Source organism: Puma concolor, chromosome B3 (assembly GCF_028749965.1).
Source record: "Puma concolor isolate L17-30 chromosome B3, mPumCon1.1.hap2, whole genome shotgun sequence".
Lineage (NCBI taxonomy): Eukaryota > Metazoa > Chordata > Mammalia > Carnivora > Felidae > Puma > Puma concolor.
The window spans coordinates 108,539,333-108,774,404 of NC_141672.1; the positions used below are offsets into that span (position 1 = coordinate 108,539,333).

Genomic DNA, 235,072 nt, shown 5'->3' on the forward strand with positions numbered 1-235,072 from the left:
AAATACTCTTAGCTCATGGGACATACCAAAACAGGCAGTGAGTGTGTGCCCCATAATTTTCCAATCCCTGGTCTAGAGGAATAGGAAGTCAAAACTTAAGAATCTTTGAGTGTACAGGATATCAGTCACTTGAAAATTTTTGGTGATTCTTCCAGGCTTGATAACTTCGGCTAAAAATTGAGGTTCGCTGTAGGAGTGTTTATTTTCCTTTGTTCCCTATTTTTGCAGTCCTGTCATCTCCAATGATAGAGTCACGTTCTTCAGTAAATGATGACTACTTGAATGTTAACCCTTAATTAAGTCACTTCCAAGTGACTTAAAACACCGAACCATACTCTTTCTCTGCCTGCTAAGTAGTTGATTCCTCATTTGTAACGTCCTCCAGTAAAGACTGGAAATGTCTTATCCCCAGGGATCAATTATGTCCTGCACTATACTGGAACAAGTTGAATTTTGGTGGACCAAAGGGAGATTCTTCTTCCTCAGCTGTGTGTGTATGTAGATGAAGAGTAAAGGGGTTTTATGACTTGGCTCTATCCCCAAGTCACACACTTATCTTGAATGGCACTGTTGAAGGATGCCTCAGGATAAGGGAAGAAAGGAAAGATAAAACTGCAGAGCTAAGATGGTCAAGGACACAAGAAGGACGTAAGAGGGGCTAAGAATGGGGAGCTTTGAGAATTAAATTTCTGTTTGCTGTGGAAAGAGGTGGAAATTTTAGGGAAGAGGTCATGAAGTGTTTGTTTCACAAGCAAGAGGTGGGTGGGAGGGTTCGGGTAAACATTGCCTGAATGTCTACTATGTAGTAGTGCGCTGGGCAATAACAGATGAATGACAGATAAGGAAACACAGAAGTTACAGTCGTTAGAAAAAAGAATGGTGGGTTGAAGAAGTACAAAATAGGACTTTTAGATAATAAAAAGCACGATTTGGTAATATCCGATGGTGAGATGAGATCTAGAAAGATAAATGGGTACTTTGGAGAGGAAAACAAGCGTTAATCCTAAAAAAAAAAAAAAAAAGAAAAAAGAAAAGAAAAGAAAAGAAAAAAAAACCTGGAGAACAAAGGATAAAAAATTAGGGGGGGGGGTGATACTTTGCTGAACCAAGGGATAAAATGGATGAAACCATTATGAGCTGTCCTAGCTCTTCTGTTCTTTGTGGATGTTCACGTTCAGATCCCTCACGGCCTTTTCCTCACCTCATGGTTGAAAGATACATACGGAACTGGTGTCTTCTTTATTTAAAATATGATACTTCCTCCAGAGACCTCTCTGCGGGGAAGTCAGGTCCAGTGAGAGTTCTTTCCAGGAGGAGAGAGCGTTAGGTTCGAGCTCTCCAATCCAGGTTTCTTCGAGTTTCTCTATGTTTTAACCGGCTCGCCGGGTTTTCCAACATTCCCAGAGCTACGACTCTATAATCCGGGCTCCGTGTGACCGCGCATTCCGAGACCCAGGATTTGGCTCTTTCATCCAGGTTCCGGGTTTCCCCGGCGCTCTCCCACTCCAGACTCCACAGCAGCCCGGAATCCGGATCCGAGGGCCCGGTAGTCCAGTGTCCGGGTCTTCGGGGCGGCCCTGGTTGTCCCGGATCGCGGCGGCGGCGGCGGCGGCGGTGGCGGCTGAGGGACCCGCGGCCCCGGACACAGCGGCACCGGCCGGGCGGGGCGGAGCGGCGCGGGGAGGGGGCGGAGAGCCGGAGCCAAGGCGGGGTGGGGTGGGGGGGAGGGGCCGCGGGAACGGATGGCGGCCTGGGCCCCGTAGCTGCGGCGGCTCTACGGCCCGGGGCCCCGGGCGGGCGGAGGTGGCGGCTCCCGGGACCGGCCGCGCGGTGAGTCCGGAGCTTTGTGTGGAGCCGGGGCTGGGGGAGGAGAGAGGCCGCGGCGCTGAGGGGGGCCGGGGCTGAGGGGGCCGGGGGCAGCGGCGCCTGACGGAGGAAGTGGGGGTTGGGGGGCTGGGGCGGAGCGAGGGGAAGGTGTGTTGGGGGGGGGGTCGTTGCGTGGGTGGGGGAGGGGGCGTCGAGGGGCGCGGGGTGAAGTTCAAAGCGTGGCCGGGTCGGTTCAGCCTGAGGGTAGGGGTGCCCAAGAGGGGATTAGGGTCTGACCAGGTTGTGGGGACAGGCCAGAGAGTTTCAGAGGCGAGTCTGGGTATCTCGAGGGGGCGCAGGGCGGCTGGGGCTAGTCAGAGTTAGGGGGGTTCAGGGCGAAGGGTTGGAAGCTAGACGTGTGCGCGGCCCTGAGAGGGGGGGAGCAAGGTGGCTGGGAGTGTGCAGTAAGTAGGTTGTGGGTGTGTGCTCCTTCCAGTCTCAGGTCACATTTACTCCTGTCCTTTTCTTCAAGATGGAGGGATCCCTGGGCCTGGCCCTTAACTGCTCTCCATGTACCCCCGGGAGGATTTGTGACCCTGTCCTGTTTGGAAAAACCCATGCTGCCCTCTTTTCCCTTTATGTGTAATTACGGTTGGATCATCTCTGCTTTGCTCAGATTCTTCTTCCTCCCTCCGGGGTTGAGGAGGAGGAGACACATCTGACCAATTAATGTGTGTTTGTGAAACAGGCAGCAGCAAACAGTCATTTCAGCTTCTAGGAATTAGGCTCACACAGGGTGGAGAGATCAGAGCCCTTCAGGGGGAATATTTCTGAACAAATCACAGATGATTAAATTCTCTAAGAAACCGCTTCCTACCTAAATGAGAGTGGGAAAGATGGGGGAGAAAGCCTGTCTGTTTCCAGCCATGTGTCCAGAGCCCCAGGGGTTGAGGAGAGTCCCCAATCCCCCACAAGCCTCTCTTTTCTGTACTAGGCTTTGCTCTGCAGCCTTGAGTTAATTTCACCCCTGCTGCTTTGTCTTGGGGGAGGGAGTGCTGGTTTAGGCTGTTGTGAGGAGATGACTGTTCTGCTGCCACACACAATAGTCTGTGTCATTTTATCGGGAGTGCTACCCCAGGGCTGAGAACTGCTGCTGCAGAGATAAACCGGTCCCTCTCACCCGCCTATTGTGTACACAGTGAAGGTCATAGGTTCAAGTCTTGTCTGAGAGCTTTGGATATGCTCCATCTCCCAGGCTTCTCAGTGCCATTTTCTTCCTTTTCCAGACTGGGGCTTGCCATTGGAGGAGGCCAGACAGAAAGGCTCTTCTTTTTGAGTGAGGAACAATGCAGAGCTCATTGGCACACATTTTTCAGAAGAATAGGGGATGCCAGCCATGTTGTGCCTGCCTCTTTGGCTAGCCTGTACTAAGTTGTGAAGGAATAGTGTCTGGGAGACTTAATCCCCATGTTTGTGTCAGACCTTTAAGGAAGAAGACTCCAAGTGGAGGTTTTCACTCTTGTTTGAACCATCATATTTAATTCTTTTTATAGAGATGGGACACTCAATGATTTTTGTTTGTTTAGGAACACCACTAAAAACCTTTGCAAGGTTAAGACAGGAAGTCAAGGACCAAGTACCTGTTTAATGGTGACTTCCTGGTCAGTAATAATTGCACAACACAAAAGCCACAGAATTTGCCTATTTGGGCAGGGGCTGTGGAAACAAAACTTTCCTTTTAATCTTTATTTTAATTCTGATGAAAAGAGGTGACGTGCTCATTATGCAGAAAGGCCATATCTGCCTTTGCATTAGGGAGAAATTGGTCAAAGTGATGAACATAAAAATCGTTTGAGGTCTTGGGGGTAATTAATGAGAGAAGGATGAGAATGAGCCAGAAGAAACCCCAGCCTTGTAAATATCTCCTAGAAATGCCCAGGTAGTATTTAGGTACTATTAGTTGGGTAAGAAATCATTTGGGATTAGAAAGGAGGTTTCCTTTTAGAATATTAAAGAAAACTTTTCTTTAAGAAGAGATTGGAAAGCAGATTCGTTGTGAGAGGGCAGTTATACACAATGCACTGTGTACACAATAGCCACCTATATCCTGTAGGTATTCTTGAATAGGAATTTTAGCCTTTGGTTTTGGGAGAGGTCTTTCTGAGGTGTTGAGTGTGACTGTGTTGTCTCCCTCATTCCTTTATTTCAGTGAGTTTCTGAAAATGATGACTTGCCACTTAGGTGTTGGGCTTTGTTGGGAGGGAACATGTTCTTGATGTCAAAACTCTTATTAAAGTCTTAGCTAGAGGTGTTGTCTGTCTTTAGGCAATTTCCAACAATCTGTCCTCAGCATCTGAAGTCTCAGCTAAACAGAGTCCCAAGCATTTTGCTCGTGGGTTGTGGACCTTCATTTTGAATCCTGTCAGGTGACAGTGAAGGCCGAAGCCTCATGTTAAATTTGCCCTGATTAGATGTAGTGGTTTCAGAGTTGGGCCCTTGGCACAAGGGGTCTTTATGAGTCTTCTGGTTGTGACCATCTTGCAGAGAGCACTTTGGTTTTCTTCGTAGAAAATGTTTTTCTTGTGAGAGATCTAGATGGCTGGGCAGATTAGTGCTTATTTTGTGTGAGGACATAGGAGCATAATTTTGGCTCCTGGTAGTAATTATGTTGCAATTAGCATATAGCAACTAAACGACTGGAACAGGATAATTTGTTGAGGGGTTTAGTGATTGCTCTGTCGAGTAGAAGTGCCACTCCTTATTTATTTGACTCGGAACGCTACTGCCTGGGCTTAGCCGTGGAGACTTAAGAAGTACAGGGATGATGTGTGAGCTCCAGAAGTTCTCCCTCTCATTACTGCCAGGTACCATAGCACTTTCCACTGCCACTTTCTTCTGCTACAAAGGTAGCTGAGCAATTGTTATTTCCCTTGTGGAAAACTAGTCATGGGTGGGAATACTGCCAGACAGATGGGGCCACTCTGAGATGAGGCAGCCTTATGTTGTGTGGCAAGTTTTCTTTTCAGCAGCTGAGTTCTCACTTCTGCTTGATTTTGAAAAATCCGTTTCCTTATAAAACAAAGGACAACAACAAGAATAAAACCCCACCAAATACAAAATCACATAGTGTGCTAAATATGCCTTCGTGATATCTCTCATAAAAGTTGGCTGTGGCAGACAAAAATGAAGATCGGTGATGCTGATTGGCAGGTTCTGGGCCCACTAAGTGTCAGTGAAGGACTCTTTTCACTAGGGAACAGGTAATTCACTGAAGCACCTGCCTAGCTGGGCTTGTGGAATTGGCAGCAGCTGTGCAGCTGAAGAGGGATTATTGAGCAGGTGGTTAAAGAATCACATGCCACAGTGACAAGAAAATACTGGGTCTTCCGTGGTTTAGGTTCAGTTCGTATGTGTGAAATTGCTCTTTGTTTCACATTTCTTAATGCCTGATACAGGTTTGTTAGTGAGATGATAATGGAAAAGAGAAGAGATTCTTCTTTCTCTGTGTTTCTTTTTAGATTACTGAATAGCATGCCTTAGACATGGTCCTAGCCGGCCCTATTGTATTTCTGTGATTTCTGGCTTTACGCCCTATGAATGGGAAGGAAATAGTGGTAATTCAGTTTTCTAGTGCTTGTTTATTAGAGGGAAATGGGAAGGAGAAAATTCTTTGCTTTCAGTGTGGTGAAAAAGATTTAGTCCACTGGGAGGATACCCAGTAGGTTTTATGCAAAGGATATAATTGACTTTGTGTGGGTCCACCTGACATGCCTCACTCAAGAAATTTGCATGTGTTTTTATTTTGTGAATGTAAATCTCCACATGAAGTTTGCATCTCTTCAGTTGTCCTGTTCCATTTTAGTTTTTCCCAGTACCTTTATAATTCTTTTCTCTGGCATTGAGATTAACATCACTTGTTAGGATCAAATCACCCAGGGCCAAATCACGTTAAGGAAATACCTCAGCTACATATTTATCTTAAAAACAAGTATAGCATTTCCTCTAACTTGGAAGAGGACTTTCTATTTTTAGGCTTTTTGCATATTCCCTGGTTTTTCTTCTAGGTTATTATCATCATCTTCCATTAATATTTTTCTTTCACATCTTCATGCCACTCTAGTAGGCAGTGCCATACAACCTAAAATGTATAAGCAAGTAGTAACTCGGGTATTTATGTTCTGACTCTTTAATGCCTTCCAGTCATTTTCTGTGTTAGGTCAACAGGCTGTGTACTCATACTGAATCTCCATCTTTTTCTTTCTCTCTCTCATTGAATTCACCAGGTATTAATTAACAGTTGATTGAAGGAAAATATGTGATGTTAACTGTTTTTTAAGTTCAGAAATCCCTTTTCCAAGTGGAGTGAAGGCTATGACCTATTTGCCAGAAAGATTTAGATACATAGATCAATTGATTGATTTAGAGGAAAGGGAGGCAACATTATGACCCTGAGACAGGGCCAGTGGACCACTGAAAGACAGTGACATTTGCAATCATCTGCTTAAACCTAGTTTGTAACCTAGCTTTAAGTGGGAGCCTAACAGTTATTGTATAGTATTCTCTTCTGGGAAAGAACTTAAACTTCTCTATTTGCCTATATGAAGCCGTCACAGTTGTTTGTTTGTTTTAAACTGTTCATAAACCACCATATACTTTCCTAGCATTTTCAGTAGTTTGCTTCCTCATGCTTTTTCCCTTCCCCCATCTCTCATCCTAGTTCCCTGCTCTGAAGACTTCTCCAGCAGCTTGGAAACACTCTAATTACTGTAGCTATTATAGTCACAACCCAGATCTTCCACCTCCTTCCCACTCACCCCTTTCTATCTTCCTTCCCCCTCCCCTTGCTCTAGCAGCAGGAGTTGAACTGCAGTCTCATGAGCACAGTCAGATCTATGAATGAGCTTTATATCTTGTCAAGGCAGAACTCCAGATCCAACAGGGCTGATTTTTCATGGTCCTCTTGCTGTTTGTTCTTGGATCAGAGTCCCAGAAATAAGAGATGGCAAATACCTATTAGGTCATATCTAGTCCATCACTCAGGAGCAAACCTCCGATCTTTCTCTTGTCTCTGTGAGAATTTTTTCCTTCTTTCTTTTGCAGGTGAGAGCTGTCTGATGCCAGGCAGGCTCTGAAACTGCCTTCTTTTTATTGTGCTCTCTGGTCATTATGGCCAGACTTTGCTCTCTCGGATTTTTATTCTTATACCGTTTTCAGGATTACTTGCTCCCAGCAATATCTCTACCCCCTCCAACTTCTGTCCTTTTTGATTGTTGGTACCACACTTATGGGTTCCTTTCGTGCCACCAGTTATCTGTACCAGAAGTTCTCATTTTTCAAACCGTTGCCACTAGGACCATGTGGCGTTGTCTTAAGGAGGTACATTAAACAGAAGCACAGGACATACATGCTAGCAAGTAGTAATTAATAAAATGGTTTAGAAAATATGTGCAAGGTTGTGTATGCCCTTAATAAGAAACCCCTGTACTGTATCAGCAAATAACTGCTGCTTTCTGTTTAATTCAGGGTACTTTCTGTTCTAACCCTTTTTCTCCTTACGTAGGTGAATTTTATTTTTTGTGGGTTAGTTATAGTTACAGTGGAGTTATTGTCTGATTTAAGAGTGTTACGTTTTCTTTGCTAATAAAGCTTTTCAAAGCTTAGGGTATGGTGTCATACAACCCCGGTTCTCATCACTATTTTGCTTCTGACTAGCTGTGTGACCTTGTGCTAGTCACTCCACTGTTTTCACGGTCTTTATTTGTGAAATGAGTAAATTAAACAAGATCATCTCTTAAGGTTCCATTTAGCTGTAGAATTTTATGGTACTAAGATTGTGATGGAAGAACAGGACAAATTGCTTGACATAAGTGAGCAGTTCTTTTACTGTGTCAAAAATATAGTCAGTATACAGAAAGGCTAATGAGTACAGCCTTAGTTCCCTGGGGCTTGACCCTCACTCTTCTTTGATATGTTTGTAAAGCATATGGTGTGCGTTTTTTAATAGGCCATCTTCTTTTAGAGTGTCTTATACTTTAATTCTGCAGGTTCACCAGCTTGTCAAATGTATTTTTTTCTAGTCTGCTCAAGCCATAGATGTAGGAATCAGAAAGCTGTAGAAAAAGAACCTGAGCTTGTGAGAAGGAAATTGCACCTCATAGGATTTGCCTAGATATCAAGAAAGTAATTTTATGCGTTAAGTCAGCAATCTAAGATTTTTAAATCTCTTATATCTGAAATCTTTAAGCCAAAGAGCCAGATTGGCTCGTTTGAGCCAAATGAGACTGATTGTGGAGGTGGGTTGGGTACTTTTCCATTTTTGACCAGTCACTAGAAAACTTGCTTTGAATTAACTTCTTGGGATTAAATATGGTTACGCACTGTGTTTTGTTTGGAAAATAAAATGATTTGATTTTTCATGCCAAAAATGCTAAATTAATGACATTTGTTGAACTATGACTAACAAGGAAGATCTCTGAAATACCCTGAGGGACTGAGGGATTGAAAGCTGGTAGGTGATTGTGGGAACTTTGGAATTGACAGTAATATTAAGAAATCTTTGCTTTCAAGCAGTGTAAAGGAATAAAATTGCATACCAAGTTAATTCTCCAAGTTAGGATTTTTATCAGCATTTCCTAGTTAATTCATGGATTTGGGACAATAGCAGCTATTGAGAGTTAAGAAGATGGTGGTCTTTTAGTCTTTTCTTTCTTTTTCTTTGTTAATATAACAACATTACATATTTAATCTACCTTTGAACATTGGAAGAAGCATTCACTGGTTTTTTTTTTTTTTTTTTAATTTTTTTTTTTTTTCAACGTTTATTTATTTTTGGGACAGAGAGAGACAGAGCATGAACGGGCGAGGGGCAGAGAGAGAGGGAGACACAGAATCGGAAACAGGCTCCAGGCTCTGAGCCATCAGCCCAGAGCCCGACGCGGGGCTCGAACTCACGGACCGTGAGATCGTGACCTGGTTGAAGTCGGATGCTTAACCGACTGCGCCACCCAGGCGCCCCAGCATTCACTGTTTTTAAATTTGCACTTAAAACATCCATCAGTCTGTAATAGAAAAATTTGGTGGGTGGAACTGTTACTTGTTTTGGACTCACAAAAAGTCTTGGGAGTGCTTTGCTTTGTTACCTGCCATCTTTAGCATGTTACTAATTTTTAGGTAATGTAAAGGTTATTTTCGGAAGTGCTCCACTTGAATATGAGATTTTAGAAAGATTAATATTAGAAATATAAGTGGTTTTTGTAGATGGGTTTTGTTTTGTTTTGTTTTTTAAGTGTCAGGTGACACATAGGTTATTGAATTGGAAAGTGGCCAAAGTATACACCATGCAACCCTTGGAAATGAAACTATACCATGAATGAAATCCAGATCCTGGCAGTTAGGCAACATTGCATGATTGGTACTGCATTGCATACTTGTACCTGTAGTTTCTTAGGCTGTAGTTCAGTCTTTGTAGGGGATGACAGTGGTGTTTGTTCTATTCTGTGTACAAAGTACAGCTAGTGGGCTTTTGGCATGTTATCAGCAATGTTTGTAGCAACACTCCTAGGTGGAGGAGACTGGGTTTTGTTGGGATGAACTTTCATTTATGCGAGCAGAAGTGGATGTTTAAGAATGTACTTTGTAAATTTCAGTTATAAATTCTGAGTGTTGATGTCAAACTCAGCATTTATCTTTGTTTTGGAACTGATGCTCCTAGAGCAGTCTTAAAGAGTGATGTCAGAAATGGAACTATAGGAAGAGAAATGAAATTGTGCAGCTTATAGAGTATATAAATCTGAAAAGTATATAAGGAAGAAGGAAAGCTTTTTCTATGTGACATCTGCTTTTAAAAGTACCTCCAGTCTTTGATTTCTGCCTACCCTTTTTTCTCCTAAGCATTACACTTCTTCCAGTTGCCATGATACAAAATTTTGAACTCCTATTTAGTTCTTTTTCTTCCTGGCTATCTCATCTAATCATTCACTAAATTTGGATTATTCTAGCTATCTTGCCATTTATTTAGCTTTGCTTTTTCACCCGACCTAGTTCAGGCCTTCATCTGTATGTTATTGCAGTAACCTCATGGTTATTGCCTCTTCCTGTATTCTGTAGTACAGACTGCTGCAAGATTATTATAATTTTTTATTTATTCACTTAACTGTCAAGCCAGACATGGTCTCTGACCAACAATCAACTGATAAAAGTATGATTATGAACTAAAGTGCTCTGAATGGAAAGATTTTGGTTCTAGAAGAGTATATAATAAGGAACCCCAGTGTAGTTGGGTTTTTTTTTTCAGTTTAATATGTATATTTTTAGTAATCTCTGCACCCAATGTGGGGCTCCAACTTACAACCCCAAAATCAAGAGTCACATGCTTCTCCAACTGAGCCAGCCAGGTGTCCCAGTTGTTTGGTTTGTTTGTTTTTTTAGATTTCATTTTTAAATAAACACTGTACCCAGCATGGTGCTCCAGCTCACAACCCTGAGATCAAGAGTCACATGCTTTACCAACTGAGCCAGCCAGGCATCCCCCCAGTGTAGATTTATATAATCTTTTTTTTTAATTTTTTAATTTATTTAAATTAAAAAAAAAATTTTTTTTAACTTTTATTTATTTTTGAGACAGAGAGAGACAGAGCATGAACGGGGGAGGGGCAGAGAGAGAGGGAGACACAGAATCGGAAGCAGGCTCCAGCCTCCGAGCCATCAGCCCAGAGCCCGACATGGGGCCCGAACTGACGGACCGCCAGATTGTGACGTGAGTCGAAGTCGGACGCTCAACCGATTGAGCCACCCAGGTGCCCCTATATAGTCTTTATCATTTCACTTCTTGCTGAAAAACCTTTAATGGCTCCTTGTTGCCTACATAGGCCAGAACTCCACATCCTTTATAATCTGATGAACCTTGGCCTTTCTCACCCTTATTTCATTTATTTCTTACTCTGTTCACAGCTATTCTTTCAGCTTACTTTGTGTTTTTCATTCTCAACACCCTGTTTCTTTTTTTCTTTTCTTTTCTGTTGGAATGACCTTCCCAGGTCCAAAGCATTCAACTCCAAATCAGACCCTTCTTCAACCTGCCCCAAAATTTCATCTCCTTCCTGAAGCCTTTCTTAATGCTTTTCTTCCCACCCAATTATCTCCAGAATTGATTTCATCTTCCTCTGTATCTCCCAAACTCTTTGCTAGGATTTTTGTTATAGTACTTTATCACACATTGTCTTTAATTATAGTTATTTGTGAATATATTTTTTCCTCCCTCCTTTTTAGCTGCCTAAAACACCTCTGTCTCCTCTGTTCCTCATGGATTCTATCTAGCCCAATGCTTTGAATATAACTTCATGCTTAATTAATGCTTGCTGAATTGAATTGGAATTTGATTTTTGAAAACAGAAACTTCTTGTAGTTTTTTTTTTTTTTTCAGGCCCCCTTTTACGCTAAGGTGACTTTCATTCAACGCATTTTATCCTAAACTGAATAACCTAGGAACAAGGCAGACTATGAAAGCTTTCAGAAATCCTTCAGACTCAAGGACAAGCATTTGTTGCTTTTACTTCCTGCAGCAATACTGTGGCTCCATACATCCTACATGATGGAAGACTGGGGAGGGGAAGGAGTAGTACATGCAGGTGGAAGCAGTGTAGGTCAGACATGGGAACCAGATTGGTTCTGGTAGAGGGAATATAGGTACTGTTGGGCCCTCTGGCTGTTGTTGACCTCTGGGAGGTCTTTTTTAGTTTTTCTTATTTATTTCTCTCATTCCATAAATATTTATTGGATTCCTAGTGTAAGGTGAGAGAGGTTGGGAGTGCTATAGCTTTAAGTAAGATGGTCTTTGAGAAGTGTGGTGCTGGTGTGTTACTGGTTGTTAGGCACTTCACTGAGGTTGTTGAATGCTGTTCTGACCCGCAGAAAGAGAGAGGCAGTGTCTGCAATTGTTCCAAAGAGTCCAGCTGACATAGAGGGGGAAATAGCTACTCTTTATGTTCTTTTCTCCTGGCTGCTCCTCTGGCTGGCATTCCTGGAAGTTAATCATGGTGAAAATTGCAGTCAGTCATGTCTGGAAGACACCAGGGGTAGAACTGGAGCCCTGTAGCCACTTCCCTGAGGGGTGGGATTTACCCTTCTGCTGACTGGGTCTTGGATGCCTAGAGTACTGGGTGAGGTAGGCCTCTGAGTCATCTCCTTTCTCAAGGGAAAAAGCCCAATATCATGACCTTTCTTGTGAGGCCTCAGCAAAATAAGCTTTCAAGGAGCGTGCACTCTGCTCCCAGCTTAAAAATTGAATTTTCAGGTTTGTGGTATTTTGACTTCCTCTCACCACATTGTTAACTGTGTTCTGTCTCAATACGTAATGCATTAGCCTGAGGATGAAGATGCTCTCTTGTTTGACTTGTGTATTGTAAATTTTCTTATAATTCCCTTTCTTGTCCTTTCTTACCCCTTCTATTTTATTATTTTTCCTGTTATGTCTTTCCTTTGCTTACACAAAGCTGATAGGAAACAGAAATGCCTTAGGTCAGACTGCCACTTTGATAATTGGCTGGAAGCTAGAATTCCTACCTAATACACAAGAAATGGAATGTCTTATTTCTATCCTTGGGTTATATAGAACGCAGCTTGTGGACATCAAGCTCTCAGCTGGTTATACTATATTGCTATTTGAGATAGCTGAGGTGCATGGTACCTGAACGCTATTTTTAGTTATTTATACATAAGCTTGTGCAGTTGCAGTGCACATGGAGACCTGTTTGCTATGCCATAAAATGTGCTCTCTTTGATAAATAATTTTAGAATAAAGGTTCTTAATGAACTCAGGGCCATGCTAAGAAGAATCTGTTACCTTTGGGCAGATGGTTCTAATGTTAGGTGGACTCCTAAGCACATTTCACATAGCTTTTCTCTGAATTTGCTGTATATCAAACTTGAAATCATAGATTTTTCACTACATGTATTAAATAATACAATAATACAATACTGATACTGTGAACTTAAAGGCTGGCAGTTGTTAATTCAAGTGTATGTTGTTTTTTTTCTTTAGTGGTTGAAAGGATCTCCATTTAATTGACCAAGTTGTATTGCTTTGTTAGTTAAAAATACCTTAACATAGCTTAGGTTGCTGGTGAAAACTGTTTTTTTTTAGTAGTAATGTTTCTGTGGTTTGTATTAGTTGGCCCTTCCAATCCTAGCAGAGTTAGAAATCCTGGCAGTGTGAATTTCAGATGCTTTCCATAACACTATCTGACAGAGGAAGAAGTGCAGGGCAGTGTTTGGCAATATTGTTTCTCTTGAGCCTTTCTATAAGAAAGAAATTCAGTTTTAACAAGGTCAAGTTGGGGTAGGTGACACAATGGTGGAGTGACATTTTCTTCCAGCCACAGATCTGTAATATGTTTTACCTGAATATGTGATCTGAAGCATTAGATTTATTTAAAAGTGTTACTGACTTAAACACGATTAGTGCCATTTCTGTCATCCCTATATAAATTTTTGTCCTTCTTTCTTGGTAGGCAAAAATAATGATACAATAATTTAATTCATATCTCAGGTACTTGATAGAAGGAGACTAATCGTTGAAATGTGCTGCTAGGCTCTGCATTTGATGGCAATGATAGGGACAGCAAGGTATTACGTTTTTATAAGGATTGAAATCCTTGCTTAAATAAAAATGTCATATTCTTAATATGACTGAATTGAAACTATTAAAGGAGATTAAAGAAGCTGTAAAATTAGACCAGATAATAAAAATAATGGAGTTTATTTATACATAGATTGATTAAATACCTCATTGGGAGCAAATGCAAAATGTGGTTTTGAGGTAGAGAAACTACTTCTTCAGTTGGCAGTTTTAGAACCTACAAAGCGAAGAAAGAAACTGCGTGTTACTTTGAGGAACAAACAAGAATTGGTAAAGGTTTCTGTAGGTCAACACTATTTAACAGTAATCATATCTTGGCTCTTTTCCTCCCAGCCAACTGAGAAGCCTCAAGAATTAACTGTACTAGCCCTTGCGTACCGAGCACCACTCCTGTGATGGACTGTGTGCACTCATTTTACCAGGCCAGGAAATTAAGTTGGCTCATCTAATTCTCAACCAAACAAAAAATAGTAATCATGTATTGATTAAGCTCAGCATTCTTCAGGGAGAGGAGAACAAAATCTATCACATGGGGATTCAGTGTTAAATTGAGCTATGATCAAGTATGTACATTAAGAAAAGTAGAAAGATTTTATTTATTTTTAAAATTTATTTTTTATTTTTGAAAGAGAGAGACACAGAGTACAAGTGGGGGAGGGGCAGGGAGAGGGGGAGACACAGCCTCTGAAGCGGGTTCCAGGTTCTGAGCTGTCCGCATAGAGCCAGACACGGGGCTCCAACTCACAAACCACAAGACCATGACCTGAGCCGAAGTTGGATACTTAACTGAGCCACCCAGGTGCCCCTTAAAGCTTTCTCTTTTTTTGAAATTTTTAAATGTTTATTTGTTTATTTTGAGAGAGAGTGCGTGGGCAGGGAAGGGACAGAGAGAGGGAGAGAGAAAATCCCAAGCAGGCTCCGACACTGCGCAGAGCCCAATGTGAGGCTGGAACTCCTGAACCATGAGATCGTGACCTGAGCTAAAATCAAGAGTCGGATGCTTAACTGACTGAGCCACCCAGGCGCCCCAGAAAGAAAGATTTTAGAAAGCAAATAACCCACTGGCAGCTTAAATGCTTAAAAATCATTATATTAGAAGTCCACGTTAAAAGAAAGCTAGGGATCAAAAGGACCATACAAAACAGATGGTGATTTGGCATAGTCTTAGAGGCTGTGGAGAGAAGAAATAAGAAACATTTTCAATCAAGGCCAAAGAATCCCACAAAGTGATAATGGGTGAATGCCACTTAGAAATTAGGTAAAAGAAAAAAAAAAAGATGAATTCAGTAAGCCTCTTTGCACAGCTAATGGTAAGTTTCCTGTTTGTTTATTTTTTTAAGAGGACATGTTAAAAATGGAAAGGCTGCTAGAAAAGTGGTAAGAGTACTTGATTATGGTGTGAAGGATCCATTCAGGGATGAAAACATTAGAGAATTTCCACTCTATTTTTCTCCTCCACCCAAGCAGATTAAAGTTTCTAGGTCAGATGATGATAGATGCTTAACTTTTTTTTTTTCTGATTAGAACATGAATTAATCTTTTTCAAAGCATGAAAAGTATAGAAAAATATAAAGAAAATGTGAACATTTATTTAGTATTTCCAACACATTTTTTTCCAGCTCCCTAGGCTTTTCTTGACCAAATCAATATACTTGATTAGATCAAGTGCATCTACCCAAGATTTTAGAAAGAATTCAAGGATAAAATATGAATCTCTTAGTGCAAATATATTACTTCAATTTATAAGTGTCATGGTTACTACGCTAAGGGACTGGTGTAGATTGTTCAAATGTAATTTTGTCCATAAGAAGGCTTTGGAGGTGGAGAGACTAAAAACTATATTGGGAAATTGATAAAATATAAATTAAAGATTGAGTTGACTTGGTACTATTCATATAACTTATTGGGGCTAAGGTAATAGGTTAGTTTACATAAGTCGCATATGACAAATCATTAACAGTTGTGTGGGGACAGAGTTGTTACCAGTGGACGTTGTTTACTTTGAAAAGACTTAAAGTTAGGCCAAGGCTATTTAAAAACTTTAGTTATGGAATGGGAGAAAATGTTTTGTTGTGCATTAGCAAACTGACTTTCTGACAGTGAATACTTTTATAGGTCCATGGTTCCTTCTCTGCAGTTCTAAACCTCAAAAGCTCTAAAAACTGGGCTTTCGTAAGGTAGGCACAAACCTGACTTCAACTATTAATTAAGAGGCAACTTTTAGTCTTTTGTTTTTTGTTGTTGTTTTTTTGGTTCTGTTTCAAGTAAAGATTCATCTTGCTATGGAATATCAAGGAGTTTACTGTTAGGGGGCAGTCCCAGTTTCTACTGAGAGTATTACACTTTGTATGGTATATTGATTATCTCAGCTTTTTACAGGTGAAACAACTGAGGGTCAAATAAGTGCAGTGACTTGCCTGAGATGTTTACACATCTAAGGGAGAGTAAGGAGTAGGATTGAGCTTTTCTGCCTCTTTCCTAGTTTTGTTTTGCTTTGTTTTTTCCATTGTACTGTGCTGGTTCCTCATAACATTACATCCAGGGACCATACTGATGAGTTCTTCTAGGTAGAAGAGTTGAAGCAGTAACACTCATCTTATTTGACCTTTTAATGAATGTTTTACATAAGTGACATACTCAAATTTTCCCATGACATTAAGCTCTTTCAGATGGGCTCCCAAATTGTATAGATTATAAACATCAGGAATATCTTGGGTGTGTTGGGGGGATGAAAAATAGAAGATGAGTTTTAATGTAGACAAGTGTTACATTTAAGAACAGGTAGAAAGTCTGGACCACTTTCTTAGCATGAGTTAATAACTTCAAGCTAGCACTTGTAGCCCCAAAGAAGACTAGGAATCTTGGTCAGCTGTTCCTAGAAAAACTAGCTCAGTGTGCTGCCAGGGAAATGGTGGGCATCTTTAGGAAGAAAATCAGAACTCAGTAAAGTAAAAATAAATTTCCCTCAGCAAAACCAAGGTTTGTTTATGTTTGTGATAACTGTCTGTTCTGCTTATCCCTAAGAAATATATCCAGAGCTGTTGACCAAAAGTGGTAAAAGCTTTAATCAAGACATATCAAAAGAAACTTCTAGATTACCAAATCCTATCAAGTGATGAGAAGAACATACAGACTTACTTACCAGTTCTTAAGATCCTGTATTGGATAGAGAGCACTCTTTCAAATCAGAAATAAATTTAGCTTAATTATGGGTATTCTTATCAACAGTAAATAAATAAAATACTTAAAAGTAGAAATTAAAAATAAAAACAGGGTCAAGAAGTTTTTGTGTTTGATTTTTTTGTTTCAATGATTTCTTAATTAGACTTTTTATTTTGAGATAATTGTAGAGTCTACTTCAGTTGTAAGAATAATACAGAGGGATCCCTCGTACCCTTTTACCGAGTTTCCCCAATGGTCGTATTTTGCAAAACTATATAGTACAATATCACAACCAGGTATTGACATTGATACAATCCACCCACTTCAAATTTCTTCACTTTTACTTGTACCCATTTATGAGTGTATATATTTAGTTCTGTGCAGTTTTATTATTACCACAGTCAAGATACAAAACAGTTCCGTCAACACAAAGGTCCCTCACTTTGCCCTTTTATAACCACACCTGCCTCACTTCTGCTGCCCCTCCTCCTGTCTCCTACAAGATTTTTAAAAATATTCATCCATTCATTTATTTATGTTGAGAGAGAGCTTGTGAGGAGAAGAGGGGCAGAGAGAGTGGGGGAGACAGAACTCATGAACTGTGACGTCATGACCTGAGCCGAAATCAAGAGTCAGACACTTAACCGACTGGGCTACCCAGGCTCCCCTACCATAAGATTTTTGATAAATTATTGGATTAATACATTTATGATAACCTATTAAGTGAACCCAGGGATTTTAGGGGAGTATATCCTTTTTATAAAATTTCAGGATGTGTTTTTTAATCAGATTAATAATATACTTTTTTGTTTTTGCCTTTCCATGAACTCTATATTGAAAATCAAGTAGTACTATGTCTTTTAATGAAAATCAGTAATCCACTTTTTATACCTTTCTACCACCAAGTCTTACTCCCAGCAGGCAACAGCTTTACACTTTTTAGTCTTTATCTTAGGTTTACTCCTGTATCTAAATAATAATATACTTTCCAACTGTTCTCTCCTTCAAATTCTCTTAGTATAGTTGGGTCACAATTTTTGGTTAAATCAGTATTCATTATTCATTGTGTTGTGTACATATTGTTTACTATTGAGCCATTTAGTATACTACTATTATGTTTTTTTGGTATAATTTTTGTCTTTTCTAGGATCTCAGTATCATTAACTACCGTATTTATTTTGGTTTGTATCACTATTTTTTTTCAGATTCTTTACCAGATCTGTAAATCTCACAATAGTGAGACATAGTGAAACATAGGATAGTGCTTAATTAGCTTCTTCCTTTCTTTTCCTTTTTCTTTTTTCTTTTTTCTTTACTGTTCCCCTTAAATGTCCTAGCCTATGAAGATTGATACCATGATTCCTTTTGTTTTTTAATATTTATTTATTTATTTTTGAGAGAGAGAGGGAGTAGGGAAGGGCAGAGAAAGAAAGAGAGAGAGAATCCCAAGCAGTCTTCATGTGGTCAGCACTTAGCCTGAGCAGGGCTTTATCCCACCAACCGAGAGCTGATGACCTGAGCTGAAATCAAGAGTCAGACGTTTAACCAGTTGAACCACTCAGGCACCCCATTGCCATGATTCTTTTTTACCATGATTGCATGAAATGCTGCTTTAGGACCAAGAACATGATCCAGTAATGCAGCTCTCTTGTTCATGGATATTTACTATTTTACTTTTTTTTTTAAAAATATAATGTGCATGTAATAAAGTGCATCAAGTACACTAATCTTAAGTGTACAACTCCGTTTTTACATATTTGTACAGCCATATAACCACCATCTAGTTCAAGATAGAGAACATTTCCAGCCCCACAAGATTCCTTCATGCTTCTTCCCAGCCATTAACCACCCCCCCACAGACATGTCATCTGTCATGACTTCTGTCATCTTTGATTTATAAGTGCTTAAAATGTAAAAACTTTGTGGTTTAAGTCTGATAGATTTTACCATACATTTAAGTTTATAAATGAGGACTCTCAGGAGTTGTTTATGTCCAGAACACCTGATCTGTGTACCAGCCCTATTTTGGGAAGCAGCTGTGTTGTGTATGGATGAGACTATTTGAAGGTTAAGAGAATACTCAGGAGCACATAGGTATTTTAAGAAATGTGGAGACTTTTGTTTTCTAGCCATCCCCCTAGACTCTCTTTCTCTCTCTCTCTCTCTCTTTCTCTCTCTCTCTCTCTCTCTTTTTTAATTTAAATTTTAGTTAACATACAGTGCAAAATTGGTTCTGGAGTAGAATTCAGTGATTCATGACTTATATACAACACCCAGTGCTCATCACAAGTGCCTTCCTTAGTACCCATCACCCATCTAGCCCATCTCCTACCTATCTTATTCCATCAAGCAAGTTTGTTCTCTATCATTAAGAGTCTCTTGTGGTTTGTTTCCCTCTGTTCTCCACCCTCCCTTGCACCGGCCTGTATGTTCATGGGTTTTGTTAAGTTTTTTTTTTTTTTAAATTTTTTAAGTTTATTTTTTTATTTGAGAGAGAGACAGCAAGCAGGGTAGGGGCAGAGAGAGAGGGGAGAGGAAGAATCCCAAGCAGGCTGAACACTGTCAGTACAGAGCCTGATGCAGGGCTTGAACCCACCCACTGTTGAGATCATAACGTGAGCCAAAATCAAGAGTTGAACTCAACCTAATGAGCCACCCATGTGCCCCTAAAATTTTATTTATTTTGAGAGAAGGAGGGAGAGAGAGAATCCCAAGTAGGCTGTGTGCTGTCAGCTCAGAGCCCAATGTGGGGTTCATTCCCATGAACCATGAGATCATGAGCTGAAACCAAGAGTCAGATGCTCAACTGACTAAGCAACTCAGGTACCCCATCTATTTTGTTCTTAAATTCCACATATGAATGAAATCATATGGTATTTGTCTTTCTCTGATTGACTTATTTTGCTTAGCATAATACGTTCTAGCTCCATCCACATCACAAAATAGCAAGATTTCATCCTTTTTGATGAGTGAATAATATTCCATTGTATGTATATACCACATCTTTATTCATCAGTTGATGGACACTTGGGCTCTTTGAATAGTTTGACTGTTGATAACCCCTCTGGACTCTTAATGAACCTGCATCCTTTATCCTAGAGAGAGGAATCCATACTCTGTACAAGTACATTTGAAGACTGTCAGATAATTGAGACAGTTTATAACTAGTGACTAATGAAACTGAAGGAAGAATAGAGGAGAAATGGCAGCCTGGGGACCTCACCTGTTGAGGAAGAAGCAGTGTTCATTCCCTCATTTATTGACCAAAATATTTAATTGAGGGTCAACTGTGAACCAAATGCTGTTAGGATACAATGGTGAGCAAGAGACAGCCCCTGCCCTTGGGGTGCTTGCAGTCTAGTAGATAAAACAATTATTAAATCGTCACACACATTGGGAGGTAGGACGTGCACAGAGAGTGCCTTTCAGGTAAAAGCTATAAGGCACTAAGGTGAGAGTGGTACAGAAGACAGAGTGTGACTATGAGATAGGGCTGGAGAAGTAGAATAGACCTGGCTTAGATAGCCTTGAGGGTGTGCATGTGGATTCCACCACTTCCTCCCCCCCCCCCTCCGCCAATGGCTAACAGTGTAGATGCTACCTTTTGATAGGTTTTCTTTGCTCTTTAGAGTTAGTATAGCATAGTAGTTCTTGTGTAAGATTTAGGAAGGGAGGTGAGGTCTATAAGAAGTGAAGGTAATTCCTTGTATTTCCTGAAAAATACTGGGGTTATTTCCTTTCCCTCATGCCTATGAACTCATCCCATATTATGACCTATTTTAGAGATGAGATGATTGGGATACAAAAAAGTTTTCACACAGCAGTTCTGTGTGGAGGGCTGATTTCTTAGATCTGATTCCTAGCTATCTCCACGATTCACTTTTTCCCCTGAGAATTTGACCTCTTTCTCTTTAGCACAGAAAGTTTATTTCTGGCGATTAGAACTAAATTATAAAGGGCTATATAGTCCTCCAATTATTAGGGGAATGGTCGGGCTTTATTTTTTAAATGGTCTTTGCTTCTTGGTCTACTTACACATAGCACTTGGTAAGGGTTTTCTCTGTGGACTGGTTCCACTAAATGAATCCCTGTAGTGTTGTGATGGAATTATTTACATGTTCAGTATACAGTTTAGCCTATTATGAGATGTATGCTAGCACAGAGCAGTATCAACAAACACCAAGGCTCTAAGCTTGAGCCCTGTTGAATAGCTGTGTCTTGGTGGAAGTGTCATTTGCTTATGTGAGATGAAACAGGTCAAGCCTCATAATCTTTGCCTGAGAATAGCAGCCTGTGAGGACCATAAAACCATTCATGAGATGCAGCATAAAAACACTCAGGGACTGAGATGCTATACCTTTTACTCTTCTGTCCTTAGGTGACACATGGTCAGATGAGCCCTGTTGAATTGGATCCATCTTCTCAAATTGGCACTGTTAGTCTGTTCTTTATCTGATCCCCCATTGGAGATATAAGCTGAGAGCTACGGTACTTGAGGAGATGACACAGTTCCTTTGTTACAGTAATTAATGTAATAAATTAAGGGAGAGACCCAAAGGAAAGTTGATTGTTTCTCGTTAGAGCCCTAGGTGGAAATTCAGTTGATTAGTGAGTGCCTATGAAGTGTAGCAGGTGGAGAGGGAGATGCCTCTTCTTCCAGCTGGGTAAGCTCAGAGTCACTGAGGATGGTTTACATGTTGTATCAGCCTCATCTGAGGCTGGCTAAGCCCAAAGTGATTTCAGGGTAGCGTGTGGAATTCAGGGAAGATGGTATAATATGGTTTTCTTCTAGCAGCATTTTTGTATCCCATTGGCTTATTGACCCTTCCCTGGGGCATCAAACCCATGAATCTCACACAATCTAGATTTGAAGTCCTGTCCTATCAGTGGGGTCAACAACCCAGTGGATTGGAACAGGTGGTAAAAGAGATAGCCCGGATGTTAAAACTGAGCTTTAAGATGGGTACCTTGGCCCTGAGGGATTAAAAAAATTTTTTTTTAATTTTACATTTACTGATTTTTGAGAGACAAAGTGAGACAGAGCATGAACCAGGGGTCGAGGGGCGGGGTGGGGGTGGACAGAGAGAACAAGACACAGAATCTGAAGCAGGCTCGAGGCTCTGAGCAAGTGTTCAGCACAGAGCCCCATGCGGGGCTTGAACCCACGAACCGTGAGATCATGACCTGAGCTGAAGTCAAATGCTCAACCGACTGAGCCACCCAGGTGCCCCAGGCCTTGAGGGATTTTTTAAGGAAGATAGAGTGAGTCTGTCTGTCACTATAGTGTAGAGTTTTGAACTACACCTGAAGGTAGGAGTATCCTAAAAAAAGTTGGGACTGCTGAGTTCATGGAAGAAAAAAGGATTGCCATTTTCTTTCACAGAACTTAGATTGAGATCAGTGCTACCTGCAACTTAATTTGTAAAAATACCTGATACTCTGTACAAGGTATAATTGTAAAACAGTCCTCTTTAAATTCCTAGAACCATATAAGAATATGTGGGTGGGAGCACCTGGGTGGCTTAGTCATTTGAGCATCCGACTCTTGATTTTGGCTTAGTTCATGATCTTGCAGTTCGTGGGTTTGAGCCCCGTGTCAGGCTCTGCACTGACAGTGTGGAGCCTGCTTGGGATTCTCTCTCCTTCTCTCTCTGTCCCTTCCCTGTGTGTGTGTATGTGCTCACTCTCTCTTTCTCTCTCTCAAAATAAACTTGTGAAAAATTCTTCTAAACAAAAAAGAGTATGTGGGTCATTTTATACTTTTGAGTTTTTTTTTTAAATATGAGTTGTCTTATATTTTTCAAATTTGTATGCTCATAATATGCTTAGAACCATGATGGATACTTCCTCCATTTTATAAATGAAAAAAAATTATTATTTAATGAAGCAACTTGGCTAGGATCATTGGAAATTTGAGTCTAGAAATCACATCTCTCTTTTTTTTAAGTTTATTTATTTTTTAGTAATCTCTACCCCCAACCTGGGGCTTGAACTCACAACCTGGAGATCAAGAGTTTCATGCTCTAGTGACTGAGCCAGGTGACCCAGAAATCATATCTTGATTCTAAATTCAGAGCTCTTTTTTCTACATCATGCTATCTTCGTAAAATTGAATGTAGCGTTTTGTTTTTGTTTTTGTTTTCCCTTTGTCCTGACAGCTTTTGGAGGGAACTACCTAGTCAGGTCACCCTCACATTTAAATGTGTATGACCTCTGTGGTCCCAAGCAGATTATATATACTCATATACAACTGTCACTTAGGCCGAAGACTATAAGAAGATTGATCTAAAACCCATAAGAAGAGGAGAGGACAGATAAATTTACAGTGGAACATCATTGGACGATTTGCTACTTAAACCAGATTATCTGTGGGTAGTTGGCAGTTAAAGAGATGCTGTCTTCATATAGTCCTCTAGGGTGGATACAGAGCTCTCTGTGGGTGGAAAGAGAAGTATTGTCCTTATTATGTTTGGACATCATTAGGGTCACTTGCTGCTTATGTCCTCTGGGCAGGGACACAGACCTCACATGAAGACTCTTTTTCATTCTTAGCCATCTTGAAGAGAGGCCTTGTTCATTCCTGAGGTAGGAGAGTGGTGTGATCCGTGGCATGTGTATTTCAAAAGTAACTAACAGTGGCGCCTGGATGGCTCAGTCGGTTGAGCGTCCAGCTTCAGCTCAGGTCATGATCTCACTGTTCATGGGTTTGAGCCCCACATCAGGCTTTGCACTGACAGCACAGAGCCCGCTTTAGATTCCCTGTCTTCCTCCCCTTGTCTCTCTCTCTGTCTCTCTGAAAAATAAATAAATAAAAAGTAATTAATGACCCGAAATATGTGATTACAAACCAGTCTGTGGGCTGGGAGTCTGAGAGAGGAATTGGATTCCAGAGAGGAAAGTGGGATTTGAATTTCTGTTGTTATAGGTACAGGATATGGGGAGTGATTGTCCTGGCCTATCTTGGTCCCTTAGCTATGTTCGCACAGAGAGGAGTTGTTGGCAGGAACAGGTGCAGGAACAAAGAATAAATGGTACTGTCAAGTAGTTCCAGAGTCTGGTGAACTGTGGTCCTAAATAAGGAAGTGGAGTACAATTAGGCAGAAGGAGAAGAGAGAGAGGAAAATATGTGCAGAAGCTCTTGCAAGTTCAAAGTGCCTTGTGGTCTCTGTAAGGTATTGGTTCTCCTGATTCTTCACTTTAACTGCCATGGAAGCAAGAGGTCAGTGCTTTTCATTTCCAGCAAGCATGTTAGTTGCCCTGCCTCCTGGGGTTAAACATCTCTGCAGTGACCTGTCAGAGAATTGATTATTAGCAGTCTAAAGCCAGGGATGCTGTAGGGAGCAGATGGGAAGTGGTTTGGCTGTTGCAGCCAGGCTGATTAAAGAATCCTTGGCAATTTTACAGTGTATCTTTGGAAAGGTACCACCAAAGTTACTGTGAAGCCTGCTGGGTTTGGAAAACTGGATTTTCTGAAAAGTCACCTGAGTAAAAGTAGTACTTATGAAAACTCAACACTCTCAAAAATAGGACAGTGGCTCTCCAAACAACATTAAAACTACTAAAATCAGTCCTTAGGATATGTTTTGTTTGCATCCTCTTTATTCAGAAATTCTGGGTAATTTTGTAGTAGGGAAAGCACTTTTTGATAGATATATTAATAGAACTGTAGATTTGAAAAAGGCTCTAGGCATGTCCAGACTACTTTCTACTACACATAGAGGAATTCTTTATGTAATTTCGTTGACAGAGGATTAAGCTTTTTCTGCTCAGTACTTTCAGAGATAAAGATAGGGCTTCATTATGGCATTGTGGGCCAGTGTTGGAAATCTCAGGTTATTGAATTTCTTCCTCAGCTAAACATGTCATTCTGTAACTTCTACTCACTGGTCCTGTTTCTACTGTCAGCATCAGAGGATAAATTTCTTTCTTCTGCATTGCAACCATCGTAAGTTTGAAGCTTACCAACTTGTCTCGCTCGTTTTCTCCTTTCCAGACTAAGGAATACCAATTTATAAGACTTTGCTCTTACAAAAAATGGTTTCTTGGTCTTTCATTATACTCTTCTGGACACCCTTCTATTTAATGAATATCACTTAAGATATAGAACCTGGAAATGAGCACAGGCCACCAGATGTTCAAATTTTCATCTCCAGCTCTTTTTTGAGAAGAAGCACATTAAAAAAAAATTGCAATATATCTTGCTTACTAGAAAAAACAAAACAGTTTGCCAGGACATATGGAATTGGGGCAAGAGGAATTTGAAGAAGTGTCTTCCCTTACTAGTGTTAAGGCTGAACTTTAGGTTCTGCGTTATTATAGGCATTGATTTTACCTCATATTTCTCAGGAATAATTTTTAGTATCTTTAATATCAAGTTTACTCTTCAGATTACAAAATTTAATTGGTATTTGTGTTTCCAAGAATTATTCACATTTATGTTACTGAACTGACTTTAGGGCTTTAGATAGTTTTTTTTTTTTTTAACAAGATAGATATACATGTACATGTGTTCTTACATGACTGAAAATCTATTACATTTATACATGACAAACACCTTGACTCCATGTAAGACTTGACCAACAACCTTTTTTCTTCAAAATTCTGTAGATTTTTTTCATTCTTTTATAACGTTTAATATTGCAGAGCAGTCTGAATTTGGCCCAATTTTTGTCCTTTATAATTGGGAGAATTTGGCCAGAATGGGTGCAAGTTTGGCTTTTTAAATTGATTTTGCTGAGAAAGTAGTAAACCTTTTCAGTCTGCATGCAGGATCTTTTTCAGCTCAAAACACTATTCATTTATTATGTCTTGATGGGTGGTTTTCCTCCCAGTTCTAATCTCCTCAGTTTTCTTTTCAGTGTTATTAAATGGTATATCTCTCTCAATTTTTCTCATTTTCTTTTTGCTGCCTTTTCCTTTGTGTTCTAGAAAAATATCTCAGGTTTTCTTGTAGTTTACTGAATCATTTCCCAGTTTCAGGTCTGTGCTTTTTTGATTTCTGTATGAATTTTAATAGGAAGTTCATTTTTTGTTTTTTGCATCTTTTTAAAAAAATGTCATATCCTTTTGTCTAAGTTCATATCCTTTTATTTCTGCCTGTTTTCTTCTTAATGCTATCTCTTCCTTACTGACATACTTCATTTATCTTGCTCCATATGATAGCTCAGCCAGTATAGTAAAGTGAGAACTGTCAAGCTCTCTGAGCACTATCATTTTTATGTACTTTATATTCTTTTACCTAGAGTCTCTCTTTCATCACAGTCCTGTTTTCTAGAAGAAGGTTGTGTTTTGTGTTTTTTTTAAAGGAAAGTCTTCTGAAAGTTTTGTTTTTCCAGGGTTAAACAAACATGGGGTTGTTTTAATGGCTGAATTACAGACTGATGATAGTAGAGCTCTGGAGGAAAGTGGGTAAGCCATAAGTAAATGTGAATGTGTTATGCTCTAAGCCTAGCCACAATTGCAAAGATTGCAGAGGTAATAAATTATGATGCTGGAAAGAACTATGCTTTAATAATCCACTATAGTGCAGATTCAGTTGGCATTCCCTTTTCTAGAAATCCTTGCTGCCCCTCATAATAGAATTATTTTCAGTACCATGTTCCACTGCCTTATTCACTTATTCACTGTTGTATCCCCAGTACCTAGTTTAGAGACTAGCACAGAGAAGGTAATAAATACAAGTTTTTTGAATGAATGAACAAAGATGTGCTACACTAGTATTTACTGTAGGCCAAGATTTCTTAGATAGTATTGAGAATTCCAAACATTTTAACAAAAATTTAGAATTCTAGACGTTTTCAGAGGTACCATTTTTCTTACTCTTCAGGGATTATGTTTCCTTTACCTTGTGGGTGTCATGTTTTCATAGTTCCTACATCATGCCTTCCTCCACCCCACCTCCCACTCCCACCCTCATTTTGCTCTTCCTGTTATGAAGTAAGATCTGTGTAGACTTGATGCCAGCAATGGTTGTTCCTGTTGGTACTAAACTCTCTCTCTACTTGGGTAAAGGATGTATTTTCTTCTCAGATCTACAGCTAAATGACAGATTAATGTGCATACCTTTCTCTTTTCAACCCGAGTTGCTAGGAGGCATTTACTTGGTACAGCTCTGCTTTCCTGGGATGACGTCTTCTCTTGTAACTGCACCCTGGTTCTTTGGTACTGTCTTGAGAGAGTAGGTTAAAAAGTACAATTTGTCTTGTCTCTCTGTCATGTCTGTAGCATTTACCTGTTGTAAATCCACATTGTAGGATTCATTGTGCCACCACTGGTTTGCTCTTTGTCATCTTAGGAGCTTTCTTCTGTAAATGGATGTAGAAAGCTATCCGTTGGATTTTGCTTTGCCTTCAAGAACAGAACTCTTACTCTTTGTCATAGTAATACCTGGATGGTATCTGTTGGCTTCTAGATTTTCTAGCTGGTACACTTTCCAGGTCTCATGAGTCAGGAGATTGGAGAGTTATAAATTGACTTCTCTACCCTCCCCGCCTTTTTTTTTAGCCAATCCCTGTTTCATGTGGTAAGCCTTTGGTATTTATCAATACAGTGCCACCAGTCTTATATAAAAATGTGAAGAGTTACTTCACGTTCTGCTGTTAGGGGTTTTAGTAGTGTTGAGTCAGGGTAAAATTTTTTCGTGTGTGTCTTCATAGACATTTTAGTGAAAAGTGGGAAAGGCCACACTGAATTATGCTATTTTGAGTTCAGTAAGGCTTATTTAACTGAAATTAAGCGGGTTGATTGAGTCATCTCTCTGAGGATTGTCTCCTCTAGTTGCAATATTTGTCTTCTATCCTAATGTATTTTTCCTAGTTCTGCTTGCTTTTTTCTTTCACTCCTAATCATAATAAGACGTTTTCCCCCCAAACGTCAAATGACAAGGAATCCATATTATGTTTAGTAAGGACAGGTCCTGTTAATAGAGGGCTTATTCAGCCTTTGCAAGTCCATGTTGAGTCTCTGATAATTCAAGAAGAAGCAAAGACCAAGGGGGTGTGAGTAAAGTTGTGCTAGAGTTTGAATCTGTTATGTGCCAGGGCCTGTATTGATTGAGGGAGGATTGCCAGCTGGCAGTGGTGGTAGAAAGAAGTCTCTGGGGAATGGGAAACTAACTCTAGAGGTTTCCTAGTTAAGACTTAACACGGAATCTCTGGGCAATTGGAAATATTGTACTCTCCCCTAGGGAGATGGAGCGGGAATTAACTTTTCCCCTGGTCCAATGTGACTTGGTTAGAAATACAATTGAACCTGTTTGTCTTGTCCATTGTGATGTGATAGCCCCCTAGGAACAGTCTGTTTTGTGTGGGAGTTTATTTCAGGCTGTCTCCTTGCCTGTATTGTTTCCTTTAACAGCTCTTTAAATTTTCTTTTTCCAGCAATGATGTTGTCCACTGGGCATGTACTGACCAATGTGGCAGGTCTGAGAACATAGCTGAAGCTGAAAATAGGAAAGCTGGGGGCAAGGAAGAGCCTTGAATCTTGAGGTGGGACGTTGACTCTAAGATGTCCTTGAGCAGTGGAGCCTCCGGAGGGAAAGGAGTGGATGCAAACCCGGTTGAGACATACGACAGTGGGGATGAATGGGACATTGGAGTAGGGAATCTCATCATTGACCTGGACGCCGATCTGGAAAAGGACCAGCAGAAACTGGAAATGTCAGGCTCAAAGGAGGTGGGGATACCGGCTCCCAATGCTGTGGCCACACTGCCAGACAACATCAAGTTTGTGACCCCAGTGCCAGGTCCTCAAGGGAAGGAAGGCAAATCAAAATCCAAAAGGAATAAGAGTGGCAAAGACACTAGCAAGCCCACTCCAGGGACTTCCCTGTTCACTCCAAGTGAGGGGGCAGCTAGCAAGAAAGAGGTGCAGGGACGCTCAGGAGATGGTGCCAATGCAGGAAGCCTGGTTGCTGCTATTGCTCCCAAGGGCTCAGAGAAGGCGGCTAAGGCATCCCGCAGTGTAGCCGGCTCCAAAAAGGAGAAGGAGAACAGCTCATCTAAGAGCAAGAAGGAGAGAAGCGAAGGAGTGGGGACTTGTTCAGAAAAGGATCCTGGGGTCCTCCAGCCAGTTCCCTTGGGAGGACGGGGTGGTCAGTATGATGGAAGTGCAGGGGTGGATACAGGAGCTGTGGAGCCACTTGGGAGTATAGCTATTGAGCCTGGGGCAGCGCTCAATCCTTTGGGAGCTAAACCGGAGCCAGAGGAAGGGGAGAATGAGTGTCGCCCGCTAAAGAAAGTCAAGTCTGAAAAGGTAAGAGGTGGCCAGATCTGGCTGCCTACTGCCAGTCAGAACTGCCCTGGACTAACCACCAAATGCTTTGTGCACTCTGTGGGAGGCTCATTAGTTTGTGGGTAATGACCAATTACAAGGTCAGAGCAGCTGGTAATGATAATGTGGTTTTGTTCCAAATTAGGGGATTCTCTACAGATTCATTAACAGCGGGCCTGGGCATTTTGGAGAATATCTATTGCTGGGGGCAACTACTTGGTATGACTTCTAAGTCAAGTGGAGAAACTCCCACCTTGTCCTAGTCCCATCACCCTCAGACACTTGTTGCTGGAGACCAGCATCAGCCTGTATGTGGTTTTCTCATCTTGACTGGTATTTCATCTTTAGAATTATTGATGAACTTACTAAGCGGATGATAGGCTTTCAGTGGAGAGCTGTTCTTAATGGGATAGATGGTGCTGCTGGGTTTCTGGAAGAAAAAAGGTTAAATAAGTTTCATGGCATGATATCTATCAGGTGTTCTATTGGTGTCTACCAAAGAGCAAAGCAGAAGGTAAATAAGGGAGCAGGAAGTACTGACTGTACTAAGAGGTACTTAATCAGGCCTTATGAGTTGGTGTTGTGGCTATGCATGTTTGGCCTTGAAAGAGATTCTTTGGCCACTAAGAGTATGGTTCTTGGCCAAGAATCTCCCTCAACTATTGGTAATCAAAGTGTCCAGGTGGTTTAATAGCTGCCAAACAGTGTAATGATACCTTACCTTCTGCTTGAGTTGGAAGGACAGGTGCTTACAGCCCCAGGAGGGGCTTTCCTCCTCTGGGAAGATGATCTTAGTTCATGTCTCAGGAAATAGAGCTTGCGGGGCTGGAGCAGAGTAGGTGTGAGTCTGGGGTCAGCTCAGGCTGCTTTAAACTTCAGCAGCTTACAATTTCCTGCAAAGCGGCTGGCTTGGTGATGAACTCTTCACTGGCTCTTGATTTTTCTGCTTTGTGTTTGCTCACCCTGTGCTTTCAGCTGATCCCAGCAGATGCGGCATAAATTGGTTTCTCTGTAATTACATCAGCTGCAACAGGGAATACCTATTTCCATATGTAAGTGTTAATAAATAGAGGCTGGATGTGTATGTTTGTGTGGTGGTGTCCTCTCAGTGCCTGGATTCCAGTGGTAGCTTTTGCTTTCTTTGCCTTAGGTATTTTGGTCTTTGCCTCTGGCACATCTGTAGCTCTTAGCAACATCTGGGCTTCCCTAGTAACAGGGCTGTGAATTTTCTTCCACTTATAACACAATGGTTCATTCCGTTTCACCACAGGCAGCTGCCAGAGAAGCTGCCTGTTTTTAGGTGACAGATGCTATAGTCCACCTCAGAAGCGTCAAGTTCCAGCTGGCTACTGGCATGGCTCGTCCTGTGCGGGCTGTGATTTACCATTTTCTCTGGGGGGCAGATGGATAATACTGTTTTAAAGAGGCCTAGGAGTACCAGGAGTTCTTGCTTCTGTTCCAGGCCCATTAGACTGTTCCCTACATCTGGCTGCAGTAAACTCTTGCCATATATCCATGTTCATAATCATTGCTCTTCCTGTGCTGACAAGTGGCCACTTCTGAGAATGGTCTTCCATTTTCCTTTCGGTTTAGAACTTTTGAGTCATGTCACAATCATGTAGGCCCAGTAGTCCTCTACAGGTAAAAGGATTAATGATGCTGAGCTTCATGTTAGTTTTAAGTCTAAATGTCCATGGTAGTCTCCAACAGAGTAGCAAATGGAACTTATTTTCTCTTAGATGTCCAGGGACCGGTTGGGTGGCTGCCCTTCACATTATAATTGGGCTGAAAGATGCAATGTATTCAGCTAAGAAAAGATCTTGGTGCCGGAGAGGTTTGTCCTTTAATAATATAACTGTGCTATATAAGGCTTGTCTCCCAAGGAGACTGAAAATGGGGCAATGGAATGAGAGAGAAAAGGGAGAGAGACTGTGGTTCGGTTTTTGGAAGAAAGATAAAATTGCTGGGAAGTACTTTTAGAAGCAGAAAGTTTCTGTGCAGTTTGATGTTACTGTAAGCCAAACCCTGGTTTCTCAATTCCTTTCCCTGTTCTTCAACCCTTCTGAACAGTTTGGTTCTGGGGGGTGCCGTTCCAAAGCCTTTTGATTGTTGAAATAATTATTTAAATAAATGTTTGGAAGTTGCTAGGAGATAAAAACACTGTGCAGAGAGAGAGTGTTTCTGGAATGGGAGGAGGGAAAGACTGAAGGGGAAAGAAGGCTAGGAGTCTTAAAGCAGAAAAGCTTTTGAGAAACAAGGACTCCAGGGTTTAGGGCATAATAGGGGCTCATTGTTTGATGATTACTCCTATAGCTTGTAAGTTGAATCTGTGAAAACTTCTTTTAGGATTTTCTGTCTGAGATACGGGCTTGCCTATGGCTTCATTGGTTTGGAATGTTCCTTCTATGTGGGGACAACCAACAGAACTAAAACAGCAAAACAGATGTTTTGATATAATCTAGGAATTATATACTCTGAACTGGGAACTATCATGAAGAAAGAAAACTCATAAAATTTGGGAAGTGTCTTGACTGGTGTCAGAAGACAAATAGAGTTTGTGGTATAGGATAGAATTGTCACATGTCTCCCATTGGCTAATGAGGGAGCTTTGAGTATTCAAATTATCTGCCTCAGGACCTTCTTTCTCATCTAGGTAGGTATCTCAGGCTATGGCTGAGGGAATTACCTGTCAGCCAAGGATGTGGATTTCCCTTCATGGCATCCCACTTCAGCTCCACCACACCTTTCTCTGGCAGGGCTTTCTGTGATGTTTCCCAGAGTTCTAGGAGAGACCAGAAATGGCTCTTAGCGACTGCTGCTGCCCTAAATTGTTATTGAATACTGCTGCTCCTACTTCCTGCCAGCTGAAGAGATGGGGGAGGGAATGTTGAGGAATAAACAAGAGCCTTTCAGCTCTTGCCTGTTCCCTTGCCTTTGGTTTGATTGATAGATTGTTAAGTTAGGGATGGAAGGGGAGGTAGGGAGGAGGAAGCGTGCCTGCCTGAATGTTCCAAGCTTAGAGCTTAGTGCTTGCATTGCCAGTCTGACAGGCAAGAAGAAAAGAATTTATAAACCACAGAAGGCAGTGATGTATCTGTGCTGAGTCTGTCCTGCCGTACAGACTCTTGTGAAAGAGTCTGGGCTTAAACTAGGAATTTAAGGTGAGACTCCTTATTTTTTTCAAATCATATGAAGTAACCAGTAGGCTCTAATGGCTAAGGGATCTATAGGTTTGCAACCAGAAGCTCCCCTGGGCTCTTTGGCTGCTGTTTTTGATCTTGCAAGGTAGGAACAGTCTGCACTGTGCTTTCCCCTTGTTTGGGGTCTCAGCTTCTGCTACTCTCAGAAAGTTACATGTATTACCACTCTCCCCCCACCCCCATTAGTTTAGGATACAAAAAAACCCAAAAAACCATTAAGTGTGTGCTCTTTGCTCTTTCCCCCTCTGATCATGCTTGCTATCACATCCTGTGTTCTAAGAGCATCTTCCTTTGCCCTTGGTTTTGTTTTTCCTGCCCTAGTTTATGCCTTCCAGCTCAGTTCTCTCCTGTTGCAATCTCTCATTGCCCAATCAAGGTCAGGTCTCTTTTATTCCTTCTGATACAAGGCTTTTGCTCTTAACGCCTTCCTCCTTCAACTAGCTGTTCAATCTCAGCTATTGATGGCATAGCAGTCAGCCTTTCCTCCTGAAGCCAAATGCCCTCCAGCATTTTTCTTCATGGAAAAATTAAAAAAAGTTGATATTTATGTGGGACAGAGATGCAACAAAGCCTGAGCTTAATTTATTTTTTCTTCAGTAGCTCTGTTTTCCATCTGGGTGTTGTAATTCAAGGAGGGCCCACAGGGAAATTATCTTGTCCAGTCTCCTCATTTTATGGAAGAACCTAAGACCAGGGAGGTCATATGACATGCCTAGGCTCTCACAGGTAGTCAGTGACAAAGCCAGGCCTAGAGACCAGGTTTTTGGTGCCCAGGTTCTTATAGCATATTGTTACTCAGGGGTTTGTTAAAAGTTTTCAACTGTCAGGAGGGCTTCTCTGTTTGCCTACTCTAAAGACTACCTTAGAAACATTGGGTGTAAATTTCCAGATACTCTTGAAATTGTTTTCATTGTTTTTCCTACTGATTTTAACATTGTAGAGGCTCAGTAAACAAAGGATCCTTGAGTGTGAGTTTCTTTGGTATGACAATGATGTTTGCAGAGAACTATTTCAGCTGGTGTTGAACCTATCCTATTCTATATAAAGAGGGAAAGTTACTTTTAAACTGCTACTTTGAGCTTGGTTGTGTGTGTGTGTGTGTGTGTGTGTGTGTGTTATGTTCTGGAATATTGCATTCAAATTTCCATTGTAATCATTGAGGCATTGCCAGCTCCCTCATCATTTGCAATTGTGAGAAAGAAAAAAAACCTGGTGCTTCTTGGACCTATCACTAATAGGGAGACCTTAAATGTATTGTAGATATTAACTGTTTTGAAAAGACATGATATACTGTTGGATACCATTATTCATTTGGTACATTAATCGAGTGCATTTTATTTTTATTTATTTGAAAGATTTTTAATTGAAGAATAGTTGACACTTTGAGTGCATTTTAGATTCCAGGTATTGTGCTTGGTGCTGGGTACATATAGTGAATAAACAGAAGATCCCTGCTCTTTGAACCTTACAGTTTACCATCTACAGTAGAGTTCCTAAATATATGGCCCATAAAACCATGTGTATCACATCACCTGAGTGTCAAAAATGCAGATTCGTGGACCCAACCCCAGTTCTGCTAAGTAAGTTTTAGGGTCTCTCCAGATAATTGTTACATACTTAAACATTTGAGAACCATTGTGAATTTTCTTTATAAGGGGGGTATTGGACACCACTTTTGAGTTAAAACACCAGCCTTCTTTCTAAATTTAAATTTCACATAAACTCTGGAGCCAGACTACCTGGTGTGTATCCCAGCTCTGCCACTTATTAACTGAGTGTTCTTAATCAAGTTACTTAACTGTTCTACCTCCATTTTTTTCTTCTGCAAAATGAGGAAAACAATAGTTCATAGGGTTGTTGTGAGATTAAACTACTTAATTCATATAAAACACTTTGAACAGTGATTAGCATTCAGTAGGAAGCCCTGAAATAAATACTGAATTCGTAGGAAGCATTCCGTAAATGTTAGAAAAAGAAAAAAACATGATTTAAGTTAAAATATGTCTCAGTATGTCCTAGGCAATAATGGGCTGAAATACAATAACATTCCACCTGTATAGGAAGCCCAGTATAAATAGATAAAACATATTGGCTAAGATTTTGAGCACTGTGCTCAGAAGTTCCAAGCCTAGGTTGGGGAATTTCCATGCTGGTGATGTGTTCTAAAGCCCCTGGTGTTTATAGTAGGGGTTGGAGAAGGGGGGAGACCAAAAATTGGCTTCAAAAGATCTAGAAGTAGCCTGTTGAATTTCATTATTTCATATAAATTGAGTTTCCTTTCTGGCCATATCCCTGATGTGGGATTGGGTTTTTTGGATAGATGTTATTGTGGGTTTGCCAGCACGCGCGATCTTGTGTATGCTGGAAGAGCACTAAATGCTTTTTGTTTCTACACAAGAGTGCATGGAAAATCTAAGTCCTAGTTCTTAATCTTCCTCCCCTAGTGTGAACTTGTATTTTTGCCATTTGGGTATAAGAGCTTTTACCAGCAGAGCTCATCCAGGGAGGCAGCAGGGCTTGGGCTTTCAGGCTGGAGGTGGCAGTAACATACACAGCTGAGATCCTGCCACTGCTGGCTGTCTGAGCCCTCCTCTCTGTGGTTTTCACTCTTCAAGCCATGCTTGAGTAACCCGCCTCCAGAGCTGCTGACAGGGCCGTGTTCAGAGGCCTTGGAAATTACACTGTTCATTTCCTTATCATCCCCTGACCTGCAGTGCAGAGCCTTCTGGTGCAGGAACAAGGCAGAAAAAAATCCAGACGGCTCCCAGCCAGCATGTGTCAAGGGCTACAAAGAAGGAAATTGGACTTGCTCACTTCAAAACCGTGGGGTTAGGCTTTGATTTTTGGTTCCTGCCGAGAGTTATTTGTGTGTGTGCGCGCATGTTCTATCTCTGTGTATATGTATAGAATGAGGCTGTGCATGGCAAAGCTGTAGAAGAGGAGCATCTGAAAGTAGAGAGCAAAGGGAAGATTGCTTTTCTCTTCAGTTAATTTCCCAGTTGTGCCATTGGGATGGGCCTGGAAGGATTAACATCAGGAAGGTGCCAGGCCATATTAATGTTTTAAAATATATTTCTCTTGGTACAGTTTAGTCATGGTTGACAGCACCCACCCAAGTAAGAAGCTTCCCTGGCTGGCTGAGGAGACATTTTTAACAAATCCTATGCCTGAAGTCATTCATCCTAGATGACATTGACATAATCAATGTTGAAGCTCCCTAAGAAAGGATAGACTTTGGGTTAGTCTTGGGTAAGGGGAATAGCTCTTTTGAGATGGAGGATAGTATGACAAAAAAGAGAAGAAATTTATAGCATTTAGAGATTTTCTGTTTATAGGGCAAAATTCTATTACATTTTTAGAAGCTGTCCTCGATTTTTTAGTATTATAAAACAGTCCACCTCCTTTTTCTTTTGGCGTTTCTCTTGCCCTAGGATACCCAAAGGAAATACTTTTAGGCAGAAGAAGTAAAATGTGGATGGTAAGAGGCTCTTGAGCAGAATTTACAATCATTCTGTTCTTAATTTTCCTTTTTCTGGATATCCACTGCCTTAATGTCATTGGTGATATTAGAACCTTTGTGAAGTGGGGGGAAAAAAGAAGTATTTCAGCTTTCAGACCTTGGAGGTTTTTTTAAGTCCTAAGTGTCTCTCTTGTTAGAAGTACTCTGTAGAGAAGTGTTTTCACATGAGAAAGTGACAGCTTAGGTGAGAGGGGATTGCTTCCTTTTACTTTCTAAAGCAGTAGTCCCCTGTACCAGCAGCTGCAGCGCAGCCGGCAACTTGTTAGAAATGCAAATATCAGAGCCCATTCCAATCTCCCAAATCAAAAACCCTGGGGTTGAGGCCCAGCAATTTGTATTTCAACATTAGCTCTTTCTTTGACTATGATACTAAAGTTTGAGATCTGCTGTTGTAGAGCACCTTCCCCCCTCTTAATAGTGAGGAGCAAATTGGAAGGAGTACCTAAGGGTTTGGGACTTTGAGAGCAGTAGAGGTATTTAAAATATTTAACTTTTCCAAGCTTTTCTGTAATATAGAAGTGAATAATAGTACTGATCTTATTGTGAAGATTAGATCAGATAAAGCACAAAAGCAATCAGCACAGTGCCTAGCGTAGAGTAACTACTCAATAAATGTTAACTATTGCTGATACTGTTACTAGGTATGAGGTGCAAGGTCATTGTGAAATTAAGATGCAAGGATATCTTTAGTGACTTTAAAGAATTAACTCCCTGGTGGTTTTAGAAAGGAATGAGCTGATGATCACTTGTATTCTAACTCCTGATTTCGAGGAAGGCTTGAGGAGAGATTGATTAAGAGCATTTGGAGCCATTGAGGTTTGGAGTTACACTGTTTGATTAGTTTAGAAGCATTTGTTGAACTTTTGGTACAGGGCTGATCTCAGGTTGTAGAACCATGGCTCTTAGCTGTTTCCCATTAAAATCAGAGTTGTGTTTTTGTTTTGTTTTGTTTTGTTTTAATATATACTCAGGCCTTCTGAACCATTTTTTTCAGGATTGAAATGAATGGAACATTGCTTTAGTTTAGAAAGTTTTTTTCCTTCTTTTAATCCATAAGAAGTGCAGATTTCAGCCTTTTGAAAGAATTAGAACTATAGGTAGTCTGAACAGGCAGGAGAAGAATAAGGATTAAGACACTTCTTTTTGTAGACTTGTCACTAGCTGCAGGAAATAAAAAGGCAGTTCCTAGATTTTTGGTAGAGGTCAGTTTTTAACCTGAAATGTTGTCCATTGGGAGAGTATAATTTGACTGTGCCTGAAAAATACACTAATGGAGTATTTTTTAATTTTAGATTATTGGATTTTAGCCATAGTAGCCAATACTAGATTGTGTTTAGATGAGCCAGACCTGGTCATTAAATTTTTTCTTGGTCTTTTTAGTTTAAGCTATAAATGATGTAACATTATAAGCTATAAATGATGTAACATTATATGTAAATAATGATGTAACATTATTTCAGGTGTATGACATATTCAGTATTTGTATATGATGCAAAATGATCACCACAGTAAGTCTAGTTAACATGCATAACTACATATATTTACAAAATTTTTTCTTGCAATGAGAACTTTCAAGATGTATGCTACTAACTACTTTTACATATGCAATACAGTATTATTTTATTAATTTTTTTGTGTGTTTATTTTTGAGAGAGAGAGAGAGAGGGAGACACATAATCTAAAGCAGGCTCCAGGCTCTGAGCTATCAGCACAGAGCCAGATGCAGGGCTCAAACCCATGAATTGTGAGATCACAACCTGAACCGAAATCAGAGGTTTAACTGACTGAGCCACCCAGGCACCCCTGCAGTACAGTATTATTAGCTATGGTCACCATGCCATACATTAATTATATCTCCATAGCTTATTCATTTCAACTCCTTTTCACCCTCTCCTCACCCCTTACCTCAGGCAACCATCAGTCTTTTCTCTGTATCTATGAGTTTGAGTGTTTGTTTTGTTTAGATTCCACATATAAGTGAAATCATACAGTATTTATCTTTTTTTTTAACTTATTTATTTTGAGAGCCAGAGAGAGAGAAAGAGAGAATGAGCACACACAAGCAGGGGAGGAGCAGAGAGAGAGGGGGAGAGAGAATCCCATGCTGGCTCTGCACTGTCACTGCAGAGCCCAACTTGGGACTCGATCCCACAAACCGTGAGTTCATGAGCTAAGCTGAGATCAAGAGTCAGACACTCAACTGACTGAGCCATCCAGGCACCCCTGTATTTTTCTGACTTATTTCACTTAGCATAGTGCCCTCAAGGTCCCTCCATGTAGCTGCAGATAGTAAGATTTCATTCTTTTTTATGAATGAAAGATACTCCATTTTATTTACATATACATATACCACATTTTTTTTAATCATCCATTGGTGGACATTAGGTTGTTTCCATGTCTTGGTGATTGTAAATAATGCTGCAGTGAACATGGGGGTACATGCATCTTTTCAAATTAGTGATTTTGTTTTCTATAACAAACTTGTTATATATATATATATATATATATATATATATATATATATATAACACTTGTTATTTCTTGCCTTTTTTTAAATTATTATTTTTTTAATCTTATTTATTTTGAGAGAGGCTGAGAATGAGAGCAGGGGAGGGGCAGAGAGAAAGGAAGAGAAAGAATCCCAAGTAGGCTCTGCGCTAAGAGTGTCAACTGACCCAGGGCTCAAACTCATGAACTGCAAGATTATGACCTGAGCTGAAATCAAGAGTCAGTGCTCAACTGACTGAACCACACAGGCGCCCCATGGTTTGGTTTGGTTTGGTTTTTTAAAATTTTTGTTGTTGTTGTTTGTTTGTTTGAGAGAGGCAGAGAGAGAGGGAGGCAGAGGATCCAAAGCAGGCTCTGTGCAGACAGCAGAGAGCCTGATGCAAGTCTCAGACTCACAAACCGTGAGATCAGGACCTGAGCCGAAGTGAGATGCTTAACTGACTGAGCCACCCAGGAGCCCCTGCCTTTTTAATAATAGCTATTCTAACAGGTGTGAGGTCATGATTTAATATGGTTTTGATTTGCATTTCCCTGATTATTAGTGACATTGAAGATCTTTTCATGTACCTGTTGGCCATCTGTATGTCTTCTCTTGGCCTCTGTTTTTGTTTAGTAATGGGTTCTTTCCATTAAAGTTTTTTGTAAACTGGTACCCAACTCACTCAACTCAGAGTTGATATTTCCTGTTAGATATGTTTCTTCAGAAGTAAAGCACTTACCCCTGTATCTGAATCAAAGCTTAGTGAAAGGTACAGAGAGTGGAGTAGAAAGGAGGTGTATGTACTCATCATACACCAAGCAAAATAATATGAGGTTAGAGAAATTAACATTCAGGCTGCAGAGTCTTTTAGTGTCGAAGCTTCTCAACTGGCGGTGCATATCAGAGTCACTTTAGAGTGACTAAAAAAGTAAAAGTCCCCTGCTGAAGTAAAACCTTTAGGGCCGGGAACCCCAAACATGTACTTTTTTTTTTTTTTTTTTTTTTTAACTTTTACAGATGATTTTATTGTACCTCTTGGTTAAAAGCCACTGTCATTGTAGAAGTTGACCCTGGTTTTTTGCCATTTCCAGATGGAGCTATGCACTACACTTTAGATATATGATTCTCAAGTGTTTTTCATCATGCTCAAGATTCTCCTCCAACTCTCCTTTTTCATTTCTCAGTCATTGTGTTGGGTTCAATCAGTTAGGAATACAGTTAGAATGACTCTAACTTCTTGTTACCCCCTTAATTAGGAGAACTAATTACTGAGTTTCTCATAGTTATAGATTTTAAGTGAGAACATCCGTAACATTGTTACTGATTCAATTTTAAATTATTCCAGAATTTTTAAGGCAAATTTGAGCAAAATTCTTAAGACTACATTTGGCATTTGACTATTTGTGATATTTTAAAAAACATAAATTAGAAGGGAGCAGAAGACAGGTTTAGATAATCTAAACTTATTGCTAATATAAAAGCAGTTTATTTCCTTCATTCCTTCCTTCTTCCTCTCCCCCCTCCCCTTTCCTTCCTTTGAGAAAGAGCATAAGCTGGGGAGGGGCAAAGGGAGAGAGACAATCTGAAGCATGCTCCAAGCCCATCTCGTAGCCCAACTCAAGGCTTGATAGCAACCCGTGAGATCATGACCAGAGCCGAAATTAAGAGTCAGATGCTTGCCAACTAAGTGCTCCAGTTTATTTTCTAATCTGTTTCTGAATGTATTTCTGTGCTTATTAATTAGACGATAGGTGTCCCTAATTTTCTGGAAATTCATGACCCCAAAATAATGCAGCTATCCAATTAAGACCTTATTCCTGAGCATGTTTCTGGACACACTGATTTTAAACATGCTGTTTTTAGAAGACCGAGCATCACCTCACATAAATAGAAGTCTCATCTATTTCCTTTTTTTTTTTTTCTTTATACTGCATACTACTTATTTGAAATCAAGAAGAGAATTAAGTGTTTTTGCGTATAAGGTATTTCCCTGCTCGGATTTTAAGTCTCTGAGGAAGAATAATTAGAGTGCTACAGTTGCTTTCAGAGATGAACACATATTTGAATATGCTGCAAATTCAGTTCAGAACATTATGGAATGCCATATTTTGGCCAGAATTATAATTATGTGACCTTAAATTCTCATATAATAAAATTTAAAATGTGGTTTTGAGTACTAGCACATGTATCACCTATGCTTTCTGAATTTACGTTAATCTCTACTTTAGATGGATCCTTTTAGGTCTTGGAGTATTTCAAATACATATATCACTGAATAGGAAGAGAAAAAATGGCAAATGTGGGAAGAAGTCATCATACGATGTGACTACACATTTATATACACCATATTAGACTAGATCTTAAATCCGTCAGTATGCAGATTCCTAAACATCTGGTAGAGTGTCTGTTTGAGATAAAATATGCCATAAGGCATTTTTCATTTTGCTTATACATATGTGCTTAGATTGAGAATGTGGAGACTTGAAATCAAACAAGCTGATTGCTTATAACAATTTCAGAAAGAGGTTGAGAAAATTTTTAATTTTTGTTTATGTCTGATATCTGTCCTATCCTTTCCCATCTCTTACAAGGATCAGGTTCTAAAGTCAGGGTATGAAGTACTTGGTCAGAAAATACTCGTAAAATCACTTAATATGACACCATGTTGGGAGATTGACATACTGGCTTCATAAATTCAACACAGTTTTTTTTCCATCATTGAAACAAACCATTATTTTTTTGTTGAGGTCTCGTGTAAAACCTGGCTTGTGTTTATGGACTGTATTGATGAAGTGTGTTTGTAACTAGAGTTACCCTAATCCTGGCTAAGTACTTACACTATGAGAAGCACATGGGATTGAAAACCAGATAAGTGAACGGCTGTTCAAGTCTACCATCTCTGGCTCGCTCCAGAGTGTATACTCAATGACTGGAATAACCAAGAGGCCTATACCTTTGAAATTGTTCTTTCTTTTCTTTTAATTGCCAGCCACATAAAGTTTTTTGATTGTGGTAAATGTATATATCCAGTTATCTATTTAGTGTACCAAATTATTTTATGGCAGAGGAAATCTTGGGGTCTAGGTTTCTCTATGTAGTGGAGATTCATAGGTCCTTGGATTGAATCCGGCTTCATATAATGATTATTTTCTTCTTGTAGCATTTACTTTCCAAGTCTAACTTTAATGTTCTTCATACCCACAAATTCTTTCTCTTTAAGTTCCCTTGATCAGTGAAGAAATAGTCCATTTCTATATGGTAGCCTCAAGTCTTAGCCTTGAATTAAACAAGAATTATTTTATAGGCATCTGAAGAACGAAGCTATTCTCTTCTTACCGACATAACTATCCCTGAGCCTAGTCTCTCTTAAGCTTAGTGTCTTTGGTGACGTCTTTGAGGTACTCTGCTTTCTGTCCTTTTCTGACTTTGAGCTAGAATCTATGCTTTTTAAAACAGCATGTTGTTTTAATTATTTTTTTGTTATTTCTGAGAATCCTGTCTTAACGAAGTGGGATTATATTTAGTTAGGCAGATTTAGAGAGGTCTTTTCTTCCTCCTCCCCCGTTGAAAATAAGTAACCAGGAAAACATAACCATTTGGGGGGGGGTACCTGGCTGGTTCAATCTGTGGAGCATGGGACTCTTGATCTTGGAGTTGTGGGTTCAAGCCCCCACAGTAGGTGTAGAGATTACTTAAAAATAAAATCCTTTAAAAAAAAAAAAAGGACCATTTTTTATGTTCTACATGGGCATCCATCTTGGTCTGGGCACAGCATTGGTTGTATCAAGAAAACCATTATACTGTTGACAATGAGGTTTTACCCATACTTTGAAATTGCTATTAAGCTACTGCTTAGCTACTGCTTAGAGATGGCACTGCTTAGAGATGTGGTATACCTTATTTGAAGGCTTGATGCCCATGCTATGCTTTTAGCTGTACACTAGTGGCAGCTCTTGGACAGAACATAGTTTATAAAATGCCCAAGAGGACGGGTTAAACAGAAGTTTTCATGTTAAAGAGCTAAATAAAAATGATTCTGGGTGTAGGCCAATACATCGCTGAGAAAGAAGAGAAGTACCGTTTGCCTCTACCTAGGAAGCAGTTTGGGCAGGGCAAAGCTCCCAGAAATGGACATTCTAAACTTACTGACTTGGGAAGTTCTGGGTTTTGCCCCTTAGCCTTTGTGAAATGGAGCTTCTTTTCAGAACGGGTAATAGATGTGGAACAGACTTAAAGTCTTAAAATAATACCACTTCCCCACCCTCTAAACACTCCCTTAGAACTAAACAGGTAAGTGTCCAGATGTCACACAGAGGCAAAGATTAATTGTTACTTAGGACCCAAGTTAGGTAGGGCTGTCCCTAGCATCTGCTATCTGCTAGATAGTGACCTGAAGTGGCATTCAGAGCAGAGAAAAGTCTGGGAAGATAGTTGGAAAACAATACAATGACATTTTCATATTTGTCCAAAATTTTCAGGTTTTTCATTTGTTTTTATTCCCTAGTCACATTTCATCCACTATTTCATATCTAATAACACAAGTCAGGAGAAAAGGGCCAGCAAATCCACTTTAATCCTTCCCATTCCCTTGCCCCCATAAAGCTTTGATACTGGTGAAAGCTTGTCAAAAAAAACTGGTGACAGCGTGAGAGGTATGTCTGGAAGTTAGTGGCAGTGAAGAGATAGTGGGGTTGGGCTCTGTGATGTGGGGAATGAGTGCTTGAAAGTAAACTTTGGTGGTTTGTTTTTATTTTTAACAACAACAAACAAATATTTGTACTTTCCTTACCAAGCATTTACTTGCTCTTAGTAAGACAATGGCAAATGACTGGTTTATCTTTAGAAATGGTTATGACTAGGGATTTGAGATTAGGACAGATTTGAGATTAGGGTAGATTAGGAGTTGATAGGAAGTGATGGTGTCTTTGGCCTACATACCTCCCAAGAAACAAAAACACAGTACTTAAAAAAAAAAAAAAATGTTTGTCTATTTTTGAGAGAGAGAGGCAGAGAATTCCAGTCTCCTCACTGCCAGTGCAGAGCCCGATGCAGGGCTCGAACTCCCAAACTGTGAGATTATGACCTGAGCCAAAACCAAGAGTCAGACGCTTAACTTGACTGAGCCATCCACCGGGTGCCCTCCAAAAACAGTACTTTTAAAGGAAACTTAGATTTTAGTGTGGTGCTCACTTAGTAAAAATTATCTTTTTTTAAAAAAAGATTTTATTTTTAAGTAATCTCGACACCTGCCATGAGATTTGAATTTATAACCCCAAGATCAAGGGTCACATATTCTATTGACTGAGCCAGCCAGGCATCCCTAAAAATGATCTTTTCTTAAATATTCTTTTATTGATCTTATCTTAGGGATGGTTCCTTCCCACATTTCTACTGCTTATGTGTTCTGTATCTTTCAAAACCATTTCCAAAGTTCAGGGAACCTGGCTGGCTCAGTCAGAGAAGTGTGTGACTCCTGATCTCGGGGTTGTGAGTTGAAGCCCCATGTTGGGTGTAGAGAATACTTAAAAAAATTTTTTTTTTCCAAAGTTCATTTTGCATGCTACTGAACAATAAGTCCAATGGGGCATACAGTCTAGTAGGAGAGATAGAATGGAAGCAAATAATCACATGCATATCAGGGTAGGTGCAGAGAAAATATCCATGAAAAGGTTTGAGTAAATATCTGAAGGATGAATAGTAGCTAATTTGGAGGAGAGAGTTAAATGATGAACAACTAAGTAGAAAAGTTCCTTAAGGTCTGGAGGTCATGAGAAAGAATTGGAAATATAAAGATTTAGGAGTTATTAATATGAACCAGTAAATTGTAACTGATGCCATACAACTGGATGAGCTTACCCAGGGAGAACATGTCTGTTGAATGAGATGAAAAGAAGAGGGCCCAGGATAGGTCCTTGAGGAACACCAAGAAGGTACTAACTTAAATGGCATGTTAAGAAGTGCTTCCCTGTGAAATGGAGAGCATACAAAACTACAACAGGAACACATGTCTACAAAAACATTTAAAAATCCCATGAAAGGTAGTCTAGAACTTGCTTGGTTCTATAGTCAGATTTGGTTTACTGGCTTGAGTCATGCTTTAAGGGAAAGTTCCTTTCTTGTTTGTGCTACTTGTAAACAGTGAAGGTAATCTTTGTTTTTCTTACTTTAACCACTTCCCATATTTTTTCTGCTTTTTGCTGTCTCTTCCAAATCAGTCTCAACTTCCATAAATTTTACATAATTATAAAGCATAGACTTTGTAATTAGATTTGTATTTGCATCTCAGCACTTAATAGATGTGGAATCTTGCAAAATTACCTCTGAATGTCACTTTTCATATACTATGCATTTACAGTATATGATTATCTAGTAGTTGTAGGCCAGCAACAAATGTGTGTACCGTTTTCTTTTCTCTTCCTTGGAACCTCTCCTGCATTTCTAGGCAGGTGAGTTTTTTCATCTGTGATCACTGAGGCTCTGTCTTACCTCCTTATGGCGTCATGTAATAGCAGCTTTTCTACTAAAGTAAAGGAGTTTTGCATTTCAAAGTCCTTTCTAGAGAGGAAACACAAGAGAGTTTCTGCATTGTTGTAATCTACAGATTTTAGTAAGAGCACCATTGGCATTTGAGACTAGGTAATTTGTTGTGGGGGGCAGTCTTGTGTATAGTAGGATGTTTAGCAGCATCCTTGCCTTTACACACTTGATGCCAGTAGCATTTTCCTTAAATCGAGGCAACCAGAAATGTCTACAGACGTTGTCATGTCCTCTAGAGAGCAAAAATCTCCATTAGAGAACCATTTGCTAAAACGCTGTTTCCTGTTGCGTTACTTACACAGCAGTGTACGTTCATGAAAATGGAGGGAGTTGTATATATAAAATATACAGTTTTCTGTTGTGAATGTTATGTTTCCACAAAACAAAGTGTTTTCACTAAAGGCAATAGAGAACCAGGCTGAACCCATAATGATATCTATCTAGATTTTCACTCATAGTCTAGCCAATAGGGTGTGGAATTAAATCTAGGAAAATCTCTTTTACAAGATTTTCAGAAATAAGTTCTGGACACAGGACAGAGTTGAAATATCAGCAAAACAGGTATTTTCCCTCCCACCCACTCTGCTATTCTGTGACAGCAAAGGAAGAGGATTGCTTTATTTTTGTCACTTCAACTCTTATGACCCCTTTCTTGATGATCACTGAAGTTACTTCTCAAAGTGTTTGCTTTTACCTTTAATATAAAGTCTTTCAGGGGTTCCTGGGTGGCTAAGTCATTAAGCCTCTGGCTTTGGCTCGGGTCATGCATGATCTCACGGTTCGTGAGTTTGAGTCCCACATTGGGTGAGCTTGAGGCCGGCTTTGGGTGAGCGTGAGCCCCACTTCAGGTAAACATGAGCTTTGCTTTGGGTGAGCCCCTCTTCTCCCTCGTCTCCCTCCCTCTCCCCTTCATCTCTCCCCTCCCCCTCCCTCTCCTCTGTCTCCCTCTCTCTCTCTGCCTCCTGCTCACTTGCACCCCCCCTCAAAAATATATATATAAAATCTTTCAGTTTTTATCTTCTTTGTATGGAAGGGTAGAATGCCCTTCTGTATTAGGTGACATTGCTCCCTGAGAATATAGTCTCCAGAGAAGTCTTTGGATAGGACCCAAGCTGAAAGCAATAGGTTAAGTAACACACCTCATTGTCTTGTGAGGAGTCCAAGAAAAGATACTGTTTTGAAGTTTGAAAGATCCTGTAAAGAGAGGGCAGGCCTTGGGCCAGACAGCCTTTGAGGTGGTAAAAACCAACTGAGCTCATAAACAAGAACTGGCATGTGCCAACAGAGTCACTCATCCTGGCTCCAAAGTTGGCTGAGGAGAGAAAAGCGTGGAAGGCTCTGTAAGTGGAAGGATTGTTCTTGGCTTTGGCCGTAGGTTGACTGGAAATAGAGCAGGGAGGGAGCTTGGACCTGGTCTCTGAGGTCTGGGCATTGCCCTGAGAGGAAGAGTTTTTTCCCCCTTCCTTTTCTTGTTTTGTTTTATTTTTTTCCCTCCTTCTTTCTTAGTATTAACATTTCAAGGTACAGGAAATAGTTGGATATTGAGTGTTTTACAACTCTTCTAGAACAGGCTATTAGTATTCTGGTCTGCTAAAACGAAAGAAGGGATTTCACTAGGTAGAATCAGGGCTCATAACTTTTATGAAAGTGCCCTAAACAAGGAACCCTCAGTTTATTTGGAAGTGTTTTAAGTTTTACTAAAATCCAATCATTGCCAGCATGGTTTTTTAAAGAAGATAGACAGCCATGGTGGCTAAACCAAGGAGATCAGTAAGATCTGAAGTTGGCAGCCGAGTGAAACAGCTGAGAACAAAAGAGAGAGCATTGGTATGGGAAAGAGGTACAACTATGCCTCTGGACCCCTGTCCCCTCATTATTCTTTACTGACCCTGGCAACTGCCAAAGCTTGCTCAATAGGGTTGTGGGCTGGGGATTGTTTCTTAATCCCTGTACGAGAGTACCAAGATTCAGCTGCGTTATCTATGCTCTGAGCCTCTGGCACTTGGCTAAGGCACTTGCTGAGGCATCTGGTGACTATAGACAAAAGCCTATTTTGTCAGAGAAAAGATTGGGGCAAAGTACAAGCATTGTTATCTCTGATGCCCTCAGGGTAAACTGTCTACTTGGCAAGTGAGACTGTCTTGACCTTGTGAATTACAGCAACGTTTCCACTTGGTTTTATGTTTCTTTGAGATTATTTTCTATCAGTGAAGTTTGAGCATTTAGGTGTTAAATGCTACTCTTGAAAAAAACTATTTATCTTTTAAAAGTTTTAAATATCATAAAAGTAATAAGTGTTTTATTAAAAATGTGGAAAATGCAGAAAGTTAAAAGGAAGAACAGAAAAATCATATTTAGTTCTATCATTTTCTTAGAATAATTTCTTTAATGTTGTGAATCTGGCTAGATTATTGGTTCAGAATTGGCTTGGACATCATCTATACCTCATGAATCTCAACTCTGTTCCCTTAAGCTTATTTAATTTTCCCACTAGGGAACTGACCTGGTCTGGCCTTGCTTGGCTAGGTTTTATTACATTTGATGAAATCTCACCCTGGAGTATGAAACTCTGTCATCCATATTTAAATTTTTTATAACTTGTCTCAAGCCAAATTTTTATCTTTATCTATGATTGTCTTTTTTTTTTTTTTAAGTTTTGTTTATTTATTTAGAGATAAAGAGGAGAGAGCAGGGGAGAGGGAGAGAGAGAATCCGAAGTAAGCTCCACACTGTCAGTGCAGAACCCAATTTGGGGCTCCATCTCACAACCGTGAGATCACAACCTGAACTGGTATCAGGAGTCAGAAGATTAACCAACTGAGCCACCCAGGCGTCCCTGTGGTTGTCTTTAATGAATATATAGGGGGAAAGGTTTTGTTATTTTTAAAAGCTGAATGTTAACCCACTTTCTCCTTTTGGGAAAAAGGTATCTGTGGTGTCAGTTAACATAATAATTTGCTTTCATTGATGAACTTGGTCAAGAAAGTCTCATGAGATTTTTTTATTGTGTAAATAGAAAAGGGCTATCTTTTGTGGAATGTTGAGACAAACCAAGCTACAGTGATTCTTTTACCCTAGAGTAACATTTTAGTTAAGGCAACTACATGGAAACAAATCCACTTCTTTTTCTGTGTAATTTTTCCATCTGGATTTGTTATATTGTCTAGGCTGGAGCTTCTGCTTATTAGATATTTAGATTTTTAGCTCTTAGAGGTTTGTGGTAAAGAAAGTGGAAATCCTAGCCTAATAGGGAAATGTATTTTGGACATATTTATTATTCCTCCTTAATGTTGAAATGAGATGGGACTATAAGAGACTGATGTTTAAAAGTACTCTTTGGAATTTGCAACATCAGGTGTAGCCATTCCCAAAGGGGACGTTCATTAATATACCCTTATAATAGGAACAGGACAGAAATGAGGAGAGATGCTAGCTGGGTATATTGTAATTTATATTCTCTGAACGTATGCATTCTATACTGATGGGTTGTTATTATAGATTTTCTTTTCATTTAACATGGATTCTCCATATAAAAGGGAGAGGGAGTTTCCAATCAAAACAGTTACTCTAGCAACTCTGAGACTAATTTTTGGAACTATCATCAGCACTTTGGTTTGAAGAAATTAATCATGATTGACTATCTAATGGTAAGCTTTGCCAACAGCCTGACTTAAGACTTTAAGGAAATCTAGGAAAATTTGAAAATCTTCCATGTGAATAACTTAAATAGAAGGTTGAGAAATGATGTCTGGTGGCCTAACCTGTGGACAGAATTTTTGCTTTTTGCATGTTTATCAGATGGCTTTGATATTGCCAAAAAATAGAAAATAATCTTTTTCCATAAAATTGGAAGAAAATTTTGGGATGAGTGTGCTTTACAGGTAACTTATCATCATTATTCAATTCCACAATTCTTTAATCACTTCTAAAAGAAGGCTTTGTACCTATCAGCAGTCTGTCTGTGTGTCTGTCTGTCTCTCTCTCTCTCTCCCTCCCTCCCTCCCTCCCTGTCTTTCTACGTCTGCCTCCCTCTCCCTCTCCCTCTCTCTCTCTCTCTCTCTCTCTTTCTCTCTCTCTCTCTCTGTCACACACACACACACGATTCTCTTTTTCCCACAGCCCCTGCCAATCACTAATCTACTTTATATCTCTCTAGCTTTGCCAGTTCTGGATATTCCGTATAAATGGAATCGTAAAATATGTGACTTTTTATGTCTGGCTCTTTTCACTGAGCATAATGTTTTCAAGGTTCATCCACGTACGCCATTCTTTTTTTTATGACTGAATAATATTCCATTATATAGATACACTAGATTTGTTTACCTATGCATCACTGATAGACATTGGATTGTTTTCACTTTCTGGCTGTGTGAATAATGTTGCTATGAACATTCACTTAAATGTTTCTGTGTAGACATGTATTCACTGCTCTTGGGTATATACCCATGATGGGAATTGCTGGGTCATACGATAGCTCTATGTTTAACATTTAATGGAACTGCCAGACTTTTCCTAGAGTAGCTGCACCATTTTACATTCCCACCAGCAAATATACAAGGATTCTGATTTCTCCTAATCCTCAGCAACACTTGTTATTGTCCTTTTTTTTTGGTTATTGCCATCCTAATGAGTGTGAAATTGTATCTCATTGTGATTTTGATTTGCATTTTTCTAATAACTATTGATTATGAGCATCTTGTCATTTGCTAACTGGCTATTTATATATTTTCTTTGAAGATAGGTCTATTTAGATTCTTGGCTCATATTTTAACTGGGTTATTTGTCTTTTTGTTGAATTGTTAAGAGTTTATATATTCTGGATACTAGTCTCTTAACAGATATATGATTGACAAGTAATTTCTCCCATTTCTGTAGATTGTCTTCACTTTCTTGATAGTGTACTTCTTTGAAGTACAAAAGTTTTAAATTTTGAAATTTAAATGAAATCCAATTCATCTATTATTCCTTTAGTTTTTTGTGCTTTTGGTGTCCTAAAAAAAACGATGGTTTAATCCAGGGTCATAAGATTTACTTCTATGCTTTTTTCTATGAGTCTTATAGTTTTCACTCTTAGATTTAGACCTTTGATCCATTTTGAGTTGATTTTTGTACAAGGTATGAGGTAGGAGTCCAACTTCATTCTTTTGCATGTGGATATCCAGTTTTCCCAGCACTACTAATTGAAAAAGTTGTTCTTTCCTCCTCGTGGATTGTCTTGACACTCTCATAGATTTGTCATTTATGACAAGTCATTTGATTGTATATGTATGGGTTTTTATCTGGGCTCTCAGTTTAGTTCCCCTGATCTAGAGGTCTGTCATAATGCCAGTATTACCATCTTGATTAATATAGTTATGTAGTACATTTTGAAATCAGGAATTGAATATTCCAGCTTTGTACTTTCCAAGATTGTTTTGGCTGTTGTGAGTCCCTTGCATTTCCGTATGAACTTTAGGATCAACTTGTCAGTTTCTACAAAAAAGCTACCTAGGGTTTTGACAGAGATTGTGTTGAATCTGTGGCACAGAGAGTTTCAGTCTTAACAGTTTTAAGTTTTCCAATCCATGATCATGGGATCTCTGCATTTATTTAGGTCCTCTTTAATTTCTTTCAGTGATATTTTGCAGTTTTCAAAAATACAGGGCTTGTACTTCTTTTGTTAAATTTATTCTAAGTATTTTGTTCTTTTAGGTGCTATTGTAAATGGAATTGTTTTTTCAATTTCATATTGCTCTATAGATACACAGTTAATTTGTATTTCTCAATCTTGTATCTTGCATCCTTTCTGAACTTGTTATTAGTTTTAACAGGTTTTTGTGTGTGTGCATTCTTTAGGACTTTGTATACAAAGATCATGTAATCTGCAAATAGAGATATTTTTACTTCCTTTCCAATATGGATTTCTTTTTTCTTGCCTAATTGCCTTGGCTATAACTCCAGTACAATGTTAAATAGAAGAAGGAGCAGACATCCTTGGCTTCTTCCTGATCAGGGGAAAACCTTTAGTCTTTCACTGTTAAGTATAATGTTAACCGTGGGTTTTTCAGAGGTGCCATCTGGTAATAAGGAATTTTGAAGGGAACATTTATGCTCTTGTTGGAGATTTAAGAGCATTTTTTTCATGACGTTGAGGTAGAGACATTGTGTGTGTGTGTGTGTGTGTGTGTGTGTGTGTGCGCGCGCGCGCTCGCGTGTGCTTGTGTCAAGGGGGGTGGTTAGAAACACCTGTGGAATTTAAAGCATACAAGATTGAGAGCATCTGGATCCTACAGTCCATTCTATCCCGTAAACTATTTAACTATAGGCATTCTCTTTTATTCTCTATGCCTTCTTCATTTTTGCTTTCTGTTCATTGGGTATTTATTGAACATCTAGTTTACTAGATATGTTTTTGAGGACACTAAAGTAAAAATAGGCTGAGGTCTTTGTCCTTGGATATCACCGTACCCCTACTTTACACTCTATCTCAGTAATCTTAGTTTTTTCATCTGTGAAGATGGAGATGTTGGGTATTTGTTGATGTGTGGGCATGTGTTTAGGCCCTGCTTGTTTTCAGAGTTCAGTATGGTATCAGCATCAAGAATGGCTTTATATGTACATAGCACAAGTACTACATATATGTCGATCTCTTATATGCTCATTTTTCAAACTACTGTAGTCACAACAGTAACTCCCAAATCTGTCTTCTGCCCTGACCTCTTTTCTACGTTTGACCATGGTTTCCAACTGCCTAGCATATTTCCTTGCTTAGTTGTCCCAAATATTCTTCAAACTCATAATATCCAAAACAAAATCATAATGTGTCCCTAAAGCCCACTTTTCTCCATACTTTCTTAATTTCAGTAGTGAAATTTTTTTCCTTCCATTCACCCAGACCAGAAACTTCATGTCATCCTTAATACTTTTTTCTCACTGCTCATATCTAGTATCACAAAGGCTGTTTGAAAGACTATTATTTCCTACATATCTCTTGTTACTTCCCTCTTTGTACTCCCCGTTTTCTTTGTTCAGACTGTCATCATTTTTTACCTGGACCAAACTCAATTCACCCCCTTACTTTCCCACTTGGTAAACTGTCATTCAGGACCCAGCTTAAATGTCACTTCCTCTTTATAGCATATTCTTATTAGCCAACTCTTCAAACTTTCAAGTGAAATTAAATATCTTTCTATTAATGTTGTGGAAATTTTAAATATTGTACAGTATTAATACCATAAGCTGTAGCATTATACAGACTTGAGTTTGAATTCTGGCACTTAATAGCTGTATGACCTTGAACACATTATTCAGCCTCTCTGAGCCTCAATTTCCTTATCTTAAAGCTAATAAGTCCTTCATAGAGCAGAAGTGAAGATTGAATGCAGTTATGAAGGTAATGATTATAGTCATCGTGGCCACAATGTACTTATTAACATTTATTATTTGCTAAAAAGTGAGCTGAATATAATACTTGATACATACTGCTTATGAGAAGTAGTTGTTAGCTTAGTGCCTAATGTACAGCAGACGTTCAGTCAACTAAAGCTAGTATTTTCTATGTTGTCTTCTTTCACTGGGCTGAATATCTTAACGGCAGGAACCATGTCCATCAATAAACAGTTGTTGGATTTGAATTTACTTAGTGTGATTTGACAAAATGCTAGCAGGTCTTCATAATAATACTGTATTCTCTGTTAACTTGACTGCAATTCCTTTGGGATTTGAAGGTTTTGGGTTTCCTATTAAGGTTACACATTCCCTTGGAGTGATAACACCTTGTGCTATTATCAAGAATTATCATATGGGAATTAGTTTATCAGCTGCTCTCTAATCTAAGAAAAGTCCTTGCAGAATGAGACTGGGTGGGAAGAAAGGGGAGAAGAGACCTAAGCACACAGCACCATGGGAAACAAAATCACTATTTCCTATTTGCCTCAGAATTACTCTTTTTACTAATTTGTAATGGACATCATGCTACGTAATACACCACGGCAACATTTGGTAGCAACAGCCAAGGCTACCAGATAAGGGATTAGATCTTGTAAGAGTGTGTCATTTCTGTTACTTAAAGAATTAGTTAAAATTAATTAAGAATTAGTCTAAATTAGTTAGGTTATTTAATGCTCTGTGATATTAGAAGCCAGACTGCAGAATCACTCCCTGTAAAGACCATTAATAGTTTTACATTGAGTATTGAGAGAATATTCTCGACTTGGTCCCTAATTTTGACCACCTATCTGATAAATGAATATCAGCTATCAGCTACCCTATGAACTGCCAGAAGATTGTTGAGCACTAATGAGATAATGAACCTGAAAGTGCTGAAAAGGCTACACAAATGCAAGGTGGATTATTCCAGACTTGAACATGTGACTTTGGAAAACTCACTTAGCTTCCTGGGACTCAGTTTCCTTATCTCTAAAATGAAGGACTTGGAAAAAATTACTTCCAAGGCCCCTGTCAGTTCTAAAATTTTGAAAGACTCAGGGTGCCTTGGCTGGCTTAGTTGGTAGAGCATGGGACTCTTGACCTCGGGGTTGTCAGTTTGAGCCCGTGTTTGTTATAGAGATTAGTTAAAAGTAAAATCTTTTAAAAAAATAAAATTTTGAGAGACTCCATCCTGTTTGTCCTTCTAACTGGTATTTCTTGCTTTCATGCTGTCCTAACACACCAGCCATAGTTATTCTTTGAAAACTTGTCCAATCAGTATCATGTCTTTTTCCTCAGAACCCTCCATCAGCCCTATATTTAGTTCAGAGAAAAAGCCAGTGGTCTTTAAGGCCCTTGTATACATGATCTGTACTTCTCCCTGCTGTACCTCTATGGCTTTATCTTCTGTCCCTCCCACCCCCACTCTTCCCCAGCCATACTGGACTCTGCTCTTCCTTGAATATTTCAGGCATGCTCCTCTTGCTTTAGGGTTCCTACATTGAAAATTCCGACTTCTGGAATTCTCTTTTCATAGACTTGTCAACTCCCTCATCTCCTTCAAGTTTTGCAACCGTCACCGTATTTTAAATATGCAACTGCCTCTACACTGCCCCCCCCTTACCTTGTTCCATTATTTTTTCTCAAAGCACTAATCTACTAATTTATTAAATGAGAACTTAATTATTATATTTATTTTATGTTTATTTATTTAGAGCACATGCATGCACATGAGCAGAAAGGGGGTGGGTGGTACAGGAGAGAGAGAAAGGGAGAAAGAGGATCCCAAGCAGACTCCACACTGTTAGTGCAGAGCCCGATGTGGGGCTCTATCCCGCGAACCATAACATCATGACCTGAGTTGAAACCAAGAGTTGGAGGCTTAACCAACTGAGCCACTCAGGCACCCCATATGTTTATTATCCAATTCTCTCTGCTACAATGTAAACTCTGCTAGGGAAGAGATTTTCCTTGTTTGCTTCTTTTAGCTTCTTTACTCTTGTTTTCCAAGCACGTTTAATACTACCCTACCCATTAAATATTTGTTAAATATATGGATGAGCTGTCCATTGTGGTGAATACTAATTTTCGTATCATTTTCAGCTGATATAAGCCTCATTTAACACATTTACAAAATACTGGTTTAGATCTCGTATGTTAGAGGTTTTCCTCCATATCTAGTAGTTGTTGTCTGCTCATGGCTTAAACCATGAGCAGGTTTGAGGCGCTGAAACATTGATTGGAAGCTCTGAGGTGCCATTAGCACGGTGTATTTATGGTGAACTTCACAGTGCGATGGCTGTTAAATTGGCAAACCCTAGATGTCGGTATCTTTAGGTTTTTCCCCACGGGTTTACCAGACTCCTTAGAAAAGCCTCTTGTAGTCTTCCTCAAGGTGAGGACTAACTGCCAGCTTTCTTTTTACCACATGATAAGAGAGCTGGGGCTTCAGCCTTCTGCATTCAGTATGTTTAAATCCACGTTTAGTCCCCTTATTTTAGGTGTGGTCCTCATGTCCTTCTCTATGCCTGGAGCACCCTAGTCCTAAAAATCTTCTGTTTAACCCTCTCCAGACAACAAACCTCTAGTCTCCTGCATTGAGCAGGGGAGGGGTAGAGTTTCCTAATGAGAACAGGGATTAAGTTTATAGCTTGCTTAAACAATTTTTAGTCATTCTCACTCTTAATCACACCAGTCCCCCACCCCCACCCAAGCCTGAGTTACCTGCTCTTGAGTTCCTAAGCTCTTGGCTGGCAGGGTTGATTGGTAGAGTTGGAAGTTGTCCCTACTGCAGCGTTCTTGTATATGCTTGATCAATTGCCATTCTTTCATTTGCTTCTAAATTCCAAAATGTTACAGTTGTCTCCTTTTCTTCTTCGTGGGTTTTTAATTTTTTTTGGAAAATCCTTTATTGTGGTTTTGTCAACTATATTTATGGCAGCTGTGTTCTTGTGTGTCATTTGCCTTTTTGTTTTTAATTGGCATTTTTGAGATAATTGTAGAGTCACATGTAGTGGTAGGAAATAGTACAGAGAATACTTTACCCAGTTTCCCCCAGTGGTAATATTTTGCAAAACTATAGTATAATATCAAAACTAGGATATTGAAGTGTATTAAAAGCCACCAATCTTATTCAGATTTGACCAGTTTTACTTGTTCGTGTGTGTGTGTGTGTGTGTGTGTGTGTGGTTTTATACAATCTTACCAGATGTGGAGGTTTGTCTTTTTACCACCACTGTCAAAATTCTAAACAGTTACATCACTACAGGGATCCTTGATATTGTCCTTGAATACCATAGCCACCTCCCTCTCTATATCCATCCCCCACCTAGAGAATCCCTGGCAACCACTAATCTGTTCTCCATTTCTAAAATTTTGTCACATCAAAAGTGTTACATAAATGGAATCATACAAAATGTGACCTGTTGGAATTGGCTTTTTTTAGTCAGCATATAATTCTCTGGAGATTAATCCAGGTTGTTGCATTTTTCAGTAGTTCATTCCTTTTTATTGCTGAGTTTCTGTGGTATGGATATGTACATTCCAGAGTTTATTTAACCAATCACCTGTTGGAGGACATTTGGGCTGTTTACAGTTTTGGGCATTAGGAAAAATTGCTGTAAACATTTATATACAGGTTTTGTGCAAACCTAAGTTTTCATTACTCTTGGGATAAATGCCCAAGAGTACATTTGCTGGGTCATGGTAATTGTACGTTCATTGTTTTAAGAAACTTCTAAATTATTCTCTAGAGTGGCTGTGCCATTTTATTTGTCCTACTTACAGTGCATGAGAAATCCATTTTCTTTGCATTCTTGCCAGTATTTAGTGTTACTACTGTTTTTTAAATTTGCCATTCTGTCAGGAGTGTAGTGATATTTCATTATGGTTTTAACTTGCATTTCCCTAATGACTAACAGTGTCAAGATCTTTTCTTGTACTTGTTATCTGTATATCCTCTTCCGTGAAATGTCTCTGAATGTCTTTTGCCCATTTTCTAATTATTTACTGTTTTTTTAGGTTTTTTATATATTCTAGATCTAGTACTTTGTGATATGTATGGTTGCAAATATTTTCTCCCAGTTCATAGCTTATCCTTTTATCTTTTTTACATGAGTTTTCACAGTGCAAATGTTTTTAATTTTGATGAGGTCCAGTTACCAGTTTTTCCTTTTATACATTATGTCTTTGGTGTCAAGTCCTAAGAACTCTTTGCTTAGTCCTAGATCCTGAAGCTTTTCTTCTAAAACTTTTATAACTTTGTTTTACACTTAAGTCCATGATCCATTTTGAGTTAGTTTTTATAGAAGGTATGAAGTTTAGTTTGAGGTTGTTCACTTTTTGTGTGTGTGCCTGTGGATATCCAGTTGTTCAGGGGGCTATTTGTTGATAAGGCTAACCTTCCTCCCTTGAGTTGCTTTTAGAACTTCGTCAAAAAATCATTTGAGCAAACTTACACATGTCTATTTCTGTGCTCTCTGCTCTGTTGCATTGATCTATGTGTCTTTCCCTCTGCCAATACCACACTGCCTTGATTATTGTAGCTATTTAATAAGCTTAATGTTGGATGCTGTGATTTTTCTCACTTTATTTTGCTTTGTCAAGATTGTTTTAGTTATTCTTACACTAATGCTTTTCCAAATAAATTTTAGAATTAGGTTATCTATAGGTACAAAAAACCCTGCTAGGATTTTTTTTTTTTAAGTTTATTTATCTATCTTTGAAAAAGAGAGTGAAAGCAAGCACAAGCTCAAGCAGGGGAGGGGCAGAGAAAGAGAGAGAATCCCAAGCGGGCTCCATGCTGTCAGCGCAGAGCCTAACGTGGGGCTCCATCCCATGAACTGTGAGATTATGACCTGATCTGAAATCAGAAGTTAGAGGCTTAGCCAGCTGAGCCACCCAGGGCCCCTTAAATTTAGTTTTTTAAACCATCTGATACTTACTTGGTGTGCTATCAGAATCTAATTTTTTTTTTAACCCAGTTGGAGAGTCAGTTGTCTTCTCATCATGTACTGAGTTACTGAATGTTATTTATAGTTTTTCAGTGATTTGAGATACCATCTTTATCATAGTCTAAATTGTTACATATATTTGGGTCTGTTTCTGGACTGTTTGTCCAGTTATCTGTTATTTTTAATGATTGATTGTGGATCTGTGAGACATTGTAGTGTCTAGGAGGAGACATAGCATGATAGTTAAAGAGTTTAGTTCTAGTTGCCTAGTTGAATGCTAGCTCCACCATTTACCAACTAGATGATTTAGTGTGAGTTACTTAAATTCTCTAGACTTCAATGTCTTCTGCAAAATAAGATTATAATACACATTTTAGGGTTATTGTGCGGATTAATGCATTAATATATGTAAAGCTCTTTTTTTAATTTTTTTTAACGTTTATTATTGAGAGATAATAGAGCGTGAGCAGGGGAGGGATAGAGAGAGGGAGAGACATGGAATCTGAAGTAGGCTTGAGGCTCTGAGCTATCAGCACAGAGCGCAACGCGGGGCTCGAACTCACAAACTGCGAGATCATGACCTGAGCTGAAGTTGGTCGCTCAACCAACTGAGCCACCTAGGTGCTCCTATGTAAAGCTCTTTTAATGCTCTGTAACACAGTAAATGCCATGTAAGAGTTAGGCTATTGCAACAGGACAGAGTTCTCATATTTCTTCTTTCTAGACTAGTTTTAAAAACATTTTCTTCTAAGAATAGAAGTGCTGAGTGGATTATGTTGACTTTATAGATTTGAGGGAGAAATGGCCTTTATGGGGCACCTGGGTGGCTCAGTCAGTTGGGCATCTAACTCTTGATCTCTGCTCAGGTCATGATCTTATGGTTCATGAGATCAAACCCCACATTGGGGGTCTGAACTGACAGGGTGGAGCCTGCTTGGCATTCTCTCTCTCTCTGCCCCTCCACATGTTGGCATGTTCTCTCTCTCAAAATAAATAGAAAAAAACTAAAAAAAAAAAAAAGAAAAAGAAATGGTCTTTATAATAATGTAATAAACTGCTGCATTGTCATTATATGATGTTGGCTTTACTACCTAAAAACATGGTATATTTCTTCAGTTACTCAAGTGTAGGGTCTTATGTCAGTTCTGGGTTTAATAAATAGATTGTTTTCTTTCTTTTTTCTTTTAAAAAATTTTTTAAGTTTATTTATTTTGAGAGAGAACACACAAGTAGGTTGGGGCATAGAGAGGAGGAAGAGAGAATCACAAGAGGGCTACACACTGTCAACACAGAGCCTGATGTGGGTTTTGAACTCAAAAACCATGAGATCATGACCTGAGCCAAAATCAGGAGTCCAACACTTAATCGACCCAGGCATGCCGAGGGATTGTTTTCTGTTCTCATCTAATCTAAAACACAAAAAGAAAGGAATATTGGGACCTATGTAAACTTTACGAGTATGACATTATTGGCTCACATTTTCCCTAGAATAACAGTGGCATAAAAACATGATGAGAGCTCCCGGATGGATCAGTCATTTGAGCATCCAACTGTTGATTTTGGCCCAGGTCGTGATCCCAGGGTTGTGGGATTGAGCCCTGTGTCGGGCTCAGTGCTGAGTGTGGAGCCTGCTTAAGATTGTCTCTCAGTGTCTCTCTCTCTCTCTCTCTCTCTCTCTCTCTCTCTCTCTCTCTCTCCTCTCTTTCTCTCCCTCTCCCCCTCTCCCCTACTTGTGCTCTCACTCTTTCTCTCTTAAAAAAAAAAATGGTGCCGTAGACTACATCATTAGATGCTGTATAGGTGTTTTCATCTACATTGGTTATTTAAGCTGGTCTTCTAAGTGCTGTCTCACTTTTTCACCCTAAAGTGCATGAATGTTTGAGTGAATTAAAAAAGAAAAACTCAAGGAGTGATAGCCTTTGGAACAGTAATAATGAAATTCATAGTAAATGTGAATATATACGTGAATATTGAGTGAATATATGTAAAGGAAATATGCAAATGCAGTTTTGAATTTGGGTATTGAGATTTTTCTAAGGACAAGTCCCCCAGCTCTTTGCTCTGGGAAAGATGCCTGTATACTCAGTTTTTAGGATCACTGTCTTCTTTCCTCAGTTTTTCTTAATGTCTTCCTGCAAACTCTAGCTGAATGCTTTGCATTTTAGATTGTTCAATTTTAAAGGAAAAACTACTTTTGATCATGTGTAAGTGAGCTGCCCCAAACTAAATCCCCAGCTTGCATATAGCAGTTAATGGATTCAAGGAAATAGCAAGTAGGGCAAATAGCAAGTGAGAGCTACAGGAGATGCCATATACACATGCCCCTAAACCATGCTTTTTGTTTGTTTTCCTGATTTTTCTCCCAGAATTATTTAGGTTTGATAAGTGGTTGTGTTTTTCCTAGGAAGGAGTGGGTTATGAGTAAAAAACATAAACAGCTCTATGTTTTGACTAAGAAGTGTATCTAGGGGCACCTGGGTAGCTCAGTCTGTTGAGCATCTATCTGATTCTTCGTTTCGGCTCAGGCCATGATCCCAGGGTCATGGGATTGAGCCCCATGTTGGGCTCTGCACTGAGCATGGAGCCTGCATGAGGTATTCATTCATTCATTCTCTCTCCCTCTCCTCCTTCTCCCTCTCCCCTTTCCCCTCCCTCCCCCCCACTCCTTTTCCTTCCCTCCCCCTTCTGCCCACCCCCCTCACATGCACACTCTCTCTAATATAAAAAAAGAAGTGTTGAGCTAAAACATCAGTAGAACTTCTATCAAAGTACAGCAGTATATACTATTCTATTTTTGTTTTATGTTTGAAGTTTTTAATAACATTTTGGGACTGAAACTATATATATATATATATATATATATATATATATATATATATTTGTGTGTATGTGTGTATATGTATATATATATATATAGTTGTATATGTTACATATATATGTAAATAAAGATAACTACAAACTATATAGAGAAATTTATGTACTTTTTTTTTTAATTAATTTATTTTTTTTTAATCTCTATACCCAATGTCAGGCTCCAACTCACAACTCCGGGATCAAGAGTTACATGCTCCTCTGACTGAGCCAGCCAGACACCCCTTTAGAAAGGTTTTATTATGGGGCACCTGATTGGCTCAGTCGGTTAAATGTCCAACTTCAGCTGAGGTCATGATCTCACACTTTGTGGGTTTGAGCCCCGAGTGGGGCTGTGTGCTGACAGCTCAGAGCCTGGAGCCAGCTTCACATTCTGTCTCCCTCTCTCTCTTCCCCTCCCCTGCTCATGCTCTGTCTCTCTCCTTCAAAAATGAATAAACATTAAAAAAAAAATGGTTTTATTATACATACATAAGTGTACTAGTTAAAAGCTTACAACTCAGAGAATTTTCACAATCTGAATACACCCGTGTAACCAGCACCCAGATCAAGAAACAGAACATCAGTAGACTCTGGAAACTTCCATTGTGCTGCCTTCTAGTCATAAGCCCGCTGAGGCTAACCACTATGCTGACTTCTGATAGCACACGTGAGTTTTTTGCTTCTTTTAAATTTTTATTCAAATGGAGAGTCCTACCCTTTTGAGTCTTTGAGTGTCATATACATAATTGTATGCAGTTGTGGTTTGTTCACTATCCTTGCTCTCTGTACTAGTCCATTGTGAGAGAATATGTCACAATTTATTTAAACATTCTGCTGTTGATGAGTATTTGAGCATTTATTCTTTGCAGAGCACTTCTCAGCCATTTTTTCTTAATATTGCAGGGGCTGTGGACTTTTTCTGAAATATACTGATGAGGAAATCTGACAATTAATACTTATCTCTACTTCAGAAATTTAATAATGGTGAATATACACCTTTTAATTAGGAACTTAACCAAACATTACCTCAGTTACCTGTTGATACATACAAACACTCCAACTTAATGGATTAAAACCACCACTATTTATTTAGCTTTTTATTTATTCTGAGGATTAGCCGTTTAGGCTGGATTGTACTACGTGGCTCTGGTGATCTGCACCAGATTTGGCTTGGCTTTGTTGGGACTGCTGAGCCACCTTCTCCATGTGGTTTTGCATTCCCTCACAGACTATATAAGGATTATTCACATGGTGGTCTCCCTCCCCAAGAGGAAGTGTGGGATGTGTGCCAGCCTTCTTGAAGCTGAGGCAGAAAGTTGGCACTGTTTTGCTTCCTCCACTTTCTGTTGGTCAAAGCAAGTCACCGAGCCAGCACAGAATCAAGTGGTAAATAAGTTGAATTCTGTTTCTTGATGAGAGAATTGCAAAGTGTGGGTGGGTTCAGGGAAGGGAAGAATTTATGACTTTTTTTTTTCTTTCAAACTACCATAGCCATATTTTGCATTTGTTTTTAGGAAAATAAATCCCAGTGATCCAATTTGAGTGACATCTCCTGACTTGTTTTTGTTATGTATTCATATAAACTGTTATTATTTTCACTTCTATTTTAAAAGTGTTTGGAGTGATAAATGGAAATAGGGCTATCTTGTATTAGGGTGATATTTTAATTTTACTTGTTCTTCTCCCTCCCCCTGCCTTTTTTTCTGTGCTATTAGTCTTACCATTCAAGAACACCTCTTCAACAAAGGCTTTTTAACTTTGTGTCATTCTACCCCACCCCCACCCTGGCATCTTTCCTTTGAACCTCTCATGGCCGTGTATAGCATCCAGTAACGTTTTATTACATTCGGTTGTTGTCATGTCTGTTCTCTGTTATTAGACTCTAAGCTTCTGCATGTATCCCCAGTGTCTGATATGCAAATCTTTTTAAATGATGGATGAAATTGTGAGAGAGCTGCTAGAGTTTTGTCTTTACCAAATCTGTCTTCTCCATTTTAGTACAGAATTGTTTATCCCTGTGCTTCCTTTCGAATGTAATTGCTGCTGCTTTGACTAGATGACAGTATTTAGATTATTTTTTAAAGATTTTATTTTTGGGGCGCCTGGGTGTCTCAGTCAGTTAAGCGTCTGACTCTGAATTTCAGCTCAGGCCATGATCTCAAGGTTTGTGGGTTCACCTCTTGCACTGTTGGTGGGAATGCAAATTGGTGCAGCCGCTCTGGAAAACAGTGTGGAGGTTCCTCAAAAAATTAAAAATAGACCTACCCTATAACCCAGCAAGAGCACTGCTAGGAATTTACCCAAGGAATACAGGAGTACTGATGCATAGGGGCACTTGTACCCCAATGTTTATAGCAGCACACTCAACAATAGCCAAATTATGGAAAGAGCCTAAATGACCATCAACTAATGAATGGATAAAGAAATTGTGGTTTATATACACAATGGAGTACTACGTGGCAATGAGAAAGAATGAAACATGGCCCTTTGTAGCAACGTGGATGGAACTGGAGAGTGTTATGCTAAGTGAAATAAGCCATACAGAGAAAGACAGATACCATATGTTTTCACTCTTATGTGGATCCTGAGAAACTTAACAGAAACCCATGGGGGAGGGGAAGAAAAAAAAAAAAAAGAGGTTAGAGTGGGAGAGAGCCAAAGCATAAGAGACTCTTAAAAACTGAGAACAGGGGCGCCTAGGTGGCTCAGTTGGTTGAGCATCCGACTTCGGCTCAGGTCACGATCTCACGGTCCGTGAGTTCGAGCCCCGCGTCAGGCTCTGGGCTGATGGCTCAGGGCCTGGAGCCTACTTTCGATTATGTGTCTCCCTCTCTCTCTGCCCCTCCCCCGTTCATGCTCTGTCTCTCTCTGTCTCAAAAATAAATAAATGTTAAAAAAAAAAATTTAAAAAACTGAGAACAAACTGGGGGGTGGGAGGGAGGGGAGGGTGGGTGATGGGTATTGAGGAGGGCACCTTTTGGGATGAGCACTGGGTGTTGTATGGAAACCAATTTGACAATAAATTTAATATATTGAAAAAAAAAGGTTCGTGGGTTCAAGCCCCACGTGGGGCTCTACGTTGGCAGTGCAGACTCTGCTTGGGATTTTCTCGCTCTCTTCTTGTCTCTCTGCCTCTCCGCTGCTCATACTTTTTCTCCCTCAAAATAAATGAATAAATTTTAAAAAAGATTTTATTTTTAAATAATCTCTCCACTGAATGTGGGACTTGAATTTATAACCCCGATATCAAGAGTTGCATGCTCTACCAATTGAACCAGCCAGGTGTCCCGACAGTATTTAGATTTAAGTCATTGAGAAAGGTCAATATCACCACTCGTATATAATAATAATTACTCTTACTTCACTTTGTACTACTTATTTTGATTAAATATAATTTTTATTTTCCTCTAATATACTATGCTTTTATTTAGAATGTGGTCTTTTACATAGATAATGCCTTTGATATGTTTGAAAATGGAATAATTCAATATGTGTAATGAACATATAATGCCTTTTTCTTTTTTCCTACCAATTATCTGAGCCTCTGCCTTTTGGTGGATCTTTTTATGAGTCCACTGTTTACTATAAAATCAGAAAATGCCAGATGCTTACTTTACTGTGTCTCTTAGCAATGAGTTTGAAACTTTGACCCAAGCTTCACTAACCACATGTATCATCCCTGATATTTTCATGTCTCTGATGCCAAAGGACAATGGAAAATTGTTTCTGGTGGTGGTGACATCACTATCCAATCTCCAGAGGCATCAGTGGTTCAGCATTTCAGAGGCAGCAGTGTCCTTACTAAGCAGATACTGTAGCATGATTTTGTAAGTGGTTCTGGTTGTATAGCTTCTTCCTGTGCTTGCTTGTTTTCTGAGACTAATTCTTCAGACTTTTGGGTAGTTCTGTGAGTCACCTATTAAGCTTTTATCTCTTACGGCGTTCCTGACTGGTTCAGTCAGTATAGCATGCAACTCTTGATCTCAGGGTTGTGAGTTCGAGCCCCATGTTGGATGTAGAGATTACTTTTAAAAGCTTAAAGAAAAAACAAAGAAAAACCAACCTTTCATCTTTTGCTTAAGTCATCCAGAGTTAGTTTCTGTAAATACAACCATGAACCATCCGATATAGTAAGTAGTTGAATTTTTAGAGTACAAACCACATTACATATTGAAGAAGTGTACATCTTAGACACAGCTCATGAAATACTACATCTGTATTACACAAAAATGTGATGGCTTATATAAAACAGATTATAAGTCATATAAAAGAAAGAAAAGTCTGGAAGAGTATTTGGTAACAGGTTTATAGAGAAAGTAGGAGTCAAATCGTGTAGTATTTGGATAGAAAGAAGAAATATTTAGAAAGATACAAGTCAGTCAGGAAAATGTAATTGTTAATTGTTTTCACTGAAAATTTTTAATAATATTTAGATAGCTCTGCTTCATACTGACCAAAATCAGGAAGGAAAAAAAAAAGGAGGGAGGATGTTAGGATTATATATTTATTTTTTTTCAACGTTTTTTTTTTTTTTGGGACAGAGAGAGACAGAGCATGAACGGGGGAGGGGCAGAGCGAGAGGGAGACACAGAATCGGAAACAGGCTCCAGGCTCTGAGCCATCAGCCCAGAGCCCGACGCGGGGCTCGAACTCACGGACCGCGAGATCGTGACCTGGCTGAAGTCGGACGCTCAACCGACTGCGCCACCCAGGCGCCCCAGGATTATATATTTAAAGTAGACCAGAGAAGTGTGTTCTTCCACTATTTGTGATTCTCATGACTGTGTATAACTGGGAGTGTTACAAGTCGGCCTGTGGAAGAATATGTAGACATTTCTTTTTGCAGTTCTTTTTCAAAATCACTGAAGGCTATCAACCTTCAGTTATTAAGGGGCAGAGAGAGCTATTCTTTCATTTTAACTTTTAAAAACTGTTTGATTTGTGATTATACTTTGAGAATCATACTCCCTAAAATGTCTGGATAACCAATAATCCATTTGTCCATCAGGCATCCTAGGCCTCTGGGAGTGTATTGGAGCTTTCTCTCACTTTTTTTTTTTGTAAATATAGTTCCATAATTTACTTTGTCCAGATAAAAGTAAAACTTAATTGAGGCCTGTTCTTCTCCAGCAAGTTGATGCAAATGAGTATCCTTTTTCTTTGCTCCCATGATTATTTTGCAGATTTTATTATAGGACTGATTTGCCTTACTCTATTGTAATTTCTGTTTTTAGGTCTGATGTCCTCCTCCTCCCCCCCCCCCCCCAACCTCTCCAATCCCCATCTATGAGCCATTTGATAAGGACTCCTTCATCTCTGCATCTACAGTGTCTGACATGTAATACCTTTTTTTTTTTTAAAGATTTAATTAATTATTTCCTTTAAGTGCTCTTTGGAAGGAATGGAAAGAATTAAGATATTCTTTAGTTCAGAGTTACCATGAACTTTAGTTCAGAGTTAAATATTGTGTAGCTGGCCTGTATGTTTAGGCTTTTTTGTTTGAAAAGATTTAAGATACCTTGGTCACATGAGTTTTGTTTGGGCGCCTAGTGATTTCCAACAGTTCACTAGCTTTAGCTTGGAATTATGCTGTTTTACTTTTTGGGGGGCAGGGGTAGACTTTATCTTTTAGAACAGTTGTAGATTTACAGAAAAATCGAGACAATATTACAGAGTTCCCATATATACCCAAACCCAGATTCTCCTTTTATTAATATCTTACTAGTTAGTGTGATACATTTGTTATTATTACTGAACCAACATTAAGACATTATTATTAACTAATTCCATACTTTATTCAGATTTCCTTTGTTTTTGCCAGATGTCTTTGTTCTGTTTCAAAATCCCATCCAGGAGACCTTATGTTTAGTTATCATGTCTCCTGACACTCCTTTTGGACATGACAGTTTCTCAGATTTTTCTTGTTTGTCTTTTGTTTTTTTTCCTCAGAATAAGTAATTTGTTGGAATATGTATTTGGAATCAGACTTGAAATTGTAGACCTTGACAGTTCCAAGGCATAGTGGTCAGATGTTTTTAAATTTAATTTTTAAAAATTTTTTTTAATGTTAATTTATTTTTGAGACAGAGACAGAGCATGAACAGGGGAGGGTCAGAGAGAGAGGGAGACACAGAATCTGAAGCAGGCTCCAGGCTCTTAGCTCTCAGCACAGAGCCCGATGCGGGGCTCGAACCCACGGACCATGAGATCATGACCTGAGCCAAAGTCGGACGCCTAACCGACTGAGCCACCCAGGCGCCCCTTAAATTTTATTTTTTTAAGTTTATTTATTTTGAGAGAGAAAGAGCAGGGGGAGGGGCAGAGAGAGAGGGAGAGAGCGAATTCCAGGCAGGCTCCACACTGTGAGAGAGAAAGAGCAGGGGGAGGGGCAGAGAGAGAGGGAGAGAGCGAATTCCAGGCAGGCTCCACACTGTCAATGCAGAGCCCGACACAGGGCTTGAACCCACGACCTGAGCCGAAACCAAGAGTCAGATGCTCGACCAACTGAGCTGCCCAGGCACCCCTTAGTGGTAAGATATTTTGTAGAATGCCTCTCATTTGATATTTAAGTGATGATTTGCTCTTTAGAAAAAAAATTTTTTTTTTTTAAGTAATCTCTACGCCCAACGTGGGGCTCAAACTCACGACCCTGAGATGTTTTGTTTTTGATTAGACCGAAGTTATGGGTTTGGGGAGGAAGGACCATAAAGATAAAGTAACGTTTTTATCCCATTACATTAAAGGTACATACTGTTTATGTGATTTATCATTGTTGAGGGTGACTTTGTTCACTTAAGAAAGTGTTTGTCAGGTTTATCTACCATAAAGCTACTCTCCCTCCACATTTTCTATTCTCTGCTCTTTGGACGAAATCTATAGTCTTCCTCCTGCTTAGTCTATACTTAGTGGAGACAATCAAGTGTTCTTTCTTCTTGAGGACAGATAGAAATTATTTGGAATTCTTCTGCATGAGTGGTTCTGTTACGCTTTTAAATAACTCAGTTGATGATGGTGGACAAAGGTGGAAAGCTGTGAGGTATTCCACAGAATTCCCCAACTCCAAGGGTCTGACTCTAGGTTCTCATTTCTGTAAAGTCATGTCAGGTGCTCTCAGTAAACTGTTGGGTTGTGATTCATTGGTCTAGGTTGTTTTTGTTTCATCTCCTTTTGCTGTCTAGACTTTCTCTGAAAATGATTTTAGTGAGCCTCTGAAAAACACTGAGAGCTTTGTCTATGTACCTGTGTCCAAAAAAATGTACCTAGGGCTCTGATGGTTTCTGAATAGCCAACTTCCTTTTTAAAAAAGGAGGAAGAGGTTTTATGACTACATATAGCTATGTTGCACATTGAAAGAATATTTGTCATACTGCTTTAGGAGCCAAAGACCAAGGCCCACTGGAGTGAATACAACATGGTATATCTTCACTTTTTCTCAAATAATCTGAAATATGATTCAAATATGACTACTCTGTGTGTGTGTGTGTGTGTCTGTGTGTGTGTGTGTGTGTGTGTGTGTGTGTGTGTGTGTGTGTATCACTAGTTACAGTCATTGGTTTATTTAAAAAAAATTTTTTTTTTAATGTTTATTTCTGAGAGAGAGAGCACGAGCAGAGGAGGGACAGAGAGGGGGAGACACAAAATCAGAAGCAGGTTCTAGGCTCCAGGCTATCAGCACAGAGCCCATCGCCGGGCTCGAAACCCACGAACCATGAGATCATGACCTGAGCTGAAGTCAGAAGCTTAACCGACTGAGCCACCCCAGGCACCCAGGGTTTATTTATTTATTTTTTTAAGTTTATTTGTTTTGAGAATGATACAGAGAGCAAGTGGGGGAGGAGCAGAGAGAGAAGGAGACAGAATCTCAGTCAATTAAACCTTCGAACTTCGGCTCAGATCATGATCTCATGGTTTAGCACAGAGCCCGGTGCGGGGCTTGAACTCACAAACTGTTGAGATTATGACCCAAGCTGAAATCATGAGTCAGATGCTTAAGTGACTGAGCCATCCAGGCGCCCCTACAGTCTTTGGTTTAGATCAGTGATTATCAGAATGTGATCCCAGATAAGCTGCATCAGTATCATATAGGAAGTTTGTTAGAAATGCCAAGTTTCTACCTCTGTCTCAGACCTAACCATCTGACAACTCTAGTTATGAGGCCCAACAATCAGTGTGTCTTAACACCACCCCCTCCCCCCCCCCCCCTCCGCACTCCCCCTGCTCTCCACCAGTGATGATTCTGATACAGTCTAAAGTTTGAGTATCTGGTTTGGTTTATTGAGTGTGCCATGGTAGCCTAGATAGCAATTCTCGTGGCATATTGGCTATAAGTAACATTTGCTTTTCCTACAGGGCTGTGAAAAATCTTTTCTCTTTTAATCAATGTCTGACTCCTAAGATGTTAGTTCATGTTCTCTTCCTTTAAGATCATAGTTGCTGAACTGATGTATGTAGAACACAGGTTGTCAGATCACAGATTGCAGGCCAAATCAGGGTCACTTCTGTTTTTGTACAGTCTGTGAGCTAAGAATGGTTTTAACCTTTTTCCAAAGCTGCTTCATTGAAACACAATTCACATACCATAAGTTTCACCCATTTAAAGCATACAATTCAGTGGTTTTCAGTATATTCATAGAGTTGAATGGTTTACCACTAATTTTAGAACATTTTTCATCACCCCAAAAAGAAACCTTGTCAGCTCCCACTTCTTTCCCCACCCCTCAGCCCAAGCTAACCACTAATCTACTTTCCTATTCTGAACACACTTTATCTAAATAGAATTATACAATAAATATGTGGTCTTTTGTGGCTAGCTTCTTCCACTTAGCATAATGTTTTCAAGGGTCATTTGTGTTATATAGCATGATTCAATAATACTTCATTCCTTCTTATTGCCAAATAATATTCCATCATATGGGTATACATTTTATTTATCTGTCATTTGATGGACATTTAGGTTGGTTTTTACTTTTTCAAATGATTGAAAATATCAAAAGAGCAATATTTTATGATGTGAAAATTCTGTGAAATTCAGATTTTATTGTCCATAAATAAAGTTGTATTGAAACACAGCCACACTGGTCTTTATATATCATCTGTGGCTATTTTCCTACTACAATTGCAGAATTGAATGGTGACTGGCTATATACCATTCATAGGCTAAAATATTTACTCTTAGGCCTTTTGCAGAAAAGATTTGCCAACCCCTGATCTTGAGCAGTTTCTCTCAAACTTTTTCTTCATTACTGTTTCCTAAGGAGTTTTTTTTTTTTTAGACTTTTTTTCCCCAATATGTCTTCCTCCCATGAAATTTTTTTAAATATCAAGAACACATTTTATTAAAGTTGTTTGTTTGTTTGTTTGTTTATTTATTGAAAGAGCCTACATGAGAGGGGCGGAGGGGGAGATAGAGAATGTGAATGAATCTCAAGCAGTCTCCATGCTCAGTGTGGAGCCTGAAGTGGGGCTCGACCCAACTAATCTGGGATCAAGGCCTGGGCCAAAATCAAGAGTCCAATGCTCAACCGACTGAGCCACCTAGGTGCTCCTCCCATGAAATTTTAATACCAGAGTATACCTTATATTTGTTTGTATACTGTTGCCCTTTGGTGGAACACAAACAATGACAGTATCTTTTTTTTTTTTCTTTGACACCCCCTCCCCCCCCCCCCCTTAGGCACAATGTTGTTCTCATTGAAAATGCATGCTCTAGAATAGTGTTCTGGTCAGGTAAATTGCCTTCCTTTGTTACATTAGGAGGGTAAAGAAATTTTCTAATGGGTTAGATTTCCTTAAATATTTCTAGCTTTGAGGTGTTCAAATAGTATGTTGGGATCCACTGTTAGACCTCTAAGCTAAGAGACTTGACTGTCAACATGTCATATATTACCATCTGAGCATTTTGAAATTTTGGTGATTTTTCACCAAATTAGTTGAGGCTTACTCATTTAAAATATAGTTTATTGTGGGGCGCCTTGGTGGCTCAGTCCGTTGAGTGTCCAACTCATGATTTTGGCTCAGGTCATGATCTTCTGCGTTCTTGAGTTTGGGCCCTGAATGGCTCCGTGCTGATTGTGCAGAGCCTTCTCTCTCTGCCCCTCTCTGTCTGCCCCTCCCCTGTTGGCATTCCCTCTCTCAAATAAATAAACTTCAAAAAATAAATTTAAGGGGTGCCCGGGTGGCTCATTTGGTTAAGTGTTCAACTTCAGCCTAGGTTATGATCTCATAGTTGGTGAGTTCAAGCCCCATGTTGGGCTCTTTGCTGACAGGTGAGTGCCTGGATCCTGCTTCAGATTCTGGGTCTCCCTCTCACTTTCTGCCCCTCCCCACTTGTGCTCTCTCTATCTCTCAAAAATGAACATTAAAAAATTAATAATTTAAAAAATTAAAATAAGATATAGGGGCGCCTGGGTGGCTCAGTCAGTTAAGCATCTGACTTCAGCTCAGGTCCTGTTCCTGCAGTTCGTGAGTTCGAGCCCTGCGTCACGCTCTGTGCTGATAGCTTGGAGCCTGGAGCCTGCTTTGGATTCTGTATCTCCCTCTCCCTCTCTCTGCCCCTCGCCTACTCGGTCTCTGTCTCTGTCTCTCTCAAAAATAAATAACAACATTAAAAAAAAATTTCTAATAAGATACAGTTTATTAGTAAATTTAACTATAGGCAGAAATCAGAGTTTAATTTTCTTAATTTTGTTTGTAAAGTGAGGATTTTTATTACCAGCTGGTTTATGATGTTAGCTTTCTGGGGATTTCCTTTGCCCTATAATTCAGTAGAGACTAGGTTCTTTCCACCCATCTATCCCCATCCTCATCTTCTCTTTTTTCTTAAAACATGTACTCCTAGAAAAGTAGGGAGTAGGCAGGGCTTTGTGAGGATTTGAAGGCTAGAGAGAAGGGCTGGTCAAAAGAAGAGACTCTAATTCAAAGTATTGAGGATCTGGGGCATCTAGTTAACTCAGTTGAGTCGGTTGAGCGTTGATCTTTTTATTTTGGCTCAGGTCATGATCTCAGAATTTGTGGGTTTGAGCCCCACATCGGGCTCTGTGCTAACATTGTGTGGAACCTGCTTGGGATTCTCTGTCTCCCTCTTACTCTGTCCCTCCCCTGCATGTGTGCTCCCTCTCTTTCTCTCAAAAATAAGTAAACATTAAAAAAAATAATAATAAAGCATTGGGGCACTGATACCTCTTTTCTTTGTGTCAGTTGTTGATGATTGTGTGATTAGTAATACAGAATAGGCCATTAATCTTTATGAAAACATATAGGTTTAAAAGTAAATGAAAAACTCAAGTCTCACAACAAAACAAAATCCATTTTTGTCCCCTTCCTCTTTTCTACCAGATAGAATACCTGTATATGGAAAAATGGAAAAAAGTTGCATTTCCCTAGAAGGAGAAAAAGTGGCAGAGTGGAACATTGCAAATGTGTTGCACTGGGACTGTAAATGATTTTATGGAAAGGGAATTGTTATCCAGATGGAATCTCTCCTTTTGCCCTTGCCTTTCGGGTCTTATTATTTAGTGAACTGAGACTTGTCTTCTGTTCAGTTTACGTGGGTCCTTCTGAGAAGGGTGAGCCCAGAACCTGCTCCTCAGTGTATGTTTTGTATGCTGTGTGGAGAGTAGGGAAGCTTAAAAAATGGTCTAAAATCAGTCTTTGTTCAACTTTGATTTTTTTTTTTTTTTTTTTTTTTTTAAGTAATTTCTACATCCGGGGCACCTGGATGGCTCAGTAGGTTAAGTGTCTGACTTTGGCTCAGGTGAGGATCTCCTCTTTGTGAGTTCAAGCCCCACATCAGGCTCTGTGCTGACAGTATGAGCCTGCTTGGGATTCATTCATTCATATTCCCTCTCTCTCTCTCTCTGTCTGTCTCTCTCCTCCCCCCCCCACCCTGCCCTCCCCCCAGTCATGTTTGCGTTCTCTCTCTCTCTCCAAAATAAATAAACTATTAAAAATATTTTATAGGAAGCTTATTAAAAAAAAAAGCCATTTCTACATCCAAAATTGTGAAGCTCAAACTCACAACCCCAAGATCAAGAGTCATATGCTCTACTGACTGAGCCAGCCAGGTGCCCCTCTTTCTCAGGCTTTGAATTTGCCTTACAGTATTTGTAGACCTCTTGGGCAAAAATTAAAATACAATTTGCCGAATTTATTAGAATTGTATTGGAAGTATTTATTGTGAGAGAGGGAGACAGAAATGATAACTTCTTCCCAGTTCAACTATGAGATTTAAACTTTTTTGTCCTGTAATTTCCTTTCTGACTAAAGATTTCTGTGTTATTTTCTCCATCATCAAATGGGTTTTCGGCTGTGTAATACTAAAATAAGATTTAAATATTGTCACCTTTCAAGGTTCTGTGCACTACAGACAATTACTCCTATTTTAATCAGAATGTCTAAAATAGTCCTTATCTTTTCTACCTCATCCTGTCTATTGATAGTCCATGGCTTGATGATGTTTAATGGACCATCCACTCAATTGCTGAAGGTGAAATAGAATTGTCCTACACTCTCTTTTTCACTTCTACACAAGTCACAAGCTCTGTGAATGATTCCTCTTAAAAATATCTTTTCTCCTTCTCTCCATCTCCACTTCTTTGCCTGAAGTTGGAACTCATCACTTACTACCTACATCATTCCAGTTACTTCCCAGTTGGTCTCCTTGCTTCTGGTTTAGTATTACCTCTCCAGACCATTCTCACTTTGCTGCCAGGATATCTCTCTAAAATGACAGCATGACATCAGACTCCTACATAAAATATTTTAATTATGGAATGCCTGTGTGCCTCAGTCTGTTGAGCATCTGATTCTTGATTTCAATTCAGGTCATGATTCCAGAGTCATGGAATTGAGCCACATGTTGGGCTCCACACTGTGCATGGAGCCTGCTTAGGATTCTCTCTCTATCCCTTTCCCCAGCTCACGCACTCTCTCTCTCTAAATTTTTTTTTTAAATTATGGGGCGCCTGTGTGGCCCAGTCACTTAAGCGTCTGACTATGGCTCAGGTCATGATCTCACACCTTGTGGGTTTGAGCCCCACGTCAGGCTCTGTGCTGACAGCAGCTCAGAGCCTGGAGCCTGCTTCAGATTCTGTGTCTCCCTCTGTCTCTCTGCTTCCCTGCCTCAAAAAATAAATAAACATTTAAAAAAAAATTTTTTTTTAATAAAATTATGGGGCACCTGGGTGGCTCAGTCGGTTGAGCATCTGACTTCGGCTCAGGTCATGATCTCGCGGTTGACAAGTTTGAGCCCCACATCGGGCTCTGTGCTGAGAGCTCAGAGCCTGGAGCCTGCTTCTGATTCTGTCTGTCTGTCTGTCTCTCTCTCTCTCTTTCTCTCTCTGCCCCTCCCCCACTCATGCTCTTTCTCTGTCTCAAAAATAAAATAAACATTAAAATTTAAACTTTTGGGGCGCCTGGGTGGCTCAGTCGGTTAAGCATCCAACTTCCGCTCAGGTCATGATCTCACGGTCTGTTGGGCTCTGTGCTGACAGCTCAGAGCCTGGAGCCTGCTTCGGATTCTGTGTCTCCTTCTCTCTCTGCCCCTCCCCCGCTCACACTCTGTCTCTCTCTCTCAAAAATAAATATTCAAAAAATTTCACTTTTAGGTATAAATTTTTTCCCATAATGTTTTAGATTAAATTTCATTTCCCTAAATTTAAGACTCAAAGTCCAGAAACCCATTCCAGTCTTTTTCCTCGCTTTATCTTCTACCACTCCTTATTTCAACCATATAATGTACTCACAGTTCCCTACACAAGCCATGGGGTTTCATACCTCCTGTTGTTTCATGTCATTGTACCTTTGTATATACTTTTTTCACTGCCTAGAACACCTTTTTGGGTTGTTTTTTCCCTAGGTTTTTTTTTTTTTTTAATGTTTATTTATTTTGAGAGAGAGCTGGAGAGGGGCAGAGAGAGAGGGAGAGAGAATCCCAAGCAGGCTCTGCACTGCCAGTGCAGAGCCTGACATAGGGCTCGATTTCACAAATCTTGAGATCATGACCTGAGGCAGAATCAAGAGTCAGCCACTTAACTGACTGAGCCACGCAGGTGCCCCTAGAACCTTTCTCTGCCATCTTTGACCAGTTAACTTCTAGTTCTACTTAGGAATCAGTAGTTTTTCTCTGGGAAGCTTTGTTTCCAAAGACCTCATATGTATTTGTGTCATAGCATTTATCACACCATGCTACTCTTTTCCACTCAGATTCTAAGATCTTCTAAAGGGCAAGTGTTGTGTCATCTTAGGCTTCATATTACTTAACACAGCACCTGGTTCCAAGTAGCTGCTCTCCATAAATACACATTGACTGAATCCCATTCATGTTAAAAAAGAAAGTAATTTCAGTGGAACAGAAAGCTTTTTCAGCTTGAGCTCTGGACACATTTATTGCAAGTAACATTCATTAGACCCAAAGACCAACAAAATCAAAGAATTTGGAAGGACTTTGGGGCCCTTTGGAATATAGTTTGATGTCTTTTATATATTCACTGGTTTTTGGTATCCAGATTCATGCAGAATGTTGATTGAGGTAATTCTTGTCACCCAAACAGATGATGCTGCAGTTGGCAGTTCTCCGTTCAGGCTGGTTTTGCTTACTTTGTGTTGAAACAGCAGGCAGCGTTCTTTTTGTTTGTATGATGAAGACCTTGTTTCTTCTACGGCTTCATCTGAAACCTCTTTCCAAGGCCATGGGTTACTGTCAGACTTTGCCCAGAGTTTTCTGAACAGCAATTCCAGGACTAATCCCTCCTCATAAATCCTCTAAGCTGTCAGCAAACAAACCCCTTCTTACCAGTCTAGCATGAAAGCCATGAGCTAGGAATACAGGGCAGACACATTGGTTGTTAAAGGGCATTTGGTTTTCAGTCTCCAGATTGCCAGTCAGTGCTCTGTCCTCTGCTGTTGGTGCATCAAGTTGTAGGTGTTGTGCTGCGTACTTTCACGTGGCCCCCAATTGTTGAACAGTTACAGAAAGCTATGATTTTCCTGTTCTGAGACAAGTGTGTACTTGTGGTTTCTGCCATTCTGATTAACAGGTAAAAGAGACTAAGACTGGCTACTTAGAAGGATTAAGTGAGAGTAGAAACCTACGTCTTTCTTGAAGCGTTTGAGTCTCTTGGGTTCATCCCTTTATTTTGCAACTAGATTTGTTTGATAAAAGCAGGCGAGGAAAGGGCTTGTACGGTGAGAAGAGGATCCAGATAATCAGGAGTTTTAAAAATCACTATATTGAGTATAATATCCATACAATGAAAATTACATATTTTAAATGTACAGATTGATGCACCTGTTTAACCACCGCCCAAACCAAAAAGTAAAATATTTTAATTCCCCCAGAAAGTTCCTTTGTGTCCCTTTGCATTCGGCCTCCTCTCCCCACCCCATTGCAACCAACCACTAATCTCATTTTTGGCACTATAGATTAGTTTTACCTCTTCTAGGATTTTGTATAAAAAGAGTCATACGGTGTATTCTTTTGTTTCCAGCTTCTTTTTCTCAATAGAACACCTTTGAAAATTGTCCATGTTGTTGCATGTATTAGCAATTTCTTTCTTTTTATTGTTGAGTATTTTATTGTATGGATGTACCACAATTTATTTACAAGTTGAAGGAAATTTGGGTTATTTTTAGTATTGGGCTTTTATAAATAAAACTATGAATATCTGTACATTGCTTTTCATGGTCATAGAGTTTCATTTTTCTTGAATATATACCTAAGAGTGGAATTGCTGGGTTATAAAAGTATAACTCTGTAAGAAACTGGCTAACTATTTTCCTAAGGAGTTAGTTGTACCAGTTTACACTCCCACTGGCAATGTATGGGAGTTTTAGTTACCGCAAACTTTTGCCAAAGCTTGATATTGTCTGTCTTTCTCCGTATAGCATCCTAGTGGATGTGAGGTAGTATCTCATTGTGATGTTAATTTTTCATGTTTTTTCATTCTTTTGTAAAGGTATCATATTTAAAAAATTTTTTAATGTTTATTTTTGAGAGTGCAAGCAGGGGAAGGGCAGAGAGAGAAGGAGACACAGAATCTGAAGCAGGCTCCAGGCTCTGAGCTGTCAGCACAGAGCCGGACGTGGGGCTCGAACCCACAAATGGTGAGATTATGACCTGAGCTGAAGTTGGATGCTCAATCGACTGAGCCACCCAGGCACCCCTATCTTACTTATTTTTTAAGTAGGCTCCACACCCAGCATGGGGCTTGAACTCACGACCCTGAGATCAAGAGTCACATGCTCTACTGACTGAGCAAGCCAGGTGCCCCTAATTTTTTATGTTTTTTTGATATTGCAAATGATGTTTTTTAAAATTGCAGTTTTCATTGTTTTAACATTTATTCATTTTTGAGAGAGAGAGAGAGAGAGACATAGTGTGAGTGGGGGAGAGGCAGAGAGAGAGAGAGGGAGACACAGAATCCGAAGCAGGCTCCAGGCTCTGAGCTATCAGCACAGAGCCTGACGCAGGGCTCAAACCCATGGACCATGAGATCATAACCTAAGCTAAAGTTGGACGCTTAACCGACGGAGCCACCCAGGCACCCCTCAGTTTTCATTTTTTTGTTGTTGTGTATAGAAATGCAGCTGAATATTGTATGTGACCTTTTATCAAAGTCATTCAGTTCTTTTCTCTAGCATTTTGTTTTGTTTTGTTTTGTTTTAGATTAACTAGTGTTTTCTACACACTGTGTGTAGATATTGCACTTCACTCTTTCAACTTTAGGCAGTAAGCATAGAATCCACATAATCTGGACTTTGGGCTTCTGTAATTTTCTGGATATTTGAAAGCCTTATCTTTATAGGCCTCTGTACTTAAGGATGACACAATCGAAGTGTGAACCGTGAATATGAAGTGGGTGAACACAGTCGCAATAATAATCATATGTAGAACTGGCATGGCAGATGGTAAACAAGGCTGTTTTGCCTTCTGGGCTTTTAAAAATTTAGAAGGAAGGTCTTGAGCTCTAAGGAACAATGAAATTTGGCTCTAGCCCAAAAAAAGCATTTCGTGAAACCAAGATACATCAGAGGATAATGGCATTTCCTCCAGCCATTTGTAAAGCCGCTTACCGATTCATTCATTGGACAATATTCAGTGAGTGAGTGCCGACTGGGTACTGGGCACTGTTTTGGTACTGGGGATATACCAGTGAACAAACAGTCGAAAGTCTGTTTTGATTATATTCTAGTGGGAGAAATACACAATAAATATTAAGCATAAAAATCTGTCTAGCTGTTTACAATGAACAGGGCTTTGGAGAAAAATGAGTAGAGAAGGAGTAGGGTTGGGTATGTAGGAAGTATGCCATTTTTAAGACCCCTATAGACTACTTAATTAAAGCTGGAAAGTCATCAGATTCACCTCACAAGCCAAGTAGTAGGAAAAAAAGTTAATTAATAATTATTCAGTCAATGATGATCCTCTGATGAGGATTATCTTAAGTTTAGATAGGTATTCCCCAGTGATTTTCTTCTCTAACCTAATTGTCTTATTTGCAAGGACGAGTTTGCAGAAGAAACCATTCCAAACAAACTACACTGATCTGTAACCACAAAATATCTCATTTTCGCAGGAAAAAAAGTTTGAATTTTTTCAGCATCTATAAATACAAAATAGGAAAGAAAGGTTGTAGCCTTACAGAATTGTAGAATTGTTTATTTTGCTATCTTGCTTAGAAATGGTCAATACTATATTTGAGATCAGGGAAGAAACAGAAGAGGTGCCACTTTTGAATAATTCTACTTTGGACATTGTAAAACATCAGATGCCATAGAAACAACACTACACCAGATGGCTATTAAATCCATGCTTCTCATTACAGATTGATGAATCAGTAGACATTAATAAATGTGCCCAGTAAATAGCACTGGTTAGAATCTCTGAAGAGAAAGTCTTAGAACATTCTGCACATCTACTAAAACCATTTGTGATGAAATATCCAAATCATAAATGAAACCTTTGAAAAAATAAGATATTATGGAAATCTTTCCTCAGTGTATGCAAGTGGTAGTGCTGCCTTATATGAGGAGTTCCCCTGAAAAGAACATATGAATTGTTTTATTCAGTTGTGCATAGAAGAAACTCAATTTTGCCCATAGGTCTGAATTCCACATTAAATTATATTTTCAAAATGGTAACTCTAATAATAATAAGAATCACTTAAAAATAGTACTCTATGCTAGGACTGTTGTGAGAAGTTTATTTGTAAGTTTATATGTATTTACTAATTTAATTATCACAGTAAATTAGTGGTGTACGTACTGTTAATGTCCCCATCTATAGCTGAGGAAATGAGGCAAAGGGTAGTTAGGTAATTTACCCAAGGTCACATAGCTAGGAAGCAGCAAAGCCAAGATTCAAAGCCATGTAACCTGGTTCCAGAGTTTACTTTTCTTTTTCTTTTTTTTTTTTTTTTTTTTTTTTAGTTAAAAAAAATTGTGGTAAAACATACATAGCATAAATTTCATCATCTGAACCATTTTTTTAAGTTTATTTATGTATTTTGAGAGAGAGAGAAAGAGAGAACATGAGCGTGAGCAGAGGTGGGGGTTGGGGGGTGGGCAGAGAGAGAAACCCAAGCAGGCTCTTTGCCATCTTACAAACCATGAGATCATGACCGGAGTTAAGATTAAGAGTCAGACGCTTAACTGACTCAGGTGTCCCTGATCTTAATTATTTTTAAGTATACAAATCAGTGGTGTTAATAAGTACATTCACATTGGTGTGCAACCAGTCTCCAGAACTGTTCTCGTCATGCAAAACTGAAACTAATATATCCATTAAACAATTTCCCAATCCCTTCTTCCTCTGCCCCTGACAACTACCATTCTACTTTCTGTCTCTGTGAATTTGACCAGTCTAGGTTACCTTTTATAAGTGGAATCATACAATATTTGCCTTTTTGTAACTGGCTTATTTTACTCAGCATAATGTCCTCAAAGTTCAGTCAGGTCACAGCCTGTGTCAGAATTTACTTCCTTTTTAAGGCTGTTTAATATTTCATTATATGTATATACCACATTTTGTTTATCCATTCATCTTTAGGTGAACACTTAGATTGCTTCCACCTTTTGGCTGCTGTAAATAATGCTGCTATGAACATATGTGTGCAAATATTTGCTTAAGTCCCTGCTTTACATCCTTTGGAGTATATACCCAGAAGAGGAATTATTGACTCATATAATAATTCAATGTTTAATTTTTTAAGGAATTGCCATATTGTTTTCCATAGGAGCTGCACTATCTTTTGTATTCCTACCAAGACACAAAGGATCTAATTTCTCCACATCATCACCAATATTTGTTATTGTCTGTTTTTGTTTTGTTTTGTTTTGTTTTGTTTTATAATAGCAATCCCAGATCCTCATAAGTATGAAGTGGTACCTAACTGTGGTTTTGATCTACATTTTCCTAATGACTAATGATGTTGAGCATCTTTTCATGTCCTTACTGTACATACAATATATCTTCTTTGGAAAGATACTCAAATCTTTTGCCCATTTTTGAATTGCATTGGGTTTTTTGTTGAGTTATAGTTCTTTACATAATCTGTATGTTAATCCCTTATTAGATCTGTGATGTGCAAGTATTTTCTCCCATTTTATATGTTGTCTTTTCACCTTTTGATGTGTAAAAGTTTCTAATTTTCATGAAGTCCAATTTATCTATTTTATCTTTTGTTGGCTGTGTTTTTGTTGTCAGCCACGAAATCCTTGCCAATCCAATGTCCCTTATGTTTTTTTCAAAGAGTATTAATAGTTTTAGCTCTTAGGTTTAGGTCTTTGATCTATTTTGAATTAGTTTTTATATATGGTATAAGATAAAGATCCAACTTTTATCCTATGGCTTAATTTCTGGCCTATTGTCTTTACCTCCCACCCTCAATTTAAAGAGTTGGCATAACGGATATAGAGAAAGTAAATAGTAAAAAGTGGCAGTAGGAAGTATAGATTGATTACTCATTTAGAAATCTCAGTAGTTAGATGGGGGAGGAAAAGAAAAAGATTGCTGTTGTTAAGTAGAGAATATTTTTCTTTGTAAAAAATTTTTTCTGGGGCACCTGGGTGGCTCAGTCGGTTGAACGTCAGACTTCGGCTCAGGTTATGATCTCGCAGTTTGTGAGCTCGAGCCCCGCATTGGGCTCTGTGCTGCCCCTCCCCTGCTCATGCTCTCTCTCTCTGTCTCTCAATAATAAATAAACGTTAAAAAAAATTAAAAAAAAATTTTTTTCTAAGTTTATTTACTTAGAGAGAGAGTGTGCAAGTAGGGGAAGGGCAGGCAGAGAGAGAGAGAGAGAGAGAGAGAGAGAGGGAGAATCTCAAGCAGGACCCACAGTACCAGTGCAGATCCTGACATGGGGCTTGAACCCATGAACCATGAGATTATGACCTGAGTCAAAATCAAGATTCAGACATTTCACCAACTGAGCCACCCAGGCACCCCAAGAGAATATTTTTCTTTAATGACATGTTGATTGGAGAAAATTTAGAGAGGTCAAAAAAGTATTAAGCAAAAAAAGGTAAACAACTTGGAAAACAATAATGTATAATGTTTATGGATTACGTAAATATATAGTAAATGCTTGAAATTTATGCTTGGCAACAATAAATCATGAATTCATTATGGTTTCCCTTGGGAACAGGAGGAGGAGATTAGGATGAGGAAAGGATACATAGGAGGCCTGAATCTATGATGTTTTAATTTTTAAAAAGGAGGGGACTGAAATAATATGACATAATACTAGGATTCAATAAGTTGGTTGATGGGTACCAAGGTATTTCTGATCTTTATTCTTACCTGTTTGAAGTATAATAGAAATAACTTGAAATTTAAAAAATAAACAGAACACAAAAGAATAAAGCTTAGAAAGCTTAGCCACATCAGGGGAAGGTTTAAATCTTCCTTTGAGACAGGAAAGGAGCAGAGAAAATAGGTGAAAAAAATTTTTGTTTTTAAATTTTTTTAAATTTTTTTTTTTTTGAGAGAGAGAAAGAGACAGAGCACTTGTGGGGGAGGGGCAGAGAGACAGGGAGACACAGAATCTGAAGCAGGCTCCAGGCTCTGAACTGTCAGCACAGAGCCCTACGTGGGACTTGAACTCGTGAACTGTGAGATCATGACCTGAGCAGAAGTCAGATGCTTAACCGACAGAGCCACCCAGGCACTCCCATGAACAAAAAAATTTTATAAAGGACTTTTGAATTAAAACAAATTTAGGGGAGCCTAAGATGGATAAATCTTAGTCTCATTTTGGTGGCAAAGTCATTTGCTGAGCGTGGATTGGGAATACTGGGGATGGTTTGGGGAGTTCCAAGTTGTTGAGAAAAGTTTGACAAATTTAGGATAGGGAGTTGTGCAGAAACAAATAGGTTGATTGCTGAATAGCATTAAAGGGCTACTAAAGGGGGTGCCTGGGTGGCTCAGTCGGATGAGCATCCGACTTCGGCTCAGGTAATGATCTCACAGTTCGTGCGTTCGAGCCCCGTGTCGGGCTCTGTGCTGACAGCTTGGAGCCTGGAGCCTGCTTCAGATTCGTGTCTCCCTCTCTCTCTGGCCCTCCCCTATTTGCGCTTTCTCTCTCTCAATAAAAAATAAATATTAAAAAATTTTTTTAAATTACATTAAAAAAATGGGGGGTACCAAAGGATGGTTGTCAGGAATTTGTTGTTGGGCAGGATACCACAGCTATGTGAATTTGCAAGAATTGCTCTGTAGCCAGGAGAAAAATAAAAAAATAAAAACAAAAGCGAAAAATTGAATAATAGTGGTGGTATTAAGGTTGTATTAGAAATAGTTGGGTTGTAAGGAAGAGAAATCCACTCCAACAAAAGTCAGTTGGGGAGTTATTGTAAGGTTTCAGGAAACCATCATAAGGGCAGCCAAAGTCAAAAAGCACAGTTAGACATCTCTTCAGTGTGTTCATCTCTGTGACTGTTTCTTGAGTGCCCTACTCTGCACCTGCACGTGGCTATATGTGACTGACACAACACTTTGCTTGCCTAAGTCCCCACCCTCCTCATGAATTGCAGATTTGAATCATTAGTGGGTTATAAAATCAATTGGTTGCAACCAGCATTTTTTTTAAAGCAATTCAATACAGTTAGTAAGGTTATGTCAAGCGTGTGTGTGTGTTTGAATGCATACTTATTGAACATAAAATTAATTAATCACATTTGTTGAGTGCCTACTCTGTGCCAAACAGGGATACATTACTAAACAAACCAAAATCCTTACCCTTTGCTTCCTCCTGCCCAAGAACCTCTTAGAATACAAGGCAGAGTAGGGGCGCCTGGGTGGCTCAGTCAGTTAAGAGACCGACTTTGGTTTGGGTCATGATCTCAGGGTTCCTGGGTTTGAGCCCTGAGTCAGGCTCTGGGCTCTGCATTGACAGCACTGACAGTCTGCTTCGGATCCTCTAGTCTTCTTATCTCCGTCCCTGCCCTGCTTGTGTGCCTGTGCACAAGCGTTCTCTCTCTCTCCCTCTCTCTCTCTCTCAAAAATAAATAAATGTTAAAAAAAAAAAGTACAAGGCACTCTTGTGTAAACAGAGTTCAGTTGCCCTGTGGGGAGGAAAAGGGGGCAGTGCAAGGGGTAGAGATAGAAAGGTTGTAGGAAACCTGCCTGAGCTACATAGATCTTGCACTAGTAGAAAGAGGTTGTGTGCCCCTGGGGTAAGCTCTAACCCTGAGGTTCAGGTGTACGGGGCTTGCCTAAGGCCAAATCTAGAACAAGACAATCTTGTTCCTACCCCCTAGTCTTTTACCAAGTAAAAAGCAACATAAATCTACCACTTGGGGAAGGGGCAAGAACATGGAGAGACACCTACTCTATGGCACAGGTATGTAAGACTTACTGAAAACTGTGGATGAAGCAAGAACTCTAAGGAATATTCTCCATGAATCCACTTTTCACACTAAAACACCAGGTACTATCAATTTAGCACTGGAAGAATTTGAAGACTGTGATGCACTGAAGCTAACAAAAGTAACACTAAAACCCAAACCCATCTCACCTATACACTGAATTGATTCAAATCCCCACCCTAATGGCCTGACAGAAACAGGTGTGCTTATTTCTGGGCATAAATATTGTTTACCTCAGTTTCTCCTTTTTTAGACACAGTATTTAGTTCAATAAAAATGTTAAGAGATACACAAAACGGCAATGCAAATACTACCAGACCTAGAGATTGTCCAGCTGACAAAACTGTAACTATAAAATTATAACTGATTCAAGGATCTAGAGGAAGAATTCCTGCCTTGATGGAATTGATAATCTAGTAGACAGGTATAGACAATAAGCAAAAGAAATACTGTATATAGTATGTTAGATGGTAATGAGTGCTATGGAGAAAAAGCAGAGGAGGTGGCGTGGGTGATTTGTGAGGGAGTGGAAGGAGAAGGTGACTTTTGATAAATGACCCAAGGGAGACAAGGAAGTGAGCTAAGAGGATACCTGGAGGAAAAACGTTTGAGGAGGGGTTGGGGGTTAAAAAGAGCAAGTGCAAAGGTACCAAGGTCAGAGAGTACCTGCATATGCTGTGTGGTGAGGTTTTCCTATCTGGTGGTGGGGGCAGGCACTATTCCCTGTCCTGTGTGAGCTTAGAGTATTTTCCCTTTATAATACTTTTGACTGGTTCTCTTCTCAGCCTTAGGTTGTTTCCTCATATACATTTGCTGACCAGTACTCAGCTGATAACTTGAAGGGGACCCTCTGCAGATCTCGAGAATTTTTGTAGTGCTTTCCTCTGTTGTACTTTGCCCTGTAAACTCTAGCTGTTTTCACTCTCTTTGAACTTCCAGCTCTGTCTCCTCAACTCTAGGAGAATCCTGGGTTTTGTTTGGGTTCTTCCTCCTCAGGTAGCAGCAGGCAGTAAGCTGGGGTGATTGTAGAGCTTACTTCATTTGTTTCTCATCTTTTAGGGATCACTGTTTTCATTTCCTGATATCCAGTGTCTTGAAAAGCATTTCATATATTTTTATTGTCTTTTTCTTTGTTTCAGGTAGGATGGTGAATCTGATCTCTATTACCCAGTCTTGGCTGAAGGTGAAAGTCTCACCATTTAGTGTGCTGTTTTTTGTTTTTGGGTTGTTTTTTGTTTGGTTTTTTTTTTTTTTGTTTTTTTTAGAAAACTTTATTTATTTTTGAGAGAGACAGAGAATGATTTGGGGAGGGACAGAGAGAGGGAGAGAGAAAATCTGAAGCAGGCTTCAGGTCTGAGCTGTCAGCACAGAGGCTGATGTGGGGCTCAACCCCACAAACTGTGAGATCATGACCTCAGCTGAAGTCGGCACTTAACTGACTGAGCCACCCAGGCGCCCCAACTCATCATTCAGTGTTTAACAGGATCCCTTGAGCTGCTGCTGTATTGAGAACAGACTGAAGTTTGTCAAGGGTGGAAGCAGGGAGACCCATTTGGGAGAGAAATAGAATCAAGTGAGAGATGATGAAATGAAATGTAATTTTCACTGTATATTATGGTCAAAGAATTGAGAACCATTGATCTCACTCACTCTACATCTCTTGTTTCACATTTTTAAATGTTTGTGTAACTCCATTCCCTTAACGGTTCTCCTATGGGTTAAGTCTTTAATGCCTCCCATCTGCCTACTCCTGCACAGTTCATTCATTTATTGTAGGTGGCCTTGGAGGAGGTTGGTGTGGATAGGGGCAGATTTCTTCAAAGGGGAAAGGAAGAACCATTCAAAAGTGGGGAAAATATCTTCTAAGAAGAAGTTCCAGAAGATGTATTCTAAAACAAGGGACTTATGTCTGTTTTTAGTGGTCTTTAAAGTCTCTTTCAGAGAGATAATTTTTGTCATTTGATTTTTTGTTTTTGTTATCTTCATGTTGAGTGATGGAAGATAGCCTTGCACCTTTTCCAGACCTGGTTTGCCATCCCAGCTCTTAAGAGAAAAGTCCTAAGTACTGTTGGAGGACAGAGACTAATTAATGGCTTTAACTGGGTCTGTTCACCCTGAAAATTCTGAATTGACATTCGAACTTCAACTCTGGTGGCACTACTGAATATAGCTTTACAAATGGATTTCCTTAGGTAAAGAAAGTAATTACACAAAAATATTATAAAGGAAACCTTTTAAATTTGAAAATGAAAATATTTTACATTGAAAAAAATTAACTTTTGTTTGTTTTGTTTCTCTTTTTCTCCTTTCTTCTTCACAAGGCACTGTCCTTTGAGAGTGACTTTCCTACTTTTGGTATTTAAATGCCCTTTTATGAAATCATGGTAGATGATAGCTTTTGATTTTTTTTTTTTTACTATCCTTTTTTTGACTGGATAAAAAAGTTGTTAACCTTATATTAGTCTCCTTATTTTATTTTACTTTTATTTTATTTTATTTTTTATTTTTTCACAGCTAGTTTGTGGTCTGAAATCCACCATAGTGAGATCCTGATTTTAAAAAAAATTAAAAAAAAATTTTTTTTATGTTTATTTATTTATGAGACAGAGACAGAGCATGAGTGGGGGAGGGACAGAGAGAGAGGGGGACACAGAATCTGAAGCAGGCGCCAGGCTCTGAGCTGTCAGCACTGAGCCCGATGCGGGGCTCGAACTCACAGACTGCAAGATCATGACCTGAGCCGAAGTCGGACACTCAACCTACTGAGCCACCCAGGCACCCCCCCCCCCCCAAAAATTTTTTACTGTTTATTTATTTTGAAGGAGAGAGAGAGAGAGAGAGGGACAGAGCGTGAGCAGGGGAGGGGCAGAGAGAGAGGGAGACAGAATCTGTAGCAGGCTACACACTCTCAGCTGTCAGCACAGAGCCCAACACAGGGCTTGAACTCATGAGCCATTAGATCATGACTTGAGCAAAGTCGGACCCTTAACTGACTGAGCCACACAAGTGCCCTGGTGAGATCCTGATTTAAATGGTTGGTCTTGTAATCAGGCTGAGTGGCAGGTGATATTGTGATAACCAGGGTGAACCTGGAATATGATGAGAGATCAAAGTCCTGGAGTCCTTCAATGACTCCAAGCAAGGGATCACAGGAACCTGCAGGACCAAGAGTCTAGAGAGAAGGGGATAGGAGTTACAATTAGGGAGATTTTGTCATTTAATATCCTAGAGGTGAGTCATTTCAGAATGATGGCAGAATCTATAGTGTAGCAATGTTCATGGAGATAAAAGGCATGGTGAAAATTCTGTTATATGTCTTGGTAATTTTTTCTTTATTTGATGAGGGCTATGGACTGTTGGGACTGGACCAAATATGTTTAGTACATATCTAAAACAAGAAAAATGAAAAAAAAGATCTCTTTCCCTCCTGCTGACTTTCTGTGCAAATCTAAATTTAGGATAAAGTATTGTTTTCCCTCCACTGTCATCTCGTCCTTCCTACCTGCTTGTTCTTCCTTAAAAAGATGTTTTTATTGGAGGTGTGGTACATGTGGTTTGGAAAACAAGTAAAATCTATCACATCAGCTTACTGCCAGCCATATAATTTATTGCCATTGACTTTGGTATAACTTTTTTTTTTTTTTAATTTAAAGATGTGACACCACACAACTTCGTAATAATAACTGTAATAGGAATTACAGGAATTATTCAGTAGGAATTTTGTGTCTCCAAATCTCTGCAGAGTGGAACCCTCAGATATTTTTCCCCCCACTTTAAAAATGTTTAATTTTTTATTGTGAAACTGACCTGTACTTATGGATAACTTGTTAGACACAGAGAAGTGTAGAGAACAAAAATTCATAATTCAACATGTTGTAATAACCACTTTTAACATTGGGTACCTGTCCCTTATATGCATTTTGCTTTGAGCCATTGACCTCCTGCTGCTTTCTTAACTTGTCTTTTTGTTTCATTAAAAATTCCCTGTAAATCTCTTTGGCTAATGCTAAATATTCCAGAGTCAGGATGTGTCATAAATTACCTGTTTCCTTAATTCCCTACCATTAAACTTTTAGGGCTTTTTGAAACTTTTTTCTTTATAAATAAAATTTCCAGATTCTTCAAATAGATTAAATTATCTAATCTACATTTATTTGTTGTGGATACATTCTTAGATATAAATAATGTTACAGTGGCCCCCTTGATGCACATATCTGTTGGCATTTATTTTCTTTCTTGAGTTGATTCTTTTCTTTTAAAAAATTTTTTAAACGTTTATTTATTATTGAGAGACAGAGTTTGAGCAGGGGAGAGTTGGGGGGGGGGGGTGGACACAGAATCTGAAGTAGGCTCCAGGCTCTGAGCTGTCAGCACAGAGCCTGACGTGGGGCTCCAGCTCACAGACTGTGAGATCATGACCTGAGCTGAAGTCAGTTGCCTAACCAACTGAGCCACCAAGGCGCCCCTCTTGAGTTGATTCTTAAAAGTGAAATAACAGTGTTCAATAATTTTTCAAATGTCTTATACTTGTTCATATATATTTTTTGCAAGTTCTGTTTGGATTTTTTCTTTTCATTTTAATTTTGGGACTTTGTGGATCTCTGTTTTAACTATTTGTATGAGCCCTTTATTACGACTACTATTCTGTCAGTACTTATTAAATGTCAGGTATTACTCTAAATACTTCCTATACATTAACTCATTTAACTCTCAGATAACTTTTTTATCCTTCCCTCCTAGCCACTGATACTGAATACTACTAGTCTTTGCATACTTGGGTACTTAATGCATTTGTAGCCTCATGCCATAATGTTGACGAGCATTCAGATGTTATATACAGTGTGTTTAATGGCAGTAACATTACTGAGGGCTATTAAAATTATTTTCTACTGACTAGATTTAATATGTATTTAAATTTATTCACCAATTACGAGAATTTTAAATTATTATTTATATCCTATCTGCTTAGAAAAAGGATTTCATGCAATTTATAATAAATAAGACCTACAGGAGGACTTTTAAGCATTAAAGATACAAAAACCATAAAGAGGAAATAGGATAATTATACCTAACATCTAGACACATTCAGTAAACATAATTTAGTATTAAATGTAGTTCTTGCTGATGTTTTTGGTAAGAATGAAATTCTGGGGATGCCTGGGTGGCTTAGTGCATTAAGCATCTGACTTTGGCTCAGGCCATGATTTCACAGTTGGTGAGTTCAAGCCCTGCATCAGGCTTTGTGCTGACAGCTCAGAGCCTGGAGCCTGCTTTAGATTCTGTCTGCCCCTGCCCTGCTCACACTCTCTCTCTCTCTCTCTCTCTCAAAAATAAATAAACATTAAAAAATATTTTTAAAAAAATTTTTAAAAAGAATGAAATTCTGGCTCTTGGGGATAGCTGAGATGCATTCATTTGAAATTTTGGATGTCTTTTTTCTTTTTTTTTCTGTCACTCACCATTCCCTTTTAATTAGCAAGTCTTTCATCTGGACCTTCACCCTAGAATTTAATATTTTTCTATTTCATCCTATTTTTGTCCATCAGTTTGAAATCAAGCTGTTGTACTAAGTGACCTTTTTAGTGTTTGAGGGAATTTATACATTTGCAATTAAATTCGCCCCTTCAGCTTTGGCTATGAAGAAATTCCCAGAGAGGATAATTCCCAGGCTGGACTCTAACCTTATGAACTCTATTAATGTTGAGCTTAAAGATGTAAATTTTTTCACTTTAGATCAAGGAAGTACTGTTATTCTACCTTAATCACAGCACCTGTTTGGAAACACAAAATAGTTTGGCTTTAAAATGGAATCAGAGGTGATGCTAGTGAGACCCAGGTCCTGGAGATGAAAAAGCAGAGAGCTTAGTCAGCCAGGGATGGAGTGTGGGAGAACCTCAAAGATAAAAATGGTGGGTAGCAGTTCAGGGGAAAGGACGACTGGCTGAGGGCTTGGGGTCTGTAGCAAGGAGAATACTGGTGGCCACATCAAGACCTTTAGAAGGGGCCTTGTGACTGAGCACTAGAAGAGCCTTTGTGTAAAGTATTTCCAGTACTGGCATTTATTTGTCACCTGCCGTGTACTAGGTACGGTGGTCATTGTTAGGGGGAATTTTTAAAAATGATCTAGCCCTTTAGAGAATTTCGCCATCTAGTAGGAAAGATGGACCTAAATGAATAATTATATTAATAGTTGCTAATGTTCCTCAGTGCCTCCAAGGGTATAAACCCCCATGAGAACACAGACCGTGTCCAGTTTTATGTCTGGCACATAGTAGCTGTTTAGTAAATAAATATTAACTGAATAGATGAATTTGTTTAACATTTCTCAGTTTACTAAGTGCCTTCACAGATAGCTCATTTAGTATTCTGTTTTTCTCTCCTGTTCATCCCCTCTGTGATAAAAGCAAGATAGTTAATATAAGTATCCAGAAGAATAATTGTGTGACATAAGACAGAATAGATTGAATTAAATGGAATTTCAAATATAAGACTATAAAGGAGAAAAAATTAGTTGTGGCTTAGTAAGGTCACAGAAAGCCTCTTTCAACATATGCTCTTTTAACCAGGCCATTTTAGGAGATAAGGTCTTGATAAACAGAGTAGAGCAAACTAGAAGCTTATGTAGCCATATCTTACACCAGATGAGTTTTTATACCTCTGTCCTGGATCTAGAGTAGCCACATACTTTTAACACTTTTCCTCTTTCCCTATTTTTTGCTTTGGTTTCATTTTTTCAGCAAAGGGTCCTTTGGCTTTCTACAACCCATCAGATGGTATTCCATCTCGATAGAATTCATTTATTCCTTGTTCATATTCCTCTCTTACCCAGGGAATCCCTTATATTCTATTTCTGAAAGTGAAATTTTCCTTCACACTCATTATTTAGATTCTAACATAGGAAACTTGGGACCTCTTCTTTCTGACAGGCTTATCTCTTAAGTTTTTTGCTACTCTCTATGCAAACATACACATATTTGAGAGACAATCAGGAAAAGAACAAGAGATGGAAAAGATTTTATTTATTTAAAAAAATTTTTTTAATTTAATTTATTTATTTTGAGAGAGAGAGAGGGCACAAACAGGAGAGGGCCAGAGAGAGAGGAGAGAGAGAGAATCCCAAGCAGGCTCTATTCTGTCAGCAGAGTCCAGCGCGGGTCTTGAACTTCATGAACCGTGAGATCATGACCTACGCCGAAACCAAGTGTCAGACACTTAACTGACTGAACCACCCAGGTGCCCCATTTTTTGTTGTTGTTGTTGTTGTTGAGGTGGAAAAGATGTTGGGTAAAAGGAATAAATAAGTATTATGAAGGAGAAATTGGCAGGACTTCCTAACTGACTGATTTTAGAAAGTAAAGAATAGAAACAGGTCAAAGATGACTGAAATCCATAGAATGTGTATTTTAAGTGTTAAACTTCTTCACTTAATGGCTCCTCAACCTGATTGTTCCTCCCTAGTACCTGGCTTACTCATCACTTAGCCATCAGTTCTTCCAGATTCACTTATCTAATGGAACTATCTCCCAGTTATTCATGGTCTAATCCATTGCCTCATTTTATTTTTGTAATAGCACTTTCTAAAACTGTCTTCTTTGCTTGTTAGCCAGTCTTTCTCTTGTAGAGAAATCTTTGTGAGGGTTGTTCCTAGTCCACTGATTGCAGAGTAAGTACCATTGCCCAACCTCATAATTGTATGTCTTAACATAGTAAATCAAAATAGGATAGATCTTAACTTCAAAAAAATAATAATGTTACTTATTAAGATTGCTTAGGACCTAAGGTTTCTATATTCTAATTCCCTTTTTATAATGCAAAATAGATTCTCTCATAATAGTTGTCATTCCTCTTTCTGAACTGATACCTACTGATAGACTAAGATTTACCAAGGCCTTGTAGCCAAAAACCTATCCCAGTCAACTGATCAAGTGTTAACATTGTGTTTCCTATCTGCTGAGAACCAGGAACTAAACATTATTGTGCTTGGGTATTGTGAAGATCAAAGTCATTCAATTATTTTTCAGAGGAGGCTTGGTGCATGCTATTTTGTTAAGTTACCTTAACTGGATTTCAAATTCAAGTTTCAGTGAGATGTGGTGTACATCCTGCTGCCTGTGAAAAATTTGATACTATGTTGAATAATGTGCCATCAGACACCTGAATTATCCTTTTGAGTTTTACAAATTTCCAAACTCCTTGCAACTCCTGGGAATAAATCTCAGATCTTACTATGAAGCCTAATAATTTCGTTCTCCAAGATCCACTCATCATACTTAGTTTGGCATAATACCAAGGGTATTGATAAATGTTGGTTCCCAAAAAAATATAAAAGTTATGTTCACTGAAAGTCATTGTAATTAGTAATAATAGCAATCATTTATTTTGAGTGCCTTCAAAGGGGACTGTGCTAGGCAACAGTTTATTTTGATAATCTCACAACCTTGACAAAAAGGTGGTAACTATTCTCATTTTACATTTGGAGAAACTGTGGCTTAGATACATTTACTTCCCCAAGATCACACAACTAGAAATGAATAGAAGTTGATTTATCACCTAGGTCTGTGTGTGTGACTTCAAAGCTGGTCATTTTACTACATTGCTTGGCTGCCTGTATCATTTAATTTGATGGAGGCACTAATATGACACCCACATTAGGCTCATACGTTACTAATAATCCCTCTGTAACACAGCCACACACATTCTTTGAGTTCCTGGCTGAGATTACTGTATGTAATTCTGTTACATTTCTCAAATTTAACTAATGGTGCTAGACAAATAGGAAGGGGTTTTGCAGTCTTGGTTTATTTGCAAATCATGAGATTTGGTAATCTCATGATTGTCATAATTAAAAAATAACTGAGTTAATAGTTCAGAAGCTGAAGCCAGCAAAAATTTAATGTTAATATTAGTAGCAGCTGTGTGTGTGTGTGTGTGTGTGTGTGTGTGTGTGTGTGTGTGTGTTGTGTTGTGTTGTGTTTGCCTAGAAAGAGAGCAATTACTAATTATCCAGTTGAGGGAAAGGAGTGACCTATACTTATAAAAAGGATTAAAATAACTGTGTATACCAAACAATATGCAAGCCAGATGAGTAATAGTCACAATAATTCCTCAGTGGCTCAGAGAAGGGAGAGCTGTTGTGGTCAGGGAAGCTGCTTGTTAGAAATCCACTATAGGACTAGATAATCACATAAGAGGAGCTATAAGCACGCTGAGTGTTCTATTATTGCTTCTCTGGTCATGTTTAAATTGTGGGGTGATGTAAGGAAGAGGTTAACGTTAAGAGGCTGAGAGCAAACAGTGAAGGTTCATTTTTACTTTATTTTTGCTTTTTATACTTGGACTAAAAAACACTCTTGTTTTTGTTTTGTTTTGTTTTCAGGCATAATGATACCATCCCTTAATGAGAATTGATTCTCCATGGTATTTTGTCATATTCACAAGGGAAACCAGGGTCTTTATGTTTTGTTGTAGAGCAAGTGAAGAATTGTGTACCCATTTCGGTGTGACTTCAATCTGTTTGATCTACTGAGTTTAATTAAACTGGCTATATAAAAGAGCATGGGAAACTCAACCACTTCCCTTCAGTACATTTAGATTGTAGTGAATAACAGTATTCATTGCTGTGCATACTGCTCACTAAACATAGCTTTTTATCCACTAATAGTTTCTTAATTTTGTGTTTGTCTCTTTACTAGAATGAAGTTCTTTATTGATAATTTATAAAACTACTTCATATTTACCCTTAATTTTTGCTTCAGCTACTAGGAATGCCCACCAAGTTACATACCATAAACATTGTACCAAATGCATTTCATGTCTTTAATTTTAGAAGTACTGAATACAGAATGGAAAACGAGCAAAATGGCAAGGGCATTTGAAGTTATCGCTGTGGTGATTCTGATCATCTTTTAAGAGAATCAAGATAGGAATGATACTGAAATAAGTGCCCTTCATATTGAGCTCAGTTCCTTTTTGGGGCTTCTTAAAATTCACCATGAGTTTTGGTTAAAGTAAGGAGGGCAAGAAGTACCCACTTAACACTGACCTCTCCATTCAGTCAGAGACTTTTCTAATTTAAGTAAGTAGCCATGAGTAACCATGGAGAAAGAATGTAAGCGTGACCAGTTACTGGTCCACTTTTGAACTGCCTGAAAAGTAGACTTGGTTTTAAAATGGGAACTTCAAATGAGACTCTATAGGTAGGTACTTCAGAATATGTGTGTATGTAATGTTGATCAGAATAAGTGGCCATGATGTGATTTGAAGAGACAGTTAAGAGCCAGAAATCATAACCATTTCTCTTTTTTTTTTAAGATTTATTTTTATTTTTGAGAGAGACAGAGAGGCAGAGCATGAGTGGGGGAGCAGCAGAGAGAGAGGGAGACACAGAATCTGAAACAGGCTCCAGGCTCTGAGCTATGAGCACAGAGCCCAATGCAGGGCTCAAACTCAGGAACTGTGGGATCATGACCTGAGCTGAAATCGGACACTTAACCAACTGAGCCACCCAGGTGCCCCAAATTCTAACCATTTTCTTAAAAGACCACTTAGCTCAGTGTATTTAATTAATTAGGATTAATTTACTTAGTTGACACACAGTTTAAAATTAAATGTGAGTAGGGGCTCCTGGGTGGCTCAGTCGGTTAAGTGTCCGACTTCAGCTCAGGTCATGATCTTACAGTTCATGAGTTCAAGCCTTCATCAGGCTCTGTGCTGACAGCTTAGAGCCTGGAGCCTGCTTGGAATTCTCTGTCTCCCTCCCTGGCTCACATTCTTTCTCTTTCTCAAAAATAAATAAACATTAAAATTTTTTTTTAATTAAATGTGACTGAGGACACAGATATGGAAGAGATGGGGAAAGGTTTAGATTTGGAGGGGTCTTAAACTGCCAGTGGAGGGAATGGTAGAGACAATTTTGTCTCCTTCGCAGTTTCACCTTGGTTGGCCCTAATTATAGTTCAATAATTCTAACCTTCTTTTGAGGCTAGTGGAGATTGTATCACAGCCTACTAGTATGTAACTCAGTTTTGCTGGAGGTCACCATCCTCTTCCAGGTACTATGGGTCATATCTCTTAGTGTCATTCAGAGATGAGGACTCATGGCAGACAGCCTGAAGCTGCTGATAGCACAGAGGCTTTTAATGGTCAGCTTTGGAAAATCTGATTCCCAGAAGGAGTAAAACATCATAATCTCTGGAAAGGATGTGGGTTTCACCTATTATACAGTTATAAGGTAATAAAGAGCTACAAGGGATCTTGCTAATAAGTAGTGTTGAGAGAAAATATAAACAAACTTTAAATATTTAAAAAAATGTTTCAGAAGCAGCCTTTTGTTTTATATTTTCAACTGGGCTAGCATGAACTGGCACCTACTTTTTTGTGGGGGATCTCCTTTAAAGAGCCTGGTATTCCATCAAAAAAAAAAAAAAATTCCCAAGAGAGCTTTTAAAATATAATTGACTGTGTTGTGGCAAGATATTTTCCCTCCCTCAACCTTTTTTTTTAATAATAATTTTAAATACACAAAAAAAGTTAAGTAAATTGATCACCCACCACCTAGATTCAATAATTGTTAAAGTTATGCCATATTTGCTTTGTTTATATATGTGTATTTTATTGTTTTACTGAACAATTTAGAAGCTTGAAACATTATGATGTTTCTCTCCTCAACACTTAAACATGCATTCCAAAAAATGAGGACCTTTGCTTATATAACCAATATACCACTGTTACACTACACAGTAATTCTTTAATATCATCTCTTATCCATGTGTAGCAAGATATTTTATTTAACTTTGTTTCTTCTTATTCCAATAATACTGCTCCTCCCAGGGCCTTAGTTTCCCTTATTGCCTTGCCACAGACTTGATGCCATGTAAATCCTCTGGATTTCAACCCTATTGCCTTCTAAATTTTGATGTAGTGTTAAAAGCCCAAGATTTCCCAAAATTGAAAGTTTGTTTGGAGCTCTATTTATCTCTTTTTTGATGGCATTCCTATTAGAATTTTACAGCATTGAACAGATTGAGGAGAGACTTCTATGATGAATAAGTTCATTTTCCTTACTTCACAAGTGGTCACTTTGAACTGGAGGTTCTGTAGAGTAATAGGAAAAGTGTTGGATTGGGACATGAAAGACTTAGATTCTGGTTCCAGGTCTGTAATGAACTAGAAATAAGTAACTAAGCAAGTTTGCAAATGACTTACTTTCTCTGAACTTCATTTTGTTCATATGTAAAGTAAGAGATTAATTTGGATAACCTCTAACATTCTGTGAGTCATTGAATCCAAGGATTTTGACTTGCAATTCCATACTACCTTACTACTTGTCCCCCCCCCCCCCCCCCCACCGCCTGAGACTTTTGTAGCCTGTGATCCATAAAGACAATTTTATGTCTTTTTCTTTTTGAAAGTCCATGCCATTGCCAGGAATGAAAGATCATTTTGCATGGAGTGAGTGCTGAAGTTGATAAATAAATTCCATATACTGTTAATCCTTGAAGGGAATATAAGAAACTTTTGGTCATAGATCCTTCAGTGGGGCAGAAAGGCAGAGGGCTTAGATAAATACTTTAGTTGAATAGCCCATAATGTTGTCATTGATGATAGTGATAATGAAAATGACAGCAAACATTAAATGTATCAATTGAATGGATTAAGTAGGTTGATAAATGTAGAACACATAGAATAGTGCCTGGTACATAGTGTAACTTTGTAAGTAATAGCTGCTGTTATCATTTTTATTATTATTTTGTAGTGATGGTTGTAATTAATCTTCACAGCAGCCCTTTAAGATAGTTACTGGTTTTTTTTTTTAATCCATTTTGCAGATGGGGAAGCTAAATGCCAGAGGTTAAACCAGGAAATAGAATAGAATTCAAATCTCTAGTCTGTGGGGTTGAGTCTTCATTTGGTTAAGAATGCCTAGGTACAGGAACGCCTGGGTGGCTCAATCAGTCTGACTTTGGCTCAGGTCATGATTCCAGGTCGGTGATTTCTAGCCCTGCATTGTGCTCTGTGCTGACAGCTCAGAGCCTGGAGCCTGCTTCCGATTCTGTGTCTCTCACTCTCTGCCCCTCCACCACTCACACTCTGCCCCCCCACCTCTCTCTCAAAAATAAACATTAAAAAATAAAAAGAATGCCTAGGTACATTGGGTAGCTGTTTACTTAGAGTAGCCAGGGAAGGCCCCTTTGAGGAGATGATGTTTAGGCTGAAATGGAAAGATAAAAAGGTAACCATACAAAAATGGGGGAGGAGCGGTGTGCCAGGATATCTGGGTAGAGAGAGTAAGGCAGGTGCAAAGGCCTGACAGGAAGAATGGGTTTGATAAGGTTCTCAACAGAGGTGTGTCACTTTCTCATTGAATTCTTCCCGGAGTACTCTAAAATTACACACCTACACACTTTTCCCTCGTCTCTTTTATTTTCTCCTTAGTGCTTACCACTGTCTTACATACTATATGATTTTTTTTTTTTTTGATTCCTCTGTTTCCTTACAAAATGGGAAATAAGCTCAATGAAGACAGATTTTTACCTGATTTATTTGTCACCGTACCTAAGCCTCTCTCAGGCTGTGGTCTTTCTTTCAGCAAATTACAAACAAGTCTCCTTCCCAAGAGATTGCAGCCCCATGCTAGGACATGCAGCTTAGCTAGCAAAACATGATCTGGATTGCAGCCTCTTCCTCCTTCTTCAGTTAGGAGCCCTTACACAAGGCATAATTGATATGACAGACCTATATGTATCCTTAGTACCTACAACAGCATTAGCATATAGCAGGCTCTGGGTAAATATTTGTGGAATGATGGGATAGTTTAAAGTGAGGGGGAGAGAGTCATGAGAGGTGGGTGGAAATAGATTTAGTATGGACTTCTACAAGTTTGTTTTTTGTTGTCCTCCCCCCAACCCCCTGGTGGCAGTCATCTGGGAAGTCCCTTGGAACACTTTTAATTGAATGATAGTTTCCTGCATTTTTAATAAGCAGTTCAAGTAATTCTGTAGTACAGAAAGGCATAGGCCAAGTTAATTGAAGTCCACCTCTTTTTTTTTTTTTTTTCAGTGTTTATTTCTGAGAGAGAGAAAGTGAGCATGGGAAGGGCAGAGAAAGAGAGAGAGAGACAGACAGACAGAATCTGAAGCAGACTCCAAGCCCTGAGCTTGTCAGCACAGAGCACAATGCGGGGCTCGAACTCACAAATTGTGAGATCGTGACCTGAGCCGAAATTGGACGCTTTACCAAATGAGCCACCCAGGCACCCCTGAAGTGTGTGCCTTTCGATATTTTTGGACCTTGGCCTCATGGATCTCTCTCTTGCCTACCTGTTTCACCCTTGTCTGTTTGGCATTGCATTTTGCCTATATATGTTGGCTTATTATGTTCTATCAAGTTCTATGCAAGGGGCCTTGGGATAAGCTGTGTATGCAATGACCATATTTTCTTGTAACCTCAAATCTAGACACAGTAGAGTAGAATTTTTCAATCAGGTTGTTGGCAGAAAACCCAGGACCTATGGTCCTTGTGATGGAATAGTGAGTGAGGGGGGAGATGAGAGTACATAACATTTTATTTAGGAATTTCCCATGGGGTGCCTGAGTGGCTCAGTCATTTGCACATCCGACTCTGGCTCGGGTCATGATCTCGCAGTTCATGAGTTTGAGCCCACATCAGGCTCTCTGCTGTCATTGCAGAGCCCACTTCAGATCCTGTGTCCCCCCCCCCCCCCCCGCCCCCACTCTCTCTCTGCTCTCTCCCACTCATGCTCTTTCCCTCAAAAATAAAATAAATAAAACCTAAATAAATAAATAAATAAATAAATAAATAAATAAGGAATTTCCCAAATGAATTAGTCAAGACCATCTAATTTGTCATCAGCTTCCACGCTTAATCCCCCAAAGCACCAACCTTCACTGATGTGATTTAGGGTTCCCTGTTCACTGAGGAGATGGCAGCTGGAATCTTGGCATTAAACCACTATTTGAGCTTTTGTTTCTCTTGCATGCTGATGGTTTTTTGGCACCCAAGGCCACATTTGAGAATTCACTTTCTCTCTGAGAGATTTTTGTTGGTGGTTTTTATCTTACTGTCTTTCTCTTCTATGATAGGATTAGGATACAGCTTGAAAAAAAAGGAAACTGCAGACGTTTATTGATGGAGTTCCTGCCCCACCATGCCCTAGGCCTAGTATGTGCATGCTTCTGATGAATCACTGCTGTTAATATTTAGTATTTACTGATCCTCATATCCCAGTATTGTACAAAGCATTGAATCTGCCCAAGGGACTTAATAGCTAAATCACCCATTTGATCTGTTGGCTTTCTCCCTCTGTAATCTTTGTTGGTGGCTACAAGGAAGAATATGAGAGATAGAAAACTGTAAGCAAGAGGAAATCTAGACTATGTAGCTTTATTGCTGCCTGGAAAGTGCCTGTGAGTTTCACATGCAAAGATTTGATACTCCGTGCAACTACCATAAATAACCTGCTCTCATTGGGGTGAGGATGAAGTATTTCCACATGGTTGCTCAAGTCTCTCTTCTCTTTGCCCTGATGCTCTCTCCTTCTTTCTCTCTTCATTAATTGCATTGCAGTTGCTGATGCAATTAAAACGAGATGTGTCTGCAGCCTCTGTGGTTTGCTGTCAGGGCCCTCTCTCTAAGGTCTTCATCTTGCTGCTAGGGATGGGTGAACATCTGATTCTGAAGCAAGAGGAGGGAGACCTGTGGCTGCAGTTAAATGCGTTTTTCTAAAAGCAGCAGCTTGCAGAGCTAGATTTCTCCTGATACTCTAATTATTTTACCAAGCCAAGCTGTAGTCCCTTGTGCTGTTCATTAATGGGGCTTCTATTTGGCAGCACAGTATATAGAAATGAATCCTGCTGAATTGCATTTGTTGGCAATATAGAAAGGGCTTTTCATTTTTAAATAGGTGAGAACAAGATGGAAACAGCAGTCTCAAAGTGCAGAAGAGTCAAAACCAAATCCACAGGTTTCCTTGGAAAACAAGAACCTGATGTTAAGCGAACTGGACTGCAACACTTAGTCTGTTTTGGGTCACTGGGTAGAATATACACTATACCTGCAATTATGTATGTCTTCCTCCTGGCTAGCATTTCAGCTCCACTCTGACTTCCTTTCCCTTTTGCTTGTCTTTGAAATTGCTGCAGAAAGCTCTGAGGATCTAACCGTTGTATTTCTGCTCAGTTTCTGGTAGAGGATGGTTGACTTTACCAGTGCTGCTTGGTAATCATGTAGCAGGTAGGTTGCCATGTGACATGAATTTTTCATCTGCTTACTTGTGTTCCAGAGCGGTGTATGCATTTGCCACATCTATAGAGGGATCACACTCCCTACCAGAGTGATAACTCAACTTTAGCAAGCATAGGAATCACTTGAAGAGCATGTTAAAACAGATTTTTTAGGCTGATCTCTCCAGAGATTCTAATTCACTATCTGGAGTGAGGTCCATTTGCTTTTTTAACAGGTCCCCAGGAAGTGCTGATGCTCCGTATCTAGAAATACTTGAGTAATACTGACCTAGAGATAATGCCTTATGCATACCTAAGACTCAGTATTTGTTGGTTTGATTTTATTTCATTTGATTTTTCTAGTAATTAGTTCTCTCTTAGGATGTAATAGATTCCAAAGATTTTTATCCTCTTGTACTTTATTATTATTTACTTTTGTTTTTTAATTTATATCCAAGTTAGTTGCGTATAGTGCAATAATGATTTCAGAAGTAGAATCCAGTGATTCATCCCCTATGTATAACAGTACGTGCTCATCACCACTTTTACTTTCGAGCAAGGCTAGTCTGTTAATAATATTATCTGCAATTTTACTTTCAGCCACCCTCTCCCCACAGATCTCTTGTCAGATCCTCTGTGTTTATTTCTAGCTATATCTGTTAGGGTGTTTGATTCTGATACTCAAAGATGTAATTAACCTTGCAATTAAAAATTTTTTTCTTACATTTATTTATTTTTGAGAGACAGGTAGAGACAGAGCACAAGTGGGGGAGGGGTAGAGAGAGAATGAGACACAGAATCTGAAGCAGGATCCAGGCTCCAAGCTGTCAGCACAGAGCCCGACACGGGGCTCGAACCCACAAACCATGAGATCATGACCTGAGCTGAAGTCAGACACTTAACCAACTGAGCCACCCAGGTGCCCCTAATTACCTTGAAATTTAAATGTCTTATATTTCTGATGAGACAGCTGATCTGATATTATGTTCCTGGGTTAACAGGTTCTAAATTGTTTTCTAATGTAGGGGAAATGTGTGATGTCTATTTCTTTGTGAACTCTAATTTACTAAATTCCTTCACCCACCCAGATTTGGTTAGATCGCACTTGGATCTGGCAGGAAAGGTCATTATTATTTCTTCGTTTTTAATAGACTACTTTTTAGAACAGTTTTAGATTTACAAAGAGGTTGAGAGGATAGGGTAGACAATTTCCATACACCTCATACCTAGTTTTCTCTATCATTAGTATGATACATGTTATAATTAATGAGCTAATACTGATATATTATAATTCTTATTATTAACTAAAGTCTATATTTATTAAAAGAAAATTTTTTAATGGTTATTTACTTTTGAGAGAGAGAGAGACAGCAAGAGCAGGGAAGGGGCAGAGAGAAAGGGAGAAACAGAATCTGAAGCAGGCTCCAGACTCTGAGCTGTCAGCACAGAGCCTGATGCAGCAGTTGAAGTCACAAACCGTGAGATCATGACCTGAGCCAAAGTCGGACACCCAACCAAATGAGCGACCAGATTAACTTACTTTTCCCTTTTCTGTTCCAGAATCTCATTTAGGATACCACGTTACATTTAGTTGTTGAGTCTCTTTAGGTCTGTCTTGGCCATGACAGTTTCTCAGACTTTGCTTGTTTTTGATTACCTTGACAGTTTTGAGAAGTACTGGTCAGGTATTTTGTAGGATGCCCCACTATGGGAATTTGTCTTCTGTTTTCTCGTGATAGGACTGGGATTATGAGTAATTAGGAAGGTAACCACAGAAGTGAAGTGCCATTTTCATCACATCATATCAGCACACATACTGTATAAACATGATTTATGACTTTTGATATTGACCTTGATCACCTGGTTGAAATAGTGTTTGTCAGGTTCTTCACTATAAAATTACTCCCTTTTTTTTTCTTCTCTTTCCATATTGTGCTCTCTCTCTCTGGAGGGAAATCGGTATGTAGAGTCCACAGCCTAAAGAGTAGGGAGTTTTGCTCTCCCTTCTTTGAGGGCAGAGTATCCATATAAATTATTTGGAATTTTTCTGCATGGGAGATTTGTCTCTTTTCCCCATTTATCCATTTACTCAAGCATTTATTTAGATAACAGTATGGACTCATGGATATTTGTTTTCTATTTGGGTTATAACCCAATACTACTTTATTTTATTGCTCAAATTGTTCCAGCTTCAGCCATTAGGACCCCCTTCAGTTAGTTTCCTTTGTCATATGCTGTGTGTGTGTCCATGCATATGTGCTTGTGTGCTTTATTTTTTAATACTTCCTCATATTCTGGCACTGTAAATGAGGTAGATTTATTTTATATACTTCCTGTCCTAGTCCTAGAATCAGCCCTTCTCTCCAAGGAGACTTGATTCCTATTCTTAATTTAAAAAAAAAGATGTAGGCACTAGGCAAGCCCCTTGCTACTGGAGTGGGGTCATTATTTTTAAACAGACATATTATTCCCATTGTTTTATATTTTAATCATATTAATAAGTAAAAATTTTGTTGCTGTTAAACATAAGTTTAAGTATAGTTCTTACAGAGGTTGAGACTACATTCTACATAATCAGTATTAATCCTTCACATATTTATTAATATTTTAGTAGTACTGTTATTTAGTTGTACAAAGTTCATCAAATTTCTCCTGGCCCTTAGTTTAAATCTCCATTAGTCTGAGAGATTTTCCTAAATACTGAGCCTTGACTGTTGTATTTGAGAATGCTGGATTGATAGTAAGCATTGGTAAGTGAGAAGATAACAGGGAACCAAAGGAAGGCTAAACGTCCCCTACTAACACAGTTTTCATTAAGGGGGAAAAAAAAATTTCCTCTGAACACCAGTGGTTTGAATGTTGCCTCCTTAGAGGTTGGGAGGGAAAGAAAGGAGAGAAGCAGAATTACCTATAATGATTTGACTCACGCTTAGGAAATTTTTGGCAATGTGAATCTTTTGGAGACAGGAAAGGGAGTAACAGCCATTGAGGAAATTATTTTGCTTCCTCAGGGAGGTCACCATGTTTGTTTGTTTGTTGATAATGAATTCCCTTTTCTTATTCAGGGTTTTTATGTGCTGTTAGGTACGTATATTACAGATCCTGGACAATATATAACCTATGTGTGTTTACAAAAAGAAGGTTTTGGGATCTTAGCCAGATAAACCTAATGACATATAGCCACTTTGCTAGTATTTGGAATTTAATCTACATCCAACCAAGCAAGCTGGTTTTGCCCAATTGAAAAAACAAATATAAAAAAAATTAATATATTTGAGAAATTAATAAAATCAGAGACTGATCAGGATTAAGCTGCTTGAGAAGACAAAACCCCTGGGTTTTGATCAAATTTATCTACTTCATTTATATCAGAACTCACAAATATAAATATGATTTTGTTATTATCATTTATTCAGTACCTACTTGCTGCCAATTTTATGAGGCTTTCTTTAAACATTAACCCTAACTGTAGGCTAGCTTACATGTATGATAAATTATGATTCAGACTTACATAGTCAGGTGCTTCTCAGTTTCTACGTTAATTCAGAATTCAACATCAAGTTTTTGTTCTAAAGGTTAAAAAGAAAGTCCATACACATCATTGTCAGACATTGTATCCAAGAAACGGCGTAGAGGGTTTTTTTTTTTTTTATTCAACCAAACTATCAGTCTTGTCTGAAAAACTAGTAAATTTGCAATGTCTCAAAAAACATACTTCCCATACAGCATTCTAGGAAGCTGGTGGAAGATGTTCTTCACAAAATAAGGCTATAAAACCAGGAAAGAGGAAGACGTATGGGAGAGGAAACAGGAAATTCAGTCAACGAGAAAAGCTAGAAATAGACTCATAAATGTAGGGAACATACTGGTGGTTGCCCTAGGTATGGGGTCTGGGGGGTTGGGGATGAGCAAAATGGGTGAAGGGGATTATAAAACCTCCAGTTATAAAGCACAACACAAGGAATTTAGTTAATAATATTACAATATACTTATTGTTGGTGACCATTTCATAATGTATTTAATTGTTGAATCACTATATTGTATACTTGAAAGTAATATGTCAAGTATACTTAAATTTTATAAAATTTTTAAAGGGCAAAAAAAAATATTTTTTTTTATTGTTTATTTATTTATTTTGAGAGAGAGGGAGCAAGCACAAGCAGGGGAGAGGCAGAGAGAGAAGGAAGAGACTCCCCAGCAGGCTCTGCACAGTCAGTGCAGAGTCTGACATGGGGCTTGATCTCACAAACTGTGAGGTCATGACCTGAGCTGAAATCAAGAGTTGGATGGGGCGCCTGGGTGGCGCAGTCGGTTAAGCGTCCGACTTCAGCCAGGTCACGATCTCGCGGTCCGTGAGTTCGAGCCCCGCGTCAGGCTCTGGGCTGATGGCTCAGAGCCTGGAGCCTGTTTCCGATTCTGTGTCTCCCTCTCTCTCTGCCCCTCCCCCGTTCATGCTCTGTCTCTCTCTGTCCCAAAAATAAATAAACGTTGAAAAAAAAAAAATTTTAAGAGTTGGACACTTAATCGACTGAGCTACCCAGGCTCCCCTAAAGGGCAAAAATTTTTTTAAAAGGGAAGGAAGGAAGGAAGGAAGGAAGGAAGGAAGGCAGGCAGGCAGGCAGGCAGGCAGGCAGGCAGGCAGGCAGGCTAGGGGATTCCTCCAAATAATGAATGGAGATTTCAGATAAACAATAATTTACCAGCACTAAGGCCATCCAGTCCACATGGGAGAAAGTTTGAAGTCTCCACAACAGAAACTTGTTTTTTACATTTATTCATTTTTGAGAGAGACAGAACGTGAGTGGGGGCAGGGCAGAGAGAGAGGGGAGACACTGAATCCAAAGCAGGTTTCAGGCTCTGAGCTGTCAGCACAGAGCTCAATGTGGGGCTCAAACCCATGAACCATGAGATCATGACCTGAACCGAAGTCAGATGCTTAACCAACTGAGCCACCCAGGCACCCCCAGAACAGAGACTTCTTTAGGAAGTTGAAATAGAATATTTGGTGGGTCTTAGTGTCTCAAGAGGAAATTGGAGACAATTGACAAAATTTTTCTGGGGTGAAATAATAATACATACATAGAAATCTAAGTAAATGACCAAAAAAGATAGTATTTACAGGAAAAGCAAAAAGTTGTGCAGGAAAGGAAAAGGAATCGTGGTTTTTACTGTATAGCTCAAATGTGAATAGGCATACATAGCCCTTACAAGAGTGTACACTGAATAGTGAACTAACCAAAATTACAGTATCATTATAAAGGATAGTTGGGGAGATAGAAAGGATACATGTGTGTGGTGGGTACAAGAGAAGAGAGCTCTAAATCACCTTTCAAAGTGGAAAATCAATAGATAATTCCTAAAACTGAAAAATTAAGAGGTAACAACGTGGACATGTCATTTAGAAACATGGAGATCAATTCCAAAATAATCACTTGAACGAAGTACAAGTGGTTTGCTTCTAAGGCCTGGAAATGAGACAGCAACTCACCTCTGTTGGGCTACTGTTTTTCTTAACATACTTTGTAGAACTGAGTTATTTAAATTATGTGCATGTTTAACTTTGATCTTTGAAAAAATAGTTGTATGACTGGGAGGAAAATGGTAAAAAAACGTAATTTAAAACATAATTTAAAACATAATTGTGTTATGTTTTGTGTAAAACATTTAAAACATAATTGTGCCTCAGTAGCTCAGTCTGTTAAGCATTGGACTCTTGATATCAGCTGAAGTGTGATCTCTCAGTGATGAGATCGAGCCTCGCATGGAGCTCTGTGCTAAGTATAGAGCCTGTTTGGAATTCTCTGTCTCCTTTCTCTCCCTCCCCCCCCCCCCCCACTTGCATGTGTGCTCTCTCTCAAAATACGTAAATAAACTTTAAAAAATAGAAAGAAAAAACACAAGTGGGTTCCCTGTCTGGTTCATTTGGTAGAGTGTGCAACTCTTGATCTCAGGGTAGTGAGTTCAAGCCCCACATTGGGTGTGGAGTCTACTTAAGATAAAATATCCCTTTTAAAAAACACACACTGGGACGACTCCTGACTTTGGCTCAAGTCATGATTTCAGGGCATGGAACCTGCTTAAGATTCTCTCTTTCCCTCTTCCTCTGCCCCTCCCCTGCTTGCTCAAGAACTCTCTCTTTCTCAAAAAATAATAAAAACATAAATAAAATGAAAAATAAACACATATAATTAGTTACTCTCTAACAATAAATTTTACTGTGGTAAGAATCCTAGTTTACCACATAGATCTTTGTCCCCATTTCTGATTGATCAGTTAATATGCTTTTGGCTGCAAGTAACAGAAACCCTGTTTCTTATTTTAAATGGCTTAATAAGGAAATTTTTTTTATCAGTCATAACAGAATTTCCATGGTAGGTCAGGTTTGGGATTTTTTTTGTTGTGGTTGGTTGGTTTGGTTGGTTTTGGAAAATGCAATGGCTGCAGATTTATAAATATTTAATCCAAATACCACACGAGGTTAAGAAGGGAAATCTGCTTCTTTTTCTTAGGAGCAAGGAAGCCTTTTCCAGAAGCTCCCAGCAGACTTTTATTTTCATATCTCTTTGACCATAACTGGGTCATAAACCCTCTTTTTAAACTAGCAGGGGAATGGGATTTCAGTGATTGTCTTAGATTGGTTGTCTCAGATTAAATGGATGTTGGGAGTCTAACATAATGTCTGCTATGCCAGTCATTACCTATTAAGTACCTACTGAGAACCCACTTCTCTTTCAAGAAGCTTTACCTAGTTTAGTTAAAGAAAAAAAGAAAATTAGTAAAACAGTTGATCCATCAATTTGGACAGTGCCATAGGTACTCGGTAAATATTTATTGAATGAATTAGATGAATGTAAATAAAATTTGTTGACTTGGGTGAAAGTACTTTAGAAGTTCTAAATTTGGGGGAAATATATGAGTTTAGACTAGACCAGGAAACTTTTTTAAGAAGAAGGAAAACGGGGGCGCCTGGGTGGCGCAGTCGGTTAAGCGTCCGACTTCAGCCAGGTCACGATCTCGCGGTCCGGGAGTTCGAGCCCCGCGTCAGGCTCTGGGCTGATGGCTCAGAGCCTGGACCCTGTTTCCGATTCTGTGTCTCCCTCTCTCTCTGCCCCTCCCCCGTTCATGCTCTGTCTCTCTCTGTCCCAAAAATAAATAAACGTTAAAAAAAAAAAAAAATTTAAAAAAAAAAAAAAAGAAGAAGGAAAACGAACTACTGTTTACTCATCAGCTGGTCACAGTGCTGTCCTATTAGAATAAATATATTTTTGTCCACCGGTATGTTGGTAAATGTTTAACCAGCTTGGAGAATGAGGCAGGGCTTATTTGTAGTGTTTACCAGTTTCCATGGCATAAATAATCTTATTCTGGCCAATTTCAGTCTCTTAACATGGAGTCAGTTGTCTTCCACAGTTATTTGTAACAGCGTTATTTTTATTTCTAATTAACCTACTAAAATCATATATTGATAAAAGCAATATTGAGCTTTTTTTAGCTTTGTAGATGATCAATAATAAAACCTAGATTACCAATATAAGGTAGTTGGGTTTGGTGTTTTGGACACAGTGGTATGTTGGAGAAGTGTAATTTTAAGATACTAATAAATCCTGGTCTTTGTAGACTCTGAGAAATTAAAAAGCTTTGCTGTTAGCTTTAGGTGCTAGATGAAATATTACTAATTCCCTTTTTATGGAGTGCCAACTGTATGCTCAGTGCTAGAAAAACAAATAAGACTACAGTCTCAAGGGCCTCCATCTTCAGTCCATTAGGAAAACAATTATTAACAGTTAACTTCCAGTGGGAGAATGTTAAGGGCTCTTGAGTTTTAAACTGCTGTGAGAACACAAAGGAGAGCTCGACAACTAAATTTGGGGACATCATGGAAGGGGGTATTGGAATTACATATGAAAAGGAAATATGTCATTTGCATTGAGGAGATGAAGGGAAAGGACTGTTTCAGGCGTTAAGAACAGTATGACCCTGATTGCTGGGGGGTGAAAAATCTGACATGTTCCATTGCTTTTTGTTTGTGTGTGTGAGGGTGAGTAGAGTATACAGAAAAGAAAGATAAACCAAATCCAGATTATGAAAGTCCTTAAGTTATTTTAAGGAGTTTGGATTTCCTTATTATTAAGTATGAAACTCCTTAATGTAAACAAGAGTTTATTTTATTTTTTTAAAGTTTATATATTTTGAGACAGAGAGAGAGCACACAAAACTGTGATATCATGACCTCACCCGAAATCAAGAGTCAGATGCCTAACTAACTGAGCCACCCAAGCACTCCTAAACAAGATTTTAATACACAGGTTTCTTTTTCTGTGTATCTTTATGCAAACTGAGTGTTTATTATTCTTGATAAGTTTCCTAATTTGATGGGAGAGATGCATTGTCATTTTAATATGTGCCTTCCCAGTTACTAATGTGGTTGAATGTTATTTTTAAAAGTATCTATTGGTCATTTGTTATTTCTTCTGGGTATTGCTTGTTCATACCCTTTACTCATTTTTCTGTTGAATTATTTTTCTTAATGATTTGTAGGAATGATGTATATAAACTATAGGTATGAATCCTTCATTTTAAGGTTTTTTAAGGACTGTATTTCTAGATTTTGTGGTGGATGCATTGGAAAAAGGAGAGACCAGTGTCAACTTAGCCAACTGGGAGATAATTACAATAACGTATAGCCATAGACCAGAGATAATGTGGAGTTGAACTATGGTAGTGAGGGAAGAGGAAGTCAGATTAGAGATCAAGCTGCTGCCACCCAATGACTTTGTAGTGTAGATTAAATGTCAGTACTGCTAACTTTTAATTCAGTGTTCTTGTTAGGGTATATCATTGTCTCCTTTATTCTCCTTCCTCTTCCTTACTTCTGATTCTATGAAAGAAAAATAAGAGAGTTCTTTACAGCAGAGTCCACACTAAGGTCAAAATCAACCAAGGGCCTAATTTAAGAATCTTGTATATAAAAAGAAAATTTAGATGAATATGTTTTATTTGCTCTCAGGATGTGAATGACTTTCTAAGCATGAATGCCAGGAAAAGAAACAAAGGGAAAGATTGAAACGTTTTATTAAATAAAAACTGTTGATTTCTTTATATCAAAAAAGATTATAAATATCCCCAAAGGATCCTGCTTCACTGCAGTCCTCTCAAGCAGTATGTCTTCTCTCTCACATTCCTCATAACACTAGACCTAAAAGTAGAGTTGGTGTCCTCCTTTTTCTCTCCCCACTTGCAGATTGTTGTTTCCTTTTTGTCTAAAATCTCCTAGGTTTGTTAGTTTTGTCGTCTATTTTAGTCATCTTACAAACTGTGAGGTTACTTCCCTGAATTCTTTAATTGGGATGTTTAATTCATTTACATTTAATGTAATTGTTGATAAGATTTATGTGTGCCATTGTGCTATTTACTTTCTATAAATCTTATGTTATTTCTGTTCCTGTATTCCTCCACAGTGGTCTTCTTTTGTGTTAAATAGATATATTCTAGTGTACCATTTTAATTCCCTTGTTTCTTTTAATACAATATTTAAGTTAATATTTCAGTGGTTGCCCAGGGATTATAGTTAACATCTTAATTTATAATAATCTAGTATGGATTAATGCCAGTTTGATTTCAGTAGTGTGTAAAACTTTTTTATATAGCTCTGTTTCCCTCCTCTCTCTTTTGTGCTGTTGTTGTCTACAAATGACATCTTTTTTTAAAAAAAATTTTAAGCTTATTTATTTTTGAGAGAGAGAGAGAGAGAGAGAGCGCGCGCGTTCAGGGAGGGGGCAGAGAGAGAAGGAGAAAGAGAATCCCAAGCAGGCTCTACGATGCCAGCACAGAGCCCAACATGGGGCTCAAACTCACGAACTCAACGTCATGAGATGATGACTTCTCACTCATCATGAGATCGTGACCTAAACCAAAATCAAGAGTCGGACACTTAACCAACTGAGGCACCCAGGGTCTCACAAATACCATCTTGAAACATTATGTGCCCATCACCACAAATTAGAATTACTGCTTTGTTCAGTTGTCTTTTAAATCAAATAAGAGAAAGAAAGAGTTACAAACAAAAAATACACTTCTATTTTTTTTGTATTAACCTACTGTGGCAGGCAGGATAATGACCCTCCCAAAAAAGTCTGCCTTAGGGGCACCTGGGTGGCTCAGTTGGTTAAGCACCTGATTCTTGTTTCCACTAAGGTCATGATCTCATGGTTTGTGGGTTGGAGCCCATATCGGAATCTGTGCTGACACTGCGGAACCTGATTGGGATTCTTTGTCTTTCTCTCTCTCAAACTAAATAAGTAAACTTTTTTTTAATCTGCCTTATTAATTTCTGGAACATGTGATGTGTTACCTTACATAGCAAAAGGGATTTTATATATATGATTAAATTAAGGATTTAGAGAGAGATAGAGATGAACATGAATTATTCAGTTGGGCTTAATTTAATCACAAAGGTCTTTATAAGGGAAGAAGGGAGACAGAAAGTAACAGTCAGATTTAAAGATGCTGTACTGCTGGCCTTGCAGATGGAGGAAGAGGCCTTGAGCCAAGGAATGCAGACCCCCTCCAAATGGAAAAAGCAAGAAAACAGATTTTTCCCAAGAGTTTCTACACAGAAATACAGCCCTGCTCACATTTTGATGTTAGCCCAGTGAAAGTCATGTCAGCCTTCTGACCTCCAGAACTGTAGTAAATTGGTGTTGTTTTAAGCCTTTAAATTTCTGGTTTTATGTTGCAACAACAATAGAAAACTAATACAACTATGGAGTTAACTTTACTGGTCTTTATTTCTTCCTGTGGATTTATGTTACTGCCTAGTGTCCTTTTGTGTCAGGTGGAAGGATTTCTTATAGTATATCTTGTATGGGAAGTCTGCTAGCATTGATTTCTCTATTTTTGTTTATCTGGAATATCTTAATTTCTCTTAGTTTTTGAAGAATAGGTTTGCTGCATATAGAATTCAACACTCAGCCAGGCAGTTGATGCTTTGGTTTAGTGTTCACTTTCTGCTTGTGCAAAGCCTCAAAGTCAACCAGAAGTGAGAACTTAGAGCCTTCTCAGGCCTTTTCTAAGTATGTGCTCAGCCCTGAACATAAACACAACCTTCTGCATGCATATGGACTTCTAGATTCCCAGGACCGTGTCAGAACTTTGCCAAGCTCTTATGGACATCTCCTTCCCTACCTTTCTTTTTAAGCTCTTTGGCTAGTCTGTTATTTGCCCCACCTGTTATCCATTGCCTCGGGCAGCCACAAAGTTAAACATGTGCCTGCAAGTGTTTTCTACAGATGTTCCCACTCTCAGGAAAAAAGCGTTTCGTGATGCGCAAACTAGTCTGGTTAAATATAGACCATCTTACAAAGTGGGGTCTTCCCAGGAAACTATCAGAAAGGTCAGATAATGAGAATTCTTTAGAAATGAAGCTTGGAAGGAGCCCCGGTCATGTTCTGCCCCTTCAGTGGCTGTCAAGCTGCTGCTTTTCTCTGTGATTGTAGAGTATTGATTTTTTTCAGAGCAGGGGATGGGAATAAGGCAAGATGCCACAAAGCTCACTGCTCTTACTGAGATTCAATATCAGACTTGAACCTCAATGTGTGATATGAGCTGTTGTTCTTGAATAAATGCTTCTCAGATTGCTCCAAGCCTTTGGTTAATTTCCAGAATTCTGAAAAACTTGATTCTGACAGTTTTTGCCAGTTTTCTTATTGCTTTTATGGAGGAGAGAGTTTTCAGAGATCCTTCTGCCATTTTCACTGATTCCTCCACACCCCCACCCCCATCTCCTGTTCTTTAAAGTCACTCTCTCCAACATTGTTTCTGGGCTTAACTCATGGTAAATTCAGTGTCCTTATAATGATCTTGCCAACACCTTTGCTTCTTAATTCCTTGACCACCACTCTCCCAGTGATTTTGTCCTCCATCCTGTCTCAACTACTGCTTCCATGGTCATATCCTAAACCAGTGCCTCTGGGCTAGGCTATCTATTTTTGTAAATAACGTTTATTTAAATATAGAATGCGCCTTCATTTATGTATTGTCTATAGCTTCTTTCAGACTGCAACAGCAGAATTGGCCATTACAGCAGAGACCATTGGTCCTCAAAGCCTAAAATATTTATTCTCTTTAAAGAAAAAGCTCACTTAGGGGGTGGGAGGGAGGGGAGGGTGGGTGATGGGTATTGAGGAGGGCACCTTTTGGGATGAGCACTGGGTGTTGTATGGAAACCAATTTGACAATAAATTTCATATATTGAAAAAAATAAATAAATAAATAAATAAATAAATAAATGGGAGATAAAAAAAAATAAAAATAAAATAAAGAAAAAGCTCACTGATTCCTGCCTTAAAATTAGAGCTTATTTCTTCTGTTATCTACATTTCAAGCATGTTATTCTTCAACTTTCTTTCTTTCTTCCTTTCTTTCTTTCTTCCCTTCTTCCTTCCTTCCTTCCTTTCTTTACTTTTCTTTCTTTCTGTACGCTCCACACCCAGCATGGAGCCCAATGCAGCACTTGAACTCACAACCCTAACATCAAGACCTGAGCTGAGATCAAGAGTCAAACAACTAACTGAGCCACCCAGGTACCCTGCAATCCCATTTTTCTAATTGCATGGGCCAAGGAGGTATTGTTGACTCTTTGTCTTCTTCCCCACATATAATCCACCAACAAATCCTACTGGCTTTGTCTCTAATATATTTAGGATCCAACCGCTTCTCCCTACCTCCACCGCTACCAGCTGGTCCAAACCACTGTTTAACTTCTTCTGGACTATTATAATAGTGCTTAACTTGTCTCCCTGTCTTTAGTGACTTGTAATCTTTTCTCATAGTAGTCAGAGTGATCCTTTTAAAGTGTGTCAGATTATTTTACTCCTTAAAACTGTGTTGTGGCTTCCCATATCATTCAGAAAAAAGTTCTTATTGTCAATGACATAATCTAGCTCCTGTTTTCATTCTGACCTCATGTGCTCTCTCCTCTGCCTCTCACTCTTTTTTCTGTCATACTAACTTCCTTAATATATCTTAAATGCCCCAGGTACATTCCTACATTTTGGCCTTTGTGTGTGTTCTTCCTTCTGCCTGCAATGCTCATTCTTCTGCCAGGTTCAATAATAGTGCCATGCAAAGCCATACTGGAGCCAGAGGCAAAGGGAAAATCAATAATACCAATCCAGTTTTTTATTTAAATTTTGATACTTTGTTCATTGTGGGGTTTTGTATTAATTTTGGCTTTTAAAAACTATTGCATTAATATACCACTTGATTACTGAGGATTTTTGCCTTTAAATTTTATATGCATGAGGTGAGTTCTTTTCATGCCTCCTTTGCCTCATTTGCCTTACCTTGCTCAAGAAAGTAGAAATAGAAGGGAATCTTTTCCTGCTAAAGGGTATCTACCATAAACCTATAGCTAATATCATAGCTAATGGTGAAAAATTAATGCTTTTGCCTTAGGATAAAAACCAAGGTAAGGATGTTTTCTATTACTACTTATATCCATCATTACACTGAAGGTTCTAGTTAGACTGATAAGGCCAGAAAAATAAATAAAAGGCATCCAGATTGGAAAGGAAGAAATAAAACTATAGATGATATGATCATGTATGTAGAAAGTGCTAAGGAAACTACAAAAAAAAAAAACAAAAAAACCTGTTAGAACAAATATGTGAGTTTAGCAGTATTGCAAGACAAATTCAGTGTTTAAAAATCAATTGTGGGGCGCCTGGGTGGCTCAGTCGGTTAAGCGGCCGACTTCAGCTCAGGTCACGATCTCGTGGTCCATGAGTTCGAGCCCCGCGTCGGGCTCTGGGCTGATGGCTCAGAGCCTGGAGCCTGCTTCGGATTCTGTGTCTCCCTCTCTCTCTGCCCCTCCCCCGTTCATGCTCTGTCTCTCTCTGTCTCAAAAATAAATTAAAAAAAAAAAAAAACATTAAAAAAAATCAATTGTATTTTTATATAGTGTTAGTCACATTGAAGTTTTTTAAATGCCACTTATAATAGCATCAGAAGTATTACATAGTTAGGGATAAACCTGACAAAATATATGTAAGACCTGTGTAATGAAAACTACAAAACATAATTGAAAGAAACATAAGTCCTAAATGAATGGAGAGATTTACCATGCTCATGGTTTGAAAGACTCAATAGTTAGAATCTCAGTTCTCCTCAAATTGTTGACAGACTAGTGATTCCTAATTCTCAGCAGGCCTTTTTTTTTCCTCTAATGTTTATTTTTTAGAGAGAGACAGAGACAGAGTGCAAGAAGGGGAGGAGCAGAGAGAGAGGGAGACACAGAATCCGAAGCAGGCGCCAGACCTCTAGCTATCAGCACAGAGCCAAACATGGGGCTTGAACCCATGAACCATGAGATCATGACCTGAGCCAAAGTTGGTCACTCAACTGACGGAGCCACCCAGGCACCCTTCAGCAGGCTTTTTAATAGAAATTGACAAGCAGGTTTAAAATTCATAAGGAAATGCACTTACACTACCTGACTTCAATTCTTATTTTAAATCTACAATGATTATAGCAATGTGGCAGGGACCTTGAGATAGCCAAATGTGTGCATCAGTGGAATAGTGTCCAGAAATTGACCTATACATAAATGGTCAATTGATTTTTCTACAGAGATATAAAGGCAATTCAACAGAAAAAGGATAGCTTTAACAAATGGTGCTGGAGCTATTGGATATCCATGTTCCAAAAAGTGAACTTCTATTTATACCTCACAACATGAACAAAATGTAATTCAGAATGGGTTTATACAAATGTAAAATCTAAGACTATAAAAATTTTAGAGGAAATTATAATAGAAAACCTTTCTGACCTTGGATTAGGCAAGGATTTCTTAGATTTGACTTCAGAAGTACAGTCTGTAAAATGCAATATTGATAAATTGGACTTGATTGAAGTCAGGAAGTTTTGCTGTTTAAAAGGCACCATTAAAGGGTACCTGGGTGAGGTCAGGTCATGATCTCACAGTTCCTGAGATCGAGCCCCAGGTGGGACTCTGCACTGACTATGCTGAGCCTGCTTGGGATTCTCTCCCTCTTTCTCTGCCCCTCCCCTGCTCGTGTGCATGTGCACTCTCTCTCAAATAAGTTGAAAAATATGTATATGTATGTATACATATGTATGTATATAACTGAAAGGCACCATAATAAATTAAAAAATACATACAGGGACACCTGGGTGGTTCAGTCGGTTAAGTGTCTGACTTCAACTCAGGTCATCATCTCATACCTTGTGAGTTTGAGCCCCACGTCGGGCTCTGTGCAGACAGCTCAGAGCCTGGAGCCTGCTTCAGATTCTGTATCTCCCTCTCTCTCTGCCCCTTCCCCACTCATGCTCTGTCTCTCTCTGTCTCAAAAATAAACATTAAGAAAAAATATTTAAAATACGTATATATATGTGTGTGTGTGTATACATATGTACATATATATACATACATACACATACATACATACAGCTGAAAGGCACCATTAAGAGAATGAGAAGGAAGGCTACCAATTTTGGGAGAAATAATTGCTAATCATGTTATCTGTAAAGGACTTCTACCCAGAATATATAAAGAACTCTGGAAATTCAATAATAAGGAAAAAACAACCCCAAAACAAATTTGAACAGATAACTTCACCAACATCTTTGGCCAATAAGGAAATGTAAGTTAAACCTACAGTGAGATACCGCTGGATTCCTATATCAGAATATCTAGAATTAAAAATACAGGGGCGCCTGGGTGGCTCAGTCGGTTAAGCGTCCAACTTCAGCTCAGGTCATGATCTCACAGTCCATGAGTTTGAGCCCCGCGTCGGGCTCTGTGCTGACAGCTCAGAGCCTGGAGCCTGCTTCAGGTTCTGTGTCTCCCTCTCTCTCTGCCCCTCCCCTGCTCATGCTCTGTCTTTCTCTGTCTCAAAAATAAATAAAAACATTTTAAAAATTAAAAAAATAAAAATACTGACTTCACCCAGTATCTGAGAATCAACTGTCTTATACTATTAATAGGAATGCAAAATGATAGACGCACTTTGGGAAATCAGTACCCAATTTATTTAAGAAATTAGCACTTACCTAACATAACTTAGTCATCCCATCACAAGGTATTTACTTTTTTTTCGTGTAGTCTTGTACACAGATATTCATAGAAGCCCATAACTGGAGACAGCTCAAATGTCCATTGGCTGGTTAATGGAAGAGCAAATTTTGGTGTACCTATGCAATAAATTATTACTCATCAACCAAAAGGAATGATATATTTGCACAACATGAATGAATCTCAAAATAATAATCCTAAACAAAAGAAACTATATAAAGAGTACATACTATGCAATTTTATTTATATGAAATTCTAAATAATGTAAACCAATTACAGTGATAGGAAGCAGATCAGTGTTTGGTGAGGAATGGGATGGGAAGGTCAGGGAAGTTCTGGAAGGACTGAGAAAGACCAGGAAGAAGGATTACAAGGAGGCATGAAGAAACTTTAGTGTGAATGTCTGGTATGTTCACTCTCTTGATTATGGTAATGATTTTACAATGTTACACATATCAGATTTATTAGATTATATAACTTAAGTTTGTGTGATTTATTGTATGTCAGTTATACCTTAACAAGTTTCATGTAAAAACAGACAAAAACAATACAAAACTAGGCTGACCATTGTAATCAGGATATAAAGCGTAGGAAAGTTATTTGATACAGCTTTACTAGAAGACACATTAAGAATATGTATTGAAAAATTTTATACCCTTCAATTCCACTTATTTAGGAGTTTGTCACAAGTAAGTAATTAGAAGTATTTGCAGTGATTTATGGATAAGAGTGCTAAAAGCTGCAAGCTACCCAAAATTCTAATTATAGGAAGCAAATTAGATGAATTCCAGTTTATCTGTATAAGGAATATTATGCAGCCATGAAAAACTATATACTCAATGGCAGAGGAAAATGTTCATGTGAAAGTGAAAAAACTGGATAAAAATCAGTACATTTGGTATGCCTTGCTTTCTTTTATTTATTTTTTTTTTTAATTTTTTTTTTCAACGTTTATTTATTTTTGGGAGAGAGACAGAGCATGAACGGGGGAGGGGCAGAGAGAGAGGGAAACACAGAATCGGAAACAGGCTCCAGGCTCTGAGCCATCAGCCCAGAGCCTGACGCGGGGCTCGAACTCACGGACCGCGAGATCGTGACCTGGCTGAAGTCGGCCACTTAACCGACTGCGCCACCCAGGCGCCCCACCTTGCTTTCTTTTAAAGGTAAATATAGGGGTGCCTCAATGGCTCAAGTGTCTGACTTCAGCTCAGGTCATGATCTCCCGGTTTGTGGGTTTGAGCCCCATCGGACTCTGTACTGATAGCTCGGAGCCTGGAGCCTGCTTCGGATTCTGTCTCCCCCTCTCTCTGCCCCTCCCCCCCCCCCCACACACACAAATAAGCATTTAAAAAAATTAAGCATCCAACTTCAGCTCAGGTCATGATCTCACAGTTCATGAGTTCGAGTCCTGCATCAGGCTCTGTGCTGACAGCTCAGAGCCTGGAGCCTGCTTCATAGTCTCTGTCTCCCTCTGTCTCTCTTTCCGCCCCCCCCCCCCACCTGCTCGCAGTCTGTATCTCTCTCTCAAAAATAAAGATTAAAAAACATTAAAAAAAATAAATATAAATATAACAATTGTTTTCTTTGGTAACGAGCTTACTAGTGCTGTATACTTTATACCTTCCTGTATTTTATGTGGGGGTCATCCAGCTGCCAACATCTGTAGGTTCTTTTGTCTTAGGCAAGTTGTTTTTCTCTCAGAGGAATCAGCCAATCTTTTGCCTGCTCTCAGAGAACCCAGTGGAGGGAAAAGGGTTTTGTGTTTCACTGGTGCTCTCAGTGTTGTACTTTATCCCTATTCTCAATTGTATGTGCTGTGGGTGAGTACAGAGCCTGGATGTTCAACATATTCAGAGAGTAAACCTTCAGACTTCTGCTAGAATCAGAAGGGGTAGGATAAAGAGATGGGAGCCTGCATTGGGTGGTGGAGATAGTCTAATCTGATTGTATCTTTTAAAGACTGACTCTCCGCCGCCTAGGTGGCTCAATTGGTTAAGCATCTGACTTTGGCTCAGGTCCTGATCTTATGGTTCATGAGTTCGAGCCCTGCTTTGGGTGAGCTCTTGCTCTGCTTCAAGTGACTGCCAGCCCCGCTCTGGGTGAGCCTTGCTTCTCTCTGTCTCTCTCCCTCTCTTTCTCTGTCCCTTGTAGGATTCTTTATCTTTCTCCCTCTCTCTGCCCCAGCTCACTTGCACGTTCTCTCTCTCCCTCAGAAATAAAATAAACATTAATGTGTGTGTGTGTGTGTGTGTGTGTGTGTGTGTGTGATAAAAACAGGCAGCCGGTGGCTCAGCTGGTTAATTTAGCCATCTGACTTCGGCTCAGGTCATGATCTCACGGTTCGTGAGTTCGAGCCCTGTGTCGGCTCTGTGCTATCAGTGTGGAGCCTGCTTCAGATTCTTTCTCTGCTGCTTCCCCGCTCAAGCTTCCTTTCTGTCTCTTTCTGTCTCTTTCTGTCTCTCTCAAAAATAAACATTTAAAAAATTTTTTTAAGAATTTGAGCTGATCTTTCCGTTTTGAGTTTTACCCTCTTTGCACAAGTAGCTGATGTCAGTAAGCTTTTCCTGAGTTTTGAATGTTTGCTAGCATAGTTCTTTCACTCCCAGCTTACAGACTTAGTCTCTTACAGGTTTAGGTTTCAACTTCCTTTGGTCTGCTAGGCTAACCATGTCCATGTGCTTTGTAGTTTCCAAAATGTTTTTGACATCTCATGTCTGCTGCTTTGTCCTCACAGCTTTATGCCTATTTTTCTACTTCTGTGTTTTCATTTTAATGAGTTTTTAGAAGAGAGAAACACGTATGTAGGGTAGTCATCCTCATTTGTACTGAGTGGCCTTCAGGAAGGTCCCCTCCTGAGGGAGGTTGAATGAAGCATTGAAATCCAGTCTGATATCACCATGTCTTCGACCTGATTAGCACAGGAAGGCAACTTCTCATTCACAAAGGCCTTATCCTTATTGGTGGTAGCCCTGGGTATATATTTTTTGCTGTTGTCTTCAGGTGATAGCTTGAATATAATGTGTATTTCTGGTTTATTTTTTCAATTCTATAGCAAATTGTGAGTGCTTTTTCCTGGGTTCAGTTTCCCAGATTCTTGGTAAGTTGTATATGTCTTCCCTTTGAATAGAGAAATAGGTCTTATTTCTAAATCTTAACTAGTTTTCTGTGTAGCTATTTAGCACCTAATTGGGTGCTCAGTCTCCTTAATTTACTTCAGCATTCTGAATGCCAGATTCTTGTCCCATAAACACTGATTCACAGAGGAGGAGACTAAATCTAAGAGATTTTGAAATGCATATTTTAATAGAGATAGTTTGCAAATAGAAATATGCATTGTGAAGTCAGATTACTGACAACCTTGTTAAATTTTCAGAGAGAACTTAATTCTCTAAGACAATAGAAACAAAGTTCATTTTGGGGGTGCTAGTTGTCCCCTTCATGTCCTACCTAACTACACTACTCCCCACCATCTTTGCTTAACTTTTAGGTTGGCTTAAGGAAGGAGGAAGAAGGGAGTCAGGAATAGCTTGAGCTGGTAATAGGTGTCAGCAGCATTTTTTACCATGGCCTTTAAAGAAATGCTGGTAGAATGATGACTGTATTGAAACTGAATAAAAGGCAGCAAAAGTGAGTGTGGTGCAATATAACAGTCCTCAAGTTTATTAGAACTATCGTTTAATGTTTTTTCATTGGTTGTCTCTAATTTTAACCTTTCCCATATATTGGAGGCAGAAAGGCAGCTGTAATGTGGCTTATGGCTCCTCTCTTTTATCTCCAGAACAGAGATGTTTGTCTTCAGGATAATAATTTCTTTCCTTTATAGCTTTTTTTCCTATGAGTGGTTGTCTGTGCATGTTGTTTTCTAGAAGAGGTTCCAGAAGGACAGTGCTTTTGCTGTTTATTCAATATTTTATGAGAAGCTACTCTGCAGAACAAAGAATGATATAATTTAACTCACAAGGATGGCAGAGACTAAAGGAATTAGTTCATCCTTCAGAGCAGCTGAAGGAAATAGCAGCCCATTGTTCTCTGAGGGGTGGATCTTTGCCACCCACCAGTTGTTGAAATCTCAGCTTTGTCTCTGTACACATTTCAGTGTCTTAAGAGGTCTGTTGGGGGTGGGGTGGGGGGAGGTTAGAGGGAGGCTATCTTACCATCTTCCTTTATACATGTAGTGACTTTTGTGTAGATAAATGAGACTACGTCAGTTCTGTCAGTGCCGTAATTTCAGCACCTAGCACAGTGCCTTCTTACAGGAGGCCCTCACTAAACTTGGTTGCATAAATGCTGAAATAACTACCAAGTTCTGGGACAGTGTCAGAATGCTTAACAACAGGGATGAAGCATCAGGTTGGAAAATTGTGGTGTGTTTTCCTACATTTTTGGACAGACTAGTAAAAGTTAGCCAATGTAATTAGATTAACGTTTTTCATTTATCCATTCTTTCAAAAAATATTGAGTACTTCCCACGATCAGGTACCGTGTTAAAGACCCTGAGAGTGTTGGAGGAGGGGATACCCTCCTTCATGGAATTTCTAGCTTATCATGGGAGGGAGACAGTACAAAAAGTCATTTTGTGAAAGATAAGTGCTACAAAAGAAAATTATACCTCTGAGGTAATATGGAAGTAGACTCTCTAGCTTAATTTTTTAGAAAACTAATGTGGGTTTTAGAATGACCGTACTACCTAAAGAGGTCATTGGGAAGGTTTAGCATATTTCCTCATTGTAGCAATGTGTAGGCACTAGATGATAAGGAATATTTTATCTCTGGATATGATTTGTTTCTTTCTCTTAGTTTTAAACTGTTTTGAAAGAAACAATAAAAAGAACACCCATACCTTTTACCCCCCTTAAAGCATTAACAACATTTCAAGTTTAGAACCTCCTGTGTGGTGACCCTTTACTAATGAGAGTTACCTGCTCCTCCCTCTTTACCTCCCACTATTTGATATTTTTAATCATTCACCCATTTATCTCTATATTTTTTTCCCATTTATCTGTGTCACCAAGCAATCTTTTTTTTTTTTTCAACGTTTATTTTTGGGACAGAGAGAGACAGAGCATGACCGGGGCGGGGGGGGGGGGGGGGGCAGAGAGAGAGGGAGACACAGAATCGGAAACAGGCTCCAGGCTCTGAGCCATCAGCCCAGAGCCTGACGCGGGGCTCGAACTCACGGACCGCGAGATCGTGACCTGGCTGAAGTCGGACGCTTAACCGACTGCGCCACCCAGGCGCCCCAACAAGCAATCTTTTCTTAGTTTTTCCTGATTTTGTTCTTAATTTCAATGGAATCACTATGGGGGCGCCTAGCTAGCTCAGTTGGAGGAGCATGCAACTCTTGATCTTGGAATTGTAAGTTTGAGCCCCATGCTAGGTGTAGAGATTAACTTAAAAATATTTTTTAGTGGCGCCTGGTTGGCTCAGTCAGTTGAGCTTCCAACTTCGGCTCAAGTCATGATCTCACAGCTTGTGAGTTTGAGCCCCATGTCGGGCTATGTGCTGACAGCTCAGAGCCTGGAGCCTGCTTCAGATTTGTGTCTACCTCTCTCTGCCCCTCTCCCACTCGTTCAGTCTCTCTCAAATAAATAAAAACATAAAAAAAATTTTAATAAAAAAACCAAATACTTTTTAAAAAATGAATGGAATCATTATGTCATGCCTTTTTTCCCTTGTTTATGTTGATATGTGCAGTGTAATTTATTTTCACTGTGTTTAGTGTTCCACTTTATGAATATAGGAAAATATGTATTGTCAGTCTACTGGTGGACATTTGGATTCTTTCCAGCATTTTTTGCAATACAAATTACTGCTCTAAACGTTGTTATGTCTCCTGATGTACATGTACAAAGGTATCTCTAGGGTGCAAACCTAGGAGTGGAGTTTTTAGACAGTTGGGTGTGTACATCTTCTACTTCACCGAGTAGGGCCAGTTTATGAAAGTGGTTATACCAGTAGTTTTTCCTTTCATCTGCTCTGTTTAATTGGTACTTGTTATTGTCAACTTAAAATTTTTGCCAGTATGGTTGGTGCATAATACCATCTTAAATATGGCCAACAGGGGTTTAAGGACAGTGTGAACATCTATCAGTATGCTGTGTACCAAAATCTGTCTTTTCATTCTCTTATTTTTTAAAAAAAAATTTTTTTTTCAACGTTTTTTATTTATTTTTGGGACAGAGAGAGACAGAGCATGAACGGGGGAGGGGCAGAGAGAGAGGGAGACACAGAATCGGAAACAGGCTCCAGGCTCCGAGCCATCAGCCCAGGGCCTGACGCGGGGCTCGAACTCACGGACCGCGAGATCGTGACCTGGCTGAAGTCGGACGCTTAACCGACTGCGCCACCCAGGCGCCCCTCATTCTCTTATTTTTTAAGAGAAATAACCCTGAAAAGAAATACGGGGCTGGGAATTTAAAATTTCTGAGGCCTTACCCCAAGGTTTATAAAGGACAAGGTAAGCGTCCATCTGCAGCTCATGTCATGATCTTGTGGTTTGTGAGTTTGAGCTCCACATTAGGCTCTCTGCTGTGAGCACAGAGCCCACTTCAAATCCTCTGCCTTCCACTGTTTACCCCTCTCCCACTTCAAAAATAAACATTAAAAAAAAAAAGTACAAAGTATCACTTCCTGAGCGCTAGAAACAAAGACCATGTACAGAGATAATATCCTTCTAAATATATGTGATTATACTTTCTCTCGGAATGGAAAGTCTAGTCTTAATAGGATGGTAATGAAATGACTTGGTACTTTGCCACATGGCTTGAAATACTGTGTATTATGAAATAAGAACATAGAATGTGACTTTTTTTTTCTAAAGAAGTTGAGAAAAATTCTCTGATTTACTATTAGGTAAAACCTTAGTTTGTGGGAGAACGTTAAGATTTGCTTTGGGCCTCCTGGTGTTATGTACAGAATGATGCACACAGTGAACTTTTACTAGGAGTTTCTCTTTAAACTGGTAGAATTAGTTGAATATTGATTTGAGGACATGAGGAGAACAATGAAGTTGAAAATCATGTATTTCTGCCACATGTACTTGTTAGAGATACTAAAGTAATATCTCTCCTCTGTATTGGTCTCTTCCTTCTTTTGACAGTTGTAATTTGGTTTGTTGAGTTTCTTGTAGTTCTTGCATGTGTGCGCCTGCTGTCTAATCTTTTACTCAGATCAATCCTGCTTTGAGGCTAGAAATCCATAGAATCTTTTCTAGCAACCTGAGCAAAACCTGTAAGGAAGAGAAAGGAAAGAATACTAGGCTCTGAAACACTAGAGGTGTGAAAAACATTTCAGTGTAGGCCATTTTAATATTTCCTAGATTGAAAGAAGATATCTCATTGCCTGAGGGATAAATACATCTGACCTCTTTCACTATGTATTTTATTTAAAATATACCTATCTTTGTGGAGCTCGAAAGAACCTCTTCTAACACCTGTCATGCTTGGACCCTAAGCGTAATAATGTCAGTCCAGAGTAATTATGTTTCAGCTGCTGCCTTTATCTCATTCAGATCATTTTGAAGAGATTCCTGGTTGGCAAGTTTAATTTTTGTGCTGCAAATGCCTGTCTGAATGTAGAGGTTTTCATTTTGATGAATACCCTTGTAATAAAGCTCAAGTTAATAACAGTGCTGTTAAGGATAGCTGCCCTCAGACATTCATGCCAGTTTGGATTTAGGCAAGATTGGGATTTAGAGAGAGACTAAAAACCTAGCATTTATTAATCTCATGAGGAAACTGAGGCCAAGAGAGCTTAAGTGACTGCAGCTAATGTCTAGAAATCTTGAGGGTGCTAGACAACTGAGTAATAGGAGCCAGGATAGCTTTCTTTGCAGAACGAAGGTTGGCTTGTTCTAGAGGGCAGAAGAGGAACAGATTGAGGGAGAACTCCCTGATCTTTTTAAAGACTGCTGAAGCGCTTGTGCCATGGACATTTTCCCTTATTAGAAGCTGCCCCACCCATCTGTTTTTCCAAACGTTCCTTCTCAGGCCAGTGATTAGCTAAATGCCTCATTGAAGTAGAGATTAAATGCTTTTCTTTCTAACTCCTTAGAGAATTACAGGATTATTACCAACTTGTCACCTGCTGACCAGTTTTATCTACTTGGGGAAACTATGCTGGTGGGTTCTGCAATTTGTTCTACAAGAAGGGGAAGGATGTACAGACTACTGGAGATAATGGAAACTTCTTTCTCAGACTTAATAGTGCAAGAAGGATAATGTTTCAGCTACCCATATATAAAGCAGGTGGTTTAACTACACATCAGAATGTCATTTGGGGACTTTATCTCCTGGGTTTTTCCTGACTTGCATAGATGAGCACTAGCAAGTTGCATTTTAACTCTTGTTATGGAGCCCAGTTGTAGAGTCATAAAAGAATTATGGAAGGTGCACTCACCTTATGTGCACATGTTCCAACCTGACATAAGGATGGACTTGAAAAGGTAAAAAGGAGAAAATTCATTTGATTTTTTAAATCAATGATTTAGTAACCAACTCTTGGCCCGCTTTTAGCCTGAAAAAAGCTGCTGTCTGGCTTGTAAACTTTCTAATCTTTGTTCTGAGGTAAAGGTCGGTGGATGAAGCCCATTTGGAATATCCCTAGGGCCTGTTTAATAAAAACAGAAACTGTAGCAGCAGCATTTAACATTTATCAGGCTCTGTGCCAGGAAATAGTGCTAAATGCTTTTGTATAATATTTCATTTAATTCTCACAGTAATTCTGTGAGATGTGTACTAATGTGATTTCTATTTTACTAATGGGAAGGCCGGGGCTTGAAGAAGTTAAATGACTTGCCTAAAGTTGCAGTAGCCAATAGTGGAGGATCTGTTTGAACCCAGGTTAGTTATCTTCAAAGTTCATTTCTGTTAATTATTTTTTTAAATGTTTGGTTTTTTTTTTTAATTTTTTCTAACGTTTATTTATTTTTGAGACAGAGAGAGAGCATGAACGGGGGAGGGTCAGAGAGAGAGGGAGACACAGAATCTGAAACAGGCTCCAGGCTCTGAGCCATCAGCCCAGAGCCTGACGCGGGGCTTGAACTCACGAACCGTGAGATCATGACCTGAGCCGAAGTCAGACGCTTAACCGACTGAGCCACCCAGGCGCCCCAATGTTTGTTTGTTTTGAGAGAGAGAGAGAGAGAGAGAGACAGAGCACAAGCTGGGGAGGGGCAGAGAGAGAGGGAGACACAGAATCTGAAGCAGGCTCCAGGCCCTGAGCTGTCAGCACAGAGCCCAACGCAGGGCTTGAATTCATGGATGGCAGCATCATAACCCAACTGAAGTTGGACACTTAACCGACTGAGCCACCCAGGTGCCCCTTAACTATTTATCTCCTACTTATTTAAAAATTTTAAATATTTTTTATTATTTTTTGAGAGAGACAGAGCATGAGCAGGAAAGGGGTAGAGAGAGAGGAAGACACAGAATCCGAAGCAGGCTCCGGGCTCTGAGTGGTCAGCACAGAGCCCAATGTGCAGCTCAAACCCACAAACCATGAGATCATGACCTGAGCCGAAGTCAGACAGGACACTTAACCAACTGAGCCACCCAGGCACCTTCTCCTACTTGTTTCCACCCTTTCCTTCTGTTTGAAGCAGTCTTTCTTCCCTTATCCATTCTTAAACAAAAATCCCCCTCTACTTCCTAAAATAGTCCACATCTGTAGACATTTTCAGGGATATTCTTTTATATGAGATTTTTTTTTTCTACAAGGTTAAAATTATAAATGGTGACAAAATTTTACATATTAGAAACAGACCCAGAAATTTAAGAGTTTTGTTGATTAAAAAGATTTCTCAGGGGTGCCTGGGTGGCTCAGTCTGTTGTCTGACTCTTGATTTTGATTCAGGTCATGATCTCAAGGTTCATAAGTTTGAGCCCCATATCAGGCAGTGCTGACAGTGTGGAGCCTGCTTGGGATTCTTTCTCTCCCTCTTTCCCTCTCTCTTTGTCTCTCCCTAGCTCATGTGCACACGTGCTCTCTCAAAATAAATAAACTTAAAAAAAATTTAAAAATATGTGTCAGGAAAAACTTCTTTTAAAAAGCTGTTAAGGGGCGCCTGGGTGGCGCAGTCGGTTAAGCGTCCGACTTCAGCCAGGTCACGATCTCACGGTCTGTGAGTTCGAGCCCCGCATCGGGCTCTGGGCTGATGGCTCAGAGCCTGGAGCCTGTTTCCGATTCTGTGTCTCCCTCTCTCTCTGCCCCTCGCCCATTCATGCTCTGTCTCTCTCTGTCCCAAAAATAAATAAACGTTGAAAAAAAAAAATATAAAAAAAAAAATAAAAAGCTGTTAATGTGGAGTGCCTGGGTGGCTCACTTGGTTAAGCACCCAGCTTTTGGCCCTGGTCATGATCTCATGGTTCGTGAGTTTGAGCACTGTGTCAGGCTCTGTACTGACAGCTCAAAGCCTGGAGCCTGCTTTGGATTCTGTGTCTCCCTCTCTCTCTGCCCCTCCCCTGCTTGCATTCTGTCTCTCTCTCTCAAAAATAAATAAATAAACATTAAAAAAAAAAATTTTTTTTTTTTTTTTTTTTTTTTTTAAAGAAAAGTTCTTATGGAATTCACAATGAAAACTGAGACTGATAGGTGCTGGTAAAAAATTAAATGTGGGATGTATGGTTGACCATACTGGTTATGGTAAAGACTAAAACATTCAGGTTGACTAGAAAATCAAAGAACTGCCTGGAGAAGTTGGAGAAGAAAAAACACATACTGCACATGGCCCCATTTAATTTATGCACTTACCAAATCTCTACTGTCTGCCAGCTACTTGCTGATTAGAAATCTCAATCCCAACCTGTGCTCTTAGAAACCTAGCCTTTAGGGGCACCTGGGTGGCTCAGTCAGTTAAGCGTCCGACTTCAGCTCAGGTCATAATCTCACAGTCCATGAGTTCAAGCCCTGCCTTGGGGTCTGTGCTGTCAGCTCAGAGCCTGGAGCCTGCTTTGGATTCTGTGTCTCCCTCCCTCTCTGTCTGCCCCTCTTCTGCTTTGCTCTCTCAAAACTAAAAATTAACATTAAAAAAAAAAAGAACATTAAAAAAAAATGCCATGCATATGGGAGTGGTAGGGCATGAGATAAACCCCCATATATAGTGCATATTGTATGTTGTATGTCATACATTATATATTTTATATCTCTAGGTTTTGAGTAGTCATTTGTAACCCAGTAAAGGAATCCAGAAATTAGTGTAGACCTCCTTGAGAGCAAAGGCTGTAAATGTCAATTTACAGGGTTATAGTTAGGGAGACATTAAAAACAAACAGAAAATGTTATCATCCTTTAGGGATGTTTATCCTTTAGGGATAAAGACAAAATAAGTTGAAAGTGGAATAGTTTGAACATTACATTCTTAATAATACCTAAAAAGGTCCTGGGAAGGGTAAATAAGTTATCCTGGAAATATAGGCAATACTATAGCCTTTTTTTTTTTTAAACTGCCTGAAAGTTGTTGGAATAGTGTGTTACAAAAGCCTTAAAATATACATACCCTTTTACTCAGTACTCTTGTATGTAAGACTTTAGCCCTGTGAAATAGTGAAACAGGTGCAAGGGACTTATGTATTAAGATATTTTTCTTGGGGCACCTGGGTGGCTCAGTCGATTAAGCATCCTACTTCAGCTCATGTCATAATCTCACACTTCATGAGTTTGAGCTCCACATCAGCCTCTGTGCTGACAGGTCAGAGCCTGGAGCCTGCTTCAGATTCTGTGTCTCCCTCTCTCTCTGCCCTCCCCCACTCATGCTCGCTCTCTCTCTCTCTCTTAAAAATAAACATTTAAAAAAATTTTTTTAAAGATACTCTTCTCAGGGCACTCAGGTGGCTCAGTAATTAAGCATCCAACTCTTATTTTTTTTTTTAATGTTATTTTTTTTTTGAGAGAGAGGGTGTAGGGGAGGGACAGAGAGAGAGGAAGACACAGAATCTGAAGCAGGCTCCAGACTCTGAGCTGTCAGCACAGAGCCTGATGTGGGGCTTGAAATCATGAACTGTGAGAACTTGAGGCAAAACCAGTCGCTTAACTGACTGAACCACCCAGGCACCCCATGCATCTAACTCTTGATCTCAGCACAGCTCTGGTCTCAATTTCAGGACTGTGAGTTTGAGCCTCGCATTGGGCTCCACATTGGGTGTGAAGCCTACTTAAAAGGAAAAAAAAAAAAAAGATATTCTTCTCATCCTTGTTTAAACAAATGAAAATTGGGAAAACCTAAATATTCACCTGTAGGGGATTGGTTGGACAAATTGTGATTTATTTGTTCAGAGGAATTCTATTCGGACATTGAAAATTATGTTTTAAATTAATAGCTATTGATACAAAAATGTTCATGATACAGTGAAATCCTAATAATACAGCCTTTTCCAGTCTGAAAATTCCAGTTGATCTTCAAAAAAAAATCCCATATTTATGAGTAATCCAGAATGTTCTGATGATCTGACCATAATTTATTCCTGTAGTATAATTGGGTATGTTGTTGCCTGGCCATAATAATACTTTTATAGCGTAACTCCTTGATTATCTTACAATAAGTATTTTATTTGAGGAAGATGCAAAAATTTAATACTTTCAAGAGCAGGAGAGGTTCAAAGGGTTTTATATCATGAATAGGCATATTAAGCATGGCTTTAGTTTCTAAAAAAAAAAAAAAAAATGAAATAATCTATCAATAGCTTGGTTTAAAAAAAAATTGATGCTGAACCCACTCCAGAGCAAGGCGACTAGAGAGACACTGTGATTGTCTGTTAGTAAGAGGCCTGGGAGGGGAGTAGTTTTTCTATAGGAAAGATGATGCTAGGCATACAAAAACTATGTGTACACTATTGTTTTTAAAATTAAAACCTGAAAATGCAAAGAATTTACAAAATTTAAAAATTATAAAGATTTTCAGGGACATTGGCTCTTGTATAGAATCTGGTCCAACGAGACTGAATATCAGGATTTTTGTTAGAGTGGTTAGAAGAGAACACATCTTTCTGCTGGGCTTGGAGCTAAGAGCTTGAACTGTTGTAGCTACCATATTACTCCAGAGGAAAGCATTTCTAAAAATGAAGATGGACCAGAGAAAGCAGTACCAAGAGAGGGAGGGATAGAAAACTAGGCCTCCATGACATCATTGGTGCCCCTATATCAGGCGATGCATAATTTGGACTTTTTTAGTTATCTGAGAGCTACTAAATTCCACCCCCCCCCTTTTTTTTTTTAAGCCAGTTAGGCTATGCTTTTCTGCCACTTGGAACTGAGAAAGCCCTCATACCATCTCCTTAAAGATGATAAAATCCAACTCCTTTATTTCATAAGGTTGAAGTTTGCAGAGGTGAACTGACTTGCCTAAAGCTATACAGCTAAATGATAGAAACTGGAACTAAAACCTGTCCCTGCCACCTGCTTTATAAGCTCATTACTTCAATATAAATCAGTTTAACTAGGCTTAGGTTAAGGTCTTTGATGGGCTTGGGGTAGGTTTGGGATGCCATTTAAGATAAACTAATGAAAATCAGCCCCACTCTTATACAATGTGTCTTTTGGAGTGACTGTGACTACTGGTGGTAGAGAAGTGACTCCAGTATTGTAGTAGTTATTGTTCTAAACTGTTGGGTAAGAGTTCTGTCCATAGACCATAGTATTTCATGATTGATATCTTCAAAACTCCTCTGTGGACCTAGTGGATGTATCTGACTAGCTATTCTAATGTTGCCCATTCTCTGGGCCTCCTAAGCTTCTAAGATCATCAGATTGAAACATTTTTCTATGGGTGTATCTGGTAATATGAAATGAAACATGGACCTCAAACATATGCCAAGCTTTTTCCTGCCTTAGGGGTTTGCATGTGCTGTTTCCTCTGCCTGCATTGCTTATCCCCAGGCTCTCCATATCTTCTCATCTTTCAGGTCTCTGCTTAAATCCAACCTCTTTGGTGATTCCATCCCTGACTACCCTAGATTGATCACTTTGTTCTCTTATCACTTTCCCTATCTATTCCTTAGTAGGTTTCTAATTCCTTTGTATTTATCAGTTTCTTTTCTTTTACCATTCCATGCCCAGTGTCTAGCACAGAACATGCACATAGAGGGGACTCGATAATTATTTGTTAAATGATTGAATTGTATGTATCTGTGGCTTGAAGAAAAACAATAGAAAGCACTGAGTGTTTGGGCTCTTCCCTTAGCCCTGTGGGAGTACCTTAATTGCCCTCACACCTCCACTGACTGAACATACAGCAATGAATCCTGAAGAGAGAGGAAACTAAAGGCTGCACTTAACCATTATACTGATAATTGTCTCAGGCATTTTTGAGTTAATATTTTATTACCTCTATTCTTCAGCCTGTCATGCCTTGTTTTTTCTTTTCTCTGTGACTTCTCACCCACCCACTTGACTCTGGCTCAGATTCCTCACACTGAAAGGGTATATCAGAGAAGTGAGGTGGCCCCGAGAGCAGGGGAGGGAAGGATGGAATGACAGGGGCTACCAGAAATCTCTTTCAGGACTCTAATCGCTCTAAGGTCACCGTTTAGAGTCTAGAATGAGAGAGACTTTGAGTGCCTCTTTTTCTTGCTCAGTGCCCTCAACTTGAGTGCTGAGCTGGCAGGCAGGCACCTTTTCCTCCTCAGTTACTGTCAGAACAACATGAAGGTCAGGCAGAGAGAGACAAATGAGAACAGCTCTGGGAAAGGAGGTTACCACGGTAACAAGCAGGCGGGACTGCTATTTGGAAACAGGCCTAATCTTTCTCCTTCTCCCTCCTTCTCAGCACAAGGAGATGGGTATTGTTTAGCTGACCTGCATCCTTGGGGTGGGAACCATAATCCCTTTCTGACAGTTCCCAGTGACACTGGAGTGCGCTGCTTTGCATTTTAATTTGATAAACAGCAGCCACAGTTTTCTCAGAAGTGCTGGAGACATGGCTTTTTCTGGCCCTGTTCCAGGTAGGATTCTGGTTGCCACAGAGAGGGGGTTGGAATTGTTGTTTATTTCTCAATAAAGAGTCTGCATATTTGCACATGCACGAAATATGCCACTTGGTTCTCAACAGCTAGAATTAAATGAATACGGGTAGTTGCTAGGTTATGAATATTTGCCTATGAAGGTCGTGGAGATGTTTGTGTAGAACGGCCTGTTTCCCCAGCTCTTAGGAGCCACTCAGCTGTGTGGGGCCAGTCCTGTTGCCCAGTGACCTGTGCAGTGGAGGTACTGACTTAATATCCTTACCTGTCTACTCACATGCCGCACTGTTGCTGCTCTTTTCCCCTACCTGTCCATTTCTTCATCAGCCTCACCCCCTTTTCTTATAATAAACCTAAACCTTCACATATGTAAACATCTCTTCCTTTTCCTTTAAAATAAAAATAACTTTTTAAGAACTATAAATTCTCAATAAAATGAAAAATGAAATACTGAAAAATATAAGAAACTAAAAATCATCCAGATTCTTATTATCCAGAGTGACTTCAAGAACATCCTTCCAGATCTCAATTTCCATTTCTAATTTCTGATCTGCATACCATATAAGAATCATATATACTTAATGTAGACATCAATTTAACATTAATAGGCTAATCTAGTACATGCTGTGTTGTAACCTGTTCACTCAAAAATATGCTGTGGATATCTCCTTGATGACTGAGATCTATGCTATGATGAACATTTACATTGTTTCTGGGCTTTTTTTGTTTGGCTGTTAAAAATGACGTTGAAACAAACTGTCATACATCTTTGTGTACCTGTCCTGTTATCTTCTTTATATAAACTATAGAAATATAATTTGGGGGCCAAATGAGCATGTGCAATTTACATTTTGATACATATTGCCAAAGTACCCTCTACAGAGTTTCTGCCAATTTATGTTTCTACCAACTACAACAGAATGCCTGTGTTTTTTTTTTTCCATACTCTTGCCAGCTTGGATATTTGTTCAACTTACTCATCTTTGCCAGTCTGAAATTGGAAAATTATATTGTGTTTTAATTTATATTTATATATTATTCTGATGTTCCCTTAGATGATGCATTGACAACCTACCTACTTCTAATATACTTCTAGTTTTCTTTTCATAGAGTACTGGCAACTGAGCCAAGTTAAAAAAAAAAAACAAGAGGGGTGCCTGGGTGGTTCATTTAAGTGCCCGATTCCAGCTCAGGTCATGATCTCATGGTTCGTGAGTTGGGGCCCCACATAGGGCTCTGCGTGAACAGTGCACAGCCTGCTGCAGATCCTCTCTTCCTCTCTTTCTCTTTCTGTCCCTCTCCCCCGTTCATGCTCTCTCTCAAAAGTAAACATTAAAAAATAATATTAAAACCAAAAAAACTAATTCATCTTTCTTCAGCCTCTCTCCAAAACTAAAACCTGTTTGTTTCTCCCCTTTTTTCTTTCTTTTTCAGGTATGGGATACCATCCAACTGAATTTAAGCTGCACAGCCTGGCATTTTAGTCTGTTTGGTTTATAGCATATCTCCAGCACTTAGAATAGTGCCTGGCATGTATTAGGTGCTCAGTAAATATGTGTGGAATGAATCATTTCCCAACTATCTGAATCTGAAATTCTCTTCTCTTTTTTTTTTTTTTTTTAATTTTATTTGAGAGAGAGAGAGCGAGTGAGCATGAGCAGAGGAGAAGGGAAGAGGGAGGGAGAGAGAGAGAGTCCTAAGCAGGCTCCGTGCTCAGTGTGGAGCCTGATGTGGGGCTCTGTCCTATTACCCTGGGATCATGACCTGAGCCCAAATCAAGAGTAGGATGCTCAATTGACTAAGCCACCCAGACACCCCTCCTCAGTCTGAAATTCTGATCGTACCTGACTCCTTTACTGATTTACCTGCATGTCTGTTACCTCGTGAAGTTAAGTTCCTTATACATATATCTTGAGTGTCTTTGGAATCCTTCCTGTTAATCCCCTTACTTCTTTTTTACTGGGTTTATTGTAACAGGCATCTAGCTAGGATCCCTCCTTTTCAATCTCTTTTAGTCTACCCCCTTGAGTTAGTTTTACCTTTAAATATAGAAATCTAATGACATGATTCCCTTTAATTCCTTAGTAGTTTCTTAATACCTGGAAAGATAAATCCCAATCTCACTCTCCCTGTTCTTTATTCCAGCCAAATCAAACAACTTGGAATTCTTTAAATATATAGTGTTTGTTACTGCCTGTGCACCTTTGAATGAATGGGTTGTTCCTTGGAGTACACTTTGTTCTTTACTTGGGAAACTCCTCCTTGTGCTTTAGCCCACTCACGTATGAAGTCTTCTCTGTCCCTTCTGGCAGTCACTTCCTAGGCCAGTACTTGAAGCCCGTTGTTCATCCTTATTGTACTTTTTTACCAGTTTGTCCTCCAATCTAAAATGAAGTTTTGCAAGCAAGGACATAAACTTTGTATTGATTCTACAAATAAGGCATCTGTTTTTCTGAGCCTTATAAAGTTGTGTGATTCGCCATTTTATTACTTTGTTGAATGGATTTGTATTAGAATAAGGACCATGTTTAGTAGTAAAAGCATTAAAAACCTATTAACTAGAATATAGTTACTCTTACATTGTTGGGTTTGCCTAATGCACTACCTCGGTTAAAGAGATTTTTTAAGAGCAGATTCTTTCCAATATCAGAATATTATGATGTCTTTCTAAGTTATGGTATTTAAGAAACCTTCAGTCCCTTGAAAGATGAATTGTGCCACTCAATTTCTATAGGATTTTGTGAGCCCCATATGTTAAGTATGTTATACAAAATTCTAAATTTCATATAGTGTTGGTATTTAGTATTTGGGGGTTTGTTGGTCATTTTTAGAAGAACTGAGCTAAGGAGTAATTGTTAAAAAATGAAATATAGTTTAGCAAGACTTGACTGTTTTGTGACAGATGTTTCAGTCCCACTTCAGAGGATATTTATACTGAAAACAGAACCATATTATGCAACTTTAAGCAAAATCAAAATATGAAACTAAGGATTTACCAAAACTAACGTGCAAACCCAGATCCAAAAATAGATTAAAACTCTTGAACAACTTTTGTTCTTCTTACAAAAGATAAGTTTGTTTTACCAGAGGACTACAAAATAGCAAGTACCCTCTTTCCTCTTTGACAAATATCTTGAGTTTTGATGGAGTTCAGGTGTCTAAATCAAATTAATCATATTGGAAAATATTGAAAAAGTTTGCATGTGGAGTCAGAGATCCTGTGGTCTAGGGAATCCTGGCAAATGGGAGAGAACCAGAAGGAGAACACTGGACAGGCAAATGTCCAAGTTTTCAGAATTATGGATCCTTAAACTTACGTTGATCTTTAGCAAAATCCTAGAGCAAAATGTAAATAGATAGTGTGAGCTACTTGCACTCTCCTTCCTGATCATGCCTAAGCTTTTCTGGAGTAATATGATATAAAGGGGAAGAGTTTAAGTTTCAGAGTCAGACATACCTTGGTTAAAATCCTGGCCCTGCCACTTAATAACTGAGTAATTACAGACAAATCAATTAACCTTCCCAGGGCTCTGTTTCTTTTCTATCAAACAAAACTACCATCTACTTCATAGGGATATTAGGAGATTTAATGAGATAACATATGTAGAACTCCTGGCACACAGTAGACTCGTAATAAATTCTAATTATCTTCCCTTCACCACTTCGTGCTTTTCTTTACCCAGCACAGTCAGTTTAACTTCTGTGCCTTACCCTTTCCTGCAATTTCAACTTCTTGCTAAGATTATTTGACAATAGCTCATTCTCCTTTTTCCCTTGACTTTTGGTGACACCATTTGGTTTTGATTCTCACTTCTTTATTACTATATAGGTTCTGGAGCCAACTTGCCCAAGTTTGAATCCCAGTTTTATCACTTAGTAGCTGTATCACCTTGGCCAAACCTAACCTGTTTAGCCTTAGTATAGTTATCTTTGAAAGAAGATACTACCGGGGCACCTGGGTGGCTCAGTCGGTTAAGCGTTCGACTTCGGTTCAGGTCATGATCTTGCCATTCGTGAGTCCGAGCCCTGCGTCCAGCTTGTGCTGACAGCTCAGAGCCTGGAGCCTATTTCGAATTCTGTGTCTCCCTCTCTCTCTGCCCCTCACCTGCGCATGCGCTCTGTCTCTCTCTCAAAAAATAAATAATAAACATTAAAAAATTAAAATTAAAAGTAGATGTTATTAAAACCACAATGAGATAATACTTTACACCTGTCAGAATGGCTAAAATTAAAAACACAAGAAACAACAGATGTTAGTGAGGATGTAGGGGAAAAAAAAAACCCTCATGCACTTTTGGTGAGAATGCAAACTGGTACAGCCCCTGTAGTAAACAGTATGGAGTTTCCTCAAAAAATTAAAAATAGAATTACTATTGGGGTGCCTGGGTGGCTCAGTTGGTTGGGCATCTGACTTTGGCTCAGGTCATGATCTCACAGTTCATGTGTTCGATCCCCATATCGGGCTCTGTGCTGACAGCTCGGAGCCTGGAGCCTACTTCATATTCTTTGTCTCCCTCTCTCTCTGCCCCTTTCCGACTTGCACTCTGTGTATCTCTGCGTCTCAAAAATAAATGTAATAAAAAAATTTTTTTAAATATAATTACTATATAATCCAGTAATCCTACTACTGGGTATTTATGGGGAAAATGAAAACACTTGAATTCCAAGACATATATGCACCCATATGTTTAGTGCAGCGTTATTTACAATAGCCAAGATATAGAAGCAGTCCATGTGTCCACTGAGAACTGAATGGATAAAGAAGTGACATACATATCTACAATGGAATAGTACTCAGCCATGAAATCTTGCCATTTGTGACAATAAAAATAGACCTAGAGGATGTTACACTAAATAAGTCAGAGAAAGAAAATATGTTCCCTCGTGTGGAATTTAAGAAACAAAATAAAGAAAAAGGCAAAAAAACAGACTCTTAAATACAGAGAACAAATTGGTGGTTGCTAGAGGAGAGGTGGTGGGGGAATGGGTAAAATAGGTGAAGGGGATTAAGAGTACACTTATCATGATGAGCACTGAGTAATATAGAGAATTACTGAATCACTATATTGTACATCTGAAACTAATATAACACTTTATGTTAATTATACTTAAATAAAAATAAATTTTATTTTTTTTAATTTTTAACTTTTTTTAGGTTTATTTATTTTGAGAGAGAAAGAAGAGAGTACATGCACATGAGCAGGGGAGAAGCAGAGAGAGGGAGAGGGAGAGAATCCCAAGCAGGTTCCACACTGTGAACATGGAGCTCCGCATGGGGCTTGAACCCATGAACCGTGAGATCATGACCTCAGCTGAAATCAAGAGTCAGATGCTTAACCCCACACGTCTGGCTCTGCACTGACAGAGTGGAGCCTGGTTGGGATTCTTTCTCCTTCTCTATCTCCCCCTCCACTGTGTGTGTGCACACGCATGCATGTGATCTTTCTCTCTCTCTCAATATTAAAAAAAAAAAAGCCTGAGGATGATTTGTTAAATAAAAATAAATAAAAGTTACTATATTACTACAGCAGATGGTTTTGAGGAATACATATAAAATGCTTTGAAAAGTATGTGGCACACATGTAGCAAGAAGTAAATTAAAGTTTACCTCTGTCATCATGATTATTATAATTTTCAGGTTCTTTGTGGTCTTTTCTTCTGGATTTAATCCTTTAAATGATGATACTCCTTATTTTCTCTCTCGAGCCTTCTTCTTTTTTTTTTTCCTCTCTATCCTGTATGCTTGGGCTCTCTCACCCAAGCAAGCTCATGGCTTCTATTAACTACTGTCCTGAACTTTCTTCTCAGTTCCAGTCCTGCATATCTAACTGCCTACTTAAAACTCATGTCCAGAATTTAATTTGTTTCCTAATTCTGTCCCACCAACAATGGTATTAACTTTTTGCATCGTTAATGGCATTGATTTAATTATTTGTTCACATTTGTTTACCCCACCAGATCTAGGGACAGGGATCATATTAGATTTATCACTTGCCATAATACAGTGCTTATACCATGTTAAGTATTTGATATTTCTGAATGAAGAAGGGAATCCAGAAAACTTTTGCTTATTAGAAACCATTTAAGTCCTTAACCAAGGTACTATAAACTTTCTTTCTCTCTCTGTGTTCCCAGTACAATTGTTGGGTAGGTAGATTGGAATGCCTGGATTTCTTCTGGGTATTTGAAAAAGCCTTTCATGATATTCTTGATGACGTGTTGATGAAATGTGAATTGGATGGCGATACAGCTGGGTGACTTTATAGCTGGCTAAAGGGCTATATTTAAAGAGTATTGATTACTAGATGTTTGTCAGCTAGGTGAAGGTGGTGCACCACAAGACTCTGCCTTTGGGCTACTTTTATTCAACATTTTTTGCATAACTTGCCTGACTTAATATAAACTAGGCATATAAATCTTTGGGTAGTATATAGTGATCTGGATTTTTTCAGTTGTGATGGATACCTTGCTCAAGCTAGTTTAAGCAAACAAGGAATTTATATGTTCCCACAGACAGAGTTGATTAGTTTCCAGCAGGAGCTCAAATAATGTCATCGGGATTCTGTCTTTGCTCCTTTCCCTATTCTCCTTTCCCCTGAATTGGCTTTATTCTTAGTCAAGTCTTTGTCATCTATTCGGAAGAATGGTTATTAGCAGCCCCAATTTTAATTAGTCCTTCCAGCCTAAGAGATCAGAGGAAGAATCTCTATGGCCTTTGAAGAACCTATTTCATGTATTTTGTGTAGAGTTGGGCCCACTCCTGTACTGGAATTAGGTTGTTCCAGGTTTTTCACAGGAAAGAGAAATTCCTCTACCAGAAGAAGAAGGAAGGGAAAGCATGATGAAAAGCCAAAATTGTACTATCACAAACCACTACAAATGGAGAGCATAAGTTCTGAATGTCTGAGAGATTGACAATGTTATAAGAGACTGAAAGGCGGAATTAAATTAACAAGATATTGTTATTATTACTATCAGCAGCAGCAGCTAATATTTATTGAACTTTTGCTGTGTTTGGGGCATTGTATACTAAGCACTTTATATTCAGTTAATTGCTACAGTGGCCCTATGAAATATAGGCACTCATTATGTTTTTATTTTACAGAATGAAGTAGAATCAGAAAGATTGCATAATGTGTCTGTGACCTCCCAGCTATTAAATAATAGAGCTGAGATATCAACCAGTATGTCTTTTAGGAAGATGAGCATTTAAAATTTTAAATCATTATCTACATTTTTGTTACATGAACAAATAAGGTATAAAACCGTATATATAGTACACTGTCATTTGCTTAAAAAGAATAAAGGTACATATAAGCAAGCAAATACATATGCATTATGTTGGTTGCTTCTTGGAAAGGAAACTGGGAGTCAGGGATGAAAGAGAATCTTTTCAGTTTGAGTAGAAAAGATCTAGGGAGTTGTTTGTTGTTGTTGTTGCCGTTGTTGTTAATTTTCTAATTTATTTTGAGAGAGATAGCATGTGAGCAGGGCAGGAGCAGAGAGAGGGAGAGAATCCCAAGCAGTCTTGGCACTGTCTGCTCAGAGCCCAATGCGAGCTCGAACTCAAAAACCATGAGATCGTGACCCGAGCAGAGATCAAGAGTAAGACACTTAACCAACTAAGCCAAGCCACCCAAGCACCCGGATCTAGAGAGTTTTCATGAATGTTAATTTCAGTATGAGCTTCCAAGAGTGACTTGACTATTAGAATAACTAATAATGGGTATCATTCAAGATTGCCAAAATACTATAGGTACATTGCTAGGTCCTTAACCTATTAAAGAAGAATTTAATCTTTTAAACCACCTCAGTAAAGTATGGGGTTATTTTCTCCACCCATATAGGTAGGTAGGGATGGAGTTCAAATGAGGTTTTTATGACTACCCTAATGGGAAATATTTCACCCTTGAGTGGTTAGTTCGATGATCTTTAAAATTCTTCCACACTATGCTATGATTTTTCTGTGCACATTCTTTTGGGAACACATACCTGATAGAAAGTGAGGTGCTATAGTATACACAGGCTCTCTAGGAACCCAAATCAGCTTTGCTGCTTATGGTGCTTTCTATAGAACAAATGATGTCTCATCAGAATTACCCATTGTTATACCAAATCATTGGCATTCTGTGACCCTCTAGGACACGAAATTACCCAGGAGACACTTGGGCAATGAAGCCTATCTTAGCAGATGGTCATTTCCTGCTTGGTTCAACAGTGCTAACGTGTCCATAATCAGGAGTTAATCTGTACTGCACAATACCCTTTGTACCACTTTGAAGTTTATCTCTGTAAGGCCTTTAGTTGAAATAGCATGGACAAGGAAGACTTCTGTAAGAAATTATGGTTCCTGGTTAATTGAGGAACCGTTTGAAAATTTCTTTTAGACGATGGTATGTTTAACTTCTGAACTACTAAGCTATATTTTCAGAGAGGTCTTATCCGTGGCAATTTGAAAACAAATAGGTGCTAGAGAGACTGATTTTCCCTCTTCCCACAATGGTAAGGTCAGTTTTATCAGTAATGATCGTCATTCATTTGTCCATTTACTAAACCATTAAGTGAGCTCTTCATTCTCCCAAATGCTTAAAACACTCATTGCCCAACTGCTGAAATTTATTATTACCTAACTTGTAAGCATCCCTTACTTACAAAATCCTTGATCCTAAGAGCAGTCTTTCCTACTCACCTCCTGCTAATAATTTTCCCTGGCTCGTGTCTCTTTTTCCTCCACCGTTACTTCCAAACGGCCCTGTTGTGGAAGACGCTCTTGTTTGCCCACTGAAGAGGCAATGTCCCTCAACTTCCTTGTTAACAGAATCTTCAGGGATCATATGGACATATGGTTCTGGAGAAGCTGATGACTTCTTCAATCCCAGAACATGATGATTTGTTCTCAAAATGTGATTCTCAGACCCCTAGATACGTGTGAGAGTTTCTCAGAGGTTCTCCTAGATCAGAACTATTTTCATAATAATAGTAAGACATTATTTGCGCTTTTCTCTCTGTTGACATTTGCACTGATAATGCAAAAGCAGTGGTGGGTAAAATGGCTAGTATCTTGGCACAAATCAGATAAGTGGCACCAGATTGTACTAATAGCCCTCACATTCTTCACTGCTATGACCTCACAGTAAAAGATAAAAATTTGGTGGGGGGGGGGGGCACCTGGGTAACTCAGTCGGTTAAACGTCCGACTTTGGCTCAGGTCATGATCTCACCATTTGCGAGTTCGAGTTGTGCATCAGGCTCTCTTTGTCAGCATGGAGCCTACTTTAGATCCTCTGTTGCCCTTTCTCTCTGCCCCTCTCTTGCTTGTGTGCGCGCTCTCTCTCTCTCACTCTCTCTCTCTCAAAAATAAGTAAATGTTTAAAAAAAAAGATAAAAATTTTGGAAAAGTTTGAGAAGGATTGATATTAATCTCCTTTGAATGTTTGGTAGAAGTCACCATTGAAGCTATATGATCCTGAACTTTTATTCATCTGGAGGTTTTTGATTATTGATTCAATCTCCTTAGTAGTAATTAGTTTGTACTTTTTACTTCATCATGGTTGAGTCTTGATAGGTTGTATGTTTCTAGGAATTTAGGTCATCCAATTTGTTGGCATATAATTACTCTTAGTGATGTCTTATGACCTTTTGTATTTCTGTGATGTCAGTTGTAACATGTCCTCTTGCATTTCTGATTTTATCTGAGTTCTTTCTCTACCACGCCCCCCCCCCCATGAGTCTAGCTAAAGTCTTGTCAGTTTTGCTTATCTTTTCAAAGAACCACCTCTTCATTTCCTAGGTCCTCTTTACTGTCTTTTGAGTCTTTATTTTATTTATTTCTGCTCTAATCTTTGTTATATCCTCCCTTCAACTAACTTTGAACTTCATTTGTTCTTCTTTTTCTAATTCCTTCTACTTTCTAGTTTCTAGTTGTTATAAGACTTTTATTTCTTGGGGTGCCTGGCTGGCTCAGCTGGAAGAGTATGCGACTTTAAAAAAAATTTTTTTTTAGTGTTTATTTTTGAGAGACAGGGTGTGAGTGGGGTAGGGGCAGAGAGAGAAGGAGACAGAGAATCTGAAGCAGGCTCCATGCTCTAAGCTGTCGGTTCAGCTCGAACTCCTGGGGCTTGAACTCACTAACCGAACCGCAAGATCATGACCTGACCCGAAGTCAGAAGCTTAACCGACTAAGCCACCCAGTGCTCTGTCTCTGAAAGTTGAATAAATGTTTTAAAAAAAGTCTGTTTTATCTGGTATAAATATAGCCACTCCAGCTTTCTTTTGGTTTCCATTTGCATAGTGTTTCTTTTTTCAACCCTTCACTTTAAATCTCTGTGTGTTCTTACATCTAAAGTGAATATCCTTATAGGTAGCATATAGATGGGTCTTGTTTTTTCATCCATTCAGCTGCTCTGTTTCCTCCTTTTTTTTTTCTTTTTAATGTTTATTTGCTTTTGAGAGGGAGAGAACAAGCAGTGAATGGAGCAGAGAGAGAGGGAGACAGAATCTGAAGCAGGCTCCAGGCTCTGAGCTGTCAGCACAGAGCCCCATGCGGGGCTTGAACTCACAAACCACGAGATCATGACCTGAGCCAAAATCAGACACTCAACCAACTTAGCCACCCAGGTGCCCCAGCTGCTCTGTTTCTCTTGACTGGAAAGTTTAGTCTTCTTACATTTAAAGTAATTATTGATACTTTATAAGTAATACCATTGTATGTCAACTATACTTCAATTAAAAAAATAAATAGGGGCGCCTGTGTGGCTCAGTTGGTTAAGCATCCAACTGATTTTGACTCAGGTCATGATCTCACGGTTGATGAGATCGAGCTCCGAGTCAGGCTTTATGCTAACAGTGTAGGGTCTTCTTGGAATTCTCTCTCTCCCTCTCTCTCTGCCCCTCCCCAGCTCATGTGTAATAAATAAAAAAACATTTTAAATTGAATGAATGAATGAATGAATGAATGAATGAATGAATATAATTTAAAATACAGTAATTATTGATAGATACATATTGCCATTTTGTTAATTGTTTTGTGGCTCTAACTGTACTTCCTCTCTATTCATTTCTGTTGCTCTTTCCTTTGTCGTTTGATGACTTTCTTTAGTACTGTGCTTATATTGCTTTCTCTTTCTCTTTTGTGTGCTTACTACAGGTTTTGTTTAGAGGCTACCATGAGTTCTACATATAACAACCTATATCTATAGCAGCCTATTATAGTTGGTAACAACTTAAGTTTGATTCCATTCTAATGCTTAATATTTTTATTTTCCCCTTACCCAGGTTTTGTTATTGATGTCATATTTTACATCTTTTTATCTTGTGTATCCCTACTAATTATTGTGTATCCCTACTAATTATTATTACTAATTATTGTAATCATAGTTACTTTTCCTACTTTCATCATTTAGCCTTTACACTAGCTTTATATATGATTAATCCACTACTTTAACTATATGTAGAAGAGGATGGAACTCTTTCAAACTCATTTTATGAGGCCAGCATTACCTTGACACCAAAATAGACAAGGATGCTCCAAGAAAAGAAAATTATGAGCCATTATCCTTGATGACCACACGTACAAAAATTAGCAACAAAATAGTAGCAAACTGGGGTACCTGGGTGGCTCAGTCGGTTGAGCGTCCTACTTCAGCTCAGGTCAATATCTCACATTCCATGAGTTCTAGCCTCACATCGGGCTCTGTGCTAACAGCTCAGAGCCTGGAGCCTCCTTCAGATTCTGTGTCTCTTTCTCTGTCTGCCCCTACCCCCTCACTTTCTGTCTCCATCTCTGTCTCTCTCTCTCTTTCAAAAATAAGTAAACATTTTTAAAAAATGTTTAAATATTAGCAAACCAAATTCAGTTCAAAAGTATCATACACCATATCAAGTGGGATTTATTCCAGGAATGCAAAGATATTTCAGCATCTGCAAATCAGTCAGTGTTACACAACACATTAACAAAAAGAAGGGTAAAAATTATATGATCATCTCAGTAGATGCAGAAAAAGCATTTGACAAAATTCAGCATCCACTCATGACAAAAACTCTCAACAAAGTGTGTGTAGAGGGAACATACCTCAACATAATAAATGTATGCCAAGCTCAGAGCTAACATCTTACTCAGTGGTGAAAAGCTTTCATCTTTTCCCTTAAGATCAGGAACAAGACAAGGGTGCCCACTCTTGCCTCTTTATTCAACATGGTATAGGATACCCTAGCCAGAGCAATTATGTAAAAAAAAAAAAAAGAAATAAAAGACATACAAATTGGAAAGGAGGAAGTAAAACTGTCTCTATTTACAAATGACATGATATCTATAGAAGACCCCAAAGACTCCATTAAAAAAACTATTGGAGGGGCGCCTGGGTGGCCAGTCAGTTGAGCGTCCAACTTCAGCTCAGGTCATGATCTCACTGTCCGTGAGTTCGAACCCCACATCGGGCTCTGTGCTGACAGCTCATAGCCTGGAGCCTATTTCAGATTCTATGTCTCCCTTTCTCTCTGCCCCTCCCCATTCATGCTCGCTCTCTCTCTCTGTCAAAAATAAATAAACATTAAAAAAATTTTATTTTCAACTATTGGAACTAATAAATGAATTCACTGAAGTTGCAGGATACAAAATCAGTACAAAAACCTAGTGCATTTCTATACACTAATAACAAAATATCAGAAAGAAATTTAAGAAAATTCCATTTACAGTTGGATCAAAAAGAATGAATTAGGGCTAAATTTAACAAAGGAGACGAGAGACTTGTATACTGAAAACCACAAGACATTAATGAAAGAAATTAAAGACAACATAAATGGAAAGGTATTTCATGTTCATAGATTGGAAGAATCAGGATCATTAAAGTATCCATACTACCCAGTGCAGTCTACAGATTCAGTGCAGTCACTGTCAAAATTCCAATGGCATTTTTCACAGAATTAGAATAATAAAATTTGTATGGAACCACAAAAGACCCCAAACAGCCAGAACGATCTTGAGAAATAAGAACAAAGCTGGAGGCATCCTGCTCTGATTTTTTTTTTAAATTTTTAATGTTTATTTTTGAGAGAGAGAGGAGACAGAGAGAGAGAGATGGTGTGAGCAGGGGAGGAGCAGAGAGAGAGGGAGACACAGAATATGAAGCCAACTCCAAGCTGTCAGCAAAGAGCCCAGTGCGGAGCTTGAACTCACGAACCATCAGATCATGACCTGAGCCAAAATCAGATGCTTAACTGACCAAGCCACTCAGGTGCCCCTCATTCTCCCTGATTTTAAATTCTATTACAGAGCTACAGTAATTAAAACAGAATGGTATTGGCACAGAAACATTAAATCGGTGGAACAGAATAGAGAGCTCAGAAATAAACCCAAGCATATACAGGCAATTAATATATGACAAAGGAGCCAAGAATATGCAGTAGAGAAAGGACAGTCTCTTCATTAAACAGTATTGGGAAAACTGGACAGCCACGTGTAAAGGAATGAAACTTGACCACCATCTTACAACATACATAAAAATTAACCCCAAATGGATTAAAGACTTGAATGTAAAACCTGAAGCCGTAAAACTCCTAGATGATAACATACATGGTAAGCTCCTTGACATAGTCTTGGCAATGATTTTTTTAATCTGACACCAGAAGCAAAAGCAACAAAAAGAAAAATAAACAAATGGGACTACATCAAAACATAAAGCTTCTGCACGCACAGCAAAGGAAACCATCAACAAAATGAAAGACAATCTGCCGAATGGGAGAAAATATTTGCAAAGCATATATATCTGATGGGGGTTTATACCCAAAATATATGAAGAACTCAAGCCACTCAACAGAAAAAAAAAAAAAAAGTTGAAAAACTAGGCAGAAGATCTGAATAGACATTTTCCCAAAGACGTACAAAAGGGCAAAGGTATATAAAAAGATGTTCAACATCATTAATCATCAGGGAAATACAAATCAAAGCCACAATGAGCTTTCACACCTATTAAAATCGCTATTACCAGGGGCGCCTGGGTGGCGCAGTCGGTTAAGCGTCCGACTTCAGCCAGGTCACGATCTCGCGGTCCGTGAGTTCGAGCCCCGCGTCGGGCTCTGGGCTGACAGCTCAGAGCCTGGAGCCTGTTTCGGATTCTGTGTCTCCCTCTCTCTCTGCCCGTCCCCCGTTCATGCTCTGTCTCTCTCTGTCCCAAAAATAAATAAATGTTGAAAAAAAAAAAATTAAAAAAAAAAAATCGCTATTACCAAAACAACAAGGAATAACAAATACTGGTTAGAAAGTGGGAAAAAGTTCACTGCTGTTGGGAAAGAAGTAAACTGGTGGAGCCACTATGCAAAACAGTATGGAGGTTTCTCAAAAAAATAAAAATAGAACTACTACGTGATCCAGCGATTTCACTTCTAAGTATTTATCTGAAGAAAACAAAATCACTAAAAGATGTATGTACCCCCATGTTTTTTGTTTTTTTTTTTTTTTTTTTTTTCCAACATTTATTTATTTTTGGGACAGAGAGAGACAGAGCACGAACGGTGGAGGGGCAGAGAGAGAGGGAGACACAGAATCGGAAACAGGCTCCAGGCTCTGAGCCATCAGCCCAGAGCCCGACGCGGGGCTCGAACTCACGGACCGCGAGATTGTGACCTGGCTGAAGTCGGACGCTTAACCGACTGCGCCACCCAGGCGCCCCTGTACCCCCATGTTTATTGCAACATTTTTTACAGTGGTCAAGATATGGAAACAATGTAAGAGTCCATCAGTGGAGGAATGGATAAAGAAGACATGGGGTATATACAATGGGATGTTACTCAGCCACAAAAAGTAATTAAATCTTGCTATTTTCATGGGTCAACTATACTTAAAAAAACAAAAAAATCAGCCATTAAAAAACAGTGGGGGGAAATCTTGTCATTTGTGACAACATGAATGGGGCCTTCAGAGCATTGTGCTAATAAATGAAATTTGAAAGAGAGAGACAGCATGAGCAAGGGAGGGGCAGAGAGATGGAGAGGGGATCTCAGTGTGTCAGACAGAGCCCGACATGGGGCTCAATCTCACAAACAGTGAGATTATGACCAGAGCCAAAATCGAGAGTCGGACACTCGATGTCCGACTGACTGACATCTGACTGAGCCACCCAGGCCCCCACTAGGCATCCAACTCTTGATTTCAGCTCAGGTCATGATCTCACAGTTTGTGAGATCAAGCCCCGTATTAGGCTTTGCACTGACAAGAGTGGAGCCTCCTTGGGATTCTCTGTCTCCTTTTCTGTCTGCCCCTCACCTGCTTGCACACCTGCTGTCTCTCTTTCTCTCAAAAATATACAAACGTTAAAAAAAACTCTTTATATGTATTGTATATTAATTGTATCTCGCCTTTTGAGTACATGTCCTTTTGGGGTTTTTTTGTTGTTATTTTTTTTAGTGTTTATTTTTGAAGGAGAGAGAGACAGAGTGCAAGCACGGGAGGGGCAGAGAGAGAGGGAGACACAGAATCCCAGGCAAGCTAAAGGCTCTGAGCTGTCATCACAGAGCCTTATGTGGGGCTTGAATCCATGAGCCATGAGATCATGACCTGAGCCGAAGTCGGACACTCAACAGACTGACTCAACAGCCACCAAAGTGCCCATGTCCTTTTGTATTCTATGTGACAAAATGGATAGTACATGTAAAGCAATTGCAACTGAGTTGCAAGCTGACCTAGCCTGGTTTTGTGTGTGTGTGTGTGGAATGTCGTTTTTACCTGAAAGAACAACTGACAGTACAGGTATTCAGAGTTGGGTATTTAGCAGACATTTTCTTAAAAATAAATGAAATAAGCCTGTTGACTCCAAGGAAGACAATTGACACTCTTTGTTATTAATGATAAAATATGAGCTTTCCAGCAAACATTATAATTTTGCGAAATTTGTATCTGCCCCCCATCCGTTTGACAGCCTGCCAATACTTAAAAGGTTTTCTGATGAGCTCAGAGGCAGTATCAACAAATATGACTTCTTTATATTAATAGAATGTGTCAGTGTTTGAAAGAGCTGTATAACTCATTGAACCAATATTTTCCAAATGACTAATATATGATGTTAAAAATCATGCATGGGTAAGAGAAGCATTCAAAGTCCTAGACAGACCAGTGGATTGTAATGTAACAGAGTACAAAAGGTTCAACGATATAGTTTCAGATTCCACATTGCCACTAACCTTTAAGAACTATCATTTGTTCAGTTTTGGTGTCATATCAAAGAACAGCCACAATGGTCTGAAAAGGATACATATATGAAATCTTTGTGAGGCCAGTTTTCTTTATGTAGTTCAACACATTTTATCAGCAGATTGAATGCAAAAACAGGCATGAGAGTCTAGCTGTCTTAAACCAGCCATTGAAGAGATTTGCAAAATGTAAATCAACGCCACTGCTCTTTCTATCCCTTTCTTTTGAAAAATTACAGCTATTTTTATTTAAAATGTTATATATATTCGTACATCTATCAATAGATATATTCCATATCAGAGTTCTTTGGGATCTGCAATTTTTTGTTAATCTTTTTGTTTTGAGATAATTAATAGTTGTAATAAATAATGCAGAGAGATCTCATGTAGCCTTTACCTAGTTTCCCCCAATGGTAACACCTTGCAGAGCTATTGTACAATATCACAACAGGAATCTCCCTATCTTGTTAAGATTTCCCCATCTTACATGTGTTCACTTGTATATTTTTCTGTGTGTGTGTGTGTGTGTGTGTGTGTGTGTGTGTGTGTGTGTGTGTATTAAGTTCCATGCGATTTTATTATGTGTAAGCTTGGGTATTTACCACACAAAATACAGAACATCTCCATCACTATAAGAATCCTTTGTGTTGTCCTTCCTAGCCATACTCAACTCTCTTCTACATGCCACCAACCCTTCCTTCTGGCCACTACTAATCTGTTCTTATGTGTCACTTTTGTCATTTTGAAATCATTAGTTGTTTAAAATAAGTTAATTAGTACATGTTAAATCTTTCACTTTTTAAAAAAAAATGTTTAATGTTTATTTTTGAGAGAGAGAGGCAGTGTAAGACAGGGAGGGGCAGAGAGAGGGAGACACAGAATCTGAAGCAGGCTCCAGGCTCTGAGCTGTCAGCACAGAGCCTGACGCGGGGCTCAAACTCATGGACTGTGAGATCATGACCTGAGCTGAAGTCAGACGCTTAACCACCTGAGCCACCCAGGCGCCCGGTTCACTTTTAATTTCTAATACAGTATATATCAATTGATAAAGCCTACATAAATAAAAGCTCTGTAAGGTTCTCAGTTTTTAAGACTCTAAAGGTTTCCCAAGACCAAAATGTTTAAGAACAGCTGGCTTGAAGCAGGAAGAATCATTCTCATTTCTCCTTCCCAAGCTACTACAGAACAAGATATGGTTTGTGATGTCTCAATTTAGAATTCTCATGTTTTCTCCTAGGACTGTCAATATGAATGATGATTAGGTTCTTTAGTACAGTTTGCCCCATCCATGAAACAGGTTAAATTGAGATTTTTCTGCTGACATCTGTGATTCTGAATGATCCAGAAAAAGGCTTTAGCTTCTGTTGTATTCACCTTATTTGGTCTGTGGGTTGTTTTTTGTTTGTTTATTTGCTCATTTGCTTTTCTATCCTATGGGGGTAAGAGAATGGAGTAGAGATGACAAGCTCCAGCCCTGACTTTTTAGGAAATGAGTATGTGAAAGGAGGTAAGAATTGTGTTCAGGAGAGGAAGTAGTTGCAGCCAAAGAATGAATTTTTCTCATTCTTTATTCTTGAAAAGCTAATTCTCATGCTTCCCTTGGAACAGTACAGGAATGGGAGGGATCATCAACCTTCTGTAGAAAAAAAAAGTCATTTCAGAGCTAGTACTTAGGTGGCTATCATCACTCATCAGCTGCAAAGTTAATAGCTTTGCTGAAGGAAAATGTGGTGAATTTCAAGCAGGCAGGAGATTGTAGAGTGAGAAGACTTAGAAGAGCAGAATAGATGCTTCTTTCAGCAAAAGCCTTTGCCAGAGGAATGGGACACTACCATGTGATCTGTGTTATGCATTGACTTCATTTATGAGATTTTTTTTCTTTGTTACATTTCCAGCATAATATATCCATTCCCACACACAGAATTTAGACAGGATTGAATATTAGGATCATTTGATCTGCTCTTCCCTCTTTACCGGAAGAAATCTTATGGGTTTGAGCCTGAGACTCTATTGTGATGGTTGCAGGAGAGCTCCCTGTGGCTAGTCTTACAGTCTTCAAATTATATGTTCACTTGCACTTGCATTTTCTACTACAAACTCCAACAGTCTCCACTGCTGACCTTGACCAGGTGCTGATTGGTTAAAATTGAGTGCTAAAGTAAGTCTTCTGTGAATAACAGAATACCTACCTTCAAAGAATTGTTTGATGTCTGGTTATGGTGCCAGCTACTGTGTCTTTCTTTTTCTCTTTTTTCCTCCTTGCCTTCTGCTACAGGATGTCTTAGAAATTAGGGGCGCCTGGGTGGCTCAGTCGGTTGAGCGTCTGACTTCAGCTCAGGTCACGATCTCGCGGTCCGTGAGTTCGAGCCCCACCTCGGGCTCTGGGCTGATGGCTCAGAGCCTGGAGCCTGCTTCCATTCTGTGTCTCCCCCTCTCTCTCCCCCTCCCCCGTTCATGCTCTGTCTCTCTCTGTCTCAAAAATAAATAAAACGTTAAAAAAACATATTTAAGAGAAATAAAAAAGAAATTAACCAGAGTTACAAACAAATTCTTTTTCAAGGCAAGCTTATGTGGAATCTAGGAGTTCAGCAGACCTGCAGCCTCTTCTTTTCTTTTCCTTTCTTTTTCTTTCCCTTTCTTTTTCTTTCTCTTTCTTTCTTTCTTTTTTAACGTTTATTTATTTTTGAGACAGAGAGAGACAGAGCATGAATGGGGGAGGGTCAGAGAGACAGGGAGACACAGAATCTGAAACAGGCTCCAGGCTCTGAGCAGTCAGCACAGAGCCCGACGCGGGGCTCGAACTCACGGACCGTGAGATCATGACCTGAGCCGAAGTCGGATGCTTAACCGACTGGGCCACCCAGGCTCCCCTCCTTCCTTCCTTCCTTCCTTCCTTCCTTTCTTTCTTTCTTTCTTTCTTTCTTTCTTTCTTTCTTTCTTTCTTTCTTTCTTTCTTTCTTTCTTTCTTTCTTTCTTTCTTTCTTTCTTTCTTTCTTTCTTTCTTTCTTTCTTTCTTTCATTCCCTCCCTCCCTCCCTCCCTTCCTTCCTTCCTTCCTTCCTTCCTTCCAAGAGGCAGGTTCAAAGAGTGTTGGAAAAGGAAGTGATTTCCTCCTTCACTAACACTTAAATGTTGTATTGTGTCGTGATTTACATGGAATATTCTATTGCATTGTGTCAAGAGCTTTGTGAAAAGGGAGAATTCAGTTGCTCAGTGGTTTCTTTTTTTTTTTTTTTTTTTAACGTTTATTTATTTTTGAGACAGAGAGAGACAGAGCATGAACAGGGGAGGGGCAGAGAGAGAGGGAGACACAGAATCTGAAACAGGCTCCAGGCTCTGAGCGGTCAGCACAGAGCCCGACGCGGGGCTCGAACTCACGGACCGTGAGATCATGACCTGAGCCGAAGTCGGATGCTTAACCGACCAAGCCACCCAGGCGCCCCAGTTGCTCTGTGGTTTCGACCCATCGGGCTCTTGAAAATAAGCAATTACTGAACTTTCAGGATAAGCAAAGATAAACCTTAATTATTTTTTAAAAAATACATTAAATTTATTTTATCTCAATCTCAGTCAACAGGAGGCAATTCAAATAACTGAGGATTTTTTCCTTTGTATTTTAATTTGAGAAACAACATAATAAATTCATAAATAGGATTTTAAATAAATACCTGTTCTTTTTAATAACCCACAGTAAAAATTTTGTGAGCAGATCAAATATTATTAGAGGCAGTACTTACATGTTTATTTATGAATCAGGAACCTATATTACTGTTAGTATTGCTGATGCTGAGTCACTGTAAAATCTTGAAAGACCTTTGGAATTATCAAGGAAAAAGAGCATGTTATTAATACAAAATCTGGTATATTTGATGGCAGGGGCACCTGGGTGGCTCGGTCAGTTAGGCGTCCAACTGTTGATTTTGGCTCGGGTCATGATCTCACAGTTTCATAAGTTTGAGCCCTGCAATTGGGCTCTTGCTGACAAAGTGGAGCCTGCTTGGGATTCTCCCTCTCTCTGCCCTTTCCCCCACGCACTCTTTCTCAAAATAAATAAACTTAAAAAAATATTTGATTGTACATAATCTTATCCGATCATTCTGAATAAATCTGAACACTTATCTAGCCATTATCTCCAATTATCTTTCATTCTTGGATAAAGCAATTTTCTTAGAGTTACTGCAGTTATTGGTAGACTTCCTTTCTGCCTTTTGACTGTGAATGTGAAGATATCAGACTCCTGAGAAGGAGAGAGGGAAGAATCTGTCCCAAATATTTCTTCGCTGCATTTCCTACCCCCAAAATTATATTGCAGCCTTGAAATTTTTCTGCCATCAGTGCCTCTCTTGTGTGGGAGGCAGCTGAAGGCAGTGTATAATTACTTCTTGTGGGGAGATTAATGGCTCTGGCCTTTCTTTATTCTCTCCAGTCCTCATTTCTGGGTCACCTGCCTATTAGCACTTAGATCTCTAGTAGGTGCTATTAAGACTAATATCTAAAAGTGAATTGAAAAGAAGTATCATTAAAAGGTAAAGGACATGAACTGTTGGGAAACTTCAGATATCTCCAACTTCAAATCCTCTCTTTTCAAGTTTTAATTTTGTCTTGTTTATGTCCCCATTCATGGAGTCCGGGAGCCAGGTTGGCACTCCTTAGCATTTCAGAGACTAAGAATTGGCCCAGCTTTTATTGTTGTTGTAGCTATTAAGGTATTTAACGACTTTAACTTTTTATATTCCTGTTACTTAATTTTCTCTCCTTTCCCCAGTCTCCTGACAATTCCTGCTCTTGTATCCTAGGAATATGGGAGAGGTGGCAAAAAAGTCCTTTTCTGATTTATCCTCTCCTGGAGAGTGGTAAATGAAACTGTGTTTGTTCCAGTGAATAGTAGAATGTGAAATCCCATAAAGCCACCTCAGTTATTAGATGAATATCACAGAGGTGCTTATTATACAGTATGGCTTAATGTAGATTATAGATGTGACCAAATGGTAATTAGTAGAGCTGGAGCTGTAATTAAACATTATTGTGTTGCTCTGTGATTTCTCCTCAGATTTCTGTTGCAAAGTAGGAAACTGAATAGTTCCAAACCCATAGGTGGATTTCTTCACTTCTCCCCACCCCCAAATTTCTTTTAATTAATTAACTGACTAAATAAAGTCATCCTCACACAAACAGAGCTCCTGAATTCTACTTAGTATCTCTGAGCAGTAAGAGCAGTTTGCTGCATATACATGTCAGTTGGCTCTTTGTATATTAGTTCTATTTTTCTAATCAGTTCAGCTAAGTTCCTTCTCTCCACATATTCTGTAGCAGGGTTTAATTTGGCAAACTGAATGCAACAGGGGTGTCTCCTAGTTACACATCTTAGATCTTGTTTTCTGGATCTGTCAGTATAAAACTGGAGGCTTGGCTTCATGTACAGTGTTAGTAGCTTCTTTTCTTCCTGGTCTCCCATAAGCACTGAATAACCTAGCAGGAAATGAAACCACTTCTAGAAAACAGCTGTCCTTGATAGCTGAGAGAGAGAAAGAGAGAGAGAGGGAGAGAGAGAGAGAGAGAGACACACACTGACTGACTCCCTGGGGACTTACCTCCTTCTGTGCTTGGAATTGCTGCCTTAGCAATGGAACAGGTTAGTAACAGGATATGGTCACGTGAGGCAATGAGAAAGTTCAGAGAAATGACCTAAAAGATCTAGGCCAACCTCTGTGTCCAAGAAAGAGGACCTTGCAGGAATTTCTCTTGCTGGTAGAAGAATAGTATAGAAAAGAAAACAAACTTGGGGCTCCTGGGTGACTCTGTCAGTTAAGCATCTAACTCTTGATCTCAGCCTACGTCATGATCTCGTGATTCACAAGATCAAGCCCTATGAGGAGAGAACAAACCCTAAGCAAAGGAAATGCACATACTGATTATGAAATTGTTTTTGTCTCAGTTTTCTCCAGAAGAAAAAAAATAGAAAAACAGAGGTGAGGCCAAGAGTAAAGATGATCTGTGTATACTCTGTCTCTAATTTTCCCTTTTTAGTAATTCTCAGGGGTAAAATCTCCAAGAAACTTTCTTTCCAAAGAGTTACTAGCTATCTTCTTGAAGCATTCCTGAAAGGGCTAGATATTAGAGCCAGATTCCAGCCATATACAGGAGTCATAGAGTTGAACTTACTTTTTCTGCGTTTTTACTTTCAAATCTGTGTATAGAAATTTTAAAGAGTCTTTTAGGAATCTACCACATCCCAGGAAGGTTGCCAAATAAAATGATCAATGCCTGATTTTCAAGAGTGCAAAAAGAAGCAAAAAAGCCTTTTGGCATTGACCATAATGCAGAAAATTCATTATATGGGCTTCAACTTTCATTTTATGAAAAAGGTGGAGTTAGGGAAGTATAGGGGTAGGGCGTGCCTGCCAAGCAGACAAGGATAATGTTTTGGCAGCTTTTCAGGAACCAGAATTAATCAGAATCCGTGTTCTAGCATTCAGTGGACTCTTGACAGTGATGATTCACAAATAGCAGTGACCTCTAAGCCAAGAAGTCAGAGCTAACTAACTGCAGAGAGTATAGTACCCAGATCTCAGCTTCTAGAGGGGTGTGTGTGTGTGTGTGTACGTACACACACACGCACCTGTGTTAGAGAGGTGGGTTACAGGTATAGCAGTGGTCATTCAGTAAACTGTTTCAGAACCAGAGTTCTGTTGCAGACCTGTCCAGCAGCTTGGTTTGTGGGTGCATATGTAACTCTCTGGATGTAGGTCTGTTGAAGGAGTACATTCAAACTGGACTTAAAAAAAAAAAAAGAAAGAAAAAATCTTTCACAAGAGGAAGAGGGTCCCAATCCTTGACTCTTATTTTCTAGGTTTGCTGACTGGTATCATACTTAATCTTCAGGGAAGATTAGTCAGTGTGTGAATTGAGTGCTTTTGCATATGCAGGACACTGTGTTCCGTTAGGATTTGGGCAGTGTAGATTCAGGGTATTTTGTCAGTCTGATAAATGCTAGGATTTAAAGAGTTAAAAGATTATTACCCTCCATATTACAACTTTGAACTCTGGATATGTTGAATTACTGGTTTCTAAGTAATTGCACTCTTGTGAGAGATTCTAGTTTTAAAAAAGTTTTTTAATGTTTATTTTTGAGAGATAGAGGCAGAGCGTGAGTGGGGGAGGGACAGAGAGAGAGGGACACACAGAATCTGAAACAGGCTCCAGGCTCTGAAGCTGTTAACACAGAGCCCGACATGGGGCTCAAACTCAGGAACAGTGAGATCATGACCCAGACCGAGGTCAGATGCTTAACCAACTGAACCACCCAGGCTCCCCGAGATTCTAGTTTTAGAGGTATATGCTGGTCCTTGTGCTCACCTATTTCTGTCTGTGCATGTGTGTGATCAACTTCATCTACAGACTGCCATGAATAGGCTTCTGGGTCCTAACAGCACCTGCTGTTTGTTACAGATAAATTTGATGTTACATTCTTGCTCCAAAATGCCATTCTTACTAACCAGTCGCTGTTGTATTCTCTAAGTGTTAGAAACCCCCATCAGGTTGCTCCTAGCCCTCTTATAACTTTTAAGTAGATGTCCTTCTAGCTAAAGATGAATTGAAGTTCTAGTCTTCTTAAAGTGACATTCCTGGGATCTAGATTTTTTTTTTTCCTTTTTTATCCCTACCTGTATTCTTGGATTTTATACATGATTAATGTATTATTTGTTGAATGATAGATTGGTGGGAAAGATAGTGGTGGCAGTAGAACATGCCTCAGAAACCTTTTCGTTGTCATCAATCTATGTGCTCTATTACTGTTGAAATCTGGACCTGGTTCTCTATCACTGGAGATTTTCAAATGAGACAAGATTTTGTTTAAATACAATTTATTGTCAAGTTGGCTAATATACAGTGTATACAATGTATTCTTGGTTTTGGGGGTAGATTCTCATGATTCATCACTTACATACAACACCCAATGCTCATCCCAACAAGTGCCCTCCTCAATGCCCATCACCCGTTTTCCCCTCTCCCCCGCTCTCCACCCCCATCAACCCTCAGTTTGTTCTCTATATTTAAGAGACTCTTATGGTTTTCCTTCCCCCACATTTTTTAATACACTTTTAGCCAAGCACCATTTGTGAGGAAGATCGTTAATAAGAAATAGAGCTTCTACCACAGGGTGTGCTCATATAAACCATTAGATTTGTAGTGGTATCATGAGCTAGAACTTGAAAGGAAGGACCAAAGTCTTATATTTAGAGCCTTCCACACTGGCAGGAAAGAGTGTAGGACTAGATTAAATACAGAGAAGGTATTTCCTCTAAATGTTCTCTCTGCCACTCAGCTACTACTTCTCTTCCCCTACAGATGGAGTCCCCTGTCTCTACACCAGCAGTGCTGCCACTGCACCTTTTGGTACCAGTGGTCAATAATGACATCTCCTCCCCCTGTGAGCAGATCATGGTTCGTACCAGATCAGTTGGGGTCAACACATGTGATGTGGCTCTAGCTACAGAGCCTGAGTGCCTGGGCCCCTGTGAACCTGGAACAAGCGTCAACCTCGAGGGCATCGTGTGGCAGGAAACAGAAGATGGTAAGTGCTATGTGCGTCTTTTCCATCTCTTCTCAACCTGCTTCTGCCAACAGGGGCTTATCGTTGTAAATAACACCAAGTATTTATTAGGAGTCTCAAGTGACCATAGTTTGCTAGTGACACCTACCCAGGAGATCACAGCAAACTTCTCAGTAAAATTGCGCAGCTTCTGGAGATTGCCATTTTGTTTGTTTAAAGTTTATTTATTTATTTTGAGAGAGACAGCAGGAGCAGGAGAGGAGCAGAGAGGGAGAGGAAGAGAGAGAATCCCAAGCAGGCTCCACCAGTGCAGAGCTTGATGCTGCGAACCATGAGGTCATGACCTGAGCTGAAATCAAGGAGTGGAGGCTTAACCCACTGAGCCCAACACTGAGGTCTCCCAAGATTGCCAGTTTTTAAAATTAATTATCTCTCTTTTATGGGTATCCACATTGTTGGCCCTGGCATTTAAGCAGTCATTTGTTAAGTGCTGGCCAGGTAATTCACACTGTGTCTCTACTCTCCATACTCCTCTTTATCATTTTATATGGGAGAATTTGAATGTAAATGAACTTTTGGGTCAGGCTTCAAGAGAAAAAAGTAATAAAAGGACAGCTGTGGGAGTCAAGGAAATGGAAAACAGTCACTCTTAAATTGACTTATTGTTGGCTCATTGAATATGCAACTCTTGCCTTTTTTAACACCTGGAGGTGCAGCCAGCTCCTTCCCACTGGTTGCCTCATTGCCCAGCCACCCACTTCACTTCATGCATCTGTCACTTAGTACAGATTTTATAGGCCTAGGCAATAGGGAAATGTTTACATGGTCTTGTTTTCAGGCATCCACTAAGCAGTTGGCTCACTGCAGGGTGCTTCTGCCTGAGGCTACCATCCAGACTTCTTGTATGTTCCATTTGCCCCTGAGAACAGAGTCTCTTCTATTTTAGAAGTTCATAAACCTGAAAAAATAGTTGTGTGAAGGGACTTGACCAGGTATTTCTGATCCCTTGGTACCATCTGTGGCAATTTGATTTCAGCACATAGATTCTTTTTATAAAGATTCCAAGTTCTTGTCAAAGTATGTTTATACAGAGTATGTTTATAGAGGCTGGGCCTCAGAGTCCCATCAGGTCTCTGCATCAGTAACCAGACTTTGAAAGCATCCCCACTCTGAAGTTTAGAGGCCCAGAGGAGCACAGCTCATTATCTCTAATTATCATAAGCTATCTTGTCAGTTTGCCCATGGAAATTCAAGCATTTCATTCTGGTCATTCTAATTAAAGTCTGTTCCTCTGAATATTTTGTTGTGATTCAGTATTTATTTAAAGTCTGTCATGCAGTAGGTATTGATGTGACACAGGTTAAGAATTCTGTTTTTGGCTTTCTTGTTGATAACAATATAGTAAAGCTTCAGCTTTCAGAATAACATTGCTGATAGGTTTTATTGTGTGCCTGATACCATAATGCCAAAAAAAAATTTTTTTTTCTCTTGTGTTAGAAACTGATGCAGAGACAGTGGAGAGAGGGGTTGACCCTAGAGGTTGACTCTGGATATGTGTATTCAGTAGACAGTCTGGAAATCACAAGTGGCTATCTCTAATTTTGAAAATGTCATCTGCCTTTGGCCAAAGGTCTGAATAGCCACAGAGTCTGTTGGAATGACAAACATATCCAGCCCACAGCTCTTTGACACCAGCCAGCCTTCGGGGCCTCTTGCCTCAGTATATTGAAGATAGAAGACATCAATTTCCTGCCTGTTTATTCTGTCCATCTTTATGATGGTGACTTTCCTCCAAGAGCAAGTTGCTTTTCATATATGTTAACCGATGAAAACTTTGTAAGAATGTAAGGCACTAACCCTTTCACTCTCCTGAGAACAATGGATACCTTTTGTTTATTTTTTTTTTTTAATGTTTATTTATTCTTGAGAGAGAGAGAGAGAGTATGAGCAGGGGCAGAGTGAGAGAGGGACACAGAATGTGAAGCAGGCTCCAGGCTCTGAGCTGTCAGCACAGAGCTCAATGTGGGGCTTGAACTCACGAGCCATGAGATCATGACCTGAGCCAAAGTCAGACACTCAACCAACTGAGCCACCCAGGTGCCCCCAATGGATACCTTTTTATCTGAGAGTCCCTGTTCTCCCTCCATGCCAAGGAGATAGTAGCACAGGTTTTTGGGGGGTTTTATTTGTTTGTTTGTTTTTTATTTTTTTTATAATTTTTTAATTTTTTGTTTAATGTTTACTTGTTTTTGAGAGAGACAGAGACAGAGACAGAATGCAAGCAGGGGAGGGGCAGAGAGAGAGGGAGATACGGAATCCGAAGCAGGCTCCAGGCTCTGAGCTGTGAGCACAGAGCCTGATGCTGGGCTCGAACTCATGAACTGCGAGATCATGACCTGAGCTGAAGTCAGATGTTTAACCGACTGAGCCACCCAGGCGCCCCTGTTTTTTTTTAGTTGTTTGCTCTGACTCTCATGTTGTACCTGGCAGCTTATTACCAAGTTCCCCTGTTGTACATTTTGAATGCACCCTGCATTTTATTTCACAGTAGTTATCACAGTTTGCAATTTTATAGAATGATATTTTTCTGTTAATGTCTGTCTCTTCCACTGTTTTAGAATTCTGTGAGCCCAGGGACTCTGTTTTGCTCACCATTGAATATCTAATACTTAATACTTGGTAGCTGTAGTAGGCCCTCAAAAATATTTGAGTGAATGAATGTTACATCTAGTTGTCATTTGTAGATCTTTGTTAATATTATAGATACTGTAATATTGTTTGAACTGAGAAATCATATCAAATACTTTACAAAATTCTAGACCTCTGAAACTCAGAATAAGTACTATTGTCACCAGGTTTGAGATCACTCATTTATTTATATCTATAAGATTTTTAATTCTCCTACTTTTAATACCATATTTTCTCTCATTTCCTATATTGTGTTCCGGGGCTTAGTACCTCTCCTCTTTTTTTTTTTTTTTTTTTTCATTCATCGCAAGGGAAAGGGAACTTGTCTGCAATTATAGATTTTCTCCTCTGCTTTCTGCCTCTCCCAAAGGGCCTTCACCTGAACTGTCAGTTGGCAAAGGTCTGAACTGGGATCAGAGTTGGTTTACATTCCTTTTCATCTTCAGGTAACAGAGATTTCCTGCAAAGATCTTTCTCTGCAGATCTATAAGATCTAGTATACTGAGTCAGTCTTCAAGTTAATAATAAGATCTATGTACAGATACTTTTTAAAAAAAATCCTTCAGCCTCCTAGGCTTTTTGTCTGCTACCCGACTCTTTGTGCTTGTGTCTGTCTCTTTGCCCAGCAAACTACCATCTTCAAATGGAAAAACCCTTAGAGCTTAGAAAGAAGCTGTGAATGCTTGGCCTCTGAGGGAAATGGAGGATCATGAGGTCCCTGTAGAACTGAGCCACCTTGCTGAGAACAGGTGTAGGGGTCATGGCCTCAATTCTTCCTGGTTTCTTTGCCTACCTGTCGTGCAGTGTTGCTTCCTTCACTCTCAGTGCAAACCTTGCCTTAGAGACATTTTTAAATTCTTGCAGATTCCATCTCTTTTTAGGCTGTCCACAATACAGCCAGCACTGCAAAGATCCTCCTTGACTAGGCTCAACCTTAGTACTGTTAAGACCCAAGTATAACTTGGAATGTTTTCCTTGGCTTTTTTTGAGACTTAGCATTTATACAGAGGTCTGATTCCACCTGATTTCACTTTGTCCCACCCCACTTCAAATTGAAATAATAGGTCCCAAGTCCATTCCTAGTTCACAAGGCTTACTTTAATACAAGGCCCCAGAAACAGTGTATAAGAAGCCTTAAGGCAGACCATATACTTTTGCTGAGGCAAAATTGCTTCCTGGCTTGGCTGGTGCTTTTAAGGAAGACAGGCTGGGGTGTGTGGGTGGCTCAGTCAGTTAAAGTGACTAACTCTTGATTTTGGCTCAGGTCATGATCTCATGGTTCATGAGTTCAAGCCTTGTATCAGGCTCTGCTGTCAGTACAGAGCCCACTTTGGATCCCCTCCCTCTCTCTCTCTCTCTCTCTCTCTCTCTCTCTCAAAAATAAAAAAAATAAACATAAAAAAATGAGGGGCACCTGGGTGGCTCAGTTGGCTAAATGCCTGACTTCAGCTCAGGTCATGATCTCGCGATCCATGAGTTCGAGCCCCATGTTGGGCTCACTGCTGTCATCACAGAGTCCACTTTGGATCCTCTGTCCCCCTCTCTCTCTGCCCTTCTCCCACTTACACTCAGTCTCAAAAATAAATAAACATTAAAAAAAAAAGAAATTTAGGAGATGCTAGGGGTACCTGGGTGTCTCAGTTAAGTGTCCCAACTCTTGATTTCAGCTCAGGTTATGATCTCATGGTTGTGAGATCTAGCCCCATGTCGGGCTCAGTGATGAGTGCAAAGCCTGCTTGGGATATTCTCCCTCTCTCTCTCTCTCCCTCCCTCCCTCCCTCCCCCCCCACTCATTCTGTCTCCCTCCCTCCCTCTCTCTCTCTCTTTGTCAATAAATAAATAAACTTAAAAAAAAATTCCAGGAGATGCTGTAAGTTTTCCTTCTTTTTTTAAAAAGAATTTTTTTTTAACGTTTATTTATTTTTGAGACAGAGAGAGACAGAGCATGCACGGGGGAGGGTCACAGAGAGAGGGAGACACAGAATCTGAAACAGGCTCCAGGCTCTGAGCAGTCAGCACAGAGCCCGACACGGGGCTCGAACCCATGGACTGTGAGATCATGACCTGAGCCGAAGTCGGACGCTTAACTGACCGAGCCACCCAGGCACCCCTGTAAGTTTTCCTTAAGCAGCCACACTAAGTGTAGCATTACTTTGGCAAATGTGCTTCCTGGAAGAATTTGTAATACAGCAAAAAGCACTTGGTGTGAAAACCAGGTGAGCTGTATACATCTGCTGTTATGATTGTGACCTTGGGCAAGTTCCTTAACTTCTTTGGTCCTTAGTTCCCTCATCTCTTAAGTAAAGTTGAATTAGGTCACCAATAAGGACCTTCCATCTTTTAAGTGTAAGAATCTGTGTTAAACCTTGGAATCAGTATGGATCCATCCATACTAGTTCATCTTAAAAATGAACAGTCATGAGAATGAAAACTAAAAAATTTTAATACCAATGATGAAATTTCATTATACACTTGTTTAATAGATTTGTTTTCTAAAAAAACAAAAAACAAGCAAACAAAAAAACCCGACTCTCCTTGCCACTCCCCAATTCAAGAAATCTCCACTCTCATTTTTCAACTCCTGATCCTACAAAACCCGGCTGCTTTTGAGGCAAGTATATGCTAGCTGACATAAGCTGAGCTCACAGTACTGTTTAGCAATCCCTTCATCTCCCTATTATATTCACACTTCCCAATACTTGCCTCATTCTCAAGATTCATTAGCCCAATTCCTTCTGTCTTCATGCTCCTAAGCAGGAGCCCCTTAATGCTCCTCAGTGTGAAGCCTACTTGGGATTATCGCTGTCTCGCCTCCTCTGCCCCTCTCCCCTTGTTCACTCTCTTGAAAATAAAAAAAAATAAATAAGAATAAGTTTTTTAAAAGATAATGTTTTTGAAGCTGAAGTGAGGGCAACTCCCTTGTATACTATGAAAAGCTATATGATACATTTGGTCCATCTTCCAAAGCTGAACTCTAGCTTAAAGATTTGGTGGGGAGGAAGGCATTTTTAGTTTTTGCACTTTTAAAGGTTTTGTCATATATATGCACAAGTACACCTAGAGAGACTAGGCATCCCCATCTCCACATTTTATTCAATAACTAAGATTGTTGGGAACTGTTTGAGAGTAACTGTTTCAAGGCCTAATAGTGTCTTAAAGGCATTATAGTATAGAACACATATCTGAACTAGTGTCAGGAAAGTTGGATTCCAGAACAGATCATGCCTTTAGCTAGCTGTGTCAGCTTGGGTAAGCCTCTTAACTTCTCCTGGCCTTAGATTTCTAATTTATGAGGGCTTGGGTTAGATGTATACTATTCAGTAAAACTTCTTGTGTTGGAAATAAGCTGTCCAAAATGGTAGTCTAGTCATATGTGATATTGAGCACCCTAAAATGTGGCACATGATACTGAGGATAATTTTTTTAATTTAAATCCAAGTTAGTTAACATATAGTATAATAATAGTTTCAGGAGTAGAATTCAGTGATTCACCACTTATATATAATACCCACTGCTCATCCCAACAAGTGCCCTCCTTAATGCCCATCACACATTTAGCCCAGCCCTCCTCCCAGCACCCCTCTAGCAACTCTCAATTTATTCTCTGTGTTTAAAACTCTCTTATGGTTTGCCTCCCTCCCTGTTTTTATCTTATTTTTCCCTTTTTTCCCGTGTGTTCATCTGTTTTTTTTTTAATTCCATGTATGACTAAAATCATATGGTATTTATCTTTCTCTGACTTATTTCACTTAGCATAATAAATTCCAGTTCTGTCCGTGTTGTTGCAAATGGCAAGATTTCATTCTTTTTGATTGCTGAGTAATATTCCATTGTATGTATGTATACACACACATGTACACACCACATCTTCTTTATCCATTCATCAGTCGATGGATATTTGGGTTCTTTCCATGATTTGGCTATTGTTGATAGTGCTGCTATAAACATTGGGGTGCATGTGCCCCTTTGAATCAGCGTTTTTGTATCCTTTGGATAACTATCCAGTGCTGGGTTGTAGGGTAGCTCTATTTTTAATTTTTTGAGGAACATCCATACTGTTTTCCAGAGTGGCTGCACCAGTTTTATTCTCACCAGCAGTGCAAAAAGGTTCCCCTTTCTCTGCATCCTTGCCAACAGCTATTGTTTCCTGAGTTGTTAATTTTAGCCATTCTGACAGGTGTGAGGTGCTATCTCACTGTGGTTTTGATTTGTATTTCCCTGATGAGGAGTGATGTTGAGCATCTTTTCATGTGTCTGTTAGTCATCTGGATGCCGTCTTTGGAAAACTGTTTGTTCATGTCTTTTGCCCATCCCTTCACTGGATTTTTGGTTTTTGGATATTGAGTTTGATAAGTTCTTTTTTTTTTTTTAATTTTTTTTTCAACGTTTTTTATTTATTTTTTGGGACAGAGAGAGACAGAGCATGAACGGGGGAGGGGCAGAGAGAGAGGGAGACACAGCATCGGAAACAGGCTCCAGGCTCCAAGCCATCAGCCCAGAGCCTGACGCGGGGCTCGAACTCACGGACCGCGAGATCGTGACCTAGCTGAAGTCGGACGCTTAACTGACTGCGCCACCCAGGCGCCCCGAGTTTGATAAGTTCTTTATAGATTTTAGATACTAACCCTTTATCTGATATGTCATTTGCACATATCTTCTCTCATTCTGTCAGTTGCCTTTTAGTTTTGTTGATGAGGATTATTAAATTTAAATAGTCACATGTATCTAGTGGTTTACTGTATTGGACTGCAATAGAGGCTAGATGATCTTTACATTATATGTACTCTAAAAGTGTAAATAGACTCTGAGATAGAAAGAAGGGTAAATATGTGGGAGGATAAAGAGGGTGGGTAAATAGCCAACATCTGCACAGACCCAGGGTGACTTCTATGACTCTGGCCCTTATTACCTGGGAGAACATTTGGCCCTGCTTCAAACTCTGCCTTGTGCTTTGGTCTATGGGTTTCAGTTTTCTCATTATCAGAGTAATAGCCAGTGGTTTTGCTTAGCAGGAAGTAAGTTTGCCTGTGGTAGCTTCGCTGAGAACCTGCCTCAGCAGTTCTTCATCCTCATCTGATTGCAGATCCTGGCTGCGGGTCTTTATCCTTCTTACTAAAAAGAAGGGTCTGTCTATTAATCTTCTTTCATGGAAATGGTAACCTTGGTAGTTACCCTTGCTTTATTCTGTGTAATTCTGATGTAGGAAAGTATGTGTGTGAACTGTGAAGTATCTAATTTTAGAGATTTATACTGGAAAGTTACACTGGTTCTCGGCTTTTTTTCTTTTTCCTTGGCTATAATTAACGCTCCTTCACCTTCAGTCTTGCCTCAAGCAGCACTTACCTGGAGGAAGACATGGTGCACAGTGACCAAGCTTTCTCCACTGCTTAGCCAGTTGCTTACTAGCCTGACTCCTGCAGAAACAGCTCCACCAATAGCACAGTCATGAGGAGCCTAGCAGCCATTGTCTGGCACCACAAATCTTCATAGCAACAGACCACCACATGGCAACAGCAGCCACACAAAGGAAACATTAGGGAAATCAATACTTACTTTCTCTCACCCCTCCCCCACCCAAAACAACAGCCAACACATTTTTCCCACCTAGCAGCTTACAACCAGGAGATGCTTTGGGGCAGTTATGTGTCTATTATATACCTTTCTGGATTATGTTATCTGCCCACTGTCACATATTTAAATCCTGAAGCCCTAAGAAAAATTTTCACTTACAGACTTTTTTTTGAGTTTCATTTTGCAAATTGCAAAATAAAGTAAATCTCCAAGGGAGAGAGATGTCCTTTTGTGCACTGTCACCTACCACCTCCCTCAGCCCAGCAAAGCACAGAGGGGGTGGTACAGTTGGCCAGACTGCAGGCTTGGCAGATAGGCAAGGTTGCTTCAAATGAAATTCTTTGATATTTCAGGAAAAGAACTCTCTAAGATGGGCTCAGAGACAGACCTACTTTGTTATTAATGCCATCCTTTAACAAATAATTTAGTTCCTGATACTTATGTATGAAACCCAGTAAGTGATACCTAGGAAATAAATACAGTCTAGTATAAACTGGGGCTGATCACTAGCCCCAGTTAATTTAGCTTTGGCTCTTGATTCCAAGAGGTATAAGGCCATTTAACTGGTCCGGGCCTTAGTGTCCTCATGTATAAAACGAGAGGGTTGGTCTGCATATCTCTGTGGTCCTTCCAGCTGTGATATTTACAATTCTGTGATCATTTGTGTGGGACAGAAGAGAGAACTGTCTTTGTTAATCATTGGTTGTAGTGAGATCTGCTGGAAGATGTTGTTGAACCCTCCAGTCTCAGTGCTTACACTGCTAAAAACAGGTCCTGGCCCTGCCCTGGTTGATAAAGCTGCTGTAACAATGATGGGCAGAAGCTATTAACAAACTTGGCAACCAGCCTTTTCTCCCACAGCAGTAGTTTCAGACCAGTTCAGGCAGAGCTTTGCTCCCAGGTCGCTGCTGCTGCCTCTTAATGATACCAGTAAGAACTCCCTCTTTCTCTCTCTTCTCTCTCTCTGCCTCTGACTGCTTTATGAAACAAGGGGCTGTTCTATACCTCTTCTGATACTTCATTATCCTATCTCCCTCAGGCTTTACAGAACAAAGAAATCATAGGGCATCAACTTTATAATTTAGGCAGCTGGAGATCATTTCCCCAGGATAGGGGTGGGTAGGTAGCCGATTCCCCCTGGCATGAAGCAGCATTGCTAAATGGCCTGTGTTTTGTCTGCCAGGCTTAGGCTTTGTTAGGCCCATTCAGGCTTCTCTGTATTTGAGTTAAATTATAGTGGCAAACCAAGCCCATGTACTTTTAGAAGGGTAGGGGTTAGGAAAAAATGGAAAGTGTGTCATTTATAGGCCTTGCTACTTGCTAATTGCTCAAGGAATTTTTGTTTAATCCACTGTCACTGTGCTTACTCCTGCCAGATCCTTTATTTCCCCTAGTTGCTGCCTTCATGGCCTTCTCCATAGCAACAAGCGCTGTGACAAAAAGGCTATGGTGAGAAATTGAGTAGTTCCCCCTCCCACAAGCTGTACTCTATTTTCTGTTTAGTATGTCTTTAAAAAGCCTAAAAGACTGCTATCGAATACTTTTCTACCCCCATTGAACTCACAGTCAAATGAAACTTTTTAACCCTGAACTAATTCAGTGAACAACCTGCCTTCTCCTTATTTGACTCTGATTATCCCCATCTTTTGAAAATTTTCTTGTATCATTCAGTACACTTGAAATACTGTGCATATTCCCATTTACCAAGCTCTCCTCTGCTTTTCAGCTTTTAGCCTGCTTCTTAGAATTATTCTATTTAAAAATCTAACAGAATCAAGTATCAGTATGGAGGAAGAATGGATGAGGAAAGTAGAAACCCTCCCCTACCATCCCCCCAAGTGCTGTTGCATTAGATACTAGACTGATTTGCTACCCTGGAGTTGGGGCAGACTGCCCCAAGTACAGAACTAGCTTGCACCTCAGCTGATCCTGGAGGAGTCACAAACCCAAGTGTATTTGTTTTTACGTTAATATGTCTTATTGAACAATAATAGAAATAAAAATATGTGCCCAAATTATAAGCATGCAGGTCATTGAATTTTCCAAGTGAACCCACTTTCTGGTTATTAGTACCTACATGAAGAAATGCATTATTACCCCCACCCCAGAAACCCCTTCATACTTCCCTTCCAATAGCTAACCCCTTTAAAAAAAGATCACTTCTGACTGCCAGCATCAGAGATTAGTGTTCTCCATTTTGAACATTATATAAATAAAATCATTACAGTATGACCTTTTTTATGTCTAGCTGTTCTACATTATGCCAGTGAAATTTATCCATGTTGTTGCATGTAGTTATACTTTGTTGATTCTCATTATTTTATAATACTTATTATGTGAATTCAACACTATTCAGTTGCAGATGAGCATTTGGATTGTTTGCAGTTTGGGGTTTTTGTGTAAAATGCTGCTGCAGAAATTGTTGTATGTGTCTTTTGAGGAATACATGTACCCATTCCTATTCTGTACATACTTAGGAATGGAATTCCTGAGTCATTAGGGGACACCGTCAATGCCAGTAGATATTGCCAGTTTCCCAGAGTGTCTGAACCAGTTTATACTCCTACTTCCAAATAATCCTGGTTGCTCTGCATCCTTACCAACTCTTGAACTTATTTTTCTTTCTTATTTTAGCCATCCTGTTTGCTGTATAGCATGGTATCTCTTTGTGATATTAATTTGCATTGCCATGAAAATCATGAAATTGAGCATCTTTTTATGTGCTTGTTGGCCTTTGGAAATCTTACAGAATACATGTTCAAACCTTTTACGTTTTAGGATTGGGTTGTATCTTTTTTATTATGAATTTGTGGGAATTTTTTGTATATTCTGATTATGAGTCCTTTATCAGATATATGTATTATAAATACCTTCTATTTTATATCTTGTTGTTTCTCTTAATGGTACCTTTTCATGAATGGAAGTTTCTTCATTTTTATAAAGTCTAGTTTATTTTTTTTTATATAGTTAGTGTTTTGTGTCCTGTTTAAGAAAATTTTGCCTTTCCCATGGTAATAAAGATATTCCCTATGTATTTTTCTGAGAACTATATTGTTTTTATTTTCATATATGGATCTACAGTCTATATGAAATTGATTTTTGTTTAGGGTATGAGTTGAGTCAAGATTCTACTTTTTCCATATGGATACCTCATTTACCTAGCACGTTATTGAAAAGGCCATCCTTTCCCCACCACTGCACTGCAGTGTCTCATTTGTCATAAATCAAATGACATATGTGTGGGTTTATTTCTGGACTCTTTCTTTCCACTCATCCATTTGTCTAGTCTTGTGTCAGTACTATGCTGTCTTAACTGTGGCTTTATGAGTCTTGGTATCTTCAGTTTTATTGTGCTTCTTCAAGATTACCTTGGCTATTCTTGGCCTTGCATTTTCATATAAATATTAGGATCAGTCTGTGAATTTTTATGAAAAAAAAAAAACCTGCTGAGAATTTGATTGGGATTACAGTGAATCTACAGGTCAATTTGGGGAAGACCCAGAGTTTTATCCTTTCATTTAAGCTAGTGTTACTCAGTTGGGGGTGGTGTAGTGGTACATGAGATCAGAGCAAGTCAACGATATCACTTGGGGAGCTTGTTTAAAAGATAGGTTAACTATTCCTTACTCGTCATATTCTGAATCAGTGGGCTCAGTAAAGAACTTAGGCATTTATTATGAAATAGCTTCCCAAGAAATTATGATTTGCTGCCATCACCACTGTTCTCCACCCACCCTATTTGAGAGCCACTGACCTAGACTGTAATCTTGGCTAGCAGCAGTAATTCACTGAGGCTAATTGAAGTAGAATCTGACTGATTTCATCAACACCAGGTCTACTTTGGGGCCGTATCTCGTAAGGCTACTATAACAAAGTGCCAAAACCTGGATGGTTTAAAACAAATTTATTGTCGGGGCGCCTGGGTGGCTCAGTTGGTTGAGCGTCCGACTTCGGCTCAGGTCATGATCTCGCAGTTTGTGAGCTCGAGCCCCGCGTCGGGCTCTGTGCTGACAGCTCAGAGCCTGGAGCCTGTTTCAGAATCTTTGTACCCCTCTTTCTCCATCCCACCCTTGCTTGTGCTCTGTCTCTCTCTGTTTTCAAAAATGAATAAACATAAACAAAAATTTTTAAACAAATTTATTGTCACATGGTTCCGGAGGCCAGAAGTCATAGATCAAGGGGTTATTAGCAAGGCTGTGCTTTCTCGGATGTTTCGGGGGGAGAATGTTTCCTTGCCTCTTCTAGCTTCTGGTGTTTGCCAGCAATCCTTGGCATCCATTGGTTTATAAATGTCATCACTGCAGTCACATGACTGTCTTCTCCCTGTGTGCTTTCACATCTTCTTCCCTCTTTGCGCATCTGTCAGTATGTCCAAACTTCCCCCTTTGTATTAGGACACCAGTCATACTGGATTAGAGCCCACTTAAATGACCTCATTTTAACTTGATTGCCTCTGTAAAGAACCTGTTTCCACATAAGATCACATTCTGAGGTATCGGGGGTTAGGACTTTAATATATCTGTTTTGGGGGGCACAACTCAGCCCATAACAGAAGCCACCCAAAACTTGAAAATAATTATTGTCACAGATTAGAGAGAGGGAGGAAACCAGAACTGTTTATAATTATAGGAGGCTCTGCTTCCCAGAGCTACTCTGGGCAGAAGAACATCCACCCTCTGATCTCAACCGTTCCTCTCTGTGTTACTATTTCCCCTCTTTTTGGCACTGAGACCTACAATGTGGTTTGGTTCTGCTCTGTTAACAAACCCTGAAAATACCAAGTGGAGATTACCAGAAAGAAAAAGAGGCTTCAGCAGTTAGCTGTTTCTGTCAGCCTCTAGCTGAAGAAGGCTGAAAGGAAAAGTGCCTCATGTAGACCAGCCCTTAGTCATGTTCTTACCCTGGTTCTTCCTGCTAGGCCATAAAGCAGTGAAACTGTAGACAGGTATGATTCCATCACAGCCTCAGGCAAGTATGTCTTCAAAGCTGTCCCACTGAGATGGTACCGTCCTTCTTATTCCCAGTAGCTTTCAGACAAGGACTCAAGCTGGATAACTGAGGGCACGATGACCTCTGCTGAGCTGCCTCCCGCTGTGGGTACAGTGTGTGGTTACCTCAGCAAGAAGAAAGGGAGGGGGGTGTGAGATTTCAGGGTATGGTGAACCGGCCTTTGTTGCACTTATGCAAAGTTTCCATGGTGTGGGAACTTATAGATGGGAGGAGGAGTTGTATTTGATCTTTCCTGTTCCTCCCCAGCCTCCCCGTCCCCACAGTCTGGGGGTGGAGTGGTTTACATTTGATGGATATCCCACTTTGGTCTTCTGTCTCTACCCTATACCAGTTCTTTGCCTGCTTATAGTTCTAGCTATAACAGATCTACCTAACAACTCCCCAAATTGATACTTGCTTCACAGTGGTTTCAGCTGGCCCTCTATTATACTTTTGCCTGAAATTCTGTGGAGAGAAAATACTATGGTCATGTGAAAATGGTTCCAACATGGTGGGTGTTACCTTGTGCTTTCTCTGTTTCATTCAGCCCCAAAAGATTCCAGAAATAAGGGCTTAGGATTTGTGTTTCCTGTCAATCCCAGAACTGAAGGCAGAAAAATTTGAAGACACCATTTTTGTAACAGTGGTTTCCAGATTTTGCTGCACATTGGAATGTGGAGACAGGGATTGAAAGGCCTGATGCCCACGTTTTGCCCAGCTAAACTAAAACACCATGTCTGTAGGTAGGAGCCAGGTGTCAGTATTTGTAATCATCTCAGGGTATATCCCATGTGCCCAAATTGGGGAACCACTGTTCCATAAGCTTTAAACATTTCTGCAGAAGACTTTATCCCAAATTGCTTTATTGGATAACCTCAGAGATTTATACTTAGAATATTAATAAAGGGCTCCTGGGAAATATAGATTCTCTTTGGAAGTATCTTCTCTAGGGGAATAATAACCACACTTCTGCCTTTGGGTTTCTGGTTTTGGAAGACTCCTACATGATTTGATCCTTCCCTGTAGTCAAATCCCCGACTTGCAGATGAATGGATTACCAGGATAAGTGAGATTTAAAAAAACAAAAACAAAAAACCTGGGGATATTGCTGTTAAGCCGATTTGAGGTTCTGCCTGCTTGAGGTTTGGTAGGACATAAGAATATATAGCATAGTAAAGTATTCTAATAATTTTCAGAACTGCAGTAGACAAATTTAGGACTAGAGTTTTACCTAAAATATGGCACTCTTTATCAAAATTCCTGATGTTACTACATGGCAAACCCATAAAAAAAGAATAGCTTTCAGGGCACCTGGGTGGCTCAGTTGGTTGAGCATCCGACTTCGGCTCAGGTCATAATCTCATGGTTCATGGGTTCAAGCCCCATGTTGGGCTCTGTGCTGACAGTTCAGAACCTGGAGCCTCCTTCTTATTCTGTCTTTCTCTCTCTCTGTCTCTCTCAAAAATAAATAAACATTAAAAAAAAGTAGTTTTGAGAATACAACCAATTTGGGGGAAAAAATCTTAGCTACTAGATGAACCACAAATGGCCCTAATCTTCCTTAGTCTTTTCATTTCTAAAGGTGACTAACTCACATGAATTTCTGTGTGAATTTATATTCACCCTTTACATACATCTCTGGTTTGAACTTTAGTCCTGGGAGAAACGGTGCTCAAAATTTTCATAATCTCTAATCACATGGGAAGGTTAAACATTAGACAGTATGCCAGAGATCAGCTATGGAAGTAAACAGTTCCTACCTTCCCATAGTTGGGGTTTTCACAGAGGTAGGAGTAGTTTCAAACCAGCCTTCCTCATAGGCATCCTCTTGTAACTCTGTTTCCTCTCAGTCCTACCAGTTTCCTATGAGATACAGCTCCAGCCCAAGATGTAGCTATATTTACAGGTTTCTAAGAAACTGTGACTTACTTTCCTTTACCACCATCTCTACAGAGGACTAGAAAAACTGAAATTAGTATTGATTGGGAGTTTGAGGTATTTGTTGCAGATGTATCCTCCTCCTCCTCCTCCTTGCCCCCACTCCAGGCACCAGTTGAAAAACATGTCTGCCATTTTCATTTACAAAGAAATTAGAACTATGTGGAGCCCTCTTAACAGGCTCTTGATCATTTAGAGGCAGCTAAAAAGACCTTTGACCCAAATATGAGGCCTGGGGAGTATAAAGAGGACTTTACCAGGAAAGCAAAGAGAAGAGCACAACTGAAAGCATATTCAACTTCTAGAGAACAGGACTAAATTGTACCACACTTTGGCATCAGTGTAAAGACTGTCACTGGCAGTCATTTATTTTTAACCATTGCCATTAGCACTGGACATTAGGCTTAACACTTTTTTCTTTCTCTAATCATACTAAGGAAATACAGCTTCCAAGGGAATTGTTTTTTTTTAAAGGGATTACCCTTTTAATTTTATTTATTTATTTTGAGAGAGAGAGGGTGCATGCGTGCATGGGGGAGGGGCAGAGGGCGAGGGAGAGAAAGAATCCCAAGTAGGCTCTGCACTATCAGCATGGAGCCCAAAGCAGGGCTCAAACCCACAAACTGTGAGATCATGACCTGATCCTAAATCAGGAGTCAGACGTTTAACCGACTGAGCCACGTAGGCTCCCCCAAGGGAATCTTTTTTTAAGGTGACACGCTTTTTTTTTTTTAAAGAGAAGAGAAAAAAAAGTAAACGAAACAAGGGTATATAAAAAATAACAGGTGAGGGGCGCCTGGGTGGCGCAGTCGGTTAAGCGTCCGACTTCAGCCAGGTCACAATCGCGCGGTCCGTGAGTTCGAGCCCCGCGTCGGGCTCTGGGCTGATGGCTCAGAGCCTGGAGCCTGTTTCCCATTCTGTGTCTCCCTCTCTCTCTGCCTCTGCCCCTCCCCCGTTCATGCTCTGTCTCTCTCTGTCCCCAAAATAAATAAACGTTGAAAAAAAAAAAAATAACAGGTGATAGGGGCATGTATGTGGCTCAATCATTTAAGTTTAAGTCTGACTTCAGCTCAGGTCACGATCTCATGGTTTGTGAGTTTGAGCCCCATGTCAGGCTCTGTGCTAACAGCTCAAAGCCTGGAGCCTGCTTCAGATTCGGTGTCTTCCTCTCTCTCTGCTCCTCCCCTGCTCACTCATGCTCTCTCTCTCTCTCAAAAATAAATAAACATTACAAAAAATAATAATAGAAGACAGAACAGATGTTTGTACATCCAGGAACAAATCCCTTTACCATGATTTCTGCCTTAAGACCTAAGTCTTTGGGATCAATTGTAAATTGCATAGAACATGTGAAATGGTTTGGTACCAAAAGGCTATTGCTAAGTCCATTTGTTTTTAAACTATGCAAATGATATGTCATCTGCAAATGGTGGACATAGTTGATGAGTTCTTGATCCAGGGGGTAGCTTTGTTTTTATTCTAAAACTTAGTAAGTTGCAAGTTGGAAGTAGAGAAGCTTTTTTGCTCTTTTTTTTTTTTTTTTTTTGAAGTAGAGAAGCTTTTATACGTATCCTTTGACCAAGAGATCCTCTACTGGGTCATGTTCTAGTAAGAAGGGGAACGTAGATGCTTAAAACAGTCTTCGTTTTGAGCTTTTTTATACTGTGCTTTGAATTCAGAATAAGAGGCAGTAAACTATTTTCTCCCCTACTACTAGCAACTATTTTTTCATCTGATATTTTTTAATTGCATTTTTTACTGATTTAAAAATGCCTGCTTTTGAGGATATGACACCAAAAGCATGAGCAATGAACAAAAAAATAGTTAAATTTGATTCCATTGAAATTAAAAACTTTTGTTCATCGAAAGATATACTGTGATGGGAGTTAAAAAGACAACTAACAGAATGAGAGAAAATATTTGCAAATCGTGTATCTGATAAGGGGTTATATCCAGTATATATAAAGAATTCCTACAACTCAACAACAAAAAACCCAACCAATCTAATTCAGAATAGCTCAGAGGACTTGAATCAACATTTTGCCAAAGAAGATGTATTAATGACCAATAAGCACATGAAAAGATGTTCAGAATTATTAATCACAAGGGAAATGGAAAGTGAAACTACAGTGAGATACCACACTGAGATACTTCACACTTAACGGGATGGCTATTATGAAAGAAAGAAAAAGAGAGAGAGAGAGAGAGAGAGAAAGAAAGAGAGAAAGGAAGAAAATAACAAGTATTGGAGAAGATATGAAGAAATTGGAACCCTTGTTGGATTATAGATGGGAACATAAAATCTTGTAGTCATTCTGGAAAACAGTGTGGTTGTTCCTCAAAAAGTTAAACATACAATTAACATATGATCTAGCAATTCCATTCCTAGGTATATACCACAGCTAATTAAAAACAGGTGTTCAAACAAAATTTGTACACAAATATAATATTGGTAGCAAAATTATTCATAGTAACTAAAAGATAGAAACAACCAAATTCACCAACAGATGAATAAACATAATGTGGTATAACAATGGAATGTTATTCAGCAATAAAAAGGAATGAAATTTTGATTCTTGCTACAATGTAGATAAATCATGAAAACATGCTAAGTGAACAGACACAAGAATAAATAGTATATGATTCAATTTATATGAGGTATCTAGAATAGGCAAATTTATAGAGACAGAAAGTAGAATAGAGTTATTAGGAGACAGAGGGCAGAGGAAACAGGGAATTAGTGCTTAATGGTTACAGAATGTCTATTTTCGGTGATGAAGAAGTTTTGAAAAAATAATTATAGTTCTCAAAAAAAATTAGTAACTTGTTATTGAAAACCTAGGAAACAGAAAAGAGAAGCATAAATCACAAAGAATAAAATCATAAATCACCCAGAGATAACTACTGTTATGATTGTTATATTATAGATACACCTTTGTAATAGCTTTAGTTTTAACAAATTGGGACCTGTCTATGTATATTTGTAATCTTCTTTGTTTATAGATGAATATATAATGAACATTCTCCTAACATTAAATTGTCTCCCATAACATTTTTTATTTTTTTTTAATGTTGACTTATTTATTTAGATGGAGATAGAGAGGGAAGGGGCAGAGAGATAGGGATACGAGAATCCCAAGCAGGCTTCTCACTGTCAGCACAGAGCCTGACACAGAGCCCCAACTCATAAACTGTGAGATCATGACCTGAGCCAAAATCAAGAGTTGGACACTTAACTGACTGAGCTACACAGGCACCCTTCCCATAACATTTTTTAAAACCACACATTCCGGGGCGCCTGGGTGGCGCAGTCGGTTAAGCGTCCGACTTCAGCCAGGTCACGATCTCGCGGTCCGTGAGTTCGAGCCCCGCGTCGGGCTCTGGGCTGATGGCTCAGAGCCTGGAGCCTGTTTCCGATTCTGTGTCTCCCTCTCTCTCTCTGCCCCTCCCCCGTTCATGCTCTGTCTCTCTCTGTCCCAAAAATAAAATAAAACGTTGAAAAAAAAAATTTAAAAAATAAATAAATAAATAAATAAATAAAACCACACATTCCATGTTAAGGATGCATCATGATTGATTTAATCAATTTACATTCTTTTTTTTTCATGACTTAAAAAAAGGTACTTCTGAAATTTTCCAGATCTTCAAGAACTGAGCTTTGATTTTCATATCATCAATAGAATACAAAGGAAACACATTATGTGTTTCATAATAACATTGCAGCTTTGCACTGTTGAGTTTCTGTCCCCTAACTCTTTTTCCTGTTTCTGCCTCTTGCTGCCTTTTACTCTGACATTTTCTTTTTTGCTTCTTGCTTCTTCTTCTCTATGTATCTTCCCCTTTGCCACCAGTATACTGCTTTATTGCTGCTTCTGTTTCTTTTCTGGTATAGAGAGGTCAAACATAAAATCAATAACCTGCTCCTCAGCTAAAAATAAACCTACAAGTGTTGATGTCTTTGACTGTAGTCCACAATTTTATTCTCAAGTGCAGTACACAGACCATTTAGTGTTTTACACCTGGAAATGTGGGCTGCTGAGAACCCAGAAGTGTATCCTCATCTTATGAGGCAACATAGTAAAAAGTCAGAGATCAGAGTCAGACTGATTTGGATTCACATCCTGACTTTGTGTCTTATTTAGCAAAGGAACAGATGTTCTAACCTTCCATTTCTTCATCTATAAAACGGGAATGATACTACTGTGGAGATTGTTGAGAGGATTAAATGAGATAATATATGGAAGACACTTAAACACAATAACTTTTTAATTACAAGCAATGCTTTTTATTTACTTTTATTTTTTTAATGAAGTAGGTTTGTTTGTTTTGAGAGAGACAGCACGAGTGGGGAAGAGGCAGAGAGAGAGAGAGAGGGAGAGAGAGAGAGAATCCCAAGTAGGCTCTGCACTGTCAGTGGAGAGCCTGTTGCATGTCTCGATCTCAGGAACCGTGAGATCATAACCTGAGCCAAAATCAAGAGTTGGATGCTTAGGGGCGCCTGGGTGGCGTAGTCGGTTAAGCGTCCGACTTCAGCCAGGTCACGATCTCGCGGTCCGTGAGTTCGAGCCCCGCGTCGGGCTCTGGGCTGATGGCTCAGAGCCTGGAGCCTGTTTCCGATTCTGTGTCTCCCTCTCTCTCTGCCCCTCCCCCGTTCATGCTCTGTCTCTCTCTGTCCCAAAAATAAATAAACGTTGAAAAAAAAATTTAAAAGAGTTGGATGCTTAACCGACTAAGCCACCCAGGAGCCCCAATGCTTTTTATTTGTTACTGAAGTTTAGTAGACATGCAATGTTAAATTAGTTTCAGGTGTACAGTGTAGTGATTCGACAATTCCACATATGTTATGCTCACCATGATAAGTGTAGTTACCATATGTCACCCTACCTGATTACAATATTACTGACTGACTGTATTCCCTGTGCTATACTTTTCATCCCCAAAATGGTAACTATTATCTTGAAAACCATCAAGGAGAAATACTGTACATTCCCACCCCACCACCACCACCACCACCACCACCCCCAAAATCAGAGAGCAACAAAATATTTAGCCTATTGTGCCTGGGACTAAGCATCTTTACTTTTTATATCATTAGAACTTGAGAAACTTCTTCTACAACTTTGGTGAGATTATATTAGTCTAAGTCTTAACTGAGTGGCCACACTCAGCGTGGTAACAGTTAAGGTCTAGGATGCTGCTGATGGTTCATCTTATAAGTGGAAGAGGGAGATGGAGGCCTGTTGCAAATTCTGCAACAAATTTTGTCTGGCAGCAAGACATAAATAAAAGGCAAGAATTTGAATTGACTCCAGTTCAAATTGACTGTCAGACAGATACAGACATTTGCTTTTAAATGTGAGCCCAGTGAAGTAAAATGTGTATAGTGGGTTTGGTTTTTACATTATTAACCCTTAGGTGAATTTTGAAAAAGTAGAATTGTTATAACTTTAAACAAAGCATCAGAAATAAAGGATTCAGTTTAGTTTAGTTGTGGTGTCTTAAAAAATTCTAGATCTTAACACTACATTTTAATAACATACAAACTCTTTATTGCTGAACTTCCCTGAACCCCAGCACACACACACGCGCACACACACGCGCGCACACACACACAGTCATACCCATGCCACTAGAAATTTGGTGAAACCACCCTGGGTTGAAAATAAGAAACTGAGATTCTTAACTTTTTGAAAGAAGGAAGAGTAAGTAGTTGAGGAGTTCCTACTCTGTCAGCTAGCTCATCAGCCAGAGATGGAATCTGGTTCCTATCTAAACCCTGTGTGATGGGTTAAGCCAGTATTGGGGTTATTCATTAGTTACTGAGTAGCTGCTGAATACTTATGTAGGGAAAAGAAAAAATATATAGATGTTATCTCTTCTAATGCAGCATCATTTGGGGGGGTTGGGAGAGCAGGTGCCACTTTTTATTGTTTGCATGCATATATGAAGTGGCACAACATTCAGAAGATACAAAAAGGGTAGACAATAGAAAGTCTTCCTCCCTTGTTCACCGAGGTCACCTCCCTTGAGACAACAGCAGGTACAATTTCAAAGTATAGTTGTTAAAATCGTTTTTTACTTTTTTTAAGATTTTTATGTTCAAGTAATCTGTACACTCAACTTGGGGCTTGAATTCACAACCCTGAGATCAAGAGTTGCACACCCCACTAACTGAACCAGCCAGGCACCCCAAATATCATTTTTTAAATCAGAACATTTATCTAGAAATAGAAATATCAGGCATAGGGATACATTTTGGGATATCAGATAAGAAATGAAAGTAATCAATAATTTCTAAATAAAATAAGTTCAGTCATAAGAGACAACAAAAAAATATGTGTCTGGAAGTCTTGGGACTTAGAGGATTGAGATAGATTTAAGTTTAGAGGAGGTATAGAAAATCTGTAGGCAGAAGATACCTATACTAGGGAAGGACAACCATGTGTTAAAGGGAAAGCGATCCTCTCTGCTAACTCCAGTAGCTTGTCTTTATCACGTCAACCTGAAAGTAGGAAGCTGAGGAGTTGGGCATTGGTAGAGAGAGACCATTACACAGAACATTAAAAAAGGAGACAGTACAGCTTTGAGGAAAAACCTTGCAGAGTTTACATCTTCATCTTACACTGACAATAGCTAACATGATTATCAGAATACTCATTTAGTGTACAATATATGTGTTGGGGTTAAGAGGGAAATCTTTTGCCATTTACTTAAAACTAATAAAGAAAAAAACACACTAAAAATGCTGTTTGGTAATGGCCCAGTAGAACCATTTGGCTGTCTAGAAACAGACCCTAATTTATAAGCAAACCAGTGGAAATAGAAAGGATCTTTAGAAATAGGAATTGGGGAAACCCTCTGTGAAGGAAAAAAAACTGATTTAGAAACTCATGTTTATTTATCTAAGTTTATATAAATGTATACAGATAATAATTTTGTTTAGTTGATTTATTTTTGAGAGGGAGACAGAGCACGAGCTGGGGAGGGGCAGAGAGAGAGGGACACACAGAAACTGAGGCAGGCTCCAGGCTCTGAGCTGTCAGCACAGAGCCCTACATGGGGCTCAAACTCACGGACTGCAAGATCATGACTTGAGCCAAAGTCAGCTGCTTAACCGACTGAGCCGCCCAGGTACCCCGTGTGTACAGATCTTAAATGTTCACATTATGGGGCGCCTGGGTGGCTCAGTCAGTTAAGCGTCTGACTTCGGCTCAGGTCACGATCTCACGGTTTGTGAGTTTGAGCCCCACCTTGGGCTCTGTGCTGACAGCTCAGAGACTGGAGCCTGCTTCGAATTCTGTGTGTTTGTGTGTGTCTCTCTCTCTCTCTCTGCCCCTCCCCCACCTGTGCTTTGTCTCTCTCTCTCTCTCTCTCTCTCTCTCTCTCTCTCTCTCTCTTTCTCTCTCTCAAAAACAAATGAAATGTAAATGTTCACATTGTACACTTCAAATATATTATAACTTTGTTAATTGTACCTTAATTTTTTAAAGTTAAAAAAATAAAAACATTTCCAAAATAGAAAAGATAAGTTTATATGTATGTTTGTGTATAAGTATATAAATATATGTACATACATGTATATAAAATCAAGATTTATTAAAGGGGTACATGTTTGTTTGGTTCTTATAAAACCATTTAATTAAAATAATACTAAATAAATATCCATATTTCTAGATGAAAAGTCTAACCATAAAAGTAAAGGAAGAAATCACAAAGGAAAAGATTTGGTTACATTAAAATGTAAACTTTCTCAGTCAGTTAAACGTCTGACTTCTTCTCAGGTCATGATTTCACGGTTTGTGAGTTTGAGCCCTGTGTTGGGCTGACAGCTCAGAGCCTGGAGCCGTCTTCAGAATCTGTGTCTCCCTCTTTCTCTGCCCCTCCCCTGTTAGCCCTCTGTCTCTCTCTCAAAAATAAATAAACATTAAAAAAAATTAATTTAAAAAATGTAAACCTTTACTAAGTCGAAGAACATCTTGAACAACATTGCTTAAGGCTAGTCCTGTTTACTTTCAAATGGGCTTGAATGAAAAGAAATGTATATACCCTGTCACATTTTTGCCATTTAATGTCAAATAGGCAGCTTTGTTTCCTGAAGCTGAGAAGTTGTTTTTTCACATTCGTTTTGTGTATGGGAGTTCATTTTCAGGAAATCTTGTAACTGAAGTATTTTCAAATAAATAATATGCAAATAATTATACCACCAAGTAGCATGTATGAAGAGCCCTATTAATGATACAGTTAGCAGATGCCATATAATTAAGAACCAAAAGAAGTCACTTTGGGCTAAATTATTTTTTTTTTCTTCTCTTCTCTTTTCTTTTTTTTTCCTTCCCTCCCCTCCCTTCCCTTCCCTTCCCTTCTCTTCCTTTCCCTTCCCTTCTTTTCCCTTCCCTTTCTATTTTAAGTAAACTCCACACCCAACGAAGGGCGAAGGGCTCGAATGCACAACCCTAAGACCTAGAGTCACATGTTCTACCAACTGAGCCAGCCAGGTGCCCCAGTATTTTCAGTATTTCCCAGTATTTTTTTTTTTTTTTTTTTTTTTTTTTTTTTTTTTTTTTTTTTTTAGTTTTTTAATTTGAAGTAGACTTCTGGCTAAATTATAGAGGCTCAGTTAGTTTTAAGCTTTTCCTAAAAGGGTGACTCTGGGTAAGGCAGCTGAGCAGTCCACACCCATTCTTTATTAGCCTAGTTATTTTTTTAAACCAGGTAACTACAATTGGTGCCTAATATTATGCTATTAATTACGAGCAGTGAGCCATCGCTCAGCCTCTTACTCACTATGGGCATTCCCAATCCATTCATCACTAGCGTTAGAGGGGAAAGATTGTGACAGGAGCTGTCAAGAGGCCTATACAGGGAGAAACTGTTCTTGACATAGCAACGATAGAAGATGACCTAAAGGTTTGTAAGCTGCTCTGGCAGTGGTAACTGAGGGAGGATGCCTGTTAGAAGCTTCTTACAGGTGTTCTCCAGATACCAACACTGTAGTTTTCTACAGATGCTGTCCTCTTGAGGAGGAAGTAGAAGGTGTTTTGTTTCTTACTCACTTGTATCAGCTCTCTCATATCTTACTATCTCATAAACCACTGCTGTCGCCACCATCTCTGTGTACTAGAAGTTAAGTTATTCAGAATATTTTTAAAAACAAACCAATAAAACCTCTTAACATGAAATCTTAGAGTTCAGTTCACATCTCTGTATTGTTATACCATATTACCTAAGATACTGAAAGTCTGTGTGGAATGCACGCTGTGGCTGTTCCTAAACAGGGATTCTATTTGGTCCAGATACCTAAAATACATCAGAACCTTGGGTGGCTACTATATGTACATCCAACAACTTTATTTTAAGCCAGTCTTTAAAAACTTATTACTAGTCCCTAAAGAACCATTTCTTTCCTTAAGCAGGTTAGAATATTCATTACCTACTCTATGCATCCCTGTGATGTGTTGGAGTAGTAGTGGAAAGCATTGCCGGTAATGAGGTCTTCTGCTCTATTTAAGTGTTTTGCCCATTCTGTTTCATTCTAGATTATAAATTCCCTGGAAGCAGAGACAGAAAATTATTCAATCCCATTCCTCCACTTCCAAACACACACAAATAGCACATTGCTTTGAATTTATAGCTCTTTGTAGATTGGATGAGAAACCATTGGGGTTTGAGTTGTCTGTGGTTTTAATTTCTTAGCAATGTCCAGGATTTCTCACTGCCCAAGACTGGGAACCAAAGGGCAAAAAAATTGGTGGAGGTGGAGCTATCAAGTTGCTAACAAGTCATAAATCACCTCCTATTCATTATAATGTTGAAGGAAATTTCAGTTATAGTATAGACAATATGGTTGCTTTAGCACCATCTAGAGGAAAGTCTAGAAATTTTTTAAATGTTATTTTACAATTTCATATCAGTTCATTTAAATCTAGATGCCACATCCTTCCTGTCTTCCTGTTTTACTAAATATATTATGGTAAGGTATAGTTCACTCAGCTCTTCAACCGAACTTTACTCTGTCTTTATCCATTGCTACCTGATAGCATGTTATTATGTGTGTGTGTGTGTTTATCTGTTCCAGCTGGATTGTAAGATACATGAAGATAGGATAGGGACCATGGCTTCTATTTTCTGTGTATCTCCATAGCTCCTAACTGCTGATAGGAACTCATTAGATGTTATTATTAAATGATAGATATAGACATTACAAATAACCTATGGGTTAGATACAACAGTACAGATGATTCTTAACAACATAGTACCAAGTGGAAAAAAAAAACCAGAATGAAGTCTATAATATAGTCCTATATATGTAAAATACATGAAATCAAAACAATAGTATACATTTTATATGAATATATACAAAAGTTTGTACATTAAACATAGAGAATGGCTATTGGGAAGAAGGGGCATGGGAATTGTGTAAAGGAGTCAAGTAATTAACAAAAAGAGGCTGAAAACCATAACCTTCGTTCTTAACCATATTTAGAAAGCAGTGGATGAGCAACAGTTGTTGGGGGAAGGTAAATTAAGCAAACCAGCACACAAATTAAAAGTTTTTATCTTATTTTCTATCTATAAGTTAATGCATTAGTGCACCAATCAAACAATTAACAAGTATTTTTAGCATCAGGCATTCAGCTGACTTTTTTTTAACTTTTTTTTTTTTAATGTTTATTTATTTTGAGAGAGAGAGAGAACATGTACACACACATGCCTAAGCAGGGGAAGGGCAGAGAGAGAGAGGGAATCTCAAGCAGGCTGTCAAGCACAGAGCCCATGATGGGATTTGAACTCATGAACCATGACATGAGATCATGACCTGAACTGAAATTAGGAGTCAAATGCTTAACTGACTGAGCTATCTAGGTGCCCCTAGATGGACTTCAAGGCTTTTTTTCCTACTCTCTGAAATAGTCTCAACTCCTCATCATCTCCCTCTTCCTTATGTGTGTCATGCTCATCCCAGATCCTTTTAAGATTTATGCAATCCTACCTATTCTTCCTTCTCCGATCTACATAGCTCTACCATAGTATGTAGCATATGTAATTTTTTTATTAACAATTTTTGTATATTCATTTTCCCCCTTCCCCCAAAGAGAGTAAAACTTTAAATTCAGTGAAAATTTTGAATCTCCAGTAGTTCTTGGCATAATGATGGGGTATAATAAGTGATATATATTTGCTAGCTAATTGCATAAAAGCAGTGTATCAGGTAGTTTGATCTGATAGTGGTTTACCAGCTGGACTGACAGAAAGCATTAAAGCCTGCAGTTAGGGACACAATTCAGAGGCTGTTAGAGTAGTCTACAGGTGAGTTAATAAGGACTTGGACTCTGGTGGTTGTAGTGTGGGATGGAGAGGAAGACATGTGTTCAAAGAGTTCCGAGGCAGAATGACAGCCATGGTGACTGGCTCTTATCCAAATGCCACAGAAAGCCAGCCTGCTTCCTCCTTTTTCAGCCCATGATCTCTCCTGGTTATGTCAAAGTTCCCTGCTTCCTTTACAGTTTGTCAGTTGCCTCTCTTCAGGGTCCAGAATTCTCATAACTTAGAATTCCAGCTGGGCAGGCAGATCTCCAGAAGGCAAAATTGACAATAGTGGTAGAACTGGCTGGTCCCCAACTCTATGTCTTCCCAGCTTCCTAGCAGTTTAGTTAACATCTCTATAAAAAGGCAGAAGTAGAGGCACCTCACTGGCTCAGTCGGTAGAACATGTGACTCTTGATCTCACGGTCATGAGTTCAAGCCCCACATTGGGCATGGAGTTTACTTAAGAAAAAGAAGGCAGAAATAAAACAGTGCCTGGGTTTTATGCCTTAAGTCAGCAGTTCTAATACTTTTTGGATTCAAGACTCCTTTCACCCTTAAAAAATTATTAAGGGGTACCTGGCTGGCTCAGTCAGAAGAGCATGTGACTCTTGATCTTGGGTCATGAGTTTGAATCCCCCAGTTAGGTGAAGAGATTACTAAATAAATAGACAGATATGAAGGACTTTTAAGAGCTTTTGTTTGTATCTATTGATATTATATCTCTTGATATTTATCATAGAAGGAATCTAAAACTGAGGAACTGTTTATGTATTTATTAACCCATTTAAAAACAGTAAAAAACCTATTACATGCTAACATGTTTATGAAAAATAGTTTCTAAAACAAAAATATTTAGTAGGAAGAGTAGCTTTGTTTTACATTTTACAAATGTTTTATTTATTTTTAAATGTTTCTTTTTGAGAGAGAGTGTGAGTGGTGGAGGGGCAGAGAAGGGGAGAAAGAGTCCCAAACAGGCTCTGTGCTGTCAACCCAGAACTCGATGTGGGACTCAATCCCACAAACTGTGAGATCATGACCTGAAGTGAAATCAAGAGTTGGATACTTATCCAACTGAGCTAGCCAGGCACCCCAACACTTTTACAAATGTTTTAAATGTATGGCCTAATAGAAGACAAGCTGGATATTGATTTGTTGAAATACCACATGTCATGCAGCCTCTGAAAAACTCTTTTTTAAAAAATATTTTTTAATGTTTATTTTCAAGAGAGAGTGTGAGTAGGGGAGGGGCAGAGAGAGAGGGAGACACAGAATCTGAAATAGGCTCCAGGCTCTGAGCTGTCAGCACAGAGCCCAACACGGGGCTCGAACCCGTGAGCCGCACTGAAGTTGGATGTTTAACCAACTGAGCCACCCAGGCACCCCTGCCTTTGCAAAACTCTTTAATAAATTCAGGAGGATATGAAAATAAAAAGACAACTTTGTCTTAGTATTTTATGAAAACAGTTTTGACTTTGCAGATCCCTTGAAGCTATCTTTGGGACTTCCAGGGATCCCTGAACTACACTTTGAGAACCACTGCCTTAAGCAATGCTTTTTGGTTTCTCTCTCTAGGAGAGGATTAAAGATGTATGTTTCGGGGCACCTGGGTCGCTCAGTGGGTTAAGCTTCCAACTTCAGCTCAGGTCATGATCTCACGGTGAGTTTGAGCCCCGCATCAGGCTCTGTGCTGACAGCTCAGAGCTTGGATCCCACTTCAGATTCTGTGTCTCCCTCTCTCTCTGCCGCTCCCCCACTAGCACGCACGCTCTCTCTCTCTCTCAAAAAGAAAATAAACATTAAAAAAAAAAAAAAGATGTAGGTTTCATTTTCTAGTCATGTCTGGGCATTCTTGGCACCTGTACTAAAATCCTCATTGCCTATTGGTAGAAATAACAAACTTAAAAGAGGAATAAAAACAAATCTTCAATTTTAAATTATTTATTGGACATTGACCACACACACACACACACACACACACACACACACACTCACTCACTCACTCACTCACTCTGCATCTAAAAGCTCACTGACAAACTAGTTGTAGGGAGTTGCCAGAAATGGTTGTCTGACTGATTCCTTGGTCTACTAGCTGTAGAATTTTTCCCCATGAACTTTGTTTTTTAATGTCGCTGTTTGTTTTTAAAGATTTTTTATTTTTAGCTATCTGCACACCCAGCTTGGGGCTCAAACTCACAACCCCAAGATCAAGAGTCGCACTCTATACCGACTAAGCCAGCCAGGCACCCTACCCCATGAACATTGAATTCCAAATATAACAGACTCTTAAGAGAATCATGGCATTAATGGATATCGAATGTATGTGGCCATGAAGTCAAATAAGAAGACCTATAGGGCCTGATGATTGAGCTTTTATCAGTGTTGATTCCCAGATTTCCTCTAGAATAGATTACAAGAAGGAAGTTGGATGTGATACAGAAGTTGGTGATAAGGAAACAACTGCTACTGTAAAAGGTAGACCTAATAATGATAAGAAAAAGTGCTGACAACCAGAGAGGAGACTGAAAAGCCAAACACAAAAATTCAACAAAGCAGTTTGGTCACAATTAATAGAGAGCCATTAATCCTTAATAATCCAGTAACCTTTTTTTTTTTTTTTTTAATAAACTCAACCCCCACTGTGGAGTTCAAACTCATGACCCCAAGATTGAGAGTCTTATGTTCCACCAACGGAGCCAGCCAGGCATCCCTCTCTTGGAACCTTTAAAGGGACGTCTCTTTCACACCATAAGATTATTATATCTAGGATAATTCGCTAGGTCAAGAAAGAAATTAACATATCTTCTTGTATATGGAGAGTCCTCAGTTTATGAATGGCTTGTGTTCCAGAGTTAATCTTCAAAACATTTTTAACTGTTCAACAAATAACTTTTGAGTGCCTAATGTCAATAAAAGTATGCCAGCTCTGATTTATAGTTTTGTTTCAGTGAGAGAATGTATGCTGAGGCCAAAGTCTGGCCCTATATAGTGTTTCCCTTTGGCTTCTATCATTTGCCCTGCAAGGAGTTAGTCTGCAAACTATGGCCCCGGTGCCAAATCCAGGTGGCTGCCTGTTTGTGTCCCTCAACCCCTCACCTCCATGAGCTGGCCCGCCCTCATCTCCCTGACTTCATCTGTTTCACTCCACTAGAGCCTCATATCCATTTTGCTGTTCCTTAAAACATGGCAGGCACATTCCCATTATGGGGTCCGCATTTTCCTCTGCCTAAAGTGTTCTTCATTCTAACTTCCACACAGCTCACTCTCTCACCTTTGTCAGGGATCTCAGCTTGAACATTCCCTTCTCAATAAGGCTTTTCTTGACCACCTTTATAAAATAACAACATCCTCAACCCTCACATTCTCTTTTCCTCTGCTTCTGCTTTATTTTCCTTCATAGGGTTTACCACTAACATACATTTACTTGTTCATTTATTTATTATCTCTCTCCCATCATTTGAAGAAGTTGCATAAGAGCAAGGGCTGATTAGTTTTAAGCGTTGTTACATCCCATCACTTTAGAACAGTGACTGGCCCAGAGTAGGTGTTCTTTTGTTAAATGAACAAATGATGAGAAAGAGAGAGAGAGATACATGCATGCTAACCTTTATCCAGAGAGTAGTTGTCAACATCAGTCAGGATTGACAATTGAGATTGAAATAAGATTTAAAAGCAATGTATATACAAATGCTAATGTTTCCATTTGAAAACTCAAGCCTGTTGGAGTAACATGTGACCTCTTCCCTCTTCCTTTTCCCTTTTTCAGTCACTTATGTTGAGGACAAGCAGCCAGCCTTATTAACCTTTCTTCTTCAGTAGGTAGACCAATGAATTCCACAAAGTAGGCTTTTAATAAACATTTGCTCCCAGCCCAGGATTGGACCTTGGTATCTTTGTAGCTGTTTTTTGTAACTTCAGTACTTAGCATAATGCCTGGCAAATAATAGAGGCTCAGTAAATATTTGCTCCAGGAAGTAATCAGTAAGTTAAGTGAATTCTTTGTCTACTCAGGGTAAGACAGTGCTAGGTTATCTAGTGTAAAGTAACAAATTACCCCCAAAGCATAGCTGTCCAAAACAATAAATATTATCTCATATAGTTTCTTTGGATCAAGAGTTCAGGAATGGCTTAGGTGGCTGGTTCTGTCTCAGGGTCTCTCATGAGGTTGCAAGCCAGATGTCACCTGGGGCTGCCATTATCTGAAAGCTTATCTAACCTAACCAATCCTGGAGGATCTCCTTCCAAGTTGACTCACTCACATGGCTGTTAGCAGGAGGCTTCAGTTTCTAGTCTCATCGACCTCTCCATAGGGTGGCCTACTTGAGTGTCCTCACATCACAGCAGCTGGCTTCCCAAGAGAAGTAATCCAAGAGAAAAAGCAAAGAGGAGCCCACGATCCCTTTTATCACCTTGTGTAGGTTGTACATTGCTTCCACCACATTCGGTTTATTAGAAGTAAGTTGCTAAGTACAACCCACACAACGTGAGGGGAATTAGGCCTCCCTTGAAGGGAGGAATATCAAAGAATTTGTGGACATATTTTAAGACTGCCATAATCACTCTGATACTCTGAATTGGGTAAAGAGAAGTTGGCCATTTAGAGGAAATGAGACAAAGTTGCAGAGACAGTGTCTATCCTGCCACTCATATGCCCTTTTCAAGTCCAGTATTGCCTGCACATTTGCCTAAAAGGAAAAATTGCAAGACATCTTTGAAATACTCCTCTACCAAAATTAGTAACTATTTTTTTAACACGTAAGACATACATAGGCAAAATTCAAAGGTAAATGACCATACAGTGAAAAACAAGTTTCCTTTATCGGAATCCCAGCCACCCAGTTTCTCTCCCTGGAGAATAATACTGCTATTTCCAGACACCTTCTACGCACTTATAAATACAAATTTATGTATTTTTTTTCCCACACAAATGGTAACCTACTGTGGTTACTGTTCTATAAAACGTGTTTCTTTTACTTTTTTTTAATGTTTGTTTGAAAGAAAGAGAGCACAAGCATGAGAGGGGCAGAGAGAAAGGGAGACACAGAATCTGAAGCAGGTTCCAGACTCTGAGCTGTTAGCACAGAGCCCAACATGGGGCTCGAACCCACAAACCGTGAGATCATGACTTGAGCTGAAGTCAGATGCTCAACTGACTGAGCCACCCAGGCACCCCCAAAAAACTGTTTATTTTTTACTCAGCCTGTATATCTCAGAATTTGTTCCATAGCAGTTTATTTCTAGTTGCTTATTAGTTCAAGTTCTTTTTAACAGCTACATAGTATTCTGTTATGTGGATGTACGAAAATGTATTTAATTGTTCCCTTATTGAAGGGCATTTAGTTTAGTTCCCATCTTTTGCTGTTAAACACTGCTGCAGCAAATACCGTGTTTTACACTGAGAACATTTTACACTGAGAATATTTATAGGTAAACACCTGCAATCTTGACTGCAGGATTTGTTGGGTCAAAGAGTATGTGCTTTTTAAGAAAGGTATTGCCAGATTGTCACCAGAGGTTGAACCAACTATATATGCCCATTAGCAGTGTATGAGTGTGGCCACTTCCCTTTCTAGGCATATTAACAGTAGAAAAAGTTTAAAGATTTGACAATTTAACTATCTCTTTATATTTCTTAAAAATTGCTAGAAAATTTGTGGAGCAATATTGGCAATAAAGCATTACATACTTTAAGTTTATTTATTTATTTTGAGAGAAAGGGAGAGAGAACAAGCAGGGGGCAGAGAGAAGGAGAGACAGAATCCCAAGCAGGCTCTGCACCATCAGTGCAGTGCCTGACATGGGGCTCAAACTCGCAAAGCATGAGATCATAACCTGGGTCAAGAGCAAGAAGTCAGACACTTAACCGACTGAGCCACCCAGGAGCCCCTACATTATTTACGCTTTGTGCCTGACACAATCCCCTGGCACATGTTGATGCCTAATAATTATTGGTTGATTCATCTCAGGGGAGGTGGGCTTTCTTTGTGGAAGTTTAGTAATTGAGTTGGTCACTACATTTCAGAGAAATTTTAACTCTTGGCTAAAGGAGAATGCTACTGAGAACCCATTGCCTGCTGTAGATCACTTTAATATCTTATTGAAGTATAACATAAATAAAATGCACAAGTGTTAAGTACATTGTTTGATGAATTTTTACATATGTATATAACTTGGTGACCACTACTTAGATCCATAATTAGAACATTATCAGTATCATGCCCTCTCCAGTCAGAACCACCCTAAAAGGTAGCCACCATTCTGATTTTTATCATAGATGAATTTGCCTATTTTGAAATGTGATCTCATGGTATGAACTCATTTGTCTGACTTATTTCACTCAACATTAGGTCTGTGAGATTTATGTGTGCTATAGTGTGTAACAATTGTTGATTCTTCAGTGCTCTGTAGTATTACATTGTGAATATACCACCATTTATTTATCCATTCTATTCTTTATGGACATTTGAGTTACTTTCCTTTGGGGGCTACTATGAAGGAAGGTGCTATAAAGATTCTTTTACGTGTCTTTTGTTGGATATAAGCTCTTTTTTTTCCCCCCCGAGAGAGAGAGAGAGAGAGACAGAGAGACAGAGCATGAGCAGGGGAAGGGCAGAGAGAGAGGGAGACACAGAATCCAAAGCAGGCTCCAGGCTCTGAGCTGTCAGCACAGAGCCTGACACGGGGCTTGAACTCATGAAGTGTGAGATCATGACCTGAGCTGAGGTTGGACATTTAACTGACTGAGCCAGTCAGGGGCCCTGATATAAGCTCTTATTTTTAAGGCTTGCTGGGTCATATGGTAGATGTATGATCAGCTTTTGGGGATCTGCTTATAAATACATGAGTTTTGGTAGAAATAAAATAGTTCTTCAGAGTGCTTTTTTTTTTTTTACAGAGAGCACACAAGCAGGGAGAGGGGCAGAAGGAGAGGGAGAGAGAGAACCTTAAGCAGGTTCCACACTCAGTGCAGAGCCCGATGCAGGGCTCAATCCCACAAACCATGGGATGCTTAACGAACCAAGTCACCCATGCACCCCAGTTTTCCAGAGGGTTTTTGACAGTTTATACTCCTACTTAGGTAAAAAAATTTTCCAACAGGTAAATAGTGTCTGAAATGACATGCCATGGGGCGCCTGGGTGGCGCAGTTGGTTAAGCATCCGACTTCAGCCAGGTCACGATCTCGCGGTCCATGAGTTCGAGCCCCGCGTCGGGCTCTGGGCTGATGGCTCGGAGCCTGGAGCCTGTTTCCGATTCTGTGTCTCCCTCTCTCTCTGCCCCAACGTAAATAAAAAACGTTGAAAAAAAAAATTTTTTTTTTTTTTTTAATTTTTTTTTTTCAACGTTTATTTATTTTTGGGACAGAGAGAGACAGAGCATGAACGGGCGAGGGGCAGAGAGAGAGGGAGACACAGAATCGGAAACAGGCTCCAGGCTCCGAGCCATCAGCCCAGAGCCTGACGCGGGGCTCGAACTCACGGACCGCGAGATCGTGACCTGGCTGAAGTCAGACGCTTAACTGACTGCGCCACCCAGGCGCCCCCAAAAAAATTTTTTTAAATAAAATAAAATGACATGCCTTATACTTCATGCCTTATATTTTCTTTAACTTAAGTCCCTTTGATCATTGTTAAAATTCCATGGGAAATAGCATTTTATCACTCATTTATACTTTTTAGTGCTTGTGTTTCACAGCATTTCATAGAATCACAGAATTTTAGAGTTGGAAGGGGGCTTGAAGTTCATCTAGTCCAACTCTTTCATTTTACAGATGAGGAAACTGAAACCCAGGAAGATAAAACAGCTTAACCAGAGCTATACTACTACTTATTGCCTCAGTTGGGTGAAGTAGATGTTTACTCAACCCACAAAATAAACCATTATTCAAACACTAATGAGACTCCTTAGGGAAGCCTTGATGGCTCAGTTGGAGGAACACACGACTTGATCTCAGGGCCATGAGTTCAATCCCCACGTTGGGTGTAAACATTACTTAAATAAAACTTAAAAAAAAAAAAAAAAAAAAAAGCCTCAGTGGCTGTCGGTTAAGCATTTGACTTCGGCCAGGTCATGATCTCATGGTTCATGAGTTCAAGCCCTGCATCAGGTTCTGTGCTGACAGCTTGGAGCCTGCTTCGGATTCTGTGTCTCCCTCTCTCTCTGCCCCTTCCCCACTCATGCTCTATCTCCCTCTCAAAAAATGAATAAACATTTTTAAAAAATTTTTTTAATTAAAGAAAATGTTTTTTAAAAACAAAGCAAAAACTCCTTAGCTCCAGTATGTATAAGGATGGAACTACTTGGTTTTTTTCCCTTGAACAAAGTGTTTCTGTAGAGAAGTAAGAAACATTTATTCATTCAGTAAATGTTAACTGAGCACCTGCTATTTGCCATATATGCTCTTTTTTTAAGTTTATTTATTTATTTTGAGAGAGAAAGATGGGGGAGTGACAGAGGGAGAGAGAGAATTCCAAGCAGGCTCTTCACTGACAGTGCAGAGCCTGACACAGGGCTGAAACTCACAAGATCAAGAGTCAGACCCTTAACCTACTTGAGCCACCCAGGCGCACCTGCTGTATATGCTTCTAGTAGTTACAGGAGTGAAGAAAACTGACAAAAATCCTTGCCTTCACAGAGCTTCTATTCTAATCGGACTGAACAGACACTAAACAAGATAAATAAATAGAATTTCTTCTATGTTACATATGGGTAAATATTTTGGAGCAAGAGAGAATAAGTAGGAAAGGGAACTAGGGAGTATGTAAGTGAGGGGGTAGGAATTAGGGATGGCCTCCCTGAGATGACTTTTGAGCAAAGATTGGAAAGAAGTAAAAGGAGAGGAGGTTTTAAAAATACAGGGGATGAAGGGTAGAATGTTATAGGTAAATTGTATGGCTAGTTTGGAGGCCCTGAGATGGGAACATCCCTGTTGTTTTCAAGGAACAAGTAGGTCACTGTGCTAGAGCAGAAGAGAATGATAGGATACAACTTGGGTTTTAACAGATCTCTCTGGTTCCTGTGTTGAGAATAGGTCAGAGAGGGAGAAGAACGGAAGTGAGTTAAGAAGCTGTTGCTATAACTTAAGGAGTGCTTGGAGCAGAAGTGGAGGTTGTCAGATAAGGTCAAAATCTGCGTGTATTTTGAAGGTTGGGCCAACAAGATTTACTGACTAAGTTGTGGGGCATGAGAGAGGAATCAAGTAAAACTTCCAAGGTTTTTGACCTAAGCACCTGAAAGGATGGAGATGCCATTACCTGAACTAGGGAAAATTCACAGCAAGTTGGTTGGGGACAGGGGCTCAAGGGCAGAGTGGATATAAGCTCAGTTTGGGTGATGTTAGGCTTGAGATCTCTATGTAGATATCATATGGAAATGTCAGATTTTCAATTAGATACATGAATCTGGAGTCCAGGGAACAGGTTGCGCTGAACAGAGAAGTTTGAGAGTCATTAGTTAGAGATGAAGAAGAACAAAAGGTACTGAGAAGGAGTGACCAGAAAGGTAAGAGGGAGACCTAGAGAGTGTGGTGTCCTTGTCCTGGAAGCCAAGTGGAGGAAGTGTTTCAGAGAGTGGTCACCTGAGCCTGGAGATACTAGATCCCTGAGAGAAAGAAGGTGCTAGCAGAAGTGGTAAAAATGAGGGGCCTGGAGGTATCCCACTATTGTGCTTGGATCAGTCTTGGCTGCACAACTGTTTTGAGGCTTTGAATTGTCCTCTGAAACAAAGCAGTGCTGCTTTGGGATTGAGTTTTTTCTTAACACTACACTCCTGACACTTGGGGGAACCTGTCTGCTACCTCATACTTAAGTCATTTTCCCTTTACTTTGCTCCAGTATTGATCACCTGTAAGAAGGGAGAATACTCAGCACTCGAAAATTCAATGTTTAATGAGATTATGTCTCTGGGACCCTTGGTAAATATGAAAATAACCACCCCAGAGAAACAAAGCAGTATTTATTATTACTAATTTTAGCATTATTATCTTCAAATATGCCAAGCTTTTCCTTATTTTGTGAACACTGATTTAAAATAGGAAGCTTTCAGGAGCACCTGGCTGGCTCAGTTTGTGAAGCATAGGACTCTTGATCTCAGGGTTGTGAGTTCAAGCCCCATGTGGGGTATAGAGATTACTTAAAAAGAAAAAAAAAAAAAAAAGACTAAATAAAGTAATGATCTTGTTTCTTTAAAAAAAAAAAGTGTTTCTAAAATGAAAACCAGTTTTTCTCTTTAGCCTACTTGCTGCCCTAATAGAGAAACTAAGTCTGTTAAGTGTTATTTTCTGCTTTTCCTTCCTGTCCTCTTATTTCTTCCAGCTGTCTCAACTCAGAACCTTGTAGGAAGAGAGTTACACTTCAGAAAAATGTGTTTGCTTTGACATTTAAACAAGCCTCCATTTTGTTTTTCCATATTAGAATTTTTCCACTTCCCCTCTCCTGTTTCCAGCCCTCTGTCTGACCTGTCTTCTTTTCAGCTCATTCATTATTGCTAAGGTTTGCAGATTATACCAGAGGAAGAAGACAGATTTATAAACATGTGTTCCTGCCCAGCTGTTTCAAGAGTAGGAATAACATTCATCTTCTAATTGTATGTCTGCTGTCTATATACAGCTGTGCTCATCTGCCCTTATTAATGAGGTGCCTATCTCTAAGCCTTACGTTGTCTAGAAATAAATGGACTCTTTTCCTATTCAAATTGGTAATGCAGTAATCAGAGCAACCCATCACTGGAAGGAGACATCCATTTGAATTCACTTTGCTAATGGCCAGAGAGAATTTAGCCTAATTGCTTTCTTAGGAGGTTTGCCATTTCCCTTAAGATGCCAGAGCCTTTGGAAAGAAAGAAATTCTGTGCTTTTCCTCTCTGAATGCCCCCCTGCAATCCTGTATGTGTCTTTTGTTTAAGATGAAGATAAAGGGACATTTTAAGGAAATTATGTAAAAAGGATCAAAATCCATTACAGATAGCTGTGTAATGCCTTGACCACTAATAAATAATGAGATCTTTGATAAATTACTTAACTTTGGGGTTCCTGGGTGGCTCAGTCAGTTAAGTGTCTGACTTGATTTTGGCTCAGATCATGATCTCATGGTTCTTAGGATCGAGTCCCGTATCAGGCTCTGTGCTGACAATGTGGAGCCTACCTGGGATTCTCTCTCTTCCTCTCTCTCTGCCCCTCGCCTGCGTGCTCCCTCATGCTCTCTCTCTCAAAATAAGTAAATGAACTTAAAAAAAAAATACTACTTTTCTGGGCTCTCATTTCCTTGTTTGCAAAGTAGCTATAATAATCCCTATATTGCCAGGATTATTGGAAGGATTGTGCTTTCTCTCTGTTGCCTGCCTCATTCAAAAAGTGAACAAGGCTGTGAATATTTGATAAGATAATGAGTATGAAAACACCTAGCACATAATAGATGTGCAATAAATGTTTGAATTAGAATTGGTTAAACCAAAATTCTTTCCTACCCTGATTTCATTAGTGAAACTTTCTAGTAGGGCATTCCTTTTTTTTTTTTTTTTTCCTTTTCCTTCTTCTAACTCCCTTGTCTGATCTGTTTTTATGATCAAGCATCCTAAAATCAGATTTGAAAGAAAACAGGGACTAAATAAGACCTTATTTAAAGCCATGCTCAAGAGTTTAGGGCTCAAGTATTGATGCTCTATGGTTTTGTCTAAAGCACTCTCTTTGAATTATTGAAAGGCTATGTGGCTAGTTATATAATAACTAGTTTAATAATCTTATTATTTATTTGTTTTAATCCTAGAGTATTGATTAAAAGTCTGAGAGTCATAGAGGTTAAGTGACTTGTTCAAGATTGTACTGTAACAGAGTGAGGATATGGACTGAGGCTTTCTGATTCCAAGTCCATTGATCTTTAGACAGCATTCCACATAAAAGAAGAAAATGAATATAGGTGAATTACTACAGATAGGCCCTGGGAGTGCTAGATGAAGTAATATTTTCTGAGTATATGACTAAAGACAAAAGGCCGCTTCTACAGTCCCCAGACTTATTCTGCAGCTGTATTACATAGGAAATGTGGATTGGGACTTCCCTTTTTTTTTTTTTTCTTAAGATTTTATTTTTAAGTAAACTCTGTACCCAATATGGGGTTCAAACTCATAACCCTGAGATCAAGCTTCATGCTCTTCTGACTGAACCAGCAAGGCACCCCTGTGCTCTGGGATTTCCAATCTAGGCGATTTACTGTGTTCACACTTTTGATATATCCCTTGTGTTCCAGACATATAGCAAGAAGTAAAATATATAAAATGAAAACCAACATATTTGGGCTGAAAAACAACAACAAAAACAGAAGAGATTCAAGTCACTGGGTAAAGCTGAAACTTTGGGCCTGGGGCCTCCAGATTGAGGAACAGAGAATGGTGTCTGAGAGACAAGTTTTTCAGCAAGAACTAGATACTAAAATGCCCCATAAAGAGATAGAACTTGAAGCCAGGGGAGTGAGATGCCAAACCCCAACCAGCCTCATGAAAGGAGGCTTTAAAAAGTTAATTGAGTCGGGGAGGAAAGAAGCCTAAGGAGTTGTGAAGAAGTATGGCAAACTGCCTGCTGGTTCAGTGATTAGAACTATGATATCCTAAATTTCTTCTAATGGCACAAGCCATTAAAAGACCTGTTCAGACTAGGTCTTTAGGGGACTAAATGGAAGAAATTGCAAACTTTTAAACAGAGAAGAGAGGTAATTAGTAACAAAAACATCCCACTTAAAAAGAGTCTGCAAAGTATAATTTTATATAATAAAAATCTAATGCTAAGAAAGATAACAAACAGAAATTAACCAGGACTTCAACTTTGGGAGATGGAGTAGACATACTTTTCCTTATTTCTCCCACTAAATACAACTAAAAACCCTATACATTATATATAAAACAAATATAACAAGGTTGTGAAGGTGGGGAGAAGAAGCAGACTGTCTGGGGACCTCAAGTCCTGAGGAACAACATGGTGGTAAATTCCCTGGGTTTTCTTTTTGCCTTGTATATCCTCAGCATGGAGGCAAACATTATATTTAATGATGAAAGACTGAATGCTTACCCCAGTAAGAACAGGAACAAAGCAAGGATGTCTGCTGTCAGTACCCTTATTCAACATAGTGTTGGAAGTTCTAGCTAGTGCAATAAGGCAGGAAAAGGAAATAAAAGGTATACAGATCAGAAAGGAAGAAATACAAGTGTACTTGTTTACAAATTACATAGTTGTCTAAATAGAAAATCTCAGTGAGTATACAAAAAGTCTTAGAACTAATGAATGAGTTTAACTAGGTTGTAGAATATAGGATAAACAAAAAATCAATTCTGTGTCTACTATATACTAGCTATAAACACATGAACACAAATTAAGAATACAATAGCAATTACAATAGCTCAGAAAAGTGAAATCCTTAGATGTAAATCTAACAACATATCTCCAAGATTTGTATGCTGAAACTGTACAATGCTGATGAAAGAAATCAAAGAAGATGTAAATAAATGGGGAGTACATAGCAGAGATGTCAGTTTTCCCCAGATTGATACACAGATTTAATGTAATTCCTGTCAAAATTCCAGCAAGATATTTTGTATAGACAAGATTATTCTAAAATTTATATGGGAAGGCCAGACAAACTAAAATAAGCTAAAACAGTTTTGAAAAAGAAGGAAAAAGTGGGAGGAATCAGACTGCCTGATCTCAAGATTCATAGCCACAGTAATCAAGACTGATACTGGCAGAGGGATAGACACAGACCAATGGAACACAACAGAGAGCCCAGAATAGATACATAAATATACCCAGCTGATTTTGGCAAAGGTGCACAAGCAGTTCTTGGGATGTGAAAGATAACCTTTTCAACAACTGATGTTGGAACAAGTGGACATGATGGGCCAAAACAAAGGAAGAGAATCTTACACAAAAACTAACTCTAAATGGATCAAGGACTTAAACAGAAAAACCTAGAAGAAAATCTTCAGTAGGCAAAGAGTTCTTAGATTTGACAAAAATACAATCCATAAAAGGGAAAAAGGATAAATTATATCTCATCAAAATTAAAATTGTTTGTTCTTTGAAAGACCCCATTAAGATGTGAAAAGTCAAGCTACAGAATGGATGAAAATACCCAACAAAGGACTAGTATCTAGAATATATAAAGAACTCTCAAAACTCAACAGTAGAAAACAATCCAGTCAGAAAATGGGCTAAAGACATGAACAGACATTTCACCAAAGAGGATAATGCAGATGGCAAACAAGCACATGAAACATGTTCGACATCATTAGTCATTAGAGAAATGCGAATTAAAACTACAATATGACGGGAATGCAAGCTGGTGCAGCCACTCTGGAAAACAGTATGGAGGTTCCTCAAAAAACTAAAAATAGAGGGGCGCCTGGGTGGCGCAGTCGGTTAAGCGTCCGACTTCAGCCAGGTCACGATCTCGCGGTCCGTGAGTTCGAGCCCCGCGTCGGGCTCTGGGCTGATGACTCAGAGCCTGGAGCCTGTTTCCGATTCTGTGTCTCCCTCTCTCTGTGCCCCTCCCCCGTTCATGCTCTGTCTCTCTCTGTCCCAAAAATAAATAAACGTTGAAAAAAAAAAATTAAAAAAAAAAAAAAACTAAAAATAGAACTACCCTACCACCCAGCAATTGCACTACTAAGTATTTATCCAAGGGATACAGGTGTGCTGTTTCGAAGGGACACATGCACCCCAATGTTTATAGCAGTACTATCAACAACAGCCAAAGTATGGAAAGAGCCCAAATGCCCATCGATGGATGAATGGATAAAGAAGATGTGGTGTATATATATATACAATGGAGTATTACTCAGCAATCAAAAAGAATGAAATCTTGCCATTTGCAAGTATGTGGATGGGACTCACGGGTATTATGCTAAGCGAAATTAGAGAAAGACAAATACATGGCTTCACTCATATGAGGACTTTAAGAGACAAAACAGATGAACATAAGGGAAGGGAAACAAAAATAATATAAAAACAGGGAGGGAGACAAAACAGAAGAGACTCATAAATACGGAGACCAAACAGAGGGTTACTGGAGGGGGTGTGGGAGGGAAGATGGGCTAAATGGTTAAAGGGCATTAAGGAATCTACTCCTGAAATCATTGTTGCACTATACACCAACTAATTTGGATGTAAATTTAAAAAGTTAAATTAAAAAAAAACCATTATAATATGAGACACTACTACACAACTGTTAGAATGGCTAAAATTAAAATTTAATGCCAAATACTGGCAAGGATACAATGAAACTGGATCTCTCATGCATTGCTGGTGAGAATATAAAAAGGAAAAAGGCACAGCTACTCTGGAAAACAGTTTGGCAGTTTCTTAAAAAAACTAAATATGCAACTACAATATGATCTAATAATTGCACTCCTGAGTATTTATTTTGGAGAGATGAAAAGTCATGTTCACTGCAAACCTGTACTCAAATGTTTATAGCAGCTTAATTCATAATAGCCAAACACTGGAAACAACCCTGATGTCTTTCACATCCAGCAGATGAATGGTAAAACAAATCAGTCCCTCACTCACCAATAAGAAAGACTGAACTGTTGAGACATGCAACAACTTGGATGAATCTCCAGATAATTATATGCTGGTAAAGGGAGAAAAACAGTCCCAAAGGGTTATATGCTGTATGCTTCCAGAAATGAGTAACAGATTAGTAGTTGCCAGGAATTAAGGAGGGATGAGTGTAAGAGGGAAGTGACTGAAGTTGTAAAAGGGCAGTATGAGGTATCCTTGTGTTGATGGACATATTTTGTATCTTCATTGTGTCAATGTCAGATTCTGGTTGAGATATAATACTGCAGTATTTTTTTTGCAAGACATTACCAATAGGGGGAAACTGACTAAAGGGTACAATGGGGTTTCTATTATTTCTTACAACTGTATATGAATCTACACACTTGCTCTCTCTCTCTCTCTCTCTCTCTGACTCTCAAAATAAATAAATAAACTTTTTTTTTTAATTTTCTTTATGTTTGTTTATTTTTGAGAAAGAAAGAGCATGATCAGGGGATGGGCAAAGAGAGAGGGAAATACAGAATCCAAAGCAGGCTCTAGGCTCTCAGCTGTCAGCGCAGAGCCCTCTTGGTATCCTCTGTCTACCTCTCTCTCTCTGCCCCCCTCCCTCACTCTCTCTCTCTCAAAAATAAATGAACATAGGGGCGCCTGGGTGGCGCAGTCGGTTAAGCGTCCGACTTCAGCCAGGTCACGATCTCGCGGCCCGTGGGTTCGAGCCCCGCATCGGGCTCTGGGCTGATGGCTCAGAGCCTGGAGCCTGTTTCCGATTCTGTGTCTCCCTCTCTCTCTGCCCCTCCCCCGTTCATGCTCTGTCTCTCTCTGTCCCAAAAATAAAAATAAAAAAATAAATAAATAAAATTAAAAAAATAAATAAATAAATAAATGAACATTTTTTTTAAAACTATGAACCAAAGAGCTAGAAATTAAATAATGTCATGTAGATATGAGAAAGTAACCAGTTTAAAATTTTTGAAATGATAAACAGTCTTTGAAATATAATTATATACTATAGCCATTGAAATTCCTTTTAAGTCAATACCTTAGATAAATTCTAGAACAAATTATAAATTGGAAGAATCAAACACAAATCAACTCAAATGGAGAGATAATGGCTTGAGAGGCTCTAACATATCAGATAGGAGTCCTAGGGAATAAAAAAGATTGAAAGAATGGCAGAGAGACAATAAATGAATAGATAATAGGTGATAATTTTCCTGAACTAGATTCTAATTAGAGACCTAATTGTTGAGGTAGGTTGTACGTTTGAAATATACCAGATAAATAAAAGTAAATGCATTATTTTGGTTAAACATGGTAGATTGAAAGTACATATTTACCTCCCACTTTCTCCCTTTATAATTCATTCAAATGTCAGTAAAGGAGTTTTGTTTTTAAGATATAACACACAGGTTTCTTTAAAAACAGACCAAGACTACTTGCAAGCAGTTATAATCAGTAGAACTTTGGAAACTAGACAGCAGATGCACAAGTACTGATTTAAGAGACCTGAAAGAACAAAAGCTTGGTTTTTTTAGTTGTTTGTTTTTGTCTGAGGTTGGGAGGAAAGAGAGCTAAGAAATAAGGAGTACCCTTATCGTGATGAGTACTGAGTAAGGGATAGATTTGTTGAATCACTATATCGGACACTTGAAACTAATATAACACAGTATGTTAATTATACTAGAATTTATTTTTACAAATAAGGAAGAGAAACATTTACAGTAATGTGCTGTATTTATTTTTAAAAATCCAGATAGAAGCCGACCTGCACACTTCAAACCTGTGTTGTGTAATTAAATATCTTCAGAGAGATAAGATACTGTATCCATGAAACAATAGGATGCCTTTTTTAAACTTAAAGCTACAGTAGTAAAAATGGAAATTTCAGTATATAACTTAGAAAATGAAGGAAATCCCTTAGAATATAGACAAAGGAATGGAAGACAGATAAAGGAATGGAAAATAGTGAAAACATAAAAAAGATGATTAATCTAGAAGGTCCAAATTTCTAGAGAAATAGGATTTCCAGTAAGCGAGAACAAGGAACAAATAATTGATAAGAAAGCAGAAAATTAGTAGCAATATAGATTTGAATAACATTATCAGTCATTTATAGAACACCAAAAGCTGCAGAGTATACATTTTAAAATATTCTTTTCAGGTGCCCATGGAATGTTCTTCAAGATAGATCATTTCAGACTATAAATTAATTCTCAATAAATTTGGAAGGATTGAAATCGTAGAGTATGTTCTCTGCCACAAATTATATTAGAAATAAATAACAAAAAGATATCTGGAAAATCCCAGATAGTTGAAACTTTGACAACACTTTTCTAAATAACCCAGGATCAAAAAAGAAATTACTAGGGGCGCCTGGGTGGCTCAATTGGTTAAGTGTCCAACTTCAGCTCAGGTCATGATCTCTCAGTTCGTGAGTTCAAGCCCCACAGCAGGCTCTCTGCTGTCAGCATGGAGTCCGCTTAGGATCCTCTGTCCCCCTCTCTCTCTGCCCCTCCCTTACTTGCGCACACACTTTCTCTGTCTCAAGAAATAAATAAAAAACATTTTAATAAAAAAAAAATAGAAATCACCAGGGAGACTAGAAACTGTTTTGACTTGAATGACTCCAATGGGTTGGCAAACTCATTCCATAAAAGGCCAGGTAGTAAATATTTTGGGCTTTGTAGACTGTACAGCCTCTCTGTTGCATACTCAATCTTGCCTTGTAGTGTGAAATCAGGCATAAATAGTAACTGTGGCTATGTTCCAATAAAACTTTATTCATGGGTAATGATATTTGAATTTCATATGATATCACATAACATAAAATAATAGTATCCTTTTCATTTTTTCTATTACTAAAAATGTAAAAACCAGGCACCTGGGTGGCTCAGTCGGTAAGCATCCAACTTCTGCTCAGGTCATGATCTTGCAGTCCGTGGGTTCAAGTCCTGAATTGGGCTCTGTGCTGTCATGACAGCTCAGAGCCTGGAGCCTGCTTCAGATTCTGTGTCTCCTCCTCTCTCTGCCCTTTCCCTGCTCTCACTCTCTCGCTCTCTCAAATAAAAACATTAAAAAAATTTTTTTGAGGGGCACCTGGGTGGCTCAGTCGTTAAGCATCTGACCCTTGATTTCGGCTCAGGTCCTGATCTTAAGGTTTGTGAGTTCAAGCCCCTCATCATGCTCCATCTGACAGTGTGGAGCCTGCTTGGAATACTCTCTCTCTGCCCCTTCCCCACGTACTGGCCATCTCCCTCTCTCTAAATAAACTTTTAAAAATAAATTAAGAATACAAAAAAGTTAAGTTTTATACGAAGTTGAATTCCAGATGGATTAAAGATTTAAATCAAAGGGTGCCTGGGTGGCTCAGTCACTTGAGCATCTGACTTCAGCTCAGGTGATGATCTCACAGTTCATGAGTTCCACCCGTGTGTTGGGCTCTCTGCTGTCAGCACAGAGCCTGCTTCAGATCCTTTGTCCCCCTCTCCCTCTGCACCTCCCCTGCATGCATGCTCGCTCGCGCTCTCTCTCAAAAATAAATATTTTTTTAAAGATGTAAATATAAAAAATCAAACTATATGGGGCTCCTGGGTGGCTCAGTTGGTTAAGCGACCGACTTTGACTCAGGTCATGATATCACAGTTTGTGGGTTCGAGCACTGCATCAGGCTCTGTGCTGACAGCTCAGAGCCTGGAGCCTGTTTCAGATTCTGTGTCTCCCTCTCTCTCTGCCCCTCCCCCTCTCATGCTGTGTTTCTCTCCGTCTCTCAAAAATAAATAAATGTTAAAAAAATAAAAATTATAAAAGTACTAAAAGAAATCATAAGAAAAACTGTTAATGAAGTGATGAAATGAGGAAAGCCTTTTTTGTTTTGTTTTGTTTTGTTTTAACGTTTATTTATTTTTGAGACAGAGACAGAGCATGAACGGGGGAGGGGCAGAGAGAGAGGGAGACACAGAATTGGAAGCAGGCTCCAGGCTCTGAACCATCAGCCCAGAGCCTGACGTGGGGCTCGAACTCACGGACCGTGAGATCGTGACCTGAGCTGAAGTCGGATGCTCAACCGACTGAGCCACCCAGGCGCCCCGAGGAAAGCCTTTTGAAATATGACAAGAAAACTCTGAAGCCATAAAAGATTGATAAATGTAAAAACAAAAGTAAATCATTTCAAGGCATCTGACTGGCTCAGTTGGAAGACCATGTGACTCTTGATCTCAGGGTCATGAGTTTGAGCCCCACATTGGCTATAGAGATTACTTTAAAAAAAGGTAAATAATTTCTGCATAGCCTTAACCACCATTAGCAAATGACAAACCAGGGGGGAATACTTGATTTGTACAACAGACAAAAGGCTCACTCTGGTGTATTAAGAGTTACAAATAAGAAAAAGACTATATAATTCAGTAGAAAAATGAGGAAAGCTTTATATAAAGAGACAATTCACTAGAAAGGAAATACATTTCATAATGATGTCTTAAAATGAAATGATACACAGACTTATCATAGGAAACATTTCATTAAAACTACATAAAACACTGTTTTTCTCCTGTCAGGTTGGCAAAGATCAACAAGTTTGAGAACACTGTGTTGCCAAAGGAAAAACACAGCTGGTGTTACCGTGCACTGCTGATGAGTGTATAAATAGGTGAATCTTCTTTGCAATTTGGCAGTGTTTATCAAAAATCCAAATACAGGGGCACCTGGGTGTCTCAGTTGAGTGTCCAACTCTTGATTTCGGCTCAGGTCATGATCCCACAGTTTGGTCAGTTCAAGCCCCACATCGGGCCCTGTGCTGACAGGGAGCCTGCTTGGGAGTCTCTGCCCCTCCCCTGCTCACACTCTGTCTCTCTCAAAATAAATATATTTGGATTTTTAAAAATTTATTTAAGTGCTCCATGATTAATTTTACTTACAGGAATTACATCTTAGAGACATACTCGTGTAAGTAAGGTAAAGCATTTGTACAGGGTTATTTTTGCATTATTTATAATAACAAAGTAGTGAAACAGCCTAAATGTCTGTCAACAGGGGACTGATTAAATAAACTGTGGCATGATTTGCAATCATTCAAATGCAGCCATTGAAAAGAGTGAAGTAGTTGTATGTGTACTGATAGAGAATGATTCAAAAAGTATTTAGATTTCATATATATGAAAAAAGTGTACAGAACATTGTATATTGCTACCATTTGAGGAAGAACATGTAAGCATATTTGCTTATAAATGTATAAAATATCTCTGGAGGAACACATGGATATCCATGGATATTTCTGAATGGAGGCACCAGAAGGCTGCAAAACAGGGATAGGAGGAAACACTTCATTTATATTGGGGTTTGTCTGCTACTGTTTGAATTTTGGAATATGACTATATTATCCACCCAAAAGCATTATTTAATAATATGAACATGACAGGAGTGTTCATTGTGAAATCATTCCCGAGTGAAATGCTCAAAATACCCTAAATACCCATCGGTAGGAGAATGTGTAAATTATGGTCAAATCATACAGTGTCCTTCATGAGCACAGTTAAAATAAGTTAATTAAGCTTTTCATGTCAACATAGATAAATCTCAAGTTTGTAATGTTATGTGAGAAACTTAAGTTAACTTTACTTAAGTAACTTAAGTTACACCCCAGCATGATCCCATCAATATGCAAAGTTTGAAAATACAGTAAAGAGTGCTTTTTGTAACCATGATACTTTAAAAGAGAAATCTGATGTAAGTATGGCACTAAATCTTATAAATCCATTGAGCTAAGTAGGCAGTTTCCATAATGGTATTTTGGCCCAGTCCTGCTTGTCTCATGGGGACCCAGGGCAACCCTAAATCCTCCTCCAGGAACCAGGATGCTCCTCAAATGAAAAGTATTCCTCTCAGTGGCCAGCAGGGTTTCCCTTGTCTGTATCTGAATCTTCTTGTCTTCCAGGGATGTTGGTGGTAAATGTAACATGGAGGAATAAGACCTATGTAGGCACACTTCTTGACTGCACGCGGCATGATTGGGCACCCCCCAGGTAAGCACTTTACAGCTTTTTGGTGAATATTAGTCTGAACCAGTCTAATCGGTGATCCCTTCTTATCCCTTCTTCCTGTTAGAGTTGGATAGCTTTTAAGACACCTAGCTTTTCAAGACTATGATGGTGTAGAGATGAGGAAGGCACTGCATTCAAGAATAAATCAATTAGGTGTTGGTGGGTTGGGTAGGAATGGGGAGGAGATCCTGTTTAAGCCTTTGGGTGAAATTATTGAATTCTGGCTTCTACCAGTAGTCACCTTGAGACTAAGGCCATCGAGTCCGCCTACGGGTGAACAAACATTTATTGATGATGCTTTTTGATAGTAGCTTTTTCTCAGGAGTTTAACCTCAAGAACATTTGCAGTTTTAAGAACACTGGACTATGTGGGTTCTTTCAGGTTGACATCGCAGTGAATGGCACTTTACAGCTTATTCCCAGTTTGCCAGGGTTTGGGGAACTCAAATGTTGGGGAATGATGTACAGCTAACATGCAGATAGCACCCTAGGAGCTCACCACTTAACGCAGTTCCCATGGTTTCAAAAGTTCCTTTAACAAGTCATATTCATTGAAAATGATAGTTACCATCCGGACAGTTCTGGAGGCACCTAAACTGGTTTGAAGGTGTTTTCTCTTCTTAACAATATCTTGTTGTGTTTGCCCTTTGCCAAGGTTCTGTGACTCCCCCACCAGTGACTTGGAAATGCGCAACGGCCGGGGTAGAGGCAAACGCATGCGTCCCAACAGTAACACACCTGTCAATGAGATGGCCACTGCCTCTGACAGCAAAGGGACCAGCAGCAGCAGCAAAACCCGAGCAGGAGCCAATAGCAAAGGCCGTCGGGGCAGCCAAAATTCTTCAGAGCATCGCCCACCTGCCAGTAGCACCTCTGAGGATGTCAAGGCCAGCCCTTCCTCAGCTAATAAGCGGAAAAACAAACCGCTTTCAGACATGGAGCTGAATTCCAGCTCAGAGGACTCCAAAGGGAGCAAGCGTGTCCGTACGAATTCCATGGGCTCAGCCACTGGTCCCCTCCCTGGGACCAAGGTTGAACCCACTGTTCTAGACAGAAATTGTCCCTCCCCAGTCCTGATTGACTGTCCCCACCCAAACTGCAACAAAAAGTATAAGCACATCAATGGACTTAAGTACCACCAAGCTCATGCCCACACAGACGATGACAGCAAGCCGGAAGCAGATGGAGACAGTGAATATGGAGAGGAGCCCACCCTCCATGCAGACCTTGGGAGCTGCAATGGTGCATCCGTCTCACAAAAAGGTTCCTTGTCCCCTGCCCGTTCAGCTACCCCCAAAGTTCGGCTCGTAGAGCCCCACAGCCCTTCTCCTTCAAGCAAATTCAGCACAAAAGGCCTGTGTAAGAAAAAGCTTAGTGGGGAAGGGGACACAGACCTTGGGGCCTTATCTAATGATGGCTCTGATGATGGACCCTCAGTAATGGATGAAACAAGCAATGATGCCTTTGATTCTTTAGAAAGGAAGTGTATGGAAAAAGAAAAATGTAAAAAACCCTCTAGTTTGAAGCCTGAAAAGATTCCTTCCAAAAGCTTAAAGTCAGCGCGGCCTATTGCCCCTGCCATCCCTCCACAGCAAATCTACACCTTCCAGACAGCCACCTTCACAGCAGCAAGCCCAGGCTCCTCCTCAGGCTTGACCACCACAGTGGTCCAAGCCATGCCCAACAGCCCCCAACTCAAGCCTATTCAGCCCAAGCCCACTGTGATGGGAGAACCTTTCACAGTCAACCCTGCCTTGACCCCAGCCAAGGACAAGAAAAAGAAAGACAAAAAAAAGAAGGAGTCCTCAAAGGAACTCGAAAGTCCTCTGACCCCTGGGAAGGTGTGTCGAGCAGAAGAAGGCAAAAGCCCGTTCAGGGACTCCTCGGGAGATGGGATGAAAATGGAGGGGCTCCTGAATGGCTCATCAGACCCCCACCAGAGCCGACTGGCTAGCATCAAGGCAGAAGCTGACAAGATCTACAGCTTCACGGACAATGCCCCCAGCCCTTCAATTGGAGGCAGTAGCCGCATAGACAGCACTACTCCTACCCAGCCCCTGACTCCCTTACATGTAGTGACCCAGAACGGAGCCGAAGCCAACTCGGTCAAAACCAACAGCCCTGCATACTCCGACATATCTGATGCTGGGGAGGATGGGGAGGGCAAAGTGGACAGCGTCAAATCAAAGGACCCTGAACAGTTGATTAAGGAAGGGGCTAAGAAAACTCTTTTTCCCCCTCAACCACAGAGCAAAGACTCGCCATATTATCAAGGCTTTGAGAGTTACTACTCTCCGAGTTATGCACAGTCTAGCCCAGGGGCTCTGAACCCCAGCAGCCAGGCAGGAGTGGAGAGCCAAGCTCTGAAGACAAAAAAGGATGAGGAGCAAGAGAGCGTAGAGGGGAAAGTGAAGAACGATGTCTGTGACGAGAAGAAACCAGAGCTGAGCAGTTCCAGTCAGCAGCCTTCCGTCATCCAGCAGCGTCCCAACATGTACATGCAGTCTCTGTACTACAACCAGTATGCCTACGTGCCCCCGTATGGCTACAGCGACCAGAGTTACCACACCCACCTCCTGAGCACTAACACAGCCTACCGGCAGCAATATGAGGAACAGCAGAAACGGCAGAGCTTGGAGCAGCAGCAGCGGGGACTGGACAAGAAGGTGGAGTTGGGCCTAAAGGAGCGGGAGGCGGCACTCAAGGAAGAATGGAAGCAAAAGCCGTCGATTCCCCCAACTCTCACCAAGGCCCCCAGCCTGACAGACCTGGTCAAGTCAGGACCCGGGAAGGCCAAGGAGCCAGGGGCTGACCCTGCCAAATCAGTCATTATTCCCAAGTTAGACGACTCCTCCAAACTGCCCAACCAGGCCCCAGAAGGACTTAAAGTGAAGCTGAGTGAGGCCAGCCACCTAGGCAAGGAGGCCTCTGAGGCTAAGACAGGTGCTGAGTGTGGCCGACAGGCAGAGGTGGATCCAATACTCTGGTACCGACAGGTAACTATTCTGGGAGGAAACCCAAACACTGTTTGATAGTCTTTGTCTCTTTCTCACAAGTCCGGGCTCTCCTTATGTAGGGTGTCAGCAGAATACAGATTGGCGGGAGAAATCTATAATTTTAAAGATTCTTTACCTTTGTAAATCATTTTCATGTTTTTAAAAAGCAAGGTTACGTCAGTAGAAGGTGTTTTTCCCATTTGACAAGAGAGACCAAGGTAAGTTAGCTTGATTTGTGTAGGGTAACTTGTGACTTCACTAGCAGAGCCACGATTAGAACCCAGGTATCTCAGTTCCTAGTCGGTGTTTCTTCCACTATTTGGTTGTGTGGAATGGTGATCTCTCCATTTTCTAGAGTAAGTTACTACTCAGACTGTGTTACTTTCAAAAAGGTCTTATAGAGGGGTACCTGGCTGGCTCGGTCGGTGGAGCATGCGACTCTTGATTTCAGGGCTGCAAGTTCAAGCCACATTGAGTGTAGAGATTACTTAAATAAATAAAATTTAAAAAGAAGAAAAAAGATTTTATAGGTAAACTTAGAACTGAGAACTTGGTCTCACATCATGCTCTGCTCATGAGATTTAGAAAGTCTTCCCTTTCTTCTTAGTGCCACAGTTAGACCTCCCTCCTCTGAGCTGGGCAACACTCACACCTCTCTGCTCCGGAGCTTCCTCTAAAGAAGTGAAACAACCTGAAATTCCTTGGAAAAGGAGCAACTTCTTCTATTCAAGGACTCCTTTCCCCAGAATGCATATTCTCTCCTAGAGAAGACCCACTGATGGATTTTCCTTTTCCTTCTCCACATCTTGTTTCCTTTTGGGCAAGGAGGGGGGCAGGCTTTTTTAAAAAAGCAGGAGGGACCAGAGTTAATTGTAAATATTCTGCCCCGGTGTCTAGTATTAGCTGCTCCGGTGTTTCTGCTGCGACCTCGAGCTTGAAGTCTCTCTCTTACCTATACAACACTCAGTGCTCATTCTGTGACTGTTGTAGGAAGCAGAGCCCCGGATGTGGACGTATGTCTATCCTGCCAAGTACTCGGACATCAAGTCAGAGGATGAGCGGTGGAAAGAGGAGCGGGACCGCAAATTGAAGGAAGAAAGGAATCGGAGTAAGGACTCTGCCCCCAAGGAGGATGGGAAGGAAAGCACAAGTAGTGACTGCAAGCTGCCCACGTCTGAGGAATCCCGCCTCGGGAGCAAGGAGCCCCGGCCAAGTGTCCATGTGCCTGTGTCCTCCCCCCTCACCCAGCACCAGTCCTACATCCCTTACATGCACGGCTACTCCTATAGCCAGTCCTATGACCCCAACCACCCCAGCTACAGGGGCATGCCTGCTGTGATGATGCAGAACTACCCAGGTACAGCACCCTTCTTCCCACTTGTGCTCTATTAACGGGGAGGGGAAATGAAGCACAGATTTCAGATCCAGAGTTTTCTTGCATGGCTCTAAGGCTTTTTTTTTTTTTTTTTTAGTGTTCATTTACTTTTGAGAGAGTGAGTGAGAATGGCAGAGGGACAGAGAGAGAGAAGAGGACAGAGGATGTGAAGTGGGCTTTGCACTGACAGCAGAAAACCTGACATGGGGGTCGAACTCACGAACTGTGAGATCATGGCTTGAGCCGAAGTTGGATGCTTAACCAACTCAGCCACCCAGGCACCCCAGGCCCTAACGCTTATTGAAACTCAGATAGATGACTGTCCTGTTTTGAATGTAACATTCTGTGAGTGGTCAGTCTAGCCCCAAGCTCCTTGAATGACCCAAACTACAATCTGTGAGACCGCCTCTCCCTCCCTTGCTCCAGCTAGAGTCTTGCCTCTGTAGTCCATTTTCCTGGATAACTGAAGGCAAAACTCCCACTAAACCACTGCCATCTTCTCTCAGCTGGAACTGTTTTAAACACATACTCTACATTTTGCAATGTAGAAATACAAAAGAAACAGGGCTAGTTCTTCTTAAGGAGCTTCAACTTAATCGTAGCAGGAGAGACACATGGAACAAATAAAATTCAAACCAGGGCAATGCATGTATTCATTTATAAGACAGGTTCAGCTGCAAGGTTTGGAAGGCAGTGGGAGAGAGGAAGAGCTGTTTGAAATCAGAATGGAGGGGAAGTCCAATAGAAAACATTCAGCTTGGGAAAAATAAGCTCTTTATACTGCTGCCCATGACTTCTTGGGGAAGGGCACATTGTAGGGGTGTACATATTTAACTTGTTGGAAGAAAATGGTCCTCAACTCCACTCACTGGTTTCTGTTGCCCGAAGAGCCATGTGGGATGCTTCTGGGGTGAGAGAGCACTTCTTTCACTCCTCAGAGCTCCCACCTCCCTATTGGAGAGCAGCCTAAACAGTCTTGATACCCTGGCAGAACGTTATAAGGCACCAGTAAGCTTTTCAAACAGAGCTAGGAAATTGTGTCACCTGTGGTGTTCCTTTCTCCCTATTACCCCATCTGTCCATATAAAAATAATATTTCCACTTGCTGAGCGCCTGCTCTGGGCCAGACACTGTGCTAGGTGGTTTATGTGCATTATCTTATTTCATCTTCCCTATGGAATAAGTATTGGTGTCTTCATTTTGATGGGAAAGAAACTGAAGCTCAGAAGGGTTGTTAATTTGCTTAAGGCTACCCAGCTGGTAAGTCTCAAGACAGGTGCATTCAAAACCAAGGTTGTCTGACTCCAAATCCTATGATCTTTCCACTTCACCGTAATGCCCGTCCAAGATGAATCACGAGGGCTCTAGCGAAGCTGACTCCCCAAAAGTTGAGGACCCTGTTCCTAATATCCCTTAGCTAGTTTTGCCTCTAGAGCTCAGTAAAGAAAGGACAAACTAAAAGTTTCAGCCTGAAGACACCGTAGGGGGAAATATCTCAGCCTCTGCCTAGGAAAGCTGATGCCTGCCCTAACCGGGCTCACCAAAGCAGAGCTTCTTTCTTTTACTTCTCTCATTGACTGCTTTATTTCTCCTTCCCCAGGTTCCTACCTACCTTCCAGCTACTCTTTCTCCCCATATGGCAGCAAAGTCTCAGGGGGTGAAGATGCTGACAAGGCACGAGCCAGCCCCAGTGTCAGTTGTAAATCCAGCTCAGAGTCCAAAGCCCTGGACATCTTGCAGCAGCACGCCAGTCACTACAAGAGCAAGTCTCCCACGGTAAGTGGCACTGGCTGCTCCCAGAACCCAGGAAGGCCAGATCCAGGCTCTGGGAGAAGGTGGGCAAGCGCAGGTCTTAACTACAGTGCAGCCTGGCCGACTCTGACGCTGGCGTCACCAGGCAACTCCATGATTCTTAGGTGTCCTGCGTTTGTAAGGAATCACAGCGTGGGCTCAGAGCATCTTGCTGTCGTGTGTGTGTCTCACAACAGTGCTTTGTGTCTGCTTTTTTTTTTTCCAGATAAGTGATAAAACGTCTCAGGAGAGAGATCGGGGAGGCTGTGGGGTGGTTGGGGGTGGTGGCAGCTGTAGCAGCGTCGGGGGAGCAGGCGGGGGTGAAAGAAGTGTAGACCGGCCCCGCACCTCCCCTTCTCAGCGCCTGATGTCCACACATCACCACCACCACCACTTGGGGTACTCGTTGCTCCCAGCGCAGTACAACTTACCCTACGCAGCAGGTAAGCCTCCTTCCCCTACTTTTCTTTTTTTTTTTCTTTTTTTTTTTTTAAGATTTTTAAGTAGTCGCTACACCCAACATGGGACTTGAACTCACAACCTGAAGATCAGGAGTCTCATGCTCTACTGACTAAGCCAGCCAGGTGCCACCCCACCACCACCTATCTTTTTGACTCCATCCCAGTAGCATAGTAGCATTGCCCACAGCACAGGACCCCCAGCAAGAATCCTTTTTTTTTTGTCTCTTGTTGAGCTTCTAATCTGCCCAGGATCTTAGCCTTCTTCAGACAGTCATTGAAGCATATGACATTTATTTCTTCCCTTGGAGCTTAGGGACTCTCAAACTACTCTAGAAAATTGGCTTTGATATTCAGAAGAATAAGGACCAGGTGTTCCCACAGCCAGAGAGAAACAAGCAGCTGAAAAATAGAGCTTTACTACACTAGCCGCAGCCACTCTCTCTGGCCAAGTATCAGATTTTATTCTGTCAGCACCCCAAAACTCAGTGGAGCCAGGAATTTAAGGAGAAACTCCTCCCAATACCCTCCCATCTAATAATGAGAAAGTGTTTAATCAGAGAGTTCTGGGAGAGTTACACTAAACATGCCGTCCTCTCTCACTCAGGGCTTTCTTCTACAGCCATTGTTGCCAGCCAGCAAGGCTCCACTCCCTCACTCTACCCACCCCCGCGGAGGTGAGAATGGTAAGTCACTTTTTAATTGGGGACAACACCTAGAACAGGGATAGTTGATAGGTATCACAGAATCCCTGTGGAGCCTAAGTGAGGGAAAGCCATGTGGGGTCAGTGGTCTGGAAATGGTGGACCGCCGGCCAGGCCTCTTGTACAAGCCTCCCATTAAGCCATGTGCGTCTGAGGAGAGCTGTGGAACACAGGTGTCCCCTTGGGGCCAGGAGTGGCCTCCCTGCAGTTCGTTTTCTCGGAGCGCCACCTTGTGGTTGTTACACCAAAAGGCTGAGTGCCTGGTTATCTGTCCATGTTTCCCTTGCAGAACACCAAGTGCCCGGATAAAGTCAGCTTCACGGGCCCGGACTGGCTCGCCCAAGGAGGTGCTGGAGGTGCCATTTAGACATCAGTTAAATGGTGTTGATCATCCTGTTTGCCGTTCCCACCATGACCGAAGGCAGACCCTTGGCTATCTCACCTCCACCAGATCCCTGGACTCCCCAACCCTCCCTCTTCCTCAGGAGCTGGAGAGCTGGTACTTAGCAAAAATATTTATTCTCTCGGCCACAGTTGAGACTGTTGTGGCCTCTGTGGAGATGAAGGCACGGGGAGCAACCAGGGGAACATGGCCTCAGCCCAGAGAAGTAACTGCTCCGTTCCCCAAGCCCCTGGTCAGCTGCCAGAGCAGTGCCAACCCCCACTCCCAGGGAGGGACTCACAAGTACTGGGTAAGGTCTGAAGACAGCACAGCAGCCATACCCCTGTCACTGTCATTACCACAATCACCAGATCCTGCATCTCCCCAGCAGTTTGGGCTCTGGGAACTGGCAGCATGTGGAGGAATTAGAATCTCAGGAAAGAAATTGGGGGCTGTTTTCTCTGTACTTGTGAAAACAAAGTCTTCACCCATGAAGACTTCTCCCCTCTCATGTGAGCACATATAAATGCTCAGAGCCTAGCCTGGAAAGGAAGACCAAGGCATTTGCCTCACCATGGCCCTGGGATACCTGTCAGGCAGAGGGCTGAGGTCCCAACACCAGCACAGGGCTCCCCGGGGATACTTGGGAGTGAGCTGGAGCATGAATGGAGTCTGTGAAAAAGAACCTGCATCCCCACTAAGTCCTGCTGCTTCTAAGCCCCCAACTCCTTGCCCTTTTCTCTCTCTCCTCCTTACCCCTTGGTGCCTTTCCCAGGGGGATCCCCATGCTGATCTCTCCTTCTCTTTTCCACTGCTTGGCTCTTAAGACTCAGGCAGGTAAAACAGTATTCCCCCCAGCATGGGGAGCTTTGGAGTCTGCCAGGTCACCTTCGGGCAAGGCCCAGGAGGGAGGCCCTGGGAGCACCCAGCAGTTCTTAGAGGTGTCCTGTCCATTCAGCCATCTGAGTATCCTCCTCATTTAGGGCCACAAATATATACAGCCCAGTTCCTCTGTATACAAGTACATGATTTTATATAGCTCAATCTATAACCCCATGTGTGCCAATATCAGCTGTGTTTCTTTGTTAACACACGTTTTTGTTTTAGGGGCCACTGGCCATGGAAAGTTACGGGTTCCTTAGACCCTGGGATAACACATCCAAGCCATTACTCCTCAGAGCCAGAGTGTACTCAGTGGAGCTGTGCTATGAGGCAGCAGACATTTCTCTGCTCTCCTTAGAAATGCAGTCTACCAGCCCAGCTTTATGCTCTTTGCCCTGGGAAAGTGACCATGATTTGGTAGCTTTATTGGAGTCACTTCTTCCCCAAGGTATGAGGAGCTTTAGCTCTTATTTTGCTTTTGAGGTATCATCCCTTTGTTCTCCTTGGCTATCTTTCCTTGACCCTCTGGATTGAGAAAGACTGACATACACCAGCCTAAGGCTAGAGAAGGGTATTTGTGACCAGAGTGCCAAAGTGACCATTTAAGAGCAAGGACTTGGCTCGGACTCCATCTGGGGCATGGGGGTGGAAGACAATAAGCACAATGCCCAGCAGAGGCTGCTTTCCAAGAGCCCTGGCTTAGGGTCGTTTGCCCAAGAGGAGCCCCTTTCACCTACAGACCTCTCCTCTAGGCTTTCATGTCAGTTGTTTTTGTTCAAGTTGGGTTGAATCCTTCCCAAAACCCACTGTTTTAGACCACTTTGCAGGCCCCCAAGCAGCCTCCCTTTTCCCCATCATTCCCTCTGCCTCCTGCTAAACCCAGAGGGCAGGGCTCTGGGCAGTGACTTCCCTTTCATCCTTGGAAGTAGTTGGTTTGGACACCTTCACCCCACCTAACCTGAGTCACCCCCACCAAGAGGATGACTCTGAATTTCAGCCTGATTGTACCCTCCCAGACTCCTGTGGGGTGGAGCCAAGGGCCCATCTCTGTTCCTGTTTGTTTTTAAATATTGTTATGTGTTTTGTAACTGTGGCGCTGGCTTACAGCGTGCTCTGTACATATTGTAAAGAAACCGTTGGAGTAATTTTCTTTCCCATTGGGCAGGCCTGGCCCCACATTCCTGCCCCTTCCACTTGGTTCTGTAACACAGAGAAGAGGAACTTCTGTATTAGCAGGGCAGCCTTGGGTTCTGCAGAAGGGAATTTTTTTTTCCTTACAAAGAAACATTTGGCTCTCTGATCCTTATATCCAAGTCTCCCTAGAAGGGTAGGAGCTGAGCTCCCAGAAGAGCAGGTGAAAGCAACAATGGCAGAATAGCACTGTCTTTTCCTGGTCCCTGCTCCTTGCCAGGTCCAGTCTTCCCTCCCTGAAATAACATGCAGCAGCTGCATCAACGAAGGAAGCAGAGATCCTTGACAAGTGCTGAGTGAAGGATCTGCTGTCCACCTCCAGCCTCTATGGAGAGGAGGCACACAGGTAGGAGTACCTGTGGCACCCATGACTTGCTCAGAGAGATGAGACACTCAGCAGGGATTCCACCCCATGAGCAAAGGCTGGAATAGCTTGCTGGGACCAAGACCACCAGACCAAAGCTCTCTATGAGCCACCTCTGCCCCTTCACAAACCTCGTTCACCGGGGCTCCACACAGAGGACCTACAGGGAGGGAGCCTCATCCCCAGTTAGGACAGCCAGGGCTGGGAGAGCTGCTGTTTAGGGTTCACATCTGCTTCCTCACTTAAGGTGTGCCGGTTTCCGTCATCCCCCTTCCCTGCCTGTACATGTATGTGTACATGTACAAAGTTCCCTTCTCTTACCTCATTCCCTCCACACGTCTCCAGGTCAAATGACCACAGGCAGAATGGTTAAGAAGGCACCCCATGAAATGAAATGGTGATTCTTGAATATTCTCTCCGGGCTCCAAGGGGAGGGTGAGAGGATGTGGTTTTGGGGGTGGGAGGGTGAGACTGTAGAAGGGCTAGAGTTACTGTACACGGGCTTTGAGGTCACCCTTGTTGCTCATTATGCTGTGTACCCTGTTACCATCCCAATGTCTACTCTCCTGCCCCTGTGATTTAACTGGGCAGCTAGTTGGCCCCATAATTCTGGGCCTTTGTCATTTGTTTTACTACTAGGGCATCCCAGGAAGCTCTCTGATGATCCTCTGCCATGGGCCCCTCCTGGGATCAAGCCCCTCCCAGGCCCCGCCCCCAGCCCCTCTTGCCCCAGCCCACCCGCTTGCCTTGGTGCTCAGCCCCCCATTGGGAGCAGGTTGGGGCGAGCTGGAGGCCCGGGCTGGAGGGGCAGTGTTGCTGTTCATAGCTTTTGTTCCATTGGCGTTGCTCTGTTGGATTTAATTTCAGTCTTCCTGATTCTTCCCTTCTGTAAAGTGTACATTACCAAGTTCCTTGTTTTTTATATATATATATATATAAATATATATATATACAAACTGTACTCTTTTTGCCTTTGTACATTCAGGCAAGAAGAGAAAATAAATCTTTTTAAGAGACAATCACAAATCTGTGAGGGCTGCTGGTTATTTCTCTTGGAGTTTGCTGCTGAGCTGCCTCCTCCTCCTTCCCTGCTTTTCTGTTTTCCCTCAGCTTTCCTGATCTTCCTGGTCCTGCTCCATATGCATCCTCAGCTCCACCTTCCCTGGCTGATGGCAAACTGTTGAATCCAGTGTCCAGACTACCTGCCCTTGAGCCCTTTCTTGCCCAGTGGTGTTTTCCAGCTTGGCCACTGGCTTATCCAGGGCTTTATCCTGTGCCCTGGCCTCTCCTGTCTTCCCCCTTAGACCCCATTCACCAAAGTGGCTTTGGACCCCTCCAGTACCCTGAGGTCTATCCCCCCGGAGGCCCTGGCTTTGGACACTCACTTGTGAAACTATGCAGCTGGGAGCTAAGAGTTTGCACTACTTGAACTGCCTGGGAGTTAGAACGGATGGTTTTTAGGAATGAGAGAGAAACTGTCCCCTAACATTCCCACCCCCTCCCCAATTCCAGCCTCCAGAGTGCTCTGATCCAGAGCCCAGAGAATCATTCCTGGCTGGAGGACTCCTATGGCTACCCCATCAGAACAAGGGCTAAGGATTTGTGAGTCCAGAGCATTTGATCAGAATTTCAGAGGGTGGTATATTCTCAAACACAGCCCAACCAAACCATTGTTCTGCCTCTTGAATTTTCTCCTTTTCCTCTGATCTCCTGCTCCCCTTTTTTTCCCCTTTCTCTCTACTTCCTTTTCTTAATTGGCTTTGGAATTGAAGTATATTTTTAAATTATTTGTTGTATTTATTGAATAAAGTTTTTAATGTCCCTGTTCTTAAATTTAGACTTAGTTTGCCTTTCACATATCCTCCCTATCCCATTCCATCACCCCTCAAAATATTAACACCTTCTAAGTTACTTTTTTGATTGGAGTGCAGCTTTTGGGTACCATATTTCTTTCCTGCCAGGGGTCCTATCTAGCAAAATTTCTTTTTCCAAAAGGAAAGCTTAACTGAGGGCCTGGGTTTCCAATTCAACGCTTCTAACTCTAGCTGTATTGAAGGGGGTCCATCAGCAGATGACAGCAGAACCTCCAATGTGTTTGTTTCCTATCAGTTTGAAGGACTGCGTTTGATCTTGGTTCTTTATTCCTGTCTTATAGATTCCCCAAGTCTGAGTTCAACATAATCCTAAACTGCCTACATTAACTTGGCCAATGTCCGCATTCATGCAGACCGCTGCTGTAGGTATCTCACAGCAGTGACCGTTTTTCATTCGCTGCCTCTAGGGGTTATATCCATGGAGGACAGATTTAAGTCCTTCCCATTTCCATTGAATATCCAGCCCCAGACCTTCCCCTAATACTGTAGAAGATGGAGGTATTGCGCTCATTTTTATGAATATCAGGTGGAGTCCAAAGTTAGTAACTTGGCCAGTGTGAAAACACAAGTGCCACACAGAATACTATGAAAATGGGCCAAAGACTCAGAAAAACTAAGGACAGCCACAGCTCAACAGCAGATAGTTCCAAAGCTATAGGAAGAAAAACCTGTCCATCACTTGGGAAAACAGAAGCAAAAGAGAAAAAAATGATAGTAAGCGCTTGAAAAATTCAAGGGACACCTGGCTAGCTCAATCGGTACAGCATGTGACCCTTGATCTAAGGGTTCTGAATTCGAGCTCCCCACGTGTAGCCTACTTTCAAAGGGGGATGGGGGGGAATCTAGCTCCCTACAGTGCCACTGAGAGCTTACTCATCCAGCTGGTGATGCAAGGGGAATGGCAGCCACACCTTTCTAGGGAAGGTATGTGCTGCTTCCTTCAAACACCTCCAGAAATTGGGAATGTCAGGCATCTCCATGCAAAAGCCGAAACCCAGTTTCAGGACCCAGCCTCCTACACAAAAGGAAAACACTAAGAACAACCTGGATCCTGGGTATAGACTCTATTCTGGATGAAGCAGATGTGTACATACCTCTCTAGGGGGGTACTGGCAGTTTGTCCCAGGCGCCTAGCAACTGTGTTTTGCAGTATAATGGTGGCCCCAGAAGCCTCAGCTGGTTTATCTGTCCTGATGCACTGCAGCGCTTTTCCTGAGAAGCATGTATCACACCCCTGCTACGTTAGGCTCTAGACTCAAAAGAGTAGTGGTAGAAAGCTGGTCCTGGTACAGGAATGAAAAACAGACCAACCACAACTTTAAATCAGTTTATTGACACAGTAACACAACACACTTGCCTCCCTGACACCCCCACCCCCCTCACCCAATCTAGATCTCTCCCCCCTTCCTCCCCCCTTAGGATGAGCTGTTCAGTGAAAACAGAAAAGGGCAGGCCACTTCTACACCCCCAATCCCACCCCTAAGCCCTATGGGGCAGGGTCTCAGGCACTACTCAGAACCTGTTGAGAAGAGGGGCAGTCAGCACTATGTTCGGCCAGGCAGAGGCATCCAGTCCCTAAGAGCAGATTCCCATACAACCCCCAGGCCCTGAGTTGCTTATTCCTCTTCCTCTCTACTCTTTGTGACCCTAGGAAAGAGACACCTTGGGTCCTGGGCCTACGCCAGGAGCAAGAACTCCTGGCTATGATTTGCAAATTGGGAGTTTGGCTAGTGTTTTAAGGCCCAGGCACCCCAAAGAAAGCCCTGGTGGTGGGAGTGAACTTCAATGCCCCTATTTGAAATGCACTGATAACATTAAACAGATTAAGCCAGCTTAACCAAATGCCAGAACAACACTAAGCTGTAAAGAAGGAGGGGGTGAGACCTGGTTTCTCCAGGCCAGACACAAATGCACACAGAGGAGCCCAGGTAGAGTGTCGAAAAACTCAAGGACACAGCCCAGGGGCTGAAAAGCCTATATTCAGGAGTCCTGGGTTGACAGGAAGCAAGGAAAGAAAATACACAGTCTTAAAAACCAAAAAAGAAAGCCCAACAACAGCAGGGGAACCTGAGCCTGACAGTGCCGTCCACCAGCCCCCCAAGCCTTGCCCCTGGACCCAGACAGTCCCTCCCCGTCTAGGCAATGTCCTCCCCTAGGCTAGATAGAGCACATCACACAGCGCAGTTTAAAAAGCTTCTAATGCCAGTTCATAAACATCTTCATTTACTATTGGTGATTACATGTGAATAATAGGTTTATACTGTTCTTTATGGAAAACAATTTCAACAAGTCAACTCGGAGAACACAATAGGCAACCCTCACCCTGAGCCCCTCAGCGTCCTTCCCTAGACAGCAAGGAGCCCCCTCCTCTGTCCCAGGGCTGCCTAACTTCCCCTCTCCCCCCACTGTGGCTCTTGGGCAAAGCATCCTCTGACCATTAGTCCTCATCGGACAAGTTCTGGTCCAGGGGGTAAACCATGAACATCACATCTGGCCGAGAGGGAACACAGGGATGGCCTGGACGCACAATCTCAAAGCCCAAGAAGCTGAAGGTCTTCAGGAGTGGAGCTGTAGGAGAGTGTAAAAAGGATTCTGATAAACCAAGAGTAGGTTCAAATCAAAGGCAAACAAGAAACAAAGCTACAATAAAGAAGTACTAGACCTTTACTTATATAGACCCTTCAAAAGCACTCCCACCCCTATGATTTCCCAGGGTTTATAAGGCAAACTCAAAAGCCCTACTTCACGCAGTAAGAAGCCCCTTTTCCCCTCACTAGTTGCCCGCTGTCTGGGCAGTAGGTCTCAGGCTGTTTGGACTCCTCACCTCTGTCTTCCCGGCCCTTCCTGAAGCAGATGAAGACGTAGTTCACTTTCATCTTCTCTTCAGCAAACTCTAGCAGTGCTAACAATCTGCCAGAAGCAAAGAAAACAACTCAGGCCCACTACCACCTCTCTAGACTTTCCACCCCCCACATTCAAAAAAAGGCTTCTCTGAGGCTCACAGCCAGTATTATAAATAAGGAACCTCCAGGGAGAAGTTTCTTATTTCGAGAGCTGGAGTTCAGAAAAAAATAAGCCACAATCCCAAAGAAAAAAGTTACTGAATTATCTCTTACTGGAGTAAGGATTCTTCATCTGAAATTAACAGTGTTAACCAACTTCACTAACACAGTTCACAAGACAGTAGGGGGTCGAGCAAGACAGCCTGGTTTTTCAGGGGTCTTCTAAAGTCACCAAGTTTGATGACCACCTGCTACTGAGATGGACTCTGGGTCCTAACACTGCCTAAAAGGATTTCCTCAAGAGACAGGGGCCATCAAGAGAACTCTATCTTCAAAATTAAAAAAATTAAAAAAAAAAAAAAAAAAACTTACACCAAAAAAAAAAAAAAAAGAACTCTACAAGACTGTTTCTTACACACCTGACTGCCTTGGAGGGCCTGGCCTTGCCCAATCTAATGAAATCCCACTGTATCTCAGAGCTTCCTGGCCTTTTGAACTGCATCACTGTATGGTGGCTCAAGGGGGATTTAATGTCTGCTGAGAAGAGCAAACCAAGGGGTGATTAAATGACAGGGATTTGGTTAATGTGATAATGATTCCCTTTAACTATAACCTATGGCAGGCCTGTTTTACTGGCTAAAAATAACTTGCACAAAATGTTATCTGCTTGGGAAACCTAGAGCTAGGGAAGAAGGCAGACTCCCTAATTCATCTGTTATCCCCAATAAGCACATGCCTTTCTCTGGAATGGGCCCTCCTTCCCCTCCCCCAGCACTTGCTCCTTACCCTTCTTTGCTCCCATCAGCTAATAATCCATCTGGGATTTCTACAAACAGGCTCTGGCTGGACAGGACTGCATCCCAGGAAGAGACTTTCACCTCAGTGACCTCATACTGGAAGTGGACAATGTGAGGTTTTCCATCGTTCACAGGGAGGTCCTGGGTCACAGTGAGCTTCTCGTCCTGGGAGGAGATCAGATCAGAGGACCAGATCACTACCGCTCTGGCCACATTATAGGCCCCCTAACCTAGGTGGGTCCTGGGAGTCTTCTTGGGCCAATCTCAGGGTAGCATGGGATAAACAGCACTGAAAATATAGTGCTGCATGCTGGCTAAATAGAGCCATCCATCACTCATCAGGCACAAAGACAAGTTGATGGCAGCAAAAAGCCAGCATAATGGGAAAGGAAATATTTACCAAATGTCCATGAGATGCCAAGTTCTGTGCAAGGTGCTTTCCCATTTTTCAATCACCACCTCAAGTATGTGAAATAGTTACTAATATCCCCATTTAAAATCTGACACACTGGGGCCCAGAACAATTAAGCAACTGACCCAAGCTAGTAAATGGCAGAGTTGAGACTCAAACCAAGTCTCCCTGATTCTAAGCCCATGTGTGTCCCCCACCCCAACGTCATGCTCTTTCTTCCCCTTCTCTCTCTGAAAGAGCAACATTAGCAACGAATGAAAATATATGTGAGGGTCTGGCTGGGGCCCAGCTCAACCAAAGCCTGCTTCCAGGTAGACTGCAGGGTCAATGTTGTCTCCCCTGGGCACAGTCTCAAGAGACCAGAACTCAGCCACCCTGCGACCTTTCAATGCCAATCTTAGGGAGAAGCTAAACTTCTGGGCCTCAACCACAGGAGATTAAAAGGCAGCAAAGGGCTGACTGCACTAGCCCAGATCATTCTCAGGCCAGAGACTGCCAGCAATCTCTTAAGCTCTTGGGATGTACCCTATGCTGCCAGGATGACAGATGATGGAGCTGCAAAGCCCCTTCTCATTACCCCCTGCTACACTACCTGCCCGCCCCCTATCAGGCTAGTATGGGATGGACAGCAGAATGCCTAATAGTCTCTGACAATGGGAAAACTGCTCCTCCTGGCCCTTGGTACCTCAAGAGAAACTGAGGAGTCACACCAAAAAGAGTTCTTGCACCCCTCCCATTCATCATTCTCCCACCCACTCAGGACCCTGAACTGGCACTGAAGCGCTGACCACCAAGCTGAGAAGATGGCAGTGTTTGCTGGTGCACATATCCTCCCCTCCTAGTACTCCCCAAAAGCCACATGGCAGCCTCCACTGAAAAAGTTCTTCCCGATCCCCTACTGGCCTGGCTTAAGGGAAGACCAAAGGGCCTCAATTACTGCCCTTAAGCAGCAGCTCAGTGGTATCCGAGAGGGCTCTGCTCCAAGCCTTCCAGCCCAGAGTCCTCCTCCTTACCTTATATATTAGAGCTGAGAGAGAAGGATCCCTGCCGCCCCCTCGCCCACCGGGGATCTTCGACAGTGGGTGAGGGGCATCAGGAGCACCACAGAGGCCCCGGAACAATGTGCCTGCAGCACTGGAGCTGGGGACAGTTACTCAAAGGCAAAATACTACTGCAAGAGACAGAGAAGGTAAGACCGTAAACACCAAGACTTGAAGACTCATCTCAACATCCCCTCCAACCCCTACCCGGTTCTCCCTAAACAAGCACTACACCACTGCCCCCATCCTTTTGGCTTTAGCTTCCAGATGTAGTCTGCCCTCTTAAAGCACACCCATCCTCGTGTAGAAAGCAGGGGGAATCCCAGAAGTGCTAAGGGAGTCAGTTGGACATATCTGACCAGAGGAGCACCTGTTAAACATCAAACAAATCTCTGTGGCACTGACAAACCTTGAGAGGAACCAGATCCTGGCTTGCCTTCAAGGCCTAGAACCCTGTACCCCCATCAGTCCCTTTCCTTACCCTAACAGTGTCTCAACAACCTATGTGACAGAATCTCAAAATCTATACAGTCACTTCTGGCTGGAGAGGCATATAGGCCTCAAGATACCACAAGGATGGGGTACCATGTCCTTGAGGACCCAAGGCCACTTTTCCTCCCCAATCTAAACAAAAGAACTGAACAAGAAGACAATGACCCAAATCTCTCCACGGTCAAGAACTGAATTAAATCCAGGGATCTGACTTCCAGAGAAGAGGTACACTGTAGTACAGAGTATTATGTTCTGAGCTTGTCCCTGGTATGCCACCAAATGTTGGGCTTCCTTGCCCTTTGCTAGACTCTAACCAGGGCATGGGTGTTTAGATTATACTGACACGACTGGTATGGACACTCAGGTACATGTGTATCAAGGATGGGGTGTTGCTAGAAGGTAGATTTGCTGGGAACTAAGTAAGAAAGCCAATAATCAGATGGATCAGAGAGGGCGAAAGGCTCCTCAAGGAGCTCCCTGTGATCTCCAGGTGTGCACTCTTACTGCCACCATGATTTTCAGGTGGACCCTACAGGGCTCCAGATCTGCTCCACTGCCTTCTCTGAATCCAATTTAGTAGTTTCTTAAGCTGAGATGTAGCTCACTTCACAGGACAGCGGCAAGTGAAGCAGGGAAAGAAGCAGACTGCGTGTACACAACTCAGCAATAGGTCTGTCCCTTGGCCCCAACACCCCAGGCAGCAGGCAGCTGGAATGCAATGGATAACATATAGGAGGACACTGCAGTGGGTGCTGGAGCCAGCTCACAGGACTGTGCCCATCTCTTCCCAACTGTGTGTTTAATGAGGTCATGCTGGTAGCTTGAATGGCTCTGGGGGAAGTATTTAGATCCACAAAAATCATCAAATGCTGCTAGAAGTCAAGGCTCCCCCCCCCCCACCCCCGCCAAAAGGCAGCTGCAAAATAATGCAAGGCCCCATTCTTCACACTATTTGCTTTATACGGCATGCCAGATTTGAGTTCTTCACTTGGGCTCAGAGTGACAGAACTGAACTCACACCTAACACGGCAATGGTACAATAACGCAAAGGGCATCCAGCTAAGATCCTCAGTACTAAGAGACAGATGAGACAGGAAGTCCAAACCTTTCACTGCTCTAGCTCAGCTCCCCTTTCTCTCAAGGATTTCAACCAGGGGCCTGAAATTACACTTAGAAATTTCATTGGGAGATGGAGTTCCCAGGGCAATGTCAGTGGGCCCGGAGCAGCATCAACACCTGGAGGTAAAAAAACACATACACCATTTCCTGCCTCCTCTGGAAAACCTCAGGCCATCCTCATCTCCCCTACTCTTAGCCTCAGTAACAGAGGGAGCAGAAGCATGACTGAGGATTATGCTCTTTCCAATGAGGGACTTATTTTCTACTGAGGACAAAGAACGATTATAATGCCCCCATTCCAATGTGTTAAGGGATAGAATAATAGAGTATCCAGACCACAAAAAATTATGACGGGGGGGGGGGCTTTCCCAAGCAAAGGTACACACACAGACACCACCACCACCCCCCCACAGTAAATTCTGTTCCCATTCCCCAGGGACCACTTCAGGCCTCTGTTGAGGTTCCTGCAGGAGCACCAGGAAGGCTGGGCCACTGAAAGCCACCAGGAAAGCTGGCTTGCCTGTAGGTCAGTGGAGCTACCTAAGAACTGGGCAGACCTCTCCTCTGGGGTAGAAAGATGAGATGTAGCCTTTTATACCAGAACTGCATGGGTTCACAAAACCAGATCACCAAAGCCCTTGCACTTCTAGAATTTTGGTGCCAATTTCTCAATCTCAGACTTCTACTTCCAGAGAAATTATTCTTCCCCGGTCTTTAGATGAGAGAGCTACATTCAACCCTTGATGGGCATTCCAACCATCATCTTGATTATGAGCTAATTTTTACTTGCAAATGTCATAAGCAATGGGGCCAACCCAATGAAATGATCAGAATAAGGTGGATTATTTTTTCTAGATCCAGAATCCCCTTGTCTTCTTCCTAGAAATAATCCCTAGAGCCTGCCCTATGTCCAGCACTAACCTATGTGCTCACTCCTCTTAAAGTAAATGCAAGAAGTCTATTCCAAGGTGACAAATCATTTACTTCTCCCACTCTTACACAAGGCTCCTGGAAACTCCTCCTCCTACCCCACAAAGCCTGCATGAGAAAGCAAGTGTCTGTGAGTGAGGGTGGACGGGTGTTTCCGGTCCCCATCCTGAGATCCACTTCCAGTTCCCTACCAGAAACAGCTACAGTTTAGGATAAACCTAGGAGACTGGAGATCACAGTCAACAACCCTCTTCATTGTCCATCATAATGGATCTGCTTTTAGTTATTTGCTGTGAATGGCAAATTGCTTCTCTTTCAAAAAACCTGATTGCCATTTCTGAAGTGAGAAGAACAGGAAGATGGGTATATACATGGTGGTTAAAGAAATTAAGGGGCATGAACCGCAATCAGGCAAGAGAAAGAAATACAAGGCACTCGGTCACTATTTGTAGATGACATGCTACTCTATACAGAAAACCTCAACACCTTCACCAATAAACTATTAGAATAAATGAATTTAGTAAGGTTGCAGGATACAAAATCAATTCAATTTATATAAATCTGTTGCATTTATATATACTAATAACTACCAGAAGGAGAAATTAAGAAAACCATCCCATGTACAATTGCATGGGAAAAAAAAAAAAAAAATAGAGGGGTGCCTGGGTGGCTCAGTTGGTTAAGCATCCAACTTCAGCTCAGGCCATGATCTCACGGCTCATGAGTTCGAGCCCCATGTCAGGCTCTGTGCTGACAGCTGGGAGCCTGGAGACTGCTTCAGATTCTGTGACTCCCTCTCTCTGGCCCTCCCCCACTCATGCTCTCTCTCAAAAATAAACATTTAAAAAAATAGAATATCTAGGATTAAATTTAATGAAAGAAATAAAAGACCCATACTTTGAAAACTGTAAGACACTGATGAAACTGAAGATAATACAAACAAATGCAAAGATATACCATGACATGAACTGGAAGAATATTGTTAAAATGTTCCTACTACCCAAATCTAAAGACTCGGTGCAATCCCTATCAAAACACCAATGGCATTTTCCTCAGAACTAGAACAAATAATCATAAAGTTTGTATGGTACCACAAAAGAGCCTGAATAGCCAAAGCATTCTGGAGAGAAAAGCAAAGCTGAACGTATCATACTCTCAGATTTCAAAGTATATTACAAAGTTACAGTAATGAAAACAGTATGGTATTGGCACAAAAACAGACATATAGGTCAAACAGGATAGGGAGACCAGAAACAAACCCATACACATATGGTCAGTTAATCTGCAACAATGAAGGCAAGAATATACAATGGGGAAAATACAGTCTCTTCAATAAATGGTGTTGGGAAAACTGCACAGCTACATGCAAAAGAATAAAACTGGGCCACTTTCTCACAAAACTAAACTCAAAATGGATTAAAGACTTAACATGTAAGACCTGAAACCATAAAACACCTAGAAAACATAGCAGTAAGCTCTTCATCAGTCTTAGCACTATTTTTTGGGATCTGTCTCCTCAGGCAAGGACAACAAAGGCAAAAAATAAACAAGTGAGACTACACAGAACTAAAAAGCTTGCAAGGGAAACTAACAAAACGAAAAGGCAACCTACTGAATGGAAGAAAATATTCACAAATGATATATCCACTAAGGGGTTAACATCCAAAATATATAAAGTACTCATACAGGGCTGCCAGGGGTGTCTGGCTGGCTCAGTCAGTGGAGCATACAACTCTTGACCTCGAGATTGTGAGTGTGAGCCTCACAATGGGTGCAGAGATTACTTTAAGTAAAACCTTAAAAACAAAAACTCATACAATTCAGTATCAAAAATAATCCAATTTAAAAATGGGCAAAGGGGGAGGGGTGTGGCAAAAAAAAAAAAAAGGGCAGAGGAAGGGTGCCTGGCTGGCTTAGTCGGTTAAGTGTCTGACTCACTCCCAGTTCAGGTCTTGATCTCAGGGTCATTAGTTCAAGCTCCTCGCAGAGACTACTTAAAAAATGGGCAGAGGTGGGGCATCCGACTTCGGTTCAGGTCATGATCTCACGGTTCGTGAGTTCAAGCCCCGCGTCGGGCTCTGTGCTGACAGCTCAGAGCCTGGAGCCTGTTTCAGATTCTGTGTCTCCCTCTCTCTCTGACCCTCCCCCGTTCATGCTCTGTCTCTCTCTGTCTCAAAAATAAACATTAAAAAAAAAAATTTTTTTTTTAAAAATGGGCAGAGGATCTGAATAGACATTGTTCCAAAGGCAACATACAGATGGCCAAGAGGCACATGAAAAGATGCCCAACATCACTAATCATCAGGGAAATGCAAATCAAAACCACAATGATACAATCATCTCATACCAGTTAGAATGGCTAATATCAAAAAGACAAGAAATAACAAGTGTTGGTGAGGAAGTGGAGAAAAAGGAACCTTTGTGCACTACTGGTGGGAATGACACTGGTGCAGCCACTGTGGAAAACAGTACAGAGGTTCCTCAAAAAATTAAAAATAGATCTACCATGTAATCCAGCAATTTCACTTCTAGGTATTTATCTGAAGAAAATGACAACACTAATTCAAAAAGATAATGCACCCTTATGTTCATCACAGCATTATTTACAACAGCCAAGATACAGAAGCCACTTAAATGCCCATCAATATATGAATGGATAAAGCGGTGATATATATATACATAATGGTATACTACTCAGCCATAAAAAAGAATGAAATTTTGCCATTTGTGAGAACGTGGATGGGCCTAGAGGGCATTATGCTAAATGAAAGAAGTCAGACAAAGACAAATATGATTTCAATTATATGCGGAATCTAAAGGAACACCACAAATGAACAAACAAAACAGAAATAGACTTATAGACAAAGAGAACTGATGGTTGCCAGAGGATGAAATTGATGAAGAGGATTAAGAGGTATAATCCTCCAGTTAAAAAATAAATTAAGATATGGGGCTATGATGTACAACATAGGGAATATAGTCAATAATATTGTAACAACTTTGACATGACACATGGCACCATTTTGAAACATATATAAAAACTGAATCACTATGCTATATGCCTAAAAACTAATAACAATATAGTATGTCAGTTATTCTTTAATGAAAAAAAAAAAAAAAAAAAGAACAGGGGCACCTGGCTGGCTCAGTCGGTAGAGCATGCAACTCCTAATCTTAAGGTCGTGAGTTCAAACCCCACACTGGGTGTAAAGAATACTTAAAAAATTAATTAATTAATTTAAAAAAGAACAGCCTTCTGTTCTTGTATTGGCTTTAATGTTCGAAATGGTATTGTGGCAAAATATGCCACGAATCTCAACAGAGAACAGTGAATCTTTTAAGAACTTAAGTACAGTGAAAGTGGCTTCTAAACACAGGTCCTTCTGTCACAAGATCCAAACCAAGTTAGGTTTCATATTCAGTTCAGTTGTGTTTCTACTGGTTCCAATGCCCAGCTTTTTCCATTTCTTCCTCACATCTTGCTCACTCCATTGGGGGGAAGGCATGATTTAATCTTTAACACCAAAAAGAGGATTTAAAAAGTCAGTCTTAGGGGCACCTGGGTGGCTCAGTCAGTTAAGCATCCAACTCTTGATTTCGGCTCAGGTCATGATCTCATGGTTCATGAGATCGAGCCCCTTATCAGGCTCCATGTTGAAGGTGTGAAGCCTGCTTGGGATTCTCTCTCTCCCTCTCTCTCTGCCCCTAACCCACTCACGACTGTGAGCTCTCTCTCAAAATAAATAAACACTAGAAAATAAAAATAAAAAGCAGCAGCTCAGTCTAGAGCCTGATCAGGCTTGATCAGCAAGATCAGGCTCATTAAGAACAATCAAATATATCAGCCTGAACCCGAACATCCACTTGGTCTGGTCTTGCTTTTGGAGAAGAAACAAATATACCATGCTAGAAATGAGGATGTCAAGTATCCAAGTCAATTCAGAAGAAAGATGGGAGATCAGAGCCTATCTGTTAGTGTCTTTATTTTCTCAGTTATCAGACATGCCCTTGGAAACACTCCTCAGGATACATATGAGTGCTACGACAGATCACATCCTGCTGCCTCTAATTTAAAGCATTCTGTGAAACCGTTGCCTGAAATGTCTAATTTCTTTTTTTTTTTTTTTTTTTTTTTTTTTTTTTAAATTTTTTTTTTTTTCAACGTTTATTTATTTTTGGGACAGAGAGAGACAGAGCATGAACGGGGGAGGGGCAGAGAGAGAGGGAGACACAGAATCGGAAACAGGCTCCAGGCTCCGAGCCATCAGCCCAGAGCCCGATGCGGGGCTCGAACTCACGGACCGCGAGATCGTGACCTGGCTGAAGTCGGACGCTTAACCGACTGCGCCACCCAGGCGCCCCTGAAATGTCTAATTTCATACACTGACTAGAGACAGGCACTGCACGTAGCAGATGTATTCCTGGGGACTGTTGCTGGTAAATCAAATTTTTATAATTCAAATCCTATTTTTAAATCTCTAGGGTGCTTACTATTTAAAGGAAGGAACTTTAAATCTCTTAATAGAGTAAAGAATCTATTAAAGAATCACTTCCAGTTGATTCTTTGTCAGTTTTGATTTTTATATTTAGTTTGCTCAAAGCAGTGGATAGCCTGCTATGTAGACATTTAATATAAAAGTAATTCTGTGGCTAACTTCCATTCAGCTACATCTAACAAATATGTGAATTCATATTCTCCTTGATATACTTTTGATCATGTTTCACTTGAATCAGTGGCCTGAGCTTGCTTAGGTCTGTACCCTTTCTCTCTGGTATCAGAAGGGGTGTTAGATGGCCTTGGTATTACCTATTTTGTTGTATCAAGTGAAAAGACATAAAAACCACATTCCCAAGCATTCTAAATACATTCCCCTCTCTCAACCTCTTCTGATCCATTCTTGTCTCAGGCCCTACCTCATAGAACACTCTCTAGGCTCAGACTTCTCTCACACAGGCTGCTTTTACTGAGACTAGGAAGGTCTCTGATGACTAATCCCTACGCAAAGAGGAACCAATCCAGGGCTGCCATCACATTTAGCCAAGAAGAAATAGGAAGAAAGGTGGGAGGTGATGGCCACCTCCAGTCTAGTGGGACCTTAGAGGCTGATTTCCAGCTGCCAATTCCCTTCCCATATGAGAAAGGAACCCTGGGCAGATGCCAGGCATAAGTCATTTCACTAGGGCTGTTCTATGTGCCAAAGGGAGTCTACTTGCTAAGCACAATTATAAAGAAAATGACATCACCACTCTGAATCACAGACTGAAAGCAAAACTGGGTTTTGGTTGATTCTCCATAAGAAACACACTTACAATGGCAGCAGAATATCTGCCTCTGAGGTTTGCTTATAACACAACTGATACTGGTACATCTTTTGCCAAAGGTAGGCATAACCACATACGCCAGAGGTGGATGGATAGCTAGGTACTCATGCATTAAAATTAAACCTTAATTTTACATTTTAAGTACCTTGATCCAGTTTTTTTTTGTTTTTTTTTTAATGTTTATTTTTGAGAGGGAGAGAGAGAGACAGAGTGTGAGCAGCAGAGGGGCAGAGAGAGGGAGACACAGAATCCGGAGCAGGCTCCAGGCTCTGAGCTGTCAGCACAGAGCCCAACGTGGGTCTCGAACTCACCAACCATGAGATCATGACCTGAGCCGAACACCAACTGAGCCATCCAGGTGTCCACCTTGATCTAGTTTGGATAGTGAACTCATCACCCAGTTCCAGACTCTCTTCCCAGGACAGAATTACTTCATTGTTTACATGGTATCAAAGGCCTAGGAAATTTTCCTAGGGTTTCTCTTATGCAAAGCATTTTATTCTGCTGCTAACAGGAAACTATCTGTTTGGTTCACTTCAAGTAACAAAATTCTTGCTCACCTCCTTGGCTATTTCTGGTCTATAGCTTTCAGTTAGGCTTTACAGCCTTACGAGTCATAGAGCCAACTTGAATCAACACTGCATACTGTTTCAAAAAGGGATGAATTACTTTTCTTTTTTCTAGAAATGCACATATATAACATCCTCTAACCCACTCCGCAGTCCCCCTTTTTATATTTCTGAGCAGCTCTGAGGTTAAATTTGGATTTCTTGGCAGCATGAGGAATTACTATTATTAGTCCACACTGCTTTCTGAAGCATACCTCCAATTCGGGGGGATTCCCAACTATACTAGGAGTCTCTCTGGCTCTCTCTGTGGAAATGACCTTGAAGGTACATGGTAGGAAAACTTGCTCTCCTTACTATCCCATACCCAAAAAGCCATAGTGCCAATAAATAAGGAATAAGCAAAACCATATTCTTTGGGGGAAGAGAAAGAAATTCCATCACTCAGGGAACCATTCTGTGAAGATACCCAGGGTAGCTCTGATGTGCTCTCATGCCCTGTCCACCTCCAAGAGAAAACACCTGTAGAACCAAATGCTTCTCAAAGCCCATCAAACAAAGATTGTTTATAATATAGATGTAAGGCCCAGGTAAGGCCCAGGCAAGCGCTTCTCCACATACACAGGTGCTAAGCAGGCCCTAGACAGAGACTGTCTTTTTGCCCCCACAAATCCAGGGGAGAGAAAGGCCTGAAGCTGGATTTCCTTGGATTTAAACCTCATGTTCAAAAACCTTAATAAAAGTGCTTGTTCCTGTGTCTTCTTCCCTCCGCCACCATCAGGAATTTTGACATTCTGGAGGTACTAATCAGAACAAAACTGAAAAGGAAGAGCTTTGTTTCCAAAACATACTGCCGGTTCTTCTGCAACTATTTCTTCCAGGAAACCAAGCCTCCACCTCTTGAGTATTTCACTAGAGCCAGGGAAGCTAGAAAGCCCATCCCCCACCCAATGAGAGCTCAACTCCTAGCCAGCTCCCCCTCCCCTCTGCGGATACAAAACACCAAGCACACAGACTGGGAAGAACATCCGGCTCTTATCGGGATCCCTAGTTAGGGCCTACCAGAATCCCTTTAGAAAGTTACAGGCAGGCCACAGAAGGCTGGGAAACATGTTATGGAAATAGGATTGCCATAACTCAAAGAAACCAGACACCCTGCACACACACCACACCACCCCACCCCCAGGCCAAAGTGGAGGAGCCTGATCCCAGGCCTTGCTCCTGCCCAGGACTTGGCAGGCCAGCTGGCTCCTCCCTCCACCTGCCTTTCATACAGCCAAGCCCCTCAAATTACCAACACACTAAGGGCCTTGGAGACAAGCAAGCCTGTTTTGCCACTTAGGAAGCTGGAAGGAATCTTGAGTTAAGCGAACCCAACCCCCTCTTTTTATATGGAAGCACACTAGCCAAGCCAGATCTAGAACTCAGGTCTTGCAACCTCACAGTCAACCAAGGCCCTTATGTATTGGTTCCAAGTGCCCAACTCTCAAGGCTCAGCCTGCAAAGGACTTGGCACCAGACCAGCTCAGTCCAGAGGACTCCAGAGACTGCCTGCTGAGACCACACCACCCTCCAAATCCCACTGTGGAGACAAAAACATAAAAACAGAAAAGAAAACCCATCTCTTATACCCTTTTAGCAGACTTCCCTGTAGGTTTCTTTGCTTCCCTCCACCCCTGCACGTCATCCAGCCCTCTCTCATACCTGCTGTCTTATCCTCATCACACACGGCTTTCTTTATCACAAGCAATACCTTTTGCATCCACCTCCACCTCCTCAGCTCCAGAGGGGCTGGGTAGAGAAGATGGAATAAAAGCGGGAATGCAAAGGGACATGGACGTGGATAGCCTCCGAAAAAGGAAACAGAATGAGACTGTAAAGAAGCCTTGAGAGGTGGGGGTAATGGGTCAAATACAACCATAACAAACCAGGAAATGAGGGGTGGATTTTCTTTCTGCATGTTGGGAAGAAATAGAGGTGTGGGGGCTAGGTAAGAGTCTGAGAATGAAAATGTCTAATGCCTGAGAACTGAGTAACTCAAGGTAGGAGAATTTAAGAGGCTGTTGTGGGTATCTTGGGAATTTCTGGATAGTACCTGAGAAAGAAAAACCAAGAAACCCCTGAAGGAGACAAGGCCCTTTTCAGTAGAGAAAGAGCTGACATTCACTAAAGAAATATGATGGGAAAGGTCTTGAGGGGGAGGGGGCGGAGGCAGTGTTTCTTAACTCTGGCTGCACATTACAAAGAATTAACCTAGGGAGCTTTAAAAATACATACAAATAACCAAGCCCCACCCTAGGCCTTACACCAGATCTTTGAAGGTGGGGTCCAGGTGACTGATTTTTTCAAATGAGCAGCCAGTGTTGAGAAACATGGAGATACAAGAAAAGCTAAAAACACAGCTGGAATATTTAAGGATGGTGCTCCTAAAGGACTGGGAAAAGGCAAGTTAGAGACCAGCTTAGGGAGAAGGGAGCCCAAGTTTGGGAGGACCCCTGAATGGTAGGTAGAGCCCTATGGGAAGAAAAGCAATAAGGAGGGATAAGTTTGTAAAAAGAACTATAGTCTAGCTCTGGAGACACCACCGCACAATTTAAGGAGGATATACAGGGAACAGACCTGCTTGCAAACCAATGAGGCCCAAGTATGGGGCAGAGGCCATAAGGCCAATTCTGGGGACAAAGGGTCTGGTGTGGAGAACTAAATGAGCTTCAGCCTCATTTCGGAAAGGACAGCAACAAGTCTGGGGGGTAAAATGAGGAAGACAATGAGACCCAAATTGTAAATAGAAGACATTCTGATGTATAAAAAAACAACAAGGGTTAAAAATTGTGGGGAAACAGGATTATGGAGCAGTTTCAAAGAGTGTGGGGGCAGAAATACAGAGTATATTTGAAGAAGAGATGGATGACAACAAGGGCTGCCTTGGGAAAAAGAGAAGTAGAGAGAGGAAAGCTGAGTGATAAATTCTGCCTAGCTTGGGCAGGGGCAAGTATGTATGAGGCAAGTTCAGAAAACCACTGGTGCTGTTTCAGAAGGACGTGCAGCCTTTCTCTCCAATTAATGGGAGAAGACTGGGATCAGATTTTGAGGGAAGAAACTTGCAAAGGCCCAGTATCCAGAGTATGGGGCCTGATTTGCAGGCATTGGAGGTACAGAGAAAGAAAGGAGGCCTTCAATAGAAACAGGGTGGGCTGAGTTCTGTGATCTAATGATGGGATTCAATTAAGGGAAGAATAAGAGTAAAATGAGTTCCAGCTGAGATCAAGTGTTTAGAGGATAGGAGAGTTTAGAAGAGTGTTGGGGGAACCCCACTAGGGGAAAAGGACGGCAAACACAAGTCCAAAGTGTTTGAAAAATAAAAGGAAGAAGGTTGGGAGCCAGGGATAAACGAGCTAACTGGGAAAAGGGTGTCGAGGGAGGAAGAATGGGAAAAGATAAAGCAGGAGTTAAGGGACCAGAGGGACAGTGGGGCATCACTGTAAAAACTATTAGGCCTGAGAAAAGCGGGGGAGGGGAAGGGGTAATGAGTCCAGTTGAGAGCTGAAGGTTGGAGCCTAACTGGGGGAGGGGCGGCAGTGATAAGACAGGGGTTTGGAGGATGCAGTTTCAAGGAAAGAGAGTCAAAGCCAAGGGTTAAGTAACTAAAGAGGGAGGAAGATAGATTTGGGGAAATGGGAAACGATTTGGGGAAATGGGAAACAATTTGGGGAATGTGGATGAGGGAGAAAGCCCAGTTTGGGGAATGGGGCACCGTCCGACAGGACTTAAAGGAAATGGGGACTGGATTCGAAGGTTGAGTCCTGGTTTGCGTGGGGGTTGGGGGTGGGGGCTTTGCGGGAGAAGGAGGCCCGGATGAGGGGGATGGGCCAGGCTGGAGGGAAGGGGCTAAAGGGCGGAAGGAGGCCCCGTTGCGGGTTTGGGGCTTGGACTGGGGTGGCTGAAGTAGGGAAAGGACCCAGTGGGGGGGGGGGGGGGGTGGGCAGGACCCCGCTGTGGGAGCGGGAACCGGCCGGGGATGGGGGGAGGCCCTCTGAGGCAGATGCGGGGAGGATGGGGGCGGGGAGCCTGGGCCGGGCCGTTACCTGTCCTGGGTGTTTATCATCCTCGGCGACTCTGCTCAGGGTGAGAGGAGGCGGCGCAGGGTATGGGTAGGTGGATGAGAGGGTAGGTGTGGGGTCGCGCGCGCGGGGCCGAGCTCTGCGGGCTAAGTCCCTGTCAGGCCGCGGGCCCAGAGCCCTCCTCCTGCCTCAGCGAGCGCCTGCCTCCAACTGACCCTCCCCGGCCGCCGCCGACGCCGCCGCAACCGCCCCGCCCCCGGTGCCTCATCTGCATAGCCCCACCCCAGCGCCGCACGGTGTCCTGGGAAACTGGGGCTCACAACAAAGGGCAAAGCCCGGCCCCGCCTCCGCGCAGGCGCACCAGGGCGTGAGGGGAGATCTGGATGCGGACCCTCCTCTGCGGGCGGCTATGGCCGTGGCGGTGGCCTTAAGTTGCGCAGCAGGAAGGGTGCGTCGTATTTCAAGTAGAGTTTTCTGAGCATTGGCCCGACCTAGTCCTCGTCCCTAGGCCTTGTTTGCATGGGGCCGAGCAGAGGTGTGTCATTTGTAGGCCCTAGGAGGATATTTTATTATACAAAACAAAATCAGAAATCTAAGAGTAGTACACATATATTTGCGCCATTCCCAGACTAAGCCCAGGTTCAAAGATCTCAGTTACCTCAGCTCACAATGCAGATCAATAATCTCAGCTGCCAGTTGAGATCAACAATCTCTGCATCTGAAAGACACCTCAGGTCAATGGTTAAGGTCTAACAGTGACTGGTGGTCATCTGAAGCCAAATCTCTGTGGGTCAGGATCACAGTCACCTGACAGCAGTGATGGAAGACACTATCACTAACTCGTTCACTTGAGATCACAATCATGCAAGGTTCACAGTCACCTCCATTCACTATCCCTGCTGGTCCTTATCACAGGTCGGTGACAACAGGTCACAAACACTGGGGCACAGACCCCTCAGATGACAGTCACTGCAGGCCACAGACACAAGTACTTCAACACAATCTGTTCATAGTCAATCCAGACTCTGGAGGTCACAAGAGAGGTCACATTATCTTAGGTCATGGTGGGGTGATATTACCTCAAAGCCCCTTCATTGATTTATTCAACAAATAATTATTGAGCAGCTACTTACTATGTGCTCCAGGCATGTGCTAGAGTCCAGCGCTACTCAATGGTCAATTAGGCAAAGTTCTTGCCTCACATGTCACAATCTAGTCAGAAAGAGAGACGCAGGCCATCAAAATATGAAGTAAGTAAGTGCTCAATCTGAGACCACAGAGAAAATATGGAATTATGGATGGCTTCACCAAAAGGGTTGTCAAAATCACTCCAAATCAGAGTTCACTATAGTCCCAAATCACAAATGTCCCACATTAGAATCATCTCAGGACACTGCTACTTTCCTTCACAAACGCCATGTTTTCGGTTCTTAGATGATGGGGATACAGGGATGGAAGAAAGGTTGGAGCTACCAAACAAAGGTTTTTCCAGCAAAAATCAAAGCAGTAAATGATACTAGAACTTCCCAGATTATGACTACAGTCTCCCACAATCTGGTTCACTTTAGATCCTCTTCCTTGTCCCCTCGGCTATCCCTACCACCACTTCCAAGTTCAGGTGTGGAATATTCTTATGTCAGTATATAGCAGAACTGAACAATTAAATCCAGCCCTGATCTATTCCATCTTGTGGTCCCAGAGACCTGGAACTCAAAGGGAACTGGGATGTCTCATTTCTGCCAGCACATCCCTGAACAAGTAACATTTTGGCCTGAAGGATAGTTTTTGACCAATCAGCAAATATTGAGAACTCACTACATCAATAATAGGGACTATTTATTGAACATCACGCTAAGGCACTAATTTTTACAATAGCTCCCCACTCCCATTCTACAGATGAAAAGAAACCTCAGGGAGATTTTGCCAACTAATATTTATTGAAGGCCTATACATACCAAGCAAGTTAATTTATTTGCTAATTCAAAGCCAGTGAGTGGTGGAGATAGAATTTGGACCCCAAATGGCCTGATTCTGTGCTTTCTCTGGATTCATATGATAGAGGAATGAGAAGGTCTCTGCACACCTTGCTGTTTGGGGGAATGATCATCCTGATGGCCATCTGGCCAGCAAGTGAAAACGTCACAAAAATGGGAAGCCACCTTCCTCTAACCTGTGCTGTCCAATATGATAGCCACTAGCCACATGTGGCTATTTAAACTTAAATTAATTAAAATGAAGTAAAGCTATGAGGTGCTCCGACTCTTGATTTTGGCTCAGGTCATGATCTTATGGCTCGTGGGATCAAGCCCCACACCAGGCTCTGTGCTGACCGTACGGTGCTCTCCCCGTCTCTCTGTCCCTTCCCCCCCAAAAAGAAATAAACTTAAAAAAATTAAAAAAAAAAAACAAAATGAACTAAAGCTAAACATTCAACCTCTCAGTCCCACTGACTACAGTTCATGTGTTTAATATTCATGTGTGGCTAGTAGCTACAGTGCAGATTTTCCATCAACACCAAAAGTTCTGGACAG

The 235,072-nt window shown here is 40.3% G+C and overlaps 2 protein-coding genes and 2 long non-coding RNA genes across 4 annotated transcripts; 2 read left to right on the forward strand and 2 right to left on the reverse strand.

The window, feature by feature from the left end:
• Positions 1 to 1,716: 1,716 nt before the first annotated feature.
• On the forward strand, positions 1,717 to 213,952 carry ZNF609 (zinc finger protein 609). The gene is made up of 10 exons (XM_086710928.1): positions 1,717 to 1,830; positions 27,982 to 28,855; positions 154,509 to 154,734; positions 202,678 to 202,765; positions 203,439 to 205,779; positions 206,770 to 207,136; positions 208,755 to 208,930; positions 209,172 to 209,388; positions 210,011 to 210,089; positions 210,397 to 213,952. The coding sequence occupies exons 2-9, from the start codon at positions 28,109 to 28,111 to the stop codon at positions 210,082 to 210,084; spliced, it is 4,236 nt and encodes a 1,411-aa protein (XP_086567054.1). The 5' UTR covers positions 1,717 to 1,830; positions 27,982 to 28,108; the 3' UTR covers positions 210,085 to 210,089; positions 210,397 to 213,952.
• On the reverse strand, positions 167,092 to 168,245 carry LOC147580270 (uncharacterized). Its single transcript, XR_015252707.1, has 2 exons — positions 167,873 to 168,245; positions 167,092 to 167,355 (listed from the first exon to the last, which is right to left on the reverse strand). It is a non-coding gene; the product is annotated as an uncharacterized LOC147580270 (long non-coding RNA).
• Positions 168,358 to 171,108, forward strand: LOC147580271 (uncharacterized). Its single transcript, XR_015252708.1, has 2 exons — positions 168,358 to 170,684; positions 170,917 to 171,108. It is a non-coding gene; the product is annotated as an uncharacterized LOC147580271 (long non-coding RNA).
• Positions 213,953 to 216,980: 3,028 nt separating the features above from the next.
• On the reverse strand, positions 216,981 to 221,324 carry OAZ2 (ornithine decarboxylase antizyme 2). The gene is given in 6 exon segments (XM_086708551.1): positions 216,981 to 217,368; positions 217,625 to 217,710; positions 218,589 to 218,764; positions 220,025 to 220,105; positions 220,107 to 220,182; positions 221,311 to 221,324. Coding segments are annotated over 6 exon segments (564 nt in total). The 3' UTR covers positions 216,981 to 217,237.
• Positions 221,325 to 235,072: the final 13,748 nt, after the last annotated feature.

What these genes read in the sequence shown, in the direction of transcription:
- ZNF609 (XM_086710928.1), top strand. Translation starts at nt 28,109, where the DNA reads ATGTCCTTGAGCAGTGGAGCCTCCGGAGGGAAAGGAGTGGATGCAAAC. An exon ending in GTGGCAGGAAACAGAAGATG is followed by an intron (nt 154,735 to 202,677) that starts GTAAGTGCTATG and finishes CTTGTCTTCCAG; the next exon opens with GGATGTTGGTGGTAAATGTA. An exon ending in ACAAGAGCAAGTCTCCCACG is followed by an intron (nt 208,931 to 209,171) that starts GTAAGTGGCACT and finishes TTTTTTTTCCAG; the next exon opens with ATAAGTGATAAAACGTCTCA.